The sequence below is a fragment of the Mustela nivalis genome, assembly GCF_964662115.1.
Source record: "Mustela nivalis genome assembly, chromosome: 5".
NCBI classification, from domain to species: Eukaryota; Metazoa; Chordata; class Mammalia; order Carnivora; family Mustelidae; genus Mustela; species Mustela nivalis.
In genome coordinates, this window is record NC_139024.1 from 54894236 (window position 1) to 55182593 (window position 288358).

The window sequence follows — 288358 nt, forward strand, 5'->3', positions numbered from 1 at the left end:
ATATTAATGTTACCACTCTGTTCTTTTTCAACTCATGTTTTACTTTTAAACCTATCCATGTCATTAATTTGAAGTGCCTTATGAACAACATATAGTTGAATCATGTTTTTATTCTTTCTGACAATTTCTTTAAATTCTCTCTAAATGGTGGTTAGACCACTTACATTTATATTAATTTTTTAGACATTTACAGTTATTGGATTTATTGATATATTTGGATTTAGGGCGATTGTTTTATTAATTGCTTTTATTTGCTTTCCAAGTTTTTCCTTCCTTGTTTTTTCTATCTTTTGGGTGTATTTTATTTTATTTATTCTTATTCTTATTATTTTGTTTTTTAGAGAGAGAGAGAGTAGGATAGAGAGCAGGAAAGAGAATTTTAAGCAGGCTCCACACCCAGTACAGAGCCAGATCTCATGACCATGAGATCATGACCTGTGCTGAAATCCAGTGTTGGATGCTCAACCGACTGAGCCACTCAAGCGCTCCTTTGTGGAAGTATTTTAAACAAACTTTAGTATTCAGTTTTATGTATTGTGATTTTGCTTATGTTTCTTTGTATAGTTCTTTTAATCATAGCTTTAGGAATTACAATGTACATACTTTACTTTTATCATTTTATTATTATTAATATTTTATCATTTCAAGTGTAATGTAGAAATACTATTGTCTATAGAACTTCTATTCTTTCCATTTCTGTTATCATCTTATATATGACATCTATATCCATTGACACAACTCTTAGAAAATGATGTAATTTCTGTTTTCAATCATCAACCATATTTTAAAGAACATAATAGGAGAATAGCCTATTGTATATGCCCAAACGTTTACATTTCTGTTGTTCTTCCTTTATTCCTGATGTTCCAGGTTTTCTTCTGGTATCATTTCCCTTCTATCTTCAACAATTCTGGTGACAAATTCTATACTTCATTGACAAGTATACTTCATTTGGAAATGTTTTTTATTTCACTTTCAGTCCTGAAAGATATTTTTCCTATATATTGAAATCTAGACTGAGTTCTTTATTGTGCAGATCAGATTATTTCTTTTTTTTAATTCTTCATATTTATTATTTTCTGATACAAATTTATAAGACCAAAGAGGTTTGTGAAACTGCTACTTTATCCACATTTAACAGGTCTGGACTCATTATGTTTTCATTGTTAATTTGGTTTTAAATATGTTTCTTTTTAGGTCCGTTACTTATTTGGAAGATTATGCATGATTATCTTTATTCCAAATTTCTTGGGTGAGTGGAGGTTAGCTTTCTGTTGTTGACTTCCTACTTTTCTTTTCAGTGTTCCAAAATTCATTGTTTATGCACCACACCCAGTGCTCCATGCAATACGTGCCCTCCATAATACCCATCACCAGGCTCACCCAATCCCCCACCCCTCTCCCCTCCAAAACCATCAGTTTGTTTCTTAAAATCCACAGTCTCTTCATGGTTCGTCTCCCATTCTGATTTCCCCCAACTCACTTCTCCTCTCCATCTCCCAGTGTCCTCCATGTTATTCCTTATGCTCCATAAGTAAGTGAAACCATATGATAATTGATTCTCTCTGCTTGACTTACTTCACTCAGCATAATCTCTTGCAGTTCTGTCCATGTTGATACAAAAGATGGGTATTCATCCTTTCTGATGGAGGCATAATACTCCATTGTATATATGGACTATATCTTCTTTATCCATTCGTCTGTTGAAGGGCATCTTGTTTCTTTCCATAGTTTGGCAACTGTGGCCATTGATGCTATGAACATTGGGGTACAGGTGGCCCTTCTATTCACTACATTTGTATCTTTGGGGTAAATACCCAATAGTGCAATTGCAGGGTCATAAAGTAGCTCTATTTTTAATTTATTAAGGAGATTCCTTAAGATCAGATTATTTCTACTTTAAAAAATTATTATTATTTTTTAAAGTCTGAGTAGAGTTGATACACAATGTTATCTTAGTTTCAGGTGTACACCTTAGTGATTTGACAAGATTGCACATTATGCTAGGTTCACCACAAGTGTACCTACCACCTGTCTTGGATTATTTCTATTGATGTATGTTCAACTTCACTGATTCTTTCCTTTGTTATTACAATTCTCCTCCTCATTCCATTCAATGAGTTTTTTTGCTATTAAATCTTTAGTTCTTTAACTGTCATTTTATTCTTTGTGTATTTTTGAACTTTTAAAACTTTCTGTTAATTTTAAGTCTTCATGGCTGTTTCTTGGAGCATTTGTGTAAGAGCTGCTTTCAAGTCTTTATCAGATGAATGTTTCTCTCCTTGTTCTTGTTTCTCTCACAGTAGTAGACTGCTGTTATTTTTTACTTGATGGTTGAATTGTGGGAGTGGTAGCTATTCTCTCTTGTACTCATTCAATGTCAGTATTTGGCAGACTGTTTCTCTAAGTCTCTGGAGGAGAGCATTTCTACAGATCTTGCCCCTCCTACAGCTGTAGAGAATATCAAATGTCTGGGGCCCCAAATAGTTTCTTGTCCCCCTCCTAGAGACAGAGTTTATTTATTTGTTTTTTGCTTCCTTTCCAGATGCAGTGTTTTTATCTATCTCCTGGTCAGGATTTGATGACTTTTCCACACTTCCTTAAGGCTTTATACCATAGAGAATAAGGATCCAGGTGAGGCTTTGTGCTTTTTCATAGTGATGACTTCTCATTACTTCCCAGATCTGTCCTAGGAGGGAGCCCTTTTCATGTCTCTCTCCTCTACCCCCCAGGCTTTGTTGTGAGCAGAAGGTGGGGTCTATGGAGAAAAGGTCATAAGTGGGTGTGAACTACCGCTCTTTCTCTGCTTCCAGGGCTTCCATACTCTGGGGGCAGGCCACACTTGGCCTGTAACAATTCCTTAAAAGTTTTAGCTAAAGTCTTCTTGCCCACATGTATGTCAGCCCTATCTTTTTTCTACCTTCTGCCCCAGGACAGCTGGAGTCTGACTCCTGTCTCTCCTTGACGGTAACTGTGTTTACTCAGATTTCAGACTAGTGGGTCGCCCTGTAATCTTAGGTCTCTGGTGGGTTTAACAGAAGTTATGATTTTGTAGATTATGTGTCTTTTCTTGTTGTTAGGGTGGAAGACAGACTCTTTCCAGTTTTCTACATCCCGAGTGAAAACCACACAGCACATTTTGTACACAGCTTATAAAATAGGCTAGACTTTCATATTGATGCTAGAGTTGATTTTATTTTCTCCTGTTTTGAATTCACTGGGCAATCTTTCTAACCCATCATGTCATCTCCTTTCTTTCCAACGGAAAACCTTCAGTGGCTTCCCAAATTCATGATCTATATTCTAATGGCTCAGTGTTTGCCATTTCCCTCCTATGGATTCCAGTCTCTCTAAACTACTTGCAGTTCCCAAATGGACCCTAAATGTTTAGAATAACATTATGACACTCCAGGTTTCCTTTAGTTCAGTTCTGTTCATCTCCAGGATTCTCTTCATACTGGCTCCCTTTGAAGATGTGCCACCTTACATCCTAAGGCCAAGTACCTCTCCTCTGTGTTTGTTCTTACATTTATCAATTCACTACTAACACTGATTGTACTTTGTTCACCTCTTTATCTCTGCTAGTGGAATATGATCTCAATGTGTAATTAACCATCTTTATATATTTATGGTTGAGTGTATTATTTGGTACATATAACATGCTTAAGTATTTATTGAATGAATTGGTAAGTCAATAAATAATTTGAGTAAATAAGTAATTGAATATTTATTTTATGTAATATGAATACACATTACATGCTTAGGTATTTTTTGAATGAACTGATGAGTAAATAAATAATTGAATGAATGTAAGCTGCACAATATATACAAAATATCCAGAGTGAGTACTTAATTTAAACCTCAATCTTCTGTGAGTGTCCTTCTTTCTGCTTTACCATGCATTTTACAGCCACCTAGGCATTTTCTATACTTTACTTTCTGATTTATATACTGTCTTTCCTTTAGATAACTTTAGATTCTGGCCTGAAAATTTGTGAGCCTTTAAATAAGTAGAAATAGCTAAAAATGGAGCAAAACCCAAACCCAATCCACAGTACTCTAAATGGCAAGAGAAAAAGACTCAGGGCAATAGTAATAGAGGTAAAAATGAGAACAAAGAAAGGCAGGCACAAGAGAGAGATAGGAGATAGTCCAGGAGACTTTTGTGTAAGAATGTTCTGAACTCTTTGCCAGAGCAGTCTTTCTCAGCCCAGTGGTGCATCTCATAGTTTGACTTTCCCAAGCTCCCAGAATAGAACATACAAGTCTACTTTCTCTCCTTTAGTTTCTTGACACACCACTTCATCTTGTTCACTCTATCTTCTCCTCAGGCTGTTCTTAGCTCCTGTCATCTTTCCAAATGATATTCAAAGCTGACACTTGTTTGAATTTCTACGCTTTGAAAGAAATGGTTGTTATTTCAAATGTATTTTGGAGAAGGGTTTTAAGTTCCATTTAGCATACCGTAAAGAATAAATAAACACACACACATTTTTATGACCACTGCTAATGAACATCTCCTCATTTGTTCTCTTTTGTTTTCTAAGATTTACATAAGTAAATTGGGTATAAGATTTTATGGCCATACCTCAATAAATTGAAAAAAAGAAGGGACCATTGGGGATTGTTGAAGCCATGGGGATTAGAGTATAAGCTGAAATGTTCCCATTTCAGTCCTTCTGGGAATTAATTACAGCTGACCCTTGAACAGCAACAGATATGAACAGCATGAGTCCACTTAGATGCAGATTTTTTTTACAATACAGTGAATATGTTTTCTCTTCTTTTTTAAAAAAGATTTTATTTACTTATTTGACAGAGATCACAAGTAGGCAGAAAGGCAGGCAGAGAGAGAGGGGGGAAGCAGGCTCCCCACTGAGCAGAGAGCCTGATGCAGGGCTCATTCCCAGGACCCAGAGATCATGACCGAGCCAAAGGCAAGAGGCTCAACCCACTGAGCCATCCAGGCACCCCAATGTGTTTTCTCTTATGATGTTCTTACTAACATTTTCTTTTATATAGCTTCTTTATTGTAAGAATATAGTATATCATACATGTAATATATAGGATATGTATTCACGGATTGTTTATGTTATCAGTATTAGCAAAGACTTCCAGTCAACAGTGGGCTACGAGTAGGCTATGTTTTGGAGGGGAGTCAAAGGTTATATATGGATTTTCAGCTGCATGGGGGTTAGGGTTCCTAACCCCTGCACTGTTAAAGGGTCATCTGTAAGCTAAGGGCCAGAAAATTAGGGGATGGGGGAATGAAGGGCAAAGATTGAGAGACAGAGAGAGAGAGAAAGAGTTGATTCCATCTTTGTGTCTCAACATTCAGAATGAACAGTTCTCACAGTGGGGTAAGCTTCCCTAGCCATATAGACGTAGACAAGAAGTAAGTGGCATCAATAAGCTTCTTTTTTCTTTTTTCTTTCCTCAAGCCGTGACAAGAGAAGTGAGGCAGTAATCATCTTTTGACGCAAAGAAAGCACTGACCCTCTGCAACTGAAGAGGATAGTAGGTTCCAGGCAAATGTGAGCTGATGCTGGAATCTTGCCAGATCCATCTACCTGCCTGCTCGGCCCAAGCCTCAGGGAAAGTAACAAGTGCCTACGGTCTGAAAGGATCACTGAGGACAATAGCACTTGGTGTCCAGAAGATTTAAAGAAGGAGTAAGTCTGGGATGGGGGAAGTCACTTATCTGTATACAGATATGCTTCTATTGAAAGCATTTTCACATGTGTGATTTGCTTTTTTCTCTCAACAGCCATGTAGTAGGAGCCCATTGTTTCTCCTGTTCCAAAAATGAGAACAGCGAGGATGATACTGATTGTGGCTTGCCCAGAACACAAAGCTCCTTCTTCTAATTCTAAGCTCAATGTTCCTTCCCTCTCCCAGTTAAACCAGACAGAAGAGATCTGAGCTCATCAATAAGATTGCCTTGCGTACATGGCCTCATTGTGGGGTGAGGAACACAGCAAGGAACAATAATGGTCCAAACTTCTGCTGTCATGGGGTTTATGTTCTGTTAGAAGAAGCAGGCAAACAAACTAAGAAATGAATAAACAAGATACTTTTGATTGTGGTCAGTGTCTGAAGAAATAGAATAGGTTCCCTGATAGAGGATGATCTGGTAAGGGCAGGTAGAGGGTGGCACAGGGTGAGGTTATTTTAGACTCTTCAGTTCACACACAGAATTCAGGAAGGGCCTGTTTGAGCAGGAGACCTGAAAGATGAGAAAGGGCAAGCCCTGCGAAAAGACAGGAAAGGAATGTTTTCGATGAAGGAACAGCAGGCTCAGAAGCCCTGAAGAAGAAATGAGTTTAGCATGGTTGAAGAACAAGGGCTATTGGAACAAGAAGAGGCTGGTCTGTAGGGCCTTCTAGACCATGTGGAGATTAGATTTTTCTCTGAGAAATTCTAATCTTAGCTTTGCCACCAACTAGGCCTGTGGCTCTTGGCATATTACTCTGAATTCTTTTGACATCATATTACTCTGAATTCTTTTGACATCAGGGTTTTCCATGTGTGAGGTTTAGAATCCTACATATATACAGCTGCAGTGATTTTGTTCCTCTTGCGTTAGTTGTCATGACATTTATGTTATGGTTTAAAACATTAGTATAGTATTAGTTATAATCATAATAACAAGTCAGTTTTACATATGGAGACAGAACATGAATTTCTTTCTTTTTTTTTTTTTTATTTGACAGAGAGAGAGATCACAAGCAGGCAGAGAGCCAGGCAGAGAGAGAGAGGGGGAAGCAGGCTCCCCGCTGAGCAGAGAGCCCGATGCGGGGCTCGATCCCAGGACCGTGGGATCATGACCCGAGCTGAAGGCAGCGGCTTAACCCACTGAGCCACCCAGGCGCCCCAGAACATGAATTTCTTAAGGAGCTATTTTACAACCCAGATTTTGGACACCCAGGATTATGAAAATTTTTTCTAGTCAGCCAAAGTTACCTTATATTATGACCCCCACTCCCAACCTAGAAATTCAAAGTGAATTTAGTCACTTGGGAAGTTGTGGTTTGTTAAAAATGACGTATCTTTAGCCTAGCAGATGATACTTATTTTTATTAGTTTACTTAATTACATTTCTACCTTTCTTTAGATTATAGTTTCAAATGAGGATCTTGCTTGTTTCCACATGAAAGTATTTCACAGACTAATGAGAAAGAAAGACAATAAGAGAAATAAGACTAAAATGATTCTCCTGTGGATTATACTGCTCTAGTTTTTTCATCTAAAAAGCTAAATTTAAATGTTCTTCTCTGAGAATTAAATAGTGATTATGAAATGGAATGAGTGTCTGATTGCTTGCATCAAACCGTCATATCACTTAACTAGACATCGCATAGATTCCTGCCTCTGACTCACACATTTGACTTGTGTCTTATTAACCATGTAGGAAATCTTATTTAAGTTAAACAGAGTATTAAATATAGATACACAGCACAGAATATAAAGTATTATAGAATTAATAATAAGCTTTCAGAAACCAGTCAGCTTTTCAGAACTGTCAAAACTCGAAAAGCCTTCAAATAGAATGTTAGTGCATTTAAAATAAAGGCAATTTTGTATTTATAAGGAAATTTCAAAGGAGATATCAGCAGCTACTAAACATTGTGGCAGAAATACAGAGGTATTAAAATTTGGATAAAATATAAAATATATAAAGATATATATATCTTTATATGTGGGTTTAGATGAAAGCTTATGCCTATGCATAAATATTATTTATATATGTATATGTACACATAAGCTCTTGGGTAATGTCAAGTTAATAACACCTCCTACTAAGAGGTAGTATGCCAGAATTATCTCCAGTATCTGGATAAGACAATCTCTTTTCTCAAGGAACTCATGATCAAAGAGATGGATGCCTGAATCAGTAACTGAACCCCATTGTGATAAGTATCCAACTAGTGGTATGAGGAAATGTTTATTGCAGCAGAGAGAAGAGAGTTATTAATCATTTCTGGGAGCTTGGAAGGCTTCCAAGAGAAAATGACATTGCAGCTTGGCCATAAAGGATTAGTAGGATTTTTCCAAGCTAAGAAAGACAGGAAGGGTAGTCCAAGCATGAAAGGAGTCCAGAGAATTGACAGCACGTGTTGTTCGGGCAGGAGGTAAATGCAGGAAATGGGTTTGGAACGATAAAGGGTACCAGAATCACGGCATGTAGCAGATAGATGGTTAGGGAACCGTAGCACCATACTGAAGCATTCCAGTTCACTATGGTCACAGGAGGAGCCTTAGGGAAGTATAAAAGGAGAATAGCTTAATTGGAGATGAGATCGAACATACTAGAGAGGGAGGAGCCTGAAAAGAGAGATGAGTTTGGAGGATAATCAACACCAGGAAGCTGAAGCTGAGGCTGCCACAGAACAGGGAGGAAAGCAAGAGACCACATTGGAGAATTATCTGTGAGGTAAGAGGACACATGGTTGACTGATTAGATGTGGGTGCTAAGGAAGGGAGTTTAGGTGCTTAATAAATGTGTTGGTGGGATAATGCTGCAATTTTTTTTTCACAGAGAGTGAGAGAGAGAGAGATCACAAGTAGACAGAAAGGCAGGCAGAGAGAGACACGGGGAAGCAGGCTCCCTGCTGAGCAGAGAGCCCGATGCGGGGCTCGATCCCAGGACCCTGAGATCATGACCTGAGCCGAAGGCAGAGGCTTAACCCAGTGAGCCACCCAGGCGCCCCTGCTGCAGTGTTTTAAATGACATATTTCCTCACCCCACATATAAAATTCTTGTTTTCCCTTGCTCAGGTGGCAAAGGCACATCACCCTCCTTGTCCTCAAGTTAGGACTATTCCTGAAGAAACAGAAAGAAACGTGTCACTGCCACTGGACGTAAACTCCAGGGCTGGGTCTCAGTGTTGTTTGCTTTTCTATTTCCAATATTTGAAAACAGAATCTGACATATCTCAGTGACTGATAAATACCTGTTGAGGTTTTTTTAAGTCTGTGTTTCACTTTCAAAATGGAGTATTTTTAAAAGGTTTATTTATTTTAGAGAGAGAGCGCGTGCAGAAGGGAGGACAGAGGGAGAGGAGAACGAGAATCTCAGGCAGACTTCCCACTGAGGACAGAGCCTAACATGGGGCTCGATCTCACCACCTTGAGATCATGACTGGAGCTGAAATCAGGAGTGAGACACTTAACTGACTGCGGCCACCCAGGCACCCCTCAGAATGGAATGTTTGAGCTCATGGTAGAGACAAGAGCTGAGGCAAAAAAAAAAAAGAGAAAAGAATTTGAGTAAATGACAGCTTGGGGTTAAACCGCTGAGCTGAGGACCTGTCAAAACAGGAAGCATGCAGAAGACTTTCTCTGGTCTGTTCAGAGAAAACAATAATCCTACAGGCTGGAGTGGAGAAAAGGACAGAAGTCTGAGCCTGACACCCATCAGAGGTCAGCTTCAGGGAGAGTAGAGGAATAATAGGACTCTGAAAAGTTTGACGGTCTCAGAGTTGGGAGGACTGAGGTTCCATTTCCCTTTGGAGTTCAGAGGAGTTGCCTGCCCCGTGATGGCACGAGAGCAGACATGCCAGGTGGCGTGGTGCGGCAGAGGGTCTGAGAGAGCTCCCCGAGTGTCCAGCATCCCAGAATGACAATATCTTACCTGAGACTCCGAAGGCGGGGAGAGGACTTAGGGCACTCTTCTTCATGCATATCTGGGTGTCAGTCTGCGGGAAGAGAGGGAGAGAGCATACTGAAGGTTTTGGCATCTGAGAGTGTTCAGAGTACGGCGGGATTAAACATTCAAGAGTGAATGGCTGTGAGAAATGTTTGGGGGGTAGGAGTTGGGTTTCCTTAGCATCTTCTGAGAGAGTTGAATAACGAATGAGATAGTTCTAAAATTATTTTTTATCTTGTATTGTATTATGTTGGATTGCATTATGTTGTATTATGCTTCCCGAAACACCACCTTACCTAAGATGGAGCCATGTGAGTCCCAGCTTCGGGAGCTTTGTATGAACGAGACCTGTGCCTGGGAAAATACTGAAGAGGGGGAGTTTTAGAAGTTCTGTCCTGCACCCCGAGGTGGTTGATCTAGGAATTGTATGTGTTTACAAGTTATTTCTAGCTCTCCTAATAATGGGATATATTTGAGTGCTTCCTACTATATTTCATCAGTTCTAAATGTCGACCCATTTTCATATAGTTTACATCTTGAAAGTCAGGATGCCTTATAATCATCCGTATTTTTGTTAGTGGCACCAATAACGGTATGTTGCTATCAGCGGCCGCTTAGTTTAAGAGGAGTTGTATCCATCAGACACGATGCTGAGCGTTTTCACGTCCTGACTTAATCACTACTATTTGATAGACAAGGAAACTGACACAAGAAAAGCTTAATAACCTGCTGAAGTTGATTGACACCCATATTGTGAAGCAGGGATTGACAGCATTCCCTCCTCAGCGCCCGTGCCCGTCTGGACGCCGTGCCGCTTCTCAGGCTGGAGAACAGGGGGTCTCTTTACAGTGAGGTCTCTCTGCTGAGTTTCACAGCACCCTTAAAACAGGCTTATAAAACAGGCACTGCTTTTATTTGTATTTAATATTTGAGGGAAGTGTTTTTAAAAAGATTAGATAACTTAGGGTCATATTGTTGGTACACAGCGGTAAAGGGCTGGGACCATGGCCTGATCCAGTCTATCTTTTACTGGCTAAGTAGAAACAAAGTCTTTCAAAGGTAATCTGCTCCATAAAATATTCTAAATTCAGACAATTTTTATATTTTAGATAATCTATCATTGACCTTTGAAAAATATCAACTATGCTATGACTAAACACCAAGAAATTACTTAATTTCTATACCAGAGAGAAATTAATTTATAGCTTTGTATTTATTAAAAAAAAAATGCCAGGCACTGGGATTCTTGTTCTATTTGAAAAGAAACTGCATATTAATTTTAGTAAGATCTTATATCTTCATGATTGTTGGCAATAAATCATCTTGAAGTAACATACCACAAAGAAGAAATTCAGTTGAAACTAAAGATGCTTATTAAATTCAAACACATTTTAAATTCATTGATTCCCATTCATTATTTTATTAAATATATCTGTGGGTTTTACCCTCATTATAGCGCTTTTAATACTCCCTGATTTGCTGATCCTGATACTAGATTTGCTACTTGTTTTTTTTTTTTTAAAGATTTTATTTATTTGTTAGAGAGAGAGAGAGAGAGAGAGATACAGAGCACGAGCACAGGCAGACAGAGTGGCAGGCTAGAGGCAGAGGGAGAAGCAGGCTCCCTGCCGAGCAAGGAGCCCGATGTGGGACTCGATCCCAGGACGCTGGGATCATGACCTGAGCCGAAGGCAGCCACTTAACCAACTGAGCCACCCAGGCGTCCCTGCTACTTGTTTTTTATTGTTGAAATATACTTCTGATTCACAAAGTTTCCAAGGGACTAATATTCTTTAGCTAATAAAGCCTTATTTCTGTGGACTAATTTTGTTTTCTAATGAGTTTCAGAGGTTATTCTATTATATCCCTGCAAGTCTGTGAGGTAGGTAAGACCAATATTCAGGCCTTAGTTTTACAAATATGGAAACAGGCAAGTAGAGGCTGAGCGACTCGGTACTAAACTCAAGGATGGAAATACTGGCCTTTCGGCCAAAGTGCTTGTCATTTGAAAGGGGATGTAGATAATGCCACCATTTAATGAACTTGGAGTAAAATACAAGGTAGTTCTACTTGCCTAACAACTAACGAATAATCACTCCTTGAGTTTTGGTCATCAGCACTAAAGTTTCCCATAGACTATTAGTAAGTTTATGTCCTATATGTGGATTTTATCAAGAGGAGTTTTTGTCAGGAGAACCACACCATTAAGGTATTAAGATATGTGAGTTTCAGGCATAAATTTATAAAGGAAAATCCTATTCTCTAATCCACTCTGACCAGCTCAAGAGCATGGATTAAGTAAAAGGGAACTAGAGGTATTAATACAAATACACAAAAAATCCAAACTAGCATTTAAGTCAAGACTTCTTTTCTATACTTTCTTACATCATGGCATAACATTTATGACTATTTTTTCAGCAGCCCCTCTGGATGTGAACAGCTAGGGAAAATGACGTGTCCTGCTGCTGGTCTTATTCTCCGGCTCAACAATTCACATGGTAGAAGTTGGGGGGTGCATCCCAGGGGTCACCCTGTTGGGAGTGCTTTTAACATATGTGGGAAGTTTTGTTGTTTTTCTAGTGTGTAACTATGAGATTTACATATTGAAATCCATTTTTAAAATTAAAACCCACATTCATTTCATATCTTTGGTGTATTAGGACATTGTATCAATTTTAAAGGATTACATGTAGAGGTATATATGAGTTTCATTAGAGCATCATAAAGGAAACATCCAAAATACCTGTGCTATGGAAAACTTGTTCTATAGCATTGCTGTAGATCGGGGCTTTCAAAGTGTGGTCTGGGGATCAGCAGCATCACTGTTACTTGGAAACTTGTTAAAAATACAAATTTTGGGGTTCCACTCCAGTCTTAGTAAGAGACTTGGGGGCTGTAGCCTGGCAATCTATATTTTAATAAGATTTCTGGAAGATATTGATATTCAGGTTTGAGAACCCCTGTTTAGACTAATGATTTTTGTAGTCACATTATTATTAAAGGAACATGGAGGGTAACATTTTTTAAAAATGTGGTCTTCTTTTATACCCATGCATATAATGCATGCTAATGAATTCTTGGGACACTTCGGTCTTGAAAGGGAAATCATCTGGTTACCCCCCCCCCCCCCCCCTAGCAAAGAAGCTGGGACTGGAACTGAGGGCTGCCAGCACAGTGCTTTCTAACACCGTACACTCCTCCTGTGTCGTGCTTCCAAAATCTCTGCTTCAGTGCACATCCTCTGTGTGCTAAACTTTCTCTTTGTTTTTTGCTTTATCTGCCTAGACTTTGAGTGTCTGAAGGTTATAGCAATGAATAGGGATAGCATTATTGTTTATAAAAACTATTTACAAATTCACCCAGTATTTAGGAGGGAACCCTCTGAGAATTATAGAACTCCCTGCCACCCTAAAGTGGCAAAATATGTTTGGTTAAAATAAACACTAAAAAGAGATTTGGGGTGATAGGCATCATCAGAGATAGAGGGACAGAAATGAACTGGATGAGGCAGGAAGGGAGGGAGGGAGGAAGGAAGAGGGAGAGAAGACTCAGAGATGAACTTCCATCAGGGAGAGCTGAACAAAGGGGTCTTTGTTTGGGAACACACCTACACACATACATGCATTTTGAGATCATAAAGCTGTTGATCACCCCTCAGAATATCTATTAAGCAGAGCTTTAGGTCTTCTATGGATGACAGAAAACTGCAACAGAAACGTTGCAAGAGAAAGAAAATGAAGAACCTGAGTTTGGTATTTCTCTACTTTCCTTTGCTAGTTAACAACATATTCTGTGTTATCTGAAACTTCGTTTTTATTAATGAAATGTATATCTTACTATTATGTTGTTTTAAAAAGAAGTTATTGAAGACTATGTTGTTTTTTGTTTTGTGTTTTTAAAGATTTTATTTATTTGACAGAGAGAGATCACAAGTGGGCAGAGAGGCAAGCAGAGAGAGAGAGAGAGAGAGAGAGAGAGAGAGAGGAGGAAGCAGGCTCCCTGCGGAGCAGAGAGCCAGATGTGGGACTCGATCCCAGGACCCTGAGATCATGACCTGAGCTGAAGGCAGAGGCTTAACCCACTGAGCCACCCAGGTGCCCCTGTTGCTTTGTTTTATAAATAGTTAAGATTTATATAATATGACCAAAACTGAGGGTTAGAATATGTTTTGAGTGAACACAGAGTACTGATTTTATGCAGATAAAGTATGAAAAGTAAAATGGCTTGAAGTTTTTTCTTCTTTAAAAGATCACGTTTGTACTAAAACTAAAAAAAGTACAATGATGTAGCAATAATATTATCCTTAAAGTAATGAAAAATAATCAGAATCTTCCTGTAAACTCCTGTGAAGACTTATGTTTCTATAAAACAGTGGATGGCACTATACTATTTACACAGGACACACCAACTGGGGTTCTCTAAAAGACCACGAACAGAGACATGAAGACAATCTTTCTTTAGTTTTTAAAATTATCACTTTATGCCTAGATTTTCTGGAAAAATAATAATTTTTTATAATAAACTAGATCATTCTACTAAATGCTCTGTATAACTTTATAACAAATAGCTTAGAAATACATTTTTCTGTTCCATATCCAAGACTTTAATAGCTCTCTGAATAAAAATTAATTATAATGAAAATTAGTCTTTTGCAATGTCTGGTTTTCCCTTGTTACAGGCTACTGTAAGCACCTGTTAAAGGCTCAGACAATAAGATGAGACATGACTGCCACCGTGTGGATAGTAAAATTATAGATTTCAAAACCAATAAACCTTCATTTAATAAAAGAATTACCATATTCTTTACTTGGAAATACAATGGAGACAGTACTATTGGGTCTTCTTTGAGTTATATTATTCTAAATCCATTAATGTGATATTCATTCTTGGTACAAGTAGTTGCACACTACTATTAACTGGCAAAATGCCAGTTATGGAAATTATCATCTTGCTGTTCAAAGTACTTTTCACAGACCAGCAGCATCTATACTATGTGGGAGCTTGTTAGAAATGAGGTCAGACCCCACCTCAATACCCTGAATCCAAATCTGCCTTTGAACAAGATGCCCAGGGGATTCCATACGTACTGCAGGCCAAGAAGTGTTCATCTACTGTTAAGTTCTTACAATAGGGGGATCTCACCCCATCCAATGCAGGGGGACATGACTTTTACCAAAAAACCCACCTAGTTAAGAAAAATAGTTTTTCTTACTTGAGATGACTTTATCTTTGCAAATGTAGAAATCTATTATAACTATTGTTTGCTTAGGTTAAACTAATGGGATTAATTCCACAATTCGGAGAAAAAATTAAAACATTTTCCAGAAAAAAGGGCTTGTTTAGTTTCAGGAGAGATTAGAGTATTTTATTTTGCCCAATCAGAGCCCTTCAGCATAAAGAGACATTCATATACATATATATGAACATTTTCCAGAAACATTATAATACATTTTTTTAAAATACCAGCTTAACGGTATTTATTTACAAAAATATTTCATTACCTAATTTTAAACCTTTTGCTGTGATGACATTTTGTAAAGTACAGGAATGCAAAATAACTACAAAGTTTGACACATTTTTAGTGTTTGCAATAGTGCTTTTGTTTTTGTTTAAAATGAAACAGTACACAGAAATTTTTTTTTTTACCATATTTAAAATACATATTCCAGCAATTACCTTTAAGATAGTTACTGGACTGAACAAAATTAAAAAAAAAAAAAAGTGCAGCAACTGAAAACTGCCTGCGGGTTTAAGGTAGACACAAGCTAGAGCTCTATACCAAGCATGCTTGCCCCTGATGTGGACAATGTTAGGAAAACTTATCCTTGCTCTTTTTAATATTGTTTTGGTGATGCATTTACAATGAACCAATAGTATAACTAGAAAGAAATGTTTTTCTGGTTCTAACTATCATGTTAAGCAGAGGTCACACCTAAAGTATCACAGTACCATTTATTTACAAAAAAAATTTAAAAAATTTAAAATATGATTTACTCTTTGCATTGCTTTCTATTGACATATTGAGTCTTTTTTTTTTTTTAACTCTTCACCTTGTCTTCAACTGAAGCAAAGTTCGAACAACACAAAACACTTAGCAAAGTATATTTAAAAAAATGAAACTCCCAGTCAGAGGATTCCATTGCCATTAGCCTATGTCCATTTAAATGCCTGAGCCAAACAATCTACAATAAATTAGTGCTGACTTATTTACATCTCATACACTATAAAATTTTAAATTAAACTGTGAGCCTCATTCATTGCAAAATACCAGCAAAACTGACATTCATGATTTTTCCGATGTATAGTAGTGCAATATGCAAATAAAAAGAGCAATTATATGTAGCTCTGGACTGCTGTACTCAATTTGTAAGTGAATTGTGCCAAGTAATTTAAGATTGTATTAGTAACTGAAGAAAGCCATGTTATAACCCTGATAACTGGGAAGTTATTAAAATCATTTAATTCAGCTGAGAAAGGTAAACTAAAGTTTTCCTTTTAATTTTTGTTGTTGTTACAACTATTTTCTGTCCACAGAACTTTGAAAACTTCTGTGACAGTAATAAGATCATTAATATTCACAGGAAAAATAATCCCCATAGCACTTTACAAGAAATTGATCAGTGATGAAAAGTATGATTAACAAAAGCTGTAAACAGTATCTTCACATTCATTTTCAAATGAAAAAAAATTATTTGTGGGCATAAATTTCAATTGAAGAGAACAAACACTCTAAAAAGGAAAAGAACAAAAGGAGGACACTTAAGATAGAGAAGTGCTCTTTTTCAAAGTAAATACAGATTGATTAAAAAGTCTAGGAATAGTGATCAAGTATCAAACTGATAAGGAACAAATTCTATAAACTACAAAATAAAAACCTTCATTGACAAAAATACATAAACTCTGTTTTCATTTTTGGAAATTTATTTTTAAAAAAGGTAGAAGAAAATACCTGGAAAACTATTTTAAATATATATATTTCTTAAAACAATAGTTAAGGTAGGCATCCAACAGCAAGCTGCAGTTAGTGAGAAAAATCTTGCAATTATTGTTGTGGGCATTTTTCCCAAAATAAAATTAATATTTGAAAATGCTCAATAGAGGGTTTCTTTTAAACCATATTAATGATTATCTTTCCTGTCAATGCGTGAAGACTTTTGAATAATGTATGATTCTCTAAAATTAATTGTATCTCGATATGAGATACCAATATTTCTTAGTATAAGCGTAAAACATAACTTTTGTATGGATAATATACATACTTTATAAGTACTTTGACTTAAACTTAACAAGTTCACCATTTTTAAAATTAAAGAGTACATTTATAAAAATTTCATTTTAAAATTAAAAGTATATTCTCTAGCAGTATGTATAAATATAACATGTTACTGTATGATCTTAAAACAAATCTGAAAGTGTTGCAATAATTTAAGTAAGACCTAGAACACTGAAACATACAGCAAATGCTTTTACTATTTTTTTCCTTGAAAACTATATAAAGCCCTATTAAAGGTTTTAAGACTATGATCAGTTTAATTGTTAAAGGTGCAGCTAGCAGCATATTCATGATTTTGGTATGTTTTATACATATGTATCATTTGATTTTAACTGAGAAATGTGGATTAAATAATAATAAAAAGTTTTCATTACCTAAAAAAGTGCAGAAAAAATTCAAGTTTAAAGTTCAGTGCTCTTTATTTTGCAAAAACAAATAAACAAAATCCCCAAAGTTAAAATGTAAAATAAATCTTTGCCACAAAAAATTTACCTTTGGATATAGCTTTTCTAATGTCATTGAAAAAATGCCTTCAGCAAAACATATATGGAATCTGGAACTCAGGGTAAAACTCTGTACTCCGTGGGGGTCTCCCCTTCCTTTCCTCAGCTGTCTTCCCTTCAACCCTTGTAACCTAAAAATGTGTAACACTTTCAGACTTGTTTAAAACACTCACATATCTACATGAAAGAACTTCAGAGAAACCTACAATTAAGGTCTAAGCAAAAGAAATGCTTCTTTCTTCACTATAATGTACTGTACTTAAATTGTAATATACTACACATAACATAGACAAATAGCAGCATTTTTTTCACATACATAAAGAAAAGCAAGTTAAGAAGTCAATCATAGCTTAGTGATATCTATAACCATTTTTGAAAACACTTTTTAAACAGAAATGCAAACCCAGGAGATTAAGATGATGCAAATCTTCAAATGGATGTAATATACAGAATTTGTCAGAGTACTAAGATTTCAAATAACTTTCTAAGCAAACACATAGAATTTAAGTTTGAAGAGTGAATTGGATATGTGGTACATATAGGGAAATAACTTCCTATTGACAAGCTGCTAATTAACGAATACTTTAATGATTTTAGAGCCAAGGACAAATGCAACAAAGAATAATGTCCTCAAATGAGGATATGCAGGAAGCACACACAAATCTTTCATCTTTCTAATATTATCTATTTTTGACTTTTTTTTTTTTTTTGGTTTGTTTTCCTGAAATCCTGGCTTGCTGGTGACTTACTTTTTGCACTTAAAAAGAAAAAAATAAAAGATGTTATCTCTCAAATTACAATAAATTCCCTGGGTTAGTTATTACTGCAGACTGTCTCTTATCTACAGACTGAATCAAGTATAACTCGGAGAAGCTATTTCCTATTCTCAAAAATACTTCAAGCTTTCTAGTTCTAAGTGAGTTTCTAGGTTTGCTGTGCATAATCTGTAGATTAATTTAAAAACAAAATAAAATAACTCAAAATATTGATTTAACATTTTCTTATAAAATCCATCTCAGATAAATGTATCTACTTCTCTATTTGAAAATAATTACAGGATTAATTCATTTTATATACATCAGGAAAAATGACCACAGAAATAAAGCTGATGTACAATTAACACAAAATAACAGAGCAAATTAAATAATTGTAGCTAATATGCCCTTCCACCTAATGAGGAATCCACCAGTATATTATTTTACTTAATGCTTCTCAACTTCAAATCCATACTGTTAATTTTATTGATGACATTCTCAAAACTCTACCTTAAAAAAGGGCCTAATACTTCCTGTGACAGATCATGGAACAACGGATTTGTTAGATAACATAGGATACAAAACTTGCCATCTGTAAACTTCTGACTTTTCACCGTATAGCTGACATTAACTAAACAGAAACATGTTATCCATAGGTATTTTCTACAAATTCAAAACCTTTTGAAAATGATTACTTTAAAAATATTTATTTTGGCTCGATCAATTATCTCTAATCACATATATTTAGTCCCTCCCTAATGATATTCAAAGTAAATTTTAATGTAAACGTTTGTATCCCATAGTGCACATTACAAAATGTAAACATAAAAGCTTTATTAATGAAAAGAATAAAGAGGAAAAGATGCATAACAGACTGTGTGAAATTAAGATGTTCTACACATACCTTAAATGATCATATGGAATAGAAAAAGCAACCATCAAGTTTGCTATCAATTTGTGCTCTGTTTATCTCTTAATGAAAAAAGAAAATGTTTTAAACAATTTTTTATAGAAGAAAATATTTAAATTTCATTAAGAGTAAGTATAATGCTTCCATTTTGCTCTTCCTTTGTTGCTTTAAGAACCACCAATAATCATCTCAGATGAGCCTATGTTATGATATCACTTACTTCCAGGTCTACAAAGTCATCTCTTCCCTGTCTGCAATGCTGTCTTAGGAACAGATCATTTGTTTTTCACTGACAGTCTCACTTGCATTATACTCCAATACAGAAATAATTTAGTTACCAAAAATGCACATATTTTCCTTTCCTTTTGGCTTTTTAAAACCTCGAAAGGACATGTACAGATTTATAGTATATTTCTACAGAAAATATTTTGTAGGTCATCAGACTAGACTCTTATATAGATAATTATTGACAACAGATGCTTGTTAATTTTCCATGCGACAGCATGTGCACTAAGATTTAATTGGCTCATCACCTGAGTGTACTGGAACTGTTAGCAAATAAAGGGTATTTTAAAAAGGGAGCTGAGCATTTTACTGAAATAATGAAACATTGTTTTTAGCAATTTTAATTAAATAATGCAAAGGTACATTTGGTTAAACATTTTATAAAAATTCAAGCAAAATTAAAAACTTAGCCAATTTCAACATTTCTACAAATTTAACCAGTAACTATTTTGGTCAAATCCACCTTTAGCTGAATTAATGAGAACAAGGACAAGGGACATTGAAGTATTCTCCTCACCACAATGGAGGTTTTTCTCACTTTCCACACTGTATAGCCACTACATGGAAACTCCCAGAATGATGAGCAGTTCAGTCATGCTCTACACTTTTCTTTTCAATGAAAAGTGATGTATCACCTTGTTTTGCTTTTGACAAAATATGGACTAAACACAAGTATACAATAACAAGAATCCAAGAGTAGCCCATACACAAGTCAACTATGTGTATGTTTTTATTATTTAAAGCCCACCATTCAGCTTATCTGTCTAAAGATACGGTAACAAACAGTTTGTTTCTTTTTCACTAATGATACTGATGACCATTCAGTTTAAGGGAGGGAAAGTCCAAGACAGCTGTTTATATTTCAGTCAATGACACAAACAAACTACTTCAGCTTCAGGACTTCTGACTTACTGTCTCTCCCTCAAAGAGGTCAAACACTGATGGCAGATACAACAGCACAAAATCTTTTGGCATATGAAAGTTTAATACAGGAATGATCCAGGAATAGTCCCTGCCAGGTCTCCTCCACACTCCCCTTTGTTTCTTCATTTGTAACATGTGACCTGCTTAGTTCCCAAACTGTCAACTCATAGCCGGCACATACCACCTACTCCACTTTGAGTGTGCGTGGACACTCCTTAGGTAAAGCCACATGACTGAGGTAAAACAGTGCATGATTGTGCTAGGAAAGAACAGTATCCAGTGACGAACATCCCTTTAATGTTAACTTTCCTAAAGTGAAATCAATAAAATAAAAAAGGAAAATTCTTTTTCCTTCTGGCTGAAGTTGGACTTAGTTGGATTTCTGGTTGTCAGAACTGGTACCACTTCTTATCTTTGTATTTCAACATCATCTGAAGGAGAGAAAACAGAAAGTGTTTTAAAAATGGCAAAACATTTATGTTATAAATGATTTCTGTATTTTCCAAAACATTCTATCATCCTGAAACATTCTATAGTGTTACTATATGGCTTACTTCATATCAATTTATACCAAAGCAATTAAGAACTGTTCCACTTAGAGAAAAGACCATAACTATTTAAGAACTACAGCCTAGAAGGTTCTCTTATTTTTTAGAAATGTGATATAATTAAATGTCACCTCAGTATATTCTTTGGTGACCTAAGCTAATGCATTACAAATAAGGTAACTTTCAGTTCTCTGATTTGAGCTAAAAATAATGGTTAAAAAGCCTGATGAATGAAAGGTTGACATCAGTACTCTTGCTGCCATCCAAAACTTACTGAGCACTTACTCTGAGATAGACACTGTATGGCACACCTTCCTTACATTAATTCATTTGGTCCTCACAGCTCTATGGTTAGAGATTATTATTCTCCTCATAAATAAAGAGAATAAGGCTTATACGGGATACCAAAGGTAACACAATGGTGAAACTGGGATTTGAGCCCACTGTCTGATTAAAGAATCCATGGATTTAACCACCTCAATATATTATTTTTACAGACTCTCAAATATGGCTCATAAATATCTTTTGGTAGAAGGAAAAAGCTATCAGTCTGAGTCAGAGCTCTTTGCTAAATACTTAGAGTGTGTATATTCTGAAATTGGCTGAAATGTTAAATGCATTAGAGATCACAGTCAGATGCAGGCTTATGCCAACAAAATTCTTCACCAAGGCCACTAGCCTATAACTGAGGTGTGTGTTAGCTTAGTACAAGGACTCACGAGGGATCTCCAAATCTCTTTGAAGCCCTGGACAATCTCTCTCAGGTCAAGTGACCTCTTTCATGCATTCCAGTGTCAGCATTCTTGAGCAAGGAAATGACGACTTCTGATTGAAAAATTTAGAGAGCTATTACTGATAGATTGGGTACTCAAATGTAAAAATAACCTTAATATGGTTCCTTCAGATAACAAATTAAAAATGTCCTCAAGGACTAGGGTAGGGACTAAGTGTGTGAAGTAACCCAGTGTAATGCATCACAGAGTGGCAGACCTCTGTGTCAAAATGAAGATCTATGTTCTACCTAATTGCCTTTAAGGTCATTTTCTAAGGTGTTACTATGCTGGAGAATAAAGTATACTTGTAAGGCCAGCTAGGGATCCCTTTTTTACAGCATTAGCTTCTAAGGTCCCATGATTTCCAAAGTTATCAAAATAAATTTGTTGCAAAAATGCATCTCATTCACCCTCTGTGTGAACTAGTCTACAGACAGATTTAGTATTGTTTATTTAAATTAAAATGTTCATCAATTTTAGTTATATAGACCAACCTAAACAATGAAGAGAGGCAAAACTATTTCCTTTTTTAGAAGTTAGTAGTAAAATTGGAGGCCTCTGCATTCCATAAAAACATCTGCAAAATCATTGACTTAGTTTACAAAAAGCCTGACGGTGAGCAGTTTCCTTCATAATTCATAAACTTCAGTAAAAGACCAAAGGCTACTGAAACATAGTCTTGTCATAGCTCCCTCTGGTGGCAAAAATCAGGAATTTGCAATTGTACAGAGGATAAATGAAAGTCCTTGTGTAGAAATATAATAGCTATTAAAAGAAAAAACAATTTTCATACTTGCTTTACCAAGGTTATTTTGTTTAAATATTTGTTTGATAGACATACCTCATGTGCATGTTTAGAAAATGAATCTGCACTGGACAACATAGCTGCAGTTCTTTCTTCCAGGTCACCAAGTTTCTGCCCTCTTTCATCTAGTGCCAACCTGGCTCGTGCTAATTCACCAACGACTCCAGATGCTGCTCCTTTCACGCCTTCAATGCCGCCAGGGCCAGGGATATGCTGTGCAAGACTCCTTGAGGCCTTTCCTGAGGATGACTCTCCAACTGAACGGATTTGATAAGTGAAAGAGAAATTCAAATAAAAATTTTAATACAAAAATCCTACTATATAACATTAAAACACAATTTTTAAACAGATGAATGGATAAAGAAGATGTGGTATATATACACAATGCAATACTATGCAGCCATCAAAAGAAATGAAATCTTGCCATTTGCGACGACGTGGATGTAACTAGAGGGTGATCACGCTTAGCGAAATAAGTCAAGCGGAGAAAAACAACTATTATATGATCTCCCTGATATGAGGAAGTGGAGACGCAACATGGGGGGTTAAGGGGGTAGGAGAAGAATAAATGAAACAAGATGGGATTGGGAGGGAGACAAACCGTAAGTGACTCTTAATCTCACAAAACAAACTGAGGGTTGCTGGGGGGAGGGGGTTTGGGAGAAGGGGGTGGGGTTATGGACGCTGGGGAGGGAATGTGCTATGGTGAGTGTTGTGAAGTGTGTAAACCTGGCGATTCACAGACCTGTACCCCTGGGGATAAAAATATATGTTTATAAAAAAAAATAAAAATTTTTTTATAAACCAATTTTTAGGTGCAGTAACAATGTAATTGAAGTATTTTTGTATTTCACTTCATAATGTTTTTATAGGATTTTAATAACTTTTAGATAGTTTTTAAACATGCAAAACCAGAATGTATACTAATTTTCTACTCTATATTAGTTTATGTAATAAAATCTGTGTAAAAAAGGGACTAGTAATAATTTGTCACATGAATGATGGGCATAATGACACGAGTTTACATAATTGTAAAAAATTACTATTAGGTCTAGAAAAAATTAAAGATAAATTAAATGTACAGATTTGATTTAGTTTATTTACTCCATGCTTTCTCATACTTTAAATACTAAGCTTAAGCTTAGAAGAAAAATGAAGAATTTATTCATTATTCTATTTCAGTATCCATATTCTACACCCCCTTCTTTCCATTTATCTTGTCATTTACAAATAGACCAAATTTTTCCTTCAAAAGATCTCAGAAATTCACTCCTTCCTTTCCCTACATAATCCAGACCTTGATTACCTAATACCTAGATTACTACAAGTCTTAAATTCTGTTAAAGAATGAGGTCAGATTTTTCCTCTTCGCTCAGCATACATTTTTCTTTAGAAACATAATTCACATACCATAAATTTATCCCTGAACACTTCAGCAACTTTTAATTTATTCAGAAAGTTGTGCAACCATCATCACTAATTCCTGAGCATTTTCTTCAAAAACAAAAATAAGAACAGAAACTCTATGCTAATTATTAGCAGTCACTTCCTACCCCCCCTTCTCAGTCCTTGTCAATCAATAATCGACTCTGTTTTTATAAGTTCTATTCTGAACATTTCATATAAATGGATTCATACAATATGTGGTCTTTGTGTCTGGCTTCTTTCACTTAATGTTGTCAAGGTTCAACCATGTTGTAGCATGCATCAGCACTTTATTCTTCCTGATTACTGAATAATAGTCCATTGTGTGGAGAGAAGACATTCTGTTTATCAGTTCATCAGCTGATGGACATTTGAGTTGTTTCTACTTTCTGGCTGTTATGAATAATGCTGCTATGAACATTTTTACAAGTTTTTGTGTGAATATGTGTTTTCAGTTCTCTTGGGTATATATACCTGGGAGTAGAGTTGTTGAGTCCGGTGATAACTTTATGTTTATTTTTTTGAGGAACTGCCAGTTTTCCAAAGAGGGTCTGTCATTTTTACATTTCCACCAGCAATGTAGGAGTTCTAATTTCTCTTCATTCTTGCTAACATCTTTTTGATTATAGCCATTCTAGTGTGAAGTGATATTTGATTTGTGCTCCCCTAATGAGAAATGATGTTGTACATCCTTTTATATGTTTACTGGCCATTTGTATTTTGTCTGGAATACTGTCTATTCAAACCTTTGCCATTTAAAAACTGGGCTGTCTTTTTATTGTTAAGTTGTAAGAATTCTTCATATATTTTGAATACTGGGCTTTTTATCAGATTTCAGATAGATTAGATATAAGATTTATAATATTTTAGCACAATCTGTGGTTTGTCTTGTCACTTTCTTGAGAGTGTTGATTTTTAATTTTAATGAAATTCAATTTATCTATGTTTTTCTTTTGGTTGCTTATGACTTCAGTGCCATACCTAAAAAAAATCACTGCCTAATTTCGGGTCACAGAGATGTATATCTATGTTTTCCTCTATGGCTTTTACTGTTTTAGCTCTTACATTAAGGTCTTTGATCCATTTTGAGTTAATTTTTGTGAATGGTGGGAGGGGAAGAATCAACTTCATTCTTTTGCATGTGGATATCCAGTTGTCCCAACACCATCTGTTGAAAAGACCATCCTTTTACCTTCAAATTTTCTTGGCATCCTTGTAGAAAATCAATTAACCATACATGTATGGACTTATTTCTGGATTCTCAGTTCTATTCTATTGGTCTGTGCACCTCTCCTTATGCGAGTACTGCACTATCTTGATAATTATAGTTCTGCAGTAACTTCAGAAACTGAAAGATGTTGAGTTCTCTGTCATTTATCTTCTTTAAAATTTTTTTGTGTATGTGTGGCTATTTTGGATCCTTTCCATTTCCATAAAAATGTTAGGAGCAGTCTTTCTTCAAAAAAAAAAAAAAGATGGTATTTTGACAGGGATTTGTTGAATGCATAGATCAACTTGGGGACCATGGCCATCTTCCAGCTATTTAATCTTCCAACCCATGAACGTAGAATATCAATCCATTTTTCTATGACTTAATATCTTTAAGTATTTTGAAGTTTTTAGTGCATTTTACACTTCTTTTGTTAAATTATTCCCAAGTATTTTATCTTTTTGATGCTATTATAAATGGAACTGTTTTCTTAATTTAATATTTGATTTGTTCATTGCTAGTATGCAGAAGAAATAAAATTGATTATTTATATTGATTTTGTATCCTGCAATCTTGCTGAACTTATTCCTTATTTGTTTATTTATTTATTTATTTATTTATTGGTGTGGCTTAAGATTCTCTATTTCAAGATTATGTCATCTGCAAATACAGATTTTTCTTCTTCCATTCTAATCTGGATGCCCTTTAGTTCCTTGTCTTGCCTAATTGCCTTAGTTAAAACTTCTAATATGAGGCTAAATAGAAGAGGTAAGACCTTTTGAATTTCCATCTGAAGGTTATCATCAGTTTAAAATTTTGGGGGGAAGTTGATTTTGAGAAGGTCTTCATTTAGTGTATATCTATGAATGCAGAAATCAATTTTGGGAGAACTGTTGCCTTTTACTGAATCTTCTACTGCGTGAACATGGTATATTTCTTTTACTTGGGTCTTTAACTTCTGTCAACAAAGTTATGTAATTATCTGTTTTCCCCACAGGGTCCTAAACATCTGTTAAGATTTATTTCTAAGTATCTGACTTCTTCTGTTTGTTTTGATGTGATTGTGGTAGACAGAATAATGTCCCCCACTCCTCTAAAAGATGACCTTACTCTAATTCCTGGAGCCTGTGATTACGCTACCTCACACAGGAAACGAAATGAGGCAGATGTGATTAAGTTAAGGAGCTAGAGATAGACCATCCAGGTAAACCCCTTGTAATCACAAGCAAAGAGCTCTTTCCAGCTATGGAGAGAGAGAGAAATGGTTTCAGAAAAATAGATTCAACAAGTTGCTGGCTTTGATATTTTAAGTAGGGCAGTTACATTCTCTTATCTTTCTTCATTCCTGATAGTGTTTACTTATGCCTTCCTTTCTTTTGCATTTGTTTACTAAGTCATTATTATCTTATTACCTTCTATTTTCTTTGGTTTATTTTGCAGTGTTTTCTGCCTTTTAGAGATGGATATTCAGTTCAGTCATTTTCACATTTTCTTTTTGAGTAATATTATATATATATTTAAGGCTATAAATGTCACTACTACTTTAAATGCATACCAATGGTTATCAAGTTCTTTGACACATGGGTTATTAAAAAAAGTTTATTTCTTAATTTTTTAATATGCGGATTTAAAATTAGCTTTGTTATTAATTACAAGCATAACTGCATTGTGATTAGATCACAAATGCTTAATTGATTTTAATCCTTTGAAATTTTGTTTTTTAAAAATCACTTAATATATGGTTCACTTAAACCCCAACTTTTTTTTTTTTTTAAAGATTTTATTTATTTATTTGACAGAGAGAGATCACAAGTAGGCAGAGAGGCAGGCAGAGAGAGAGAGAGAGAGAGGAGGAAGCAGGCTCCCCGCTGAGCAGAGAGCCCGATGCGGGACTCGATCCCAGGACCCTGAGATCATGACCTGAGCCGAAGGCAGCGGCTTAACCCACTGAGCCACCCAGGCGCCCCTAAACCCCAACTTTTTAAAATGCCAAGTTTCAAATATACAGGAAAGTAAAAGAACTATATCATAAACCTCCATACACTTATTATCTAATTTTGGTAATAGATAACATTTTTTTGCTATGTGAATGTCTTCAGGTAAAATTTTTAAATATTCAAAATTCATTATAGACATGACATTTTACTCCAAAATAATTCAATATACATCTATAATTTCCCTATAAATATATATGTATATTTTTGAAAATTTATTTATTTATTTGACAGAGATTACAAGTAGGCAGAGAGGAAAGCACAAAGAAAGGGAGTAGGAAGCAGGATCCCTGCTGAGCAGAGCCTGATGTGGGGCTCAATCCCAGGACCCTGAAATCATGACCTGAGCCAAAGAGGGGCTTTGACCACTGAGCCACCCAGGTGTCCCCCTACAAATATATTTTATGAACATCCTGTGTATGTTTCATTAGGTTTAAGTTCATTAACTGTGTTGTTCATGTCTTCTATATCTTTTACTAGAAGCCTTATTGTTGTCTGTTTTTATATCTCAATCAAGGGGCATATTAGCAGTTTCCTGCTATGATTGGGAAATGGTCTCTTCTAGTAGTCATGTCATTATTTCTTTATGTATTTCGAAGTGAAAATATAAGGTATATTCAATAAAGCCTTAATATTTACATTTTGATTATTAATACAGCTAAACCAGCTGAGTCCTCATTTGTGCTCATGTTTTTCTTTTAAAATTTTAATACTTGTATTAAGTATGTCTGCTGTAAACAATGTATATTTTTTTCTTTTAAGGTCAGTTGGATGACGTTTGCCTTTTCAATGGGACATAATTACTATGATTATTTATATTTAAGTCTACAGTCCTTTATGTACTTTCTATTTATCTCACCTGTTTTGTGTTCTTTCTCTCCATCTTTCTTGCCTTACTTTGGAAGGACTGTGATTTTCCTGCTATTCACCTGAAGTTATGTACTAGGTTGTAGAGGTCAACTTAGAAATTTTCACATGCATCCTTATTAATGCTGCTAGATATTTTTAAAAAGACTCTCAAAGAATGTATGATCTCAGTTCACTTTAAATTCATTACCGTTGGGTGCCTGGGTGGCTCAGTGGGTTAAAGCCTCTGCCTTCGGCTCAGGTCATGATCCCAGGGTCCTGGGATCGAGCCCCATATCGGGCTCTCTGCTTGGCAGGGAGCCCGCTTCCTCCTTTCTCTCTCTGCCTGCCTCTCTGCCTACTTGTGATCTCTGTCAAATAAATAAATAAAATCTTTAAAAAAATAAATTCATTACCCTTTGTGACTCCCTTGATTTTATGTGTTTTGGGTCACAGTCTATTTATATGTGTATACACATACTATGAGATTTTGCTTTATAGTCCATAAAGATTATATTTATGCATGCACCTGCTACTTTCTTTCTAGAACATTGTTTCTTACAGCTCTGATGTTCCATGGAGGATTATTTTCCCTCTCTGTGAAGTACAGCTTTTAGAGTTCCCTTTAGTGTGGTGGCAAGTTGTTTAGAAGTCTCATTCCTGAAGTATATTTTCTATCTTCAACTGTTGAGAAGTCAGTCTACTGCTTGTTAAAAAATACCTCATTTTTCTCTGGTCACCTAGAAGATTTTCTTCTTGTCTTTGATATACTCTATTTTCATGTAACATATCTAGCTTTGAATTTTTTAAGATTTATTTATTTGAGAGAGAGAGAAAAAGAAAGAGAGTGGAGGGGTCAGAGAGAGAGAAGGAGAATCCCAAGTAGATTCCATGCTGAGCCCAAAGCAGGGGTCAATTCCATGACTATGGTATCATGACCTGAGCCAAAACCAAAATTCAGACACTTAACCGACTAAGCCACCCAGGCACACCTCTAGCTGTGAATTAAAAAATACATATATACTCTTGGAATTCATTAGGTTTCCCTCAATATGTGAATTAGTATCATCTATCAATACTGAAAAATTTCCAGTCATGTATGTTTACATATTGATGCTTCTTTACAGGCTTTCCTATTTCTTTTTTTTTTTTAAAGATTTTATTTATTTATTTGACAGACATAGATCACAAGTAGGCAGAGAGGCAGGCAGAGAGAGAAAGGAGGAAGCAGGCTCCCTGCCAAGCAGAGAGCCCGATGCAGGGCTCGATCCCAGGACCCTGGGATCATGACCTGAGCCGAAGGCAGAGGCTTTAACCCACTGAGCCACCCAGGTGCCCTGCTTTCCTATTTCTTTCTTGAGAAGTCTAACATATGTTAGATCTTCTCACTGCAACTTCTATTTCTTTTATCATCTTTGTATTTTACATCTTTTTTGTTTCTCTGTACTACATTCTAAATGGTCTATTTTGACTATCTTCAAGCTGTATAATTTTCTCTTAAGTTGTGTCTCACTTGTGGTCAAATTTATCCAGATTTTAAATTTGTTTTTTTTTTTTAAATCTTTCAGTTCCAGAACTTCATTTTAGTTTTTTACCTATTTATTGGTATTGATTTTTAGAGTTTTCAGTTATCTGACAAAATGTTCAGACATGGTGAACGTGAACGTAGAATATGCATAATTATTTTACAGTTTATGTCTGATAATTCTAATATTTGAAGTACCTGTGATTTGCTTCTACCTTTTTTGTTTCATTGTTCATGGTGTTGATTACTAGTGTTCATGGTTAACTTTGATGACATAGTTGGCATATTTCTACAAACAATTTGAGGACTTGGAATATGTTATCTTCCTTTAGGGCACATTTTCAATTGCTTCTGCCAGGTGCTAGGGACTTGAACAGTCCGTAATAATACTTAACTAAGGTTGAAAGCTTTCTGGGACATTCAGGTAATTTTTTTTTTTTAAAGATTTTATTATTTATTTGACAGACCACAAATAGGCAGAGAGGCAGGCAGAGAGAGAGAGAGAGGAGGAAGCAGGCCCCCTGCTGAGCAGAGAGCCTGATGTGGGACTCAATCCCAGGACCCTGATATCATGACCAGAGCGGAAGGCAGCGGCTTAACCCACTGAGCCACCCAGGCGCCCACATTCAGGTAATTTAAAGCCGAGCTCAGTCTCTGTGTGTGAGGGCTGATTGATTTCCAGTTCACCTTTACTCCGTAAGCTGTGACCTTTGGGATCCTTGCAAAGAGAAATTGTTTAACAAGATCCCTATGCTTACTCCTTGTAGGAGCCCACCTTGCTAGTATAAACACAGTTGAGTATCTCAGCCTCCCACTTCAGATTAGCAAAGTATTCCAGGGTCAAAGTGTCCTTAGTCTGCCAGACTCAGCACTCTGAGCACTCATCCTTCCCCATATCTTTACTATACTGTTAGCTCTCTGATGTTTTTAAGAACTAAAATAAATAAATAAAAATTTTAAAAAAATTAAATTTTGTGTAACTTTATCAATTATCTTTGGTGAGAATGTTATTCCAAATTATCAGTTCCCCATAACTTAAACAACAGTCTTCATTTTTAAAAATGAATTAAAACGGACTGATCCTTAGTACCAAGATGACTGATCAATAATATGGGTAAATTTTGAAAATTAAATTGCATTGCACTACTACTTACTGATATTTAATCTTACAGTTTTTCTAATTAGTAAATCAAACACAAAAGGAAAATTCTATAGTATTTTAGCAAAACAGAAAGAGAATAAAAAGAAATTAAGAACATAACAGCTCCTATTTGAAAGAAGTGTCAAACAATCATTGACTTATTATTAGTTTATTCAAGAACTAATTTCTACTCTGTGCCAATTATGTGGAAGGCAGTAAGTGAACAAGACTTTGCTATTTTAAATAACCTTCTAGTGCTATGATAATAGTCTGAAGGTAATGTAAAATTAATTTTTAGGTTAACTTTTTCAAAGTTAAGGTCATCAATTAAAGTAAATTATAGAATTGAAATAATAAGGATCACATTTAATGAAAATAAAATATTTTGTAAGCTATTCATTTAAAGTTGTGAATATTCCTTTTTAACTACCTGAAGCTATTCTCCTCTTGGTTCCCTGAGTAAAATTCCCCCGATTAGGATTAGAATGACACAAAAACCTTTTATATATTTTTGCTAAAAACATGGATATAGTAATTGTGACAAAGAGGAAAAAGGTGAACATAATTTATACATATAAGAAGAATTTAAGTGCTTTGAATGTTTCAGATTTACAGATACAGTATCCGAATTAAATAAATCAACTTACACAGTTCTTCTCTATCAAGAGATTGTGCACCACCTCCAAATAAGCCTTTAAAGAATCCCCTGTTTGGTGCTTCAGGTGTTTCTAGAGGAGTGAAGAGTTCACCCAACATTTCCTTTAAAATCAAAACAAATTGTAATTGGTAAAGTTACAGGGAAAACTAAACTATAATTTATAAAACCATTACTGTAAACTCTAATTTAAGCTTATAATATTACCTGTTGATGTCACAGACAATGAGCCCATTTCAAATGATTAGATCCAGCACCTACTGACTTAATGAAACACTTAAGACTAAATTGACTAACTTGCTGCTTGCTACTTTGGCTAGATTATTTTCCTTACATTTCAAGCAAAAATTATATTCTTTTTTTTTTTTTTTTTAAGATTTATTTATTTGACAGAGAGAAATCACAAGTAGACAGAGAGGCAGCCAGAGAGAGAGAGAGAGGGAAGCAGGCTCTCCGCTGAGCAGAGAGCCCGATGCGGGACTCGATCCCAGGACCCTGAGATCACGACCTGAGCCGAAGGCAGCGGCTTAATCCACTGAGCCACCCAGGCGCCCACAAAAATTATATTCTTGTTTAATCTTAAGAAGATTCCAATCAGTATGACAAAATTTTCCCATAATTCCTGACATCAAAAATTTATAACTGGATTAAAACTTAGGTCCTCCTACATTAGAACGAAGAAAAGCTAATAGTAAGTTGAAAACTTTAGTGTAATGATGGTGATACACAGTTCTGGAATTATCACTTTCAGCTGAGTCAGAAAACTAGTAATTTAGAAAGACACTTCAACTTCTTTTTTCATAAACATAGCCTAGGAAGAGAATTATGCCAACATACACCTGGGATTCCAGAAATTCGGCAGGGAGATAGGAAGGATTCTATTGTCTGAAATTACCATTTTTTAGAGCAAAGAAATGGTAAAACCAACTCAGGAGAAAATAAAGGTTGCTGACATGTTACTGAATTGTAAGAGGGAAGAGGAGTTTCTTTGAGAGATTGGGAGCAACATTATTTATAAGGCAGCTCTGGGAAGCTTTAGAATCAAAGTAAAAGTATAGTGTGGCTTTGGGATTGCATTTCTGACCACTTCAGAGTAGTAGCTATGATACAAAAGACATGTACATTATTGGTTCTGCATAGGAGTTCTGCTGTATCTGTTTTCACATTATTATAGTTGAAGATGAAGCATGTATTTTTTAGTTTCTTCCTTAGGGCTGGGCTAAGAAAATTAATTAAGAATGTTCAAAGATTTTACTTTAAAGTATACTCATATTAATGTTGTTTCTCCAACCAGATTATAAATGGGAAGACATAATTGTTAACACAATATAAACAAGAGCTCATTTATAATGAAGTGAATTGAAGCCTGTACATTTTTTTCCCTCTGAAATTCTACAAAGTGGAACAAAACTAGAATGAAAAATCTCCTGAAAGTGGAAGAAGATTGTCTGGACCCTCCAGACAATATATACAGGATTTCAGAAATATACAGGAAAGATGCACACAAAAGGGGCTACTGTTTCTACAAAAGACTTTAATTAAAAGGAAAAGATGGTACTGATTAAGTAAGCGTGGTTATTTAGCTATGTCAAATATCAGTTTAGCATGAGATTATTTTTACATATATTTTAAAAGCCTAAAAGTGTACAAGTAGGATAGTATCAGTGAGATAGAAAATACAGGGAAGTCTAGCAGGGAAAGGAGACGTGTTAAAAAAATACAGTCGCCAAAGGCCCTGTTGCTGTTTGCTTCTGGTTTTTCATCTTTGTTTTGGAAAACTTTTGTCCAAGTTATTTATTTGTTCTTTTTCATTCATAGTCGACACACAATGTTACATTAATTTTGGATGTATAACATAATGATTAAAAAATTCTATACATTACTCAGTATTCATCACAATAAATGTAACTGCTGTCTGTCACAATAAAAAAAATATATATCCTGAAGTCAATAAGTCAAACTTGTTAAAACTTACTAATGAATATACTGATAACTATTATTTAATTCAAATTTATATTACATTATATAACAAAGGTGATTTTAGGCAAATTTCTGATTATTTTTATACTGTACTACAACAGATTCCAATTTAAACTATCTATTAAATTGATAAAACAAAAATGGCAAACAGCTTTCATCTGAGTGTCTTTTATGCTAAATCAAGAGTAACATGATATGTAACAAGTGATAGTATGTAGATATGCATTTAAACATTTATAATTATAGCTCTTAATTTATTTGGTATTTAATGAGCTTAAATTTTATAAATTCAAAGAATATAAAAATTACATTTATAAATGAAGAGTCATTTATATAGTATAGGAATTACTGGAATGAGAATGAACTTTGGAAACACATGGACTTAGGTCTGATTCTCATCTCTGCCTTTTATTCACAGAGGCATTTTAGGCAAATCAGTTTCTCAAAGAACTGGTTTCCTCAGCTTTAAAAAGAAGAGATAATAATATCTACTCCTGGAATGTTCTAAGGATTAAAGATAATGAACATATAAAGTGCTAAGAGGAGACACCCAATGATAGAAACACTTAAAGAGAAAAACTCCTTTCACACAAAAGATTAAACAAATTAGGAAATGTGGAAATCATTTATCAGTAGATCAATAATATGAATAGATTATCTTTAAAGGAAGTTTAAAAGTTTCTTATAGTCTGCAGTCTCAGTATTAAAATTTGGGGAGAAACACTGATTTTAAAAAAGCATATATTACAACAACATTAAATAGTATCTATAGATTTTTTTTGCTTGTATTTAAATAAGGATTTTACCGATGATTAAATTTACTATTTAAAAGATTAATTTTAATGACGAATAATGCTAGCAAAATCTAAAATAGACTTGTATTTTCTATGATATATTTCTACATCTAATAATAGTAAACTGTATGTCTGAAATAGTATCTGGAACTTTTAAACTACCCTAAAATATGAATATATAAAAAACAAATCTGATGTTGAACTCTTGGGTTTCACTTTTCCTGTGTGTTAATAACCTTACGGGGTAAAATTTAGGACTGATTTCATGGGTCAATGAATATGCTTTATCACTAAACTCTTTTTAATACATCAACCAATCAGATTTTAATAATTTTGATTAAGAAAATCCTATGTTATAAAAATACCAAGTCTAAATAAATATCTTCCAAGATGAGCACAGCAATAAATTTCAATATTGAATGTATAACACTTAAGAGAGGCTAAATAGTTCAACTCAAAAATTTTGCTCAGTGAGTATTTGAGAGTTTGTTTACAAATTACAGTATTAAGGTGCTTAGGACAGTAACATTGTTTAAACTGAAATAATTCATATGTTCCACCTCTTATTTAAAATTGTGTTTTTTATTTAAATTCAAAAATAAAAACAGTTTGAAAAGATAACTTGTACATTTTGCTCATGTTTTTACTCAAGATATGGTTAGAATAATGCTGTAGAAATAAATTTAGTTATTTCAATCTATAAATATATAGTTTGGACTAACTGCCTCTCCAAGACAATAAAAAGTTCTGGAGTCATGAATTTTTAAAAACAGCTTTATTAAGGTAACTGACATATGACAAACTGCACATACTTAAAGTATAAAATTTTAACATATACCTGTGAAATCATTGCCATCATCAAGATAATGAACATAGCCATCACTCATGCTTCCTTATGCTTGCATGGGAAAGCCTCTTGTTCTTTCTTGAACCCCCATCACCAAGTAAATACTGATTAGCTTTCTCTCAACCTTGGTTAATTTATATTTTCTTCAGTTTTACTTAAGTGGAATCATACAATTTTGTAAACTTTTTTTGGCTTGGCTTATTTCACTCAGTATAATTACTGAGATTCATCCATGATATTGAATGTTATCAACTTTTCATTCCTTTCTATTGATGAGTTTTATTCTACTGTATGGATATATTGTTATTTGATTATTCACTCATCTGTTAATGGACATGTAGGTAGTTTCCAGGTTTTTGGCTAATACAAATGAAACAATTATGAATATCAATTTCCTTCTCTCTTGAGTTAAAAAACTAGGAATAGAATGGGTAGGTCTTCAGTTTATGAATGTTTAACTTTTAAAGAAACTGCTAAGCTGTTTTCCAAAGTGGTTGTACTGCTTTTTGTTTGTTTGTTTATAGTCCCAGTAGTGTGTTGGGGTTCTAGACCCTTTATAACCTTGTGAGAACTTGACATGGTATTATTCTTCTTCTTCCTTTTTTAAAATTTATTTGAGAGAAAATGTGAGCACAAGTGCAAGAAGGAGGAGCAGAGGGTGAGGGAGAAGAAGTAGACCCCTCTGAGCATGGAACTGAACACCGGGCTTGAACTCCTGAGACCCTGAGATCGAGACCTGAGTTCAGACAAAGAGTTGGATGCTTAACTGACTGAACCACCAAGCTGCCCCAGTGTTCTTTTTAATTTTAGCCTTTCTAGTTAAGTATTTATGATATCTCATTATGGTTTTAACTTACAGTTCTGTAAGGCCTAATAATGCTGAACAAAATCTTTTCATGGTGAAGGAGCTATTCAAATATTTGCCCATGCTTTTATTGGGTTATCTTGCTTGACTTTTAAGAGCTTTTACATATTCTGGATATAAGTTCTTTATAGATAGATACATGTTTTGCCAAGGTTTTCTTCTAGACTGTGGCTTATATTTTTATTTCTTTTTTTTTTTTTAAAGATTTTATTTATTTATTTGTCTGAGAGAGGGCGAGCGAGAGTGAGCACAGGCAGACAGAGTGGAAGGCAGAGTCAGAGGGAGAAGCAGGCTCCCTGCGGAGCAAGGAGCCCGATGTGGGACTCGATCCCAGGACGCTGGGATCATGACCTGAGCCGAAGGCAGCTGCTTAACCAACTGAGCCACCCAGGCGTCCCTATATTTTTATTTCTTAAACGTCTTTGAAGAGCGTAAGTTTTAAATTTTGTTGAAGTTGTCAATTTGTTCTTTTATGGGTGGTGAGTTTGGTGTTGTAGCTAAGAAATCTTTACCAAACCCAAGTTAACAAAGATCTTCTCTTAGGTTCCCTCTAAAAGTTTTATAGTTTTAGGATTTACATGTAGGTCTATGATACATGTTGAGTCAATTGCTATATATACTGTGAAGTATGGATCAAAGCTCATTTTTTGTATTTTAATATCCAATTTTTCCATCATTTGTTGGGAAGGCAATCGTTTCTCAATTGCATTGTCTCTCTCAAAAGTCAGTTGTCCATATATGTGTGTGGGAGTATTTCTGAACTCTATACTCCATTCTATTGATCTAGTTATCTAATTTGATGTCAGTACCATGTTCTTTGGTCACTATAGCATTACAGTAATTCTTAAAATCAGATGGTAAACTTTATTCTTTTTCAGAGTTGTCCTGCCTATTCTAGGTCCCAAGCATTTCCACATGAATTTTAGAATAAATTTCCCCCAAAAAATTTCCACTGAGATTTTGTGAGGTTGCCTCAAATCTATAGATCAATTTTGAGAGAACTGGTCTCTTACTATTGAATTTTCTGACCCATGAACAAGGTACATATTTCAATTTATTCAGGTTATTAAAAATTTCTTTCAGTGTTTTTGCTATTTCCAATGTAGAAGTCCTTCACATTAATGTTATTTATTCAAAGTAGATCATATTTTTGTTGCTATTATAAATGGTGTTTTTATTTACTTAAAAGATTTTATTTACTTATTTGAGAGAGTGAGCGGCACAAGCTGGGGTAGGAGGAAGGGGCAAAAGACTCACTGTTGAGCAGCGATACCCACCTTTTCCTATGTGGGACTCAAATCCCACAACCCTAAGATCATGACCTGAGCCAAAAGCAGACACTTAACTCACTGAGCCACCCAGGGGCTGCTAGGTGGTGTTTTTTTAACTCTCAATTTCCAAATGACCACTGCTTGCACAGAATTTTTTTTTCTGCATATTGATCTCATATCTCGCATTACTGTCAAACTGTTATTATTTCTAGTAGCTTTCTGAATAGATTTCCTAGATGGATGATTGTGTCATCTGTGAATAACAACTAGTTTACTTTTTCCTTTCCAGTTGAGATGTTTTGTTTTTTTTTTCTTTTCTTGCCTGAATGCACTGGGTAGAACCTTAAATACAACACTGAACAAAATACAACACTGAACAGGAGTGTTGAGAGTAAATGTCACTTTCTAGCTGATTTTAAGGAAAAATTATTCAGTAACTAATCACTAAGGTATAGATTTTCCCTAGATGTCTTTTAAGCTCCCTTTTATTTTTTCTTTGCTGAGATTTTATTTTTTTTTCTCAAATTTGGAAAGGGTGTTGGATTTTGTCAACTGCTTTCTATTAGTTAACTAATATGGTGAAATACAGTGATTGACATACACATTCCTGGGGTAAATGCCATGATAATTAATCATGACCAGAATTATCCTTCTCATATACTGTTAGATTCAATTTGCTAAAACTTTCTTCCTAATTTTTACATCTGTATTAGTGATGTATATTGATCTGTGTATAATTTTTGTAAAGTCTTTGTCTATTTTTTATATCATGTTAATTTTAACTTCTAGAATGAGCTGGGAAGGAGTTCCCCACTTCAATATTTGAGTTTTGTGTAGAACTGGTATTTCTTCCTTAAAATGTTCATAGAATTCATCAGTGAAGCCATCTGGGCTTGGAATTTTCTTCTCAGATACAGTACTCTTCAGTTTATCTTTTTTTCTTTAGTGAACTTTGGTAATTTGTGTCTCTCCAGGAATTTGTCCATTTTCATCTAAGTTTTTGAGTTTATTGGCATGAAGTTTTTCATAATATTTCCTTATTGTCCATTTCAATATTTTTTGAATCTGTAGTAATGCTACTTCTCTCATTCTTGATTCTGATAATTCGTAACTTCTCTCTTCATAATCAGACTGGCTTGAGATCAATTTTATTTGTTTCAGAGATCAAACTTTTAGTTTTATTTATGCTTTTCTATTGTTTCCTTGTTTTTTATTTCTGTTCACTGTTTAAACCTGCTTGGATATTTATTATTGTCTTTCTTCTGCTTACTTTGGGTTTCACTCGCTTTTCTTTTTCAGTTTTTTATGGTAGAAGCTGAGGTCACTGATTTGATAAGAACTTCTCTTCTAATACAAGTGGTTTATTGCTATGAATTTGTCACGTTTAAACACTCAGTTTTTTTTTCTATTTCTACGCTTTTAAAATACCTAATCTTTTCATCTGCAATGTCTGATCTGTTGTTAATCCCATCCAGTATATTTTTCATCTCAAGCACGGGAGGGTTTCATCTCTAGAACTTTGATTTTGGTTTTTTGTATCTTCCACATCTCACTTAACTTTTTGAATGTATGGAAGACAATAATAACTGTTTTTTTTTTTTAAGATTTTATTTATTTATTTGACAGAGAGAAATCACAAGTAGGCAGAGAGGCAGGCAGAGAGAGAGAGAGAGGAGGAAGCAGGCTCCCTGCTGAGCAGAGAGCCCGATGCGGGACTCGATCCCAGGACCCTGAGATCATGACCTGAGTCGAAGGCAGCGGCTTAACCACTGAGCCACCCAGGCGCCCCAATAATAACTGTTTTGATGTTCTTCTGTACTAATTGTAATATTTCTGTCAGTTCTGGTTTGGTTTCTTAAAAAGATTAATTATTCTTCTTATTATGGGTCATATTTTCCTGACAATCTGACTGGATGCCAGATCTTTTGATTTTTACCTTGTTGAGTACTGGATATTTCTCATCTTGCTAAGTTGTCTTAAGCTTCATTCTGGGACAAGAGGAAACATTTTGATCCTTTTGGGTCTCACTTTCGTAATTTGTTAGGCAGTTCGGAAGCAGCACTCCTTTTAGGGCTAATTATTCCCCAACTAATGAGCCCAGACCCTCCTGCATACTCTACCCAATTTGTCACTGAATTAGACTGAATAATGGCCATTTAAATACCAGGTTCTAGGGGGCACCCAGGTGGCTTAGTCAGTTAAGAGTCTGCCTTTGGCTCAGGTCATGATCCTAGGCGCCTGGGATTGAGCTTCACATCAGGCTCTTTGTGCTCAGCTTCTCCCTTTCCCTTCGCCCCTCTGCCCCCCCCCACCCAACTCATGAGCTCTCTCTCTTGCACTCTCTCTCAAATAAAAAAAAGTCTCAAAAAAAAAAAATCAGGTTCTAATCCCCGAAACCTATAAATGTTACATCTTGAAAAACAAAAAGAGGAGATGGTGTCTTGCAAATGTGATTAAGTATTCTGCCATGGGGAATTTATCCTGATTATCTAGATGGATCCTAAATCCAATTACAAGTCTTTTTAGAAGAGGGAGATCTGACACAGGCACAAGAGGAGGAAGCAAGGTGACCATAAAGGTAAGATTGGAATAATGCAATCACAAGTCCAGGAATGCTGGCACCTTAAAGGGGCAAGATCCTCTCTAGAGCCCCTGAAGGGAGCATGATTCTGCCAACACCTTGCTGTTGGCTCAGTGAAACTTACTTCAGATTTCTGACTTTCTGAAGTGTAAGAGAATAAACTTATGTTGTTTTTGGTCACCAAGTTTATGGTGATTTGCTATAGCAGCTTCAGGAAACTAACACACTCATCAATTATACATTTTTTAGCTTGGCTATTGGGAGCAGGAACTGTGCCTGGCCCTGGGACCAGGCACAAATCCCTCTAATTTTCTATTCCTATCAGATGTCTTTTTCCCAGGCCAAAGAGTATCTACAAGCATGTGCTCAACAGTACTCTACTGAAAACTTTTGGCAGACCCTCTGCAGACATTCTCTCTCTATATACCTCTTTTCTCTCTGGTCCTCTAAGAACTTTAACTTACTTGGTCTTCCCAGACTCTTGGCTCTGTCTCCTAAACACAGGAAGTTGGTCAGACTCTGCCTAAGTACCTTCCTTCTATGCATGCTCTGGAAACTCTATCAAGGCACTAAAGCTAGAGTACTTCCTTTGTTTCCTGTCTCTAAGGGATTACTTTCCTTCACTGCAAATGTTCAGGATCTTGAAAACTGTCATTTCATGTTCATGTCTGCTTTTTGGGGGCTGCTTCAGGCAGGAGGGTTAATCTGGTTCCTATTATTCCAGCTGCGCTGGAAACTCCATTAATGTTTGTAGGCATCTTCTTTATTTTTTGGTTAAAGTTAAATGAATGCACAATTAGGGCACTCTGGAAACCAAGGAATAGTATTTATAAAGTCAATGGTACTTACAACATATTTTTATCAAAGCATTACTTTTAGGCATTGAAAATACAGAGGTAAATAAAATATAAATAATGTTCAAAAAAACATTCTATCACAGATTGCTTGGAGTTCACTTTTCATTTATCTTTATACCATGAGGGTACAGAACAGATAGTTATTAAAAGAAATTGAGTTACTAAAGGACCATTTCATTTAAAAATAAATGGGTAAAGTTTACTGCTGCTATTGATTTTTACTAAAATAAAACACTAACCAAAGAATAGACTTGATCTCAAAAAAAGTGATGATGTTTAAAATTTTGAGTAATTGAATTAAGACCACATTTCAGATGAAATGAATTAAGAATAAATTAAACTGCCCGTATTATTTCTTAATACAGTAACATTTTACTAGTGAAAGGAAACACTAAAGAAAAATTTTACCTTCCCCATAAAAAGAGAAGGTTTAATTCAGAAACCTAAGAATCTTTGAAAAAACATCTCCACCCTAATGTAAATGTAACTTTATATCTAACATATCAGATCTACAATTCTGTTTCACTCTCAAGGTTCATAATATCATTAGGAGTACATTCCCAGGACAGTTTAGCTTACTGAAATAATACTAACATCTGACAGTAAGCACACACCCTGTACCAAGCACTATGCTAAGCACTTCACATGCTTTGTCTTCTTTAATTCATACCATATCCTATAGCGTGGATATTATTTTTAATCCTATTTTTAAAGATGATGAAGCTCAGAGACAATAAGTAACTTGTCTAAGGTCACATCATTGTGTAATTATTAGCAACAATAGGCCTTAAATTCAGTCTTGACTCTAAAGCTCAGATTCTAAAAATGAGCCACAAATTCATTACAGACAAGTAAAATAGGGCTAATTGTAAAAAGTCTCATTAACATGCTCCCTTAAAATAAAGTTCCCTTAGATAATGGTTTCCACTAAGTATCAATTAATATATATAATGTTTAATATTTTAATATTTTAGCTTAATATAAAAGCACTTTTATTTTAAAAGGTGAAATGAAACGGATAGTTTTTAACATACAGTTGTTCCTTGAATAGTGTGATGGTTAGGGGCCCAATCGCCCTGCACAGTCAAAAATTCTTGTGTAACTTTTGAAGCCTCCAGAAGTTTACTAGTAGTATACTGCTGACTAGAAGCCTTACTGATGACATAAAGAGTGGATTAGCACATATTTTATATGTTATACTTATTATATACTGTATTCTTACATTAAGGTAAGCTGGAGGAAAGAAAATGTTAAGAAAACCATGAGGAAGAAAAAATAGGTACAGTATTGTATTGTATTTGTTGGAAAAAAAATCTGTGTATAGTCCACTCGTGCAGTTCAAACACATCTTGCTCAAGGGCCAACAGTATATGTAAGCACATAACGCACTTGAATATTAAAAAAAGAAACAGTTTTATATTTAAAAGAATGTAGTCTCTTGCAAACAGATCAACAAAAATATTCAAAGTAAAACTATGAAATCTTATTTTTTCTTACATATATATACATCCTTGTGAATACAGAGTTTATGAGAGGGAATGAAACAATATGCAGATATAATTATTTCCACTTTAACACACTTCCTTAAAAAGGTTTCTTTGTGTGTATAATTGTTATTTATTATACGTGGAGAGCATGTATAAAATGTATGTAATATTTCATATTTCTATACCATCACTGGGTTGAAAAAATATGAGTCAGTGAGATAAGTCCCTCTTATAACAAGAGTCTGATGAAGTTACTTTTATCACAAGTCTCAAAGCATATGCTCTGAAGTCAGGCTTTGGATTTTCCCATATAGGCTCATTTGTATAGTACTGAGAGTGTAAGAGAGAAACAAAAGTAAGGGATCTTAGAGAATATTTCACCTTTGAAGAAATTATAGTAATATTTTTGTCATTTACCTGAAGATTTTCACAGGTCTCTTGACTGTAAGTGAGTCTCTGGATTTCTGTAGGTGAAACAAGATATGATGCTTGTCCATTGTTGGTGAAGCAGAATGTTCTGGCTATCCGCATGTTGGTCAGGGGCAAGTAATATACATCCAGTAGAGGCCTTAAACTTGGCAAACTTGAGAAAAATATTAAAAAGTCGTTAATAAGAAACAAGGTAGGTTTTGGAAAACAGTATGGAAGGTCCTCAAAAAGTTAAAAATAAAACAACTTTGTGATCCAATAATCACACTACTGGGTATTCACCCAAAGAATAGAAGAACCCTAATTCAAAGGATACATGCACTTCTATGCTTATAGCAGCATTATTTATAATAGCCCAGATATGGAAGCAGCCCAAGTATCCACTGACTGATAAATGGACAAAGAAGATCTACATCTTCTTCCATATATATTTTGTGTATATATACACATGTATATATATGTGTGTGTCTGTGTATAGCCAATGGAATATTATTCAGTCATTAAAAAGAATGCAGTCTTGCCATTTGCATTGACATGGATGGAGCTAGAGTGTATAACACTTAGTAAAATAAGTAAGAGAAAGACAAATATCATATGACTTCACTCAGTGGAATTTAAGAAACAAAACAAACAAAGGGAAAAAAATGAGAGAGAGAGACAAATCAAGAAACAAACTCTTAATTATAGAGAACAAACTGATGGTTACCAGAGGGGAGGGTGATGGAGGAATGGGTGAAATAGGTGACGGGGATTAAGTAGCACACTAGTAATGGTGAGCACTGGGTGATGTGTAGAAGTGTTGAATCTCATGCACACCTGAAACTAATACAACACTGTATGTTAACTAACTGGAAATAAAACAAAACAAAACAAAAAAAACCAAGGTAGGTTTTAGTCTTGAACAAAGTATTACAGAAGGCAAAAATAGCAGGACCTTATAAATCTTGTGATCTAGTATACTTGAGAGGTAGATAAAACTGATTTGTATTCTTCATAAACTTGTTCACTATTAACTGAATGAAAATAAATTCTCAGTGTATAAGACTGTAAACAAAAGCATTTCATTTTAGTGGAATGTAATTCCATAGTGTTCTGTTTTAAGGCTGTAAATGCCATGTTTATGTTTTTTAAAAATGTGTAACTCTTACCTAAAAGTCATAATATGTCCATTAGCGCAGAAGCAGGCAAGGCAAATACTGTTACTCAATGCTACGATATCTCCACGAAGCACAAATGAGGTCTCTGTAATGTTTTGCTTGTAAGCACAGTTCTGAGTTGGCAGTGAGATGACTTTTGCTTGCTTTTCAGAACATATCACGGCATACTGGTTTTCACTAATTTCCTGAGAAGAGGAGGGGGATACGGAGACAGGTCGTCGTTTCTTTAATTTCTCCTTTTCATCTTTTTCTTCAGGAACATTGTGTTCTCTCCAGGATTCATACGCGGGTGGCACTAAGCAGCCTGTGGTATCCAGGAATGCCATTCTCAGGATCGCCCCTTTTAACCTCAATATAGTACCTAAAATATGTAAGTTTAGTAGATAACAAGTATTTTAACCCCCACAGCAAATATGTATATTCCAACTGACACATAAAAGACATTCAACAACACATAGAATGCATATTAAATTGAAATTGTACACTGGCTTACTAAAGGGATTCAACCTTTCTTTGAGCATGTATCTGAGCATGTATCTGGAAAAAGAAATCAGAACTACATGTCCCAAACCAGTAAATATTGGGATGCCTAGAACTATGTCTTCTTTCATATCTGGCAAGTGTACTACCAACAAGTGTGAGACCGAGTGGATGATGTCTAGAGTTGCACGGTCCAATACGGCAGCCACTAGTCACATATAGCTACAGAGCCCTTGAAAATATGGCCTTGTCCAACTTGTGGCATGCTGTGAGAGTAAAATACATGCCAGATCTAAAGAAGTTATAAAAAAAAAAAAGTAAAATATCTTAAGAATTTAAAAACACTGGTTATATGATGAAACGATAGGATTTTAGATATGCTAGGCTAAATAAAGTGTCATTAAAATTAATTTCACTTTTTAGAAACTTTTTATTTATTTATTTTTTAAAGATTTTATTTATTTATTTGTCAGACAGATCACAAATAGGCAGAGAGGCAGGCAGAGAGAAAGGAAGGGAAGCAAGGTCCCCGTGGAGCAGAGAGCCCGATGTGGGGCTCGATCCCAGGACCCTGAGACCATGACCTGAGTCGAAGGCAGAGGCTTTAACCTACTGAGCTACCCAGGCGTCCCTAAAAACTTTTTAAATATGGCTATCAGAACATTCTTTATGTGGCTTATCTTTCCTGGCTTTTTTTTCTATACCCATTCTTACTATAAAGAAAGAGATTAGTAATATTAACATTATGTAACCTTTTCTAACAACTAGTCGTACAGAACATTCTCAAATATTTATTGAGCTGGATGAATAAATCAAACTGTGTCTTTGATGTAAAGATAGTTCACAAATTACCATTAAAATCATAATTACATTTTAATTTTAAATTCCAAGTAATGTTAAAGTCCACTGTATAAACAAGGGATACACTAATGAGCACAATCATGTTTTTTTCTATCTAAATCAGCATAAATTAGTAATGAAAACCAGATTTCTCAGTTATTTCCAGATCAGACTCCACATACATTTGATGAAATTGAATCTCATTTTCAATATACAAGTCATAATTTTTTTCTTAAGATCTGCTATTAAGTCACCTTTTCCTAATACTTCAAAGGAGAAAAACAACATAATTTAAGACTTCACATTTAGATATTAAAAACAGCCAACACTATGCTGTTCAAAAAACATTTTTTGCTTTTTCTCCTGAACATGGTACTACCCTTTTGCTTACAGAACATAGCATTTTAAGGTATCTTTGAATGCATTAGAAAAGCAGTTGCTTTTTTATTTATTTTTTTTTTATTTTCTAATGAAAATCATTTTAGACATGATGGTAGAGTTAAAAATAATGCAAAACCTGGATGGCTGTATAAATAAATGATACACTGGAATCTTATTCATGTATTCTTTCACTAAAAACACAAGACTACATCTAAATGTAAACATTTAGTTTACATTTTAGAATTCATAGATCATTTCAAAAATGAAAAGCAAAGGCTTCTACCAAATATAGCAAGTCAGACCTTCAGTGCAAGCACAGCATGAAAGCATACATACCACTTGGAGAGACAATGACTGGCTGAAGAAGTCTTTGTTCTCCTCCTGGGGGAAGGTTCAGTGCAATAACTAGCACTGTTCCCAGTGTAGTACCAACCCATAAACATGGGGAGGGAGATGAATCTGCCTTTCGAGTAAAAGTTTCACAGAAATGAAGAGCAGAAATTGCTTCTCGAGATTCTTTATCAATGCTGGTTACGCTGGAACTCCGTGATCGGCTGAAGGAATTATCTTTTATATCTGAAATAAATTAAAATGGGTGAGATTGCCTGTTATAAAATATCATAAAAATCTGACAAAATGGTTAATTTCCAAAAAGACAAAACCTATAGCATATTTTAGTTTTTTTTTTTTTTTTTTAATTTGTGAGAGAGAGAGAGTGAGAGCGAGCACAGGCAGACAGAGTGGAAGGCAGAGTCAGAGGGAGAAGCAGGCTCCCTGCGGAGCAAGGAGCCCGATGTGGGACTCGATCCCAGGACGCTGGGATCATGACCTGAGCCGAAGGCAGCTGCTTAACCAACTGAGCCACTCAGGTGTCCCCATATTTTAGTTTTTAATCAAAAACAATTTACTTTTTTTTTTTAAGATTTTATTTATTTATTTGACAGAGATCACAAGTAGGTAGAGAGGCAGGCAGAGAGAGAGAGAGAGAGGGAAGCAGGCTCCCTGCTGAGCAGACAGCCCAATATGGGACTCGATCCCAGGACCCTGAGATCATGACCTGAGCCGAAGGCAGCGGCTTAACCCATTAAGCCACCCAGTCGCCCAACAATTTACTTTTATGGTAATAATTTTCCTTTGTTTAGATATAAAATACAAACAGATAAATTCATACTTCTCAGAAGAGAGCTGGGTGCAATTCCAGAGAATTTTTGCCTGTGTGATCTATATGGTTTTTGGTGTGGCTATTTGTTCGTATCCTGGTTGCTTTTCTCATCTTAGACCTCACCACCTTCTTTTCTAATGATGCTGTTTCTTCCTTTGGTAATGCCAATTCCACAGTTGGGTAACTAGAAAACTGTGGGCATTTTCTTTTCTATTATGTTCATTTAGCCAATATATAGTACACCATAAGTTTTTGTTGCATTTTCAGTGATTTATGTTTAAAAATTCCACTTAGAAGTACTCTGATACTACCTTCAATTTGTTGAAGATTTTTTTTCAACTCTGTCCATATGAAAGTCTTTAATCCGCAAAAATTTAGCCTTCGTTTTCCTTGAAAGCCATTTTAAATATAATCAACATTCATTCAAGGCATTTTACATCATAATGTATGACTGGTATCTGGCTCATACTTAATTGCATACCAGTGTATTCCTTTTACCTCTTTCTGTAATGACAGGGATACTTCAAAATTATAGTAATAATCCCTCTCTTGTCTTCAGCTGCCTTCTTCACTGGGGCCAAATGCAAGTTTGCCTTGAGCCTTGGTCTCTTTTCACTTGCAACTGCATTTCCAAATTTATGGGAATTTTCTCCATTATGTCTCACTATGTAAAATCAAAATATGTTATTTCCCCCAAAGTTCTAAATTCTTCTAATGGCACTCTCTATATTCATAACAACCCAGTTCTAGGGAACAACACTTAAAATGAGTTTCAGTTTTGGCTCTTTCCTTTCACTTTATCTGTACATCTGATGGGATGCCAAGTCCTATGTTATTTTACTCCAGTGTTGTTTCCTTCTTTTCATGATCAATCAACTTCCATTACCCTTCATTCAGGCCTTGATTGCCATTCATCGAGACTGCTGATAATTCACAAGTGGTCTTCCCACCTTCATTCTGTCACTGTTCTAACACAATTCAATTGAATTTTATAAGTTACAGTCATAATTCTGTTACCTCTACTTAAAAAAGTCTTCAGTGGTTCCTCTTTATTTGATCATGTTTAATATCTTACTCAGACTTTTAAGAATCTCCACAAACTATTTCAGCTCTCCTTTCTGGCCTTATCTTCAATGGTACCCTGCTTTTCAGGAACTGGTGGGAACAAACTGAGTCATTCATTGTTCTCCAGACATACCTTGCACTCACCTACTTTAGACTTCTGTTTGTGATTTTCTATCTGATTGGTTCCTGTGCCTCACCTTTTTCTCTACCAAGATTGTGCTTATTGGCCATCTCAGGTACCATCATTGTCATGAAGTTTTATCTTGATTGTTAAAAGCATATATGGTTTTTCTCTTTTTTGAATCTCGATAGTTTTTTCTCTCCCATGGCACTAATAGTACTTCTGTTCTGTAGTTCTTCCAGACTTGTCATAGGCCTCACTCTAAAGTGACTCTAAGTTTCTTGAATACAATAGCTGTGTCCGTTTGAGCATAGTGCCTAGCTTATAAAAGTATCTATTAATTACTTGCTGAAGACACATCTATAGTTCAAAGTATCTGAACCGATGTCTTTCTGCCACACCTTTGGGACATATTAAAATTTCCAGGAGTTTTTACTGTTCTTATCTAACAAATAGGTCCTCAAATCACATGCTTTCAATGTTATCATAAAAGAAATGACTTCATGTCATCAAAAAGAAAAAAACAGTCTTCTAAATTGTACTTTATTAAATAAAAAGGGTATAATTGAATCCTAACTATACTCCCTAAAAGCTTTTGTAATCAAATTTAAATTCAGGGGCACCTAGGTGGCTCAGTCAGGTAAGGATCAGAATTTATTTAGGCTCAGGTCATGATCTGAGTTCCTGGGATAGAGCCCTATGTCTGGCTCCATGTTCAGAGGGGAGTCTGCTTGTCTCCCTCTCCTTCTGCTCCTCCTGATTGCACATGCATGGTCTCTCTCTTCCTTAAATAAATAAATCTTTAAAAAAATTTGAATTAATAAATTGACAAATATTTCCCCAAATGATAACTATATACATCAGAATTTTGATTATAGCTAGCCTCTGAAAATAATAAAGCTACTAGTTATGGCAATAACGGGTAATTTCTAACTATAGTGTCTAAAGATGTCTCTCTTTTGCCTGTAATTCCTCTTAAAGATTTTGACATGGCAAAAAAGAACTATTTCCTATAAATGAAACAACTTTCCATAAGCAATGGCTCATTACTGGATGAGTGTGTAATATTAAATATATAAACTGATTCCAAATGTTAACTCTAAAGTATTCAGTTATTTTAGCAAAATAATAGAAATTTTTTTACTTTTTTAAGATTTTAAGTAATCTTTTAAGATTTTTTTTTTTAAGATTTTATTTATTTATTTGACAGAGAGAAATCACAAGTAGTCGGGAGAGGCAGGCAGAGAGAGAGAGGGAAGCAGGCTCCCTGTTGAGCAGAGAGCCCGAAGCGGGACTCGATCCCAGGACCCTGAGATCATGACCTGAGCTGAAGGCAGCAGCTTAACCCACTGAGCCACCCAGGAGCCCCATCTTTTAAGATTTTAAGTAATCTCTACATTTAGCATGGGGTCCAAACTTATAATCCCAAGACCAAGAGTCTTGTGCTCAGTCTTGTGCTGACTGAACCAGCAAGGCAGCCCAAATAATAGTAGTTTTAAATATACCTTCCAATGATAAAAATATTCATTACTTTAATAAATCATACACATACAAGGTGATTAGACATATATATTCAGTTGTGACCCAATGACAAAGATAGAAATCAATGAAAATTTGTTAAGAAAATTTGAGGGGCGCCTGGGTAAGCATCCACCTCTTGGTTTTGGCTCAGGTGGTCTCAAGAGTCATGAGATTGAGCCCCACATCTGGGTCCGTGATCCGCACTGAGTCTGCTGCTTAAGACTCTCTCTCCCTCTTTCTCAGCCCCTCCCCCTTGCTCTCGCTCTCAAATAAATAAATCTTAAAAAATTTAAAAAAAGAAAATATGGTAATATAAACTTGATCATAAGAAAATTTGATAATATAAATTTCATTATAAATTAAGCTGTAAAATTCTTACTCTTTTCTATTAGAATTACAATAGGTGATTCACAAGAATCTGTACTTCAAATTCAATCTGTACTTTAATTCATAGGCCAAATAAAGTGTTTTAATTTAATGGACTAATTTAAGGCCTTGTATAAAAATTATAATTTTATAATTATAAATTATACAATTGTATAAATTATACAATTTATAATTATAAAATTATAAAAAATTATAAAAATTATAAAATTCATAAAAAATAAAAAAATTCATAAACTACAACTGCATTTTATTATGACTTCTCTATTAAAATTTGGCTTACCAAAGAACTCCTTAGTATAGATCAATATGTGAAATTGAACTGAATCAAGAAACAATCCCAAACTTACCCAATTCTATCAGCCTAGAACTTGTTGGAAAGTAAGTTAGAATTTTTAGCATTTTAGAATTTTTAGTTAGTTCATGAATTGTACTATTGTTAAGTCAGATCTTGTGGATCTTTGTGGTTTAAATTTTAGAAATTAGGCAGCCTAAACAAATGGACTAGAAATTTCTATTTTAATTCTAGCAATAAGAACAGAAATGAAAATGGCTACCACTAAGCAAGCCATACCATGTGATACACCCTCTCATAACACTATAAATTTATCATTCTATTGAATCCACATAGTAAGTGAAAAGCATTATTATCACAGTTTAATGAATAATAAAATAGATACTTAGGTTCAATAACTCATCCAGGATGACAAAGCTAATTAGTGGAAAAGGCAGGACATGTGTCATGTCCAAGTCTAAAGCTTTCTCAGGCAACTCCAGATGGACATGGGATTAGTCAAACCACCAAAATATAAGAAGAGAGTTTTGGTTATTATTGAGAGTTAAAGTTCAGTCTTTAAATTAAAAAATATATTTGAACATGTGATGTTTCTGAGAGCTCTAAGCTTGGATAAAATTTATCACTAATGCTTCTATCCATTAATGCTTTCTATTAATGCATGCCACAAATCATTGCTTTCATGTTACTCTCTGGTGCCTAGAGCATTCTACCTCTATATTACCCTTTCTTCCCACATTGAGCCTTATACAACAACATTTTATTCCCCCAGTCAAAACATTATGCCAATAGTTGAATTTGGTCAGGGTAAACTTTAGGAAAGAAAATTAACTCATATTAAGGTATATAAGTCTGATTTTTCCCCCTCTGTTGCCACTTGAAATGTAACATCAGAACCCTAACAATATTACCCACAGTTCCTGAGGGTGGGCCATGGAATCTGGAATGATGAAGCCACAGTCAAAGTGTAGCGTTGCATGATTTCCTCATAGGCCAAAGTGAATTCTAGTCACAGAAGCTTCCAGAGTTGCAGGGCAGTCCAACAGCCTCAGCTGCTTTAGGAACACCTAGTAGTTTGAGCCTATCAATAAAATTGTTTTTCCCTATTGACTCCCCAGCCAATGTAAAACAATCAGCAGCTAAGAATCTCTACCAAAAAAAATAGTTCAGCAGTACAAGGACTTGAAGGGAAATTACTTAGGAAACATGGAGACTGTTCCAGTTGTACAAGCAGTTGTAATTGGCTTAAGGCACTGAAATACATGGGCATGTAAGGTTAAACATGAACTGAATAAAGATGATCTATACAAGCATGGAATATACCCAGATTAAATTACTTATAAACGTATGATACTCTTTTTAAAAATAATTGTGGCATTTTTATTAATTTAAAAGTACTTTTCCATGTGTTTTTCAGATTTTTAAGATACTGGAAGGCATAAAGCCATTTTAACTGGCAGTATTTAGTGTTATTAAAATCATGCACCTCTGAGAGTGATGAAAACTCTGCCCCTCAAATACACTTAGTGTCAAATTACATCTTTCATTTATATAGTAAAGGGAGCTATTCCCTTCTCAAAACACGTTACCTTATATTCTAGATTAATCCTTGTTCCCGTAAGACCAGTCCTACTATAGGATTCTAAGAAATTGTTTCTCCTATGTTCAGGAATGGATCCTTGTACTGCTGACAATGGAAGTTATTATGCCCACTCACTGATAATCATATATCTTCTATCAGTATAACTGAGATAGGATTATGATTTGGAAATGCTAAAATAGTATGGTGAAATGGACAATACCTAAGTTTGCATTATGCAAAAAAAAGGGAATTAAGGAATCTAGAGAATAAACAGTAAGAAGATGAGGAAAAGGGAGGAAATCTAGTTATTTCAAAGAAAAAGATAGGTGAAACCATCTTCAGTCTACTTTTTATTTCATTAAAGACCATTAGAATTTCTAAAATTAAAAAAAAAGTGAGTTTAAAAAGAAACACTGCAAGTTTATTTTTATCTTTACTGAAATGTCTTGTCCCTATTCTGTGATATCAGGGAGCTATTTCTGAGCTCAATATAAAGCAAAAGGAATGTGGGAATAGAGTCACTCTGCTTTCCTAGTGGATTAGTTGCCTAGAAGGTGCTATAGAAAAAGATTTACTTCTCAATTTATTATTACCAAAGAGTAAAAATGATTCTTGACATGAGAAATTCATTGTAATACAGAAAACTAATTTATTGTGAAAAAGTTAAAACTTTTAAAGTTTATAAATTATAAAGTTCAAATAGGTTTTCACATAGTTAAATGGGATATTTCAACTTTTTAAGAAAATATGAAATTGCACAAATTTTAGTCTTATACTAAATCTTGTTTAGATATAAAGTATGAGAGCTGAGAAAATGTATTAATTTGATTGCTTGAATTTATAATCTTTTATAATTTATAGATGGAAATAGAGAGGCTACTAATCCTTAAATATCTTAGTCATTTTAAACTTGATTTCTGTTAAAAATCTCACCTATGATAATTTTGAATCTTCTGATTTCCTTGCTTTCCCTTTGAATGGAGTTTAACTACTATGGATTTTACTTATTTATTTATTTTACTTACCTAAGTCAGGCTTTAGGTCAGTAGGCAAGCTTAACTTCCTTGACATCTTTGCTGAAAAACAAAACACATTTTTAAAGTTCTGAAGAATATTTGATTCATATTTATTAATACCAACTGCCCTTCCAGATAGAAGTAAATACTTTTGTTACTAAATCTAGATGCTAAGATAATTAAAATATGATGAATAATATTATAAGTGGAAAGTAAATCTTGTTTTCAACTTTTCATAAGTTTGTACTTACTTGATGTGTTATCTTTGTGTGCTTGAAGCTGTTACTTCAAGAAAGCTTTTTAATTCTAACTGTTAATTATTTTTTAGGCTCATAGGGAAGGGTTAGGCTTTTCTAAAAAAAGCAGAGTCATTTCACGGAAGGTGTTGCGGGTAAGGACAATAGAGGCAGAAGACGGAGTTTGGATAGTTGATATAATAAAATCTTTCCAGTTTTTCATCTTCATAGCTACTGGGTTCATTATTTTTAAGTTAATCTCTAGAATATAAAACAACTATCTAAGATTAAATTTAGGTATTTGATTACATAATACAACTATCTGGATTCACCTATTCTTGATACAAGTTAACACTTTTATTTACATATCATTGAAAAACAAATGAAACAAAGTGATACTAATTTGAAATTATGGTATTTACAAAAATGTAAACTATATGTCAATTTCTATTTTGCACCAGAATTAAAAAAGCCTCTGTATAAACTTACTGGAATTCACTTTCCATTCTCAAAGTCAGTTATTGCCTTAATCTAGGATTTAGAGTTAGGAGTTGTTTTAACTATATCTATTATGTTAGTGGCAATGCATGCGTAACAGAATAGTGCTTCCTATGCACAATTTTGAACAAGCACTTGTTGTTAATACATGAATGCATATATGGGTTAAAATTCTGGGCTGTTAAGAGATATTTAAAGCACAGACCCTGCTAGTCCATAAGGGCGCCATGTAAACAAAGAGAAATCCAGTCATAGTATATAACTTCCACATCTAAAAAAATGACAAATCCAGTATTAGGAAATAGACATGAGGCAAACCGGGAAGGGGTGGGGGATTCAAGTTTTCATTTCTAAGCTTCATCAATCTAATCATCATCCTTTAAAAATCAAGTGATTAAAATATACAATCAGTCCTAACCCATTTTCACCCAGACATAATCAGTATCAGTTAAAAGATAAAATATACTACCAAAAAAAAAAAAAAAAACCTAGCCAATGAAATCTGTAGTTAGTTGATTTAATGGTTGCCATCATATTTAATATAAAATTCCCTAAAATTAGAAGATATACTCACAAAACCATCTCCCAAAATGCAACATTAACACTTTTAAAAGAATTCAAAGATTTTTTCACCAAATACCATGGGTACAATGTACAAAGACTGATAAATAATATCTATACAATATCATATGTTATCTGAAGCAGAAAAATCAGTCTGGCAGAATCTAAAGACATAAGTCAGATAATGTGGATGCTTTTCTAGACTCCACTACTCAGCTTTGATCCAATTATTCTTTCAAACCAATGCTTATCAAAAACTTGAAAGTACACACCAGTCACCTCGCGATCCTGCTAAATCAGATTCTGATTCTATAGTGGACGAGGGCCTGAGATCTTACACTTCCAACAAGCTCCCAGAAGATGCTAATTCTGCTGGTCTATGAATCACACTTTGGGCAGCTGGGTCCCTAGACTATAAGAAACTTCAGCATAGAAACCAAAACTAATTGAGCAAACCCAGTATACATATGCAGTTAGTCTGTAAGAAACATTCCCTGACAAGTTTCAATATCTAGGTTTGTAAAATGTGGAAGGGTAAAGTATAGTGGGTAGGATTGGATTTGGCATCAGATCAAATCTTAAATGGAATCCACTTCACTTGACTACCAGATGTATGACCTTTGGCCAATCACTGTGCTTCTCTAAACCTGATATTTCTTCATTTGTTAAAGGAGGATAGATAATGCCAATTTCATAGTTGTGAAGATTATACAGGATGATGTGAGCCAAAGCACTGAGCATAATACCTGACACATAATGTGGATTTGATAAATGTTAGTTACTAATAATAAATGAAATATGATTTCTAAACAAACTGTATAATGCTATACAAATGATCTATTAATATACTTGTGAACAACCCAGCATTCCTTTATTCTAATTCTATGATAATATTCCAAGGAACAAAAACAGGAAAATGAAGAAAAAGAAAAAGAAAACCTTAGAACACAAGGTATAGAATAGTATGCACTACTCTAAGTTTAACCTTGTTTGTCTCAAAAGCTAAATTCAATATACAGCTAAATATAACAAAGAAGAGAATAACTTGAATAACTTAGAAGTTACATCAAATTCATTCCTCATTAAAAAGAATAAATTAGGTAAAATTTCTGTCAGAACTGTATCTGTTGAATCTTTCACTCAATAACCATATACATATTTCTGCCAAAAAATTTCACTAGCATGAAATTTCCTTTGAATTCTTAAGTGTATGCTTTCAATCTCCTTCAGGATTTTCTACTAGAAATTCTTTTATATAAATTTTCAAATATTTTTAAAAATTTATGTTAATCTTTCCCACAAAACTTTTTTTTTTTTTTTTTTGGTCTAGCATTACATAATTTCTTTACCATGTTAAAAAAAAAAACGAATATAACCAAATTTAAATAATTCTACAGTTGGTCTAACTTTGACATTTTGTTGTGGTTAAAATCACACACAGAAAAGACTAAGCAGATTTTCTGACTTTACTATAAATGTCACAAAATGATTTAATTATGGGGTCTAACTTTTTTCCTGAACACTGTGAAACTGGAGACCCACAACCTGACCACAAATCTGATCACAGTGTTCAAAATATTTAAGCCACACTGCTATAACACTTGGATATAATTTTGAGCAATCTTCTTGAACACAGAACTAGAATTGATAAATGTTAAAAGATTAACCTTTCTTATTTTGTTAATCCCACTTACCAATTAACATTATAAAAAAGATACAGAATAATTTTAATGAATAAAGAAACATTTTTATTATGCCACAGTGGTGGGGACAAGGGTAGAGGGATATTTATTAACCTATTAAATATTTATTGGGCACATGCCAGCCATGTGCCAGAAGACAGACTTCCTGCCCTCAAGAGTTCATAGCCTAATGGAGGAATGAAATAACTCCAGTGCAATGTACCAGGTAGTAACAGATGCATACACAAAGTGCTAGTTAGAGTACACTGAACTTATAACCTTCTTACCCTGGAATACCCATCTAAGACCATGGGAAATGAAGATAAAGTCAACAAAGGATAACTCAGAATTTGTACATTTTCAGAAAACTACATGTTCCCCACTTGTTTGTTGACAGTATTTTTCTCTTGATGTAAAATTTACATACAAATGAAATCGTAAATACATATTGAGTTTTGACAATGTACATACCTATGTAATTACTGAACATGATATAGAAACCGATATAATCAACATCCAAGAACATGATATAGAAATTGATATCATCAACATCCAAGAAAGGTCATGCATATTCTTCCCAAGCAATTCCTGTCCTCAGCCCTAGAAATAGCCATGTTCTGGGTTTTGTTTTTTTGTTTTTTACCATCTATCAGTTTTGCCTATTCTAGAACTTCATATGCATGAAATGACATGGTATAAACTCCTGTGTAAGGCATCCTTCAATGGGACAATATTCTTTATCTTCTTCCCAAAATACTTCAAAGCTTACATTCTTTCTAAAATCAGAATTTTTAGATGAAAATCACAGTCTACAACAATAGTTTCACAGGCATTAATAGATTAACATCTTCTGTCCCCTCATATATGCAATTTATCCTTAAGCTTTTTGGGTTGTGTTCTTTATAGAAAATTTGGAAAACATAGAAACAGAAAATATGGCCACTACAAATGCCCATAGTCAAGAGGCAAAATGTCTACATATTTCCTGCTACTTTTTAATATCCATTTTTATTTAAAATATAAATCTGTATCGTGCTTTTTTTCTACTACTAAAAGCATTTTCTTTCCTCAGTTGTTAGTATATTTCAATGGCTTCATATTATTTTTATGAACACTTAAACAATAAGGTTTTTCCCCAATAAAGAAGGCAATAAAAATGTATACAAATATTTTCATATATTTTGATTATTTCCTTAGGAGGGAGTTCCATAGGGAACAATCATTTCTAGTACACTTTCCTCAAACCCCAAGGTCTTCTAAAGTATGTCTTCAAGAAGTAGCTTTTAAGTTTAAAAGGCATATGAATATATTTCACAAACTTCTGTTTAGCTGAAAACATAAACAAAGACAAACATGGATGAGAGAAATTGGTAATACGTGTAAGTCCCAACTCACAACTATATTCCCTTAAAACTCAAGTTGTTCCATTTTCTTATAGCATTGTTTGTAGCTGAGAAATGTAAAGCCAGACTGATTATTGCCTACTTTTGAATGTAACTTGTCTATTTTTTATGGATACTTATGTCGAGGGGAAGAATAGAAGGAGGAGGTGGGGAAGGATTTACATCCTCAGCATTCCACACTGTACTTGTATTTATCTGCTATCAAGTTCCACAGCCCTTTCTTCTGTAGTCTCTATCCAGTGAGAGAGAATTTTCATTTTATTCATTATAGAATAAATGAATTTTATTGTTCTATAATACTAGGATTTTCATTCTATTCATTATAAAGTTGCTATTTTCTCTGCTGCTGCTATTCTCTAATTGTCTGTTCACTCATTATGACCATTTTTTTCTTTTCAGTATTAAAACATATTACAGCAGCTGTTTTAAAAATCCTTAGCTAATTACAGCATCTAGGCCATCTTTAAGTCAGTTTCTGCTAATTTTTTTATTCTCAATTATGGGTTATATTTTTCTACCTTTGACTTTGAATACTTCACATGCCTAGGAACTTTTGATTGGATACTGGACAGAGTGGATATTGTGTTGAAGGGAGTCTGTGTAGGTGTTAGTAGGTGTTGAGCTTTGCTCTGCACCTTGCCATTAAATTACTGGTGGATTCTTGGTTTGTTTTTATTCTTTGTTAGTATAGGTCTATTTCAGTTTAAATTTAGTTCCAGGATATAGCTTTTATGCTAAGTAGTGATCCCTACTCTTGCACAGTGGCCTTTCTGGGATATCAAGAATGACCAAGGTGTTGAGTAAGGTCTAATGGCAACAATTTCTGGCACTGAATGACTGCTGGTATCCTTGCCAGCTCTGAGACTCTTAGCAGATTGCTGCTAAGCCTCAGAGTCTTGCCCAGTTCAGGTATAGCTTTAGAATGGAGCTAAACCTGAGCTAACCACCACTGTCCCCCAACCCCAGACTCCTTAGGAAGTCCCCGCTGTATGCAGTTCTTTCCTCTCAAGTACACTATCTCACAAATTCTAGTCACTTCAGCAGCCCAGAACTCTACTCTCTGCTTGCTTAGCTTGATGCAATTGCAGCTGCTCCTGAGTTCTACCCACCCCACACTGCAACAGGAAAGTGTCCCATGGCAGAAAATGGGGAGGACATGTGGCTCACTTGGTATTTTTCCTTTCTCTCAAGGATGGCAGCCTTAAATGCCTGCTGCTCAACACCTAGAAAGAAGACCCTTTATATTTTGACTAGTTTTATGGCTGTTTTCTGTGGAAGGCTAAGTCCCAAACCTAAGGTCTAAAGTTGAAATTTATGTATTTTTATCTTTTAACTTTGTGACTTCTAGGGAATATACTTATTTTCAGGTCTGTTTAGTCAACCTCCTCAATGGTAGGTCTGAAAGAGGCAGATCCAACTCTGGAAAACCTCTAGTTAATCTTCCTAGCATATACTCTGTACCCTAGTGTAATTCTGTGAATGAAGCAATCATAGACTTTATCCACCAATTTTTGGTGAACAAATTTTTACTTCTTAGGAGTCTCAGAAGCACTTGCCAACCCAGTTACCTTGTCAGCTGATTTCACGGCATGTATAAAGAACCTTCTGCTCATGCTTTGGAGTTACTCAACTCCCATTGAGGCTTTCAAACTGAAGACATACAATTTGAATGAGTTCTTGGAAGATAGGTTGTCTATTTTTCTCTTCTTTGACTGTGTATTCAACTCTTGGTTCTTGTACTCAATGTCTCCCTTGACTTGAAATCTTTTGTCACTAGAGATTATAAACCAGTTCTCTTTTCCTAGGCCTTTGTCCACAGCAGAAATGAGGGGAATCACAATAAAGTTTCTTCAATCTGAAAAAACTGGTATCAAAGATAATGTCTTGGCAGGTTGTAAACCTGAGTCTCTATTCTCTTCTCACAAACTGGAATGAAGGTGTCAAGATGATTGAAGGAGCTTCATTTGTTTGGTAGAAATAATGAAGTGATACATGATCACAACAATCACGTCTGCAATGGTAGTTTCAACAGCAAGGACAGAAACAAATCTTGAGAGCTGTGCTTGGATCTCTGTACCACAAATGACAATTTTGTCAGGGCTGATACTTTTTTAGTTCTTTGCAACTCTACAAATCTTTGTAAAGTTTCTAAAGTATGTAGATTCATATTGCTTCTTTGAAATTAAGCAGCTTCTCTATAATTTACCTTTACTTTTTCTATCTACTGTGTTCCACATCTTATTTTTCCAAGGAAGGTTTCTTAAAAGAAAGGAAAACAGAAGAGTAACTTTTGCTTTTTGGAATGTGACTTTTATAGGAAATAGTATGCCAGCAATAACAGGTAAAAGGACTTCTTATTATGGCAGTAGATGACAAAAAACCAAATCTTTGTTTAAACAAAGAGGTTCAGTAATTAAAAGAAGGTGACAGTATCAGTTTTTTCACCATCTTCAGAGATCCAATACCACTCTTTTCAAGCAAAATGTTGAAGTGTATGTATATTAAATTTTAAAAATCAGAATAGTAACAAGACTAAAAATCAGCTCAAAGGATATGGCAAGGAATCCAAGGACAAAGTGAGATGAAGTAGTAAAAATTCTTGTCACTTATCACACATTATTTTATTAGTCATTAGAACTAATAATATCAATGTTTATCCATGTCCATCTCCCATGTTAGAATATAAATTCCATGAGTTTGGAGATAAAATTTACCTTGTAAAATACTGCATCTATGTATGTGTGTAATACTTAATGTATGGTCCATGAGCATGGTGATGAATGAGTAAATGAATAAGCACAAACTGTCACTGGCATTTTACTTCTATAGAAAGAAACTGAATTTTCTCACAAGTGAAATAAAGGGAAAAAAGGGCAAATTAAACACAGCCCTATTCATTAAATGATCACTTTTGAAATATGGAACACATATCTATTACCTGAAATGAAGGGTAATCTTTAAAGTGTCTTTTAAAGATTCAGCTATAGCAAGTTCTTCTAATTATTGAACTTCTATAGTGTTAGTGTTCTGTATTTTCCCATTTCTATTTGCTTTCCATAAATTCATAAAATTTAACGTCTAGGATATCATAATAAACTCTGCAGCATTTTCTACAGAATAAAACCCTAAGTGTTATATGCTGAATTGTTCCTCCAAAATTTGTATGTTGAAGCATTAACTTTTAATTCTTCAGAATGTGAGATATTTAGAGACAGGGCTTTGAAGACGTGATTAAGCTGAAATAAGGCCATTAGGGATAGACCCTCATCTCATCTGACTGGAAGAGCAAATTTAAACACACAAACATCACAGTTCCACCTGCATAGAAAAAAGATTATATGAGACTCAATGAAAAGGTCTCTGCAAGCCAAGAAAAAAACCAAACCTTTTAACATCTTGATCTTGGACTTCTAGCCTTTAGAGCTATTCTAGAGGAAAGAAATTTCTGTTTTTTCATTCACTCTGTCTGTGGTATTTTGTTATGGCAGCTACTGGCAAACTAATACAGCAAGTAATGGTAGAACATAAATTTCCATTCTGTGTTTGTGTGCGTGTAAAATTTCTATTTAGTTTTAGCCAGCTGGACTCAGGTGATCCTAACTTTGTTGGCAACATTCAAAGCATCAGTCAGGAGCCAGCTGAACATATGCCTTCTTCTCTCCATTGGGTCTAATCAGAGTGTTGACCTTGGCCACATGAATGTCACAGAGCTTTCAAAGGCTGTTGGATCTGGTGTTTGTTGGTTCTGGCATCCACAATGAACACAAGTATGTTGTCGTCATCTATTTTCTTCATGGCTGACTCAGTAGTCAGAAGGAAGTTGGTGGCATAGTGGTCCAGCTTGTTTCTCCTGGGGGTGCTCTTTCAGGGGTGTTTGGGCTACCTTTGGACATGCAGTGTCTTGTGCCACTGGAATGCAGGTGATGTGCAGATTTTTTTTGACTGCGAACCCTTTCCAATACCACTTTCTTGACCTTCAAAGCCTTTGCTTTGGCTTTAGCTTTGGGAAAGTCAGAGGCTTCCTTCTTCACCTTCAGCACCATCTTCATGAACAGGATCACCTCATTAATAGTTCTATTCAGACAATACTTGACAAAGAAATTATTTCAGTAATTTAACTTTAATTTGGACTAATTTATGCTAGGAATCAAATAATAAGTTATTTCCAGAAAGACTATTTACATTCTTCCAATCTAAGAACGGAGAAAGAAATGCACCCACAGGAAGTACTGTGATATAAAAAACAAACAGACTTTGCTGAGATTTATTATGAAATTGACAGAAAATACACTCTGAAATAAAATTAAAATCCAATACACACTATGACATACTCTTCAGATGTTAGTCATCCTGAAAAAAGAAAAAGAATGATTAGAAAACCTCAGACTTGTAAAATGGTTTTAAAGTACTTGACTGTGAAATTTAGTTCTTTACAAATTAAGAGTAATTTTACCTGTAAAAACGGTATTACTGCACACTTGACTCATCTTCTCCTTCAAGATGAGCTTCTATTCTTCAATAGCCATATTGTGGATTAAATATAAAGATGAACTTCTATTAAAGTAATAGCCACACATTTGAGATTGAATATTGGAGAATATAAAGTAGAAATATCAGTACTAATTTGCGTTTTATAATGGATTAGAATAATTTTATTACTTAAAATTCTACTTAATTTGAGACATACCTTTTTATTCACATGGCAAACTCTAAATGGACCTCTGAGAATTTCTTTTTCAACTTGTAAATATAAAACAATTGGGAAGACAGCACAAGAAAAAGAGACTTTACAGCATGAGAGTGGAGGCATGCTATAACATAATAAAATAAGAGTCAAGAGACCTGGACTCTGATCCTGACTAGTTCATTACTGTGGGATACTACTTTGGATGTGCAACTTAACTTCTTTGAGACTCCGTCTCTTTTCTTGAAGAATAAGGGGGCCTGAGCAGATTTCAAATTGTAGAATTTAATGAGGTAATGATTTAGAATATAATGACTAAGAACCTATTTAAGTTTTGTTAGAACTCTAATTTAAAAAAGGAATCACCAGGACTTAGGTAAAAGAGAACTAATGAAAACAGTACTAATGATTATTACCTTCATTTAAACTGACTTTAAAAATTCCTTCAGTTTTTCTTAAAAAAAAAAAAAAAATTAGTCATTATCCAAGTAACTACTAGCCCAGAATCTGAGAGATTAAAAGGACCATGTAGGTATAATCTTTCCTAGGTTTATAAATACCACCTGAAGACTAGCTATAGTGACTGGAACTTGGGAGGTACTCATTAAACGGAGCCAAGATTTGTATTTGTTTTGCCCCAGTGCTCATGAAGTCACTGAATTTCTGAATGTTTATATTTTAATCTCTAGCTATTATTTCCCCCTCACAGTATCATGTAATCATTTCTTCTATATGAAAATTAGTAATAATGTGGGACCATAGGCTTATAGACCATAGAATCCAGCTAGAAATCTACTTGCACAATGAAATAGAATTAACAATCTTTAAAAGTAGATTCTGTAGTTTCAAGATCTACCAAATAATGCTAGCATCTGGACCATATTTTATTCATAAGGTATCATGAACAATTTGATTAACATTTTAACAAAGACATGCATTTTAGAACTATTTTTTTTTACAAACAACAAAAAGCTTTACAGAATTTTTTATTTCCAAAGTTTTATAAAATATAAATAATAAGCAAATTAAAAATTGGTAACTACTCTTATTTTCTAAATGACTTACAGAAATGGTTAACACTACAGGAAAGACTGATTTTGGAAATGCTGGTCATTACGATTTTATTAACAAGAATTAAGCAAGTATGAACAGGCAAAACAAATCACTACATGTGTATTACACACATGCACCTTTCTTTAGGAATGCTGCAATTGCATTATATTCTTCTATATTTTTGCCGTTACACTCACAGGACCGAGTTATGCCTTTTTAGGCTACTGCCGCCTGAACAAGGAAGTCACTGTCAGCATCATTGATCTGAGTAAGCTGTCAGCCAGGAAACAAGGAAGCTAGGCTTTGGGTAGGCTTTTTGGTAGAGAGGTTAGGGGCTCTACTGTTTGCTGTAGTTACTTTCCTGGAGTCTGGTCTTGGAGAAAGGTAGACTTTTAGGCACTGTATATTATGTTTGGGTGACAGTCACCAACACAACAACCATGATCTGGTGCTAGGGTAGAACTTAACAGGAACCATCTTTTTTTCTAGGTTACTATAAAGATAGAACAGAATCCTAACCAGAATATCTAGTTACAAATCACACAATGGATTTGTTTTTGAATCCTTAAAGACTTTAGTAAATTGTCTAAGAACTAATATAGTAGTACAGTGTTGAAAGGACAAAACAGTGAAGTCAGACTACTTGGGTGGAAATCCTGGCTCTGTCATTCATTAGCTGTATAACCAACAGGCATATTATTTACACTCTGTCTCTCTGTTTCCTCATCCGTAAAATAGGGATGTAGCTCACTGTAGTTACATTGAATGGATTAAATAAGAAATATTACTTACAAAGGGTTGGCATGATGTCAGAAAAACTGTAATTGCTACACACACACACACACACACACACACACACACACACACACACACATCATCTCTGCTACCTCAGCTATACTGCCGGGCAGTAAAAAACAGACTGATTTTCCAAACTTGGGTTAGAATGTTAAGGAATGACATTTTTGCACCTCCCCCCTCCAACAGCGACAGCAATTACTTTCAAAGAAAAGGTAAAGCTGTAGAAACAAAGTTTTGGAGCCAAGACACTTTAGTCAGCCTTCTAATCAAGGTGGCTTTCTTACTAGTGTAAATCTTGAGGGTCTAGGCCTAATTCTTATGTCCTCCCTTATTAGGCCAGTGCATCACTACAATTACAGTTGAAGATATAAATGTCTGTATACTGAGGAAGAGAGAGGTGATAATTTTATGAGGCTCACGATACTTCAGAGCAAGTACAGGACTGGATGATAGGGAACACTGAGCTGAGAATGCTCAAGGAATCCTAGCACTTAACAACAACAACAACAGCAACAGCATCAACAACAACAAAAACAACCCACTATTTATTTTAGAGACAGAGCACATGGGCGGAGGGCAGAAGGAGAGGAAGAGAAAATCCCAAGCCAACTCCCCACTGAGCTGGGGCCCCGATGTGGGGCTCCATCTCATGATCCTAAGATCATGACCTGAGCTGAAGCCAAAAGTTGGGCATTTAACTAGTTGAGCCACCCAGGCACCCCTCAAAGAAACCTAGCACTTTTGATACCATAAACTTTACACAGAAAACACATCTTGACAGAGAGGTCTTCAGGAGAGTCTATGCATTTTTTCCCTGATATTTCACTGATACTTTATGTGTTTTTCAATAGTATATTTTATAACTCTTATTATAAAACCAGACACTAGTGCAGAGAGAAACTCATTTTTTTTTTAACTGTAAAAACTTTATAGTCTAAAATGGAGCTGTCTCCATTTGAATGAAGAAAAATTTGAGAAGTGAGTTTTCCTTGTATCTATGTTGGGATTAAAAACCACACTGAAAGACTACCACCAAAACCAAACAAAATTATATATAAAATAGGAGACAGAGTAGTAGTTTCTGAAGATGTAAAATAATCACATATAACAATGTAACTAAACTAAGTTTGAAAAATTTAATAGTAAACATGTTTCCCCAAAACTATAAATGACAAAAAGGAAAACTTGCCAATAATATAAAAAGTAAGCAAGAACATTACCAAAGAACTTCTAATAATGTTCCTCGTCTAAGAAATTTGTTAACTGAAGACTTTCAAATATTCAAGCTCAGATATTTCATGTTACATATTCTATTCAAAACACAGAAAAAAAGAAAGGAGCTAGTCACCACATTAAACAAAGCAAATATAACCCCAGGATCAAAAATAGGACAAAGAAATTATTTTTAAAAAATATAATTATATACTGGGTTCCTTTCATGCAAGGTAAAATCCTGAGATAATTAAATTCAAAAAGTTCTTTGATAAAGTGTATGTAGGAAAGTCCTTTCTAACTTTTTACATTATATGACAATAAGTACTAGTTAAGACAGACTATTAAAAAAAATTTGGTTGAAAAAGTATTTATGCTATAGTGCTTATATAATTAAAGTGATTTAACTATTACCAACTGATTCACTATAAAACCACAAAGAGATAATCAACTCCCCATATTATGAAAAGCCCTTTGCCCAAGATAAACCATCTTATTTAAAAAATGACCAGAGGTGCTAATAGTCAGCCAACGTTAATATGACTAAACAGGGTTCAATTTACAACATGCAGACAATATGGATGGTACTTCTGTTAAATTTTAGAAATTTAATTTTACTATATATTAAGCTTTATCATGAGAAAAGGTAAATCTATTTTAGCTAACTAGAAATGCACATCATTTAATATAATTCAAGGAATATATGGTAGGCATTTTGGAGGAATAACATAATAATTGTATAATAAAAATTTTGGATTAAATCAAAGAATTAATTAATTTATTTTTTTGTAAAACAGTGCTTCTCAAGCCTTTAAAAATCCTAAGAGAATATTTAAATTTTTATGACCAATCCAAAAATCTTAAGAGTTTGATTATATCCTGAAAGTTTGATTGTATTTTGTCTACCTATTTTAAACTGAAAACCTTGAACTAGATAATTCATTTCAAAGTACATTCATAATAACATTAAAAATGATTAATATAAAATACTCTCCATCAATCATTTTTACTTGTGTGCATGGAGGGGGAGGGGTGAGTCTTAAGAAAATTCCCATTTAACTTAAGGGTAGTACAGATTATAGAACAAAAGAGTCAGTATTGTAGAGAACCATTTCCTTAAAATTGGGGGCTTTGAAAATTTGAGAAAGATGGAATAAAGGTAGGAGAAAATACAAATAAAACTACAAAGGAAAAAGATCTCAAAATCTGGAAGTATAAAATTGTACTATTTATGGCATAAATTGAACCCTGCTTTATTTTAAATAAAGCAAAAATAAAAAAAGAATAATTCACATTGTAAGTCAGAAGAACTACAATCCCAATTTAACTGATTTTTAATAATTACTGCCCCAATAAGTTTAGAAGAAACAGCCCAAGAGATTATTGTTTAGCATAGAAATAACAAATTAATATATACAAAATGCAATGCATTAGATCATTTTCTGGTGTTGAGTAATACTGCATATAGCAAGGATTAGAAACAAAAGAGAAATTTCTATTTCCTACCTATATCACTGGCTACCATCTTGGAAAACTTTCTGCTTTTGGTCTTCACTGAAAATAATATTTTGATATAAAAATGTCAAAATCTAGTCAAAGTAAACTAAATGAATTAAACATAATTAAAAGAAAATACTTTAAAATAAAGATACTATACCCTTTTCTATAAAATTATTCATTTTTTGTTCATCATCTGAATTGTGTGGTGATGAAGAACCTACACAAACGAAGACAATGGAAGGAACAGGCACATCGTCAGTCACAAACACTGAGTCTTCATAGGGAAAAGTACAGACAAAATAATCTGGTAACCTCTAATATTAGTTTCCATATTATTGGCCACAAGAAAATGTCATGAATATAATTAATAACAATGCTTATAATACTACAGTAAGTATAGCAAACAATAGTGCATTATTTCCCACAGTAGAGAGAGCCCTAGTATATATAAATATTAACTTTAATCTATAATTATTTTTCCTTAAGTTAAAACCATTTAGAAAATTCTTGGTATAGATGTTAGAGAACAGATAAAAAAAAATATAAGCAGCATTAACTGTTTCTGAAAGAAAATGCAAAAATTCTTTGACATTAGTTAAGTGAATTAGGGTTCACCTAGAACTAAGAATCCTGTACAAGAAGTATACTGGCAAAATATATTCTATGGTTAACTTCCTAGATACAAAGTTTAAAATCACATATAAATTCTATTTTGCCATAGGGATCTTTAAAATATTAAGCATATTACTTATAATATTAGGTATGTTCAAATATTTACTTACTTTTAATGAGGTAAGAATTTTAATCTGGCTGTGACTTCCCGTAAATTTATCTAATATTTTTATAATTAAGATTTTATTTGTCCCTTTTCCTTAAAAAAAGGTGTTTCTAATTTTTCATCACAACTCTTTAATTTCTAACATAAGTGTTTTATTTATAAACATAATCTTAAAAAAATCTTAAGTAGTATTCTAGTTGGCAACTTTTATTAAATGATCTATCCTTTATAATAGCACATTTCAAATAACATCTCACCCATAAATTTTCACAATCTCGCTACACATCATTCCCCTTCTTTTAAGTTCCAGTAATCCCTTATCTGTACATTTCTCTAATGATGTTCATCACTTAATACCTCATTTTTTAAAAAGTTTACATACATGTACCCTTTTCCTACTGCACTGCACTTCTAAAAACGGGGCCTCCATTTGATTCACCTTTGCACTCTCTTTGCACTCAGGAGAGTGCTTTGTATGCAGAAATCTCTAAGTAAACATTTGTTGAATGAATAAAAAAGCTTTTCTGATAGAAGCAAATACCTAAAACATAACTGGAAGTAAATAAAGTCCTGTACTTTTTTTCTTTTTTATTCCAGTGAAAGTACTGAACCTTAATAAATAAGGTCAAAGTTTGATCTTCTGTTCCCCTGGAAAAATCATTCTTTGGCCAAGTGGAAAATACCCTTGAGATCTCTCCATAGACCAAATAAAACCTGTAACATTGGCAGCATCCAATTACTTCTGTAATAGTCTTAAAAGATTACCCTTTAAAAAACCAAGTTATTTTTGTTGGTAGAATTTATGGATCCTCATAAATCCTTTATCAAAAAATATAACATAACACTGGAGTCAATGTTATTTTCAGGATTAGAAATGCGTATACTTGCTCTTCAAAGAAGATAACAGTTATAAGATGTTATAGATATTTTAAAATACCACAGTCACCTCTGATATTAAATAGCCATAGGAATGTAAAAAATATTAATACTTGTTTTATTTAATAGATTTCATATTAGAGCAATAGCTACAATCTAAATATGAATATAAAATTATAAAATATTTTTTTAGGAGCACTGGGTATTTACATAAACAATGAATATTAGAACACTACATCAAAAACTAATGATGTATGATATGGTAACTAACACAATACAATAAAAAATATTTTTTAGTATTTCCAAAAAAAATTTCCAACATAAGCCATAAATGTAAAGAAAAGATTTATGTTTCCCCTAACTGAAATTGCCTACTATTGGTCTTCAGAATTTTTTCAAAGTTCCAAAAATGCTTTCAGCATATCCCATCTGAATATATTTACCAAATAACTACGAATAAATAAACAGAAAATATTTACAGCTTTTTGGTTTTTCTGGGGTATATGGCAACTCCTGAAGGCAGGATTTATATTATGGTCTATGTAACGTGGGTTTTCTTCAAACTGAAATAACCTAATAAATGTTTTTATCATTTTCACATATGCACATGCACACACACACATTTCCGATGCAGTACTAAAACAGAATCTCAAAATAATTAAAGTGCTCAGTAAAGCAATCTGAGTTCTTTGAAATACAAAGATCAAATGGAGATAGCAGAAGTTCTTATGTTAATTCAGGATGACAGAATTAATATGCTATTTCAGAGAGACTGCTGGTTTATTTAAAAACAAATGGAAAAGCCAAACTATATAAATTACTTGTACTTTCTCAGGATGCTCTTTGAATTGAGCTTTTTGAATCAGCTAAAGTGTTGAGACAACCAATTTTGATTATGGGACTTAAATGCTTTTCATAAAAATTTGCTCTTCATTTGCATTATTATTTTGAATAAACACATTGATTTTGATAAAGGGTATATGGCTACTTTTCATTTTTATAATAGTGGTCCTCCTCTTAGTATTTATGAGTGACTCAGTTGAACTCCCAATCCACTTTTATACATTTCTTCTTCTCTCATAATACACTGTTTACTATTAGCTATATTGGCTTAATAATCTATATTGTATCATTTAACTACTTATATATATCCTACCACACTGCAAGAAAGTACTTGAAGCTGGCAATTTAATTACTACTTTCCATTTTAATAACATGATCACCTTGTGGTTCTTTTGGTTTACCTCAAACTTAGCCCCATCCATTTTTCTTTTTTGACTATCCTAAATTAGTAGAATTTGCATGTTTGATGAGAGAAATTACACTAAATTATTCCTTTATTTCCTTATTAGAATGAAGAATGAAGGCAAAAAAGTTACAAATGTGCAAAGTTTAGAAAACTGGCTCAAGATGGGTAGCAAGAAATACTACTATTTTAAGATGGACCAATAGTGAAAGACATAACTATAAGAATATACTGATAAAGGGTTAGCGTTCCAGAATTTTATTCTAGTTTCTAGTACATGTTTTAGTTCATATGCATGAGGGACATCTATCTCCTGCTCTATGAAACACATTTCAGGCACAACTATTGTCTACTAAAGTTTGATTTGTTTTTTTGTAAAAGGTATCTTTCCTGATATGTAGGAATGCATGCAATTATTCAGAAAATTCTTATATCTTTTGGGGCATAATCAAAGACTAAACAAGTTAAGAGTTTTCTATCTAAGATCAGAATTTCTGATTTATCTATGATTTTTGCAGTCACAATTCTTACTTTGTAGTTCCAACTCATTGAAACGATAAAATACCTAGTGTCAGATAAATTTCTGTATGTTAAAGCTATACTGTCCTTTCATGTGGATCAAAAAATATATCTGAAAATGTTCAGCAATGTTTGAGTTTCTCAGAGAAAGATTTGGAGGGTTTCTACTTTTACATACTTTTTATATTTATATACTCAAATTTTAATATACTTAATTAAATACTTATCTATAATTACCTCTTATTGGCTATATATATATATATATATATATATATATATATATACTATTTATAGTTTGGCTTAGGATAATAATGAGTTTTAATTTATTTGGACTGAGTCTTGTCAAAACAATTTTGATGGCCATGTAATATATTAAAAGATAATTACATGTACAAATTATCCAGTCTGGCTTTTAGCCTTAACATATTGACAACTGCATTCATATGGCCTTTAGAGTAAACAGGTAAGAAGATCAGAACTGTATTGTAGGCAGATGAACAAAGAACAGCAATAAATATACTCCAGTTCTGAATTCCAAATTCAGAAATAACTCTAGTTCTGTGAGATCAGATATACAGTTACTTGCTCCATATTATTCATTCAAATTTTACTGTACCCATGTTCAGACTTAACATTAGGTGCTAATTAATAATTCCTAAAGTTCCATATTCTATTAATGAGTCAATTTAAATACAAAATTTAAAGATTAAGAAAACTAGAAGATAGATATATCTTAAGGTATAACTTGTGCAACATCAGGAAAATGCAATTTCAAAAAGAAAACATCACAAAAATGTTACAGTTCTAACAAAATGCTAAACGGAAATATGAGAGAGTTAGGTAAAACGCACTTCCCAAAAGTTCCCATGTTTATAATGACTTCTGATGTAGTAGAATCAGCTATGGAAGGGTCAAAATCTAGTGGAGAACTATGTCACTTTATCCTAAGAACAATCTTTGCAGGCAAAACTGATAAATATTCCCAGCCAGAATGATTTAATAAGGTAGTTAGAACTGTGAATTCACTTGTAGTAAAGACTCACAAAGTTTCTATCCACTTAAAATAATAATAAAATTATGATCCTCTTAATCTTAAGGAGACTGAAAAGATACTAAAAGTTATGTTCCACTAAAATATTAATATACACATAGGTTACATAAATACCTATATCACATGGACAAAAAAAGACAACTGCTTTAATATAGCTATAAAATTATATCAAATATCACTTTGACCAAAAACAGAAACATATACAATTAGTCTACAATTATTCTGTCTACAGTTACCATTAGATTATAAATGTTTAAAATCTTTGGTAATATTTAAATGGATATTACTCAAGAATTAGAGCACTATTCTAACAGATGACACCAGGCAAGCCTAGAGCAAAGACAACATTGTAGATTAACCAAACCATTTGATCAATGGTGACAAGTAAAATATATTTTCCCTAAAAAAGTATAAACATAAGAAAGCTAAGTAAATAGTTTTATGACTCTTAACGGGTAACAGCTGTGGGATTTTATCTAGTGCATTTTTTTTCACTTAATGAGAATGCAAAAAATAGTCATTTTGAGAAAAATATGTGACACAAAAGTTCCTTGTAGGTGTTATTTTATAAGCTTAGCCGTAAAAAGGAATTTTCACACTGTATTTTTTTTTTAATTTTAACTATTAATGAAATAAAAAATTACCAGAAGTTGGAGATTTGCAGCGATCCTCTGGGACAACAGTCCCTTCACTAATATCACACAGACCTGCTAAAAAAGAAAACCAGAAACCAAATCACAACACAAATTTACATATGTGCAGTTTTATGCCCTATTTACAGTACACATTTAATGATTGTTCATTGGCAGAAACCCAGCAGTTGAACAGACTGTACTGGCATTGATACTATGCCCATTAATCTTGAGATAGGAAATAGGAGCATTTGATATTAAAAATACCTAAAAATAGTATAGTAGTCATTAGTTAAGAAAAAAGAAAAGTTCTAAGAGATAATTTACTATTCTTCAAGGACATTAGATACAAAGTAGGACTTCGCTTAAAATCAGTAATTTGAGAGTATATGATACACTTATTGGATTTCTCTTGAAGGAAAATAAATACTTGGTAGTAAATTTGGTGATTTTTACATCATAGAAACTTCTCAACTCAAATGTCAAAGTGGTTTTTGCTAAGTATGTTTCAAACATCTTCTGTGAATATAAAATAATTTTGTGCCTCCACATTTCCAATATTTAAAATATTGTACATTACTTATCTTATAGGACTATACGTCTTAAAAACCATACCATACATTTTTAAAGAGCTCTACAAAATACTTCCTTTTCACAGATTTATATGAATTATATAATTCATCTATCTTATAGGATGGCCTAGATTCTTGGGAGAAACCATAGCAAGGTATTTTATGCTATAGACAGTTAAATAAAATGTAGAACTAAAAAAATGGCAATATGCAGAGTAAACAATTTGCACGATATTAAGTTCCTTGGTAACTGGAATGAAAAGAATTCCTGCAAATTCTTTAAAAATTACAAATAAACATACATCAGGACTTTGGGATAGTTGGACAGCAGATGGGATTGGGGAGGCTACATATGTAGGTCTCAGAAGAAGTTAGCTATTATGCTGACATATGTGCATATATGATCAGTATCAACTTTTCCAGTCCTTTGGTAAACACAGACATGATGTCACAGTCCAATCACTAAGAAAGCTTTCACAATAACATTTTCAGATAATATGGAGTACCAAAATAAGTTTATAAGAAGGGTTTTCTATTTTGATTTATATATTATTTTTCTTCACTAGAAAGTTTTGAATAACAAGTAGTAATTTTTTTCTCTTTTTAACACTTATTAAACTATGATTCTGGAAAAAACAAAAAACTAGTTCTTATGGTTCAAAGATGATGGATGGAATTTTAGGTATGCATTTAATCTTTGACAAAATACTTGTTTATATAAATGGACTCCTTCTTGATAGAATACTAAAAAAGCAGGTCTTTAAACAGTAGTGATATACAGAAACAACCTAAGTGTCCATCAGTGGATGCATGGCTAAAGAAAATGTGGCATATATAAAAATGTGGGTGGTATACACACACATATGTGTGTGTGTGTGTGTGTGTGTGTGTGTGTGTATATATATATACACGCACATACATACATTCAAACACATGTATGGGATATACTCAAACACATGAATGGGATATATTCAGCCATAACAGATTTAAATTTTGCTATTTGTGACAACATGGATGGCCCTCAAGGACACTACAGTAAATAGAGTAAGTCAGACAGTGAAAGACAATTACTGTATGATCTCACTTGTATGATATAATGGAACTGAAACTACCCCACACACACAAAAAACAAAAAACAAAAAAACAAGAAACAAGTTCATGGATACAGAGAACAAACTGGTGATTGCCATAGCAGGGTGTGGAGGGTGGGGGAAAAAAAGATAAAAGGGGTCAAAGGTACAAACTTCCAGTTATAGAATAAATAAGAGATGTAATATACAGCAAAACTATAGTTAATAATAGTGTAGATATCTTAAAAGTTCCCACTGCAAGGAAAAAAAAAAATTTAACTATGTAAGATGACGACTCTTAGACCTACTGTGGTGGTCATTTTGCAATGTATACAAATATCAAATCAGTATTTGAAACTAATATAATGATTATATAGCCAATTATACCTCAATAATAAATAGTTGCGATAGTATATCTACTACTTTAGTGAGCCTAGATAATCAATTTTGAAATTTTAAGGCTTCCATTGGGCTCAGGGTAAAAGTCAAGTCCAACCCTACATGACTGATTGATATATATGATCCTATGGCTTATACAACATGGTTACAGTGTACAATTTATGATTTTTACTTACAACTATCTTTTGGGTCTTTGCCATCAAATGTAGTAGTTACCCTTTATTGACAAAAAGCATACCTTCTTTTTCACATGTTTAAGTAGGAAGCTTAATTTACTATTCAAATGCTCAACAAACCATAATCATATGTTATTTATCATAATATATCTACTGAGGTTCATTACATACAAGTTAATGTTAGGCTACAAACAGACCCTGGTTTAATCCAGGGGTTGGCAAACCTGATCTGTGAAGGTCTAGATTGGTTTTGAGACCAGCTAAGAAAATAAGCAAGATGCTGTTCTAATTAAACTGTACTGGCAAAACCCAGCAGTAGGCCTGCTTTGGCTCAGGGACAGTAGTTTGCTGACTCCTGGTTTAATCAATCTTACAACTGCCAAAATGACTAGGTCACTTCCATCTGCACGGTTCATAAAAAATATACATGGAATTCTTTATTAAGTATCTGATTAACTTTAGGAAACATTATGTCAACAGGGTGCCATGAGCCATCAATGTAGTTATGAGATTAAAAAAGTAACACCAATTTTGGTACATTTTACTTTTAGTAGATTCCCGCTGACTTCAGTTGATGGCTCTATTTTCAGTATGCACACAGGCATTTCAATACGCAGACAAATCGTTCTACAATTCTGAATGATCTGTACATCAAATTTACTGATTTATTTGTCCTTTATCAACTTGAGTACTATTTACAAATTCTTTTCACAAATTCTCTTGATACGTTTTTATTACTTTATCACTTTTTATTACTAAGGTATGCCTTACATACAAAATATAGCTTAGATTTTCATTTATCTTATTTTTCATAATTTTCAGAAGGTTAAATCATTCCTCTTAATGAAGGGTTGACAAAGTTATTAAGCTCTATATTCTGTTTTTCAACTATCATTTCAAATGATCCCTAGAGTCCTAATCCTTCTTTAATTATATTTTCATTGAAACCAAACATTTTGCTATCCCATTTTTTTAAGACCAGTCTATACTCAACAAAGTATTTAATGATTTATACGAAACTTATTATGCATCCTTGATTATATCCCTCATTTCTTATATAGTTCGTTTTATTTCTTATAATACACACATACACAAACACACACACAGAAATATCAACTAGTTTATGGGGCTTGGTAGCTATTTCCTTTTCTATTCTATTGAATATATTGAAGAATTGAAATTAATTGTAATTGTATAGCCCAAATCTTCATTTTTATAGCTACTTCTTTGTAACTTTCGAAAATATCTTTCCTAAAGTCATGCACAACTTTGTCCCTCTAATTTCTTTCTTCATTATTATCAATTTCCAAGACTAAGTTAATTTTCTTTTCATGGATTTATCACTTTCACATCACCAAAAAAAGATCTTATTTGGGGTTTACAATTATATTCAGAATAAAAATTTCCCTTTTGTGTCCTTCACGGAGTGAAAAAGTGGTCAGCAAAACAAGACACCTATTAATCATGTTTCACTTTTGTTATAATTAAGACTTTCAGCAAGCAGATATACAGGTAGTTGAAATACTTTATCACTAGTTGTCCCTGTAAAAATCTCGTAATTTTTATTATGAAATCACTGTACACATTTTAGTTATGGGTTCAACTGCATTTTAATACAGATGTAAAACACAAACTATAATGTTTACAAGATAATTTCATGAATAGAAAACACCTCACTCTTTATGAAATCATATTAGAATCCACTAGTAGTAAAAACATTTTTCCAAGCTAATCTTTAAAAAAGAATTTGGAGGTAATTTGGAGGTATTTGGGCAACACTTCTATAACCTATTATAAAATATGCACTTTTATAAGAATAGCCTTTTTATCAAGACAGCTAAAGAATTCTGTTATCAATTATTTTATATTTAATTTTATTTGAAACAATTATATTTTAGAAATAAAGCACAAATATTCTTAAAATGTTAAAGTACATTTTAAAATAATTTTCTTTTAATTTTAATTTAACTTTTCTTTAATTTTTATTCAAGACACAATCCTAAATACTGTTATAACTGAGCATAATAATATCTTAAACTGATACAGAAAAACTCAAATAGTTCTCCTGTACTTAAACACCTAACTCTTCAATATAAAATAAAACAAATAATAATATAAATAATATTATGAGATTTACTACAGGATAGAGGATGCAATGAAATTTAAGAAAAAAACATTTTTGAAATCACATAGCAAAATACATAAATTAAATACATAAGTTTATCCAAGCTTATGTACATAAGCTTGTACTTGTATGGATAAGCTTATGTATTTAAGTTTTAGCAATTTTATGAAACTATTATGAGGTATCAAGGAGAAATTAATTCATTTTAGAAGCAAAAAACTTTTTACACAGGTTTGTGGTAAAATTACTAAAAGTACTTGTCTCCTCTATCATGACAATGTTTTAATTTTCTAATACTAAATATTAGTTTGCTTTATAAAGAAACCTGGTTGGGACACAAACATTTCAATAGCTGTTTTCATATACATGATGAACTTAAGGAATGAGTATGCCATTTTAGATATATAATGTTTTAACACACTCTTTTAAAAATAAATGAGAAAAATGATTTTATAGACAACAAAAAAAATGCTATGACTTTACTGACATGGAATAAGTAACTTACTTAAGGAAGAACGGAGTTTTTTCACAGATTCAGAATATAAGCTAGAAAGGCCGCACATGCAAGAAGTCACAATCAGCATGCCTTAGTGAAGCAATGAAAAGCGAAGGAAAAAAAGGAGACAAAGGTACTAGAATGGTATGGTTGGGACAATTTCTGCTGAAGATAACACATGACAAAATGATCACACACAAAAACAAAAATGGAAAAGAAAATTCAAGCATCAAACCAAAGTGAGAATAAGGTCTATATCCCCCCACCTTTCTTTTTCTTCTTTTATGAACTGTGATATAGGTAATATTAGATAATTATGCCATAAGAGCAAATGAGAAATGAATCTCAGAATTTAAAATCAGAGAGACCGAGTTATAAGTACAGACCAGAGATTCCCAGTGTTTTACTGCACACTGCCGTTCTGCAGATGGGCTAAGTCTGCTCTAGAAAAGGTTCCCCTCAATCCTTCGATCCCTAGTTCAGCTTGAACAGGTCCTGAGGAGACTGGAGCCTTCAGGCCAGTAACTGCTGCAGTCTTCACTAATATACCCACCCCTATGTGCCAGAGATCCAATGCCAGGAGGTTTAAAAAAAAAAAAATGTGACAAGTACTGGTAAAGACCACCAACTAGACATATTAAAACATTTAAAATTAAGACTAATTGGGCATCCAGGCAGCTCAGTCAGTTAAGTGTCTGCCTTCAGTCTGGTCATGATCCAGGAGGTCCTGCAATGGAGCCCAATATCTGGGCTCCCTACTCAGTAGGAGTCTACTTCTCCCCCTCTTTCCTGCTCCTCCCCACCATGCATTATCTCAAATAAAATCTTTTAAAAATTTTTAAAAATATTATAAAATTAAGACTAATCACCTAGCAAATATAAAAGAATATTATAAAGAAAACTCTTAATGGATTTGGGATTGCACTGAATCAAGGCTATCTAAGAATACTACATTTTCATAGAATTCAAATTCACTTTTGCATTTACATTTTTTTTTCCCACAGGAAATGATCCCTTTAAATAACATAGGTGGAACGACAAATTTTGGGTCTTACAATACCAAACGATAAAAGGGGCAAAACTTTGAAGTTAACTTTGAAGTTAACTTTTATTCCACAAATTTTCATCTCATAATTTAGCTGAAGAAGCCTGCCACTGTGGTTCTTTCCCAGCGTTAATTAAAATCCTAGGATATTAAAAACAAAAGTGAAATCTAATAACACAAAACAAAGAAGGCTCAAATCTTATACTAGTTTTGACACTTTACATATACAGACTAAGTCAGACAAGCTATGTATCTAACTGAAGTATTTATATACAAAGAAGTAACTCAGTATTTATAGAAATCCTAAAACTCAGGACTTTTTTCTTTATACCTCCTGAAGGTTGTCGAGATTTACGAGGAGACCGGGGTTCTCTCCGATAAGGATCATTGGAGCCATATAATTCAATAGTGCCCAGGTTGAGGAGTACTGCTTTCTGGAGGTAGTCTACCATTGCGATGCCATTACAATTGCCAAAAACTACCCTGGGAATAGAAAAAGAGTAAATATTTTAGCACAAATAAGTAATTATAAGGAAATGTACCCGTGGTTTATAAGGCTGAAAAGGAGGAGAATGGGTTTTCCAGAAAATTCTTCTTTGCAACTAAAGACTATCAGAGACATGGAAATACAGGTTACATATGACTTCTCATGGAACTATGTAGATCTTCTGCAGACATAAATGATTAAAAGTCTATATCATTAAAAAAAAATGTTGGCATAGGAAGTGAAACTTGATCACAGACATAAATCTCCATGCTAGGAAATGTGACATTTATTTTTCTGACTTAGAGCCATTTCGAGCAGCTCAGAGAAAGACATTCTCTTCCACTAGGGAAGTGGCAGATTATCTCTCTGAGAAAGTTTTGGTAATCCATTCAGTCAAGAATAAAAAGTGGAAAACATAAATGCTGGAGGTCTCCCTTTGGAGTACTCCAAATACATTCCCAGTTATGAGTCAGGTACTACAAACGAGCAACTATGAATAAAGGAATTTGACTCTTTTAAGATATCTCAAGTCAGAAGCTGAAAATTGAAATGTACGTAAGGACTCTGTAAGTAAGACAAACAAGACACAGAAGGACATTAGATGACCCATCTAAAGAGGAAAGGTTTTATGCTGTTCATGCTGACCACTGCCAAGCAGATTAGAGACAATGGGCCAGGTAATTAGATTTTTCAGTTAAAGCTCTAAATATGGATTTCACATTAAACAATTTTGGCAGCCAGCTCAAATATTAAAAACATGCAACAAGGGCTAAAAAAATGTTAATTGATGGGATTGGGAGGGAGACAAACCATAAGTGACTCTTAATCTCACAAAACAAACTGAGGGTTGCTGGGGATAGGGGGATTGGGAGAAGGGGGGTGGGGTTATGGACATTGGGGAGGGTATGTGCTATGGTGAGTGCTCTGAAGTATGTAAACCTGGAGATTCACAGACCTGTACCCCTGGGGATAAAAATATATTACATGTTTATAAAAAATAAAAAATAAATAAATTTTTAAAAAATGTTAACTGTGAGTCCATCAGCCTATGATCAACTGATTTGCAACTTCCTTTGAAATTTCTTATTAGTTCTTTTTCTTATTCCCTCTTTCTTTAAGATTGTGGGCAGTGAAATAGTAAAAGAGAGAAGGTTCATGTTCTTACACTGTGGGGCAGCAAATCAAAGACATTGAGAGATGAGAATCTCAGACTATAGCCAGTCTTAGCTGGGTATACAACTGTAAGAGATAGAGTGAGTGGTAATAGCTTTAGGAAGAAGAAAAAGATGAGTCCCTCCCTAGGGCTAGCATAAAAGAAGACGACCAAGTGACCCAATAAATGGCTCTGGGAATAAACGATGTATGGCTTCTCTACTACCATAATGTTGATTTTTAAAACAAACAAAAATACTTGGTAAGTCTACCAAATTATAATAAAAAGTATTATAATTCATACTCAATACTTAAAAGTATGAATTGATGATACAACTGTAGTACAATACTTTACCAAACTATTACTATGCTTTTATAATTTATACAAGTGAATTTTGGAAATAGAAAGAAGAAATTATATAGCTCTGGTTCAACATTTAATTAGCTTAGAACAAAGTCTTCTGAGTTGATGGCTGTTAGACCTCCATTATACCGAATATTAATAAGGAAATCATTTCTGAGAGTATATCCATGAAAGTACAGATTGACTTTAAACTTTAATCTCAATGCTTTGGAAAGCACTATAAGCTAGCATACCCAGAGTAGATTATTCAGAACATTTATTTTCCAAATAAACACCTAAGTCTGATTTGAAGTTAAAGATATACAACTTTTTAATTGATGTTGTAATAAAGATCATACTATTTTTAAAATTTTTAAAAAATGTATGGAATACTATGAAGAGACTGAGAAACACATAAATTATACTTACAATCCATACGAAGAATTGACTGCCAGGCTGGTAATTTGTTGTGGTGGTTCTCCACTGACCCATACCAACTGAATAACTAGTTCTGTCTGATAACCTGGAGACTGCTTAAGTGGTGAATTTTTAACTCTGTAATAAAGGAAAACATTACCTTTTAACCTACCTTCATGTATCTTATTAGCTTGTTAATTATAAAGTCATGCATAAATAACTATGCTCAAAGTATATGGAATTAAATATACAAAAATGAAAAAAACTGAATCCTGTTCTCTATTGGCATTTAATCTAGATGGAGACAAAACATGTACATAAATAACAAAAATAAGAAAGCATATATAAGTTCCCATTATAAACTAGGGGGTTGGAAGTGAAGAGGGAGAAAAAGAGAATGGGTATGAATGGGAAGGAGGTATGGAGAGAAGAATAATGAGAAGTCGTCCATGGATTAAGAAGAGAAAGAAAAATACCAAATTAGAAAAAAAAAAAGCAAGTTAGAAAAGTAGACTTAAATATATGGTCTAAGAAAATAAAAAGTGGCCAAAAACATAAGGAGTTAAAAAAATGTGAGAAATTTATTTTTGGGTGCATGACACTTGCACTATTAAAAAATGTACTCTGAGTTGATAGTAATTTTGATTGTAGACTCTTTCTCCAGTAACTGTTGAATAAATGCTTTTGCAAACATGCAAACAAGAAGCAGGAAACCAATAGTCAAAGAATGACAAATGTATAAGTTTGCTCACAGTGTAGGTGTGTATTAATAGTGAGAAACCAATATAACAAAATAGGCTGAGGTCAGACTTTAAAGGGTCTTCAGGGGCTGGCTACAAAGAACTGAGGGCTTTTGAAAGGCAAGAGTTTAAGTCTTGGCTCTGCCATTTTCCAGTTGTCTTCTTGTCTAAAAAAGTGGGAATATTACTATCTAATCACAGTAAAAGTGCCTACAGAAGAGCTGTCAATGGTCAGTTTATATGAAATAAATTTTCATTATTCTAAGGAATTAGAAGCCAATGAAGGTTTATAAGAAATACTTTAGAAAGATTAATTTGGTGGAGGTTTGCAACGTGAAGTAGAATAAGAAAACAATTAAAAACTGCCTGTAATTAATGTAAAACAATAAGAAAAAGGTAGATCTGAAACACATTACGAAGTAAGAATCACAAATGCTTCAAAACTTCATGAAGGCAGAAACCTTGCAGTTACTTTTAACACTCTAGTGCAAAAGAGATTCTCGATATTTGAAAGAATGAATGAGCTGAAAGCTCATTTTGAGGAACCCCCATACTGTTTTCCAAAGTGGCTGCACTAATCTGCTTTCCCACCAACAGTGTAAGAAGGTTCCCCTTTCTCCACATCCTCACCAACATTTGTTGTTTCCTGCCTCATTAATTTTTGCCATTCTAACTGGTGTAAGGTGGTATCTCAATGTGGTTTTGGTTTGAATTTCCCTGATGGCTAAAGATGCTAAATATTTTTTCATGTGTCTGTTAGCCACTTGTATGTCTCCTTTGCAGAACTGTCTGTTCATGTATTCTGCCCATTTTTTGACTTGATTATTTGTTTCTTGGGTATTGAGTTTGAGAAGTTTTTTATAGATTTGGATACCAGCCTTTATCTGTAGTGTCATTTGCAAGTATCTTCTCCCATTCCATGGATTGCCTCTTAGTTTTGTTGACTGTTTCTTTTGCTGTGGAGAAGTTTTTTATCTTGATGAAGTCACCCAAGTTATTTTTCACTTTTGTTTCCTTTGCCTTTGGAGACATGTCTTGAAACAAGTTGCTGTGGTTGATGTCGAAGAGGTTAGTGCCTATGTTCTCTCCTAGGATTTTGATGGATTCCTATCTTGAATACAAGACTTTCTAAGGAATACAGCCACCTATCTTTTCAAAAATGAGCTATTTATTTATTTACTTATTTATTTATTTGACACACAGAGAGAAAGAGCGTGTGTGTGCATGAGAGAGCGTACAAGCAGAGGGAGAGGCAGAGGGAGAGAGAGAAGCAGGCTCCCTACTGAGCACTGAGTCTGACCCAAGCCAAAGGCAGGCGCTTAACCAACTGAGCCACCCAAGCACCCCAAAATAGAGCCAGTTAGATACAACACCTATAATACTTGCATCAGGAAACTTCAAGTGGATTTGGAAGATAAAATTTTCCTTTTTTTTATTTATTAATTAAATCAATTAAAATTAAAATGAGTAGTATATTTCTGAGTTTGACTACTTTCACTATTAAAAAAATCTACTTTGACTTTAAGGTGAGAACATTTTTGATTACTTAGACTCTTTTCCTAATAACTGCTCTTGTAAAACTTACACAAGTAATTCAGTAATTCTTGAGGCTTACTTCATAATTCTTGAGGCTCTGCCCTGGAGTGACAGTGAAATGAGAGAAGGACAGCAGGAAAACTACTCAATGTTAAATCTCCTGACACCAAATTCAGAGGTAAGGATGCTTTTGAGTCATTTAGTTGGTACTTCTGGTGAAGAAGACCATGACACCTGACCAAATATGTGGTTGTATAAATTTTAGGGTAAACATGAATCACTAGCGGTATTCCAAATATGAACTGAGTTAATCACTTCATGCAAAGTCAGTAAGGCAGTACACTCAGAACTGTATGTTGGCCGAGAAGTTCCGGTTTTTCTCAGGGAAATATACTAATCAGTGGCAGCTGTCCATCTCAAGAGGTAGACTGAGAGTTCTTCAGAATAGAAGAGTCTGTGTGTGTTATTTTCTTCTTGGATGAATTAGGGTAAGGTTCAGAGAAGTGTCTATCTTTTTTCAGCATAGTTTTTTTTAAAGATTTTCTTTATTTATTTGACAGACAGAGATCACAAGTAGGCAGAGAGGCAGGCAGAGAGAGAGAGAGAGAGGAGGAAGCAGGTTCCCCAGAGCAGAGCAGAGACGTGGGGCTCGATCCCAGGACCCTGGGATCATGACCTGAGCCGAAGGCAGAGGCTTTAACCCACTGAGCCACCCAGGCGCCCCTTCTTTCGGCATATTTAACATGCACATTAGATTAGAGCAGGAACAAGCATTAAAGAAAATTTGAAGTGTGTAATATGGACACATTTAAAACTTCAGTGATAAAGATACACAGAACTCATGGGGGATGCCTGGGTAGCTCAGTCACTTACGTGTCTGCCTTTAGCTCAGGTCATGATCAGGGTCCTGGGATCAAGTCCAGCATCCAGCTCCCTGTTTAGTGGGGAGTCTGCTTCTCACTTTCCCTCTACCACCCTGCTTGTGCTCTCTCCTTCTTTTTATAATAAATAAATAAATAAAATTAATTAAGAAAGAACTCGTGGAGTTCTTAAAAGCAAGTTTTTTTACGTTTTAAAGCAAACAGTTCTTAAGCAAAAACAAGTCAGTCAAGCCTGCTATAAAATTCCCAATTGGTAAAAAATTAAAAATTGGATCAAGAAATGACAGGATAGGTTAAAAATGTAAAATGGGGGATGGGTTGGTATAATGTTTTACGTGTACAATGTTTACATATGTATTATTTTAATGTTTTAGTAAATGTAAATTAAGGTTTTATTTTTTAAAGACAAGGAGCGGAATATTAATAAAAAGCTCCATAATTTAAAACAAACAAACAAAAACTCCATAATCTGTACAAATGCATTTTATATGTACGTTTGGAGGCTTAGCAGTTTCAAAATGTTTCTGTTTAGACAAATAATCTGCAAAAGCTCAATTAAAATACTTAAAAATATAAAACTTCATTGGTAAAAGGAATAAATCAAATAGCTGCTTTTAAAATGTTTCTTCAAAGAAATAACTACATATAAAAGCATTCTGTATAGGGGCGCCTGGGTGGCTCAGTGGGTTAAGTCTCTGCCTTCCGCTCAGGTCATGATCTCAGGGTCCTGGGATGGAGCCCGACATGAGGCTCTCTGCTTGGCAGGGAGCCTGCTTCCTCCTCTTTCTGCCTGCCTCTCTGCCTGCCTCTCTGCCTACTTGTGATCTCTGTCTGTCAAATAAATAAATAAAATCTTAAAAAAAAAAGAAAAGAAAAGAAAAGAAAAAGCATTCTGTATAGAAAACAAACTCAGTACTAGTCACTTTAATATTAATTTGGTTATATTTCTGACATTTAAAAATTGGCTTTTCAGACTATGGACTAAAACAATGTGAAGTTAATAAATAACTGCATTTACCAAAAAACTAGTAAGAAGGAAAACAATGAGGTATAACTCAAATTGCCTGTGATTAAAAAGTCAATGGTGAATATGTCCATTTTAGACAAAAATCTCAAAACCTTGCTACCAAAAATATGTCACCAAAATAAACGTCAAAGACAAACTGTACTTCATAGGCTTATGAGATGTAAATTTAACAAAAGGTTGGAGAAAAATAAACATTAAAATCAGAAGAGCATTAATGGAAATTCCACAAATTTAAGTTTAAAGCAAAGTAGTACTAAATAAGTAACAAAAGGGGAGAAAGTGGAATTCTGTATTTCCAAGTTTCATTCTAGCTAAACATGTGCCAGAACTGTTACAGAGGGGTGTGCATGTATGTACATAAGAGGGACAAATGAAACTTTGAGACCTTTCTGACGAATGTAGTTACTTAACCTCAGTGCTTACATTTTTTAGATCAGATCAGAGTTTCTCATTGCTGGCCCCAGTGGCATTCTGACCTAGGAAGTTCTTTGTTGTAGGGCAGTGCTGTGTGTACTTGAGCATCATCTCTGGCCCCTCTGTTTTAGATACCAGTAGCACCCTATTCCTACTGTTGGGACAACTAATAATGTCTCCAGATACTGGTAAATAAATGCAGAGAAGCAAAATCATCCCTGCTTGAGAAACACTAACACAGAACACAAAATCTCGAATTTATATAAACATATAAAGGCTTATTTTTTTAAAAGTCGATACTTTTTGTGGTGCTTAGGTGGTTCAGTCTTTAAGCTGCTGCTTTCAGCTAAGTTCCTGATCCTGGGGTCCTGGGATCAAGCCCTGCATCAGGCTCCCCACTCAGGAGGGGCCTGTTTCTCCCTCTTCCACTGTCTCTCCCCTCCCGGGACTTGTGCTCCCCCTACACTCTAATAAATAAATAAAAATCTTCAAGAAAAAAAAGGCTATACTTTTAAACAATTTTGATATTTAAAAATCTGCCATGTCTTTGGGGTGAGTGCAATGCAATTTTAGTAACACAGACATTCTCCATAGCAATCCTTTATGACTATTCACCAAGAAAAGTGACTCTAGCAGATCTAAAACAAAACCAGGGCAAAGCCTGGTTCTTTTAACAAATGCAAATTCTCTCTCACCAGGCCTCCCTAGCTTGAATTTACTAAACTGGCTTTTGTTCTTCAATTTTTGTACTGAATTGCTTTGACACTTTCCATATCCACTTTTTAGTCACTACCCTAATTGGCTTCCCTGTAAATGTAGTTAATCATAGTCTTCATAAAATTTTTCAGTGATCTTAACTCTTTCCTCACTGTTTTATTTCTCTGCCATATTTAAGGCTCATACCCTTTAGAGAATCTAACAACTCAATAACATAAATTAGAAAAAAAGGAAAAGAAAGTTATATCCGATTTATTTTTATATAAAAAGCAAACTGTATTCAAATTTGGAATGCTACAGTAAAGGCATTTAAATAATGACACTGCTGTGGTAGAGCAGATTCAGAAGGAAGAGAAAATGATTACAAAATGACTGAATCTCTAGAGTCCAAAAAACCAGAATTTTCAGAGGGTAGAAAGCAGTCTACATGTACATTTGATCCATACGAATCCAGACTAGAAAATATCCATGGATTTTGGAAGATTGACCTATATATAGAGAAAAGATCCATGCTATTCTACCAGTGTGTTTAAAGATCAAATTTTAGCACTTTAAAGATAAAAATCTCGGAATTCAATCATATTCCTCTTGATGCCACAAAAAAATGAACTGGATTAACCATAGCAAAACACCGAAAGAAACGATCTTATGTCCTTTGTTTCTATCACAGGAAAATAGTACTGTAATAAGCTTATAATTTATCTAATTTAAAAAATAATTTCTAAAAAATCTGTATTTTTTAATAACTTACTTTAAACAAGGGACATTATCACGAAGCCCATCAGATGAACTGCTACTGGTAGAAGGATGAGACTGAGGAGGAATGGGCTGAGGAGTGGAACCCCCAACTGGTGTTGGCAAAGGCGGTGCCTGTTCTCCCTCTGGGGATTCCACATCATTTATCTCATATAACAATCGAACTTCAAGCATCTGTTGTTAAAAAAAAAAAAAAAAAGTTAAAAAAAAAAGACAGTTTGCCTACTTTGAATAATTATTAGAATATTTCATACAGTTTATACACATACCCATATATGCTTCAGTGGGAACAACATTTTTAAAGGTAAAAATGTAACAAGATTTCTAAAGGTAAAGATTTAGCAAAGAAAAAACATGTTTCTGACTCAGCTTTTTAAAAATGATTTTAGAATTTACTGCATTCCTGTTAATACCAAATTAGAGTATGCTTATATTCATATTAACTTTCCTTAAATGAAACATATACTATATATAAAGATTTAAATTTAAATGCTCACTAAAAAGATATGGGTAAACTATACTATTTTCCACAAAAGATAGATGGCAGTGTAAACACTTAAGTGTTCTTTAAAATTCTAGATAAAACTGATCCCAAATAATCTAAATAATTCAAAAAAAATTTAAAATGTCAGACATCTGACACTGAAAATAATTAAGAGATTATTACTGGAATGACTTCTGTAATCACTTCTTGTTTGCTGAATCTATAAATAATAACATGAGCGGAAACTCCAGCTATGCACAGCATTCTACTTTCTGGACACCAGGAGATGATCTGAATGGCATACGGATCTTCATCTACAATGTCTGTGTTTGGCCTCTCATCTTTATTTCTTGACTTTTCAAATACTTTAGATGTCTTTAGTTTATATAATACTTGTAGAGTTACTAAAAGAAAACATAATATATGTTAGATACTTTAATACAAATAGGACAAATATAAAATAATATGTAATCAGACATACTAACTAAGGAAAATAGCCTTTATTTTTTTGAACCATATTTTTCTTTCCAGGTCTACATTTCTATTAGACGTTTAGATGAAGCAATTACTGTACCTATTGACCAAAAAATTGTATTCATTAAGAAAAAAATGCATCATGATGATGAATTTAGGTAACCTGAATAAAATGACTGATGAAAAGATTTTGTTTAAAACAAAATATATAAATATAATGAAAATAAAGAACATATTTGCTTTCTAAAATGATTTCCTACTTATTTTCTCTATTAAAGGTACTATCTCACATTTCTACATGATAAAACAGAAAATATCCTGAGTTAACTGGATTCTCATTGCTTACTATGTATGTTTTGCAAACACTGATAATTCAAAGCATTTTTTCTTTTTTTTTTGCTATTGTGTAACCACCATATATATATTTCGCAAAGACAGCACAAATCACTGTTAGCTTGGAATCAGGCATTAAAATTACTCTATAAATTTCTACTGATTTGAAATATATTCCGTTTTTTTTTTTTTTAAGATTTTATTTATTTATTTGACAGAAAGACACATAGCAAGAGAGGGAACACAAGCAGGGTGAATGGGAAAGGGAGTAGCAGACTTCCTGCCAAGCAGGGAGCCAGATGCAGGGCTCGAGCCCAGGACCCTAGGATCATGACCTGAGCACAAGACAGATGCTTAACCACTGAGCCACCCAGGTGCCCGTATATTCCTTCTCTTATTTTTGAGTTAAAAAGAGAAAGTCTGATGAAATTTTGAACAAAGGATTTGATTACTTCTGTTGAGAATCCTTCTTAATTTACTAGTGAATATCCATAAAAATATTTACTTCTATCAGAAATTCTAAACTCATATACTTGATAAATTACATATTAACTTTATAGCTTCTAAATTTTAAATTAAATGTTGGTCACAAAATTATTATAAAACAGATTGTATAGAAGCAGTGATTGCATAACATGTAACAAGTAATATTCTAAATACTTACTTGCAGAAGCATCCCAGAACTTAACTGACCCATCAGCATGCCTATGAAAAGCAAATGAGTTAAAATTGTGAAGAAAAAAAGAAAAGAAAAAAATCAGATTTCTTTTTTTTCTTTGAAGTATACTGTTATTTGAAAAGATAGCAACGAAATGAAGAAAGGTAAAAATCAGGGTAAGTTGGCAGGTTCTAAACAATAACATTTCTTAATACATTACAGCATAAAGGAAAGCAATACTTGCCCAATTAATTAAAGTCTATATAGTCTTAATTATATTTAGCTATTAGTGATTTAGTGGCAAAACAGGATCTTACTTACCCTGTAATAATTATTTCTGGGTAACTTTGAACACCCAAGCCCCAATTACCTCCATTAATGGGCCATTCCTATAAAAAAAGATTATTGTATAAAGCAACTTCCAAGCATACCATACATCCCCATATATATTTCTATGACAACAGTAAACAACGTATTTTGCTTCCAAAAAGGACTTTCTATTTATTTTCTCTAAAAAAGGAATCAATGTTATCAAATACTCCAAGGTGATAAATATAAAATGCAGAAATGTAAGATTAAATATAAAACTCATGTTCAATACCTTTTTGCTGTAACCTTGCCGCTTCTGTCTAGCTCCAACAGAATAAAGTGCAGGAATAAGGTCCACAGGACAATCAGCAAAGTATTCGCAACATGTAACAGGGGATTCATGTATAGTCAAAGGGTAGGGATTTTCAAATATAGGGTATCTTTAACAACAGGGAAAAAAAAATATTTATTAATTTAATGAAATTACTATAACAACAAAAACTTTTAAAAATATTTACAGCTTTGGAATGAAAACCATTTTTTAACTTTGATTTAAAGATAACATCCTCTGAAGGTCTATGTAACAGATTTTATGAACTTATAAGTTTTGGGATACAATGTTCTTTTCTGTATTTTTAGAAATTACATACATTTTACCATAGAGATTAATAGATTTACTTCATGCATACATGTTAAAAAAAAAAAAGGCATCTTTTATAATGCACGTTGCTCAGTTAGAACAATGTACCATGTGGCATACATTGGACTGAGTGCTTCATACATACATATACCTTATACATATACATATACTTAAGATGTGGACATTTTACTGAAGAACAAACACTTAAGAGTAATGTCCCAAAGGCATGCCATCTAGCAAGGAGAAGCAGAATTTAAACAGTGCTCCTAACCATTAAGGTGTAAGGCTTTCAATCAACAGATGCCTCACCTTTATATCAACAGAGCTAATACAAATTTTCAGTTCTTTTTTTTCCAATCAATAGAATACAATAATATTTAATCTAGAGATACTCTTATTTCAATGATAATCTAAATAAAATTCTACCTTAAAGGTTTTCTAGATATGAGGTTATTCCATTAAATAAAGCAAAAAAATGCTTTCCAAAATCTCAAAATTAAAGTAAAATCCTAACTAAATCCACAATGATATTTCTCTTCTGGTTTGAATTCCTTGAGAATGGCTACTTAAAAATATCACGAAAACCAGAATATGGCTATAAAGTCTAAAAAATTCAGAGTGGCTCATCTGCAAAAATTAGATGTATTATCAGTCTACTACTGGTAATAATTTAAAAATTAAAGAATAATTTCAGAAAATTCCTTTCTAGATTTCAAAATGAACCGAACTATCATTACTCATTCCTCAACCACACATAAAAACACAGAAAAAAACCTCAAATAAAAACATGAATTAAAAAATGGCAGGTAACTCTTTTCTCTTTAAAAACACATTTTATGGGGCGCCTGGGTGGCTCAGTGGGTTAAAGCCTCTGCCTTTGTCTCAGGTCATGATCCCAGGGTCCTGGGATCGAGCCCCACATCAGGCTCTCTGCTCAGCGGGGAGCCTGCTTCCTCCTCTCTCTCTGCCTGCCTCTCTGTCTACTTGTGATCTCTGTCTGTCAATTAAATAAATAAAATCTTTAAAAAAAACAAAAACAAAAACAAAACACATTTTATAACACTTAAGCTCAATAATCTTACTATTATTATATGTTTAACTGATCCATTTGCTATTTTTATTTAAAATGCCTAGCCACAGGTTATTTTCCCAGTATTTTAATTTAAATATTTTTTGGTACAAATGACACATAAAAGTTTCACATACGATTTTAAAACTTAGCTAAGGGAAAAAAATAAAATCTATTAAGAGGAAGTTATTCTAGGGGCACCTAGGTGGCACAGTCAGTTAAACATCCAACTCCTGGTTTTGGTTCAGGTCATGAGCTCAGGGTCATGGGATCCAGTCTTGCATTGGGCTCTACCCTCAGCATGCAGTGGGCTTAGGGCTGTCTCTCCCTCTCTCTCAGCACACTCCCCGCCCTCTACCCTTGCACTGTCTCTCTCTAAAATAAATAAGTAAATCTTTTTTTAAAAAAGAATAAGTCATTCTAGGGCTATCATTTTTTTTATTATCAATGTATTTTTTAGATGCTACTTGAGAGAGGGGGAAAAGCAGATTCCCTGCTAAGCAGGGAGTCCGATGTGGGGCTTGATCCCAGGACCCCAAGATCATGACCTTAGCTAAAGGCAGATACTTAACAGACTGAGCCACCTGGGTGTCCTTAGGATTACGATTTAGAAATGATATTTTTATTTTTATTTATTTATTTTTAAAGATTTTATTTATTTATTTGACAGAGAGAGATCACAAGTAGGCAGAGAGGCAGGCAGAGAGAGAAAGAGAAGGAAGCAGGCTCCCCGCCGAGCAGAGAGCCCGATGCGGGACTCGATCCCAGGACCCTGAGATCATGACCTGAGCCGAAGGCAGCAGCTTAACCCACTGAGCCACCCAGGCGCCCCTAGAAATGATATTTTTAAATTCCTTCATTATGGTGGAGATATAGATACACACACACATACATACACACACACACACACCTATATATAAATAAATAGATGTGTAGGTATTTATATATAATCTATATATATTATCTATCTAATTTTTAAAAAGGATAAAAATATCCAACCGATAATTACAGGTAGCACATAAGTTGATGTAAATCTAGGAATGCCTTAAAATAAGATAAATAATACTGTTCACTTATACTTCAGGGTTTCCTAATCCTGGTGCTATTCACATTTTGGATCAGAAAATTCTTTACTATGAGGGACTCTCCTGTGCACTGTGGATGTTTAGCAGCATCCCTGTCCTCTACCACTAGATGCCAGCAGCTTCTATAAAAGATGTTCACACAGCCGTTAAGTATCTGGGGGGAGAGGGGAAAAATAGTAAAATTGTCCCTAACTGAGAAACACTGAATATGAATGGGTAAAGTCAATTAAATATTTAATGATTATCTCCAGGAGATACAAATATTATTTATTTGCAATGTACTTTAATTCAAAGATGTTGTAAGTAAACATACTATCATCTATGTTAGAAAAAGCAGCATATGGCAAATACCACAAAAAGTTGCCAAGGAGCTATGGTGGCGATTTACAGATCAGATATATATATATATAATTTTTTTTTTTAAGAGAGAGGGGGAAACATTTAAAGAGGATATGAGAGATGACTTTGAAAGATTTATGGAGTTTTGACATCAGTGAAGCAAGTGAAGTTTGCAGCTCTTGGGAGCCATATAAGAAAAAGCATTGAAGTTTGATCATAGTTCAGTTTTTCTAGGGAATAGGCACCTGTAGGAAGACAGTGAGAAATCAGGTTGGAAAGGTATCCTAAGTTTCTACTCTGTAGAGTAGCAAGCCAAGGTGGTGCTCTCAGATCAAAAACAGTAGCAACCACAGTGGTTTAAAGAGGAGAATAACTGGGTGCCAGTTGGCTCCATTAGCCAATTATGAGACTCTTAAAAGAGGACAGTGACAAGCTTGGTGCTATGTGTAAAATTACTCTGACAACGGGATTCGTGACAGTGCCAGAGAGTGCACTGGGGTGGGGAGAGCCCAGAGCTTTTCTGGAGGTAAACTGTAATGGCATCAATTCTGGACTTATTTTGTCTGTCTGCACGGTGTCCAGGTATTAAGTTGAATCATATTAAATTTCAGAAATTCAACAAATTTTGGCTTAAAAAAATGTAAACTCTGTATAAGCAACATACTGGATCTGGTAAGTCTGGCAGGTAATTAGAAATGTGTGTCTGGATCTGTAAAAAGAGGTCAAGATTATGGATATAAATAAAGTATTTTCAAACAAAAGAAATAGCCAACCCTATGCTAAAAAGATTCTCTTTCGCCACATACTAAAATAAACTCTCACCAAATTTTATTTCTTACCCATTTTGTGCCAGGTCTATAAGTACTAAATCCTTTTCCAGAAGAACTACTACAGCATATGGTTCCTGAAAATCTAAAACAGAAAAACAATGTTTTAAATAGTTTTAAATATGCAAGAAGATAAGGAATTAGATCATAAACATTTTTTATTATTATTTTGTTCCATTCTCTGAAGTATGTAACATTCTGATCTTGTACTACATGTAATTTAAGACAATTTTGTTTTAAATGAGACAGATCTATACAATAACTCAGACAAAATTATCTCAGTTTTTTAAAGACGAATAAGGCAAAAAGTTCACAGTAACTTCTATGGTATTGCAAAATCCAAGGTGGGCCATGGGCAACAAACCCAAAATCTAAATCACAACAACTGTAAGAACAATTCTTACTATTGGATCTCATAGGAACTCAAGTACTACTAAACTACTATAATTTCTTAGATATTTTATATGTACCTGTTTAACTATAAAATACATTACAGCTTTACATTTCAATTGGCTTCAAATGAAGTAAAACGGATCCAGATTTAAATTCCTCTTGAAAGAATATATGTTAGTTGTGATAGCTAATTTTATGTCAGCTTGTCTTTGCTTTGGTGTCCAGCTGTTCAGTGAAACACAAATCCAAATGTTGCTGTGAAGGTTTTCTTTAGATGTGATTAACATTTAAAACAGTAGACTCTGAGTAAAGCAGATTATCAGATATAATGTGGGTGGGCTTCAATCAGCTAAAGGCCTGAAGAGCAAAGACAGGTTCTAAAAAAGAAGCAATTCTGCCTCAAGACAACTATTCTCTGAATGTTCAGCCTGCCATCTTGCTCAATGAATTTGACTTATTAGCCCCCACAATTGCATGAACCAGTTCCTTAAAATAAATTCATTCTTTTTCTCTCTCTCTCTTCTTCTCTCTTTACCCTATTGGTTTTGTTTCTCTGGAGAACCCTGATTAATATACTAGTGTTCTATAGAATTCTAAAATGTTTCTTAATGTCCACAGTTTTGTTTGCCCTTAAGTGGCACTAAAGGCTACTATCTCATACTAACCAGATAAAGCTTATTAAGCAAAATTAACTTTTGAGATAAAACTTGCAAAGTTAGGAAGACAGCATCTCTCTCCCAGAAGAATTACAGCATACTAAGACAAGGAAACTACAGGTCTTTGTTCTGAATAGCAGATATCTATAGAGAATGAGTTTTAAAGATGCAAAGCTTATTACCATTTGGGTATGGTGTTTCACACAGCGTTAGAAAATCAACAATTGAATAGTCCATTTCCAGCACAGCAGTACTCTTCCCATGCATAACTGTTAAGCAGGGTCTTCTTCCTACAGTATCATAGGACAAACCTCCTGATAAAATAATAAAAGGTTCCCTGAAAATAAAATACATAGGCAGGATTATAAATAACATAGTGGACACTATTTTCTTGCTGTATTATAAATGTTTTAATTAGTAAAATAATAAATTCTAACATCTTAATGCATGATTTAATTGAATACTTGTGGATTTTTTAAATGGCATTAGGTAAGACCCATATATATATTTATTTCCCATGAATTCATGAAAATTAACCTACAGTAAGAATGAACATCGACCACGTTTGACTCTCATACCTCACCTTGGTCCCTAAAATTTTTTTCTTTAATCCTCTTTATACAACTGTCAAAAAATTATCTCTGTGTTTCTACTAGTCAAGACTCCTGAATATACAGCCTTTATTTCCAAACCTAATAACCAGGCTTTCTCAACAGATCTAAGAGAGCATTTATGGCCTGAGGCATCCACTGTATATAACAAATTAACTTCTCATTGATGTAGCAGGAATGTACTAGCTATAAATCACCCTTGAGAAAACAGTTATTCAAAATCATTTTCTAGAGGACTTCTGGAATTTTGGCTGGTATGCTATCCAACCACAGTTCCCATGTACATCCACTAGCTGCCAGCTTGCCACTACTGATTACTCTACAACTGTCTCCCTATTAGCCATTACTTAATGATTTATCTAGATTCACTTTTTAAAAGTGTATCCTTAAGTATGCAAAAGGAAAAATATCTTTTCATATGTTTTGGCCTGTATTTATCTTTGTCTTGATTATTCATGCTTTTTGTCCATATTTTCATTAGATTAGTAATCCTTTTCTAATTGTTTGGTAAGAGTTCATTGATTCTAAGGAATTAGCTTTGATCTGCTGTGTCTCATCATTTGTTGGGTGGGAAGCTGTTTATGGTACATCAAACAGATGATTTTAAAAGTTTGACATAAGATTTTCTTAAATCTCCTCATGATATTTTAGGTACTTTCTGAATACTTATTCTAAGTTCAGTAGATTCACCTACCCCCTCTTCACATCTGGTATAAGCAGTATGTAATAATACGGAATTGTTAAAAATGCTAGTTCTTAATTACTTATTATTTTTTTAAAAATGCTAGCTCTTATATTTAACTTGAAGCTTGTTTGTCCATTGTTATATCGCTGTGAATAATAAGAATATTAGATGAAAGCAATATTTTGTTACTTAAAAATAAAAGTGCTTGTTCTGGAACTAAGCTGTCTAAAGTTAAATTAAATCTGAGCTCTGGTTTTCCTTTCTGCGTGATACTGCAAAGCTGCTTAACCTCTCTATAGAGACCGAGTGCTATCTATATACCCTTGACAATTACTGAATTAATATACACAAAGCACTGGCATCAATGTGCAGCACATAGCATATTTTTGGTAAGATTTATTTATTATTACTACTATCATCAAATTACCATTATTATCCATTATGAAAGTTCCCCTTCTTTTGGTATGTGGAAACATTAACATTTCTAAATTGTTTATTTTTACCTAAAATAAACTCTAGAATAAATAAACTCCACTAAAATTTACTTAGAGTAGTAGTACAAATGTGTTATTTATAAGGAAATACAAATATTAGGTCAAATAACTCAATTGTTTTTTAATACTGAAACATTTTACCTATTTTAATATATATAATGGGATATGTGTATGTGTGTATAGTATTTTATTTAAAACTATACTTTCATATATCCTTGTTTTAGTTTTTTTCATAGAATTTATCATTAAAACTTATTCTGTTCATTGTTTTTCTCATTAAATTGTAAGCTCCATGAGGGCAAGGAGATTTGTTCATTTTGTTCCTTGCTGTATCCAAAACTTGGTCAATTAGTAGAATGAATACATAAATGAATATGAATGGAATTAACAGATATGTATGTTACACTAACCACTCTTTAGTTTACACTATCATTTAGATTTTTCACCACTAAAATGATTTTGTTAATATTATTTTTCCACCTAAGTGACAGTAATCAAGGTTAAATTCCCAAACAGAACTATACCAATACATTGTTTCAATCACTTTGCATAGTGTTATTATTATGACTATAGTTAGGAAAGCATATTTAATTTTCTTTCCTTTTGCTCCACATATAATGAATAAATAGGATACACTTCCTCTCTTGCATACTTTGAAATTTTCCATACAATTAAATATAAAATACTAGAAATAAGGATGAAGACTCTGACTTCATCTTTTACAGATTGGAGGCCCGGGTCATGTATTTTATAAGTAATATTTCAAAAATAGTCTGATAAATGCTTTTACATACAGCCAACTTAAAAAAAAAAAAAGCAGCATTGTTAATATAAAAACCAGAAACAGGGAGATGCTGAGCTACATAATAGAATTAAATTCCCATGGAAATATCAGGTAGGTTTGCCAGGTAAGTCACCAGTTTATTAGATAAATTGTTAATAATGGTATTTAATAACATCATGGCATTTAGGTAGGTTTATCCTCAAAAGGCAACTAAGTGTGTATTCAGTGGGCTTGTAAGTTGCCTACTCTTCTTTTCTAAACTTAGGAAAGAAAAAAAAATATGATGAAAGAAATAGGGATAAAAATATAAGAATAAAAAAATATGAGTAAGAAGCAGTTTCAAAGAGATACCAAGTTAATATTCTTTTTCGTAATAAAAGTTCCCCAAATCTAGCAATAAATGCATGTGTGTGTGTGTGTATATATATATGCATACATATATGTATACATTTAAATACATTTTTTCCCTTATATCTTATGTGTTCTTTTTTAAAAAAAATAATCTAAGTTTGCCAGGCAGGAATCACCTGACTTATGAACACCCAAGAGATTATATTTTTTCTTTATAAAGAACCAAACTTTGAAGGGTAAATATTAATGAGATGAATACTTTACAATAAGTAGTCATAAATGCAATGATAAGTATTTTAATACTAGATATTGAAAATTACATAAACTGTTTGTTGGCATTTAGAATTATATAAAAAACTCTAGAAATCTAGATTATTTCTAGGTAGCATATGAATTATGGAGGTGGAGAATCTGTTTTTAAACACAATGTTGGTTTTTTTGATGTTACAGTAAGACCTGGAGAAAAGATCATTTTTATACCGTAACTTAACATCAAATTTCAGTAGAATTTCTCTTAATGATACTGGATGCTCCTCAAGACTGTCATTTTGTGAAGATATCTGCATTAGAAGGGTGTCTGGACATTTTAATAATTTATTTAATCATTTAATCATTCACTCATTCATTCATTCATTTATGAGACCAAGTGCCATGCATGTGCTCAGGCAGGGGTAGGCAGAGGGAGAGGAAAAGAGAATCTTAAGCAGGTTCCATGTGGGGCGTGGAGCCTGACATGGGGTTAGATCTCATCACCCTGGGATCATGACCTGAGTTGAAATGAAGAGTCAGAAGCTTAATTGGGACTGAGCCACCCAGATGCCCCTGGACCTTTCATAATCTGATTGAAATTTTTAAGAGGCTGGACACTTTTAGTTAATTCCTTTGTCTTCTAACCTCCCCAGACTGGCCTTAATATGTGGTTTGGCTCAAGTTGTGTTTCATATGAAGCACTCTTCAGTTAAAGGAAGTACTTCTACCCAAAAAGCCATTTTTAAAACCAATTTGCTCAGCTCAGTTCTACAACATTACCCATTCATTCAAATTTATTTTGAGCACCTATATTCCTGAGAATAAAACAGTGCACTCATGTCTAGTGTACATGAACAAGCACATTGGGACAAGTGTTACAAAGAGAATAAAACAATGTGGAATGGTAGGCTGACTGTGAGGGAGGACACAGAGCAGTTACTGTAAGAGTGATCAGAAAAGATCCCTGAAGTAATGACAGATGAGCTGGCCGGAATGAAGAGGAGCCAGTCAAAGAGCTTGGTGTTGGGAGAAAAGGGTTGCACATTCTAGGTAGCAGGAATAATGGCAAAGACCCCAAGTCAGGAATGAGTTTGGTACATCTGAGGAATTAAATGGCCAATGGGGCTACAACACAGTGCGTAAAGCAATATGTGGTAAGAGATGACACAACTCCAAATCTTATAAAGTGCATCCTGTTCCCTGTATTAGGATCTTAAGAACCTGTCTCCTCCATATCAGCCCCAAGGTAACTTTAGTTCTGGCCCTAATAACCTGCAGCTGAAATTATTATAATAGCATTTGCAAACATTGTTTATTGCCTGAGATACACTTCCCCTCATTTTCTGTTTGACTTTAGCATTCTAAAACTCAGTCCAATTACTATCTCCTAAGAAAAACCTTCCCTAATGCAGCCACCCTGATTGTGCTTGGTTCCCTTTCTGTGTTCCTAGAATCCTGTGCCTACTTCTCAGCATTTACCAAAACAAATATCATTATGTTTATCTAGTTTACCTTTGTATTGTGAGATCCTTTAGGAAACAGAGAGTAAAATTACCTCTGCATCCCCAGGCCCTAGCTAAGGATGCCAAAAAGTGTTTAACAAATACATATTTAAATACCACTAAACCTATCACTCAGATGGTCACTAATACTAGGACTTACAATCAGAAATGCTGTAGGATTTGGTAATATTTGGCCAAATTTGGTAATAAACACTGCCTAAAGTAGTTTGAAATGTAACTGTTGTGCTGTTCTGATACTCTTTCTGCATAAATAGTACTGCCACCTGTATTATTCACTACTTCTATGTATTTTTTAAATTGGAATTTAAGCTCCAAATTCTCTCTTATGTCCTTAATTTACATTACTAACTTTATTAAATTCTCCAACTTTCATCAAATGCAGATGTGCCCTTCTATTTCAAAGGAAACACCTAACTATAAATTTGGTGAACAGAATTACACCTTGGCTCTTGAAAGCTAACAAATATCTTCTCTTTACTACTCTAACCTCAGTGCTCAACTTTATTTGGGGTTCGTGAGGAGCAGAGGAAGCATAAGGGAGGAAATCTTAAGTAGGCTCCAAGCCCAGTACCAACATGGGACTTGATCTCACAACAGCTGAGATCATGACCTGAGCTGAAATCAAGAATCAGCTGCTTGACCAACTGAGCTGCCAAGGTGCCCCCTAGTGCTTAGCTTTTTATTGAATGAATATATGACTTTTATGAGACCGTACATCAAATTTCTAAGATTCTCAGTTCAAATTCCAATTCCAAATTATGATTATCTAATTTGAATAGTCTTAAGAAAAATCTACACAACTATGATCTCATATTTGTTGTCAAATTGCTTACTTTTCACATAAAAGCTAAAGGCTAAGTTTTTTGAAGTATCAAATCAAAATGAAATAATCAAAAACGAGGGTTTCAAAAAATGAATTTTTAAGGGCTGAGAAGCAAAAAAGAAAACCTAAAATATAGGAAGACGAATTAAAAGCACTTTTTAAATCATGGAATGCTACAGTTTCAAACAATGCTTCTTTAAACTGTCTGTGGTTAAGAACCATTTAAAAAAAATCTAATTCATTGAAAATCTTTTTTTTTTTTTTTTTTTTGTAAGAAAAACAACTAAATGTGTCCACAGATGTTGTGGTAATATCAAATGGTATTCAAGTTTCCATACTCTTACTTTTGATTTCTGTATTTTGTCTCAGAGAGTTAGCTGACTGGAACCATTCATGCACCATACCTGGAGTAGCACTAGTCTAGAAAAGAAAAAGTTAAGCCTTCTAAGGATACTCCTTTGACTTACTCTATCATGACCAGGGAGGTATGTGAGGATGTCACTGAAGACCTCACTGCAAGGTGCCAAACTCCCTCACACCCTGAAGTTAATTCAGAAGCCATGGAATTCTTTAAAACAACTATTTGATAAGAGAACTACTGCTTAGTTATAACAAGTTTTCACCAGGGACCTTTTTGAGTAAACGTGAAAATAACAAGGTAGCATAAGAATAAACCATTATGATAAGGAACTGAATGCAGAGAAGCACAATAGGTCATAACCCAAGTTTTGGAAGAAGACATCTATGTTCAGATCCTAGCTCTATTACTTTGTACCTATGAGGATTGAACAACTTATTTTAATTATCTGAGCCTCAGTTTTCTCTTCTGATATACCTCATAGAGTTATTATAAAATCACATTGCATATACATGGCTTATTACAGTGCCCAGTACAAAATGCATTCTCAGGAAGTGACAATTACTTTACTGGCACCATGATGATAATATTCCAGTGTCCTTCTAGTTCATATCTGTACCTCTGCCAATTTTAAGAGGACTCTCTGAGAACCAGAGTAGCCACCTCGAAGCTATGTTTCACTAGTGACTAACCCTAATACTCTCCTTTGCTAATATAGATAAAAAGATAGAAGTTTGGGGGGAAAAAATAAAGGAACATGATTTAGACAAGTTTTTGTCTAAATGAGCAATTTAACAATGGTATAGATTTAGTAGATTTGTATATTGCAGTATTTACATAAAATTAAGATTTTAATATTGTTATGTTTATTTTATTGATATCATTTTCATGAAAAGTTATAGTAATGAGACTTAATACATATCCTTTTAGTTATCAAAAATGTGGAATCTCCAAAGACTTCTATAAATTGCCATGAAGTATACAAGAGTGATACTGAGAATGTGGTCTGTGAATCCCTAAGGGTTTCCAGGATCCTTTTCAAAAGGTCGAGGGTAAAACTACTTCATTATGGTATTAAGACACTATTGGCCTTTTCACTGTGTGATATTTGCACTGATGGCACAAAAGTAATAGCAGGTGGATTCAACTCCTGGTATCTCAGCATGAACCAAAGCAATGGCACCAACCTAGTCTACTCATTTTATTCCTCATCGCTTTACTTTAAAAGGATTTTTCCCCTTCCACTTCCAAAGGTCTTTGGTGAAGTAGTAAAATGACTAATTTTAAATACTGACCCTATTATGTCTTTCTAATGTTGTGTTAAGGAAATAAAAATATACACAAAGCACTTCTGTACACTGAATTGGACAGTTATATCCAGAAAAGCACTTGTACAGTTGTCAGAGTTGTAAGCTAAATTATCTATTATTTTTGCTTACAGGATGACTAACAAACTATAATTTAGGTTTGGGTAATTGACAGTCATCTTCCCAAAAATGAATGAAGTTAATCTTATATTAGGAAAAGCAACTGACATTATTTACGATGATAAAGTCTGGGCTTTCAAGTAAAAATCAAGAGTTTGGGAACTTCTATCTGCCATGAATTTCACAGTTTCCCAATACTTCAAGATTTTCCTCAAGAGATCAGTGGTGATTTCAGCAATTTAAAGATATATAATGAAATGCCTCAATACTAGAAGATATGAAAGAGTCAAACAGTATTTTCCTATTTATCAGTGCCATGATGTTACAAAAGCATGCAAGAGTGAAAGAGTCACTTCAAGTGCTGAAAGACCAAAGAATTCTCATAGGAAATAGTAAAAAAATTTACCAATAAGCAATTCAGATCTCCCACTACAACCAATGTTTAAGAATCTACTACTTGTCAAGTTTGGGTGTAGTGGCAAAGAATATTTACCATTATTTTAAAAGTCAAACTACATACCTCTGTAAACCTGAATTTTCTTTGTATGCCTCAATTAGAAGAACATTACAAAAGACCGACTGTAGAAGCAGATCTGAGATTTTAGCTGTAATCTATTACACTACACTTGAAAGAAATTTCCAAAATAAACAATTCTAGTACATTTTTAGGAGTTATTTTAAAATGTTTTGCTTATCTTAACATGCTAGGGGTTTTTTTTTTTTTTATAAAGATGTTTTTAGTTAGATTTTGTTTTTAGTTTTTTTTTTTAAGATTTTATTTAGTTATTTGACAGAGGGAGATCACAAGTAGGCAGAGAGGCAGGCAGAGAGAAAGGAGGAAACAGGCTCCCTGCTGAGCAGAGAGCCCGATGCGGGACTCAATCCCAGGACCCTGAGATCGTGACCTGAGCCAAAGGCAGAGGCTTTAACCCACTGAGCCACCCAGGCGTCCAGGGGTTATTATTTTTAAATGAATTAATAAGTATTTTTTTAATTCTAAACTTTATTTCTAGTAGGGTAAATATCAATAGTAAAAACCCACATAAAGTAGAAGATGTTTGGGGTTCTCAATAACTGAGTGTAAAGGGTACTGAGACCAGTTTAGGGACTGATAGTATACACATAAAAATTAAGCCCACACAAAAGAAAATTGACAATCATGACAGGCTTTCATTTAATACAAGTTAAAACAATTGGTTGTAATTATTAAGAGATGATATAATAATATAAAAGGGTGTTATAATAAAGGTAATAATAAGTAAGCTTAAGTTTATTAACAGGGACTCTATTAGTACCATACAAAGAAATAAAATGGCATCCTTCTCTAAATTATGGTTTTTTGACCATTAATACAATGATGAAGATTCACTGAAGCCTTTATGATTTCTCATTACCAGTCAAACTATAAGAACTTAGGGGTTACATAGCAATAACGTGCTAAATAACATGTCCTCTAACATGTGAAATTCATGTAAATGAGTGGCTGGCAAGACTCAACTTGGAGATAAGACAGAAAAAGACTCCATGAATTCTACAGTCCTCACTTAAGAAAAAAAAAATTCTTAGAACATCTTCCTAAACTTGAAGGCAGAAGCTTAAGTGCCCCTATAAACTGACAATGTCATGAATCTTAATAAATTTAGAAGAATTATAATATTCTCTTGTAACCATCAAAGGCTGACAATCATAACAAAAGCTATTAAAATGAAGTTGTCATGTCTATGGCAACACAGCTCTTCTCTACCTGTGCTTTCCAGGGCAAAGCATCCATTCTGGTGCTGACATTAAACTGGAAAGCAAAATAAACTTAAGCTATCAACATGATAAGTCAATGAGATAAAAGTTCAGAATTTGGTAGACATAACCTAACCATAAAAATTCCAGAAAAATTATCCTTTGGGGTTTCGATGTATTATAGTTTCATGATCCAGTATGGTTAGGATGCATGAAATGTATATGGCCCTACAGCAAACTGTATTAGTCCATTACTTTTTTTTTTTCTAGTATCAATTCAAATGAAAGAATTTTTGTTAACAATCAGGCATTTTTTTCAAAAAAAGAAATCTAAAACCTTCAATTAAGTCTTTGTCATGCAGAATATTTGTGATTACATGAACTATACATGAAGTTCAGAGTGTTACAAGTATGATTTCAAAGCCTATCTCTGAAAGAACATTGCACAGTTTTCAAAATCAGGGACACCTGGGTGGCTCAGTGGGTTAAAGCCTCTGCCTTCGGCTCAGGTCATGGTTTCAGGGTCCTGGGGTCAAGCCCTGCATCGAGCTCTCTGGTCATCGGGGAGCCTGCCTCCCCCTGCCTCTTTGCCTACTTGTGATCTCTGCCTGTCAAATAAATAAATACAATCTTTTTTAAAAAAATCATTTACTGCAGACAAGGTCTTACATGGATTTGATCCCTGTCCCCTTGAACAACATAACCTAAAGCATATAAGCTGATATCAATATATATTATAAGCAGCCCAGGACTAGAACAATTAGTGAACCATCACGAAGATATTCAGTCCATGCACAGATCATAAGTAGATGCATTTTAGAGATGGAAAAAAAAAAAGCAGATTAGGATGAATAATGATGGAAACCTACCCTTAAATTAGTTTGAACAAGCCATAAGGCTTTATGGATTCAACAGAGAACCAATTTAGATGATGAAGAAGAGCTGGCTCTAAAAGAAGAAACCACAGAAAAGCTAAGAATGAACTTCAGCAGTAGAAAAAAGTGTAAGAAAGTGTAAAAAAACAAAGTGTAAGAAAGGACTATCTGAATATCCTTAACAAGTAAGAGATAATTTTGGAAACAATTAGATCTGAAATGAAGCTATGCCTTCTTATAAATAATACACATCAAAAACCACTAGCCTAAAAAAAAAAATAAGTATAAGGTTTTAAAAATTCTATTTTAGGATTTCAGAAATGGAAGATGTGTTACCAAAATGAGTATCAGCTATTAATATGGCAACTTTGTTAAATTCATCTATTTCTAGATAGAGGGGCATGGATAAACATATAAATAACGTTGGTCCCTGCCAAAACATAATATCTGAGCTGGATGACTGCTTGCCAAAAATTAAGTTGTAAAATTTTTATGAAACACCACTTAATATGCAGATGGAAGCAAATTTAACTTCAGATCCCTATTATCAGAGCAGGTTGCCTTTTCTATTATAACAGTAATCATTTAGGAGTTCACACTGTGGTGACAAAATATAATACGATTCCAAAGCATAAATGCTTACTTTTAAGGTAAGGAAGTTACTAAAACAAAAACATCTCCCATTGATGAGACTGATGAAAATGTTACAGTTTATACTAAGTCTTTGAAGTGCACACAGATACTTTCAAGAAGGAATGTGGGAACTTGTCAAGATTCATAAAAATCTTTTATCCTCAAAATTTCACCATTGGAAATTTACTGTAAAGAAACAGTACAACTGTTTAAAAAAAAATCTGTTGAATTAACTATAACATCAAAAAAGAGAATCTGTTCACTACTATATTTTTATCTGTAATATGAAAACCGTGATTATAATATCAAAAACTAAATGTTCAGCCAAAGGGAAGAATGTCTGCGTAAAGCACATAAGCTTTAAAATTATTTTAAGGAATAGATAAAAACTAGTAATATTTTAGACATGTTAAGTAGGAAAAAAAATTCACCAGACCGAATATGCTCTAAGAATATAATTAAGTCAAAATGTGTATGTAACTGAAAAAAGATTGAGGGAAAATGAACAGAAGAAAAAAAATTGTTTCGAATAATGAAATTACAGGTAATATGTTTCTTTTGTGAAGATTTTATTTAATGTTATAATAAAAAAGAAACAAACTTAGGTACTTCTAAAAACAGTCTAGAGAAGAAGATAATACTGGTTAAAAATGAAATTTACAGGGGTGCCTGGATTGCTCAGTTGGAAGATCACGTGACTTTTTCTTTTCTCTTTTTTTTTTTTGCAATTGTAATTTTGTTACCCAAACAATGTAAGAGCATTTTCATTTTATCTATTTATTTTCATTTTATTTCTTTTCAGTGTTCCAACATTCATTGTTTATATACCATACCCAGTGCTCCACGCAATACGTGCCCTCCATGACTCTTGATCTCAGGGTGGTGAGCTCAAGCCCCAAGTTCGGCATAGAGGTTACTTAAAAATAAAATCATCCATTCGGCAATTGTTACCAAGTGCTTAACTGTGTTGGTCCCCACAGAAAGGGCCCAAAAGTCTTATCTTCCATCATTTGATTCCTCCAACTTCACTGGATCCTTTGGCCACCATACCCCACCCCTCTATCACTGCACTTTTTACTCATCATCTACTTTACTGATTTCGGGGTTCCTTTTCAGAACCCAAAACTTACCTTAATCCTAAGACTTTTAGTTCTGTAGCCAAAAAAATTTTTTCAGAAGAATCCAGATCATATAATCATATGACAATGCTTTTAGTATTCAGAAAGAAAATTATCTTCTTCACCTGTACTTTGAATTAATCCTGAGAAATTCACTCTAAAACTTTCTGCCCAAATTATTTCCTTTTCATTTTCAGCACCATCTATTCCAACAGTTCTTTCTTTTCTGCCATTTGTCATATGGAGTTCTTCCTCAAGTTACAATGAAAACAAAATTGTGTCTTACTCTTCCTGATGAAATGTAAATGCTATTTTTATCTATTGTTGAATACACTAAACACATGTTCTAAAGCAGTGCTTAAACAATAAATAAATAAATAAACAACCATTTTCTGTAATCCACCCATTTCTTTTTCCTTCTTTTGATGTTCCTACATCCTGGCTCATGTTTGAATCAAGGCTAATAAAATATTCTTACAAATTAATTCCTCTTACAATGAGTATCCTCCAATCTTCCTTCTGTTATCATTCTAACCTATCTTTCTATAGCAGCAAACAAGGCTTACTTACTTACTTACTCTCTCCTACAAACACTTCAAGGATGTGTTCTGGGAATGTTTTATTTTAGTTTTTGTTTTTGCTTTTGTTTTTCTGTTCAAAATCTACTAGTCCTCCTTTTTCTACATCTTCACTTTTGTGTTTTTCAAATTAAATACCAGTGCTGAGAGCGTCAGTTGTATAAAGGGTTCTGAGCTGTTGGAACCATTCTGAATGCACTCCTTTTTCTTACAGCTTTTTCTTCACCTTCATTTCAGCAACCACCACTGGTTAAATGTACCTCAAGGGCTTAATACAGGTTTATTTTCAAATATAGTTACCAAATAAAACTTGCCAGTGATATACAGATGTATCACAAAATGCATTTATCAGCAGACTTAGTAAGTTATATCAGTTTTAACTTAACAATGAGTTAAAAACCAATTTAAGGGAGCACCCGGTTGGCTCAGTCAGTTAAACCTCTGCCTTCCACCCAGGTCATGATCTCAGGGTCCTGGGATCGAGCCCCACGTGGGGCTCTCTGTTCATCAAAGAGTCTGATTCTCCCTCTCCCTCCACCTCTCACTTGTGCTTTAATAAACAAATCTTTAAAAAAAACTAATTTAGTGAAAAACTTAAAAACAGAGGAATCTTAGTGCTTTAAACTCATAGAAGCCATAGACAAACCCCAATCTCCATACAGCTGCTAAATAAGGTATTGTAATAACAGAAGATAGAGCCATTAATCTAGTAGTCTTTGTTGTCTAGCTATGTGGGATTATACAATTACAGTGTTAGGGAATGTAAGTCAAATGTTATCTTAAAATTAAGAAAGTGAATAGTAATTTATTTTAGTTAGGTAAGAGGTCTGGAGATTAAGGCTAGGAGAAAGTGTTCATGTTTTGAGAGACTGAAGATAATACAGATAAATCTGGGGTAGGTCATAAGAATACCTTTGAGGATAGTGACAAAATGAGAATTAGCCAACCTAAAATTGAAACTCTCTCACCAACTTGGGAAAAGTAACAAGAGAAAAGGAAACACTATCTGCTGAGAAATTTAAAATGAAATTTTAAATCTGTGGGCTCAAAGATGTCTTCTCTTATTAGATACAATTAATTATAAATCGACTTAGGGACTTTTCCTAAACAGTGTTAAGATCAAATGCCATTACCACAAGGGGATACCATAAAACCCAAACCCGGACTTTGTCAAATCAGAATTTGTAGCCTAGAAGTGATCTATGAAGCTCTCTAGTTCTCTGAGTAGCTAAGGTTACTTACATTAAGTTATCCACCCTATTAGACAGACACAAACAGATCTCCTCTTAGTTCACATTAATATGATTACTGATATTGAGTAGGATTTAATGTTAAATTAAGGAAGATGCTCTGATAAACTAGCAAATTTAAAAAAGAAATCTTGGAGGCACCTGGCTGGCTCAGTTGGTAGAACATGCAACTCTTGATCTCAGGGTTATGAGCTTAAGCCCTATACTGGGAGTAGAGATTACTTAAAAAATAAAATAAAAAACCAGTTCTTGGCAAACCAAGCAACCTCTGAATCATTAGGACAATTCTAATCCTAATCCATCTTAACTTGTGAAAGTGTTCAACTCTATCTCTGGAGTCAACCTGAGCTCAAATTCCAGCTCTGCTACTTTGTAGGACAAGTTAACTTAAACCAAAACTTATTATTTATATCTGTAAATACAGATGATAAAGCTGCCTATTTCAAAGTGTTGTTAGAATTATGGAAGGTAATGCATTCAAACTGCATAGCAGAATAGCTGGCTTATAAAAGTCCAATAACAAATGTTGTTCATCTAGTTTTTTCTTCTTGGTTCTTGGAAGCCAAGCCATCTAAGTAAGTCTTGAGCTCCAAAGACAAGAAGCTAGTTTCATCTCAAGTAAGGCTATGAGAATTGTTAAGACAATACAAAAGGGAACTACTTCTGTTTCTGAAAGTGGGCATGCTATCTGAATGAGTCTCTTCTGGTTGCTATGGCTTACCATCAACTGGGATGGAGAGAGGGAGAGAGAATGAATATGAAACATTTGTTGACTCTAATACACTGGTGCCAAGAAAATAAAAAGAGAAAGCTCCATGCATGATAGAAAATGACAATATAAACACATTTATTGATGTAGATACTAGATTCTAAAATATTATTCTCAATGGTCAACATATCTGTGACTAAATTGGTGAGTTTCTTCATCACAGTTTTATCAGACAGGTTAGCAAAGCAATTGTTGCTGGGAGATCTGCAGGTATTCTATGATCTTGGGGCTTGGTGGTTAATGTGAACAGAGAGTAGGTTTCATTAAAAAGGAAGTAAAGTAAGAGTACAGACTTAATTAAATCTGGGGTCTTCCACTCATGGCCTGTATGACTTTGGGCAAGTTACTCAATGTCTTCGTTTCAGTTTCCTCATCTATATGCCAAAGGTAGTAATACCTGCCTCACAGAATGCTTCCTAAGATTAAATAAATTAAGATGTATAAAGCACCTAGAATAGTGTCTGGCAAACAGTAAGCACAGCATAAGTGTTACTATGGATTATTGCATAGACACAGTTATTTAAGAAAAATCTAGAGTTGAGAAAGAAAAACTAAGAGCAAGACTTGCATTCTGGGGGAAAAAATATTTTTGCATGAGGGAGTTTGTTTTGGGGCTTCAGAAAGTTAGGGTTCTCTCAATGGATACACTTCTAGTAGCAGTTGGGGAAACTCACTGGTAGCAAGTTTGTAGATGTTATTGAAATAAACTTTTAGATATTTTCAGAACTAAAGTATTATAAATGTATCCTGAGTTTTTATTAGTCTGTGCTGGTTTTTTCAAAAAGAATTTTTTTTTGAGAGAGAGAGTGTGAGAGTGTGCACACATGTTTTGTGTGCCAGCAGGGGAGGAGCGGGTTAGGGGGGTACAGAAAAAGAGAGAATCACTCTGCACGAAGCCTAGCATGGGTGGGGCTCAACCTCACAACCCTAAGGATCATGACCTGAGCCAAAATCAAGAGTCAGATGCTTAGCTGACTGAGCCATCCAGGTGCCCCTGTGTTTTTTTCATATTCTTATATAGGCAATCTACCTACAGCTTTTAGTGTACATATGAAATTTTAAAAAATCATCTACTGGGGTGCCTGGGTGGCTCAGTGGGTTAAGCCTCTGCTTTCGGCTCAGGTCATGATCTCAGGGTCCTGGGATCGAGCCCTGCAATGGGCTCTCTGCTCAGCAGGGAGCCTGCTTCCCCCTCTCTCTCTCTTTCTACCTGTGATCTTTCTCTCTGTCAAATAAATAAATAAAATCTTTAAAAAAAATCATCTACTAAACTAGTTGAAAACAAATTCAGGCACCACATTTGAGGGGGCTCAAATTTGCTTACAGATTAACAGATATATCATGCATGTACATGTGTGCATATGAGGCCGGGGTGGGTGGAGTCAGCAAACTAGTGCCCGTTGCCTGTTTTTGTATGGTATGGCCTGCAAACTAAAAATGATTTTTACATTTTTAAATAGTTGAAAAAAATACAGAAAAGAATATTTTATAATACATGAAAATTAAAGGAAATTCAGATTTCAGTATCTATAAAGAAGGTTTTATTAGAACACAGTTGTATTCTTTCATTTCTGAGTTGTCTATGGCTGCTTCTGGGCTATAATAGCAGAACTGATAGCTGCCAGTTGAGACCTGAACAGCTTGAAAAGTCTGAAATATTTATTCTCTGGCCCTATACACAAATAGTTTGCCATAGTATGTGTTATAAGGAAAGGGAGTAAATTAATTCATAGACATGGTTCTCCAAATGTGAGTAAACTGCCATTTTTAACTGTGATAACATTCAATTTTAGGTTTCCAAACATAGATGTTCCCCCCAAAACTGGTAATTCTTTGAATGGTAGCCCATTTCTTAAAAGACACTAACTTCCGGGGTGCCTGGGTGGCTCGGTCAGTTGAGTGTCTGACTCTTGGTTTTGGCTCAGAGCATGATCTCAGGGCTGTGGGATCAAGCCCCATGTAGGGCTCTCTTCTCAGTGCAGAGACCACTTAAGATTTTCTCCCTCTAGGGGCGCCTGGGTGGCTCAGTGGTTAAGCCTCTGCCTTCGGCTCAGGTCATGATCTCAAGGTCCTGGGATGGAGCCCCACATCAGGATCTCTGCTCAGCACAGAGTCTGCTTCCCCTACTCCCTGCCTGCCTCTCTGCCTACTTGTAATCTCTCTCTCTGTATTAAATAGATAAAATCTTAAAAAAGAATTTTTTTTTCTCCCTCTACCTCTGCCCCTTCTCTGCTCGTGTGTTCTCTTAAATGAGTTAAATTGGAGGGAAAAAAAAAAAAGAAAGAGAGAGATTAACTTCTAATGCTCATTGTGTAAAACTCTAAGGAGTTCAAGTGAATACCTGTTTGAAAACTTGAACCTTTCCTGAGTTGATTCTTGTTGAAAATTTGGCCCTGCCTGTAACTTCCTATGTAGTCTAATGGTGAAGTGAAAAGGTAGAAGGAGAGGGATAAAGGACTACAATTTACCAAACATCTACCACATGCCAAACACATATTTTTCTTTCAAGTCTTTACAACAATTTTACTAAGTGGAAATTACCATTCCTATTTCACTGAGGTAAGGACAGAAGTTCAGTGATGTTAAGCAACTTGCCAAAGACAACAGAGTCGTTGTGGTGGCAGAACTGGGATTTGAACCTAAGTCTAAGAACCCAAACTCTTAGTTATTTTCACTAAATCAGGAGTTCTCAAATAAGATAATTATGACTCATCGTAAGAAGTATACTTTACTTCATGATACAGTATACAGACATATTAGTACATACAATTGGACAAGTTTCATGAACCAATATTTAACCTTAAAATGTGCAGTATACTCTATTTCTTATTCTAGTCTAGAAGTTAAAAAAACTGACAACCAACAAAAATATTTTCACAACCCACTTATAGATGACCACTATCTACTATTTAAAAACAAAGTATCAGGGGTGAGGGAATAGGTAAAATGGGTCAAGGGGAGCAGGCATTATAGACTTCCAGTGACAGAATGAAAGTCACAGAGATGAAAGATACTGCATATGGAATACAGTCAATGGTACTATAATAGTGTTGTGTGATGACAGACGGTAGTAACAGCTATGAGCATAGCACAAAGCACAGAATTGTTGCATTTGTACTACCAAAACTAATGTAACATTGGGTGTCAAATAAATAAATAAATGCTGCACTAAGTCATAGAATAAGAGAATTCTCAATCTACAGAAGGATATTAGGATAACTATAACTATAGTTATAGTCTTGTCAACCTTGCAACTTGCACATCAATCTGTGAAAGGAAAACCAGGGAAAAGCTCACGTTTGTCAGGGGTTATCAAATGCTGTTTGAGACTGGGGATATGTGAGACAACTGGATGAAAGAGTATGTTCCAAGGGCTTCATGTATTTGCTTAATCTTCTTAACTACTCTTCGAGGTAGATACTATTATCATTATTCCCATCTTACAGATAAAGAAACACACAGAGAAAGTTCAGTCGATTTGCCCAAGATGGCACAATGAGCAGGTAGTTAAAGAAGGATCAGTCCCAGGTGGGCCAGCTCCAGAGTTCACTCTTATTCACTTTGCTCAAGCACCACTGGCTGCAGCACTTCACACTTGGGACACCAGTTTTTCAAAAAACCAACTTCAACAGAACTGACTTAACATTTAACTTTTGACTTTTTATTAAGAACTGGCCATATGAAGAATAGTTCTCTATCTTTAATAAAAGTGCTTTTAAAATGCTGTATTAATTATATTGTTACTATTCACTATGTAAAGAAAAAATATGGTCTCTCCCAATGTAATACATGCTTTTATTTACTAGAAAATAAAAGACACAAATCTCGATTCAATTTTTTGACAGAGTGTACCTTTCCCTCAGAGTTAAATTATGTTATCGTTACCTATAACAGCTAATTCTTCATGGTTACACTTTTCTAAACACCAGCTTATGTTCTTCTTCCTTATATTCAGTAACACTATGCAAGGACAAATAGAAGTGAGACACGTATGTCCCATGCTTTCACTGAGCTAATATTTAAAGGGGAAGGCATACATTTAACAAATAATTTCATTATCAGTGACAAGTACAAATTCTAGAAAGGAAACACATAGCATACTTTCAGACTGTATTACTGGGGACCCAACCTAGGTAACATGGCCAAAACATCCTCAAAGCAGTGATATTATTGCTAAGCTATAAAGGACAAAAGGGAATCTTTCTGCCTAGAATGATTTCTTGTTTTTTTTTTTTTTAAAAAAAAAGAAAGAAAGAAAGAAAAGAAAAGAAAACACAGAAGATCTTGAGAATGGAAGGAAGGCAAATCTGGCAATTTGCCAACATTCCCTGCTGCCAACCTGAATCCCTTTAGCTGGCACCTGCTCAAGACACTTGCTAGGAATAGAAAAAGGTGAGAGGTGACTAACTTATTTAATAGAGGGTGATTCTGCTATAGGTGCAATGAGGGGTGCAGTAGTTCTCAACATTGGCTACACATTGGAATTCTAGGAAACAGTTACAAGGTAAAAGGCCCTGGTGAAAGAAGAACCTTTTAATTTACTGCATGTCCTAACCCAGGTGAAAAAGAAGTTGGAAAGCTGGTGAAGAATGTTCTCAGAGAGTGGTCCTATTGATCTATTTAAAAGTATCTACACACACACACACACACACACACACTTGTATGTACACAAGTATATACACAAGTATCTTCAAATGCATGCAAAAGAGCTAGACTTCTTTTTTTCATGTCTGATCTTATGGAAGAAAAAATACTGCTGCCATCCTGAAGAAACTGAAAACGTAAGTGTTATCCTTTATAAGAATCAAAACCAGGAATAGGTAAATCACAGAGAGGGGAAAAAAATAAAGAACTTCCCTGGACTTTAATCTTTGTTGCCAATCAGTATTTGTTAAAATGAACAGATAATTCAGAAGACAATAAGCACTGTTAATTTAAATGTTTAGACAATTCATTTGATACTTCATTATAAACTAGAAACATTTTTTTCTGGTTCTCCCCACATACTTTTTTTCCCCCCTTGGCGGTGATTGCTTTTCCTACTTACATTCCTTTGCCACACAACAAATTATGGCAAAAAAAAAAAAAAAATCAATTGGCAGTAGGAATTTACAGTAAGAGCAACTACTGATGGAAAGTTTATTATGTACCAGACACTCTGTAAAATATTTTCAATATATGACTGTCTTACTTAAGTCATCACAATGATCTTCTGACATATTATCATATTCATGTCATAACTGACAAAACTGAAGCACAGTTTTGTCACATCAAGTAACTCTATGCCAAAGGTCACACAGTGAGGGTGCCACAGTCAATTAAACAGATGCCATTCCTTTTGGAGTTCATTCAACTTCTTTTTGGAACATAGTACATCTTTTGAATCCCAGAAGGCAGCTAATGAGGATCAAGGACAAATAATAGCAATCTTAACAATTTTTTAGCTTACTGACTTTTCTCAAATGAGAATAGGGCTGAAATGATTATGATTAGAAGAATGGCAAATTGCAAAGGGAAGTAAGCCAGTTTTAACAAGCAGTGGTCATAAACTGGTATATAAAAACATATATCAGTGGTTCTAAACTTCCATGTATCAGAATCTCCTGTGGGTCTAATTAAAACACAGATCAGTTGGCTCCAGTCAAGGGTAGAGTATCTGATTCAGAAGGTCTGGAGTAGAGTCCGAGATTTTGAATTTCTAACAAGTTCTCAGCTAATGCTGCTAGCCAAAGACCCAGTCTGGAAACCAATGCACTATATATACTAAGTAAATTCACTCTCTTACACAGCTGTAGTAAATAAAACCACACACTTTCCCCAGGAACTAGAACACAAATAAAAGGCATTTTTTAGGGGTTAGGGAATGTGGCATTTTCAAAGAAACATTTATAATTATTTCCTTTATTTTATTTTTAACCATTTGGTACATATAAAAAATATAAAATACAAACTGACAAACTTCCTTTAATATTAACCTGTATGTATTTTTGTAATTGTCAAATATTCTTATGAGATTTAATTTTTGAAGAATACATCTAACTTTCATAATTAACATATATATCATAAATGGGTTAAGTTTTAAGTACTTTTCACTGCTTATTCCACAATTTTCAGTAGTGAATAAACACCATTTAAGACTAACAGAATGTATAACATTTGACAAGAAAGATTATTCTAAGTTTCCAAAATATGTTACAAACTAGTAAAGACAAAGAGAATACAAAGAAATACTTTATCCTAAACTTATCAATTTTAGTTTTTTTGTTAAATAAAGAATGCATTAAATTTTAAGACTGAGCTAGACAATTCTAAAGTAGGTATTACAACATAATGATAAAAGAGCCTTTAGTGCTATTGAGTAATTATATACAATGAATATTGGCAATGAAGTAAAATCTTACCCAGATCTAGTCGTTTTGAATTCCACCTTGAGGATAGGTTTGCAGGGTTCTGGCTTCTTCCCATCCTTTAATTGTTTTCCTAAAATATATTTTCCTGCATTAAATTCTAGAATTCTAAGTTATTCTAAATTCTTATATTGATAATTTATATATAAAATGAAAGTAAAATGAAATACATCATAAAATTTTTAAATGATTTTGAAAAGAAGTATTTTAATATAAAATATTTAAAATAACCCAGTAAATCTACTGTTTGAAATTCAGTGCTTAAAAGTAAGAGTAATTTAGTAATAATATTCATGTGACAAAATTCTTGCAAAATATATTGATAGCCTTTCCAATGTTCCTAATTGCAGATAAGCAAGCAGAATTTTAATTTTCTAAATGAATTCAAGTTTTAAAATAGCTAGATTTGAGAAAATCAAATCTAAACATGTTTTCACCCAAGTGTGACAGTTGCAAAATTAAAACCTATGCTAATAACTTCATTTATATGTATTCTCCTAAGGTAAAATCCATCTATTGTAATGTCCAAAAAGAATGCTAAAATAAACCAACCTCTATATATTATTTTAGAAAAACTTTTTGATTCCTGCTCTTTCCGACATGATCATTGTAGAAACAACTCAGAAAAATATAAAGAAAATAAAACATATCTTCCATTTTCAGAGATCATTCTCAATATTAATATCTAATTTTTGGAGATCCCAGACACATGCCCCTATCCCAATACTTCATTCCCAGCTTCCCCCCACCTCCCATAATACAGATAGCTCATTCTAATAAACTTTTGTTTAAAATTTCATTGTTTGCTGTTTGACTCCCAAGAAGAATGTAAATTCCGTGAAAGCAAACGTTTTTTAAGTGTATGTGTGCTTTCTATTGATGTATCCCTGGTGACAAGTATTGTTTGACATATCGGTGGGTGCTCAGTAACTAATAAGTGAGTAAATTAATGATTTTTCCTTAGGCGTAATTCTTAGGGAAAGGGGTTTCTAGGTCAAACTGTATTCCAAACACACTGTACCAATTCATACTTCCATTAGTTGTTTAAGACCACAGTTTGCCACATTCTTCCCAAACAATGCTATTTTGTTTGTTTTTAATCAGAAAGGGTATCTACTTTTAATTTGTATTGTTTTAATCTCTAGAATATTCTTCAACGTTCTGGTCATCTGTACGTCTTCTTTTAAAAATAATTTATGTTCTTTACCTATGCTTGTATGTTATCTTCTTTACATTTAAAAATAAATTTTATATTCAAAGCTCATTAATACTGTATCCATCATATGTTATAAACATCATTCCTAGTGTCATTTATGACTGAATTCTTAGAAAAATGTTAAACTGCACACTAGTATACCTTTAAGTCATCAAAATCGTGTTTCCAGTTGAGAAAACTTAAAATCCTAAAATGTCAATTCTTCTAAAATTAATTCATAAATTCAATGTAATTAGAGTTCGAACAGCTTTTCTTTGATTTGCACAAAGTGACTTGAGTTTACACAGTGGACTCACTACCTATGAATAGTGAAAAAAATTAGGAAAAGAAATGGGACTTCCAGAATGACAAAGTAAGGACCTCTGTGAACCCAAAAGGACCTCTCCCACAAAAACTGAAATACTAGCACAACTAAAGTTAATCACTTCAGAACCCTGGAAATAAACTGAAGCCACAAAACAAGTGGAACATTGTCTACCCAATAGAAATGACTAAACTTTAGTTAAGACAGGGAGGGCTAGAACATTCTGATAAGGGTTATTCCCACCTTCCTCATTCCCCAGCTAGGAGGCTAGGCAGACATGAAAATCCAATAGTATCAGTGAACTAATCAGTGCTGATTTTTTTTTTTTTTTTTGCAATTCCATTAAAACCAGTTTCCCTAAGATCACAATCAAAATTTTGTCCCAATGCAGTTCCCTGGAAACCTCTATTCCCAGGGTGTCGTGGCAATTTCATTTGACACAGACATCAGCTCAGAGGAATAGATGGTCTCACACTTCCGGGGCATCACAGAAATAACAGCAATCTGCTGGCATATCACAACTGCCTAAGGCTGTGGTTTTAGGTGAGTTAAATAAGAACCTGATCAAGAATTAAAAGTAAATCCTGAAAAACTGAGCACGCTCCGGGACTAAAAGGTTGCACACATGTGCAAGGTCATGTGCATGCCCAGAAAATACCTGAGAAAGAAGAAAGCCCCAGTCACTCCTCTCTGGTTGATTCTGAAACCTTAAGAAAAGAGGAAGTTAAAAAAAAAAAAAAAAAAGTAAAATGGGCTATAATACCTACTGCTGGCAGGATCACTGCCAAAGAGGTACACCTACATGACAGAAAGAAATAGGATACAGTCGCTCCGGAAGGTAGTCTGAGAATATTAATTAAAAACAGGCATACTTAAAACTCTAATTCTTAGGAAAAGCCATTCATTCGTAAGCATTTATTTCACAGAAACAAAAGGACCAACGCCTATCAAATATATACAAGATGGTAATGACAGCCTAACTTACAGTGATCAAGAACTGAAAATAAAGTGAATACTGATTATGTTGGAAGGGAGGAATACTTTGTGAAAAACTGGGAACAAAACTGGCTATTACATGACCGTTAAAATGAAGGAATTAGAGCTATGCCAGATGACATGAAGGGACTATTCTCAAGTAGAGTGGATTAAGAAAACATACAAGAAAGATTAATATAATTCCATTTTATGCAAAATAATGGCAAAACTCCTCATATTTACATATGTGTGTACATATATATATATATATAATTTTAGAAATATATTTTTGAAGAACACCTGTAAGTTTTTTGACATACTGTACCTAGTCACTGGGTTGCTAACATGGGGGAAGGCTGAGGGAGAAGGAACTGGTAAGATATGATTCCATTTATGAATAATATGTATGAAAAAAGCTACCAGCCCTTTTTATCATTCCCCTCCTTAGTTTCGAGCTTATTGAGAAGTTCTTTCTCACATCAAAATCATATAAATTTTTTTTTAATTTCTTAAAATTGCTCTATAGTTTCACTTATTACATTTAATTATTTTCTGAAGTATATTTTGGCACAGGAAAGATATTTTTCCTCTAATAATTTCAAAGCTATTTTTATAGTTCTATTGAGCTGCAATTGCTGGACAATAAAGTGCACATATTTAAAATGCACAATATGAAGAGCTGTGATAGAAGTATGCACCTGGCAGCACTATTTGTTGAATCATTATTTCTTTCCCCACTAATACAGTATATCACCTTTATTACATTACATTTTTATAAATCAGCCCTGTCAACTTACAAGAGCATCTAATCCTGCCTCAAGATACTAGGGGATCATCTCTTTCCCATTGTGTAAGAAATGACAAAGCAATGAAACTTGAACCTCTAATTAAATTAGCATCTTAATTTACAGAAATCCAGTGGCTAGTGACAGAGTAAGTCGAACACCAAACCAAGGAACTGAAGAGGATTGCTGGTTTGTTGGGGGAGAGGGGAAAGGGGTGGAAACTGAGAAAAAAAGAAAGGTAGGAAAAAAGGAGGCCTAAATCGGAAAAGGAGTCCCTCGCATTGTAGAAGGAATGCAGAATTTCAACCACTATTTTAATCTGCTCAGAAATACATGAGCTTTCAATAAAGAATTTAAATGGTTGCTCTGAAGGCCAGCATCAGGCCTTTATTCTTCTACCAACCCAAAGCTCTATTGGGAGTGTCAGACTGATAGAACTTAAATTACAGACACAAATTTTTACATTTATTTCCAAAAGTTATTCTTTGTATGCATTTTGCTTCATGAAGTAAACAATTATTCAGTTATAACTCAATTTAACTTATTTCAATATTCACCACCGATCTTCCAGTGGCTCGAACAATTTTTAAAGAAGAACATTACATGGTATATCTACCAAATTTTTATAAGTTTTGAGCTTACATATTGTACATAAAACCTGGCTAGGTGCAAAAATCTTAGCTTCTGTCTTGCTCAATATTCTTCTATGTTCCTCTCCTACAACCAGTATTCAAATTAAGAATAAAGTTTAAAGCCAGTCTAATTTCTATTTCTTTATAAGTAAACTTTCTTCACCACCCCCTACAAGGATGCTAACTGAGTAGGTTTATTATATCTGTAAGTAAAAAAATTTTGCAGTTTTTACAGTAATCTTTCTTCATGAATCTTGCTTAGAAAATAAGGAGTCCTTTTGATTGGCATAATCTGATGTTTTTCCAACTCCAATTTCTTAAATTATGTCACCAATAATTGTTTACATTCCAGAAAGGCAAATTTATACATCTGTAATCCTAGACTAACCATTTTCTAAATCAAATTAAGTAATAAGGACCTTGCTAAGATTTTTACAAAGGACATGTAAGTAAATTAAAGGATGTTTAGAAGATCACCTGATTTCACCACCAGCTGTCATTTTACTTCTGACTTGCTGTGTCATCTGAGCAGCAAGAACCTGTGCTTATTCAACTGGTTCTTGTTCAAATACCTGTGAACTACTTTGATAAATTGTTGAAAAGAGCTGGTAAATTATAAAACAACTTAATAAATCATATAAACCTCCAAGTCACATCTGATTTATCTTTTACTATGCCCTGCTTCCCATTCCTGTAAACCACCCAGCCATAAAAAATTGGCCTCAGTACTATTGATTAAATTGCAGAACTGTATTAATATATGTCCATTTCTTCCCATTTGCTGTCACAACTGAAATCTTCATTTATTGTTTAAAAATCTTCCTAATTGGTCTCCCACTTCTGCCCCCAGTTCACCTAATGCACAACCATCAAAGTAATATTTCCAAAATATAAATTTTATGTTTCTCATTGTAAAATCATTTAGGTCTCCATCATGAAATCCAAACTCTTAAGCATACTACAATATATATTCTTGCCTCCATATGCAGTTCTGTCTTTGTTTCCTGCAGCTTGCCTAAAGGTATTTTTAACTCTGGCCATTTTAAACTATTAGCAGTTTTCCAAGAACATCCTGCTTTTGATTATGTCTTTGTATCTTCTGACTAAAATAACTTTGCTCTGCTCTTTCCCATCTTATCACACCCCATTCATCCTTTAAGACCAAGCTCATATAACTTGGGATTTGTGAAATCGTCCTACACCCTTCATCCAAAAAACAATTAATTCTGTTTCCATAGCATATTGTGTATGCCTTTATCAGCACTTATAATATGTATTTTAGTAATCCATTATAGATAATTTTCATTCACTGGAATCTGAGTTCTTCAAGGGGAATATATTTCCAGTATTTAATCTCTGGTAAATAGGGGGTGCTCAATAAATGTCTACTGAATGAATGAATGAATGAATGAAGATGCATTAAAAATGACTCGAGGATCACTGACAAAAACAAGTGTTTCCTTTGGTTTTAATTTTGATATTTAGAATGTAGAACACATTTTCTAACTGATACAGTTGTTACACAGCAATTAGGTTTTTCAGCCTAGAGCATCTATCCAGTATGGTAGCCACCACTCACACATGGCTACAGAGCACTTAACATGTGGCTGGTCCAAGATGTGGCATAAGTATAAAGTACACAGTAGATTTTAAAGAGTACAAAAAAAGGATGTGAAATATCTCAAATTTATAAGTTGATTATATGTTTAAATGATATTTTGAGTTAAACATTTATTATTAAAACTAATTTTATGTTTTTAAACTGCTATTCATATAGTTATTAGTAAATTTACAATTACACATGGCGTTTGCATTATATTTCTATTGAACTGTGATGTTCTAGAAAATAAAATCATTCTAACTGGAGAATGACACTGTTAATAATACTAGAACAAAATGAGGAGAGGAGGGTGTTCTTCTTTAGTAAGTATGAAGACCGAGTTGACGTAGAGCTGGACTAGAGACACCTGAATACCTGGTTTTTTGACTCTTGGCCAAGGTCAGTAAGATTTATGATATGCTTGTTCAAGGTCCCAAACTCACAAAACTCCCCCAGTGACCCCCAGTGTAACCGTTTTACCAGTGGTTGGCAAATGACCTAACTAGTGTGACAAGATTGGCTTGATCTCTGAAAGGGTAAACTGAGTTCCTCAGAAGCTAGATCTTGGTGGCTGGAGCTGAAGACTCAGCACAATCCTTGTATATATGGGCCTGTGGGAGCCTGCATGTGGGATGCCTCTCAGAATGCTTACCTGCATTGTTTCTCCTGCTGCAGGATATCCTCTGCCTTTAAATAAAAGTTTTATTTGCATATGTTCTATAGAGTCCAGTAATAAGTCTTTTCAAATTCACAGAGGGAAAACTTTGCAATGAACTATATAAAAAGAACTGCAATATGGTTTTATTATTCATTGAATGTTTTATGCTCAGGTGAATATTAAAAGTAGATTAACAGAAATTTTTGAATGTCACATCCATACACTGACTTTTAACTTAAGTAAAATATTTTCTTCAGTGACACTTAATAGAGTTAAAGTTCCACAATCCTACTTACTCCTTAATATGTAAGTAGACCGATCATACTGATGAATAAGCTCCAGAAACTAAATTTTAAATTGTCATTTCCTAAAATGGACATCTACTGATTTTTATCATCTACCACCTCCATTTCTTTTGAGAATCAGCTGATGTTGGTGAAGATGACAATCAGAAAAATTGTACTCTGACACACACACACCCAGAGTTACAGGGAAGATCCTGAGATCCTGTGGTGCCCTGAGCCAGCAAATCACTGAACTATGATGACTGCTTCAGGGTAGTTAAGAGCCATGCCAGGACTATCAAGTTCTTCCCTCCTAAATTATGAAAGTTTGTTTGTCAGAGGAGAGAAACAAGTCCAAAAGAGAAAAGCAAAACTCTCCCCTACACTTACCACACAGAAATACAAAATTTCAGCCCACCAAGATGAAATGACCTTGCAGTCAATAGAGGGAATAAATCCTGCTTAATTTCCACATATTCATAAAACTGTTTATACCTTAAAAATCACCTTGCTCAATCCTGCCATTTTACAGATGATTAAACTAAAGTCCCAGAGAACAGTAATTAACCCCATTAAGTATATCCACACATAGCAAAGCTAGAGTTACATTCCAGGTTGTCTCATTGCAAGGAAAATGTTCTCTGATATTCTTAAAAACCAGATTAAAGGGACCTATCACTATTTTAGTTAGTAAAAAAATCATCTGTTAAGGACTTCAGACACACAGAAGAAAAATTTCTGAAGAAGTATATCAACCATTTTTCTATGCATTGTAAAATTATCTAACATTATATCAAAAATTATCTTAAATGAATCAAATTATTTTTCTTTTCTGGCTATTTTATCATCACTATCTAGAAAACTGCTCTGCCCCTCAAAATAAGAGTTTGCTACCAAACAACTTAAGCAATGAAAGATGTCATCCAAGGATAAACTGAACATAGCTAACCAATCTGGAGAACTGTCTTATGATTCATTTACAGTTCAAGGCCATCATTTCTCAAAGTGTATTTCACAGAGCACTGGAGAAACACAAGATGTTCTCTAAATAAAGGACATTAAAGTCAAATAAATTTGTGAAAAGCCACATAAAATAAGTGCATATATAAACCAGTATAAATAATATTTATGTATGTGTGTGTATGCATATAGATCATACATATATATGATACATATGTATATCCTCCCTCTTAGAAATTCATGGTACACATTAAAAGTGAAGACATCTTATGCTGAAGAAAATGCTCAACTTTAATTCAGCATTTCCAAATCTCTAACTATAACATGGCTTTTCACCAAAAAACTCATTAATATAAGAAAAATTCATATGTGAAAATATTTGGGGTAATACTACTCTAACAATCTTTCAGCCACATCCTACCAAATAAATAACATACCCAGATTTATATTTATTATGATCATATACATATAGCATATCATAATTTTCAGACACTTTCACTTACATTTTGCTTGTTTCATCCAGGATGTACAACAGTGCCTGTTACATGGTAGATCCAATATTTGTTGAATAAATAATCTCCATAAAAACCACACGAAAAGACTAAATTTAATTATCATCTCCATTTATAGATGAGAAGGCTGAAGTTCAGAAAAGTTAACTGACTTCCCAAAGGTCACAGACCCAGAGATTACGGACCCAGGGCTTGACCACAAGTCTTCTGACTTTAAAACCCCGTGTTAGGCTGATGTAATATTATCTCTTCCAAACAGATTATTCAAGGACATCTTATACTATTCTTAACACAAAACATCACATAATTAAGTACTGGTAGGAGTCTTAAAGTACAATCAGTTCCTAGCTGTCAAGGTTTAATACTCATAATGCTTTTTTTTTTTTTTTTAACTTACAAATGTTTTTTAAGAAGATACTTAAAACAACCATTAAATGGACTTAAATAAGAAAAAAGGCAAAATAAAAAAATTTTAAGTCTAGTATATTTAAAGTAATTTACCATAACTGCCACAAAGTAAAAGCAAGAGACCACAACAGAAGACAGTAATGAAAAAATAACCCTAAATTTCAATCCATCAAAGCAGACATTTAGTATACCAAAATTATATACCATAAAGTATGGTTATATATGAACTAAAGGACATCTTGCCATGGCATGAAAAACACATTTTTACACTTTAAGGTGTAAAAATCCATTTAGTTTTGTCACTGAAAACAGCTATCAACATAAATTTAACTTTGGTAGGTTACCTACCACTAAAAATAAGCAGTAAACATTACTACTATCAAAAATAATTCATATTTTATAAATAAACAGTACATATGATCATCTACATTTTTAGGCTGCTATAATATGCAATAAATGCCATCCTACTTAACACCTGCCACAGAAAAAACACTTATTTACATTTTGTTTGGATTCTAATTTTGAAAAAAAAATACTAAATCAAATATTCTTTGTCTTGTTTGTTTGAAAATAAATTTTAGCTAGTGACCCTCTTTTGCTGAGATACCATAAACTTTGTAGAAACTTACTTATGCCATTTCTCAAAGTTTACTCCCAAAGATCTAAGATTTTGATATAAAAAGGGATCAAGATTAAATAGAAAATTTATCATATGGAAACTACCACAATAAAATTAACTCACCCAAGAAACAACAGGTACTAAAAAAGAGAATAAAACTTTGAGGAGGAAGAGTGTGTTGATAGAGTCTCAAAATACTTCCTTCAAATCCTAATATTTACTGATTACAAATACAAATGAAAACGTTATTAATTTCAAAGGAAAAGAACATAATAATAGAGAGATCTAACAGACAGAAGTTTAATCAAGGGATCAAAGGATCAAGGTATAAGACGCTATCAATTTGGACAAATCAAACACAAGTTCCACTTGAGAGGCAGCAAAAAGAATCCATCAAACGCTTTAGGATATTCCAAACCTGAATCTACGCATGAAAAACTATCAGACAAAACCAAATGTGGGCACATTCTATAAAATAATTGACCTAGAATATTCAAAAATTGTCAGTTATGAAAATCAAGAAAAGGCTCAAGAACTGCTTCAGTTTGAAACATGACAACTAAATGTAATCTGCATATAGACCTTTTTGATAAAAGGTAAAACTTGGGTGACACAGGACAATGTTCTTATTTGTAAAAAATAGATACTGGAGTTCCTTATAGATCTATAAAGAACTCTTCAAACTCAACACACACAAAACATACAATCATATAAAAAATGGGCAGAAGATATGAACAGACTCTTCTCCAATGAAGACATACAAATGGCTATCAGACACAAAATGTTCATCATTACTAGCCATCAGGGAGATTCAAATTAAAACTACATTGAGATACCACCTTACACCAGTTAGAATGGACAAAATTAGCAAGACAGGAAACAACATGTGTTGGAGAGGATGTGGAGAAAGGGGAACCCTCTTACACTGTTGGTGGGAATGCAAGTTGGTGCAGCCACTTTGGAGAACAGTGTGGAGATTCCTCAAGAAATTAAAAATAGAGGTTCCCTATGACCCTGCAATTGCACTACTGGGTATTTACCCCAAAGATACAGACGAAGTGAAAAGAAGGGCCATCTGTACCCCAATGTTCATAGCAGCAATGGCAACAGTCGCCAAACTGTGGAAAGAATCAAGATGCTCTTCAACGGATGAATGGATAAGGAAGATGTGGTCCATATACACTATAGAGTATTATGCCACCATTAGAAAGGATGAATACCCAACTTTTGAAGAAATATGAATGGGACTGGAAGAGATTATGCTGAGTGAAATAAGTCAAGCAGAGAGAGTCAATTATCATATGGTTTCACTTATTTGTGGAGCATAACGACTAACATGGAGGACAGGAGAGATGGAGAGGAGAAGGGAGTTGAGGGAAATTGGAAGGGGAGGTGAACCATGACAGAGTATGGGCTCTGAAAAAACAATCTGAGGGTTTTGAAGGGGCGAGGGGTGGGAGGTTGAAGGAACCAGCTGGTGGGTATTATAGAGGGCACGGATTGCCTGGAGCACTGGGTATGGTGCAAAAACAATGAATACTGTTACACTGAAAAGAAATAAAAAATTTAAAAAAATAAAATAAAATGAAAAAAACAGATACTAGAATATTTTGGGGTGACTGGGCAGTATGTCAACAGCTTACTCTCAAATGATTCAAAAGAAAAAAGTGCCATTCTTATTTTAAAAAAAAGATAAAAATTTTGACAGACTTAAAACTACAAAGCCAATGTTGTATATTTCTACTGCCTTTGATACTGGTTCATTTTATCTGAATTTGAAATCAAAGTTTTAAAACTAATCATCTTTTTTGGTTTTCAGGATTCTTAGGTTCGAGAGGTCTTAGGAAATCCGAAAATTTGTGGTAATTTTCAGGTGTATCACCAAGAATGAATAAAGAATGAAAATATATTAAAGAAGAACTGGAACCTCAGTCATAAGGGCTATCTATCCTCTGGATGCATGCATAATAGACCCATAGCAAAGTTAAAATAAGGGCTTTTCCAGATGATTGCTACCACACAGCAATGTATACAATGGGTATGGTGCAAAAACAATGAATACTGTTACACTGAAAAGAAATAAAAAATTTAAAAAAATAAAATAAAATGAAAAAAACATTGTATACTACAATGTGTGGCTTTATGAATTACTGTTTTCTTAAAAAAACAAACAACTCTAAAAACCCATCCTGCCACAGACAGATAAATATTTTAATTTTATTATTTATTTTTTACATTGCAATAATTCAGAATGGACCTATACTTTTTTAAAGTGGGTCCTGATAATTTTAAAGCAAATAATGAAATATGAGCAATACCACAAGGATAATCTTCAATAGACTAAATGTAAAGAATAGTTCCTTTAATCTCTCAAAATCCACTGGTTAAGAGTCTCTTAGGGTGGTTGGAGAATGTAGATTAATAAAGAAATGCAAATTCCTAAACTTCATCCAAAACTCAAGAAAGGTCTTCATAATCTGTTCATGAACACCCTAATTAAACCTCAGAAATTTTATAAATAGCTCTTGCACAGAAAAGAATAAGCAAGCTTGAGACTGCTATCCCAGGAAAGGATGGCTTGCAAGGTTTGCTCTTGGTTGGCATCTGGTAACTGGCTTTCGAGATGGTTTCCACCATTCCTAGACTGATGAGGGTGGCATACTGTGCCTAAGTTGTTCATATGAACAAAATAATTCATGATGAATCCCTGGTTTCCGCTGGACATCTGAAATTCTGATGCATGCTATAAGCAGATAGTGCCTATGGCCTGATTCCAATAAAAGCTCTGGGCTCCTGGGCTCAAATGAACTTCTATGATAGACAACAGTTCACACATCCTGTAATAACTCATTGCTAGAGGAAATAAGCATGTCTTGTGTCACTCTACTGGGAAAGGACCATTGGAAGCTTGAGCCTGGCTTCCTCCAGACTTCATCCTATGTACCGTTTTCCTTTGCTGATTTTGCTCTTCGTCCTTTTGCGGAGACCTGTGAGTCTTTTTAGTAAATCGTTAAACCTGTGGTGATCTTGGGCACCCTTGACATAATACTTCAATGCATAAAATTACCTTCTGTAGAGTTCAAAGTGTTTCCACACACTTTGTATGTGTGTGTTTGTGTGTGTGTGTATTAGCAACTCTGCAATTGATAACTTTAAGATGACAAAGGCTTAAAGTAAGTCCTGTTAACATTCACAAAATTACTTACTTTCTGGACTACTGGACAAGTAATATTCAGAATATAATGTACCATTCGTTTTCTCAAAGTTCAAATTTGACATTTCAATTGTAAATATAGAGATTTTTGTTACCTGGTTGTTATTCATTTCATTACTATATGTATACATATTTTTAATTTCCTCAAAATGAAAGAAAACTCATTCTCAAAAAAAAAAAATCCAAATGTAAACTCAAAATAGTTTGTTGTACATCACAATTTATGTAGGGTTCAAAAGGGATATGTTCTTACCATGTGGAGTGATTGTCTGTATAGGCTTGGCTGGAGACCTCACATTCCATATAGTCAAGGTACCATCTGAATGACTGCAAATAAATTGTTTTCCCTCATGATGCCAAGCAACAGAGTGAATAGCCTATATAAGAGGAGTGAAGAATTCCACTTTTAGAAACAACAATCTAAAAACCAAGCTATACACAATCGGTATTATAATTTTCACTTCAAACTTTTTTGTATTTCCTCATTGGCTACGATACTGCCACTGCGCAAAGCTAACGTTTTCGTATTTCCTAAGCTGAAGTCAATACATTAACTTTACATTCCACAACCCTCTTTAATGCAAATGAGATTTAATATGGTACTGGCACTATTTTAAATTATTTTTACTTTATTCCTTAAGCCAGCATAAGAATGATATAACAGTGATATGTGAATTATTAATGAGCTCAGAAAAACAGAATGTATTCTTATAGATTCTTAGAATAAACTATACCTAAACATAAATTACCATGTAATTAACAACCAATATCTCATCAGAAAAACTGGCTGCATTAAACAGAACACTTTTCTTTAAAGATTTTATTTATTTGAGAAAAGGCAGAGTGAAGGGTAGAAGGAAAAGCACACTCCCTACTGAGCTGGGGAGCCTGATGCTGGGCTCCATCGCAGGACCCTGAGATCATGACCTGAGCCGAAGGCAGTTGCTTAATCGACTTAGCCACCCAGGCACCCCTAATCTTTTATTTTAAAGATTTATCAATTTATTTGAGAGAGAGTGAGCGAGCACACAGGAAAAGGGGAGAGGGAGAGAGAATCTCAAGCAGACTCTGTACTGAGTCTGGAGCCCAACATGGGGCCTGATCTTAAAACCCTGAGATCGTGACCTAAGCTGTAATGAAGAGTCAGAAGCTTAATTGACTGTGCCCCTCAAGTGCCCCCTAAATAAAAGCTTACAACAGTAAAAAGCTTATTCCAGGGACGCCTGGGTGGCTCAGTTGGTTAAGCAGCTGCCTTCGGCTCAGGTCATGATCCCAGCGTCCTGGGATCGAGTCCCACATCGGGCTGCTTGCTCAGCAGGGAGCCTGCTTCTCCCTCTGCCTCTGCCTGCCATTCTGTCTGCCTGTGCTCGCTCTCTCCCTCTCTCTGATAAATAAATAAAATCTTTAAAAAAAAAAAAAAACCTTATGCCATTATACACATGACATTCCATAAACTCAATCTGAAAATCATCCCTTAATAGCCTTAGCAGATGAAATTATTTCTGTAAAATAATTGTTGAGCTAAGGAGCTTTACAAAGCTTTTAAATTTTTTTTTAAGTGATAAGGAAAATACAAGAGAGATCTTCAGTGTTGTCTGAAATATATAAATAAAAACATTCTAATTTTATCATAAATATAAATGCGTATCATATACCTAAATATATAATATTTACAGAGAATCACTATTTCTACTTTGCTAAAGAAAATCATATACATCTTTGTTTAAAAGTACCATTTAGGGGCGCCTGGGTGGCTCAGTGGGTTAAGCCGCTGCCTTCGGCTCAGGTCATGATCTCAGGGTCCTGGGATTGAGTCCCACATCGGGCTCTCTGCTCAGCGGGGAGCCTGCTTCCTCCTCTCTCTCTCTGCCTGCCTCTCTGCCTACTTGTGATCTCTCTCTCTCTCTCTGTCCAATAAATAAATAAAATATATTTTTTTAAAAGTACCATTTAATTTAAAGATGGTATTAAATTATTAACTTTTCCAAAAATAAGTACTAATTACAGGGACCAGTGGTTCACAATTATTTTGGATAACAAAGAGAAACAAATGCCAGAAAATACTCCACAAAAGAATAACCAAATATGAACTTTTGCACTGAAATAAATATACATGATTTTTTCAATTACTTCCGCAATTTTCTAAATACAAATCCAAGTTCATACAAGATACCACTTTTTTCCAATAGCCTCTTTAATACCACTGCATGTAATAACTACACATATGCTATTTATGTTTGTATTATATGTATATATTATCTAAGTATAGTATATTGGTAAGTATATAGTAGTACATATGTAGCATTACGTCCATGTATAAAGTATATGTGTATAATATACACCACATACAAACTATATATGTATAAAACATGCAGTTTTACTTTTTCTTTAGTCCTTTTCAGAAAACGAAGTAGAAATTTATGTAAACAAAATGGGAAAAGTAAATCTAACTAACCAAACCTGAACACCTTTACAATCGGAAGGTGGGTTAGGAGCAAAACTGAATAATTCATGGGAGACGACAATATGAGATATGAAGTAGGTAATAGTATCAACTGGGGTTGAGGAATTTTGTACATAAATTGGCTTATTTTTCCAAGATATGCAATTTCCAGAAGATTCTTAAGAGGTTACTTGATTTTTTAAAAATGGGAGACTACAGATAGAGATGAAGGGAAACAGGAGATATCAAGGATGAAATGGATGGAAACTAACATAATAAATCAGTGACATACAAAGTTGTAGAGAAACATGATGAATTCAGGGTAGAGAAAAAAATGTCGAGAAAAGGGAGGGAAGATGATATAGCTACTGGCATAAGCCACAGAAGCAGTATATACATATCTAAAAAAATTATTTATAAGATGCAGTATCTGACAAGAAATCTTTACTATATTGCAGTGCATGAGGCAGTTAATGGAATAACAGTGTGACAGTATTCTCATCTGTGAAAATGAAAAGAATAGCATGAGGACTGCCTACTCTGAAACATTTTTTAAAACTGTGATATCTAATTATTTGGCTTTGGCAAAAGTAGTACATATGATGTTTTGTGCTATTCTTACCAATTAAGAGACCATCTTTAAGAATACTTCCTGGAAAGATAACAGGCTAGCTATTTACCTATCAAATTTTACACTCACTAACTCAAAATACTGAGGAAATTAGATAAATTCCCTATTTACTTGTTGTGTAAACTGATCAGTATGATTAGAATCATTTCACAGTAAGAGTTGTACGTAAATCTTAGTCCAGCTATTCCTACCTTATAAACTGATAAATACTTAGCAGACTGACACCAAAAATAATCCCTTTTCCTCCAGAAAATAAGATCTTAATATTATATTGTAAAGCAGCATTGACTGCTAGTACAATTACTATTCCTAAAACCTTAGAAGATGTCACTGAAATGACAAAAGAAAAAAATTTTATAATACAGATTTTGATTTTAAATTACAATGCTTACAAACATATGGAAAGGAAATACTGAAAACACTACTTTTATTATTCTCATGTTATCGAATAATAAAGTAAATGTTTATAGTATTGGATGAATTATTTTTTATATATATATGTATAATACATCAAATTGTACAACTTTGGTCCGAATATTTTAATTTATTAACATTTTATTATTATTTCCATTGTAGAAGGGATGCAATGTAATATTGTTTAATTGAGTAAGATAATCATAGAATAATATATTTTTGTAAGATGACTGAGTTGGATAGTAAGTGATTTATAGTTTCTCTAAAGATGTTAACAGGCATAAATTGAAAACACTGCCATTTCCATTAAAAATAAACCAAAATGAAACTATCTTAGCTATTTTAAGAATCCAAACAAATTATTCATTCTTCTAAGCATTATTTTATCTTTGGGGAGTGTGTGCATGTGAGCGTGTATGTGTGTGTGTGTAAGAGAGATAAACAGAAAATAAGCTGTCTTAATAACAGCACCTTTCTAAGCATTGAAAAGATGACCTTAAAGGAGTAAGTGTACCTTTCTAAGCATTGAAAAGACGACCTTAAAGGAGTAAGTGTTTCAATGAGTGTCTATAGGGTGAAATGTAATTTTTAAAAAGCTCTTACTGATTCCAATATTGTGAGTTACAAACATACTATTTCAATATTCTTTTTTAGAAGACTGACATTCTTAAGATAAATGTACTCACAGGGCTAGCAATGTATAAACTATTTTTTTTTTGTATACCTATATTTCTATCTGTAGCTTCTTAGTCTACCAGGAAAAAACAACATGAAACCAGAATACTAAAGTCACGGATCAACTCCAGACATGACAAAGAATAACCTTTAAAATAGTTTGATAAGTACTAAATTACTCTTAAAACATCAATAATGGTATATTTCATTTCTGCCAACACATTAGTTACTATACTAAGAGTACTAGGATCTTAATACTATTGATAGCCTAAAAGGAATGAAATGTCATTGAAGAAATAGAATTCTATATAGATTAATATAATTCTTTATAGATATTCCATGCAGAAAACATCTGTAGAAAATTAGGAATACTACCCCAAGTACACTCAAAGTCTACCGTTTAGACATAAAACCAGGTGAGTGTGTCAATTTGAAAAGTACTATGGTTACACAAAGCAACAAAAAAGCTTAGAGTAAAGATGAATTTCTGCTTCCATTACTCCCACCCATCTAAATCACCTTCAAAAAACCAAATGAACAATTAAAACTGCACCAAGAACGTTTTTGTATTAGAAATGTTCAAAATTGATATCACAATGCTATTTATTTGCCCCAGTGTGATAAAAATGAATATGACTGAAATAATACACCACTGATAGGAAGTAAATATTGGGGGAAGGAAGGTGTGGGGTGGTATTTTGTGAAGGTCTTAAAGTTTTAACCTTCACTGGTGAGAATTATAATCTTTTCTTCAATGTCTAAAATTATACACTTGGCAATCTGCATTAAAAATCAAATATAAAGCATTTTTATATGAAATAAGCACATAAAATAGCATGAACTCATGGAAATATAGCCAGAAATTTTCACTCAGTTTACCTTAGAACAAGTCAATTTAGAAGTTAGATCTTACATTCACAGCACTATTATTTAAATGTAGTCACTATGTTACTATTTATTAATGTTTTATGACTTTGCATCTCTACTGGATATGTTTATTAATCTGAAGCTTTTTTATAATTTGTCAGGTTTTGGTATGAAAATTATGAGGCCCTCACAGGATGAAATGGGTAGTATACCCTCCTCCATTTTTAGAAGGAGTTTGGGTACAGTGAGTACTATTTGGTAAAATTTACCAGTAAGCCCTACGAACCTAGAGTTTTCTTCATGGGAAACATTTTCATTAAAAATTCAAATTCTTTAATAGACATAAAGCTACTCAGATTAACTATTTCTCCTAGAAGGAGATATAGAACTTTCAAAGAATTTGGTGTCTTTCAAGGCATTTGGCCACTTCATTTACATTGAAATCATTGGTATGAAATTGCACGTATTTCCTTACCAATCTCTGCATTTCTGTAGAATTGAAGTAATAATCTCCTTTTACATGCCTATTATGGTAATTTGTGTCTTTTCTCTTTTTGTCACTGTGGCTGTTTACCCATTTTATCAATCTCCACAAAATGAGGATTTTACCAATTTTCTCTGTTGTTTTTATGCTATCTATTTCATTGATTGGTTATTTCAATTCCACAGCTTACTCTGGATTTAATTTGCTCTTCTTGTTTCTCATGATGGAAGCTGAGGCCATTGATTTGAGACACTTCTTGTTTCCTAACATTAACAATGTTTTACTGAATCTCTAGCAGCATTTCATGGACTTTAATATGTTTCTATTTTCACCTTTTTCTTTTCAGTGTAAAATAGTTCCTCATTTTTTGTTTCTTCTTTGATCCATGGGTCATTTTAAAGTATATTGTTTCACTTTCAAATATTTGTAGTTTTTTCATCTATCTTATTATTTTTAATTCTAGTAGAGTAAATGAATATGATTTTAATGATTTCAATATTTCTAAAATTATGATTGATTTTATGGCACAAACTATGTTCTGTTTTGGTGAATATTTTATGTGTCCTTGAATAGAATGGTGTTCTGGTGTTGAGGAGCACACCTGGCTATCTACTTTGTTGATACTAATACAGCCATTTCAGCACTCTTGTAATTTGGTGCTAACATTACTTTTCCATCTTTTTGCTAACACTTCTGGGTCTTTACATTTAAAGTGGGTTTTTAATAGTGTAGAGTTTGATCTTCCTTTGTGATCTAATTTGACAATCTTTGCCATTTATTTGGGGGTATTCAAAGGACTGCATTTAATATGATTACTGACATAGCTGGGTCTAAATCTGTCGCTCTGTTATTTTTTTTTCTATTTCCCCCATTTGTTCTTTGTTCCTCCTTTTCTCTTCTGTCTCCTTTTGGATTGAAAATTTTTTAAATTTCATTTTATATTCCTCTTTGGCTTAACTATCTAGGTTACTGTTGTTGCACTGGTATTTCCTTTAGCATTTATAGCATGTATCTTTATCCTATCAAACTTCACCTTCAAGTAATATCGTAACACTGCAGGTAGAATATAATAACTTGCAAAAAGATTCTGTCTCCTGACCTTTGTGCTACTGTCATCTGCATTTTATTTCTGCATGTCAGAAATCCTACAAAGCATTTTTATCATTTTTGACTTGCATAATAACCTCTTAAAGAGAATAAAAAAATTTTAAAACTTCTATATCTACCTACATATCTACCATTTCTGGTATCCTTTATTCCTTTGAGTAGACCCATATTTCCATTAATATCACTTGCTGTTGCATGAAAATCTTTTGAGTATGTCTTGCAGTGAAGGTTTGTAAGTGATGAATTCTTTGAGTTTTTGATGTGTGTAAAGCATTTTCCTTTTGTTTTGAAAAGATAGTTTTGCTGAATATAAAATGCTAGGTTGACAATTTTTTCTTTCAGTACTATAAAGGTATTGTTCTACTGTGTTCTGGCTTGCACTGTTTGTAAGGAAACCATTGTTCCTCGGTATTTAATGTGTTCCCTTCCCACAACCTCTGGTTGCCTTTAAGATGTCCTGTACCACTAATTCTAGTTTTAAGCAACTGAAATATGTGCTTTTACATAGCTTTCTTTCATTTTCCTTCTGCTTTCAGTTCACAGAACTTCTGGGATATCTATATCTATTATAGGGTTTGTAGTTGACATCAAATTTGGAAATATCTGCATCATTATTTCTTCAAATACACTTTCTGTCCATGCTCCTTCTTCTGGAACTATTACACATAGATTAGTCTGCTTGAAGTTGAAGCACAGTTAACTGATATTCTGCTCCTTATCTCCCATCTTTCATACTGAGCAGTTTCACTGCTGTATCTTCAAGTTTATTATCTTCTCTTCTGCAAGATCAAATCTTTTGGTAAACCAATCCAGAGTATTTTTTTTATCTCAGACATTTTCTTTTTTTCATCTCTAGAAGTTCCACTTAGGACAAGAAGAATTGAAAAATTCTTTTCAACATGTTTATACTTTCACTTACCTCCTGTAGCACATAGAACCTATTTAGTAACATTTGTTTTAATATCCTTGCCTACTAAATCTATCACCTGTGCCATTTCAGAGTCTGATTCTAATGACTGAATTCTCTTCATTTTGTATTATACTTTCTGGCTTCTTTCTATGCCTCAGATTTTTATTTGGATGCTAACTACTGTGAAATTTATGGTGGGTTATTATTATATCCCTTGTAATATTTGTTGAGCTTTTTTGAGTAGTCATGTTATTTGAAAACAGTTTAGACTTCTCAAGTCTTGATTTTAAGCTTTGTTAGGCCCTCCAGATGTGTCTTTGGGATTAGTGTAGCCCCACTACTGAGGTAATACCTTTTGAGTACTTTTCCTGATGTTCTGTGCGTTACAAGATTTCTCCACTCTGTTACTAATGTAATCTATTCTTGGCCCTGTGTGCTACTACAATTGTTTTGCCTATTCCTTTTTGATGGATCTTTTCTAAGCCTCACAGTCACACACTAATCAGTATTTACCTTAAAACTCAGGGTAGGGTGTTCCCTGTACACTTCTCTTTCTCTACGTAGTTCACTACCCTTTGGTACCTTATCTTAGCTACAAACACTTCAGCTTCCCCCAAATTCCCAATTCTGTTTCCTTAATTCAGAGCAACTGTGGAGTTCCCACCTAGGTTTCCTCTTTATGTACTGAGACCTGGAAAATCTCTGGGCCATAAGCTAAGGCAACTAAATGGCTCCCCTTGTTTGTTTACTCTCTAAGGAATCACTGTTCTTACTACTTGCTATCTAATTTCTAAAAATACATGAAATTATTTTTTGTTTCATGTATTTTTCCAAGTATTTGTTTAAGGCAAGAGGGTAAATCCAGTCACTGTGACTCTATAATGGCTAAAACCAAGATCACTATCTAAATTCATAAGAAGCAAAACAAAAAAAAAAGGTGAATTTTTAAAATCTGCTCTGATTTTAGTTTAAAAAATAGATTTACAGGACAAAACTTCCAATGAGATTAAAAGAGACCTTTATTAAAAATGTTCTTTTTTTAACAAGATGGGATTGGGAGGGAGACAAACCATAAGTGACTCTTAATCTCACAAAACAAACTGAGGGTTGCTGGGGGTGGGGGGTTGGGAGAAGGGGGGTGGGATTATGGACATTGGGGAGGGTATGTGCTTTGGTGAGTGCTGTGAAGTGTGTAAACCTGGCGATTCACAGACCTGTACCCCTGGGGATAAAAATATATGTTTATAAAAAATAAAAAATTTAAAAAAAATGTTCTTTTTTATATTTTTAGGATCTTGATTAGTGAACCACAGTGAATACTAACTAAAAACTTTGAAAATAAAAAGCATGATAAAACACAAAACAAAAAGTATGCAGCTATGAAAACAAAGGAAATTCTTTTAGCCATGCTTACAAAGACCACATACAAACATTTATGAAGTATTCCAAGTATTATTATAGTTACTCAATATAATCTGCTGTTTTAAGTAACTGAACGCAATGATATGAAGACATATTTTGTCTTAAAAATAAGCAAAACCAGTTATACATTTCCTAGCTCTATTCATTGAATTAGAAATCATGACCCTGCTAATCCTCAGATTATAGTTACTAGATATCATTTCACACTGAAAGAAGCCACATTTCATAAGAAAAAAATCTTATTCTAGGTTAGAAACAAAAATATACAAGATTAATAGTTAATACCTCTTTGTAACAGAAAGCAGGGAAGCCATCTAAGACTATTATCAAAAAAGAACTCAGGAACCAAAAGGAGGTGGTTCATGACCAAAATGGGAGAATTTGAAAATCAAAAAGGACAATAATGTCAGTGTATTGAAGTGCATCAAATATGTTTAAATCTTTAAGTATATAATGAAACTAAAAGGAAGAACAGATTGGTCACCACTGGGATCATTACAGAACCCCTTTAGAATAAATACTGAAATAAAAGATAAGAATCATTTATGCTTTCCTTTATTAACTATACTACTATTTAACCAAATAGTAGGTGAGAAGTTTCTCTTTACACTAAAGTGCCTGAGCTAATAAAAGGGAAGGAATTACAGAATTAGAACATCTTCATTTTGCAACCTGTATGTATTAATAAATCTAGGCTTTGAACAGCACTGGGTGCTAACCTCACAGACACTAACACTCCAACTGACAGAAGAGCATCAGCATCATTTAAGAAGAAAGCTAGCTAAAAATGAAAAATGAACCTGAATTTGGTCAAGACTCAGTAACCTATCTATTTTATAGGAAACCTAAGGGGGAGTAAAAAAAAAAAAAAAAATGTTAAACACAAGTGTTAAGCCCTAGATTTTTCTAGAACATGAGAACATTTTTTCTGGAATCAGAAAAATCTAGTCTTTGAGAAACTATCTTCAGTGAATACATGGCCAAAAGGAAGGAATGAAATAAGAAAGGGAAAGCAAAGAGTAAGAGGAGTGGCCTACAGTTTAAAAGAAACACAAAAGACATTAATCAATCACAGTTAATCTCTATTTGGATCTTAAAGCAAGCAAAACTATAACTGTCTACAGTATACTATCAGTTGTCTATAATACAGAAATAGGATTTATTTAGGATACATTTATTAATTTGCTTATAGATAACAGAATACCTCTAGAAGAATACATGAGAATCTGGTCACACGGGTACCAGAATTAAGGCGATTAGATGGCCAAATAACAGGAATGGAAAAGAGATTGTTTTTAAATCATTTGAGATACGGGATTATCTATTTTATTTATGTGTGTGTGTGTGTGTGTGTGTTACTGCAATTACAAAGGCTGCCTCAACTAAAATCACCAATTAAGTTCTTAAAGAATCTACTCTGAATTAGAAAAATGACAATAATATTTGATTAGTAAAAATAGTATTACCTCATCATACGTGTATCTGTAGTCGGCTTTCTTTGATTTGAGGTCCCATAACACTACTGTTCCTGATTCAAAGCCAATCAAAAGCTGTAATAAAAGACAATTTCACATGACCTAGGAATGACATTATGTGAAACATTTATATGCTGACAATAAAGATAACTATTATCATTTGTATCTTCAAGGATAAAGTTATAATTAATTAAACATCTGCACTGACAATCACATGAATGACAAATGAGAATAGTGCACTGCATATTTATATGCCTTTGATGATTATGGACTTAACTTATATAACTAATTATTGAGAAAGAAAATAGTAACATTTTGAAGTCCTGAGTGTATATTTTCATTAATATAACATAATAAATTAAAATAAAAATTAACATTTGTATGTGCTTTAAAGTTTACAAACTTTAAGGTAAACATTATCAGGCAATGTCATTGACTCATCTATTGAAAAGTTCCAAGTTATATCTAGCCTAGATCCTTCTCATAAGATTCAGACTCTTACTTCCAGTGGTGACAGTGAAGTTATCCTCTTTGACCAATCCTACTAATTTTTCCAATGTTGTTTTAGCTATCATTTCCTTTAAGAAGCCTTCCCTGACCTACCAAATGTAAATCAATCCCATTTCTATGTGTTCCAACAGCACTGTGTACATTTTTTAATCTGAAGGGTCACTACACAATAATGGCCTTTTCCTTAGCTGAATTCTCTTATTGACTATAACACTAGTTTATTTAGGCAAGGACTCTTCTTATATTGTTCACCACTACCATAAGGCACAGAGCTTGACTGATATGTTGTAGGTACTTAATACGTTTTTTTGTGAATGAATATCTAGCCTCTACTGCCCACAAATCTCCACCTTGACATTTTTCAAATCTCAATATCCCCTTTGCTTGAAACCTCCTATTCTTTTATTCACTGAGTGATCTATTCATTTTTTAAGTCCCAATTTAGTATTGCTCCCTTGGGTAAGCCAGCCCCCAATTCTTCTAGATAGATTAAGATCCTCCTTCTCCTATGTTAGCACATGCATTTTCACCTATATGTCTCTAATATCCTGCCTAGTGCACAGGAGATGCTCAATAAATGTTTATTTAGTGAATACATATATGATTAGTAGGTAGCCAATACTTCATGTAATCTGGGGATATGAACATAGTTAGGGCAGACCTAGGTTTTTTTTGTTGTTGTTGTTGTTTTTTTTTTTAAGATTTCCATTTATTTGAGAGAGAGCCAGAGAGAGAACATGAGCAGAGGGGAAGGACAGAGGCAGAAGCAGACTCCCCACTAAATAGGGAGCCAGATGTGGGGCTTAATCATCCTGTCCTGAGCCAAAGACAGACCCTTAACCACTGAACCACCCAGGTGTCCCCAAACCCAGTAATTTTAATAAGATAGCAATTTAGTGGAGTTCAGACTACAGGGATACTTGGAGGGGCAATAACTGAAGCTAACAAAACTCTCCTCACCTTTGTAGGAAGTACAGTTAATTTTGCTACATAAATTGTTCTTGCCTAGGCAATGTGACATATATACTCCTTCTAAAAAAACTGGTATTTGTTTCCTTTATCTTTTCCTAGTCCTTCTAAATATCTTAGACATGTGACTAACTGAGCACTGGATTGGCTCAGGGCACAGGTCACTTAAGCTCTAGTCTTAAACATCTGTTACTTAGAAGCCATGTAACATTAAGGAAATAATTTTACCCATCCAGATCTTAATAACAAGAGGGTTATAGTAAGTTTTAACCCCCTTCAGCCAGCTCTAACATCCTAAGAATGTTAGAAATCTATGCTAACAGGTTAAGCTTTAATCCACATAACCTCTAAGTATTAAAAAATCAAAAAGCTAACTTAAAGACATAGTATTTATTCTCACTAGAATCTTTCATAACTCAGAGATACTAATTTGTATTCTGCTGGCTAGTTTCCTTTTATTTTTTATTTCATAAAAGCATTAATGGGCATGCTGAATATGAATTAACTCTCTACATCAATAACTCTGGGAATGAAATCAGAAGAATCAGTATTCAAAATCCCAGCTTCACCGATATCTAGCTTTGTACCTCTGGAACACAAAATCACACGAAGTCTTTGCCTCTTCATCTGTAAATTAGGGAAGATAACTAACTTAAAAATTGTTAAGATGATAGAATAAAATAGTGCATATAAAGTAGAAAGCACAGTGCCCAAAACAAAGGAGAATTCAGTAAGTGGTAGTTATTACTGTTATCATCATAAGTCATTTTACACTAATACCTAACTTCCTTCACTAAAACCTTTGCTTAATGTGGTGGCGTCTACCATAAGGTTAGTTTTGGAGGAAGCTGCCCTGTCACTTTATACCTTTCTTTAGCAACACAGTGTCACAGAGATCTTTGGAAAACAGTAGAGTCACTGATATAAAGTGGATTTTTCTATTAGAAATCAAATGTTGGACAATATTATCTATTCCAGTACCTTAGTATTTCAAAAATGTTTGAGTGAGGTTAACTCCGGAAACTAAGGAGAATAACATAATACCAGGTTTCAAAAAAATGAGGATAATAATAAGCATTATACACAATTTATTTATACAATAAATTAAGTATACACTAAGGCATTATTATTTTTATGTTGGGTACTATGGGAAACATAAACCTTCATAAATATTTTCTCTATGCTTTTGGGGGTCTTTCAAGTTCAGGGGAAGTGAGATGTGCACATATTTCTAATACATGGCAATATGTGGCAAATACTATAAAACTTGTACAACTAAGGTGTTAATGAATTTGGAATTGAAAGAAAGCATTTTTAGTCAGGATTATCAGCAAAGATATCATGAAAGAAATACATTTAATCTGAGTTTCATAATGTGGGTAGGTATTCAGCAAAGAGAGAATAGTGGGAAAGCATTTCAAACAGAGAGAGACTCACATAAAGGAGCCATGGAGGCATTAATGAGCAGCTCAAATATAGAAAATAACTATTTACTTCAGCACAGCATTCTGATAAAGATATTCTGAAAGACAATAAAACCTAGGGCTATGTTTTAAGGAAATTTATTTTGTTAGCTACTGTAGAACCACTGAAAACTTTTTTTAACAGGAGAGCAATAATATTAAAATGGCATTCTAAGAAGATTGATGTGGAAATGGCTCATCAATGGGTTGGAACACCTTGAACTTTAGTAGTCATAAGACTGAATAGAAAAGAGACACTGCATAGAAAGGACTGAAATGACTTATCTACTGAATCCGGGTAGAAGGGAGGAAAGTTTTCAATTCTCTTGCCATGCCTCCCACCAGAAGTCTTGGCTTCTATACAAGAACTTTGTAGCAAGGAAAATGGAGTGGAGGTATGTACAGGCTACTGTAACTTGCTCTGTGTGAAGTTTCCCTCAAAACATGCATTTGTATGATTACAAGCTAACTCCAAACAGTATAGCTATCCTTTTATTTTCCTACCAGCAAATAACAGAATAGTGTTCACATACAGGCTAGACCATTCCCACCAACTGAGGGAAGAAAAAACCTCTACAAAATCTAGAAATTTCATTTCACTGACTTCTGATAGTGATAAACATCCTGGTGTTTATGTAGGCTAATATCATAAAATTATATAAGTAGAGAAATATCATTAAATAGAACTACTTAAGAGATTGAATTAGTAAAGAGATTCATGGAAAAGGCAATTTTATTATTATTTTTTTTTCTACATTAATGGTTCAGATTTATTTTATCCATACTTCTTTTTTTTAATTTATTTTTTATTTATTTTCAGCATAACAGTATTCATTATTTTTTCACCACACCCAGTGCTCCATGCAATCTGTGCCCTCTATAATACCCACCACCTGGTACCCCAACTTCCCACCACCCCCCGCCACTTCAAACCCCTCAGATTGTTTTTCAGAGTCCGTAGTCTCTCATGGTTCACCTCCCCTTCCAATTTCCCCCAACTCCCTTCTCCTCTCTAACTCCCCATGTCTTCCATGCTATTTGTTATGCTCCACAAATAAGTGAAACCATATGATAACTGACTCTCTCTGCTTGACTTACTTCACTCGGCATAATCTCTATTTTTAAGTGTATTAACAAATCTAAACAACAATTAGATACTGACTATATGAAACTGGTTTGAATATAAAAAATGAAGTACTATTTAAAAAAATATATTATTAATCTAGGCTATCTAAGAAGAAAATTTTAAGGGAGATGAGATATAGACAACTCTAACATAAGGCATTATGTGATAAATATTACAAAAATTGTATAAGGGTTGAAAATAATTCAAAACCAAAAGAAAACAGTTTTTGCCAGGATTACCAGAAAATATTAATAAACTAAAAATAAATTAATAACTTTACAAGTAATTATTAAATTTTATCTGTCTTAGGGGCTTTTGTTCTTTAAATTATAAATTATTCTAAATATTTCACTTGTTCTTCATAATATATAAATAAACCAGTACACGTCTTTGACGTACAACTTTTGCTAGAAATCTCAATTTTGCCAAGTAAATGTATGTGATACTAGAACACTTTATTTTTAAAAAATACCAAAATCCATGCATTTAATAAATATGTATTTTTAGAAAAAAAATTCTACCTTTCCTTCATCCATTGGGTTATCGCTTATATGGACAACTGGTCCTGGATGAGATTTAGATGACCTAAAACAGAACAGTAAGTTTTTTTCTCAATTAAATATTTCAATACAACTATATATTCATCACAATGAAAACAATGAATGAAAAATAAATATATATTTACTAAGGAGGAAGACAATTCAGTAAGTGATGTATAAGAGATGAATAGTTCTTAATATGGATTAAGATAGGAATCAGAAGAAAAATATGGATAGGGGTTAAATACATGGGTTAAATATGTGATAAGGATCAGGGAGTGCATTTGTGATGAATACTGGGTATTGCATGGAAGTGCTGAAACACCATATTGTTTTGTACCCCTGAAACTAATATTATACTGTATGTTACCTAATTGGAATTTAAATAAAAACTGAAAAAAAAGAAAAAAAAGGGAATGGAAAGAAAAACAGTGACACTGATACAAGTCAGCAAAATTTATAAGTATACTTTCTATATAAGAGAGAATCTTCAATTAAGGATTTTAGCACACACATAAAAAAAAAACCCTATTCTCATGGTATAATCCTCAGAATTAATATTTTTAAATAGAGCATCATCTAAAATTTTGCTATCTTATTTTACTCAACTCTAGCCTCCAAATGGGGCATCTCATCCAGTTTCATAGTTCACAAGAAAAATAGAAAAAATTCTATTGTGTTTTTTAAAAAGTCAACAAAAATAATGCTACTGTACTTGGTCAAAGAAAAAAAAGTCATACAGCTAAGAATGGAGCTGAGCTTATGCCCACACAGTAGGAATAAGCACCTCCCTATTCATAAATTCCGAGGGCTTGAGACACCAGTCCAGTTGATGAGAGATCTTTGTGAAACCATAAAGACATCTGTACTAAGCCTACCCACTAGATATCATGATCAATTCACAGAACAGAGAGCAAAACCCACACCTTATACTAAGGGAGTGAGATATGATAGTATCCTTGTCACAGGAAAGAAAACCAAGTTTAATACACTATCACAGGTGCACCAAGACATTACTGAAGAGAGATGCTACCAATTTATCTTTAATGTCAAATCCTGTGGAATGAAACAGCACAGAACTATTTATTAAAAAAAAAAAACAACATTGAAAATTAACCTTGCCAAAATCCTTAAATTTTGATTTTTATGTCTAAATAATACAAGAAATAACTTGAGGTAAGATATAAAGATGAGATTCGAACACTGAGTGCAAAGTTGGTGCTAAGGATCCTTACAGCCTTACAGCTCAACCATGTTCTTGATGTTAAAACAATTATTATATCACAATTAGGGGAAATTAATTGTCAAATTCTGTATTTATTACACTGCAAACATTTACATTATATTTGTCAATTAAATCATATCAAGTTTAGATCAATGTTTTCTAATCATTGGAGGCAACCCAATGGGGTATGAGCAGCATTTGAAAGAAAAATAACCAGAAGATAAAAACACAGGGAAAACAAAACAAAACAAAACAAAACCTGGAGTGTTTTTCACCTAAGAATTATTTCATTGAACTTGTGCTACAGCTTGTACAGACATACACATGTCATATATGCATATGTTCTTCTATCTATAAAGACTTAAACTTACAAACTGCTAATAACAATTAGAAAAGGTTAAAAACTGTGTTTAATATCAAGAATGTCTGACATATTTAATTCCATATGGATTTACTAACTAGCTATTATACAAAGATACCATATATGGTACTGACACTTTCAGACATGGAATACGTGCTCAAACTCACAGTTCAATGGCTTTATTCCACATAATGACGTAGCCTGAGAGTGTGAAGGACTCCACATTGACAATATGTATATTACCTCGCTCAGTGCCCACATAGAGCCACTTACTCTGGAAAGGCAGATGGCAAAATGTAACCCTGCAAGAGAAAGTATATCCAAAAAGGTAATTAGAAAAATGTCTGTAAATTTTATTAATTGCATTTGAGGGTTAATCATGATATATAATTTAGGAAAGGTAAAAATGACATACAACCAGATTTACTTACTCATTGTGATTAATTTTTAATATGAAAACTTAACTTATATGTCAAACATAAGACCCTACAGTAAATAGACAGCATGGCTTGACAGAAAGATGAGCTTTAAAGTTAGCATTTCAAATCTATGTCAGTCATTGTGCTACTTAGGCACATCACAATTTTTTTTCATTTTTTAATGTAAATTCAATCTGCCAACATTCAGTACCTCATTCGTTTCAGATTTAGTGTTCAATGATTCATCAGTTATGTATAACACCCAGTGCTCATCACACCATGAGGCACATCACAAATTTAACCATTAAGCCACAAACTATGAGTCTAAGACTGACCCCAAAGTATTATTACATTTTTTCAGAGTTATTAAACACACTAATCTTTCTCATCACTTGTACCTACTATCCCTTCCAGACAAAATGCTCCTCCAGTTGGTATTTTTCTTCTATTCAAGATTCAGTTCAAATACCACCTTTATTCAAACTGAAATCCCAATACTTTGCATCTCTATTAGGCTAGACTTTTAAGCTTTTAAGACAGGTAGGATCTACCTTCCTCACTAACTTGTAAGCCTCAGGGAGGGCAGAGATCCTCCACACTGAGGCTTAGATAACTATCTCTTCCTATGTCATGATGATATGATAGGCTGGATTAACAAATTATAATTTACATGCATGTATTAAATTTTATGATCATTCCAAAAATTTCAAACACTTTCTATTTTTAGCTCATTTGACTTCATAATAAAAAATGGACATTATTGGGCGCCTGGGTGGCTCAGTGGGTTAAGCCACTGCCTTCAGCTCAGGTCATAATCCCAGGGTCCTGGGATCGAGTCCCGCATTGGGCTCTCTGCTCAGCAAGGAACCTGTTTCCTCCTCTCTCTCTCTCTGCCTGCCTCTCTGCCTACTTGTGATCTCTCTCTGTCAAATAAATAAATAAAATCTTAAAAAAAAAATTTTTAAAAATGGACATTATCTTATTCTTTTTGCAGCACTTATTTTTAGTAAAAAAATCAGTATATTATGAAATTATATCATGGTCTTTCTTTTCAGATAACCTATTATGTCTCTCAAAATATACTACTTAAAATTCCCATAGCACAGCACTTCAAATACTGCACAATCATAATCAGTGCTAGACTGTCAATACGGACACTAGGTTTTAGGCAAGATATAGTAAACACAGTGTTGTTATTCCCATTACCACAATTTCATTACAGAAAATTTTCAAGATGAAAATACTTATCAAATAAATGTACATGCAACTCATGTTCTATTTCCTCAAGGGAATGTTCATTTAGATAATTAAGGTTCATTATCTGTATTTTTTTGTTAAGGGTTTTATATAGTAACAGGTCATCTTTCTAAGGGATTTATATAAATTTAACTAAAGCAGAGAAATGTCTACTGAATCAAAAAAACATTTTATAGTACCCTTTTACTTCACACAGCAGTAAGTCCAAAATATCTTTCTGAAAACTCTAGGGCGATAGGGGTTTCAGAATTCTAAATTTTCCAAATTTTTTTTTCTTTTAAAGATTTTATTTATTTATTTGACAGAGAGAGATCACAAGTAGGCAGAGTGGCAGGCAGAGAGAGAGGGGGATGCAGGCTCCCTGCCGAGCAGAGAGCCTGATGTGGGGCTTGATCCCAGGACCCTGAGATCATGACCTGAGCTGAAGGCAGAGGCTTAACCCACTGAGCCACCCAGGCACCCCTGAATTTTCCAAATTGTAAAGAAGTACATAATGCAAACTGTGCATATCACCTAAAATGGGAGTAGTATCTCATAAATGCATTATATATCCTAAAGTATCATTGTGGCAGTCTTTTTTCTAACTGGGATATAATTTTCATGTAATACTATATTAGTTTCAAATGTGCACCATAATAATTCAATATGTGTATATATGGCAATATGATCACAATAAATCTAGTTGAAATATCCATCACCATATAGTTTTATTTTTCTTGTAATTAGAACTTTTAAGATCTTCTACTCCTCTAGCAACTCTCAAATATAAAATATAGTATTTTTATTAACTATAGTCACTGGCAGTTTCTTAAGAAGTTAAACATAAAAATACTCTATGATGGATCCATTCCATTCTTAGGCACTGACCCAAGGAAAAGAAAAGAAAAACATAGCTCTATACAAGACTTATACACATATGTTCCATAACAGCTTTATAATAGCCAAAAACTGGAAACAATCCAAGTATCCAAATGTCCGTCAACAGGTAAATGGATGAACAATTGTTACGTACCTATAACAAGATACTATTTAATAGTAAAAAGGAATAAACTACTAATATGTGCAAAAACATTGATGAATCTCAAAAGTCCTTATCATGAGGGGGAAAAGCCAGATAAAAATACATACTGTATAATTCTATTTATATATAATTTATATGCAATAGGAAATGCAAACAAATCTATTTTAACAGAAAGCAGATCATGGTTACCTGGAGATTGTGGAGATGGAAGTTAGAAACAGAACAGGGGAGGGATAACCACAAGGAAACATTTTGGGGTGATTTGTATGTTTGTTACCTTGATTATGATGACAGTTTCGTGAGTATATATATGTGTCAAAATGTATCAAATTGACACTTTAAGTATGTACAGCTTATTGTAGGTAAATTATACCCTCAATAAAGCTGTTTTAAAATTTTGTGTTTTCAGAGATTTGTGGATTTAGCGATTATGAAAAAAGAATGTGATTTTCTGATAATATGTAGGCATAAGCTCTGGAATAGACTGCCTATATTCAATTTCCAGCTCTGTTGCTCATGAGCCTGAGAATTTAGGTAAACCACTCAATCTCTCAGAGCCTCAGTTTCAAAGCAGCAAAGGACATCTACCCTGACAGTGTTCCACTGAGGATCAAATAAGACTAAGCATGCCAGATGCTTAAAATGGCCCCTGAAACAGATAAGTGTTCAACAAATGTTAGCTAATTATTACTAAGTGATAGTCTACCAACTAGAAGTTCAAGGCAAATTTTAACTATCTGAAGTACATAAAAGAGCAACAACAAACCAGGTATAAAATGAACAAATAAACATAAAAACAACCATTTCATTCGAAATGTGTGATAAACTAGAACATGAATAGAGCAAAACGTCTTGAAAATTGGAAAATAATTTTAACATAAATAAGCCAAAATAATGACCAGATAACAACAAAAACAAAATCAGAAACACCCAACTTCTGGATATGTTCCACTACTTTGCAATTCTTCTTTATTCTTCACTGCTACAAAGCAGTAGTTACTGACTTAACACAATTACATGACCCATCTTTGACTTTAATTCTTACAAAATTATTTACATAATATGCTTCAAATACTTATACTTTAACAGTAGAGATTCTGGATGTAGTCATATAATATTTTCTATTCCCAGTACAACAGCATACTGTAGTTTTTTCTCAAATATTTAAGGGAACGAAGTAAGAATAAATTTTTCAATGTTCAGCAAAATATCTGGAACTTTCCCATAGATTCACTTTTTCAATATTAGCTGCCATCATAAGTTTTTTCTCAATTATAAAACCAACTTATACAGCTGAAAAATTTAAAGCATCTTTGTTCTGTGGAAGTGAAAACAAACTACTATTTAACATTTGAAGAAGGAACTTAATTAAAATTTTCATTTAATATCCATCATCAAGACTTTAACATGGTCCATAGAATGAGTCTTTTATAGAAATAACGGGAAAATTACTCTGCTCCATAACTATCTTCATTATTTGACTCAGTTAAAGGAGGGGGAAGTCAAATGTTTTTATTACAATTGAAAATTTCTTAAATAGCAAATTCTGAACAAATGAGAATAGAAATAGTAAGAAAACTAAAATTCCATATTGCAACCAAATAAAACACCATGCCATTGATTTAGGAAAATGCCATAAGAAAATGTGGTCCCCCAAGACAAACTACTAGAAAAGCAACTCAATCAACATGACCTACTAAGAAGTGAAAGATCATAAATTTGTGGGCAATTTAATCAGTCACCAAAATATAAAACTGGTTGTTGAGACAAACTGGACTTATTATACATATTTAATGGGCTCTTTTAGTATTTGTTATACAAAATGACTATATTTCATTGTTTAATAAAATAAAAATCTAGGGTCCCTGGGTGGCTCAATCAGTTAAGTGTCTTCCTTTGGCTCAGGTCATGATCTCAGAGTTCTGGAATCGAAGCCTGTGTCCGGCTCCCTGCTCAGATGGGAGTCTGTTTGTCTCTCTGCACCCCCTTACTCATGCTGGCACACTCACTCTCTCTCAGGTAAATTAAATCTTTTAAAAAAATTAGCTTTCTTTGTTGAAAGTTTAAAGAAGACTTAAAGCATAACTGTTCAGGCTTTAAAGTAATAAATTGATGAAAAGATTGTATTATTTAAAAGGAGTCACACTGATTGGAGCACTTAAAACTATACAGATACACACATATGTATGTATACATATATGTGTGTGTGTGTATGCATATCTAGATGTATATATATGTATACATGTATATGTGTGCATTGCGTATATGTGTAGACAAAGAGATTTGTTGTTTATGATTCTATGAAAGTGATCCATAATAGAAAGCTAGTATTTTTCAGTAAAAGCAGTCATGAAACAAGTGGCACAAAATAGCCATGGGACAAAGAGGTTTCTTGAAGAGTTTAGATCAACAGATGCAAAGAAACACTGAAAATAGTTTCAACAATGAAGTAAATTATCACTATACTACTACAGTAATATCCCCCAAGAGATCTCCTTTCCCTCCCTGAATCCACTCCCTTGTACAGTCTCTCCCAACACTGATTCTAGGATCTTATGACTTGCATTGGCCACTGAGACATTAGCAGCTCTGCCACAAGCAAAGATTTGAAAAGCACTTGCACACTGGGGCTTGTTCTCTTTCTTATGCTTTTAGAACCCAGGAACCATATGATAAAGCCCAATCTAACCTGTTGGGAGACTCTGGCCCAGCCCGCAGCCAGTATCAACCAACAGACATGGAAGGAAAACTACAGATCATCCAATCCAATTGAGCAGCCAGATAACTATGGCTGCATAAGTGAGTACAGGGGAAAGACTACTTGTGCTAATAAGCTCACCTCAAGTACTGACCTACAGAAATGTAAGCAAACAAAATGGCTGTTATTTTAGCCTTTCAAGTTTTGGGATGTTTTGATATGCAAGCAATAGATAACTGACCTGTTATTTAACATAATCTGTTCAGTCAAAATCTTTTTATATGAAGTTATAAAAAAATACAGGAAAAACAAATTCTTATATTTCTTAGAACTAAATTAAAAAGACCCTGGGAAATTTTTAAGACTGCCACCAGTGCATTTATCATAAAGCTCAAACATTACCATTTGGCTGAAACTCATGACTGTTGTTCTTCAAACACTTTGTTATAAAGATTTTTATTATAAGGTGATATAGATCACAGTAGTTGAGAGTGACTTTAGTTTTTACTGATACCAGGAGAACAAGTTAATTTAAATTTATGTGCTGACATATTAAAGCATAATGTTATACTGAAAATAATTAAAACAACATAATTGAGCCTCACATGGAAGACATTAAAACTCAGTAAACACTAGTAAGATCAGATAGTATAAGAATAGTATATTAAATTGAGCCTGAAAAGGAATCTTAAAATGAATAAGGAGCTCCCCCCAACAAAAAAATAGTATGTGGTTGAATCAAGTGTATTAGAAATAATAAATAATCAAGTAGAATTCCCTCAGAGTGTACCTAAATAGAGTTGTATTCTAGTTTGCTCCACAGGACTTAAAAATTGATATACTCATTCTACACAAAGTTGTTACTAGGAACACAATAATTTCTGTATTTGCTTAAGGGACTTAAAAAATGTAACATATAACATGTTAGGAAGTGATATGTATCTCCTATTCACTATTTAGCTTTAGTAAGTCTGTCAAGTACTATATAGTCAACAAGCACCAAATTTGGAAGATTTTTAACAGAAGAACGCATGCAGTCTAAGTAATGTTAAAATTAATCATCTATAAACAAGGGCAAAAAACCACATATGTATTTAATCCATAAGGACATATGAACAAATAAGCTCTTCTACATGCTTATATCCCATTAAATCAGCCCAACATGACAGGAAATACACCACCACTTTTATATTCTCAGCAAATATCACACTTTTATGTAATAAGTATTTCATTCATTAAATGAACAAATAAACTACATAAAATGTGAGAATTTATTATGTTAATTAACAAAACAATCAGATATACCTGATTTAGTACCTCTCTATCCACATGGTTGGGCCTAATTTAAACCATTATTACTGACTATTTTCAAAGCCAAGAGAAATCACATCATTATCTTACTTGGAAGACTCTGATGGCTTCCTATCTTCTACCATAATGCTCCCTAAATTTTTAGTGAAACTTGGTGTAAGTATATCTGGGAAAAGGGTATAGAGTTATAGTGTACTGAATTTGGCCAACTATTACTCAGAATCCTCTTCCACATTCTCCTCTATGCCTTCCTGTTCTGCAGATACGAAAAAGCTAAAACTTCTATTTCCCAGATTCTTCCATAGCTAAAGTTCCAGATGAGATTAAGTTTCTACTAAATGGATGTGCTTGAGATCTTCAGACAAAAGACAGGCACAGACCATCTTTCTGTTGCTGTTTCTGCTGACAAGGGCATTCAAGGAAACCTGAATGGCAAGAGGTACTTATGACAGCAGTGGGGACCAGATACAGCATTCCAGAGCATTTTTTTTACATGAATTTAAATTCAATTAATTGATTCTATTTACAATATCACCAAAAACCATAAGATACCTAGGAATTAACCTAACCAAAAAGGTAAAGGCTCTAAACTCTACAAACTACAGAATACATATGAAAGAAATGGAATGAGACATAAAGAGATGGAAAAACAGTCCATGCTCATGGACTGGAAGAGTAAACATTGTTAAAATGTCTATGCTGCCCAGAGCAATCTATTTTCAATGCCATCCCTATCCAAATACCATTGGCATTTTTCACAGAGCAGGAATAAACAATCCTAAAATTTGTATGGAACCAGAAAAGACCCTGAATCACCAGGGGAATTTTGAAAAAGAAAACCAAAACTGAGGGCATAATGACGCCTGACTTCAAGCTATATTACAAAGCTGCGATTATCAAGACAACATGCATGGTATTGGCAGAAAAACAGATACATAGATCAATGGAGCAGAACAGAGATCCCAGAAGGGACCCTCAACGCTATGGTCATCTAATCTTCGACAAAGCAGGAAAAAATACCCAATGGGGAAAAAAAAATCTTTTCAGTAAATGGTGCTGGGAAAATTAGACAGCCACATGCAAAAGAATGAAACTGGACCATTCTCTTATACAACACACAAAGATAAACTCAAAGTGGATGAAAGACCTTCATGTGAGAAAGGAATCCATCAAAATTCTAGAGGAGAACATAGGCAGTCACCTCTTCAACATTGGCCACAGCAACTTCATTCAAGATATGCCTCCAAAGGCAAGGGAAACAAAAGCAAAAATGAACTTCTGGGACTTCAACAAAATAAAAAGCTTCTACCTGCACAGCAAAGGAAACAATAAATGAAACTAAAAGGCAACCCACAGAATGGGAGAAGATATTTGCAAATGACACTACAGGTAAAGGGCTGGTATCCAAGATCTATAAAGAACTTCTCAAACACCCAAAAAACAAATAATCCAGTCAAGAAATGGGCAGAAGACATGAACAGACACTTCTCCAAAGACATACAAATGACTAACACAGACACATGAAAAAATGTTCAACTTCACTAGTAGTCAGGGAAATACAAATCAAAACCACAATGAGATACCACCTTATACCCATTAGAATGGCAAAAATTAACAATGCAGGAAACAACAAATGTTGGTGAGTATGTGAAGAAAAGGAATGAACCCTCTTACACTGTTGGTGGGAATGCAGACTGATACAGCCACTCTGGCAAACATTATGGAGGTTCCTCAAGATGTTAAAAATAGAGCTACTCTATGACCCAGCAATTGCACTACTAGGCATTTACACTAAAGATACAGATGTAGTGAAAAGAAGGTAGTGAAAAGAAGGGGCACATCACCCCAGTGTTTATAGCAGCAATGTCCACAACAGCTGAACCGTGGAAGGAGCAGAGATGAATGGATAAAGAAAATGCCGTTCATATATACAATGGAATATTACGCAGCCATCAGAAAAAGATGAATACCTACCATTTGCATCGACATGGATGGAACTGGAGGGGATTATGCTAAGTGAAATAAAGCAAGCAGAGAAACACAATTATCATATGGTTTCATTCATATGTGGAACATAAGGAATAGCATAGAGGGCCATAGGGGAAGGGAGGAAAATCTGAGGGAGAAGAAATCAGAGAGGGAGAAAAACCATGAGAGGGACTGGACTCTGGGAAACAAACTAAGGTTACAGAAGGGAAGGGGTGGGGAAGATGGGGTATCCAGGTGATGGGTATTAAGGAGGGTATGTGTGGTGATGAGCACTGGGTATTACATGCAACTAATGAATTGTTGAACACTACATCAAAAACTAATGATGTACTATATGTTGGCTAACTGAACATTTAAAAAAAAAAACAAAACAGAAGAGCATTCAGAGCTGTACTCCTGAAATTCAAGTACCAAGAGGTAGTTGTATGGCAGTAATTGTAATTCCTGAAACTCAATAGTTCTAGCACCCTTCTCGGTATTTTGTAAATAGCTACATTCCTAAACTGAATCACCTTATACTTAATACCTATAGTGGTTTCTACTCCTGCACTGAATCCTTATTCACATACCAGGAAATGCACCAGTCTGTAGCTTATCTATATGATGGTCTAAATGACCAAAAAATACCCACTTATAATGTATCTTGTTCAGACAATGTTATTCATTTAAAGATTTAAAGTTGGAAAAAGGTTGAGAATATCACTTTCTTATAATTATATAAAAGGCCTTCCATGAAGCAGACCTTTTCCACATTTCTAAAATTATCCTCTCTGGGACTACTAGCCATGTTTTACTAGATATAGTGCCCTAAACATGTGAGATTTCTTTATGGTTATGCATCTGAACATTAATAGAAAGTCCTTTTGCCCTTTGTTAATATAGGAAATTTCCACCAATCCTACAGATCTGTTCACATGGGCTCCTTTGTAATGCTTTACCTAAAATTTTAAAAACGTGGTGATACATCCTTTTGCTGGTTAGTCTTCCAAATTTCACATGAAAATTTCACTACATATTATATCACACTTTCCACTGCATTATAATTTGGCATTTCACCTCCCTTAGTCAGTTATAACTTCCATGTCTCTCCAGAATTTACCACAGAATTTGCATGCACCAGAATCTCAATCAATGTTTACCAAGTGAATGCACAAGATGATTTTAAAAAGGTATTAGATATTTTTCTCAAATTAACTGTACCTTCCTACTCTCCTGTTATTAGAAGAAAACTTAAGTTTGCAATAATGAACATGGAAATGTATTAAAAATAACAGCAGAGTCAGCTGAAAGCAATTTATAAATCTGTTCAAAGGATTTCCTTTCTATTTACAGTCTCATATCTTTTCTGATAAACTGTCATAGCTACTTTAAAAAAACTTCATCATATCTATAACCCAGCAGTACAATGTAACAAATATTTTGAAAAATAAGCTTCAGAAATTCTTGAAGTTCATTTTACATTTGTATTGTTTTATTCATTACATCTCAGTTTTTATAAAACATTAAAGAACATTTGAAAATATGTCCAAATAAATCATGCTAACCTTTCTTGTTAAATCAGACCTTAATATCAATGACTATTTTTAAAAAAACTGAATATCAGTAAATAAAACAGTGAATAACAAATATGGAAATGTATATATCATCTATACCAAAATAACATCTGAAAAAACTGTCCCTGTTATGTGGTGAATTTAAGTTCTGTTTTTAATGATCTTACCTTGAGAAATAAAAATGCCAGAGTATTTTATATAACATATGTTATGATAAACAAATTTGCTGGTATTCATTAGCAACTGTTAACTATACCTTTCTTTGCATTTTTGTATTAGATTGACCTTTATTGTACAGACAGGTATACTCTAAATATCTTCCAATCTATGGCTATGTATTTTTAATTATTAAAGCTTCTCTCTTTCCTTAAATATATATGTGTGTGTGTGTGTGTGTGTGTGTGTACATCTATCACAATATATATAGCAAGATATATATACAGAAATAGGACATTATTTGTACATTCATACAAACTATCTAAAATGATTTTTTTAAGGATTTCATTATTAAGTAACCTGTACACCCAAAATGGGGCTCAGACCCAAAACATCCTCCATGGACTGAGCCAGCCAGGAACCTCTGGAAAGATTTATTTATTAATTTTTTAATTATGTGTGCCTCTCCTTCAAATTGTATTCTAAGTCATATTAATAATCTGGATAACATATCCTTTCATATTTTTTCCTTAATGTTCATAAAATACACATATAAGCCATGAAGAACTGGGGGGGGGGAAGTTACCATTTTTTAAAAGTACAATGCAAATTACTCTGAATTTTGTATTCTTTTTGTAGATGTGGTTTGTCTTTTAACTTTAGGGTAAGTGTGTTATACAGAACTGTTAATCCTTTCCAATACAGTTGGTGCTTTTCTGTGCATGTTATTTAAGTACACCCTGTCCGGATCTTAAAAATACTCCCTGTATAACATTCTCCCAAGTTTTAATTTTTCTGTGGTCATTTTACATTAAAATCTTTAACTGATTTACAATTTATTTTAGTTATGAGGTAGAAACACTTTTCCCATTTAGATAAGAGTCATCACAGCATTTTTTTATTTACTGCATTTTTTTTGTTTGTTTGCAATATCACCTCTGTAATATGAAAAGTGTGTGTGTGTTTCTCTTCATATATATGTTTGAGGAGTTTGCTCACTGTGTTCTGATCCAAGATCTATAAAGAACTCCTCAAACTCAACACACACAAAACAGATAATCACATCAAAAAATGGGCAGAAGACATGAACAGGCACTTCTCCAAAGAAGACATACAAATGGATAACAAACACATAAAAAAAGGTTCATCATCATTAGCCATTAGGGAGATTCAAATCAAAACCACATTGATATATGACCTTACACCAGTTAGAATAGACAAAATTAACAACACAGTAAGCAAGTGTTGGAGAGGATGTGGAGAATGGGGAACCCTCTTACACTATTGGTGGGAATGCAAGTTGGTGCAGCCACTTTGGAAAACAGAGTGAAGACTCCTTAAAAAATTAAAAGTAGAGCTATCCTATGACCCTGCAATTGCACTACTGGGTATTTACCCCAAAGATACAGATGTAGTGAAAAGAAGGGCCATATGTACCCCAATGTTCATAGCAGCAATGACCAAGTTGCCAAACTGTGGAAAGAACCAAGGTGCCCTTCAATGGACGAATGGATAAAGAAGATATGGTCCATATATACAATGAAGTATTATGCCTCCATCAGAAAAAAAGAATACCCAACTTTTTTATCAACATATCAACATGGTAGGGACTAGAAGAGATTATGCTGAGTGAAATAAGTCAAACAGAGAAAGTTAATTATCATATGGTTTCACTTACTTGTGGAGCATAAGGAATAACATGGAGGACACTGGGAGATGGGGAGGAAAAATGAGTTGGGGGAAATTGGAGGGAGAGACAAACCATGAGAAACTGTGGAGTCTGAGAAACAAACAGTTTTGGAAGGGCGGGGAGTGTGGGCTTGGGGGTGGCTGGTGGTGGATATTAAGGAAGTCACATATTGCATGGAGCACTGAGTGTGGTGCATCAACAGTGAATTTTGGAACACTGAAAAAAAAATAATAAAAGTTCTATTCTAACCTCAAAAAGGAATGTAGATATCCTGGGACACCTGGGTGGCTTAGTTATGTCCGCCTTTAGCTCAGGTCATGATTTGGGGGTCCAGGAATGGAGCTCAGTATCAGGCTCCCTGCTCAGCAGGGAGTCTGCTTCTCCCTCTCCCTCTGCCCCTTGCCCCTGCCATAACCCACTTGTGTTCTCTCTTTCTGTTGAATGCATGCACACACACCCAAATAAATAAAATCTTTAAAAAAAAAATAATAAATTTCCCTGTTTTTTAAAAAAAAGTAGAAGTCTTAAAAATATATTAAGAATCATACTTAACAATGAAAGAATTGTCAATATTATTCTAAAATTTTCACAAGCACACAAGAATCTTTAATATTAGGATATCTATTAATGCCACAGTTCAACAGGGAAAAAGAGAGGTAAGAAATCACAGAATAATTTTAAAAAGATGCTAAAAAGGTATTCAATTAAAATCTAACTTCCATAATTGACAACCAAATCTGAAAGAAAAAAAAAAATTCTATCTCAAACCAACATCCTATATTATGCTTAACAGTAAAATCTTAGAAGCAATATTATTAAAATTATTACTAAGAAAAAGATACTTGCTATGGAAAATATCATTAACACTTCTGTAAGTTTTTGCTAATACAGTAAAGCAAGAAAAGGAAAATAAAAACTTCATCTTCAAAATCACTGCCAAATTATTATATATAGAATTCTGCTGTAGCTCCTAGACATGCTGGTTCAGTAAAAAGAAATCTATTACTCAAATTTCTTTTTTCTTCCATCTCACTCTTTTTACAAAAATAAAAAAATAAAAACTTTAAAAGCCTTGCTATGGGCCAAAGACCTAGTAGTACTCCAAGGATAATCAAATAACCTAGCTAGTTTGGGATCTATTAGTGGAAGCAATAAAGATTATATATAGAATTAGTCTGGAGCAAATATTCTCATTTTTTTCTGTTTGAGAACTCTCCTTCTTAGCCTATCTCCCAGGTAACCCACACAGTCTGTGAAGCATCATGCCTTCTAGATTAAGAAGAGATTCCCCATTTTCTGCAAAGGCAATGGGGTAACAATCAATCTATAATTTTTTTGAGCATTTACTAAATCTTAGGCATTGTGACTGGTACTGGAAATAAAAATATATATATATAAAATTTATATATTTTTATATATAGAATATTATATATATGTACATATATATATATATATACACACACACACACACACACACACACGGTTTATGTTCTAATCTCTAAAACAATCACAGAACCAAGACAATTACAGTAAGAACAGTATGTGCTATTGTGCTATTTTAGGGAAAGACCATGATACTATGGTGTAATACAAAAGAGGCACAGAACCCAGACTAAGGAACTTACAGAAAAAACTAAATGAAATGACAAACACAAGTTAACCATGAACAAGAATAGTAAGTGTGTTCGAAGCAGGGAGATCAGCTCACACAAACAGGGAGGAGAGAAGATCATTCTTTAAAAAGGAAAAAAAAAAAAAAAAAGGTAAAGTCAAGGTGACTAGATTATAATGCATAAAAAGACGGAGAAGCATAGTGAAATGAATTATGGTAATAAGTAGAGTCATAGACCTTATAAGACCTTTAAGGGAATGCTAAGTATTTAAGAGTATCAACTTCATTTTGAAGGCAGTGAAATACAGTGGACAGTTGTTTACCTACCTAACATCCATTCCACAGTCCACTTCTTTCTAACATTATTCAGATGTTCATTAGAGCTCATACCTTCCTCAAGATACCCATACACTTTAGGAGACACTTAAACCAAACTGAGTTCCAGAGGTGAGCCAAACCAACCAGGGTAAATCCATGCATTTGCTGCCATTTTAAGTCAGGTAATCCAAACCTAAAACCAATTAATATATATTCTATGTGTGAAGGTCAAATGATTTGGGATCTCAATTACATCTGCAAAACCCCGTCACATCAGCACCTTGATTAGAACTGATTGAATAATTAGAAGGTGTGTGTATACCAGGGGGCAACACCTTGGGGACTATCTTAGGATCCTGCCTCTAATAGTCTGCCCATAAGCCTCTGAAGAGTCACATCCCTCCCAAATGCAAAATACATTCACCTGACCCCAACATCTCTAAAGTCTGAACCAATTACAATACCAAGTGCAAGATCTCATTAAAATATCATCAACTCAAACATCCCAAATCTCATCTAAATTTGTTGTAGATGAGTCTTGACTGTAACCCATTAAGCATAGTTCTTGGGCATAATTGCACTCCATCTGTGGATCTAGGAAACTAAAGAGACAGTTTGCCTCCAAGACTCCCAGCATTCAATGGTAGGACAAACAGAGGGTAACAATTATAGAAACTCCTGTTCAAAATGGGGAAAAGTGGAAGGTAAAAAGGAGTCACTGGTCCTTAACAGTTTTGAAATCTAGGGCAAATGTTGAATTTTTCTTAATTAGGTTTCTAAGTCTGGAAATAATCCTCTGTAGCTCTTAGCTCCACCCTCTGTGTTTTTCATCCAAGAAAGCACTTGCCTGGAGCCTTTATCACCTGCTACTGGCAGCAGCCTCCTTTCTTTTCGTATTGTCTTTCAGGCCATGCTGGCAATATTCTGCTACATAATTTTTGCAAACTGTGCATCTTAAAGCATTCAAAAGGTTCTTTGTTTTGATTGAAAAGATCTGTGAAGGGATGCCTGGGTGGCTCAGTGGGTTAGGCCTCTGTCTTCGGTGGATCAAGCCCCACATTGGGCTCTCTGCTCGGTGGGAAACCTGCTTCCCCCTCTCTCTCTGCCTGCTTGTGATCTCTCTAACAAATAAATAAATAAAATCTTTAAAAAAAAAAAATCTTTGAAGCATACCCACAATCTGTTAAGAGTCCTTTGTGTAACTGAATACTTTGACCCTTGTCTTCAGGAGATTTTTAGTAAAAAGCTGTTCAACCACACCTTCAAGGTTTTCTCTAAGCCACACTGAGAAACAATCTTTTTACCAGCTGGACCAGTGTAGGCATTTCCTAAATCATCAAGTCCTGGTTCCCTTAATAATTCTTCCCTCAATTTCTTTCTTTCCTCTTGCATTTTATTATAAAGCAGCAAGAAAAAAATCAGGTGGCTCCTCCATCTCTTTCCTTGGTAATCTCCTCAACTAAATATCTAAATTAATCACATACACATTATGCAAGAGATAATTTTGTTATGCTTCCCACCATTATATAAAAAGGACCCACTTCATTTCCAAAAACACGTTCCCCACTTCTAAGTTCTCAATGGCAGCAGTCTCCAAATCTAGAGCTCCACAACTTACCCCCAAAAATTTAGACATATCTATCACATTCCTCAAATTTTTCAACATCTATTCACTGACCAGTTCCAAAGCAACTTCCATATTTTCAGATATTTGATATGGTAGCATCTCACTTCTAGGTACCAAAATCTGTATTAGGGTTTTTTTTTTTTTTTGTATTTATTTATTTATGTTTTAACAAATTACCACCCAAAAAACTAAAACAAAAACCAAAAACATTTATTCTTTGTTTCTATAGGTCAGAAGTCCAGGCACTGTATGACTCAGAGCCTCTATTCAGTCTCACAAGGCTGAAATACAAACATTAGCCAGGATGCATTCCTGTGTCCCTTTCTGGAGGTTCTGGGAAGAATCAGCTCTGAAGCTTTTCCATGTCGCTAGTAGAAATCAGTCCCATGTGGTTGTAGGACCCAATATCCCTTGTACTGAATATCCCTCTCAGGTTCTGAACCTCTGCCAGGAAGAGTCTATTGTCACTTGCTTCAATTAAGTTTACTGAGAATAATCACCCTATCCTAAGGTCAATTAATTGGGACCTCAATTACATCTACAAAATGCCTTCACCTAGATTAGTGTTTGTGTGATGGTGTGCAGACACAGGGAGCAGAAATCTTGGGATGCATCTTAAAATTCTGCCTACCATATATGTATGTTCAAGGAACGGAACTGTTGGGTCATGGATTATGTGAATACCACAAAAAAATTTTCTAAATTGACTAACAATACTCCCACTAGCAGACTAGGGGAAGTTCCAACTGTGTCACATCCAAGACAGTATTTTAGCCATTCTGATAGATGTGTAGTGATATCTGGTTGTAGTATCAGTTTGCATTTTCCTCATGACTGATGTCTGTCTTCCTTTAAAAGAAGTCAGTATATTAAAAAAAAAAAATTGAAGGATTGGATTAGTTATTCTATTATGGGTTTTTAACTTAACCTTCTAAAATGACATTGGCCCATATTGTGTAATAGTTATTTAATGTCTGGGCCTCTGATGTAAGCTATTCAAGCATTTTATTCATCTTTGTTATCCTAAATACCTAGCATAATCCCTGGCACATAGAAAGCACCTAATGTTTGGTGAACTGAATGTAATTTATCTTCTAAAAAAAATTTTTTTTTTTCATTTCTAGATTTAAAGAACTGCTCCCACTCTATATTCCTCCTAGGTCAATGAATAATGTTATAGAAGCCAACCTTTTTTTAGCTAAGACACAATTTGTCTGAGCCACTATTACATTATATAGTTGGATGAATAATATATACCCTAACTCTACCTACCATTAATATACCATACTGAATAAACTCTATTCATTCATTATTCTGAATTCATTATTTTTCACATGCTTTAGGTCATTGTGCCTATTAGGAGAGATCAATTATTCTTATATTCACCTTTGATTATGTATCCCTCTCCTTCCATATAACCTTTTTTTGCAAGATTTTATTTATTTATTTGACAGAGAAAGACCGCCAAAGAAGGAACACAAGCAGAATAGTAGGAGAGGGAGAAGCAGGCTCCCTGCTCAGCAGGGAGCCCGATGCGGGCTCCAGACCCCAGAATTCTGGGATCATGACCTGAGCCAAAGGCAGACAGACGCTTAATGACTGAGCCACCCAGGTGCCCCAATATTTTTATACCTGAATAACATTATAAGGACCTTGTGAAACTTGATCAGTCTCTTTGGATATCTCTCCCAATTTCCTTGTCAGAATTTATTTGTTATTATAGGTAATTTTATTCTAGGAAGTTATCCAAACACTTCCTAACCATCTTTCCTTTTACAGTCTCAAGGTCACCAAATTACAATCATCTTCCCTCTGAACAGCGGTTTTCTTCTTTCTTTTTAAATTTTGTCTCAGGACTTGTTTCCCTAAAAACTAGCAAGGTGACTCATCACATCCACAGAATTCCAAAATAACTCTCTTCATGGATTAGAATTAGATGCAAAATAGTATATCCCTCTGTCAGGCTGCCTAACAGCCTGTGTTCCATTCCATTTCTGTGTTCTAGTCCTGAATTTCCTAACACGAAATCACCCTCATTTCTAATGCTTGTACACTTTCATTAAGCTGCTTTTAAAGAAAAATATTTTGCTGATATGATGTAATTACCACAAAAACTGTAATACTAGGTCTCTAAGTTGTTCCAATATTATGATTAATTTTTTTTCTTGTTAAATATGTGCAGTGAATTAATTCAAAATCTTTGGAAGACCTGTATAGACTTTTGGGGGCTGGTATCTAGCCAAATATTCTTTTAAAGCTATGCCCGGTTCATGTGCATACCAAGCAAATTATAAACCTCATAAGTATGCAAAGTATGCAAAAAAAAAAAAATATTTAGGTAATAGTTTAATAAGATTATAATGGTATAAATTCGTTTTTATTTCTACAATAATTTACTTTTGCTACTAAGAAAATCGGACGTGGGGCGCCTGGGTAGCTCGGATGGTTAAGCCTCAAACTCTAGGTTTTGGCTCAGGTCCTAATTTCAGAGTCATAAGAACAAGCCCCACAGCATCCAGCTCTGCGCTCAGTGGTTGATGTCGGAGGGGTCTACTTCTCTCCTCCTCCCTCTCCCTCTCCCCCCAACCCATTCCTGCACACTGGCATGTTCTCTCTATATTAAAAAATTAAAAAAAAAAAAAGAAAGAAAATCTGATGCTACAGTAGCAGTCACTCCCTGAAGTACCTTACAAGCACCAAATTTTCTACTACAGTCATGGTATCTAAACACATCATTCCATTTGTCAAATAGTTTTTTTCTTAAGGACTTTGGACATTGATAATTGTTAGGAGGAACTTTCTGCTTATTAATATATTCCATATGATATTATATTCTCCTAACCATTAGTTTAGAATGCATGCACGCTTACTTTATTCTCTAAACCAATATCATTAAATGAACATCAAATGAACAGATACAAATGTGTTAGAATAAAATAAAAATATCTTAAAAGACATGTACTAATATCAATATTAAAGACTCAGCTATTCAGTGTCTAACATATTTATATAGAAAAACTCTACTCTTTGAAATTTCACTTAGAGAAACTTTTCTTGACCCCAGAGACTAAATAACATTTATGTGAAAGTATATTATGAACAACAAAGAATTATACAATTAGAGATATATTAGACAATAATAGGTTCTAAAAAGGAAAGCCCAGATATACAATTTAGTCCTTACTCTTAAAATGCTCCATATATTTTTATTTAAGAACTGTTATGCAAAAACTTAACATGGCTGAGAATCCTGATCATGGTAACAATGGTGATGAAAAAAAGACTAGCAGATAGTTGTAATTGCTTACAAAGCCATCAATTCCTCCCAGTTAAACTTTCTTTAAAGAAAAAAAAAAAAAACCACCAAGCTAAATGGAACATACTCTGATTAAGAAAATAAAACAAACAAACAATAAAAACCTGCCATACAGAATTTTACTTGTCAAATTCTCATTTTCCACCAAAGCCAAAAAACCTCTCCTTCGTGTATAAAGCCATGAAGAGCCAATATCATTGCTTCTAATGATTTTCCAATGTCAATTAGTTGTTTCTATACAGACTGCCTAAGTAAAATCTCTGGTATAGCTAATGCAGATACCTCAAATTACAAATTATTACTTTTAGTAAATCCAATAGTTTTATTTTTTTTTTAAGATTTTCTTTTTTTCTTTTTTATTCTTTCTAAGATGTCTTATTTCTTTTTTTTATAGAGAAAGACAGAGAGAGAGAAGTAACACAAGCAGGTGAAGTGGAAGAGGGAGAAGCAAGCTTCCTGCCAAACAGGGAGCCCAATGCGGGGTCAATCCCAGAACTCTGGGATCATGACCTGAGCCAAAGGCTCATGACTGAGACACACAGGCACCCTAAAGATTTTATTTATTTATTTGACAGAGAGACACAGTGAGAGAGGGAACACAAGCAAGGGGAGTAGGAGAGGAAGAAGAAGGCTTCCTGTGGAGCAGGGAGCCAGATATGGGACTCAATCCCAGGAACTGGGATCATGAGCTGAGCTGAAGGCAGACGTTTAATGACTGATCCACCCAGCCACCCCCCCAATACCTTTAAAAAACAAAAACTATACAGGTGATTTCTAAGGAACTATTTTAAGTGCTTTCTATGTATTATTTATTTTATACATATTAACTTTATAACATGAACCTTAGGGTTTTCATAAGATAATTATTATCCATTTTACAGATAACAAAACTGATATAGTTAGTAGGAGATGGCGCTATTCATTAAGATTTAACATAGGCAATTAGGTCCAGAGCCTGAAAGCTTAACCACTATGGTAGTATAGTACATTGCTTTTCAATATAGAGAAAATTGTATCTCAAGCTAAATAATCAATTATAGTAAGAACTAAACTTGACAATTATACAACCTGGCTGCTAACCAATGAGGAAATTTATAAGTTTATGTTATCCCCCAACTCAAATTAATTCTATGGAAATTGTGATACAGATTTATTTAGTATGAAGAAATGTCATATTATTGGGCATCTGGGAAGCTAAGCTTACCTAAACTTTGACCAAGACCCTAAGGGTAAGGTCCAAGTCTGTCTTCTTTACAAATGCATGCTCAGCAGCTAGCATTAAGCTAGAACAAAGTTAAGTGTTCGATAATCACCTATAGAATAAATGGGGATAAGAGGAAGCTGTTTCAACATAAAGAAATGATAAAGATTACATATATCACAGAGGAACATTTTCCACAAATTACAAAACCAAACACACAAAACAGTGAAGTAACATGCCCAATTTCATATAGTTAAATCAAGATATGAGACTTCCAATTTCCATGTTTTTTTCCTTAAATACCATAAAGGTGAAATTCTACCAAAATATCCATATTATATAGTACCGAACTATACTCTTATAAACAGTTGGAATAGAAAATTTTCATATTCTATGTATTTTAGCACAATTTTTAAGTCAAAACTAGAAAAAAAATCCACATTATGAAAAAATACAACTTAAATCACTACATATAGTTTCTATTTATATATTTCTACACTACTAAGAAAATTTACTTATAAAAATAATATTATGATTAAAATTAAGTTTAATTATTTAACAATTGTTCAAAATGTAATGAAATAGCTACTTATAAATTTTTGTATTTTTCCTACCTTTCCTAGTTTCAGAAGTAAAAATCCAAATAGCACAAAAATGAAATGGAGTAATAGCTACCCCCTGACCCGACATTTACCCTAAAGAAAAAGAAAGGCCATATGTACCCCAATGTTCATAGCAGCAATGTCTACAATAGCTGAACTGTGAAAAGAGCCGAGATGCCCTTCAACAGATGAATGGATATAGAACATGTGATCCACTGGGTGCCTGGGTGGCTCAGTGGGTTAAGCCTCTGCTTTCGGCTCAGGTCATGATCCCAGAGTCCTGGGATTGAAGCCCGCATCAGGCTCTCTGCTTGGCAGGGAGCCTGCTTCCCCTTCTCTCTCTATCTGCCTGCCTCTCTGCCTACTTGTGACCTCTCTCTCTCTGTCAAATAAAAAAATAAAATCTTTAAAAAAAAAAAAGAAGATGTGGTCCATATACACAATAGAATATTATGCCTCCATCAGAAAGGATGAATACCCAACTTTTGTATCAACATGGGTGGAACTGGAGGAGATTATGCTGAGTGAAGTAAATCAAGCAGAGAAAGTCAATTATCATAAGTTTCATTTACTTGTGGAACATAAGAAGTAACATGGAAGACATTAGGAAAAGGAAAGGGAAAGTGAATTGGGGGAAATTAAAAGGGGAGACAAACTACGAAAGACTGTGGACTCCCAGAAACAAACTGGGGGTTTTAGAGATGAGGAAGGAGGATGGGTGAGCCTGGTGGTGGGTATTAAGGAGGGCACATATTGCATGGAGCACTGGGTATTGTACATAAACAATGAATCTTGGAATACTCCATCAAAACTAATGATGTATTTTATGGTGACAACATAACAATAAAAAAAAAAAAAATGTCTGAACTGCTATGTTCTCAGCAGACTTTTTAGCCTGCCTATTTTGGAGGGCCACTGTGGGCAAAAACCCAGACTTACAAACTGATCTATTTCTATCACCTGAACAGATTAACATGTATCACAGGAGGAATGGTCTGATCCTTGGATATGCTTTGGGCAGTCTGATGTCTTACTTTCACAGAAGATAGGGCCTAAAGACACTGACCCCACTACATTTAGATGCTACACAGACCCAGATTTCTTAACTTTGGCACATATACATATATACTCACATCTGTTCATGCTTTGAGTACATATATACACACATATATGTAAATGTTCATATATATATAAAAATAGAGATTCCAAAAGCAATAGGGCAGGGGCTATATTTCTTGCTCATATTTCATGCCAAAGTAAGTTCCGTATGAATTACAGATAAAGCATAAAAAATGCAAATTTAAGAGCACTGTAAGAAAATATGGGAGAATGTTTAATAAAACTAGGGTGAAAAAGGTCTTTCCAATATACAATGGACTATTACTCAGACATAAAAAAGAATAAAATCTTGCCAGTTGCAACAACATGGATGGATCTAGAAAGTACAATGTTAAGAGAAATATGTCAGAGAAAGATAAATGCCATAAGATTTCACTTATATGTCAAATTAAAAAAAAAAAAAGGAAAAGTGAAAAAAAGACCAAAAAAACCCACTCTTAACTCTAGAGAACAAACTCCTGGTTATCAGAGGGGAGTAGATGGAAGAATGAGTAAAAAAACAGGTGAAGAGGATTAAAAGTACACTTATCACAACGAACACTTATTAATACACAGAATTGCTGAACGACTATATTGTACACCTAAAACTAATGCAACACTATGTTAATTATACTGAATTAAAAAAGAAAAAAAGGTCTTTCAATCAAAACACAAAACTCACAATTCATGTAAGAGATTTCTGTGACCAACTTTTCTACTTCTACAAATTCATCTCAGAGATATACTTGTATAAATGAAGACATATATGTACCATACTATCTTTCACAATAGAACAAAATTAACAGCGGACCAAAAATGATATAAATATCCATTGACGAAGACTAAACTATGGTACTTCCATGTAATAGAATATCATGTGTTTATGAAAATAACTATGGAAAACTGGCTTGTGCCAATATGAAACAATCTATCAAATATATTGTTGCGTGAACACAAATTATAGGAAAAATATGTAATGGCTTCCCTTTTATGCAAAAAAAGGAGTGCTACCTAGAAATATTTCTGACTATATGCAGAAAGTATTATGTGGTTGTCTCTGGAGAGGAAAATGGTTCTGGAAAGGAAGGAATCTTGCTTTTTATTATATATCCTTTGAAGTTCTTGAATTATTTTTCAGATTGTACATAAAGCCTTTCACAAAAAAATAAGTAAGAATAAAATTCAAAGAAAGTATTTCAAAATGGAATAGCAAATACCTTGTACATAGGATAACAGAGAATTCTTACCTTTCTCTGCAAAATTTAAGTGAATGTAGTATGGCAGGTCTCTTTTGACGTAAATTCCATAAATGTAAGGTGTCATCAGCCAAGGCACTCACAAGAGCTCCCTTAAAAATAAAGTATAATATATTTTACATAGAATACATCTTAAAAACATTAAAGCTACTAAAGAGCTGCCAAAAAAAAAAAAAAACCTTCCCAAATTTCAAAACTTTCAGCCAATAGATTGTTTTGAGAAACATCTGTCTCACTCAAATTCTAAACAGCAGATGTAATACAGTGTGTTATATGTATATGTTAAAAATGTTGAGGGAAATTGGAGGGGGAGAGACTATGAGAGACTATGGACTCTGAAAATCAGTCTGAGGGTTTTGAAGGGGCAGGGGGGCGGGAAGTTCGGTCAGCCTGGTGGTGGGTATTATGGAGGGCACATATTGCATGGAACACTGGGTGTGGTGCATAAACAATGAATTCTAGTACACTGAAAAGTAATTTAAAAAATAAAAAAAATTTTAAAAATGTTTTCACTTCTTCAATTTAAAGTACAATCTAGTATCTTACAAACTACAAATATACTAGGGTCCAGCTGGATATTATGGTTGATAGCTATGTAAAATTAGAGATCAGACTATAAGTTACTTGGTCAGTATTGTACATCTTCTTGACCAAAAAAAAAAGAAGTAACTTTCCCATTTTATCTGGCTTAAGAAAAATTCTTCATAATGTACTACACCTAGGTCATAATACTTCTACTAGAATGATACAGAAAATAAAGGTAGCATTCAGCACACTACAACTTCAATATCCAAAGGATTGAACAATCAGCGAACATCTGATACTACTAAATACTATTCAGTATGGAGAAGAATCTCTGGCCCTATATGAGAATCACACAGGAGGCTCAATCTTACCCCTGACCTCACAAACCAGAATTTTCAGAGCAAGTAGCTACATAGGTATATTTGTAAAAATCTTCAGAGGTGACCAGGATTAAGAATCTCTAGACTAAAGTTGATTTATTAAGACATGTATGTGTATTTCCTCAGAGAAGTCAGATTCTTTTCATTTATACTGAGAAAATAAAATAAAATAATGCAACATGAAAAATTTATGTTATTTTCAAAAAAGGATTTGCTGTTCTAACTCATTTGGGTTATTATGAGAAATTTTAAAATCTCCTTCCTTTAAACTAAGTTTCTCATTTATCAAAGAGGATTAAAATAGCTCTGAAAATTTACATTAAATGATCTCTCCAAGTCCTTTCCACTCTCAAAATTCTATGAGGGTTACTCTATGGCGTTATTCCTACTGCTACAAAATGACTATCAGCAGAAATAAAGTCCATATGCTTTCACCAGAAAATAACCTCTTATCGATATCATTTTGAAGCAGAGAAACTTAAAGATTCAGATTATCAAAGATTTGTACTCTTCACTCTTATTTCCACCACAGACAACTTTCTCAAGTTATGCATGCCATCTTGAAATCTCAAGGAAGAAGAGATGTAGAGCCAAAATGGCAATAACAGTTGACCACCTCCTATGGTGGCTCCTTTACCTACAAGTGGTCCACTAAATGTAAAAGCAAATAGCTATTCCCAATTGTCAGATTTCTGTAGCATCCCCAATATTTCTATTTTGCTGAGCATTTTTTAAAACAGCAACATCATTTTAAAGTACTCAAAATGTAACATTCAAACATGTAAAATAAAAACAGTCATATCCAAGAACTCAATGTTGAATCTTATTGAAAAGAAACCTCCGTGAATGAGAATCTTATTGAAAAGAAACCTCCGTGAATGACAACACAAATTACTTAAGATTTCTAAAACTTGTACAGGTAATCAATTTGCAATGTTATTTACACTAGTTCATGTACAGCTATAAGAAATAATCTTAACACAAGTATAAAGATGGAGAATAGGTTAGTGGTTGCCAGGGATTAGGGACTGGGGGGGGGCAGTTACAAAGTGGGAACCTTAAGGAATTTCTTTATGATGATAAATTGATCTGTGCCTTGTTCATGGCAGTCATTACACAAATCTGTATGTATCATAAAAATGCACAAAACCACACACCCACACGGACACAGGAGTTCATGGTGATAAGATCTAAATAAAGTCTGTAGTCTAACTAATGGTAGTATATGGATGTTGTTTTCCCGGTTGATACTATACTATTATTATATATACTGTTACTACTAGGGAACCTAGAGGAAGTACATGCAAAACCTCTCTATTTTGAACCTAATTGCCAGTAAAATTATTTCATAACAAAACTTTGTTTTTAAGTAGGAAAAATAATCTTGAGTCCTTATAAATGGGCTCAATGACTTTCTATATTATGATTTCATTTGAATTTTAACATTTTACAATGCCTATTATACAGTTCTACACAGAATTCTGCAGTTTAAAAAACAAACAAACAAACAAACAAAAAAACACTTCTGGGGCACCTGGGTGGCTCAGTGGGTTAAGCCTCTGCCTTCGGCTCAGGTCATGATCTCAGTGTCCTGGGATCAAGTCCCGCATAGCATCGGGCTCTCTGCTCAGCAGGGAGCCTGCTTCCCCCCTCTCTCTGCCTGCCTCTCTGCCTACTTGTGATCTCTCTCTGTGTCAAATAAATAAATAAAATTAAGAAGGAAAAAAAAACTTCTGACCCTAAAAAACCTACATAATATAATAATAATGATAGTACACTAACCATAATAATAATCTAATAATATGCTAATCTTTTGATAAAAACATTTTACAAAAGTTCAGAGGTATTGAATGTTGACTTTTTTCCTCTCACATATGTTTAAGAATTTGTTCCTTCTAAGGACCTGAGGGCAAAAAAAAACGTGCACAGACTATCACCACAACTAAAGATAGCAGAGCCTTTTCTGAGGTAATTTCTTTCTTCTAATGACCAGCCTTTCGTCCTCGTCACTGCATATAGTAAACATCTATTCTCAGAGCTGCTCATATTTTAAATTGTTTAACTTTTTATTTTCCTTTTTTAAAATTCTAATTATATTTATAATTAATTTATAATAATAAACAATTAATTTATAATAATAATTATACATTATTATTTATAATAAACTCAATCTCTAATATAGACTGTTATATTAATTTCAGGCGTACAATACAGTGATTCAGCAATTCCATACAACGCCCTGTACTCATTGCAAGTGCGCTCCTTAATCCCTATCACCTATTTAACCTATTCTCTCACCTCCCCTCTAATAACCATCAGATTGTTCTCTATAGTTATGACTCTGTTTCCTGGTTTGCCTCTCTTTTTTTTCCCTTTGCTTGTTTCTTAAATACCACAAGACTGAAATCACATGGTATTCGTCCTTCTCTGACTGACTTATTTCGCTTAGCATTATACTCTCTTGCTCCGGGTCACTGAAAATGCTCAAACTTTTTAAAAACCCGCTCACATTATTTACTCCGCTGATAAAATAGTATTTGTTTTCTGAGCTCCTTCCTAACTTTATACTCTATCAAAACCAAAGAAATCATCAGTTACTTCAACCAGTAAGCAACACAACAAGAATTCTGGACAATAACAAGTTTTGTTATTTTTTTAAATGGATTTTTGTTTCCTGGTTGTATTTCAAACAAGTCATTAGAGAAGTATATTTTGTTATTTATAATAAACTCAATCTCTAAAAAAATTTCAATATAGATTTTAGTGTTACATAATTTTCAGTATCCAAGAAATAAAATTGGTATGCAGCACCTTGCACCAAGATTTACCTTACACCATTCTATTTGCAACATCTCAAAACATCTTGCATTATTTATGTAACTTCCCGTGATGATGCCTTACAATAAACTATTAGCTCTGACCTATAAGAAATTAACTTTTGTTCAAATATTTAAATACGAATGCATGCAAAAAATCTGAAAGACCAAATGTGACTCTCTTTCATACACAAACAGGACAAATTAAAGCAATTCACTAACCTCGTTAATCAGGAACTGAAGTTGGATTACTGCAGCTCCACTGTCATGCTGGCAATAACATTCTACTCCTGGACGACCAAAGCTGTCATCAATTTCATTAAGGAGTCTACAGTATGTGTGGGCTTTTTATAGCAACTGTTAAATTACATAACAGACTAGTAAATATTCCAATGACCTGATATTCAATACCAGCTATTTATTGAGATTAAGATTCAGAATTACATTTATTACACATCAATCTGATCAACTAGCTTCTGCTGATAATCAGAAGTCTCAGAGATTACAAGTCTAAAAAAAATAATAACCACTCTTCCTACAAAATAAAAGAACTATCAAAAAAAGCAATATACAGAACATAAAATAGGTTTAATACACTTTGGCCCAAGTTTTCTTCTCTCACTTAAAATAAAAAGAGAAAAGGTAATTGGTCTGCAGAGCACCCAATTCTGCCCAAGGCAGCAAACTAATCTGAAAAGCAGAGACATGTCATTTTAGAATAATGTTTTCAGAACCAATCTTTTTACTAGCATTTTTATTCCTATGGTATTATTTTTCAAGAGTGTAAGTTAATATAATGAAAAACTATATAACTATGTTAGTAATTATAGCATGATGATGTTGTATTACTAATGTATGTACCAATCTTTTATAATAGACCTGAATTCAAAATATGCAAATTGATATAAATTTGCATGTGTTAACAGTAAACATACAACATTCTCTGTGTCAGGCATTATATTAAACATGTTATATATATTAATTTATTTAATTCCCATAATTTATGAAGAATATATAATTTCTCCCCTATAAACAGATAAGGAGACTGAAGCACAGAGAAATCAAGCAACTTGTAAGTCACACAACTAGAAAGCAACAGAATAAGATTTTTTTTTTTGTGAGTATTTTTTAAGATTTTTAAATAGTTATTTGACAGAGACACAGCGAGAGAGGGAACACAAGCAGGGGGAGTGGGAGAGGGAGAAGCAGGCTTCCTGCAGAGCAGGGACCCTAAGATCAGGACCTGAACCAAAGGCAGAAGCTTAATGACTGAGCCACCCAGGTGCCCCCAGAGATGAGATTTGAATAACCATTCTGGCTCCAGAGTCTGTACTCTTAATAATAAAGAATGCCAAATAAAGAACAAAACAAACAAAAACCCAAACACTTAAACCACTTATTAAATGCCAGGCATTCTTACATGCTTTTATCTTCATAAACTAGAAATAAGAAAGTAGCTATTTTAACATGGTGCAATACTAATCTACTTTTCACTAGTTAATAAATATTAATAGAAAATAAAAAGCTAAATCTAAAACTAAAATGTGATTGGCTTTAATGAAATTATAGCCTTCTTTATAAAAACTCATATTGAGGTATATAGACTATTTCTATATTCTTTTAATACATGTCCTAAGGTTCTTCTTAAGAAAAAATAATCACACCAAAGTTAAATCTCTATTTTCTATATACTTTTACCTTCTGATTTCTAAAAGTTTTTCTAGGTGATTGTTTCTTTTCCATGACTTTTTTCATTTTATTACCAGCAACTAATTCTTCCATGATTTCATAAATAGACAAATCGTGCATGTTTAGCCTAGAGTACCCACTCTGTAAACATCTCAAACTTTTATCATCAGCGTCATCAGTATTAGTAGTCCTAGTTTTATACCAATTACCCAAATGCATCTAAAGGAAGCTAGATTTCAAATTGTTACTACTGGCACTTGGTAATGCCAAATCACATCTGACTGGCCAAAGAAATACCTACATCTATTTTCATCCATTTCTTTTGTCAGGATGCCTTTTTAGCTAGGAAAGGGAGTCCAATTCTAATCTCTCCAGCTAAATTATTCTTTCTGGGACCAATTAGCATATTCTATAATTCTCATTTTACATGGAGCAAAACTTCTCAACTAACCAGATCAGTAAAACTAATAAAAAATGTGTGTTATTATGAATAATCATATAAATTCCACTTACCTTATTTTTTTCAGAAATCATACATAATTTTGCTCATCTTGTGATATTATCTTCTTTAAGTATGGATCTATTAACTAGATCCAGAATTATTTTTCTTAAAACATAGCCATGGTGCTCCTGGGTGGCTCAGTTGGTTCAGTGTATGACTCTTGGTTTCGGCACAAGTCCTGACCTCATGGGTCATGGGATCCAACCCCACAACAGATGCACTCAGTGAGGAGTCGGCTTGAGGATTCCTTCCCTTTGCCCCTCCCACCACATGCATGTCCATGTTGTGTCTGCTCTCTAAAATAAATAAATCTTTAAAAATAAATAAATAAAAGTAACCATAACTTTCCAGGTATAAGATTTATAGTTTAATTTTTTATTTATTTTTATTTTTTAAAGATTTTGAGAGCATGTGAGCACATAAGCAGGGGGGAAGGGCAAAGGAAGAGGGAGAAGTAGACGCTGCTGAGCAGGGAATGCTGATGTGGGACTTGATCCCAGGCCTCTGAGATCAGGACCGAAACCAAAGGCAGCTACTTAACCAACTGAACCACCCAACTTGTTTAATTTTTTAAATGAAACTTTATAGATAATTGGCAAAGCATTCTAAATGAAGCATTCACATACAATATTACGATTTCTTTTCTGAATCATTTACTGGTATCCACATATCATAAAAATTTTAAGTAACTGACTTCATGAAGTCTTCCCAAAGTATTAATCCTGTATTTTTAAAAACCCCTCTATTTTGTATTCACGTTCTATATTCTTAGATTAGACTAATTACTAGATTATAGTATCAAATATGACAGGCACAAACAGATGTGGGAATACATAAAACTGATTACTGGTTAAGTAAAAATTTTATAAGCAAATCGATCTACTAATTTGGGCCCACAAGTCTCAAAACTTTTTTTTTTAAAGATTTGTGTATTTATTTATTTGTCAGAGAGAGAGAGCGAGAGCAAGCGAGCACCCAGCAGGGCAAACAGCAGGCAGAGGGAGAAGTGGACTCCCCGCAGAACAAGGAGCCCAATGCAGGACTCGATCCAAGGATTCTGGGATCATGACCAGAGTCGAAGGCAGATGCTCAAGCAACTGAGCCATCCAGGCGTCCCTGGTCTCAAAACTTAAGTATGCTGTGGGCATCAATCAATAGTTTATTCATAGAGACTGCAAAATGTCTGTAAATCCAGGAAGTCAGTTACATGGAGGTCAAGAATGGTTTATTTTTATCTACACATGGAACTACTCTAGACAAAACTATACTTTCCTATGACATTAATATAGCCACTTTACTTATACCTAAGATGATAAATACACTTCCTTGATATAAAAAAGAACCACTTACTATGTACTAACTTTCAGGCTCCATGTCTTAAAAAACATAATTGTACTTAATCCTCAAGGGAAGTCTGAGAGGTAGTTATCCATATTTTACAAATGATAATCCTGAGGCTCAAAGAAATGATTTTTCTCAAGATTACTAATGATCCTCCCTTTTCTTTTGGATAAGGTAGTACTATGCTGCAGCCAGCCTTGAAGGATTCTGAATACTATAAAAACTGTATGGATTAGGGGGAAAACTCGTTAAGTCATTATTTCATAATAACAAAAAGTTTAAAATTAAATTTTAAGGAGTTGAAGTTCCTTAAATATATAAATATATAAGTATATATTTATATACATATATAAAGTATATATGTTATATATTATAAATATATATGTATATATAAATATATAATCAAAAGATATTAGTTTGAAAGAATACAAATTCCAGAGCAAGTATTTCTCATTCCTGGCAGTGTATCAGATTTCCAGCTCTACTGCAAATTCACTAATCCCAAATTGCCTGAGAAGCAGCCTGGGTAGGTATCCTGTTTTGTTGTTTTGTAGATGCGCCACAGAAATTACTGAGGCACAGTTGAGAATTAAGACATCTCCTTTTCAAGTCAGTTCATATGCCAGCTCCACCAGAACTTCTGTGACCTGAGCAGAATTATTACACCTCTCTACTTTCTTGTCTATAAAGTACAGATACTAGTTTAGCTTGCAGAGCTGTGGTGAGAACTAAAACTATTGATAGTGTACTCCCCAAATGGTACCCACCCATTATCACTATTTAACTAGTATATTCATTACTTTAACAAGAACTAAAGATACCTTATAGTAGACATACCATAATGTAAGAAAACAACTTTGACTATATTAGAGCACTAAACAAACATGTCATAGGTGCAAATATTCATATCTTCTCATATTTTTCTAATCATTATTGCTTCTTGCATATATGGTTCTTCCTAATATTGTTATTAAAGAGGTAACAGTTTTATTAGACAATAGACAAACACTGTAACAAAGTTCTGCTTTATAAATTATTCCTGTTGCAGCTATGTACAAAATGAAGAAAACCCAGAAGAAAAGGTTATATACTGAACAATTCTACAAAGATATTTGTTAAAGAAATATTGATTATTATGATGCCTGCTCCTTTATATATGCATGAGTCAACTGTAAAACAAAGCCAAATTGTAAGGCTCCATTGAGTATTTCTTGGTGTCAACATATTTTACCTTTTAATTCTAACACTAATGTAGTCTTCTAAAAATAGTGTTATCTGGGGCGCCTGGGTGGCTGGGGGTTAAAGCCTCTGCCTTCAGCTCAGGGTCCTGGGATCAAGCTGGGCATGGGGCTCTCTGCTCAGCAGGGAGCCTGCTTCCTCCTCTCTCTCTGCCTGTCTGACTACTTATGATCTCTGTCAAATAAATAAATAAAATCTTAAAAATAGTGCTATCTTGCTATCATAGATACTTTTAGTCCCCATTTTTTTTCTTTTTACTGCTTGCCCATCAAGAGCTAGGTTACCTACCTAATCCTACTAGTCAACTTGGTCTCTGATATAAACCAGTTAATTTATATGGCCCATAACACAGGCCACATACCTTCTGCACAGCTACTTAGGGCTCTTATCCAGAAAAACACCATCATAATGCCCAAAGAAGAGCAGCAGAAGACAAGCCTAAAACAGGCTGAGAGCAAAGTCTCTGAATGCAAATCTTTTGAGTTTAGACATCCTTTAAGTAAGCAACAGTGAAGACAGAAATATTTAAGGAAAAAAATAATATGATGAAACTAGCAATTACTTAAGAATAATCAGGAAGAGACATGTGGGACAGATAAGGAGAAGCAAGGACCAAGACCAGTCAAGCCCTTTTTAATATTGTATCATTAAATTCAACCCTGTATAAACGGGGTTTTTGTTTTGTTTTTGGAAAACGAGGAAGAAAGGAGGAATTAGGAAGCCTTTAAGTACGTCATTATTGTCACAGTAGTTAAGATTTATTAAACACTTAATACATGGCAAGTACCATACATATATTAGCTTACAAGAGTACCTCTTCTGTAGGCTCTGTTGTTTATCAAAGAGGAAACTGAGGTACAATAAGGCTAAATAATTTGCCCAAGGCCACTCAGCTAGTTAAAAACTCTCAATTAGCTGGTAGAACTATAAAGTAGTACAACCACTTTGGAAAATAATTGGCAATTCCTCTATGTTAAAAACAGAGTAACCATATGACTCAGCAATTCTACTCTGAGGAATATAAACAAGAGAAATTAAAATATACATACACACAAAACTTCCACACAAATGTTCACAGCATTATTCCTACTAGCCAAAAAAGAAGAAAACCCGAATGTCCAGTAACTATTGTATAAATAATATGCAGTGTATTTATACAACGAACTATTCAACCATAAAAAGAAAAGAACCACTAAAAGTATAGATAAATCTTACGGACACCATGCTAACTAAAGGAGCCAATCATAAAAGTCTACATATTAAATAACTCCATTTATATATGAAATGCCCACTGTAGATGAATCCATAGAAATAGAAAGTAAATAAGTGGTTGTGAAAGACTGGATGCAAAGGGTGAAACAGGTATGGGGTTTTTTTTACCGGGGTAAAGAAAATATTCAGAAGCTCAGAATGCCGATGATTACATCACTCAATGGATATAATGAAAAGCCCTGAACCATACACTTTAAAAGGGTAAATTTTATGGTATTGAAAAGTACCTCAGTAAAACTGTTATTAAAAAAAAAAAAGGAGAATCAGCTTGTATGACTGATGAATGATAATACAAATAAGGAAAAACAAAAGACAGAATTTAAGGCCGAAAATGACTGCAATTATTAATGAAACAAATTAAACATTGTATTCTTAAGTAAAGTTTTAAAAATCCCTTTTATCTATGATTAAAAATATCTGTCACAAGCAATGAATTTAACTATTTAGCAACTTAATTGAAATGCAGCATAAGATGATGTTAAAAAAAAATCACATTACAGTTTAGTATTTTTGCAATTAAGCTCCTTATTTCCTTCTGTCTTGCATTCAATTTTTAAATATTTTTATTTCATTCAAGATTTAAACACAGGAAGTATTTAATAGATGATACACAACAGATAAAACCCTTCAAAAGCTTTTAAAATTCCATGAATCTATAAGTCAGCCTATTCCTTTTACCTTCCAATCACTTGTTAGGCTGGTATTACAATCACAGCAACAGTTCCTCTGTTTATCCTGCCCCTGGATTTCTACCATCCTGTCAGCAAAGTAGCATAAAAAAATAGTCAAGGAAGCAGGCAAGGGGACCCCTGCCAGTGGTGAATTCTGAGAGTACAGCTTCTAGGCAAGTTTTCACTACTCTCACTACCACTGTGTATTGCATGCATATTTTGGCAACCTCTCCTTTTATGAAGAATGAGATAATATCAAGACAGTATATATTTAATAAATTATTAAGATTTTTAAGGATCATATATATTCTCAGAGAATCTGTTCATCAATTCCTGTCAACGAAAAAAAGGGCAAAGAAAGTACTGCCATTATTCCAACCTATACAGAAGTGACACATCAATTTTCCAAATTAGGAATGTAAGACTGGAATACATATAAAATGGAAAGCAAGTGGAGAACTTTGATATGCTGTGCAGTTTCTAAAAATATATTTATATTCTGCAAAGTTTAAAGATGAGAATACAGATAACTGAACTTTTCATGAACTCGTAAGTGACTAATAAATTATCCTACAGTATCATACATTTAATTACATAATATTGTGTAAAAGGAACTTTCATTGAACATATATTCTGCTAGAAAACCAAGAACGACTTTGAAGGGTAAACTGTTCCTCCCTGATTAAAATTATCCATCATAAACCTGATGATTTCCACTAACTTGTTACCATTTATTTTAGTGCATTCTTACACTTTTAGCGAGCAGAGTAATTCACATCTCTACTAAGGCTTCAAGGTGCTGCTACTCTCAACCGGCTTAATACCCTAAATAAAAGCTCAGTGGATTTTTATTTTTAATGGCTTACGTCTTGAAGAAACTTAATCATAATGTGATTACTTTCAATAACAAAGTTAAAATCTAAAGACCACCATAATGTGGTCAAAGAATAGTGATGAAAGCACTCTAAAAATGAAGAAGAGCTTTAGCATCAGACCAACTCCACCATTTAGTGTAAACATAAACAACAATCATTGAGCAGCTGAGAAATTTCATTTCTGTTATTTCACATTATAAGATATAAGTAACAGTCAACAAAAAAAAAGATGCAGTACTTCATACATTTACCCGACTCAAAAAAATGGAAATATTTCATATGATATGTGATAAATAAGACAACCTATGTGTGGCTGCAGCTTTCTCATCTGAGATTGCTTCACCTGCCTCCTCCACCTGATCAGTGTGACCACCACAGAGGTTGAAGACTCAAAGGGGTCCCAGTCATGAACGGAGAGTGGGGAATCCTTAACACTTTAGTGAGTTTTGCCTCTAAGAGCAACACCAGGTTCCCACTGCAAATATCTGAGAAAAATCCCCTCCTGCTTCCAGCAATGGGTGAAGAAAAGCAATGACTTTAAAATACACTGGAGCATTCTGTTCTTAACAAGACCTTCCTTCAGGAGAAACTAATGGGAGCCTAACCAGCTGGGGGTTTATCAGAGCTGAACTGATGAGGCGGAAGGGAAATACCCAACTCCAATCCACTCTAGCCATCCTAACTTACCTGGGGAGGGGGCTGGTGGTGACTAAGAATCACTTGAGAGTTTCACAGTTCAGAAGCTCTGGCTCACTAAAAGACTAAGACCTAATCAAACAGAATGCTTCTCCTCCCCTCACACCTTACCACCAAAAATGAATCTAGATACAAACCTTGCACTATTCACAAAAAATTAACTCAAAATTAATCGCAGACATAAATGTGAAATGCAAAACTATAAAACTAGAAGATAACATAGAAGAAAACTTAGATGACCCTGGGTATGACAATGACTTTTTAAGTACAACACCAAAAGCACAATCCCTGGGGGAAAAAAAAATTTGATAAGCTGGACTTCTTTAAAATTAAAGCCTTGTGCTCTGTAAAACACAAGGTCAAGAGAATGAGAACACAGGCATAGACTTGGAGAAAATATTTTAGAAGACTGATATCCAAAATATACAAAGAATTCTTAAAACTCAACAAGAAGAAAATGAACGACCCAACTAAAAAATGGGCCAAAGACATTAACAGACACCTCACCAAAGACATACAAATAGCAAACAAGCATATGAAAAGTTGCTGTATGTCACCAGAGAAATGCAAACTAAAACAAGGAGTTACTGCTACAAACTTAACAAAATAGCCAATATCCAGAACTGACAATATCAAATGCTGATAAAAATGGAGATCAAGAGAACTCCTGTTCACTGCTGATGTGAATGCAAAATGGTACGGCTACTCTGGATGACAGTCTGGTAGTTTCTTATAAAACCAAACATAGTCTTATCATACATACAATCTAGTAACTGCACTTGTTGGTATTTACCCAAAGAAGCTAAAAGGGACTTTTAGGGACTTTTGTAGCTGCTTCATTCATAATTGTCAAAACTTGCAAGGAACCAATCTGCCCTTCAATAGGTGAAGGGATAACCAAACTATAGCCATCCAGGCAATGAAATATTATTCAGCATTGAAAAAAATGAACTATCAGCCATGAAAAGACACAGAGCAGAAGTTAGGATGTGAAAGGGCTACAAACTGTATGATTCCAACTACAGGAACATTCTGGAAAAGGCAAAATTCTAGAGACAATAAGAAGATAATTAGTTACCAGGAGTTGGGGACTGCAGGGCAAGAAGAGATGAATAGGTGGAACACAGAGGATTTTAGGCAATGAAACTATACTGTATGATACTGTATGGTGCATACATGTCATATATTTGCCAAAACCCATAGTATGCATAACACTAAGAGTGAGCTTTAATATAAACCACGGACTTTGGATGATAACGTGTCTGTGTTGGTTATTCAGTTATAACAAATGTCCCACTCTGGTGGAGGATGTTGGTAATGGAGGAGGTATGCTGAGCACAGAGAGGGAAATTTGGGAAATCTCTGTACCTTCTGCTGAGCCCAAATACTGCTCAAAAAATAGTCTATTTTAAAAATTAATATTTTAATAAATGAAGTTAACTACATCTTCATGATGATAAGGGTGGACATAATTTTACTGCTGACTCACAATTTTAACATTCTGCTAGTCTGCTATTTAAGCAAAACTATAATGTGTACTATTTCTGCAGTAAAAATGTAATAAAAATGTTAAAAATAACTATGAAAGATACATAGATCAACATTAAAACCTTCCTTAATGCAACATAACTACTTACAATAAACTTCCAATGGTATTTGAAAAATTATTTCAGTGAACTGCTTCCTTTTCATGTGAATGAAAGAAATATCAAAACAAACAAGTAACTACCATATCCAGACTAACTCATAGTATTCACTGAATTGAAATAGGCCTGTAGTTACCTCTTCTACTATTATTTTTGGTAAGAATTTTTTATTATTGGTAAACAAATTAGAGTTGTTGAAAAAATATTCATCCTTACTATTTCTTGTTTTGGAGTTAGGATTTTCTCAAAAGGAGTCAAAGTGAATTATATTTATTATCACAGGCAATTATTTAGGATAGCTTTTGATACATAAATATACTTTGAAATGAATCACTTGCTCACTCTACAAGAAATACAGGCATACAGAGTGGTCTGGGTTAGAGAAACAAGAAACAATGTGCATTCTGACATATCAGGTAAAAACAGTCTTTTATCCAAGCATCCATTCTCAGATGCTTAATGGCTAAGTTCTTTTCTCAAGTATGGCAAAGTGAATTTTAAAAGAAAAATACAACCTATTATGAAAAATACAGTACAGACACTGAATAGATGGAAAAGTCTGCTCCACTTTTTCTCCTTTTCAAAAGACAAAAAGAAAAAAAATACACAAAAGGGAAGCAATTTAGCAGAAAGTATTGCAATAGCTGATGCCACTAGATTTATAGTCACCTCTGGCAGAGTACTGCTGTGAAAAAGCAGAGGTACTGCTCTTACAAGAAAAGATTATGTACTTTCAAGAAAGGGTAAGATTAATCACTCCTCAACAGACAACCTCACCAAGAAAACTTCAAAAATTCTAGATAGCACTTACTGAAAGGGAAACAAACAAAACTTAAACTAGGGATATACAAAATCCTTATTTTAAAATTTAAAAAATCTCATGTAAACGGTAACTACCATATAATTTCTAAGACTATGTATTTTACAAATAACATGGGCTAAGCAAACCTTAATTTTCAAATGAAGAATTACAAGACCAAGAATATTAGCCACTTTTTAGTTAAAACCCCTTTATATTTTCCATTCCAAGGGAATCTAAGTTACTCTAGAACAGCATTCATTTTTAATATTATTTATTATTTAAAGTAGGCTCCACACCCAATGTGGGGCTTGAACTCACAACCCTAAGATCAAGAGTCATATGCAATACCGACTGAGCCAGCCAGGAGGCCCTCAACATCCATTTTTAAATTACAGCACCAGTAAAGAAATACCCTGAGCATGTCTTCATTTATTTGTCTTCGGTAACAACTTCCAAAAGGACTAACACCAGTTAGAGAAATGGAATCAGGTAGAAATTAGCCTTATTTACTGAACAAAATACTCTTACTTAATGCTACTTGAAAATGATCTAGTGAGCAACTATAAAAATTTTTCAAAAAGCAGATCTGATTTCAGTTTTCAATTAAAGTATCACACATTATTCCCAAGGGACATGCAATATATTCAACTCTAAAGAACGTAAACATGCACCTGAACTTGCTTCTAGGAACTTTACGAGTTTTCTTTTTTTTTAAATACATTATTTTTTTTAATACATTATTTTTCAGGTTGTTTTCTTTCACAAATGAAAATTGGTTATTTTTTAATCAAAATTTGCAGACAATTACAAAATGGCAATATTTTAGTACAGTGCTTACATTCACTTTTATCTTTAAAATTTTTCTGAGAGTCTAAGTGGCTCAATCAGTTAAGCATCTGCCTTGAGCTCAGGTCATGATCCCAGGGTCTTGGGATCCAGAGCCCCAAGTTAGGCTCCAGGCATGACAGGGAGCCTGCTTCTCCCTCTCCTTCTGCCCCTCTCCTATGGCTTGTGCACTCTCTCACGCTCTCTCAAATAAATAAAATCTTAAAAAAAAATAAAAGTACCTATATAAATGTACCTACATTTCTATATAATATTAATAAAAATATTAAAAGCTACAAATGCAAACATTTTTAAGCAAAATTGGGTAGTAAAGTTCTCAAACAAGCTGAATACTTTATTAACAAAAGTGATTACTAAACTGCCCCTGAAAGACACCTAATTAAGCATCTTCATTATCATATTAACCCCATCCAAAAAAAAAGCCTCTTCCATAGGACCAAAAAATATTTACAGAAGTTTTAACCTGGCATACAGAAGTACTATATATCATTTAGAATTACTAATTTTTTTCTTAAACCATTTTCCATTTATGAATAAAATGCTAAACTTAAACTGGTAAGTTTCACAAATTATACTTGCATTAACTACAAAAATGCCTGACGTGGTTCCTTCCTGAGTGTTCCTTGCCACTATGGATTTAAAAGCAAGGCAGCCTGATGAATTAAAACAGGGATTTTAAACTGGCAAACTTTAGCTTGTGGGCCAAATGCAGTCCACCGCCTGTTTTTATAAACAAAGTTTTATTAAAACACATCTATACTCCTTCTTTTTTTTTTTAAATATTTTATCTATTTATTTGACAGAAAGAAATCACAAGTAGGCAGAGAGGCAGGCAGAGAGAGAGAGAGAGGAAAGCAGGCTCCCTGCTGAGCAGAGAGCCCCATGCGGGACTCGATCCCAGGACCCTGGGATCACGACCTGAGCCGAAGGCAGCGGCTTAACCCACTGAGCCACCCAGGCACCCCACATCTATACTCCTTCTTTCACATACTGTCTACGGATGCTTTTGTGCAACAGTGGCAGAGTTGATTAATTGTGTTAGAAACTAAAAAGCTAATATATTTACTATCTAGCCCTGATTCCTGAACTAAGAATCTAGGTCTTCATTATTTTAAATGCATGCAAGAGCACACACACACCCATCTTCTATATGGTATTTAGTAGAGAACATATTAAGTTAATCATTTAAGAATGTGTGTTCCTGGGGCACCTGGGGTGGCTCAGTCTGTTGAGCAGCCACTCTCTGGTGCTGATCTCAGGGTCCTGAGATCAAGCTATCTGTGGTACTCCACACTCAGCAGGGAGTCTGCTTCAGAATTCTCTCTCCCCCCATCTCTTCCAGAATACATAAATCTTAAAAAAAAAAAAAAAAAAAAAGACTTTGTGTTCCTTCTGTTGTGCTATTTATTTCTTTATTCTGTTGTGATTTTAGAATTATATACCAACTACTGTCCAGATTCTGGACTCTTGATTAAGCAAAGGATACTAGTTAATTGTTTTGTATCACTTTAAACTCCACCGTATCTTCTCATTTGTGGTAAAGTTTCTGACAATTTGTTTTAAAAGAAAATACCACTCAATATTATAGCTATAATTTCAAATTATAATTTTGGTTATCTAAAAATGCCTAAATATTACTTATAAAGAAGGGTAGAGTGGAAATGCTGAATTAAAAGAAAGATGGCTACATGGGTGGAACTGGGGATGGAATTAAATCAAATACATAATCACAAAGACAAAGGCACTGACCTTTAAAGGTAAGAATTACTTTAACAGGGAAAAATTATTCTAGATTGAAGGGCTCACTAAACAAATGGCCCTCTGTGGAACAGAAAGTAGTAAGAAGTAAACTGTGTCAACAATTCTTTCCCCTACTTACCCTCCACAGCCAAAAAAGAAAAAGTTATGCAGTAAACAAAATACTGTCCAAAATTTCTTTAAAATGAAACACAAGTAAGAGATTCAAGCAACTAGGATTACTAAATCCAAAAGTGGGTAACTATATTAATAAAAACCATTCAAACATAAAAGGTCATACACAGTAAAATGCCATTTTCCATGTATTATTCTGTTACATTCTCAACAGATCTGTTTAGGTCAAACTAAAAACATTTCATTATCTGTAATCCCAAGACACTATAAACCTTCTAATGATGATACAATGTGGAACCACTGCAAGAAGTTCTCATTTGTACATTATAAAACAAAACAATACTGAAACTCATTATTAACTTTCTTCTTAGAAATAATGTGTCAATTCCAACACATGAAGTTAAAGCCACACAAAAACAACCAAAGCTTACCTTTCATTTAGTGATACCCCTACAGTCCAATTACCTACATGTACATTACTAGTTACTACTCCAAGTAACTAAACAATTACCAAATTTAGCACTCAACTTATATACCAGCAATTTAATAATCCCTATATTAAATCTCTTATATAAAAATTAATAAAATCAGGTGACTAGGAACTGTGAAAATTAGTAATGGGAAATCTCACTAAAATAGATGTTGGGAGGTTTTGGCAGGGGAGTTCTCATGCCCCTACCGCTTTTGGTTAGTTGCAGAGCTAAAAGGAAGAGATGGACTTGACCATGCAGTGGATACTACTCTATTACTCCAGCCAAAGGAGGCGACACTTTCCTCATCACCTCCCCAGGCAACAGCTACACCAATGAGAAGCCACCACACTTTGAATTCCTGGTTTACTCAAATGGACAGATACTTCCTAACTGCCTTCCCAACTTACCCCATTTCTCCTTAAAAAAGGGTCCTGTCCTTTGTTCCCTGCACTTGCCTAGAGTTTTTCAGCAGCAGTTTGTTCCAGCTTGCAATTCTCTTTCATTTTCTAATAAGCCCATCTGCTACTGGTAAAAACTTGAGTTTTACATTATTAATTTTATGTAATTTCATTTTGATTTTATATCCTTACTATTTACACCCAAGAAAGGAAAGAAAGTAAACTCAGTTAACAGTATTTTTAAAATACCCGCGTTTCCTATGTCATAATGAGACTTCAACTGTTATACAATAAAAATGCAATCCTAGTATCTTAAGTATCCAACGTGAGTTGTATTTCAACAATGAAAAAAGTGCATGTTTTTCATATACTTTTTCCTGCTCCCTTTTGTAAACAAACGTTTACATTTGTGTAGCTACAGACTTGGATTTTGAATGCAATCAATGGATACAAAGTAAAGGGCCCTACAATGGGATGGAGTCCAGTACTTTATCCTCTTTAACAGGTACTCAGAACAATCAATCAGAAGATGGCCTAGATGGAACTGATTCAGAGCATTCCCAAATCTTCCACAGAAAAAGAAACTCTAAGATCCTAGAGCTGAAAGACTCGAGATATCATGCATCCCAATTTCCTCATTGTACAGGAAAGGACACTGAAGCCCAGACTAAATTTTAGCTAGCTTAACCAAAATTAGTTTGAAGACCAGAACACAAATCTTCTAAAGATAAAATGATCCTTTGAAAATTCCTTTATCTATTCCCTTCAGGACGGCAAAGTCAGGTTATGATTTTAAAGGTAAATAATACTAAAAAACAAATGGAAAACACAGAATACCAAACAAAAATCCATCTACTTAAGGAAGAAAGGCTTACTAAGCAGACTTGATTCCCTACTAATTTTCAATTCCATTCAGATTCTATCATACCTTGTTTCCCTCAAAAAGAAATTCACTGCAAAGTAACTGCTTCTAGGCAGGCATCGTTTCTAAAGTAAAACTGCCTATTCCTCCCGCTGCAGTAGTTCATGCTGAGAATCACAACCTACTGCTGACACGGTACTCACTCTTCCTTTTATACAAAGTCCTCTTTAATAAAGAGCTAAGAGTTGAGAAGTAAAAGTATTTCAAAGTCCTTGTTTCTCCTCTGGAGCTAGAATTCCAAATGACTAGAATTCTTCCATGGACAAAAATGATGGCAGCAGAGAAGAGGAGATAAAAATCTGGCTTAATTCTAGCTAAATTTCACTTTAAACTATTTCACTTTGAACTAATCTGAACAAAAATCAGATTCCTAAATTTTTCCAATACTGTAATTGTTTTCAAAATAAAAATACTAAGCAGCAAGTCAAACATTCTAATGCTATCTTACAAGTGCAAAATTATTAAACATTTACTGCCTACTATGCCCAAGAAACTTTCACATAGATTATCCCATTATGTCTCAATAGAAATTTTGCAACCTTTTGACTGAGGAAAACAGGGCCATTTCAATCAAAGAAAAAAAGAATAGTACTTTTTCAAGATTTTTTAAAATGACTGCATTAGCTACAAATATAAATGAAATTAAGGCATTCTTAAATAATTCCTGACACCCAGATGCCTCTCAAGAAGTATCTGCTGAAATGAAGTAATGAAGGACCTTAATATTAAAACTAATATAAAAACTTTCAAAATATCATATATTGAGTATTCACCAAACTGTCTCTGCATGGCCTTAAAAGCTACACATATGCATTATTGCATTTAATCATGATACTAACCTCATGACCTCAGTAGGATTATTATCCTATTTAACTGGTGAACAACCTGGGCTAAGTCCAGGGAACACCTGGAACTATGTGAGGCTAAGCTGCCATATTGACAGCAGGGGCAACCCTGACATTTAGTACGTAGAAGCCAGAGATATTAAATGGCTTGCAATGTGCTGGATAAACCCACTGAATTATCCAGTCCAAAATGCTACCACTACTGAGAGACACTAATCAAGATAATTCAGGTTAACATTCAATATTCTCCATCAACTGGCTCCCATTTCTGTCTCCAATTCAATTAGCATCACTATTCCAAACTGTCTCTTTAGTACTCCTCTTAACTATCATAATTCACTTTTCTACTGTTGCCCATACTGTTTGCCTAGAATAATTTTCCCAGTCTGTCTTCCCTATTACTCTATGTGATCCCCATCTACTAATGTGGCATCAAATGTAATGACTTTACCTGCAATCTGACTTTGCAGAATGTCAGTAAAGTCCTAAATAATACTCTAAACTCAATTGTTTAACTAGTTTGGTCTTTTAGTTAGGGCTGGAAACTTTCTGAAGCATCACGTTCTCCATTTTTTTTTTGAATACTCACCTAGAACAATATACAGCCACTGGGAATTAAAGAATTGTTTCTTGAAGAATACAGCATCTTCATTTTAAAAGGGGAGGTAAAAAAAAAAATTGAAAGATACCTCATTCCCTTAGTGTCAAGAAAAGAAACAGAATTCAGGCCACAGTTTATAATCCAATGTTAGCACTTAGTAAGTGTTGGTTAAATGAACTCCAACATACAAAAATCAACTTGTGAGCCTGCACTCAACAATATTACATTATACTACAGTTTAGAGGACAATCTATGCCTTAAAATATATGGAAAAAAACCAATCCAAGCCTTATCAGAGATTGCCTATTTTACTCTATCTTCCGCAAGTTAAGAAGACAATAAATGAGGTTCTTAAATAATGCTGATAATTATAAAAATTCATATAATTTTTTTAAAAACTCAATAAATTTGAAGTTTCATTTTTCTGCTTATTCCTTGAAATAGTCACACATAACATGACTTCCTTGCATTCAGACAAAAAACATTACAAAGGCCAGGGTACCTCATTGTTTCAGTAATTCAAAATTATACTAGTAAACCAGGAGTATAGATAAGGACAACAATAACATTCTAGAAATGCCTTCATTCTTCAGTTAAAACCTTTTTTCCCTTTCTAGATATTGATATGAAAATAGATAATTAGAAATTGTATCCCAATAATTTTCAACCCAGATTAATCATAAAAATCATATTATACCTACTTCTACATGACAAAAAGATAATTAAATCCTATCACAGCTATATGACTTAGTATATAAAATTACATTTTCCTGCTTCCTATCAGTAAATGCATTCCAACCTCACATTGTTTTCAGTAACCAAGAAGAATGAACACAAAGCATGCTTACAGTATCATTCACTAGCTATACATTAATGCAAGAGACACATTAAATATATCTTGCCTCATTAATAGTTAGAAAATTATTTAAAAATTCAGATTTTCACTAATTCTTACCTTATAATACAGATATCAGATGTAACTTTCTCATCTAGTTTTTTTATACCTCAAAGTAGATTAATTTAGTATAGTCTAACATTCAGGAAGACATTCTATTAGTCAGATCAGACCTGTAATGCAAGTTCTAATAGCCCAATCCTACTTCTGAAAACATCTCCTCGTTTCTGCTCCACAATCAAAGGAAAGAAAACTTTATCTACAAGAATATTTCTGCTCCAAGACACATTTTAGGACAAATTTATTATAGGCTACAAGAGTCTAATGTGAGAGGAAAATAAAGGAGTGAAAGAAGTCAGCTGAAACAGCAAAAAATATAAAAGAACAAGAGCAACAGAATATATGTGTAGTAAGTCTGCATGTTAAGCCAGAGAGCTTTGAAATTAGAAACTATTGATTTTAATTTAGCTTTGAAAATAATAAAGAACAGAAAAATACAGATCTTAAATTACATATGTTTATATTAAATGAAAATAAAAAGGTCTTAGTCATTTTCTATAAATCAAAGCCACAATAAATAAAGCTCTTAAGCTTATCTGATACTTAAACCTAACAGAAGAAATGACTAGCTGCTATCACTGGTAGGCAAACCAATTTATCACTATGGAATGTTCACATAAATCTCATTAAAAAGTAAAAACATATTTGGTAGTTTTCCTGACTTCATTCTAAATACAGTAGGAGATATTCTAAAATTTAAACAAACAAAAAAAAGAGTATAACTGTAAACTATAATTACATGTTCACTTTCATTTAGTGTTTAGCTATTAAAACATATAAGCAATTCATGTACAAGTGAGGATTCTGGACACCCGATACTTACATTTATTTGGCAATTAGAATCAGGCCTATATTTTAATTCTGTTGCATCAACTTGCTAATTACTCAATGCATTAAGGGTAACAGTCTTGTCTAAGGAAAACATTTGGTTTTATAAAATTGGACTCACTAGTGGTACTTATATTAAAAATAAAAAGGGCAGACTTGCTGTTTGGAAAATTGAGACTAAACTTAGACAATGGCAAAAGTTGAACCCATTTAAAAGAAAAGCAGAATCTAAAAATAACCGATATAACTCTTTTTTTTTCCCTTTTCTTTTAATCCAGTAATGATATGTGGGGTGGGGGGAGGGGAGGAGAACAACAACAAAAATCTGCTTTTAGTTCCAAACAGTCCATCTAGATCCAATAATGCACTATTCTTGTCACCATATGGAATTCTGCTGCATACCTAGTACCCACACTGACAAAATTAAAATTATTGTCCCATCTTCATGAGACTAAAATAGGAACCGTAAACTAGAAGGTAACGATCACTGGGTTTAGGAATAAAAACAACTAAACACTTGCAGCCAAAAATATTCTAGTCTCAAATATCTAGATATTTGGGCAAGAGCCCTTTAGACATACTCTTAGAAATTCACAGATTCAGATCTAGCCTGGTCAGATTTTACCATTTTAACAGGAATGTCCACAGTACTGGTATTTACTATGAATGTAGACTTCACGCAGTAATATATATCAATGGCCTACCTGAAAAGTTTTTTAAGTATTTTGAAAGATATTATTAAAAATATTATTTAATAATAATATTAATATCATTAATCATAAGTGAAACTTGAGGCATATCCTGATACCATATACAGTACTTTAGAAAATTATAAGGAAAATCAAGGCATATGTTTAACTAAAATGCAGGTTCCCCTCCCCTCTTCACAGGAGCCAGATAAACCTAAAATGTGAGGGGTAAAGCTCCTTCCTTCTCTTTATTTTTTTGACAATAGTAATTCTATTGTGATCATACAGTGATTTTTTTTTTTTAATTTACAAACACATTACTTCATATGTAGAAACAGATATCCTAAAGAACAAAGCATTTGCTCTTAAAAGTCTTGCGTTTTAAGTTTAAAAATAAAGGCATTTTAGTTAAGGATGGTTAAATTTCACGATAAAAGCAAACAATTTTATTTCAAGTTCAATAGTATAAAAGTGAGAAGCATTCTCCACTGTTAAGACCAAAAAACTGAACAGGTATTTGGAAAAACTATGCTATGCTATGACAAAACTATTATGGTTCATGCACAGTCAGGAAAAGTAATTCTCCTTATACCAATGCTTCAGAGTACAGCTAACTTAACAGTTTCTACATACATATAAAAATGGAGGCTACAAAAGGGACTACACTTATCCATTTGCATTACCCTAACAAATTTTCTAAAACTTCTAGAAATATCAACTCTTCATAACTATTCATATAAACTTAATTAACAGGATCTGTCTTCTAATGTTTTTTCTCAATGGGCAAGTCAGAAACAACCAAATCAAATTCAATCTCTAATTCACTGGAATGGTAAGTCATAAATTCAGTATCTACCAATGCCCAATATTTTTAAAAAGCAATTAAGGTGCATCCTATACTAGTGCTTTTAAACTTCATTTTAAGCCACATTCCATTTAAAATACCCCTATACCCCTAGTATATACTAGCAGATAGATTTCCCCTTGGAAACTTCTAGCTCCTTACAAAGACAGTAGTTACTACAGCAAAACTTTAGAACTCTACATGGATACATATTTAGCTACTATAAACTTAGAGATGAAGAAACACCCCCAGCAACATATAGCCTGAATAGATGTATAATCAAGGGGAAAGCCAATACCACATGATTTCATGGTATATATATCTATATATCTCACCACACCGTTTCTTTGGAATTAAAACAGGAAAAGCAACTAATAGCAGTACAGAAGGACTGCAGAGAATACAGTAAAAGTTGGTTGCTGGTGAGGGGCGATTTAAATGAAAGGATACAGCCTTAAAGCACCAGTCTGAGTTCCAACTGCCAGGATCTTCTGTACAGGATCAAAGGCCAGGGCTGAAGGTTGATAGGGAAATCCATGGCGAACAGTCTATGGATGGGCAAATGACATCACAGCAACGAAGGCAGCAAGCAGAATTCAAAAGCAGAAAAGTCAACAGAGGCATTAGCATCTAGAACCAATTAAAATTGATGCAGAACCCATACACGTGCACTTCCTACCTTAAAAAAAAAAAACCCTATAAATGTATATTAACAAAACTTATTTACATAGAACCTGAAATTTTTTTAAAAAGTGTGTGTATATACATAAATATATATCTCTCCCAATTTTACATTTTAATTTCTAACTTTCCATAATACTGATATTCTATAGAAGAAAATTTCTTATTAACATTTTATACTATCATGTCTGAAACCAAAATACTAAAGTTATGGTAGTCACAAATTCTCAAAATTAATGTAAAAATGCAATTCATGCTTTATTTCAAGTGTGATAACTTTGCTACTTTATGCAGATGCTAAATGACAAATACTGCTAAAAAAAAAAAAAAAAAGGCTGTCCTACAATGTTTTGTCAAGGATTCAGTAAAGCAATTATCAAACATCTATCCCCAAATTTTGCAACTGTAACTGTAACTTAGGAAAATAAGTACATATATTTTTGCATTTTGCTATAGAACCCTTAATTTTAGGGCATTAGGGCAAAATGTGTATTTAGACATAAAAACACATGGTATTTTATGGCCAAGTATTAATATCAAGACAAATTTGTATTTCTCACTGAGCAGCCAGTGAATTAATTCGCTGCATCATTCTTTCCGAATTACAGACCGCTATGGGAATGGTGCCATTAATGGGCAAAAATCACAGTACCAACTTTTTAATCAAACATAGCGATAAAAGGACCCTGTGATTTCATATTTTCAGCTTCCTACCACATTTTAAGGGAAAGGTGAGAAACAAATATCCAGTTGAACTGGTTTGGCTTTTTGATGAACAATAATTCATTAGGCACCGTTTCCGAAGGAAACTTCGGAGTTGGTGAATTACATTAAAATGTTTGCATACAAAGGCTCTAAGGTTATTAAGAATACTAATTAAAGGTCAGTAAAATACGGGAGAAGCAACCTTGAAATGACTGCTGCAAGTGAAAAGGGGAAAGGAAAAAAAAAAAAAGCCCGAAAGGAGTAAGATGATGTCAATCTCCAAAATAACCCACTAAGCAAATGTTTGCTTGAGGAGGAGCGAGCCCTTCATTCGAGGTATAATTATTACTGGCGTTCTATTCCCTCGCACTCCCATGAAAAGCCCGAGCCGCCCCCTAAAACGACCCCAATTTTCGCGGGGCTGCGAACTCCGTTCACCTTGCAGAGCTGAAAGTGCTCGGACTGGAGCGTTTCCTGGATCTCGGGCTCCCGGTTCCCAGCCGGGTGCTGCTGTTGCTGCTGCTGCTGCGAGGCCGAGGACGAGCCGGCGGTCAGGCCGTCCAGCACCTTCCTGATGTTGAATTTCCTCATGGTCTCGGCGGAGCTCCCCCGCAACCCGCGAGGGGAGGCAAGGGGCGTCCCCCGGCGCGGGAAACGAGCCCGGGCCGAGGGCAGCTTCCACCGAGGACACGGAGGAGTGGGGCAGAGTGGGAGTGTGAGGGGAAGGAGGCAGCTGGGGAGAAGCACAAGATAATCCAAACAGGAAATACTGCGACGACGAAAGAGCAGCGGCCACCAGAACCCCGGGCGGCGACCCCTCTTCTTCCGAGGCCGCCGCCGCTCGCCGCGGCAGCTGTGGCGCCGCTTCAGCCACCGCCGCCGCCGCCTCGCTCCGCGGCCCGGCGGCACAGCAGTGGCAGCGGCGCCCGGAGCCCGCACTGCCCAGCCTCACCTGGCCGCAGGCTGACTCTGCGCCGCGCCGCCGCCCCGGCTCGCCCCCGCCGCCACCGCCGCGTCCATGGCCCGCGGCCCCGCCGCTCGTCGCCCGCCCCGGCCCCGCAGTCCCTCGGCGCTTCCTCCCGCTCCTGCGCTTCCTCCTCCTCCTCCCGGGGGTCGCTGGCCCTCCGTCCACAGCCGCCGCTCGGCCTCCCCGCAGCTCAGCGCCTCTGCCGGGCCGGCATCACACGCTGGGCACCCGGGGTGGGTCCCCGCGCTCTCCGCCTCGCTTCTCTGCCGCCGGACCAGCCCGCCCTCGCTCCTTCAGAGCCCCCGCTGCCTTCCTCAGGCGCCGCCGCCGCCGCCGCCGCCCAGGCTCCCGCCCCACAGCTCCCTCTCGCCTGACAGGGTGCCTCGGCACACGACACCAACGCCCGCCCCGAGCAGCAGCGGCACCCGCGGTTACAGCGCCGGCCCCGGCGGTGGCGGCAGCTGGGCCTCCGCGGAGCAGGGCTGGGGAGTATGCGCATGCGCCCTGCATCTCCCTCCCCACCGTCTTGTCGCGCCCCCCCCGCCCCCGCCGCCTTACCCCCCTGCCGCCGTGTGCCCCCTTCGCCTGAGTGGAGCTCGGGCTTAAATTACCCTCGGCGAAAATCCCAGACCATGGTTAAATTTCTCCCACCCCAATCGTCAGGCCAGAGTATGCAGCCGTTTCTCCGGCAGCTGAGATAGTAAAAATGTTGACTAACGAGCAGCAGGAAGCCTTTATTTTAAATTCGGTCGTTAAAGCGGGGGTTTATGCTCTCACCCTTCAGCGAGGTACACGCTCCTGGCTGCTGGCTGCAATATTGCTGTAGTGATGGGCTTTGTTTGGGATTGTTTTGGATCTCATTTTTGAAAAAGAGCTTCTAGACAACGTTTATGACTGTGGTAAAAGGATGACAGATTTAGGTACTAGAAAAAGAAAGGAGATAAACCGGGGAGTTGGGTGGGTGGGGGGGGATCATTTCTTGAATCTGTTACTGTCGGTCACATTAAAGCGTGGCCATGGCAGGTAGCTGCTGGAATGGAATAGCGTGCCAGAGAGGAGCCGGTCCAAGGCTGGGTGTCTGCCCGGGCCGGTGACACACCAGCCCTGGCTTCAGTCCGCACTCGGGTGGGTGGGGATGGAGGCGGGAGCCAAGGTGGAAGTAAATACCGCACTGCCACTCATTTTCAGAACCTACAATCCGCCTTGTAATGCCGATTATCCAGTAAGTAATCCCCAATAGCCTCTCCACTCTTGCGAGGGGAAGAGAGGGAAGGATGAAGTCTTTGCGCCGACTTTTCCGCTTCTCCACTGGCACACTCTCCCTGGGAGGTGTAGGGACAAATGTCTGGCTCAAGTTTGGAAGGGTAGAGATTCATGCTTAGGGGGACCCTCCCGGAGAGCGTGTTCAAGAAAGGTGAATGGGAAGCAAGAGGCATTTGATTGGAAAGGACGTAGTAACTGGGGAAAACGGAAGGAAGGATGAAAACGCATAGACTATTTCTAATTCGTGGAGTGCGGGTGGGAATGGAGAACACTCTCTCAGGTTAATAACTTCGCCTCCGACCGTCCTGCGAAAAGGCAAGGAAGGGATAGAACGAGTTTCCTGAACCGAAATCAGAAGCGCCCGCCCTCTTCTTTGTGATTGGCCGCCTCCTACCCGTTCGGGGAAATTCTCGCCACGCTATTAGTTGACGTGACCGGCCTTTAAGAACATTCAGCAAACCAACTACGAGTGGGGCTTAGGGATTTTGGGAAATGTAGTTCTCTCTGGAGCTTCCGCATCCAGGACGATGCCTGACCCTTGGAACCTGTAAAATTGTTTTGTTGCTTATTATTTATTGAATCACTCAGCTAATTCACTGGGTACAACGGACAATAAAACAAATTTTGGAGGATTTCTTAAGCTATTTCCAAGTGGCTCTAAAGTTTTTGTTTACTAATTTAGTTCTCTGAAACACATTTTGAGTTTGAGTCATTGTGCTTGGTTACGAAGACACAAAAACACCAATACTTGGCTTTCGACAAGCTCACCACAGTCTAAAGGGGGAAAACCTCACATAAAAAGAAAGCGTGCAACCATATGATGAGTCCACTGATGGAATCTTGCACAAGGACTAAAGAGAGTAATTTAACCAGCCAGAGAAACACACCATAGTTGAATCCAGATGAATAGGAGTTGCCCGGGTGAAGAGGAGAAAGGGGATCGGAAGGTAGGTGGGGAGGTTATCGAAAGTACCTGGAGAGCTTTTTAAAAAAATACCAAAACCTCCATAGAGGAAAATTGCAAAAGAGATCATTTGCCCCACGTAATTTTTTGATCCACCTTTTTATTTAATTTGGAATAAATTTATAAAACTCTTCTGAGAAGGGACAGCTTCTTGCTGAGAGGATTTGTGGTGCAGTGGAAAAATGCTAGGCTCTTCTGTCTGCCAGACATGGATTTCAATCCAGGCCTTGGTGATAAGGTGCAATGTTGAACAAATTCCTTACTTTTCCTAAGAGTCAGATTCCTCGTATGTAAAATGAAATTCATACTACCTTCTTCTTAGGGTTTTGTGAAGGTAAACTAAAAACAAATGTAGTTTGCACTGGGTTGCTTAGCACTCTGTAGAAACTCAAAAATGTCAGTTTTTCCGTCCTACTATCAGGGTACCTTGAGGTGAAAGGGAGTTCAAGAGATCACCAATTTAAGCCATTTTTTACTTCATCATTTTTGTTTTGATTTTCATGCCTCATCCCTCTCAGCAGATTGTGAATTCTTCCTGACATTCCCAAAACTTCAATTCATAGAGACACATGACATTTAAGATGAATGTGGAACAAACCTGCTAATGGAGATTAGCTTTGTGAACTTGCAATCCGTCCTCTTCAAGCTCCAGGAGACCAGGACATACCCAGAATTCTATTAGGTAAAAAATAACAATGCCCCCAAAATATTTACCTTATGATAGCAAAAATAAAATAATGGATCCTCAGACTCAGTTTTTCTTGTCTTTAAAAATTGTCTTTAAAAATCAGTTGATTTTTAAAATTAAATTGGAAAATAATATGATATAAAATTTAAGAATCAAATTAATTAAAATTTTAAGAATAAAATGATTAAAATTTAAATTTATATTATGCATTTTTAAGTTTAGTACAGAAGAAGTTTTACCCTTAATAATCTCTCAACAAAGATTAATTTTTGTTTGTTTTAATGAATGAATCAGTGTGTTGATTCCAAACAATTCAGTAGCTTCTGCCTTTCAGCAAGCAACATTCTCTCAAATGGAATTCTTTCTTACCAACTGGAAGAATGGATCAGGAGATGATGATGTAATAGTATATACCACTGAGAAATTATAGTTATATTACATTTACCTGAGTCAATACAACTCGAAACAATACTCAACTAATACAATGAAAATAAAAAGACAAAAAGAAAGAAAGAAAGTAAGAAAAATTGACATAGGAAAAGGAAAGCACCTCATTAAATTACTCAGCGTGGAAAGCCAAAGACCAAAGTTTCGTAACATTCTGGAATCTGCCACTCCTTGTTGCCTTGTTTAAAATCTACCATGCCAGGCTAACAAAAGCTCTGTGATTGGTCTTATAGGAGCCACTAGATACTGATCAAGAGGAATAAAATAGACACTGAAAATAAATATTTTAATGAGAAATTATATTACCAGCAAAAACTTTCTGGAAGTAGACCAGATCTGCCTTACCTGTTAGCTTTTATTTATATCCACTTCATTTCAATTTATTTGAATCCCAAAGGAAATATGTGTGACAGCAATTGATTCACCATACTATTTAACACAATATTGAATTTAAATTATTTGTAAATTGCAGCAGAGATATTAATTAGTGAGTTTCCCTAGTTCAGGCCCCCTTTTCTGAATGGGTCCCCTAAGACCTCCTAAATTGCTGGGCCAGGTGTTTTGACCAGATAATCATGTATTCTTATCCAAACAGATTAAGGCAAACATCTGAAGTAAGCCATGCCAAGAGATCATCTTCTTCTGGGAATTTGGAGTTGAATCAGACAATGCTAATCAGTCTGAACTAGGAAGTTATGTGGACCTGGGACTGAAGGTAAGTATGCCCAGACTTAGCTGGCACATGGTAAAACGAAACAGACACACAACCTACAGAGAAGTGACTCTATAAAGAAGTGGAGAGCAGAGTCCCCATTCCTGACCTTCCATTTTCCCAGTGCTTATTCCTTATGAAATCTGGCTACTCTTTCTTTCCATCTTTGTATAAATGAGTTTGAACAGGTTTCTGGTTTTTAGAGTCAAATATTCTGATACAAATTTAGACACAACCTACCCCAAATATAAAGAAATACAGACATACTCTAGCCATCTTTTACTGATAATTTTACCTCACAGTTCTCCCTATAGTTAAAAAGATGCTGCAATAATCTGGCAAGGAGTTGGTGGCTTAGGGTGGAATGGTTAAAATTAGTGGCTGTGGTGAGAAAGGATCAGATCGTGAATCATATTTTTTATAAGATTTGCATTTATTTACTCGAAAGAGAGAAAGAGCATGCACAAGCAGGAGGAGCAGCAGGCAGAGGGAGAAGTAGTCTCCCACCTAAGCAAGGAGCCGGATGCAGGACTTGATCCCAGGACCCAGGGATCTTGACCTGGGCCAAAGGGAGATGCTTAACTGACTGAGCCACCCAGGCATCCCCCTGGATTGTTTTGTAATGCTAGAGCCAAGAAGATTTGCTGACGGTATGGGGGGAAGGAAGAGACAAGGATGATGCCTCTGAGTTTTGGCCTGAGCACTCTGAAGAGTGGTGTTGCAATTTAATTTCCACATTTATGAATCCTAGATAATTTTATTATCATTTGTACCTGAGGAGACTGGACAAATATCATCAGCTAAATAAACAAGTCATGTCTGGAAACAAGCAGGATCCACTACACTGTGCTTTTTGTCAGGCTCTGGCCTTTTAACAAAAACAAATAGGGGAGATTGCAGTGAGCTTTCATTATTTCATAAATTTCCCCACCACTATTTAATATTATTTGTAGGACTATCATTAAACCATATGAAAAAATGCCTAGATAAAGACCAGTAAGTTCAAGTGAAGAGAAAATTCCAGAAGTGCAAAACAAAATTAATTAAACAAAATGAATACTTAAATGTAAAATATGAGGCATTAATGTAATATGAGTGAAAAATATTGTCAGATTCTTAAAACTGAGACACTGGGCAATCAGGAGTTCCTCAATAAATTGTCATATATTTCAAATGCTATTTCTACAATGGGCACAGTATTTGAACTAAAGAATGATACTCATCATATTTTCAATCTCAGTACCTTATTTTAAGATTTAAATACTATTGCAAAAATTTTGAGCATTTTGCTAAATTTTTGCCAGAAGTTCAATTCTTCTTCTCCTCAAATAACTCTTTATAATTTGGTTTTTGAACTAAAGAACTAGCAATAAAGTTTGTACTTTATTGTACTTTATGCCATTACTCATGGTTCATACACTGCAGTGACTGAAAAAGCTTTGAAAAGCAGTTAAAGTTAGTATTATGTTCCAAATCACTCCACCCCCTTTCTTCCTTTTGCTTCACTCTGCTTGAATCCTCTCCCAAGCCTCCTCGAACACCTGCAACACACACACAAAAAAGAAAATTGTATATCATAATACTTCTAAAATGTATTCCTTTAACAGAGATAAGTATCTCTCTCTCTCTCTCTCTCTTTTTTTTTTTTTAATTAAACACTACTCAGTAACAGGTCAATAACTAAGTTCTACAAACCAGCAGAAAACTGAACACTTTTTCCCTCAGACAGAGTTGCTAGACATGGCAGCCCAGTGAGACAGTGTCCGTTGCAGCTGACTGGTGTAACAGGGCCTTCCATCTCAAGTTGTGGGCTGGACACAGCTGTGTCACGTCTCATAGTCATTTGGCTATAGAACTTTTAGGTGCTAACTTCTCTTTCTCTGTCTTTCTTTCTTTCTTTCTTTTCTATTTTTCTTCCTTTCTTCTTTCTTTCTTTCTGCCCTTTCATTGGGCTCCCCAATCAGTGGAGAGTCTGTTTCTGCCTCTACCCCTCTCCCCACTCCTGCTTGCTCTCTCTCACTCTTTATTGCCTCTCTCACCCTTTCTCTCTCCCTCTCTCAAATAAACAAAATAAAATCTTAAAAAAAAAAAAAGGAATGCCACTTGAGAAATCAAAAAGGATCAAAAGAAAAACTTTAACGTAAGGAGAATAAGAGCAATCCTCTCTCCAAGGACCTATCAGAGCCAAGAGAAGAGTACTAACAATGAAAACATGCAAGGTATACTAACTCTCAGAGGTTTTCTATAGATGGGTAAACACAGTCTCAACCCCAAAGATGGAGTTCCTCAAAACAGGACAAGGTATCTAGCTTTAAACTCAGAACGGACTCCTTGACTGTGTTTTTAGCCAACACCATACACTCAGTTTAACAATGTGTCCACAAACCTACAACTCTGGTACAAGAGTCACCCCTTATCAGTGTTTCAGTCACCCTTGGTGAACCACAGTGGGAAGCAGATGATCTTCCTGACTTAACATAGGAAGGTCAAGAGTAGCCTAAGGATACTTTATGCCAGCATCATTTATCTCACTTCACCTGTCACATAAGTATTTTTTCATCTCACATCATCACAAAAAAGAAGGGTGAGTATAGTATAGTAAGAAATTTTGAGAGACCACATTCACATAAGTTTTAATATAATGTACTCTTATAATTGTTCTAGTTTATTGTTAGTTATTAATCTCTTACCATGCCTAATTTGTAAATTAAACTTTATTATAGGTATTTTTATATAGGAAAAAGCATTATATATAGGCTTTGGTAATATCCACTGCAAGTCTTGGAAAAAATTCCCCCGAGGGCTGGGGGCACTACTGTATCTGCTTCCTCCAGCTCTGGGCCAACCATCTTCACCTTTTAGGTAACCTCTGGCCTCATGGTTATCTTATTTTTACTTCACTCAATTATTCTGTTTTCACACACCCATAGTCTCAATTCTACCTCTACCTGCACTCTACCTGGTCCTTTGACCAATGACACAAACTAAGTTCCTTTGGACATGCAATTTTTAATGAACTATCTCTATTCAGTAACCTACTAACATGTTAGTAACCAGAACATTAGTAAAGTCAATATAAAAGATATTGACTATACCTCAGATAAAACGGAGCCTTTTAATTCTCAGCAAAATAACACACCAAGCTCCCAAAGAATTGGATAATTATTTGGATATTTTCGGAGTGATTTCTTAAGATAACCTTAGAAGGAGGATAAAACACTTAGCATAGACGACTTCCTCAAAATTCTCTTCACTTATTTATAACCTCCGCCCCCAAACCCCACTCTTGTGGCAGTTTTTCCAATAATCTGATTCTTAGAAAGGGTCCTGGGCTCCTTAGAAAGCCCAGCCTTTGCTGGATGGCTTACTCACTCCCTCCAAATCCCATTCCTCAAACCTCCCAGACAGTTCTTTTCCGTATACTTTCTTATGTTAACACTGTCTACTCCTTTCTCTCTGACACTGGGTTAGTATTCTCATCTAATCAGAAAAAAAAGGCATGAATAGCCCAGAAGTACAAAGACTATTCTTCACAAGGGAGGGACGAGGAATGTGACTACGTACACCTCAGTAATTTAGTTCCAGTTCGTTCCTGGTCCAGAAATACATCTGAATGGAGATGCTGAAGACACAAAATGACTATAGTCTTTAAAGCAAGGTAGTACCAAAAGGAGAGCACAGAACTGGTGCAATTTCCAAAACAGAAGATCAAGAATCTGAATCCTGGTCCTTATGCCTATCTACCAACAGGGTGATCATTACTATTCCCTTCCAGAAGCATTTCTCTGTGCCCACAGTGTGACAGATGTTTTGCTGGGTGTTTCAGGGAATGCAAAGATGATACAACTTGGTCATGGCTCTTGATAAGATGACATTATAGTGATAAGGGAGCAAAATCCCTAAAAACAATAGTAAGAACCAATGCTGAACAAATCCTTTAATCTCCTGAGTCGTATCACCGTACATCGTTTTGAACTCTCCATAGCAACACGCTCCCATTGGGTATGTACTCATCATCGTGGTACCTTGTCCTAGAGGATGGGTTTCCCTAGAGGCAAACCTGGGGTTTGGGAAACATGGGGTGGGAGGAGAAAAGACACTAGGATTACTCAATTCCCTATGATTCTTTCTGAGCTTCTGCTTACTCCCACTAGGTTTCATCCAGACCAACATAACCCAAATATTTCCACCAAGACTTAATCTTGTTCAGCAGCCCCAAATGCAGCTTCCCTTCCTTGGTTTCCTTATAACCAGAATGATGGTGTAACTTCAAGGTGTGGCTTTATAATCGGGGTAAGTGGAGGCTCTCACATTTGCTGACAGGTTAGTTCCTATTTATTTCTCAGCATGATGTGATGTGCCTTTTTGATTCTTGCAGTGAAAAATAAGTGATGATTTCTTTCAGCTCAGGCAAGTATGAAGAAAAGAATACCAGGTGCTTTGTGGCTCCACATTGTTTTCTAGCAGCTGGAGTAACTGTGCTTTTGAGAAGCCAGTAGAAACAGAGTAGTTTGAGAGTACCAGTCAACCAAAGCACTTTCACTTGGGGCTAAGCTATTTATGAGGGTAAATGCCGCACTCTAAGGTTGTAGTGACATTGGGTGAGGGGGTGGGGGAAAGTCACAGCTATTGCTAAGTAATATTCTCTGTCTTTGTGCTGTTTCACATGATTCATACGTGGGTTTCAGGCAGGAGGTTTGTTTCCTGTCATTTAATAAAGGATCTGTCCAGTGTCCTGTATGAGTGTCTAACCTCCATAACCTTATTTTGCCTTAAAATGTGCATGATGTCCAATGCATGCATTCCTCTTCAGTGGCTGCCTCTTAATCTGCTCATAAACTAGACATGTTCTGCTTATTCACGACGAGAGAGTTTGTTCAATTCAGGAAATTGAGGAGGAAGTTCCATGATATTGTTATCATGGTTCACCAGTCTAGCAGTTTCCTTAAAGAGGCATCTTCCTGCAGTTGAAATTTTGAGCAGAGTTCATGTGCAACCCACTTGGGTAATTCAACTGCTTCTTTAACTTTTTAAACACGCAGAGTCAATATTCAGTCTTTTGTTTTTTATTTCTTAGGTTGTGACAGAACAGAGATGGCTCAGGCCACTGAGGCAGGCATATCTGGATTCTGTCACTAGCAAAGTGGCATCAGACAAGTCATTTAACACTAGCGTTTTCATTTTCACATGTGTAAAATAGGTATACAGATATCTACTGAAGTAAAGTGTTGTTAGAGTATAAAGTTCCTAGCTCAAAACCTGTCACATATATTGAAATTAAATGGTAGCTCTTCTAATCATTCTCTTGTGTTGTCGAAAGCCACTCTTTAGGTGATTTTACTCTGTTCTTGTGACTTAAAGATTATCTCAACATTGATGACTCCAAAATGCATATGTCCATTTCCAACCTTTTCCCTGAACCCCCGATGTGATGTATATGTGCCTCTTTGACATCTCTACTTAGATATTCAAAGGGCATCTAAAATTTAATGTCTATACTGAATTCTTCACTTCTGGTAGTAAACTATACTTTACATCTCCCACAATCTGCCTTTTGCATGTTAACGGCATTCCTATCTCTAGATGTTCAGGCCCACACAAGTAAACTTGTACCGACCTCTCTCTTAATGTCTCTCCCGCTACATAACACCCCCCAACACACACGAACACCTCTACTTCCAGTTCATCAGCAAATCCTATCAGCTCAACCTTTATAATATATTCAGAATTTGACAAATTCTCACAACCTCCATTTCTCGTGCCTTACTCCAACTCCATCATTTTTCATCTCGATCATTGGACCATATACCAGTCTAATCTCCTCTCATCAATTCTAAAAAAATTGAACAATTTTAAAAGGTAGATCAGATTATGTCACCTCCAGTGGTTTCCTGTCCCTCTCTAAGTAAAGCTCAAAATCTTTTAGAATGGTCTAGAAAAGCCCTACAAGATCTGCTCCCTACTCTGCTTCTGTCTTCTTGTCCTCTCTCCTCCTTGTTCACTCCACCATAACCACATTTGCTTTCTTTACTCTTCAAATATAATAAACACACTTGTGCCTTAAGAGTTTGCATTTGTTGTTCCCTCTGCATAAACCAGGGAAAAGCAAACTTTTCCCAAGAGCCAGATAGCAAATATTTTCAGATTTATGGGCCACGTATAGCCACAGTCACAACTATTCAACCCTGTCGATGTAGAACAGAAGCAGCTGTAGATGATATGTTAACCGTTGAGCGTGGCTGTGTTCCAAGAAAACCCCACTGGATAGAATTTGGCACACCCCAGCCACTGCTTATCTTCCCCTACATTTGACCTCCACATGTGATATATCCCCAAATTTCCTTTGTAGGGGCCCACAGCAGGCCACTCTAAGATGGGCCAGTTGGTATGAAGATTATTTTGAGTTAAAAAGCAGTCAAACCCCAGCAGATTTAGGAATAGCTCTTTAGCTCCTTCACAACTGCCCAAAGATTTAGATAGAGGACCTGCTCCAGGAAGAGAGCTATCATCATAGATAAATACATTATTCTATGAATGAGGTATGATAGATGGGATAGGACCTACCAAGGCTTCTCTGATGAAATTCTTCTGTGTCCCAGTGTTTCTGTACGCCAGCAAACATTTATTTACCAAACATTCATCCTTTTTCATCTTCCTGTCAATTGCATTCCTTCCCATTGAAGTCCCAGATCCCTACCCTACCCACTTCTCCTTAGTTCAGAATGACACATATACCTCATTTTGCCTATCTTTAGAATTTCCATATAGGGGCTTCCCTATATGTACAAAAATAAAATTGCTTTTCATCTATTAATATGTTTTATGTCAATTTAATTGTTAGTCTAAATAGAAGGATCTTGAACAGGATAGGAAATTCTTGCTTCCCAACACCTTCATATCCCTGTCCAGTTGTCACAAATGTCACCTTAACAATATGCCTTATTTGACTTTTTCCCAAGAAATAGGAGCAATTTTACCCTCTCTACCCTCCACCTTCCTGCACACACAGTCAGGAAATTCCTATCCCCACTCCAGTCCCCTTTCTTAGCCTTATTTTTTCTATAGCACTGGTCACTGACACTCTATTTTTTGGTAAGGGATTTTGTTTTCTTCTCTGCTGTGTCCCTGGGGCATAGAACAGTTGCTTACAATAGAATGAATCAATGGGCTTTGGGCCAGAAGGCAGGAGTTCCTTCTGGCTTCTAGTAAGTCCGTATAACCCTTAGGCATTTCACTTAACCATTCACATTATAAATGTCCCTTTCTAAAATGGAAAAAAAAAATAAGGCAGGCTGTAGAGATGAAATGGAATGGTAAATTAAAACAAAAACAAAAACTGTAAAAAGTAATAGAAATAAAATTTGGGTTTGTTAGTTGTTGTATCCTAATGTCTCTTAAGAAAACTATAAGAACTTTTCAAATCAAAGAACTTTGATTTATTCAAAATCCTAAATAACCAAAATAATTTCCTCTTCATGATCATTTTCCCTGCTTCAGACTTTGCATATAGAGGGGAAAAAACTGAAATCTTCAGAGATCTTATGAAGATTCAATCTAACTGAGTTCCCTTTTCCCAAACATTTCTTTGTAATCTAAGAATCTACTGCAGAGATCAGACAGAGGCCATCATTTGGACCTCTGTTTTATAATTTAAAAGCCAAATATCATTAAATTTTAATTCCTTAAACCTAGAATTTTATCATTGACCCACCTTTTCTCTTAGTCATTTGGTTTGCAAGCTATGACTTACATTTTTACCTAAATTGGAAAGGTCAAATGCCTGAATATTATTGTCTAGTGTTTATGACTTTTACTTCCTGGTGAATTAATTCCAATATTTGCTCTTATTAATTTGAAAGTGATCAAGTTTCAGAGAAGCATAAAGTTCTATCCAGCTGCCAAGCCTTACCTTCAAATACTGAAGGACTTAGCCTCTCCAGATACAGGGGGGAATGAGCATTTCTTATAACTGGATAGAGAGTAGTTATTCACCAGGAAAGTAGTTTTAGGGCTCAGAGAACTTGGAATGAGTTGGAATGAGGGATCGGGGCTAAGCAAAAAAATGGAAGCCGAAATAATTCTGACACGGTAAAACCCATTTTGCTTGCCGTGCTTGAGCATGAATTGTTGTGTCCAGATAGCAAACATAGGATCCGAGATTTTTTTTTTTTAAGATTTTATTTATTTATTTGACAGAGAGAGAGATCACAAGTAGGCACAGGAGCAGGCAGAGAGAGAGGGGGAAGCAGGCTCCCTTGTGAGCAGAGAGCCCAATGCGGGGCTCAATCCCAGGACCCTGAGATCATGACCTGAGCCAAAGGCAAAGCCACCCAGGTGCCCCATGGATCTAATATTTTCTTGGCTGCCACGCAACTTAAGACGGCTGCTTTAGGGGCGCCTGGGTGGCTCAGTGGGTTGATACCTCTGCCTTTGGCTCGGGTCATGGTCCCAGGGTCCTGGGATCGAGCCCCACGTCGGGCTCTCTGTTCAGCAGGGAGCCTGCTTCCCTTCCTCTCTCTCTGCCTGCTTCTCTGCCTACTTGTGATCTCTGTCTGTCAAATAAATAAATAAAATCTTAAAAAAAAAAAAAAAAAGACGGCTGCTTTAGTGGTAGCCAATTATCCAGGAGCATATTTGAGAGAGGGACAGAGATCCTCAAAAGAGCAGATTTGAGACATTATTGCTACAGCAGGTACAAAGTTCACAGTGTGCAAGGAGTGAAACTTTCTTCATCTTGAAAGACTAAAATTATTTTCTGACTTGAAACTCACTTTCAATTTTTTTTTAACCTATTATAGAAAATTGATCTCATCCCATTCAGTAAGCTAAGGGGATTTTTTTTTAAAGCCATTTCAGATTTTAAACTCAGTCCTTTCATGTTTTCTTTCTGTCCCCTTTTTACAATTCTGTCATGGTGGCAAACTGTTACTGACTTCTCATTCCTCTCTGTGTGACTTGCCACGTGTTCAGCCCAGGTAATAAATCACAAGCCATCAAATTGCAAAAAGAGTTTGGGAAAGCCAGTTTAACTTCCTGCAGGAGACAGCCAAGATCCAGCAGTAGACTCAACAGATTTTTAGGGCTGATGCCCATGCCCTTGCCATATCCTTCCAATATGACACCCTTTGTCCTGTTCTAAGAAGGAGGGGGGCAGGGACCTCTCTGCAGCCCTCGCTAGTCTGCTGTCCTGCTACATTTGCAGTTTATTGCCAGCACCAACTGATTGGGCATGGGGGTGCTTTCTTTTCTGGTCAGTTTGCAGTTTTCCTGGGCCTTCCCAAGAGCAGAAGCACAGGTTCTCTACTTGTGGATCATCAGACTTAAAGGGAGCAAAAGGAGAAAGGAGATGCTTTAAGAGATAACTATGTTTGTGGGGTATCCATTCCCAACTCTCCATTCTGCCTGAGGAAGGAGATGCAAACCATAGGCCTCCCCACACTTATATCTAACCCTTCCACTCTTTTCTTCTGCCTTCCCTTCTCATATCTCTATGGCGAGAGCAGAGAGCAGACAGAATACCTTCTCCCACCCCCGACCACTTTTGTCTGCCTCTTAAATCTTTCTATTTAGAACTTAAGCATACACATTGAGATGTCTCACTTGACTGCCAGCAAAATTTTCATAATCTCTCAATGGGACAAACTGGGACACTCTGAGCCTAAAAGTGGTGTGGGGGAGGAGGTGGAAGGGTGGATGAAGAGTAAGAGAAAAATCATGTTGACAAATAACACAGTTTTCTTAGCCTGCCATATTACATTATATTCCACAACCTTGTAATATCATTATTATTATTTTGGCATAAGTTTTTATAGACTCCAGGGAGAAGGAAGTCATCAATTTTGTTTTAAAATATTTTCATAAAAATCCTAAGAGTTACCCACGTTCAGTGTGGCTCTCTCCTCTGTACTTTGAAAAGGGCCACTCCGTTGTTCTCCCTTCAGGGGGAAAAATATTGACAACCAGATTATCCAAAGTCATGGGTTCAAGATAAAGTAAGGGGTGCTGTCATCTATGTAACATCCCATTCTTTTTCCATAACAGACTGAGATCCTCTGACATAAATAATGAAAGATTCGGCCTTCATTGACAGTGTGATCACTTTTGCCTGAGAGCCCAACTCCTCCACACAGTAATTCTGAAACAATGCTCCTCTGGAGAATTTAATCATTTACCTTGCCAGGCCCTCATCATCCTGCTTTCATTTCACTTAGGCTAGGGGTAGGTAGGAATAAATCTCAGAATTTATGAAAATGAACATTATTTCTTTTTATCCACTTTTCAATTTCTGTCTCCCACTGCGTTTTTAAAGAAACTATACCATTCAAAGTATTGTTTTAAATCATGGTGTCAAATTTTTACATTAGTTTGTAGCCTTGTGGAGATGATCAGAATTTAGGGATATAAAAAAAAAAAAAAGAATTTAGGGATATAGATTATCAATGAAAATTTCAAGATTCTGAATCAAATTTATAAGCTGCATCAATAGCAAATATTCTGTTAATTCACCTTGACTTTGTCTTTTCTCCTAGGATTAGTAAACCATTCTACAGGGGTCAGTTATCTTTCTCTCAGATGTTCTTTGTATTTCAATGGTCAAAGTTTTTAGCTGATAGTCTATCCAACTACTGGAATAAATACCATTCCTCCTGATATCTTATTATCCCTGCCTTTGTGATTTTCCTTTGTTGCTGCTGACATTTTATTTATTTTTTGATGACTGACTTTTCTAAATCAGTAGTTTTGAAAATGTTACATTTTCTCTTGACTGGTCACCATCCAAACAACTAGAAAACTCAACTGACTGTAACAGTCCTAAGGTTCAGGCTCATATCTGGTGGCTGTAGTGCTGTTGTTGTGAGTGCCTAAAGCTCATGTCCCCATTATCAATAATTTCATAATTAATTATATACAGAGGTATTTATTAACAGTGTTAGAAAAAGGAATAGACATACATATATATTCACTCTAGTTCTACCCTCTTCTATCATAGCCTCTTTTAATGAATCTACTCTAGGTTCCAGCACAACAAACCCAAATTCTGGGAGTCTGGTTTCCTACCAGCTGTCACATCCCACCCTCACTGGCTCTGTTCCTGGGTCCTATTTCCCTCTGGGCCTTGGCTTGAGCTTTTGTTCCTCTCCAAAGGATACATTGCGTGATTCTCTACTGTTACCGCTGGCTCTGGCCTTACATGCCCTTTGATACAACTTGCCCCATTTTTCTACTAACTCCAGCTATCTGGGCTAGAATTAGGAGACACAGACCAGCCACCTCTGCTTCCCCTACTTACCATCATGCCATGCCAAACGTTGGAGACACTGTTGCAGCTGAGTTCCCCATGACAATATGGTGTGAAGGAAGATGGACCTATTATCAATCTATAGAGTAAACTGTAGTTAACCAGAATAACTAATACACATAAACTCTGCAAGTTCTGTATACTGAGATCAGAAAATAAAGTCTCTCATACCACAACATAGGTTTATTAAATGGGTCTTTGGCATTATCTCCAGTTAGGTTGTAGTTGAGTCCAAATTCAGGCTCATCCCTTGCCTAGGGCTAAGCAAGGGCAGATTACCATGATGGTGGATGGGATGGGTGGGCTGAAAGATTCTATTGATGTAGGACTTGGTGCATAAGTCCTTGAAGTGTGGGTTCAGGAATTCAGTCATGCCTCAGGCTCAAAACCACGTTCTCTTTCTGTTATCTAACTGCCTTTCTACTTAAGAATTTCAAAAGCTTAGCATAACAGAATTCTAAGCTGATGCCAAGATACCTTGTTATACCAACAAGGCAAAAGATCAAAAAAAAGGAAGAATTATGTTCAGTGACTGAACCTGAAAGCAATACAGTCAATATCTTTCATTCATATAGCATTTTACACTTTCGAAAGCATATAATCTGTTTAATATTCACAACAATACCTATGTATCATTGTCCCTAGTTTAGGACTGAGGAAATAAAGCTCAGGGAAGAAGAGTGGCTTGTAAAGTTACACAACAAATTAATGGCAGAACAAAGGTGAACACTCAGCCCCTTGTATCCTCTGTGTAGAAACCTTTCTTCTGCACCACACTGCCTTTGTGAATAGCCCGACTTAAAAAATGACAAAACACAGGATTATGAGAACATGTTTTGTTTGGGCTTTACTTTAAAAGATTGGTCCTGATCCTCTACCAGATTTTCTCCATTCTCTTCAATATTCCTTTTCCTGTGGATTCTTCTTCTAAGCCAACTCTCTCAGCTGCAAAATTTCCTTATTCCCCACCTGCCAAGTTTTCTTCTCCTCCTTAAACTCCTTCTACAAGTCCAATTAATATGACTAGCCAATAGTACATTCTTAAAATCTTTTTGAATATCTGAATGCAAGAATGGTTTCTTTAGACTGTGTTCTGTTTCCTGTTAATATTCAAAACACATTAAATAATCTTAACTGGAAAATTTCAGGATCTGAAACTATAGCTAGTGCTTTTTCCAACATGTAAGGTATCTCCTCACAGAAATTTGTGGGGGTTTAGATAACCTGACACATGAAAAACACTAAAGAACAATGCCTTACACTTAATAGCTGCTCAGTAATAATTGTTTTGTTATTGCTATTGTTTTCATTATTATTTGGCATGCAGTGAAGGATAAGAAATGAATCCCTCTCAGGTCAGACTGAGGAAGACTTAAAAATGTACTCAATTCTAAATGGGAATGGATGTTGTCCTTCTGACTTGTACAGTCAAAAATTTAAATCACTACTTTTATTTGGGTATTGTTTTAAAATAAACATCATAATTAATTTTTACAAGTATTAAAAGCATACGAGCCTGGGAAATTTCTGTTTACAAGTTGTAGTTTGCAAAACCTGTTCTGCATTTACATAGTTACCTGTGGTAAAGGTGGTTTGATTGCAGTTAAAAAAGTGCTCTTTGCACCAACATTTTGTGGCAGAAATACTGTAGTACTGCAAATGTTCTGGATTCCTTTTAGTCTCTTTTTATTTTGTAATTACTTAGGATATTTGGGTGGAAATAATTTGCTTGCCGTTCAGAAGTTCCTCTTCCCATGCAGTTTATTTCTTTCACCTGAAATAGAAATCTATTTTTAATTCCAAAAATATGCGTGCTTAAGCACACTGTCATGATACTTGAAAACTGGAAACTTAACAACAGCGGTAATAACAACACTCAGCTTAAGCCTGGGAAGATGGCATAATAAAACTATGATGCAGTCAAATTTCCCTTCTACCTAATAAGCCACAATAGGGGGTGGTTTTGCACCTGCTCTTGACTTGGTTCAGTGTAGCCGTTGCTGTTGCTGCGTGCACACATTATGACAGGAGGAGTAACCAAATGGCTTCCCATGGAAAGTTTCATCTGGGATTTCCACTCCCTGCCTCCAAGATGCTGTGTATTATCTCTTCCCAAGAAAACAGACACAGTTGTCCTATCACCAAATTATCCCACTCCTTCCTACAAATTCCAGGCTATTTCTTCAATGCAGCAACTTCTAGTCCCAGAAATCTAAGCTCATCACTCCGCAAACAGCTAAAATACTGTGTTACTCATTAAAGGTTTCCCTGATGGTTTAAAAGGGAGGGGAATGTTTTTCTGTATTTTTGACTCCCTGTGCAACTCTCTGAGCTCACCTTCCTCAAACTACATACTTTGGTATTTACATAATTTGTCCATGCTGAGTCATGTTACGCCTGAGGTGATTGTTTCGGTCTGCTTGCCATTTGATATTTGAACTTCTGTTCTTTAAAATCTCTTGGATGATAGAGAGACATGAATGACTTTTATGGAATGCCTGTCGAACAGTTTTATCCCTAACATTATTGATAAATTTTTTTTTTGATACTGGTATAGAAAGATAGCTAATGATTTGTTTCTCTTAACTGGATGTTTTTAATTGAATGCCTGCATATTCAATTTCATTCATGTTCTTCGTATGTATGAAGACACCAGCTAAGTGCTCTCCTAATCAGATAAGACACCTGCTTTATCCTGCCAGCATTCTCCAGAAAAGCAGCCTGACAGTAAAGGGATGATGCCTTAGAAGAGAGGAAGCTCTGCTCACCTACGTTCAAGGCCTGCATCAGTCCTTTCCTGCCCTCAGAGCGAAGTCTGATTTTGAGCTGACACCCACACTTCCCTCCTCATGTTGTATGGCCCTTTGAGGTGTGTCCACACAACAAATACAGGAGAGCTGTAGATCCTGAAAGCACTGCTTCTATGTCAGTGAAAAGGAAATGATCCAAACATCCAGTTGTCATGTGACCATTTCCACATGGATGCCCAGCACAAGCACCACCTAATTCAACATGTCTTACACGAAGCTTCTCATCTTTTCCTCGGAACATGATCCCTTTCTTAGATTTTCTTCTTCAGAAAGATTGCATCCAGCGACCAAGCCCCATGCTTGGGCCATCACTGGAGAATGTTTCTTCTCTCTCACTACTCTATTCAATTAGACACCAACTCCCCGGATTCTACCTTTTCAATAACTGCTGGTCTGTTACCTCCTAACCCCTTCCCTGCTACCACCTCAATCCCACCCTGACCCTAGTTTGGGTCCTCATTGTTTTCACTTAGATTCTTGCAATATTGAATTCACTGTCTTCCTGTCTTTAGTATGGAGTCTGTTCTTGTTACCTAAGGGTTACTTTTTTAAATATAAAAATCTAATCATATTGTGTCCTTATGCAAAGCACTTCAGATCTCTTCATTGAAAACTGTTACTCTCTGTATCCTCCCCACGGGATCTCTGCCTAATTCTCCAGTTTATCTCTTTTCACTACTCACCTTGCACTTTACTTTCCAGATGCACGGAATACCATCTTCTCTTTCGTATTCTTCCTTTGGCTAATGCTTGGAACAAGCCTTCCTTCTTTGCGTCCCATTAGTCTCAAGTACTTGTGTCATCTGACCTATGAAGTATCCATCACTCCCACAGAGAAACTGGGTGCTTGGTCACTTATGCCTCAGGACCCACTCCTTTTTGCTTTGTAATTTTTTTAAAGGACTGCCAAGCAACTCCAAGCTGTATCATTCATTTCCTAGTTTACTATGAGGATGACCACCCCCCCCACCCGGGGGTTAACGCAGTACAGAGTATGCCCATCAGTAGGGAGGTGCCTTGTCTGTTTGCCTGCCTGCCTCTCTGTTAGGGCAAGAGTTTGCCTTTAATTTTTTTATCTCCAGTAGTTAGTACAGTGCCTAACCAGGTGTTTTGCAGACACATGATATTTATTACCTATCTATCTATTATTTATCTATGTTTCCACACACATACACCCACACACAATCCCACACACTTTCCTAAAAAAATTGTTTTTTCCACCTCCTAGGGAATACAAGCATAAAATGTAGGGGCACCTATAGGAGGCCCCCTTATCCTCAGGGCAATGTTCCAACACTCCCAGTAGATGCCTGAAACTATGACATGTTTTTTCCTGATATATCCTGATACATCTGTGATAAAATTTAATTTATAAATTAAGCACGGTAAGAGATTCACAATAACTACTATGTAAAAATACAATAGAACAATTATAACAATGTACTGTCATAAAACTTATGTAAATGTGGTGTCTTCCTCTCTCTATCAGAATCTTATGGTGCTGTCCTTACCCTTCTTGTGATGGTGTGAGGACGAGAAAAACTCTGTATTAAAATTGATATTCAATTAAATAAATTAAACTCAAATTAATCCAATTAAATCTTCAATTATTTCATAGCTTAAAGTTGGAATAATTAGAGAATTATGCTAGATTTTGAAGAAAATTCCATTTTCATTTCTTTTTTCTTTTATTCTTTACTTAATGAACTTTATTTTTAGAACAATTTTAGGTTCACAGCAAAATTGAGTGAGCAGTATAGAGTTCCTGTACACCCAGCCTCCACATACACACAACTTCTCCTTTTATTGACTTCAGAGTGGTACATTTGTTACAATAGATGAACCAACATTGACACATCATTATGCCCCAGAGTCCGTAGTTTACATTAAGGGTTCACTCTGGGTGTTGTTCATTCTGTGGGTTTTGACAAATGCATACTGACATGTATCTGCCATTATTGGACTGTACAGAGAAGTTTCTGTGGTGTTTTTATTTCTTTTTAATTTCTAGATTCAAAGACTTATTACTTTTGATTTTTTTCCCCTGAATGCTTTTGTTTTTATTTTTTTAAAGATTTATTTACTTACTTGAGAGAGAGAGGGAGTGTGGTAGGGCAGGGGAGAGGGAGAGGGAGAAAGTTTTAAGGAGACTCTGCGCTGAGCAGGGAGCTTGTCCTGGGACTGAATCCCAACACCCTGAGATCACCACCTGAGCCAAAACTAAAAATTGGTCGCTTAACTAACAGTGCCATCTGGCCATGCCTTCCCTGAATATTTTTATGAATTGTGAATGCATTATGCTTTTCCTAAATTAATTTTTTTTTTTTTGCCATCCCTTATCAGAAGATGGCACAAGGAGCATCACTGGCAACCTGTGTGACTGATTGTGAGATGGGCAATTCGCTCATATCATTTGCTCTGTTTGGATCAGGGACTCACTGTATCTCTTCCTTATGGAGCCTACTCTGAGTGGGACTCTCTTTACTTCATGGTTTTTTTTGACAAATATAAGCAAAAGGAGGAACCCAAGTTACCAGATTTCTTTCTACTCTTTTTCATTTTCCTTCTTATTTCTCCAAAGCCTGCATTGACTCTTCTTTTAAATGCTGTTTATTGGCTTTTTTAAATTATTAAAGTGATTAAAACTAATATTAGAAAGTTTTGAAAATAAATAAGATATACAAATGTAAACCTAAGTCACCTGTAATACTCACTGAAAAATGTTAGCATTTTGATTTATATTTTTCTTTTCTCTACATATGTAAGTATATATAGACATACACATGTGTCTATATATGTCTATATAGACATATGTCTATGTAGACATATGTCTATATATGTCTACACATACTATCTAAATAATTCTGTATTCTGCTCTTTTTTATGAAACATATGGTATTCATTTTCATATAGTCATTAATGATTTGTATGGTTATATGCTATACAAAATCATACTACTGTATTTACCATGACTTATTGAACCAATTATTGGATATTTAAAGCTTTTATATACATATTATATATGCACACATATATGTATATCAGAATGAATGCATTCTTGAACATAAATTTTGATTTGAAATGTTGATTATTTCTTAAAGGTAGATTTCTAGAAGAGCATTTCTGGATGTGAGGATAGCCATATTGACTCTATATATTCTTCTTTCTTTATTTATTTAATTTTGAAGGGTTACCATGCCTGAGTAAATTCTCTCTTGGGAACGTTCATAGTCTTTAGGGTCTCTATGTCATTCACACAGCAGTAGAAAGGGGATGGGGAAATGTACCATAATTGGTGGGTATAGGATTTGAGTCCTAGCTCAAATTCTTACAGGCTGTGTGAGCTTGGAGAATTACTCAACATCTCTTTGCTTTAGTATCTTTATTTGTAAAATTGGGATAATAGTATTTGTAGTGTTCCTGTTAGGAATACAAATATACTAAATATATAAATGGTATCTTTTTAAATTCAGCTAGTGACTGGTGGAGTTGAATTTAACTCTAAGTCTGGAGCATTCTGCTGAGAATTCTCTTTTTAGCATTCACTGTTAGCTATTGCAGATTTATCCTAAGGATGGAACTGCCCAAGATGTTGTGACACTTATGGCATATTTTTAGCTTATTTGAGATCACACTTAGTATCCTAAAACATCTTTTAGATCTAGTGTTATGCTTTTCTTACTTTCGGAAGTTCCATTATTGAAAGCTGACCTTTCAAATGACTGTGGATGAGGATAGGATCTCCTCGGTGTATGTTAAAACATTAAGTTATCTCAAACAACAGCACAACATTAATGTGAACAAAAGACTTTACAAACTTTTTCCTTTTTTTTGTATAAATTAGATGGAAGCTCTTAGATTAGTGGATTAAGAATGTATCCTTTTGTATTAGAAGTATTTATTAGATTCTGAAAATGATCTATTGCTAACTACTACTTGGGTTGGATTTGAAAGTTTCTCTTTTTAGCTTCAAATTTTGATGCAATTCCTTACTTCTGTAAAAGTCGCAAGAAATATTGCAAAGAACTCTATTCTGTTCTCTACCAAATAATTCTTAACATTCTGCCCCACGTAGTGTAGCATTTGTTCTTTCCTCTCTCTGTCTCCTTTCTATGGACAAATACTCCAGTGTGTATTTCCTAAAGGCTATCTTTTACATAACCAAAGTATTTTTATCAAACTCAGGAAATGTAACATTGGCACAATATTATTATCTGATTCATAGTTCTTCTCCAAGTTTCACAAATTGTTCCAATAATATATTATATAGCTTGTTTTCTTGTCCAGGATTCAATTCAGGATCAAAGGTTGGATTAATTGTCATGTTTCTTTAGTTTCCTTTCATCTAAAAACATTTCCTCAGACTTTCTTTTCCTTTCATGATCTTGACGTTTTGGAGGAATAAAGCCAGTAACTTTGTAGAATTTCCTTCGGTTTGGATTTCTTTGATGTTTGCTCACAATTAGCTTTCAGTTGTGTATTTTTTTATTGTAGTAGCATTGAAGTAATGCCTTGTCCTCGGCATATCATATCAGGAAGCACATAATGTCGATTTGCCTCATTATTACCAACATTGACCTTGATAACTTAAACAAATTTGTGTTTGTTAGGTTAATCTCCTATAAGGTACTGATTTTCTTTAAAAATTTTTAAGTACTTTCATTTTTCTTTTGTTTTAACCTTTCTAAAATTACATTCAATTTCCCTCTGAGATAGGCATATAACAAATTAGATTATATTTCAAATATAACCCCTGAAAACAAGTAAAAGATTATTTTTGTTCTGTTAATATTTTCACAGTAAATATATATATGTATATATATAGCATAGTGTTAAGTATATTGGCCATATAAATATTTTCTGACAGTAATATGTACAATGAAATATACATGATAAATACATGCATGTATGTATACAATATTACATATACGCATATATTTTGATACTTCTCTTGGGTTAAGACAAAAGTTGCTAAGATTTAGGGGGTGCCTGGGTGGCTCAGTGGATTAGAACCTGTGTCTTCAGCTCAGGTCATGATCCCAGGGTTCTGGGATTGAGCCCCGCATCAGGCTCTCTGCTCAGCAGGAACCCTGCTTCCTCCCCGCTCTCTGCCCACTTGTGATCTATCAAATAAATAAATAAAATCTTAAAAAAAAAGTTGCTGAGATTTAAATGACCTGTCTTCTACATATAAACCTTTGTTCATCATATTAGGGAGAATATTTTATTTTTAAATTTTTGTGGGGTTCTTTTTTTTATTGAAGTTAATTGACATACAATATCAATTTAGCTTCAGGTACATATTGAAGTAATTCAGTATTTTTTAAACATTATGAAGTGATCCCCAAGACAGTTTTTCCTCTTCTTAATTAATAAGTAATTTCTGGTGATTGCTCTGAAATCAGGTATATTTTTTTGTTCAACAAAATTTCATCCATTAATTTTAATATTCATTAAGCTGGATCCTGTCCTTTTTGAGATGTTCCTATTTTAGCACTTTCTTACTTTCTGGCACAACAAAACATTCCAGCCTCATTTTATAGTTTCCCTGTCCCAACTCTGGACTCAACTATTTCTCTAAAGATTCCTGATCTTTTCAGTGAAAAATAGTATTTAAAAATAAAGATCTTGGTGTTACATGTACTGATTACGCTTTCGGTGTTTTTCCTTCTAGGCTTACCTATTTAACAGACCTAAGAAACGTGTACACATACACACACACACACAGAGGTACATATGTGTAATAACTCTTTCTGTAAAGTTATATATGTACGATATAATATATTTACATATAATATACATATTATAACTATAATGAGTTCATAATGATATCTGTAATTCCAACTCAATACCTCAAGGGTCACAAAATATTTAAAAGGTAGAATTGATAGGATTTGACATAAACTGGATGTGGGGAAAAAGGGAGAGAAGGAACTCATGGGTGACCATAAGTTGTAAATGCTAATACAGCATTCCTAAGAGTTCAGTATAAAATGTTTTGTGTACCAGTATTTTTTGTTGTGTGTGCCACGCCTACTAATAAAACTTAAGATGGTGTTACATCACAGTTGTATGACTGTGTTTCTGAACATTGATTTTGTGGTCAAATAAAAGTTGAGGTATTCTTATTAACTATTGTTGAGCAAAGCCAACTCTTTTCTCATAAATTTAGTGTTTTTGAAACATTACTGTGTATATTCCTGTAAAATTTTATCTTATTAGTAGTAGACCATCATACATTCCCTTCAAACTCTTTTAACCCTGGTTTATTTATACTAATTGTCCCTACAAGTTGTCTGTCATAAAAAGTTTTATAATATGCCTTCTATGTGCTGTGGCTGATCTCTACAGATAAAGCTGAAGGTTGGGAGTAGAGTGTGCTGTTGGTGGTGGGGGAACCCTGGAACTGTACCTGGAAAGGGGGTCATTTCCTACCACAGTATTTTATGTTACAAAGTAGACAATCATAAATCAGATTATCAAATGCTTGAAAAAAAAGCAGTGGGTGAAGGGAGGGCAAGATTAGAAGTGTAACTCAAAATACACACACACACACACACACACACACACACAAACAAAAACAACAACAAGGAAATCTCCCTGATGGCTCTTATGTAGGCTGAAAAGGTCTATAAATATGTGAGTTGCATTCTTGGTCTTCTTTACTTCTCACTTTAAACATTCTTCCTAGGTAATCTAAACCACTTCCATGGCTCTAAACTCTCCAATGACTATCCTATACCGTTTCTTCTTTCATGATAATAGAATTTTAACCGTTTTATGTCAGTTAAGCTAGGGATTGCACTTCCTAGCCCCACCGCAGTGGGTATGGACACATAGTTCTAGCATTAGAAGTGATACATGCAACTTCCTCCTGGCTTGCCTAAAAGGAAAAGTCTGGCCTCAGACTTCCACTCTTTTTTTTCTGAGGGAGAGCCATCCACCAACCTGAAATACCTGTTCTGGAATTTTATATAAGTAAGAAATGCAATTGCATTTTTTGTGTCTCTTTTGAGTACCCTACTCGTTTATTGAACTGCTTACTAGATTTTTCTACTTTTATATCTCACAGATGCCTCGAATCCAACCCATTTCTCTTCAACTTTGCTTCTTCTTTCCGGAACTATTTCCTTCCCAGATGACCAATACAGAACATTGGGAGTTGTTATTGGCCACTTACTTCCCTTTTTGCCCATATCCAACCTGAACCACAACTTCCTGATTCTGATTCCTTCACTGTTCACGCATCTAATCCTTCCTCTTTGTTTCAGATAAAGTCCCAGTGTTTCTCAGACAGAATTAATGCAACCATCTATGAACCGGTTTTTGTTTCTAATCTTGCTCCTTCAAAGTCATCCCTGGCTTTGTTTTGTTTACTTTACTTACTTCTATGTAAGCTTCTATTACTTACAAGCTCAGTGATCTCATCTGAAAAATAGAGATACTAACAGTGGCTACTTCACTAAAATTTTGTGAGGATTAGTTGAGATAATGCATGCCAAGTACTGTCTGTGGTTCCTGAGAGTGTGGTACTCAAAAATATATTGCTAATACTATCATTAGCATTTTCATATCAAAACTCTTCTTAAAATTCCTTAAAGGATAATAATTGCTTCTAGGATAAAAGCACATTCCTCAGTGAGCCTGACTAATATCCCATAATTTGGTCCCTACCAAATTCTCCCGATTTGCCGTTGTTCTCTCCTTCAAACCCTGTGCCTCCTTCACCTTGAAAAACCTACAGTTCCCTCAAGAGGCCAGACTCTTTTATACCTCTTATCTTTGTACATGTTGATTTCATTCTTTTAAATACCTCATTGTCTCTCCCTAACTCTTATTCATTTATCCTTCAAATCTCAGCTCACATATCACCTCCTCTAGAAACTTTCCATGATGCTTTCTTGTCTAGTCTAAGTACATAGTCTATGTGTATCTATAACACCCAACTAGACCGACTAGGATAATAGTTTAATAATAAACTAGGGTGTTTTCCTGGCCCACTCTCCTTTCTTGGTGGGCTTTCCATCTCGACTTGTTAGGCTTTAATTGCATTGTTTATGTATAAGTCTTCACCTTATTTATCATATCTGATTGAAATGCCTCCAAATTGGGCTGAGTCAGTTTGCTTTATATATTGAAAATTTAAATTAAGAGACAAAACTATGGCTGGTTAATATGGATGATAGTCTTGCAAAGCAGAAAAACTTAGGTCCAGAGTCCGTGCCTTACCTTAAAAAGGAAAAAAAAAGAAGACCCTTCAGATACAAAAGGAAAGACAGAATTTGGAAAAATAGGGATAATGAATATGCAGAGAAAGTGGGTCTCCAGAGAGGAGAATAGAATTGATGATTGGAGAGAAATGGAAAGGAGACAATTTAATCCAACTGAGCAAGAGAGCAGCTGTCTTGTGAATTAGAGCTTGGATTCACTCATTCAAAAATTTCAGTAAATTACATTTACAGAAAATCTCCATAAATGATGGAAAAAAGAATCATGTTCCCATAATGCTTTGACTAGTTTAACTGTAGGAATTTAGAATATATAATAAAAACTCAACTGGCACTGAATAATAAAATAACTCCATAGAAATTCTGATGGTGGTCTGTCTTTAACACATATTCATCTTGAAATATTTGAAATAGCTGAAATTGATGTAATTTTTGACTGAGACTAAGATTTTTCTTACACTTCTTCAGTCCTGAATGGGAATGTCCAGAAACTAATTGTCATACAACAAATAAATTTTTTTTTTCACAGCTAGCATAGAATAACAAAAGAAAGTAGTTGCGAAGATGTTCTGTGTTTCAAACACTATTGTTAAGCAAATTATAAATTAAAGAATTTGTCTCCTGAAGGTAGGTCTTACAAATTTTTTGAGGACTCAAGCCCAGTTTTCCAGGGACTATTTTTCTGGTTGTTTATGACATGGTTTGGAACTTATTATATCTTTGCTTTGAATCTCCATATTTTTTTTTCTTTCAATTTAATTTTCTATCCCATATAGAGTTGTTTATTTCTGGAAAAATGAACACATTCGTAAAAGTTGTGAGCTATAAAGACTCGAATGACCAGAAGGTTAAGTGTTATTTGAGAGACATTCTACTAGAGAAACACTGAGTGAGTCACCAGAAGGCCAAGGTTCTAAGATGAAGCTCTGCCATTATTTAATTACATAATCTTGGATAAATCAGTTGACTGGAGTTCCCCTCCCTTCAATTATCTCGTCTCTAAGGCAAGGATCATAGTCTCTTTCCTGCTTACCTTGGAGTTGTAATAATCAAATGTTCACTTTGAAAATGTTAAGGGTTTATATACAAGAAGGCCTTATTAATATTCTATGGTAGAATATTGGCAATGATTGACTGGAAATATTTCTCAGTCCAAAGTAGCCACTGGTAGCCACTAGTTTTGTCTACATGAGAAAGGATGCTTCCCATTCCCAGAAAGATACAAATATCTACCTTTGGAGCCTATGAAATTATTTGTCTACAATACAGTAACATAAATCTATGCATATGCACCTAGAAAATATTTTTAACAAAAGAAAAAGAATTGTAACTAAATGTAAAAGGACAACAAATAAAAAATATTTACAAAATAAAAATATATGCTTAAGTTATTGAAAGCTATTGAAAGTTATTGAAAGCCCAGGCTTTAAGTTTTCTCAACTGTAAAATGGGATTTAATAATTATACAAGCAAACAGAATTGTAAAGAAGTTAGCACGCTTCCTAGCACCAAATAAGGACCCAAACTACGTGAAATGTAGAAGTAAATGCTAGCTCTGATCTTTAGCTCAGCATGGACTTTGGAGAAAGAGATTACTGATAAGAAGTGTGAAGCTGACCAGGTGTAAAACTGTGGTCCCAGGTGTAGTGTTTCACAGCAGGTTTTCTGTGCATTCCTAGAACAGTCCAGGTATGAAAGGATCTGGTTCCTTGCACTTATCTCATAGTCCACGTATGAAAGGATCTGGTTCCTTGCGCTTATCTCATAGGTTATTGTTGGTCATTAATTTCCATCGAATATCAGCCAATCAGATAGCATTTCTCTGTCTGTTATTTCTCAACAAAATTTTAGATACAAGCTTTTTAACCAATGTTTTGATGAATCATTGTAGAACCTACCTAGTACAAATTTCAGAAACATTTAACCAGGCCTACCTAATTTATTTAAAGTCTTTCACAAATATTTGCCTAAAGCTATTATTGAAACCTAACCTGTGTCCTAATACGATGGAGAATGAAATACATGACCGTGTGGATCTAGCTTTACATGACAATCGACAAGAAGTGCATATAAAAAGTAATGAAACCTGGGGCGCCTGGGTGGCTCAGTGGGTTAAGCCACTGCCTTCGGCTCAGGTCATGATCTCAGAGTCCTGGGATCGAGTTCCGCATCGGGCTCTCTGCTCACCGGGGAGCCTGCTTCCTCCTCTCTCTCTCTGCCTGCCTCTCCATCTACTTGTGATTTCTCTCTGTCAAATAAATAAATAAAATCTTAAAAAAAAAAAAAAAAGTAATGAAACCTTAGTGTATAGTGAACACAAAATCCTAGATATCCATTATCTTAAATGGACTGGTGAAAATAGATCAGAAGGATAATTTTAACTTTCTTCACCTTTCTAGAATATTGTTAAATTAACTTTGACTATTATTCTGCGGACGCTCATAATTTCCTTTAAGGTGTAAGTACTAGGAGTAGAAGAGTACAAAACATTTGGTTGACTAAAAGTAGCTTCCATTGAGAGCACAACTCCAATTTAATGTGGTAATAATAAAAATGAACTAGGCTTACTATAAAAATATTCTAAGCAAAGTTACTGTACCATAATAATGATAATAATAATACAATGATGTGATATTATCAGAAAACAAGGAGAAATAGTTCCTTTGTAATGAAAAATTGGACATGAATCTTTGGGGATTTACCATCATCACTGTTTTAAATTAAAACAGGTTTTTTTTTTTGTCTTAAAATAGAATCTTGAAAAAGCCTCAATTCACCCACATAGTACATAGAGTGCCAGGTTTGTACTGAACCATGCTGAGGGGAGATAGTGGCTGCAGGACTAGGAAGAGAACCAAACTTAAGATAGAATTCTAGAAGCTTATCTGTGGATCTTCTATATTTGAAATGCCATTTCCTGGTTTAATGCATTTTAAAAGTTGTCGTGTTTCTAAATCTGTTATACAATTTAAACGCTAAGCTAGATTCATGTCTAATTTTAATTGTTATTTTTCTTTTTCGGTTAAAGAATAAATTAAAGGGGGAAATGGTATGATACAAAAACATTATTTTCTATGTCATTCTTTGGGTTTGAAATGCCCTAACCCTGTATGTACAGTCTTTGTTTAGAAACACAAGGATAAATGCTACCTGTACTTCGGCAGCAAAATATAACTCATCACACCTAATATAAGCAAAGTGGTTTTACTGACATTGAGTAAGACTCATTCTAGGGTCAGTCCCGAGAATACAAAGTCAGATGAGAAAGAGACACTATGAAAAATCACTGATTGCACACATGTGAAAGTGCATATGGAATTTATAACCCAAGGATTCTTTAGAGCAAATTAATCCTGCAAGTTTGAGATTTTAAAGGATATCCACTTTTTAAATAAACGAAGTAGGAAAGTTTTTCCCTACTCCCAATAATTCCACTTGTTTTAATGCACATACCAGATTCTAGACGTGAGTGGTTTTCAAACTTTATTGTTTATAACAATCCTCTGAGTTGTGTATTAAAACTGTCGGTACCCAAATTCTAAATCCCCTTCCTACCCAGTAGGGTGAGTTTGGGAATCTGTGATTTGCATAGACCTCAGACAATTTTGAGGCAGGTAATCCTTCCATCATTTTTGAGAAAAACTGAGAATTTTGAAATAGCTGCGAGAGGAAAAACAGTTAATAGTGTGCAACACATCTCTAATTTTAATACTTCTAGAAGCTAATAGACACAGAGTTCAGAATACAAAGATATTTTAATTCATTGACAATTTTAGGTTTTGCTTCTGGCCCCTGTGTACCCAATTGCATATTCTGGGTAGTCTCTCTTTGAGCTTTGACCCTTGGTTGTTAAATGGATGCTGGTAGTAGTGTGTAGATGACACTCTCTCTACTATGCCTTCCCATCTTTTGTGATTCTGAGCTTCTGCAGTTTGGCTTTTCTTAGCTGTTGGGTTGGGTTTCACAGGAGCACAAAGGCACAAACAGCCCTTGATGAGATCAGAGTAGAAGTAGACATTCTTTTCAGTCTTAATAAATTCCACCTGCATTATTCTTGAGAGTTCACAATTGTTTTCTCCTGCTTTAAGTAGGAAGGACTTGGTAGAATGAAAGCATGGTGGGCCTTTTATTTATTTGTCAGGATACTGGAAGTGAAAAAGAAAAGTTACGGAATCTTTAAAGGGCAGAGTGTATCTCAATTTTCATTGGTGAGAAAATATGCTCGTGGCATAGAAAATGAATTTTGTGTCATCGCTGACTACTCACAAACATATGGTTATTTCAGTAAAATAGATAAGATGTCATGTGACCATCTGTTTTCTCTATTTCTAGGCATTCAAAAAAATGGGGTACCTTTTTTAAAATATAAAAACCTCCAGAATCATTTAATGTGAAAATAAACTTGAATGAAATAGCATGGCAACTTATATCCAGCCCAAGCATCTGCCAATAAGTTTCATGCTTCACTAACCCATAAAAGAGGAAAATAAAAGTCCTTTGATTTTTTCTGCCTTCCAACTCTGGAACAGAATGTCCCTGACTTTCAAATGGATGATCTCCAAAAAAGCAAAAAATGAAAAGATAGATTGACATACTATTAACTGCTAGTATTTTTAGTATTTCAAAAACTTTGCTATGTGTATTCATCTCATTGAAATATGCAATTATGCCATTTCCAAGAAGTGAGGGCATCAGTATTCAGGCCAAAGTAGTGGGAGTTTATCCTGGGAAACCTGATCTCCCCACCTGTTCTGAATGAAGAAGAAAGCTTCCTGAGACCCCTCATGGGATCGGTAGCTGTCAAATGTGAGAGAGACGTGTAAAGTTTGTTGTTTTAACCAATGTTATGATTTGTGAATAATAATAATAACAAATAATTAGATCGCACTAATTTAGATATTAAGTGTTTGTGTATATATATGTATGTGTGTATATACATGCGTATGCGTATATATATAATATATGTAATATTCATGTTATATTCATCTAACTGTTGTTATCTTCATTTCACAGTCTTGAAATCAAGCAAGGAAGAAGTCACATCCCTTGCCCAAGGTTACAGAGCTGGTAACTGAAAGAGCTGGAATTCAAACCCAGGTGACTTGGTTCCAGAGCCTATGTTCTTAGCTAGGACACAACATAACTCTCAGCCTTAAATTAACTGTCCTACCAAGTAAGCCATCCTGGGAGGCTGTTCAGCAACATCTATGTTGGCATTATTAAAAATGTTCTTGGACTTTCTTTAATGTGCCTGATTGCTGATATGTTAGAAGCCAAACCAAACAGAGTAACATGCCCCCAGCAGCTCTATCTGGCAACATATAAAGGAAGTGAGCTGTCCCTCTGGCTAGATACAGCCCACAGACATGCTTGGTTTTGTCTGTGGCTTGGCCTGGCCAGTGTTTCCCATTTTAATTAGTTACCAAAATAAACACAATGAAATTTAAATGCCTTATATACCAATCTGAATTTCTACTCTTTCTCAGAAAATTGGATACTGCATTGGGTTTGTGTCTCAAATTTCCCACAGTCCTCGGCATCTGCATCCTCTTATACTAGGGCCAAGGGTCACTTACCATTTGCCACACCTCATACTTTCTACTTCCTTTGTGTATTTTAGGTGCCTGGCTTCTGTACACATGTGATTTAGTGACATTTGAACAAAAAATATTGTTTCCAAACAGTAATAGAAACAAAGCAATTATTGAAACTGGTAAAGGGGAATTTCAGAAGGGTGGCTTTTTAGGAGAGGGGGCATTTATTTCTGGTGCATATCTACAAGATTAGGATGAAGGCAGAGCTTCATTCAGAGCTAAAGAACTAAAAAGCAGGTTAACACCTCTGGACACACAATTCTGGTCCTTCCTTAATTATCTACGTGTCCTCAAGCAAGTTCCCCAATGTTCATGTAGAACACTGTATTTTCCAAATTCTGGATCCTATTTACATAATAAAATGACAAAAAGAAGTATTTTTATACCATGGTGTGTAGTCACTGGAGGATTGATGACTTAATTCTCAGAGAGGGAGGGTTTATGATATTGCCTTGGAAACTTTCTTCTGCTTATTTGGCTAACATTTTGATCTTCTCTGGAATAGAAGATGTGTTCACCAAGAACTCTCCCGCACAGGATTCTATAACCAAGTCTACTTTTCACCGTAAAATGATTGCCTTTATCCATGATATATACAAACTCCTCTATGCTTTGTTTTATCTGCACTGTCAGGATTTGTGCAGCTCAAACCTCCAGACACCTCGCTGTTGGTTCATCCAGGAGGTATGTCCTGAGTGCCTAGTACATGCCTCCTCCTCCGCGTCCTTATTGTAATTTACAAGCTTGGAACAATGAGGCAGAGTCAAAGTTATTACAAGGACGGAGGATGCTCCATGTGCTCGTTGTCCTATTTTATGGTTTGAACGGGGTTACGGCTATTACCGAAGGAATACTGGCTCACGTTTGAGTTCCACAGTTGCCAGCAAAGTAGCAAGCATCCTAGATATCTGTAGTTCTCCACACTGTTCGTGGCTAGGAGAAGTGTCTGCCTAGTCACTTGGCATCTCTGCATCATCCGTCTGCTGGCACTGCAGGGGAAGGGATGATGAGACTTGAAAGTACTCATTATTATTCTTTGTGAAAAATTGCCCGTTTGTTCTTCCCCTCCTCCTCTCATTCCTTAGAGTCTGTCTCAGAGCCTTTGGCATTCTGTTGCATTCTGTCTGGCAAATTCTTCAGCCCATGTGCCATACTTCTTTTCCCTTTCTTCCAACTTTACCCTTACTTGGTTACATTAGAGAAATATTTTTTTTTTAAAGATTTTTTATTGATTTATTTGACAGAGAGAAATCACAGTAGGCAGAGAGGCAGGCAGAGAGAGAGAGAGGAGGAAGCAGGCTCCCTGCTGAGCAGAGAGCCCGATGCGGGACTCGATCCCAGGACCCTGAGATCATGACCTGAGCCGAAGGCAGCGGCCTAACCACTGAGCCACCCAGGCGCCCAATTAGAGAAATATTTTAAAGTCAAATACACCAGGGTTCCTTCATACTATATATATATATATATATATATATATATATATATATATACACACACACACACACACACACACACACAATATATAGTATATAGATACAATATATAGATGATATATAGATATTGAGAATATCTTCAGTTCTTTCCATTGGAGATTAAAAGGTGTGTAATCTATTAATCTGTTTAGATCTCTCAAGGTTCTGGAGTTTCTGTTCAGACAGAGCTTCTGAGCAATTATTTTTAGGCTCGCTTTGTTTTTTTCCCCCCTAACATTAAAACCACAGTTAACAGCCTCTTGTCCACTTGTTCACTGAACTGCAACAGGTTACAATTGAGACTACCAGTCAGAAGCCCATTAATGTCCTAAAGAAATCAGTTTGTATCAACCAGGACACAAAAGGGAAAAGGTTAACCCTGTGAATGGGTGTCTCACTGAATTAAATGAAACCTGCTGTTCACCCTTTCCCCAGAACTCTGGGTGAAATTCAGAGATACAAACCACATTGGCTAGAAGTATTTTTGGATTTTTTTTCTTTCTGCTCTGTGACTCAGCACATGCTTATCTGACATCTCTTCTCCACCTTTATTTCACTGTCCAGAAGTTTATCCTTTGATTCTGAATATATCAGGATAGGACAGTGGATGTGTGTATGCAAGTGTGCGTGTGGGAGAAGGTCAAGTCTCGAGAAGAAGGAAATTGAGAGAGCTCTGCAAGTCTCATTTTGAACCAATGGGTTCAAACAAAGAACACGTGTTTTACCAGAACTCCAAATTCTCAGATTGTGCTATGCATCTAATAACTTAAAGTGCATCAAAGTGTATCTTGTTAAAATTAGTTGAATGTGGAAATACATTTTTGTAGGGATTTATTTCCTTTGTCTGGAGGGGAAAAAGTGAAGATAATACCCAGCAGATTGTCATCATCTTCAACATTCACAAGCACTCGGGATCGTGACACATTGTTCTAGGTTTGGAAAAACAAGAATACAACGGACTATAAAGCATCCCCCACCCCTTTTTAAAGCCATAGGAGCTTAGAATTTATTTGAGGAACAGATCATGCACGTGCACCTATGCAGATAGTTAAAAATATATTGCCAAGTGGTACAGATAATGATTTAGGAGAGTGAGATAGGAAGCAGAAATGGGAAACTCCTTGGAGAAGCATTGACAATTAACTTGCTGAAGCTTAATGCTCTAAGGCCTCCATTACCCAGAACTGAAGGAAGTTCTACAGGCAGAAAACATGTTTACTTTCTTTCCTTCCACTTTCTCTAATAGGGATCTCTCTGTTTCCCTTGGCCTGACTACCTGGGCTTAATCCTCTTACCTGATATTCTTTGCATTGCCCCAGCTAATTGCTTTAGAACAAGGGTCAGTAAACTTTTTCTGCAGAGAGTAATAGCAGAGAGATAGCAAACATTTTAGGCTTTGCAAGCCATATGGGTTTTGTCAAAACTACACAATTACCTGGCTACTCCTGCATGAAAGGAGCTGGGACAAGATCTAAAAGCTGATCGTGGTGGGATTTCAATAAAACTATATTTACAAACTCTAAAATCAGAATTTCATATAATTTTCATGCATCACAAAATAGTATTCACTTCTGGATTTTTTTTTTTTTTTTTGCCACTTAAAAAATAAAAACTATTTGTAGTTCGTGTGTAATACAAACATGGGTGAGAGACTGGATTTGACCCATGGACTGTAGGTTGCTGACCTCTGCTTTCAAAGACCTCAATATCTACCAACTTTTACCCCCACTTCAGTCTATTCTGTTTCTTCATCTGTTTGATAGAAACCAGGTTCAACTGCTACCAAAAAAAAAAAAAAAATTATGTAGCTTGGGATCTTCAAAGTGAAAAGCTAAAATTAATGTAATGATTTATTTGATAGGAAGTAATTGACATAACCTTAGATCAAAGAAAGTCTCCTGGATGTGTTAGACATCAAAGACTACTGTCCAGGGAAAAGTCAAGTAAGGAGAACACAGGGTGATTGTAGTGAAGCCTCCTTACCTGACCTTGTGCCCTTAGGCAGGAGACCAGAAAATTCCTCTTTGCCGAAGAGAGCAGCTGAGAGGAAAGACTCAGTGACACTGATATTTGTTGATTTCACAATGAAATTTCTTCAATGTCCTATATTATTTTGAAATAGGAGGTAAATAGTAAAAGTAACAGCTTTAAGTATGAAAAGTAGATGCCTGAGAGGAGCAGGGCCTAGGGAGGTAGGGGATGGGACAGAGAATGTACTGATTTTATTTTAAGCCTTGTAATATTTGAATCTTAAAATCCGATACATATATTTTAATAAATATAATAATTAAAAAGAAAACAACACTTTGGTGACTCTCAGTGCTCACAGAAGAAGTTCAAGCTGTTTGGCATGTCACATAGGACATTGGATAACTTGGGCAAAACCCACCATTCTGGCTTTACCACAGTCACTTCCCAGCACACATCAGGCAAAGAACTATTCCGTCCAACTCACTTTCACATCCTGGTGTTTTTGCTCCTTTTTTTTTTTTTTTTTTAAAGATTTTATTTATTTGTTTGAGTAAGAGAGTGAGAAAGGTAGAGTCAGCATAGGCGAGGGAACGGCAGGCAGAGGGAGAAGTAGACTCCTCACTTAGCAGGGCCTCTGGTACAGGGCTCGATCCCAGGACCCTGGGATCATGACTTGAGCTCAAGGCAAATGCTTAACTGACTGAGCCACCCAGGGGCCCAGGTTTTCCCTCTTGAATGTCCTTTCCTCTCTGCCTGGGGAGCTACTTATCCTTCAGTAAACACCAGCTTACACGTTGCCTCCTCTCTGTACCTTTCATAGTCCATGTGGGAATTATTCAGCGGTTCCTTATCTGTGTCCTGTCAGCTCCTTTGCCATGTTTACACTGTAGTACTTAACATAGAGGATGATTTAGTTACTGGACTGTCATGATAGACTGTAAGTGTCTCAAAGCAAGAATCAGGTCTGACTGTCCTCATATCACTATTTCCTAGCACATAGTAAGTACTCAGGTAACAACTACTGCCTTGAAAATCGATTTGGCTGTACTTAGATGCTTCATGAGGGAAAAAGCCACATGATTAGTGGCTTATGATTAGTGACCAATTGGATTTGCAAAGGCCAAAGATGACTCTTAATTTTACATTTTTAAACAGTCAGTAACTAGGAGGGTGATGGAGTACTGACAGAAGGAAGGGGAGGAGCTTCTTTGGGGGCACATATACAAGTTTGCTTTCATTCTTCCTGAGCTGTGGATTGACAGTAAGTTATCTGATACATAATTCTTTTTTTTTTTTTTTAATTTTTAAAGATTTTGTTTATTTGAGGGAGAGAGAAAGTGTGAGCACAAGTAGGAAGAGGGGCAGTGGAACAAGCAGACTCCCTACTGAGCAGGGAGCCTGATGCAGGGCTTGATCCCAGGCTGCTGAGATCATGACTTGAGCCAAAGGCTAATGCCTAACTGACTGAGCCACCCAGGCACCCCTGATAATCAGTAGTTCTTATCAGAAGTTAGAGAAACCATTTACATTTCAAATGAGAAGCAAAGGTTAAAAATATAGATTATCTTGTCTTTAGCATATTAGATCTTCTCTGAATCCAAGAGATTGGTGAGATTTTGAGGTAGATAAATGGTTTAAACAGTAATTCTCAACTTCAGGTATGTACCAGAATCATTTAGAGAGCTTGTGAAGATTCACATTCTTCTGGCTCCCCTCCCTGATTCTGATTCAGAAGGTCTGGACGGGGCCCAGGAATCTGCATTTGGGCAGGCACCTTTTGATGATTCTGCTCTAGATAGCCCACATCTATACCTCAAGGAATTACTGGCATAATGGGAGAAGAAAGAGGTGGGAGAAATAAATTTAGGAGCGATCTGGAAGGGAGGAGGAAAATGTGTATTCAGTGGAGGGGAGAGGGACAGATAGCTACAGCTTGGAAATGACTCTCCCGCTATCTGCAGAAAACAGAAAACACTAGAATTAGAATTTACCAGCTACTTTATCTGTCTTCAAAATGACTTCTGATTCATGGTTTGAATTTTAAAGTATCTTCACATCACAGACCTCAAAAACAGCCTCCTGTAAGGATTGAAGATAACTGGGAACTTATGTATGTCACTTCTCAACCTCTGTTGATTAGGAATCCTATTGCTCTAAGTATTACACCTTTCCCCTCCTCTTTCCAAATGCTTTTGCAGTAATAAAATCAATTACATTCTCAGATTGAACATCCTTTTGCTAACTAAATTATGTAAAAAGACTTTACAGATATGAGCATTGTTTTTCACCATATAAAACACCCTTTGGTGATGACTCATCCTTATATGCAAAACTCAAAAAAATCTGCCATTTACTGCATAAATTACTAATGAAACATTTGCTTTTGCTTCTAACTCAGGAAATGAATAAAGCCTTGTGACTATTTTCCTTAATCAGTCTACATTCCATTTTTATTAGAGCCACAGCTAGTTCTATAAAAGAAACAAGTCCAACTGAAATTTTAATGATGAAATAGAAATTATTTATTAAATTAGTTACTTAATTTAATAAATTATAAATACAGATTAGTCAAACAGATATTGAAGTTAAACTTGCCAGTTGCTTCATTGCAATCAATGATGTTAAGCATGAAAACTATCATTGCCTACTACATGTGGAAATAAAGACTAATGAATGAGAACAAGCAAAAGTTATTTACCCCAAGCTTGTTATCGCAAAGGAGTCAGCCATCATTACCTGTGTTTGCCAGAGACTCAAAGACAGGCACAGGTGCTGGAAAGCTTTATACTGACTTAGGGAAGACTTCAGGTGTGCCCTGATTGGGGGCTGTTGGCATAGGAAGCTGTCAGAAGACTAACTAGAAGTGGAGCATCCTATGTGATAGGTTAGGAGTATACATATTTGGCTTTCTCTGGTTGGTCCTAAGATGGAAGGAGAACAAAAGTTAGGGAAGCTGACAGTTATTAGTCAAGTCCTGAACACTTTTGTTTCAGTGTTATAGGGATTATTATTTGTCTTCCTGGACCAATTGTTGGAGATAATGGTCTGACTTATAGATTGCAGGCTGGCTTTCTGGGCTGGATGTTCCTGAGCCAGTTGCTGCAGATTGTGTGTTTGAGTTCCATTTTTGTGTATGGTCTGATCATTGTCTCTACATTCAGTCTCACATACACAATGATGGCTATGATTTCTGAAAACAAAGTCCTAGATAACATCGGGTAGATTTCTCAGACTTACTATAGAACAAAAAAACAAGCTGAAGATAATAGATACATCTGTTATTATTCATATCATGTAAAAAGGAATAAGAACTTACTATAAATGTTTAGTGGACTCAACGTCTAGCAATTATTGGATGTGAATGTATGTTCAGTGGAAGTTCTGAAAAAATATAAAAAAGAAATCACATGATGGAAAGTTCAAGAGAATCACTGAGGCACTGAAGGAATACCTGCACCTGATTCTTAGACCCAAGGGGTAGGGGCAGAGGGAGCAGCTCTTTGTGGAGGTGACCGTACATGAGGGATGGCCTTTGCAGGTGGATGGGAGCCTGATGTGGGAAGTGAAGGCAAGTGAACCACTCTCTCCTGAACTACATATTTCAGAACAAAGTCAAAGAAGTTGGCATTTTTCTATCAATTTATTTATTTTCAGAAAAACAGTATTCATTATTTTTTCACCACACCCAGTGCTCCATGCAATCCGTGCCTTCTATAATACCCACCACCTGGTACCCCCACCTCCCACCCCCACGCCACTTCAAATAAATTGATAGCTGTAATAAAAAAAATTATATTGGGAAAAAAAAGAAGTTGGCATTTTGAATTTTTTAAAATAAATTTTAAATTCGCCCTCTAGATGGTTATGAAGGAGAACAAAAGTTAGGGAAGCTGACAGTTATTAGTCAAGTCCTGAACACTTTTGTTTCAGTGTTATAGGGAGTTACAGTGTTTTTCTACAAATATATTTAATTTAACAATTAATTTATAATTTCAAAGTATTTCAACATTTGGTATCTCGGCCCCTATTTTTTCCTCAAATATCAGAGCAGGCCTGGTAATGCCTGTATCGCTCTAGAGCTTGGTCTAGAGGAAAGGGGATACTGAAATTTTCAGGCCAAAGAAAGGTGCTGTACCAGTAACTCACTCAGAGAGAACTTGTTTTACTTTTTCTCTGTCCCAAACCACCTGTCCACACAGTGCAGTCCAGCTGCAGCCCTTCCAGGGCTAAACTGAAAATGACTGGTTCCCAATACCTTACTTCTGGTTATATTGGAAAAATATCTAATAAGAAAGATAAATGGTCCCACAAATTGTATTTCCTTGAATACGTCCAAATTATTCCATTCAGATATTCTGTTTTGCTTTAAAAAAAAAAAATGGAATGGAAAACTATTAGAGAATTAGGAGAAAGGAACTTTCACTATCCAATCTTGTTTCTTTTTTCTTTACTGGAAAAAATGTCAAGCTTACTGAAAAGTTGCAAGTATCATACAAAGAACTTTTTTCTTCTCTGAACTATTTGAGTGCAAATTGTTCATATGATGCCTCATCAACCCTGAATACTTTACAGTGTTTTTCTACAAATAAGAATATTCTTTCACACAATCAAAGTCTAACCATCAAAACCATGAAATTAACATTGCTGCTCTGTAATCATCAGACCCCACTTAGAGGATGCCTATTGTCTCAACAAAGGACACATGAGGCAAGGTGTGACCTGACCTCTGCCAATCTCACCAACCTCACCTTCCATCATCCTCCGGGCACAGGAGGCTCCTGCACTCAGCTGTCTTTCAGTTCCTCAGATGCATGTAGCTCTTTTGCTTGAGGTATTTGCATGTACAGTTTCCTCCACCTCAAACGTTCCTCTGATGGTCTCAGTGCTACCTACCTTGTCTTCCTTCCAAAACCCATCACTATCTTCCTTAACTTCTCTCCACTAAATTAATCCTCCTAAGCTTTCTTTAAAAAAATTATTTTAGATTTTTAAAAATATATTTTATTTAAACTGTTGAAAAAATAGTTCAAAATGAAAAGAAAAGTCAATGAAATATAGTGAAAAATTTTCCTCTTATTCTGTCTTAAGCCTCCCAGTTCCCCATCCCCCACCATGCCGATAACCACTTTTATTTTCTTGTGTTTCCTTCAGAGTTTAACTGCCCTGCACCCCGGATTTGGTATGTATGTATGTATAAAGAAAAGATTTTTTTTTATTTGTTTTATTGAGAGTGTGTGCATGCAGGGAGGGGCAGAGAGAGAGAGAGAGAATCTCAAGCAGACTCCCTCCTGAACACAGACCCTGAGGAAGGGCTAGATTTCATGCCCCTGAGATCATGCTGAGCTGAAACCAAGAGCGGGATGCTCAACGGACTAAACCACCCAGGTGCTCCTAGTTTTTATTTTTTAATTACTGATTTTTGAATAGGTAATACATTCACATGTTTTAAAATCCAAAAGGAAACAAGGAAAGAACATACAGCTCCCTAAGCTTTCTTATAAAACCTATACTTCCCTTTCATTGTTTTCTTCCTGGTGTATAGGGGTGTTTTTATTTGTCAAATTATTTGTGAAATGTCGAATTCTCCTCTTTCTAAGTTCTGTGAAGGTAAGGAAAATAAGTTGTGTACCATGATATCCAGGCGCTTAACACAGTGTCTTGCACATAGTAGCTGCTCAGTAAAAATTTATTCAATGGATGAAAGAATGGTAAAAGTGAATAAGGTGTTGCTTTTCTGTTCAATGTTTATGCAACTGAAAGTAATATTTTAATCAAATTTTCAATAGCCAACTGTAAGTTGGATTATTGAGAAAAACACAATATAAATCATTTAAAATTTTTTAAACTAAACTTAAATTTAAAATTTTGACTGACCCTTGTATGAAAATTAAAGAAAACATTAAATAAAAGATATTATTCTAGTAATTATCTTGCCAAAATCTTTTTTAATGCATAATCAGGCTTTTGAAAAATCTTTTTTAATGCATAATCAGGCTTTTGAAAAATTCTAGTAACGTTTCATTGAGCTTCATACATTTCACCTAGAGACTGCGAACACACAGAATCACAGCAAATGAGAAGGGAATTAGATTCATTAAACTCTTAAGGAGAAAATAGAAATAATATTTCCTTTTTATAGTCTTCAGGATCATTGGGTATATAATAAGAGAGCCTTCTCTGCTATAAGCTCATGTCCAGATGTATGTAGACTCTTACAAATTAATAGATTAAATATCTATTGATCCTATTACGAAGTGCAAATTACAAAACCCACAAAGATGGATCTGTTTATATATTACTTATATAAACTTTTTTTGTAAATCAAGTACTTACTTTCAATAATATGAAACAAGTTACCAAGGTGGAGAGGAATCTCTTTTCCACTCCAAAGATAAAAACTAGGGGTAAGTTACTAGATGCTGCTGTATTTTATAATGATTACAATATACACAAAAACTATCAGTGCTTATGCACTAATGTTTTTAGTTTTCTTTTTGATTTTGTTTTCCTGAATGGTGTTTGTATGTTCACATGGGCTGAACCTCATAACTGACTACTAAAACTAACGTATATATCATTATGTTTTCAACGAATACAATTTAGGAAGTGATAGGCTTCTCTGTTTTCTTCCCAGAGTAAGAAACTGGGTACATTTAGTGCAATTCACATGCACTAGAGTATGATTTAAGCCACATATAAAATTAAGAATTTTTAAACAGATTCATTAAAATGAGAAAAAAAAGGTGAATTTAATTTGAATGGCACATTTTGTCCAACTCACTATATATTATATATTATGGTTTCAGTGTGTAATGAATGTGAAAAAATGATCAATGAGATATTTTTCATTCTTAATAGGAAATTTTTGAAATGAAGTGTGTATTTTACACTTAGCATACCTCTCAATATGGGTTAGCCACATTTCACATGCTCAGTAACCACATATGACCAGTTGCTATTTTTCTGCACAATGCTGGTAGAATTTATAGGAAGGAAGGAAGGAAGGAAGGGAAAGAGGGAGGGAAGGAGGGAGGAAGACAAAAGAGATAATAAAAGAAAAAAAGAAAAAATTGGGCATGATTTCATCAAAGCAGTAATAATATTTTTTCCAGAGGTAAAAAGTAAACATTAATTATAATTAAGGAATCAGGGCAAACAAGCAACTGTGTAGCTTTGGTTTCCTACAAGTATCTTGACTGTTTCCCATAGAATATGAAGTACTTAAAGGCAGGGAGTTTTCATATGCACTTCATTACAGTTAGAGCCTAACACAGTACCTGGTATACATTAGACACAGGTATATATTTGTTGTGAATATGTGAATAAATGAATCAATGGCTGCAGCTTATCTCAAATATGTTTATTTTAAAAATTAAAGATACTCAGGGACTTATTTTTTAGCAAGGGATTTAAGCAGAGTACATTCGATCTCTACTTCAGAGATAGGGAGAGAAGCTGTGGTAGTTGCTTTGCATGCACCATCACTCTTTTAAAGAGACAGGAAGTATCAATATAAGAGTACCATAATACATCATGCATTTAAAAAGCAACTTTTTAAAAAGATGGCCCTCTGGTACCTAGCTTTAGAAGATTAAAGCCAAGTTCTAAAACAAAATAACTTGGTTAAAGACTCCCTAATAAATTTTTTTTATGAATAAAGGCTTTAAAATATATATGTTACTGTATGTTGAATTCATATTGTTTTTATAATCTTTCTCATTTTTTCTTTCCTCTAATCTAATGTATTAATCTCATAATAGTGTGACTTAAATTTTGAAAAAGATTGAGTTCCCCAGAGAGAAATCAAATTCAGGTTCTCAAAGAATCAAATTGTTTGGGATTCAAGGGTGGGTGAAGTATGTAATTCACATTTAGAAGGAGACTCACAATGCCCTCACCTGCTTTTTGTAGCTCAAACTAACCAGATATCACTCTAATCTGAAAAGAATTTTACTGAGTATAACTCTTAAGACATCTTTAAGAATAAGAATTATGTTTTTCTTTCTGATTTTAAAAACAGTTCCTTTCCGTGACTAAAACATTTATAAAAAGACTATAAAGGAGAAAGTTATAATCATCCATCATGCCACTATTCAGAGATACTTTAATGTTTTAGTATATCTTTCTGAAGTAATTTTGAAGAATATAAATATACATGACCTCTGTAAAAAGTGTTGTATTACATATAAAACCTATGCCTCACCATAAGCATTTTTTTCATAACTATTTTTTGAAAATAAAATCTTAGTGACTGCAAAAGATCTCTAAATTATTTTTATATAATGAAGTGATGCGCTATTCATACCCTTCTACTTTTTATGGAAGAAAGCATTGACAATTATTGATAGAAAGTAGACCCCTACTTACAACTTTCCCCTCCTTTCTCCAATGTCTGGAGACTTAATTACTGTTGGTATAATGTTTCAGAGGCATTGGTAAGTTGTTCTGAGTGAGACCGAGAATGGATTTATTGTTTTGCTCCTGTAAAGAAAGAGATGATAGGAAGACAGGTGGAGGCCTTAAAATGGCAGAGTGTGATGTGATGTGAATTTCCTTCTTTTCCTCAGTCATCTCTGATGATTAAGAACACCAGTCAGTTTTTACTAAACTCAAAAATGTTCAGGGTCAGTGTTATTTTTATGAAAATTGTTGGTTATGCTTGATAGGAAGGTTTGGGTTTAGGTTGACATGGAAGAAATAAATACACCATGCTTAGATGCAGGGGGTGGGTACAAAGGGTCATGAGAAGGTAAGCCCTTGGGAATTTAAAGATAAATTAGGAGGGCTTTGGGCCACCCCTGGCCATGTAATAGGTGATAGCATTGCATTTGGTCCCAGGGATTTGTTTTTGGAATGGACATATTTATCTTTGATTTTTTCCTCTGTTTTCCTCCTCTATTTTCTTTGGGGGGGGCGTATCTCAGTCTCTTTCACTCTCCTTATCTTCCTATCTCTCAGACACATCATCTTTGTGCTTTCTACCTTGGTTGTTTTCTGTGGTTTTTCCTTCTTGCACCAGCATTTTCAAAGATTGGAATAGCCTTCCTCTGGGAGGTTCCTGTTCATGTATGTCTGGGTAAAGGCTCTGAATTCTCCAGGTTCTGGCTGTTACTGGATCATCATGACATTGCTTACTGCATTTCCTTCCTGGCCTCACAACCTACAACCATCTACCTCAACGATGAAAAACAGACTGACAATGCTTTCCAGACCTGTGTCTGTACTTCCATTTTAATTCAGATTTGTCATTTGTCTCTACCACATCCCCTAAATTTACAATGACATTCAAGTTGAAAATTCTAAGTGTTTGATAACACTTCACGGGGAGATGGGTAGAAAATTAAAGAATTAACCGTATCATTAGATGAATTCATACTACAGTCATAGATTCTTAGCATCAATTTTACATATTGTCTAGAAAAAGAAATGTTGAAGGGTTTGTTTTCCAGTGTTGATAGTGAAGTTAGAGAGTACTATAAAATGTCTGTTAGAGAAACCCTATCAGGATATAAAAATACTCACTTTGCAAAATGGTGGCATGTTTAGTTTATATTTCCTTGGTGATTGTTCATCTCTGAAGACAGTGTTGTAAGAAGCAATTCTGTACAGGACAGTCTGGGGTAAGAGCCTATTGTGCAGGGTTCAGATTACTTCACATCCCTTTCAAAAAGCTGTGGTATGCCTTATCAAAATACTTTCTAACTCCTATGAGCAGACATATAGTTATTTAGAAATTTGCTGCAGTGAATGAACCGTAGAGAACAATTTCTGGCTTCTAGAAAAGAAAAGAAAAACATAAAAAAAAAAAGAAAACTTACTTCAGCCCACACTCAGATCTAGCAATTTTTTTTTCCTGGCTGTTTCTATTTATTTTACCAGTATATGTTAAACAAATATTTATTGAGTAGCTACTATGATCAGACATTGTTCTGGAAGCCAGAAATAAAGAAGACAGATAGCCTTCCTACAGTAAAATCACAGGATTCTTGTTTACATATATTTGCCTGGTGTGTTGGTAGTAGTAGCTCGGCATTTAATTTTTTTTAACTGAATTTTCATTGCTCTGCATGCCAGCTACCAGTAATCAGATGACTTGGAATGTGACTTGGTGGATTATTTATAAATTTTCCTGGCCAGACAATAAAGAACATGAAAAAAAAAATCAATCAATCAGAAAACTCATCTAACCTATGCTACTTGAATAAACTGGTCTTCAATATTTAGACCAAAGGGGGAAAGAAAACCCCATAAAACCTAAGGTTTTTAATCTCTAAAAATTATGTGAAATATGGTACAACAATTAATATTGAGAATATAAGTAGCACATAAGAAAAGATAACAATGTCAAATATAGGGTGTATGGTGGTTTTCAGAAAATAGAACTAAGGATTGCAGTATGAAATAAAGGAAATTATGCATTAAATGTAAGGCTAAAATGGTGACAGTGTGCTGCACGAACAACGTCCTATATCTCTTGGTAAGGGCCTTATTCTCTTGTGAGTTACTTCAGTGATAAAGACTGAAATATGTAAACTAAGTTTTATGCACAGAAAAGATAATTTGAGCCCATGTCCTTATATCGACTTTGAGCCCCAGTTATCCAGTTAGGCTCCCTCCATCAATGATGTTAGTCTATCAGCCAGCCACCCAGTTATCATATCTTGTTTCTAAATGGTTTTAAGAAATAATTGTTCAAATTATCCATAGAATAGCTTCAACTCCAAATGTGGTATGAACCTTTATGCCAAACAATCAAAAATTCAGTCTAACACCTACTGGGTTAGATTTACTTGTAGATGTAATTCAAATATCACGTGGTAATACCACATGGTAAAAGAGGAAGCTTTTATACTTTTAAAGGAAGCATTTAAGAGTCAAAGACTTTCCCATTCCAAGGTCCTTTAAGCATTTGGAAAAAATAGGCAATTCTGGGCAAAATGTCTTATTGGCTCATTTCCATAGGCTTTGCATAGATCTCCTCTATTTTAGTAACTTCTTCAAATATGATGCCTTATTTTTACATTACTTTATGTATTTTGTCAACCTACTTTTACATATCATCTTCCATGCTTTCCATGATAACCTCAAGAAAGAGACAGGTCAGTGTTCCCCAAGATTTACATGACAACTTATTAATAGAATATGAATTGGAGCTCATGTACCTTGGGTCCATATTTGGGGTCCCTAAAATAATGTTACACAGCCTGTTCCTTTATTTTGTTTTAATTCCATACATTGCTTCTAGAGGATCAAAATAACCAAAGGAAGAATTGATAGGCTTTGAGGAATATACCACTAAAACACAACAGTACACAAGAGTTTCTTTTCCAATGTAACAAACCAAACTCTATAAGTACTCTAAAATAGCACAAAATATCAGAGTCCAGTTTTAAAAATAGCTGAAGAGAGATTCTGGTGGACTGTAGAAATCACTGGATTCCAAAAACTATAGACAAGTTTTTCTCTGGAGTACCTGAGGTGACATTCAGAAACTTTTGAAGAAGGCCAAGGTAAATCCTTGATCAATTCCTTTTCAACCTGTTTTATTGAAATGACTCTAGAGAATTTATGCAAGATTTCCTACTGTTGCCCCACTGGGAGTGGGACATTCTGCCACAACTGAGAACTAACAAGTATGTGCTTATGTGGGTTTCTGGGATGATGCTGGCATAACTCAAAAGAGGGGGAGGGTGACACTTGTGACTAGTTGCAATCTGATATCACATGAGGGGTCCCAACTTAGACTCTTTTTCTGGTTTCCTCCTCTTGCTCTTTCCCTCCCTCCTTGTCTTTTATGCCTTTCTTTAAGGAGGGTTCATTTGGCTTTTGTGGTGTGAGAAGAAGAAGGAGGGTTCATTTGACTTTTGTGATGTGAGAAGGGCCCAAGAGTTCAGCAGTTTGGGGAAGTCATAAGAGTGGCTCTAGGGTTTAGTGTAAGTAGATGGAAAAGGAAAAGGAGATTCAAGAATTAAGAATTCCTGGGCGCCTGGGTGGCTCAGTGGGTTAAGCCGCTGCCTTCGGCTCAGGTCATGATCTCAGGGTCCTGGGATCGATCCCGCATCGGGCTCTCTGCTCAGCAGGGAGTCTGCTTCCTCCTCTTCTCTCTCTCTGCCTGCCTCTCTGCCTACTTGTGATCTCTCTCTGTCAAATAAATAAATAAAATCTTAAAAAAAAAAAAGAATTAAGAATTCCTGGGAGTTTGCAGATGAGTTTGAAAAGATGCAGCCTGGTTATACCATCTTGTTCCCATCCAGTTTCAACATCCTGCCCATCCACCTGTCCTGAGCTCAGATGCAGCTGGGGCTGGGGCAGGCAGGTATCTGTGTTTCAGGGGGTATCTGGGCCCTTGTGTGGCTTACAGGAAATGCAGAGTACTCTTACCTTTACACTGGACCACAGCTAGGAGTCTAGCCATAGAGGGTTCTGGGGGGAAGGAATGGGGAGGATTCTGAGAACATGTCAATTCATAAGCCATAGGTCCTCAGGAAGATCGATATCAACCCAACTTGAGTGAGCCTGCTCTCTCTGATAATCAAGGAACTGAAAACCCACCTAAACTGGTGACCAGGTGCCTCTGTATTTCAGATTCTGGGAGGACAGACAGAGACCAGGAAGCAGAGAAGATTTTCTCTGCTCCCTAGGTGAAAGAGATGGAGAGATGAGTTGGAGTTAAGAGTACAAAAAGCCATGGTGGCAGAGAGACATCTTCAACCTTCCTCAACGCCTCCCATCCTATTTCCCTTCCTCATCATCAGTTTTTTCCCATTTGAACACTGAATTTCTGGATGTAAACCTATCCACTCTGAGAGAAGCAGAGAAGAGAGCTGGGAAGAATACTTTGAATGTAGTATTTTATGTTCACAATCACATTTCATCCAGTTTCTACCGAGGCATTAGGTTTGCTTGTCGCAGATTTATATATGTAGAAGTAGACTCAGGGAAGTCAGGAAACTTGCTATTACCATAAAATGTCTCTCCCTGACCCTATGTAAGTTGATTTTCCCATACAGTGGGGTTGGTGGGGGCAAAGGGGATTCTGTTACAAGTCAGAGGAGAGAGAAGGCGAGCTGGGACATTCTGAATCTTGCAGTGAGGGTGAGGGGAAGGGGATCTGCATGTATTTTGTGTGTATGTATGTCAGAGGTTGTCCGTGTTTATGATCTCTCTCCACTGAACTGTAAGTATCTTGAGGAATGACCTTTCTCTCACCATTTAGCACACTCCATAACTGTGAAAAAATGAATGTTAAACTTGAGAGTTGTCCATGAATGTATTATCATGGTGTCATTGGCACACATGGGAGACACTACTGAGAAGGTGACAGGCAGTAAGATTCTCAGAGCTGCACCAATATAAAGTTTTTGAGTGTTGATTTTTGAGGAGAGTGGACAGGAAATACCTCTTAATGGGGCAACAGTGGGTGAGGTGATGATAGTACTTATTCCCCCCATTTAAAGATTAACCCTCACACAACATTGATTAATTTGAGTTATACTGAGAGATTTAATAAAATGTTTTTGAGATGAATGAGGTAGAGATGATGTCACCAAGATGGTCAATCATTTGCCTTTTAATTTTAAATTAGAATAAATTCAAAACTAACGTTAGAATAATGCTACTCTTGCTCCTTCCAATGTCCAATCCATGGAGAAGAAAGGAATAGCATTATATCTCTCTCCAGTGATTTGGATATAGACCTCCATGATTCCCCAAGACTGAGTATTAGAGTCAATGTCATTGGTGGAGAAAACACGGAGAACTATAGATTCTTATTTGGTCTTTTGTCCTTATGACACTGTGATTTGTATCTTTCATCATCTTTTCCATGCCCTTGATATCTTTCCTGTTACACTGTAAGCAACCAAGGTGAATTCTTATACTTTCTGCTCTGTACTTCATAGTTCCTGTATATGGTCGTTGCCCAACATAGTCATGATGTGACCAACAAAAGCAGGACATTAACAATGATAAATGACTGCCTTATAATCTTTAGATTCCATTTGAGTTTTGCCTATTGTCGCAATAATGTCCTTTATAGCAAACATGCAGGATATAGGAGGACATTCATGATGTGACATCTGCCAATCTTATTTAATTACTGCTTTCTCAATGTCTTTTCTATGTGAAAACTAAACACTCTACACAAAATAAATTACAGCTTCTAACCAGGTGTTGGTCTTAATATAGAGGGTGTATACAATACGTTGAAGCAGGCACACCCTTCAAAATCAGCTCTGCTTATGTTTGCAATGAACAAACAGGGTTGAGTCACCATGCATTACAAAGAATTTCAGTAATATAGTTCAAACAATCTTCAGGATGTTCTTTTCTCAGGAAGCTTTAATTTTGAGGCCGGAGTCTACTCATTATAGTATCACAGTGCTGACTGGAAAAAACTTCATCCGTCTCAAGAATAGATTGTTCCCGTAGGGGGCCAAGCATCTGTGTGCCAGTTCTCCAGGGCAACCACTGCCTGGATGAGGAAGGAGAGAGAGTGATGGCACATTGGTCCTAGGGGCTGTCCTTCACCTTACCCTTTTTCTCCATTCCATCAGAGGAGGGGGCTTGTGCCCTTGTCACTAAGGAAATATTGACTGATGTTAAGATGCCTGTCTGTGTGTAAAAGGAAAGGCTGAATACAGGCTGTCCCAGAGTGAAGGAAGTTGATTGAGGCATAAGGGAGCACTACTCCAAGGGCAGAGGAGCCACGCATGGGAGCAAAATGAAATTGGGATGGAATATGGGGCAGGGTGATAGTTTATTTAAATCTCTGGCTCAGAGAATGAGGATGATAGAACAGAGAACAACTTAACTTTCCCTTTTGGTCCTGAAAGATTCACAATAGCATTTGGTCAGACAGATTCAAATTAACTTTTAACATTATTCAACCACATTTCTTTTTAAACTATCTTGCTAAGAGGAAACAAAAAATTTTGATGGAAATATGTATTTTCTTTACTGGATTACTTTTTTTTTTTTTTTTTTTTTTGAGTACCACTGTAATGTAGGGAACTGTTCTGGACACTGGGCTTCCAGGAATGAAAACCAGTCCTTGTGCTCAAGAGTTATAGAGCTTGTCAGGTGCTGAGGATACAGACAGAGTGGCAACTAACACAGCAAGAGAGGAGTGTGCAAATGTCAGGAGTGGCCCAGAGATGGGTTTCATAGTTGATAAAAAGCATTATATCTCCTTTTAATATTTCAGATAAGTTTAGTTTGTTTTTCTACTAGCTTTATTAATTTTTCAAGCTTGAGGAGTGCACTTACACTTCTCTTTACTCTTAAAACCCAGTGTTTTCTGAATTTGGAGAGAGGTGTACTCACTTAAATCCTTAGGAAGGATAGCTCTCCTCTTTTTAATGTATGCCCATTCTTGCCTGTGTCCTGAAAAGGATAGTCTCTTTGGAGAACAGTGGGGAGATGCCTGGATGAACTGGGAATGGTACCAGCAATAGGCTTCACACCTTTCTTGCAGATCACAATCAAACCTCTTCCCACAGGCCACAGAATGTGTGGCCACAGGTACATGGTGGTAGTGGTGGGGTAATATAAAAAGTGAAATCTCAGGAGAAGGAAGGTGGGGAATGGGTGGAGAGGGAGTGGTTGTCTAGAGGACAATCAGGTGCTATTACACTGTTATCCTAAGAAAGAAGAATAGAGAATGGGCTTTAGACTCCCCAGGTTCAACTCCTATTTTCTCATAATTAGCTGACCCCTCTTCTGATCCCTCTGAACATCATTTTCCTGCTGGACAAAATGTGGTAGTTAGAAGTTTAAATATGTAAAGCCCTTAGCTCAGTGTCTGTTTGCTAGCTGAAGAGGAGGGGAGATGATGAAGATGATGAAGATGATGACGATGATGACGATGATGACGATATGATGCTAAGCATTATGGGAGGGATTCATGAGATAGATGAGGTAGACATTATTTCTGATCTCCCAAAGAGAAGAGGAAATTACAACATGATAACAGAAGTGCTATTGTAAGGGAAGTAAAGAGTGTTCTGAGAACTCACAGGATGTGTCTCAAACTGTCTAAACGGAAACTTTAATTTGAGATGAATAGATGCAGTCCAAGCATATGAGAAGGCACAGAGAAAACCAGGGCACAGTGATCTTGAAGGTCTAGAAGACATTTTAGAAGGCAGGAGTAAGCAAGTACTAGATGGAGAGTTACAAGAGATGAGTCTGTAGTATGTGGGAGAAAGGACTGTTGTTCAAAGTACAGATTGGTCAACTATTTCAAGTGCTACAGAAATCTTCAATAAGATAAAGTTTGTAAAGTGTGCCTTGTTTCTGTGGAAGGGTTGTGAAAGAACCCTCATTTTAGTGACCAGATAATGAGGAGTGGAGAGAGCAGAACAGATGACCTTCTAAGAGATGCAAGACCAGAAAATTGGTTTTACAAATAAGAAATAAGGAGAAACCCTCAAAGTTATCTTCACACAGGGCGGAAGCAGTATAATGTCGAACAATTTCTTTCAATTTCAATTTCTTTCAATTCATTGGAGAAAGCTTTATGGTTTCTCAACATTTCAGATGAATTGCTACTGTAGAGGGAGGCACTGTGGCATTTATTGCCCAAAGAAGAGATGGGATGAGATGGAATAAGGAAAGGAGTCCGTGAACAAAAGAAGAGAGGAGAGCAAAGGAGTGGGGAGGGATACAGAAATTCAGGAATCTTACAGCCGATTAGTTTAAAGCACATAAAACTAATAGTGGACAATAGAATGTTCATTTGTGTAGATATTACTGTAATTGCAATAGGAAGTCAGATAAATGAGCGATTAAGGATTAACCCATAGTACAAGAGAGAGTCAAACTCTTAGAGGGAACATTAGCTCTTTAAAGCCATGCGGTGTCATCTAAAGGACAATGGTAGTCCTCTAAGTATAATCCTGGGGTTGGTGACGACTCTCTGGGGAGGGTTTGGCTCTGTATACACGGCTAAATTGCCCTCCATAATGATGCACAATCATTAACTAAATGTCTTTGTTGTCTGTGCCCCAACAGGTACCAAATTAAAGTGGCCTTTTAAACACAGAAAGACCCAACTGAAAGAGCACTTAGTCCATGTCATTTTAAGACATACTTTATAGTATAATTTAGAATTCTGTGTCTCCCAGAATAGTTCTATTTATCTCATCTACCACATTGATTGCTCTGAGGACACACAAGAAAGATAAGACCTCATTGCAGTCACAGAAGACCGAATTTAAAAATAAAACTACTTGATAGATGAAAGCAAATACGAAGATATCAATACAATACTTATTAAGGCATATTGGTTTTCACAGAAAGCGTTTTCTGAGTTGGCTTCTGTCTTAGTACAGTATAGACGCACATGTAGGTGCTACGGTGTTTTTCCACTGTGAACTCATTCTTTGTGTAGTGGAAATTTGGCTTTTTGTAGTGTCAGCAAATAAAAGTACAGCCACAAAAATATGTTTCCTTTTAGTTTCTTCTTGTATCATCAATCATCCTTGACAAGAGTTTAAGTGCAAAGTGAGTTTAATATTCTTACACAGCCTCTTTCTAATAAGAAGAGCCTTTGCTTTCATTTTGATGAGTTCACTTTACAAGTAGATTTTACTCTTAATTCATCAGCTGCATCTTCTAATTTGTTGTCCTAATGAATAACATTATAATAGATTCTTTTAGATCCTGGAGCTGTCATTCAAGAGTGTTTCTCTTAGGTAGTAACCCAAGTACACATCACCTGTCTGCATATACTTCACTGTTATCTTTAGATAGAGGAGATATTCTCTTGTTACCTGCAGTCATATTTCATAGTTTAGAGATTGAAATGCCTGGTTTCCTTCCGTATATTTTATTTATTTATTTATTTATTTATTTATCTATTTTACTTTATTATTTTATCTTAGTTTATTTTCTTCCTCTGTTAGTTTTGAGGATTGAGTTGTCACAAAATTACGGGTCAGTACTGGTGAACTGACTGTAGTATATCTGTTTAATTTTGGTATGGTTAATTTACTGCTAATAGTTATGTGTAGTGAAAATGACATCCAAAAATGTATCTCCCCATAAAAGCAACAACAGCAGAAAAGTAGCAAAATAGTTAGAGTCAACTTTTTCAGATCTCTGCAAACTAGCCAAAGGCTTATAACAACCCAGGAAGCATTTATTTACGAAATACTGTCAAATGCTGGTAAAAACAGCAATTCCCCATCTTTCACTCTCCAGCTAAGCCTTGGCCTTGGGGAAAAAAAAAAAAAAAGCCAGCTGTCCCAATACTGGAATGGGTTGCAACAGAACTGGAGCTCTTCCAAAGCTTCATTCCCAAAGAATTGATATTATTTGTTCTGTTACATTGTTCTTGGGAAGACCCAACTGGAAAAGTTTGCCTTTATTTGACCTGACTCAAGCTTGCCCAAGGCTAAAAACTTCTCCCCAGAGGGCGTTTATGAAAAACATTTCCAGGCAAATGTTTTAAAATTACCATGCCTGAGGTGATGGTTAACAATAGCACAAACAACAGGCTAACCAAAAAGCTTAAAAGAAAAAGGTGAGGAATTAAGTGTTTCTTACAGGCTTTGGAGAGCTCTGACATAGTCCCTGGGAACCTGGAGTTTCATTTACATGTGTGGTGCTGCCATACATACTTAGTAAGGGCCTGAGGAGGCCCTAGGATCTCACCTCTGCTTACCTTAAAAATCTGCACAAGCAGGAAGAGGAAGCAAAGGCTGATTGTAAGCTAAGTATTGGAGGTGTGCTCCAACATGCACACAAAGCTCAATAAACACTAGGATATTTATTGGTTCTGGTATTTAAGGAATTTTTGTCTAATCACTAACTCATCTCTAAACTATGTTTCTTTCTTTCTTTCTTTCTTTCTTTCTTTCTTTCTTTCTTTCTTTCTTTCTTTCTTTCTTTCTTTCTTTCATTAGCATATAATGTGTTATTTGCTTCAGGGGTACAGGTCTGTGAATCATCAGGCTTATACAATTTACAGCACTCACCATAGCACAGACCATGTCCATCACCGAGCCGGCTCATCCCTCCCAACCCCTCCCCCCAGCAACCCTCAGTTTGTTTCCTAAGATTAAGAGTCTCTCATGGTTTATCTTCCTCCCCTGTCCCATCTTATTTCATTTTTTCCCTCTCTAACCCCCAGGAGCCGCTGCCCTGTTTCTCAAACTCCTCATATCAGTGAGATCCTATGATTATTGTTTTTCTCTGATTGACTTATTTCGCTTAGCATAATACCCTCTAGTTCCATCCACTTTGTTGCAAATGGCAAGATTTTGTTTTTTATTGATGGCTGCATAGTATCCTGTTGTATTATATATATCATGTCTTCTTTATCCATTCATCTATTGATGGACATCTAGGTTCTTTCCATAGTTTGACTACTGTGGACACTGCTGCTATAAACATTTGGGTGCACATGCCCCTTCAGATCACTGCATTTGTATCTTTAGGGTAAATACCCAGTAGTGCTATTGCTATTCCACTTTTTGAGAAACCTCCATACTGTTTTCCAGAGTGGCTGTACCAGCTTGCATTCCCAGCAACAGTGTAGGAGGGGTCCCCTTTCTTGCCAACATCTGTCGTTTCCTGACTTGTTAATTTTAGCCATTCTGACCAGTGTGAGGTGGTATCTCACTGTGGTTTTGATTTGTATTTCCCTGCTGCCAAGTGATATTGAGCACCTTTTCATGTGCCTGTTGGCCATTTGGATGTCTTCTTTACAGAAATATCTGTTCATGATCTCTGCCCATTTCTTGATTGGATTATTTGTTCTTTGAGTGTTGAGTTTGATAAGTTCTTTATAGGTTTTGGATACTATCCCATTATCTGGTATGTGATTTGCTAGTATCTTCTCCCATTCTGTCAGTTCTCTTTTGGTTTGGTTGACTGCTTCCTTTGCTGTGCAGAAGTTTTTTATCTTGATGAAATCCCAATTGTTCATTTTTGCCCTTGCTTCCCTTGCCTTTGGTGATGTTTCTAGGAAGTAGTTGCTGCGTCTGGGGTCAAAGAGGTTGTTGCCTATGTTCTGCTCAAGGATGGATTCCTCTTTCACATTGAGATCTTTCATCCATTTTGGGTCTATTTTTGTGTGTGGTATAAGGAAATGGTCCAGTTTCATTCTGCATGTGGCTGTTCAATTTTCCCTACACCATTTGTTGAAGAGACTGTCTTTTTTCTATTGGACAGTCTTTCCTGCTTTGTCAAAGATTAGTTGACCATAGAGTTGAGGGTCCATATCTGGGCTCTCTATTCTGTTCCATTGATATATGTGTCTGTTTTTGGGTCAGTACCATGCTGTCTTGATGATGACAGCTTTGTAATAGAGCTTGATGTCTGGAGTTGTGATGCTGCCAACTTTGGTTTTCTTTTTCAACATTCCTCTGGCTATTAGGGTCTTTTCTGATTCCATTTACATTTTAGGATTATTTGTTCCATTTCTTTGAAAAAAGTTGATGGCATTTTGATAGGGATTGCATTAAATGTGTAGCTTGCTTTAGGTAGCATAGACATTTTCATAATATTTGTTCTTCCAATCCATGAGCATGGAATGTTTTTCTGTTTCTTTGTGTCTTCCTCAATGGTTTTCATGAGTACTTTATAATTTTCTGAGTACAGATTCTTTTCCTCTTTGGTTAGGTTTATTCCTAGGTATTTTATGGTTTTGGGTACAATTGTAAATGGGATCAACTCCCTAATTTCTCTTTCCTTCTGCTTTGCTGTTGGTGTGTAGAAATGCAACTGAATTCTGTGCATTGATTTTATATCCTGACACTTTACTGAATTCCTGCACGAGTTCTAGCAGTTTTGGAGTGGAGTCTTTTGGGTTTTCCACATAAAGTATCATAACATCTGCAAAGAGTGAGAGTTTGACTTCTTCTTTGCCAATTTGTATGCCTTTTATTTCTTTTTTTGTGTGTGTGATTGCTGAGGTTAGGACTTCTAGCCCTATGTTGAATAGCAATGGCAATAGTGGACAGCCCTGCTGTATACCTGACCTTAGGGGGAAAGGTCTCAGTTTTTCCTCATTGAGAATGATATTTGCTGTGGGTTTTTCATAGATGGCTTTGATGACATTGAGGTATACCCTCTATCCCTATGCTGTGAAGAGTTTTGATTAAGAAAAGATGCTGTACTTTGTCAAATGCTTTTTCAGAATCTATTGAGAATTTCAGGTGGTTCTTGTTCTTTCTTTTATTAATGAATTGTATCACATTAATTGATTTGCAAATGTTGAACCAACCTTGCAGCCCAGGAATAAATCCCACTCGGTCATGGCAAATAATCCTTTTAGTGTACTGTTGGATCTTATTGGCTAGTATTTTGGTGAGAATTTTTGCACCTGTGTTCATCAAGGATATTGGTCTGCAATTCTCTTTCTTGATGGGGTCTTTGGTATTGGGATCAAGGTGATGCTGGCCTCATAAAATGAGTTTGGAAGTTTCCCTTTCATTTCTATTTTTTGGAACAGTTTCTGGAGAATAGGTGTAATTCTTTAAATGTTTGGTAGAATTCCCCTGGGAAGTCATCTGGCCCTGGGCTCTTGGTTGTTGGAAGATTTTTGATGACTGCTTCAATCTCCTTACTGGTTATGGGTCTGTTCAGGTTTTCTATTTCTTCCTGGTTGAGTTTTGGTAGTTTATACATCTCTAGGAATGCACCCATTGCTTCCAGATTGTCAAATTTGCTGGCCTATAGTAGCTCATAATACCATCTCATAATTATTTGTATTTCTTTGGTGTTGATTGTGGTCTCTCTTTCATTCATAATTTTATTAATCTGGGTCCTTTCTGTTTTCTTTTGGTAAGTTTGGCCAGGGGTTTATCAATCTTATTAATTCTTTCAAAGAACAAGCTCCTAGTTTCATTAATTTGTTCTACTGTTCTTTTGGCTTCTATCATTGATTTCTGCTCTGATCTTTATTATTTCCCTCTCCTGCTGGGTTTAGGCTTTCTTTTCTGTTCTTTCTCCAGCTCCTTTAGGTGTAGGGTTAGGTTATGTACTTGAGACCTTTCTTATTTCTTGAGAAAGGCTTGTATTGTTATAAAATTTCCTCTCAGGACCACCTTTGCTGTGTCCCAAAGATTTTTTTTTTTAATTTTTTAATTTTTATAAACATATAATATATTTTTATCTCCAGGGGTACAGTTCTGTGAATCACCCAGTTTACACACTTCACAGCACTCACCAAAGCACATACCCTCCCCAATGTCCATAATCCCACCCCCCTTCTCCCAACCCCCTTCCTCCCAGCAACCCTCAGTTTTTTTTGTGAGATTAAGAGTCACTTATGGTTTGTCTCCCTCCTAGTCCCATCTTGTTTCATTTATTCTTCTCCTACCCCCTTAAGTGCCCATGTTGCATGATCACTTCCTCATATCAGGGAGATCATATAATAGTTGTCTTTCTCTGCTTGACTTATTTCTCTAAGCATGATACGCTCTAGTTCCATCCATGTTGTTGCAAATGGCAAGATTTCATTTCTTTTGATGGCTGCATAGTATTCCATTGTGTATATATACCACATCTTCTTGATCCATTCATCTGTTGATGGACATCTAGGTTCTTTCCATAGTTTGGCTATTGTGGACATTGCTGCTATAAACATTCGGGTGCATGTGCCCCTTTGGATCACTACATTTGTATCTTTAGGGTAAATACCCAATAGTGCAATTGCTGGGTCATAGGGCAGTTCTATTTTCAACATTTTGAGGAACCTCCATGCTGTTTTCCAGAGTGGCTGCACCAGCTTGCATTCCCACCAACAGTGTAGGAGGGTTCCCCTTTCTCCGCATCCTCGCCAACATCTGTCATTTCCTGACTTGTTTATTTTAGCCATTCTGACTGGTGTGAAGTGATATCTCATTGTGGTTTTGATTTGTATTTCCCTGACACCGAGTGATATGGAGCACTTTTTCATGTGTCTGTTGGCCATCTGGATGTCTTCTTTGCAGAAATGTCTGTTCATGTCCTCTGCCCATTTCTTGATTGGATTATTTGTTCTTTTGGTGTTGAGTTTGCTAAGTTCTTTATAGATTTTGGACACTAGCCCTTTATCTGATATGTCATTTGCAAATATCTTCTCCCATTCTATGAGTTGTCTTTTGGTTTTGTTAACTGTTTCCTTTGCTGTGCAAAAGCTTTTGATCTTGATAAAATCCCAATAGTTCATTTTTGCCCTTGCTTACCTTGCCTTTGGCGATGTTCCTAGGAAGATGTTGCTGCGGCTGAGGTCGAAGAGGTTGCTGCCTGTGTTCACCTCAAGGATTTTGATGGAGTCCTCTCTCACATTGAGGTCCTTCATCCATTTTGAGTCTATTTTCATGTGTGGTGTAAGGAAATGGTCCAATTTCATTTTTCTGCATGTAGCTGTCCAATTTTCCCAACACCATTTATTGAAGAGGCTGTGTTTTTTCCATTGGACATTCTTTCCTGCTTTGTCGAGGATTAGTTGACCATAGAGTTGAGGGTATATTTCTGGGCTTTCTATTCTGTCCCATTGATCTATGTGTCTGTTTTTGTGCCAGTACCATGCTGTCTTGATGATGACAGCTTTGTAATAGAGCTTGAAGTCCCGGAATTGTGATACCACCAACTTTGGCTTTCTTTTTCAATATTCCTTTGGCTATTTGAGGTCTTTTCTGGTTCCATATAAATTTTAGGATTATTTGTTCCATTTCTTTGAAAAAGATGGATGGTACTTTGATAGGAATTGCGTTAAATGTGTATTTTGCTTTAGGTAACATAGACATTATCACAATATTTATTCTTCCAATCCAGGAGCATGGAATATTTTTCCATTTCTTTGTGTCTTCCTCAATTTCTTTCATGAGTACTTTATAGTTTTCTGAGTATAGATTCTGTGTCTCTTTGGTTATGTTTATTCCTAGGTATCTTATGGTTTTGGGTGCAATTATAAATGGGATGGACTCCTTAATTTCTCTTTCTTCTTTCTGGTTGTTGGTGTAGAATTATGCAACTGATTTCTGTGCATTGATTTTATATCCTGACACTTTAATGAATTCCTGTACAAGTTCTAGCAGTTTTGGAGTGGAGTCTTTTGGGTTTTCCACATATATTATCATATCATCTGTGAAGAGTGATAGTTTAACTTCTTTTTTGCCGATTTGGATGCCTTTAATTTCCTTTTGTTGTCTGATTGCTGAGGCTAGGACTTCTAGTACTATGTTGAATAGCAGTGGTGATAATGGACATCCCTGCCGTTTTCCTGACCTTAGCGGAAAAGCTTTCAGTTTTTCTCCATTGAGAATGATATTTGTGGTGGGTTTTTCATACATGGCTTTGATAATATTGAGGTATGTTCCCTCTATCCCTACACTTTGAAGAGTTTTGATCAGGAAGGGATGCTGTATTTTATCAAATGCTTTTTCAGCATCTATTGAGAGTATCATATGGTTCTTGTTCTTTCTTTTATTGATGTGTTGTATCACATTGATTGATTTGCGGATGTTGAACCAACCTTGCAGCCCTGCAATAAATCCCTCTTGGTCGTGGTGAATAATCCTTTTAATGTACTGTTGAATCCTATTGGCTAGTATTTTGGTGAGAATTTTTGCATCTGTATTTATCAAGTATATTGGTCTATAGCTCTCCTTTTTGATGGGATCCTTGTCTGGTTTTGGGATCAAGGTGATGCTGGCCTCATAAAATGAGTTTGGAAGTTTTCCTTCCATTTCTATTTTTTGGAACAGTTTCAGGAGAATAGGAATTAGTTCTTCTTTAAATGTTTGGTAGAATTCCCCTGGGAAGCTGTCTGGCCCTGGGCTTTTGTTTGTTTGGAGATTTTTTTTTTTTTTAAGATTTTATTTATTTATTTGACAGAGTACAAGTAGGCAGAGAGAGAGGGGAGGAAGCAGGCTCCCTGCTGAGCAGAGAGCCCGATGTGGGACTCGATCCCAGGACCCCGAGATCATGACCTGAGCCGAAGGCAGCGGCTTAACCCACTGAGCCACCCAGGCGCCCTGTTTGGAGATTTTTAATGACTGTTTCAATCTCCTTACTGGTTATGGGTCTGTTCAGGCTTTCTATTTCTTCCTGGTTTAGTTGTGGTAGTTTATATGTTTCTAGGAATGCATCCATTTCTTCCAGATTGTCAAATTTTTTGGCATAGATTTGCTCATAGTATGTTCTTATAATTGTTTGTATTTCTTTGGTGTTAGTTGTGATCTCTCCTCTTTCATTCATGATTTTATTTATTTGGGTCCTTTCTCTTTTCTTCTTGATAAGTCTGGCCAGGGGTTTATCAATTTTATTGATTCTTTCAAAGAACCAGCTCCTAGTTTCGTTGATTTGTTCTATTGTTTTTTTGGTTTCTATTTCATTGATTTCTGCTCTGATCTTTATGATTTCTCTTCTCCTGCTGGATTTAGAGTTTCTTTCTTGTTCTTTCTCAGCTCCTTTAGGTGTAGGGTTAGGTTGTGTACCTGAGACCTTTCTTCTTTCTTGAGAAATGCTTGTACTGCTATATATTTTCCTCTCAGGACTGTCTTTGTTGTGTCCCACAGATTTTGAACTGTTGTGTTTTCATTATCATTTGTTTCCATGATTTTTTTCAATTCTTCTTTAATTTCCTGTTTGACCCATTCATTCTTTAGAAGAATGCTGTTTAGTTTCCATGTATTTGGGTTCTTTCCAAACTTCCTCTTGTAGTTGAGTTCTAGCTTCAGAGCATTGTGGTCTGAAAATATGCGGGGAATGATCCCAATCTTTTGATACCAGTTGAGTCCTGATTTAGGACCGAGGATGTGATCTATTCTGGAGAATGTTTCATGTGCACTAGAGAAGAATGTGTATTCTGTTGCTTTGGGATGAAATGTTCTGAATATCTGTGATGTCCATCTGGTCCAGTGTGTCATTTAAGGCCTTTACTTCCTTGTTTATCTTTTGTTTGGATGATCTGTCCATTTTAGGGAGGGGAGTGTTAAAGTCCCCTAGTATTATTGTATTATTGTTGATGTGCTTCTTTGATTTTGTTATCAATTGGTTTATATAGTTGGCTGCTCCCACGTTGGGGGCATAGACATTTAAAATTGTTAGATCTTCTTGTTGGATAGACCCTTTGAGTATGATATATTGTCCTTCCTCATTTATTATTATAGTCTTTAGCTTAAGATCTAATTGATCTGATATAAAGATTGCCACTCCTGCTTTCTTCTGATGTCCATTAGCATGGTAAATTCTTTTCCACCCCCTCACTTTAAATCTGGAGGTGTCTTTGGACTTAAAATGAGTTTCTTGTAGGCAACATATAGATGGGTTTTGTTTTTTTTTTTATCCATTCTGATATCCTGTGTCTTTCGATTGGGGCACTTAGCCCATTAACATTCAGGGTAACTATTGAGAGATATGAATTTAGTGCCATTGTATTGCCTGTAAGGTGACTGTTACTGTATGTTGTCTCTGTTTCTTTCTGATCTACCACTGGTAGGCTCTCTCTTTGCTTAGATGACCCCTTTCAATATTTCCTGTACAGCTGGTTTGGTGTTTGCAAATTCTTTCAGTTTTTGTTTGTCCTGGAAGCTTTTGATCTCTCCTATTTTCAATGATAGCCTAGCTGGATATAGTATTCTTGGCTGCATGTTTTTCTCATGTAGTGCTCGGAATATATCATGCCAGCTCTTTCTGGCCTGCCAGGTCTCTGTGGATAAGTCTGCTGCCAATCTAATATTTTTACCATTGTATGTTACAGACTTCTTTTCCCAGTCTGCTTTCAGGATTTTCTTCTTGTCACTAAGACTTGTCAATTTTACTATTAGGTGATGGGGTGTGGGCCTATTCTTATTGATTTTGAGGGGCATTCTCTGAACCTCCTAAATTTTGATGCTTATTCCCTTTGCCATATTAAGGAAATTCTCCCCAATAATTCTTTCCAGTATACCTTCTGCTCCCCTCTCTTTCTTCTTCTGGAATCCCAATTATTCTAATGTTGTTTCTTCTTATGGTGTCACTTATCTCTCGAATTCTCCCCTCGTGGTCCAGTAGCTGTTTGTCTCCCTTTTGCTCAGCTTCTTTATTCTCCATCATTTGGTCTTCTATATTGCTAATTCTTTCTTCTGCCTCATTTATCCTAGCAGTGAGAGCCTCCAATTTTTATTGCACCTCATTAATAGCTTTTTTGATTTCAACTTGGTTAGATTTTAGTTCTTTTATTTCTCCAGAAAGGGGTTTTATATCTCCTGAGAGCGTTTCTCTAATATTTTCCATGCCTTTTTCGAGCCCGGCTAGAACCTTGAGAATTGTCATTCTGAACTCTAGATCTGACATATTAACAATGTCTGTATTGATTGATTAGGTCCCTAGCCTTTGGTACTGCCTCTTGGTGTTTTTTTGGGGTGAATTTTTCCACCTTGTCATTTTGTCCAGATAAGAGTATATGAAGGAGCAAGTAAAATACTAAAAGGGTGGAAACAACCCAGGAAAATATGCTTTAACCAAATTAGAAGAGATCCCAAATCATGAGGGGGGAGAAAGGGGATAAAAAGAGGTTCAGAAAGAAAGAAATAAAAAGGAAAAAAAAAGGAAAGAAAGAAAAGAATTAAAGAAAGAAAATGAATAAAGAAAAGTATAAAAAATAAAATATATATATATATATTAGATAAACTAGTTAAAAAACGTTAAAAAGAAAAGTGTAAAAGTTAAAAAAAATTTTAGCAGAAGAAGAGAAAAAAAAATTAAAAAGAAAAAAAATTAAATTAACTGCAAGACTAAGGAATCATAGGGAGAAAGCCATGAGTTCCGTGCTTTGCTTTCTCCTCCTCTGGAATTCTGCTGCTCTCCTTGGTATTGAAACTGCACTCCTTGGTAGGTGAACTTGGTCTTGGCTGGATTTCTTGTTGATCTTCTGCTGGAGGGGCCTGTTGTAGTGATTCTCAAGTGTCTTTGCCCCAGGCTGAATTCACCGCCCTTACCAGGGGCCGGGCTGTGTAATCTGCTCGGGTTTGCTTTCGGGAGCTTTTGTTCCCTGAGCTCTTTCCGTAGAGTTCAGGAGGACGGGAATACAAATGGCGGCCTCCTGGTCTCCGGCCCGGAGGAGCCGAGAGCCCAGGACCCTTCTCCTCAGTGCGCCCTCAGAGAACAGTGCCCAGTTACTCCTGTCTGTCTGACCTCCGGCCGCGCTCCAAGCTCACCAAGCCTGCGACTTGTTCAAGGTACCCCAGAGCTGTGAGCTCACTGTTGGCTCTGTCTCTGTAGCCAGCTTCTCCGTTCTAATACCCGTAAGCTCTGCGACACTCAGACACCCCCCCGATCCTTCTGTGACCCTGCAGGACCTGAGGCTACGCTGACCCCGCGTGGGCTTCACCCTGGTTTAGCCTCTGGAGTGATGTCCCTCAGTGGAACAGACTTAAAAGTCCTGATTTTGTGCTCCATTGCTTTGCTGCTTGCCTGGAGCTGGACCCTCCCCCTGGGGTCTATCTTCCCGTTGCTTTGGATTCACTTCTCCGCCAGTCCTACCTTTCAGAAAGTGGTTGTTTTTCTGTTTCTGGAATTGCTGTTCTTCTTCTCTTCGATCTGCCAATGGATTTGTAGGTGTTTGCAATCTTTAGATAAGCTATCTAGCTGATCTCCTTTTAGCTGAAGTAGTCTCAGCCTACTACTTCTCCGCCATCTTGACCTGTCCCAAAGATTTTGAACATTTGTGTTTTTATTTTCATTTGTTTCCAATAATTTTTTTTCATTCTTTAATTTCCTGGTTGACCTATTCATTCTTTAGTAGCATTCTTTTTAGCCTCCCTGTATTTGAGTTCTTTCCAACTTTCTTCTTGTGGTTGAGTTCTAGTTTCAATGCATTATGGTCTGAAAATATTCAGGGAATGATCCCAATCTTTTGGTACTGGTTGAGACCTGATTTGTGACCCAAGATGTGATCTATTCTGGAGAATGTTCCATGTGTACTAGAGAAGAATGTGTATTCTTTTGCTTTGTGATGGAATGCTCTGAATATATCTGTGATGTCCATCTGGTCCAGTGCATTATTTCAAGGCTTTATTTCCTTGTTGATCATCTGCTTATATAATCTGTCCATTTCAGTGATGGGGTGTTAAACTCCCCTATTATTGTATTATGGGTTGATGTGCTTCTTTGATTTTGTTGTTAATTGGTTTATATAGTTGGCTGATCCCATGTTAGGGACATAGATATTTAAAATTGTTAGATCTTCTTGTTGGACAGACCCTTTGAGTATGATACAGTGTCCTTCCTCATCTCTTAGTATAGTCTTTGATTTAAAATTTAATTTATCTGGTATAAGGTTTATAACTTCAACTTTCTTTTTCTTTCTTTGTTTTATTTTCTTTTTTTTAAATATTTTATTTATTTATTTGACAGACAGAGATCACAAGTAGGTGGAGAGTCAGGCACAGAGAGAGAGAGAGAGAGAGATCGGTGGGGAAGTAGGCTCCCTGCTGAACAAAGAGCCTGATGCGGGGCTCGATCCCAGAACCCTGGGATCATGACCTGAGTCAAAGGCAGAGGCTTTAACCCACTGAGCCACCCAGGCACCCCAACCTCCACTTTCTTTTGATGCCCATTAGCATGGTAAATTGTCTTCCATCCCCTCACCTTAAATATGAAGGTGTCTTTGGATCTACAATGGGTTTCTTGCAAGCAGCATATCGATGGGTCTTGTTCTTTTTTTTTGTTTTGTTTTTTGTCCATTCTGATACCCTGTGTCTTTTGATTTGGGCATTTAGCCCATTTACATTCAGGGTAACTATTGAAAGATATGAATTTAGTGCCATTGTATTGCCTATAAGGTGACTGTTACTATATTGTCTCTGTTCCTTTCCTTTCTAGTCTGTTACTTTTAGGTTCTCTCTTTGTTAGAGGACCCCTTTCAATAGTTCCTGTAGGGCTGGTTTGGTTTACAAATTCTTGTAGTTTTTATTTGTCCTAGAAGTTTTTTTTATCTCTCCTTCTTTTTTCAATGACAGCCTAGCTGGATATAGTAGTCTTGGCTGCATCTTTTTCTCATTTAGTGCTCTGAATATATCATACAAGTCCTTTCTGGCTTTCCAGGTCTCTGTGGATATAGGTCTGCTGCCAAACTAATATTTATACCATTGTATAATGGTATATTATGTTATGTTACAGATCTCTTGTCCCAAGCTACTTTTAGGATTTTCTCTTTGTCACTGAAACTTGTAAGTTTTACTATTAGATGATGGGGTGTTGACTTATTTTTTGCTTATTTTTAGGGGGGTTCTCTGTGCCTCCTGGATTTTGATGCTTGTTCCCTTTGCCAAATTAAAGAAATTCTCTGCTATAATTTGTTCCAATATACCTTCTGCCCCTCTCTCTCTTTCTTCTTCTCTGTGATCCCAATTATTTTAATATTATTTCATCTTATGGTATCACTTATCTCTCAAATTCTTCCCTTGTGGCCCAGTAGTTGTTTACCTCTCTTTTTCTCATCTTCTTTATTCTCCATCATTTGGTCTTATATATCACTAATTCTCTCTTCTTCCTTATTTATCCCAGCATTAAGAGCCTCCATTTTTCATTGCACCTCATTAATAGCTTTTTAAATTTCAACTTGGTTAGATTTTAATTCTTTTATTTCTCCAGAAAGGGATTTTATTTCTCCAGAAAGGGGTTCTCTACTATCTTCCGTGCTTTCCTTTGAGCCCAGCTAGCACCTCAATAATCATCATTCTGAACTCTAGTTCTGACATCTTGCTATTGTCATATTCATTAGGTCTCTTCCTGTTGGTACTGCCTCTTGTTATTTCTTTTTTTTTTTTTTTTGAGGTGAGTTTTTCTATCTTGTTATATAGTCCAGATAAGAATAGATGAATAAGAAAACAAAATACTGAATGGGTAGGAATGACCCCAGAAAAATATACACTAGCCAAGTTGGAAGAGATCCAAAACCAGGTGGAGAGGGAGAAAAAAATATACATACATACATACATACATACACACATACATACTGGTGAATAGAACATAGCCACACACTTGACTTTCAATGTATTTTGGTCTGTTAGAAGAGACTGCCTCCCAGAATTTTAGAAAAAGAAAAACTTATATATATATATGTGTATATATAAGTTTTTCTTATATATACACATATATATGTGTATATATGTTTATGTGTCCATATATATATATATATATATATATATATATATATATGGTTAAACACAATGAAGGGATGTAATATGGCTGTAAAATGAAAATTTTAAAAAATTCTAAGAAAGGAATTGATAACATAAGAAGTTGGTTGAAAAAAGAAAAAAAAAAAGAAAAAAAGAGAAAAGAATATGATCAGGCTGGAGACTAGAAGAAAGCCATTTGCTAGATTTAGGGTATGTTTTGATCCATTAGAGGAAACTGTATCCCAAAATTTTAAAGAAAAAAAACCCTATATGTATACAAAAAATAAGGCTAAATACAATGCTGGGATAGACTATGACTATAAAAATGAAAATTTAAAAGAAAAGATTTTTAAAAAGGTATTGATAAGATAAAATAGTTAAAAAGCATTAAAATTGGAAAGAGGAAAAATTACAGAAAATAAAATAAGAAAAAATAAAATTAAAAAAACCTAACTTTGAAAGACTAACGAATCATGGGAAAAAAGCCATGAATTCTATGCCCTGTATTCTCATACCTCTGAAGAGTTGCAGTTCTCATTGATCTGTGAACTTGGCCTTAGGTGGATGTTCTTGCTGATCTTCTGGGGGCAAGGCCTGTTGCTGTGATTCTCAAATGTCTTTGCCCCAGGCGGAATTACACCGCCCTTGGCAGTGGCCAGCCTAAGTAATCTGCTCCTGATTGCTTTTGGTAGCTTTTGCTCCCTGAACACTTTTTGTAGAGCTATGGAGGAGGAAAATGAAGATGGCAGCCTCCCAATCTCTGGGCTATAGGAACTGAAAGCTCAGGGCCCCACTCCTCAGTGCGCCCCCAAAGAAAAGCAGTCAGTCTTTTCCATCTCCCTGGTCTCTGGCTGTGCTCCGAGCTTACCTGGCCTGTGACCGAGTGTTTCTATTTCTGGAACATGGCCCTCTTTGGAGTCTGCAAGCCCAGCAGATTCCTGCCATGCACTCCCATGCCACTCCTTCCAGAGGAGGAAGGTGAGTCTTCCTAGATCTGCCACTTTTTGTGTCCCTGCTTGAAGAGCAGTGGACTCACTGTGCCTCAGATCACTGTTTAAGATAACCCTGAGTTGAAAGTCACTTCCTTCGTTCTGTCTCTGCAGGCAGCTTCCCCACCATGATACCTGGGAGCTCTGCCACCCTTAGACACTCTTGGTCTTTCTGTGACGCTGAGGGACTTGCACACTGTCCCAATGAGGGCTCCACCCCTCTATCTCCTTCCTCTGCTTAGCCTCTGGAATGACATCCCTCAGTGAAGCGGACTTCTAAAATTTCCAGTTTTGTGCTCTGCTGGTCTACCGCTTGCCAGGAGAAGACCTCTCCCCCCATGGTCTATCTTCCTGTATATTGCCTCTGATTCACTTCTCTGCATGTCTTATCTTCCAGAAAATAGTCGCTTTTCGGTTCCTAGAATTGCTGCTCTTCTTCCTTTTGATCTCCTATTAAGTTTATAGTTGTTCAGAATGGTTTGATAACTATCTAACTGAACTCTTGGAATCTGATGATATTTAGGTCCCCTACTCCTCTGCCATCTTGCTTCTCCCATCTCCTAAACTAACTTAATAGAGTTCTCACATGACAAAAAAAAAAACACAAAAAAAACCAAAAAAAAACCAAAAAAAAAACAAAACAGACTTTACAGAATTAGCATAGAAATGTCACTAAACAAACAGCTACAATGGGTGATTTCTACCAAATATTTAAAGAATTACTAACATCAACATTTCACATACTTCTCTACCTCTCTCCCATAAAAAAGAAAAGGAGAAAACTCCTCTAACTCATTCTTTAACAAACTAGAAATAGAAGGAAAATTTCTGAACCTAATTCAGGGCATCTATAAAAAAAAAAAACAAAACCCTACAATTAAAATCATAGTCAGTATGAAAGAGTGAATACTTTCTCCCAAAGATCAAGAGTAAGACAAGCATGTCAACTCTCACCACTTCTGTTTGCCATTGTATTGGAGATTTGAGCCAGGACAGTTAGACAAGAAAGAGATAAGGCATCCAGATTCTAAAGGAAGTAGTAAAAGTATCTTTATAATTATATATATATATAAAAACACCAAGAGTACACACACATGCATGCACATACAGAGTATTAGAGTTAAAAAGAGCTCAGTAAAGTTGCATGATAAAAAGATCAATACACAAAATTCAATTACATTTTGTATACTAGCAATGAAAAATCCTAAAATGAAATTAAGAAAACAATTTAATTTACAATAGACTCAGAAAAAATAACATACTTAGGTATAAATTTATCTAAAGAAGGACTAGACTTGTACACTGAAAAGACTTGTACACAAAATCACACTGAAAAAACAAAGTTATTGAAAGAAATTAAAGAAGACCTAAACAAATGTGAAAACATCCCATATTCAAGGGTTAGAAGACTTCATATTGTTAAAATTCCAAATCCTTTTTTGGCAATAATGTATAAACTAATCCTAAAACTCACAAGGAAATGCAAGAGACTGAGAATAGTCAAAACAATCTTGAAAAAAATAAAAAGACTTGGATGAATCACACCTCCTCATTTCAAAACTTAGTACAAATTAATCAAGTCAGTCTGTTACTGACATAAAGACAGACAAAAAGATCACATAATATTTAACCTGAGAGTCGAGAAATAAACCCATATATCTATGGTCAGTTGACTTTTGACAAGGGTGCCAAGACAATTCAATGGGGAAAGAACAGTGTTTTTAGCAAATGACCTCAGGACATCTATATATTCATACACAGAAGAGTAAAGCTAGACCCTGTCTCCACCATCTACAATATTACCTAAAAATGTATTAAACTTATACAAACACCTAAAATGATAGAACTCTTAGATACAAAATATTGGAGTAAATATTTATAACCTTAGTTTAAGCATTAGTTTTTGAAACATGACACAAAAGCATAAATAACACAAGAAAAAATAGATAAATATACTCCATCAAAATTAAAAGTTTTTGTACTTCAAGTGATGTTATCAGAAAAGTAAAAAAAAAAAAAAAGACCCACAGAATGGTTTAAAACATTTGCATGTTATATATCTGATCAAGATCTTGTATCAAGAAGGTATAAAGAACACTTACACCAAACAATAAAAATACAAATATCTCAATGAAAATAGGGTAAAAAGATTTGAACAGATAATTCTCAATGAAGACATGCAGATGAAAACTTAACATATAAAAAGGTGTTCAACACATGAGTTATAGCATATAAAAAGATGTTCAACACATGAGTTATCAGTGGAATGCAAATCAAACCAAAATGAGATATTACCTCACACCTACAAGGATAGAGATATAAAATTAAAAAAAAAAAAGTGGAGAGCACTTGGGTGGCTCAGTGGGTTAAGCATTGGACTCTTGGTTTCAGCTTAGGTAATGACCTCAGGGTCATAGATCCATCCCCAAACTGGGCTCCTTGCTTGAGATTCTCTTTTTCCCTCTGCCTTTGCCCCTCTTGTTGCTTGCACACACACTCTCTCTCAATATTAAAAATATATATATAAAGAAGGAAAATAACAATTGTTGTTGAGGCTTAGAAGGGATTAGAACTCTCTTGCATTCCTGATTAGAATGTAAAATAGTCCAGGCACTGTGAAAAATAGTTTGACAGTTCCACAAAATGTTGAACATAGAGTTTCCATGTGACCCAACACCTTCACCTCTAAGTGTATATCCAAGGGAATTATGACATATGTTTATACACAGAGTTGTACACAGATGTTTATAGTGGTATTAATTATAATAATAAAAAAGTGGAAGCAACCTAAATGCTTATCAGCTAATGAATGGATAAGCCAACTGTGGTCTATCCATACAACATTATTGAGTAACAAAAAGAAATAAAGTCCTGATAAATTCTACAGCACGGATGAACTTGAATGCTAGGCTAAATGATAAAAGCCTGACTCCAAAGTCCATAGATAGTGTAATTCTGTTTATGTAAAGTGTCCAAAATATGCAAATCCACAGTGACAGAAGGTAGATTAGTATTTGTTAGGGACAAGGAAAGAAGGAGAATGGGGAGTGACTATTAACAGATGCAGGGTTTCTTTCTGGGGTGATGAAAATATCCTGATATTGGTGGTAGTGATGGTTGCACAATTCTGAATATGCCAGAATCCATTGAATGGCACAATTTAAAAATAGTGAATTTTATGGTATGTGAATTATTTTGCCAAAGACTTTTACTATTGGATATTGAAGTTCCTTGAAATTAATTTTTAGATCATCATTTTAGAGTTGGAATGGCATCTCTAATATTTTCAATATTCACATAACATTTAATCTACTTTGTGACATTTTTTGAAACTTGCTCTTGAGATTCACTTTATATTTGTGCCTACTCAACTAAAATATTTAAAGTTTAATCTGCTATGATAAAAATCCATTGTATAATTCCTTTGATGCTCATAACAAAGGATCAAAACAATTTACATATTTTAAAATTTCTATATGCAAGTAAAAGGTATAGAGAATAATTTCCTGTTTTAGACTAAAATGTATTGAGCACGATTATAATATGGTCTTGCTGTTAAGTGTGACATCAACTTTTAAAGTTGTGTTCAATTGTCAAATTAGATTACTTTTGCTATATGAAAAACAGTTCTAAAACATGGTGATTAAAGCATCAAAAAATTATTAAAAAATTTTTAAATCATTTTATTTTTTATTATTATTTTTAATCTGGTTGAGCTGAGGTAGGTTCATTCAACTATCTGGCTCCTCTGCTAAGATAGCTAGCCATGTGATCTCTCAGCCTGCACTAAGCTAGCACAGGCTTCTTCACCTGATGGGGGAACTGTCCAGCAGCAAGAAGGGGAGCCACTGTGTGAGCACTGAGATGTTAGTTTTATGTGTCAACTTTATGTGCCTTTAGACTTTCAGATATTTGGTTCTGGGTGATACTAACATTTGGGACAATAGACTAAGTAAAGCCAATTGCCCTCCCCAAGGTGGGTGGGCCTCAACCAATTTTTACTGGATGTCTGAATAGAACAAGAGAAGGGATAAAAGAGAATTTGTTTTTCTGCCTGTTTTCCATCTAGGACATCAGTCTTCTGCTCTTGAGTTAGAACTTAACACTACCAACTCTTTTGGGACTCCAGCTTGCTGACTGAACCGCATGAGATTCTCAGCCTCCCTAATCATGTGAGTCAATTCCATATAATAAATCTTTCTCACTCTTGTTCTAGGTTATATCCTATATACATATTTTTATATTAAATATATATATAATTTATATATGTATAAACAGAACTAATAGCTTATATATATATTATTTTATAATATGTTAAATTATAAATATATACTTATATTTTATATTAATATTCTAATATTAAAATATTAAGTTTAAAATATAATATTAAGACACATGATATATTAATAAAATTTTATATATTAATAAATTTTATATAATACTAAAACCTATTGGTCCCATTTTCTTGGAGAACCCCAATACAAACACTTTTCACTCTGCTACTTAAATCATGTTTGCTGTTGTTCCACTGGCCAAAGCAAGTCCCATAGCCAGACCCAGAGTCATCACAGGAGGGGACTCTTCATGATACAGAGAAGCATATTCTCAGCCATTTTGTAAGCAAGTTACCAAAATGGACAAAGTTTTTCTTAGTTTGTTCTACATGGTAAATCCCATGGTTTCTAACGGATGCTCCTGTGAGTGATAATAGTCTTTCATGTTCGTTGTTTCTTTCACACTAGGACCACAGCTTGAGCTTATCTTCTCTGGTCTTCAAAGCATTTTCAAACATAAGACTAGACTCACAAGCTTTTTTTTTTTTCTGGGTAATTAGAAGTGGCTGAAGATCTGCTTAATTATGAAGCATATCTGATGATGCTCTGAGGAAAAAGATGGCAAAGTTGCATGTTTCTAGCTCCTCGGTTGTTTACAGGTTTCAGATTTACTGATTCTATTAAGCCCCACCACCATGTACATAGTGTCCTAATTGCATTTGGTGCTGTTAACTACCTTATAGGCAGCAGCAATAACAGTAATTAGCATTAACCGACTGAGCAATGTGTTTCAGGTATGACTTTAAGTGCTTTAATTGAATTAGCTAATTCAATCCCCAGAACAACCCTATGAATTTGGTCTTATTATTTCCATTTTTGAGCCAAGGAGATGGAGGCATGAAGTTATGCCAGAAGGGTCAAGTGCAAAGGACTCAGTGGGTTTTTTCTTGAGAACACGGTGAAAACAATCTTTTCTGTTTAACACTTCAGTCTTTCCTAAAATTACTCCTTGAAGCCCTGGTGTGGAATGAAGTAAATACCCAGTGGACGATGCCCCAGATCTCTGGCTCATCCCAGGGACTCCACTGGTGCTCCTGTCTCACCTAGGGTCCTCTCACACTTAGCACTTCCTCTTTGCAATAATTCATCTTCCGGAAAATGGGCCTGCATGTTCTTAAATTCAGAAGGCAAAGGATCATTTCTTTTTAAGGAAGAAAAAAATTCTGTTCAGGCTACAAGGTCAAATATAACCTCCAGTAGGTCAAAGCTATCAGCAAGATAGAACAGTCTACATGAGCATACAAAGGAAATCTCTGGCTCAAGAGTAATGCCAGCAGTAGTATTATCTAAATGAGGAGTTTCATCAGTTTGAGGATGTGTCTTCTCACTGTTTGCTTTCCCAGATAAATAGGCAAATATTTACCATATTTCTAAAATGAGAATGAATAGAGAATGAATGAATAAAATGCCTTTATGGCGAGTGTCATTGGACAATGTTCAAATGTTTTTGCCATTAGGTAAAGAATATTGGTCTTTCACATCTTTACTCAATCTGTTTCAAGTCGTTTCTTGAATTTGAAGATCGTTTCAAACTTCCGGTTTCATTGAAGAAAATCGAAACTAAAATTTAGAAATAATCCACTAGAATGTGTACTTTACATATTAATTTGTAAAATGTACTTTGATTTTATTAGAATGAAATTAATACAAAATAATTCTGTACAAAGTTATTTTCTGAGGAAAAGTATGTTCTTTATAAGGCTGTCACTGAGAATAAATATTTTCAGTATTTCATTATTATGTCTAAGCCTTCCCAGTTTTAATAAGAGTTCTATTAAGATGGCTTTAATAAGTATAGATAATTGCATACTATTATGGTAGAAAAAATAATTGAAACACATTAATGAGATTGCAGTTAAAAGCATACAGTGAAGAAAGTTCATTTCCATTTCGTATAAATTCTAAAATGTTGCTTCTGAAAATATCAGAGACAAAATTCATCTGTAACTGGGCCACATGTTTCCTGCAAATATAAAATACAATGTGTTTTAAAGTTCACAAGCCCCTTGACCCACCCTCATGCACACATTCTCTCTCTAAAAGAAAACAAGTTCACATGCATTCAAGAGAACTAAAATAAGTAAAAATGTTCTAATATTTACATATTATTTATGTGGTATAACATGGCACACTCAATTTTTTTCCTAGGAAGTCCCCACCAAAAGAGAACTCAGGGACCAAAGTAAGGGAAGAATGACATAACTACTTTAGAGAAGCAAATATAAGACTTTATTTGCTAAATCTGCAAACAATACAAAGTTTTGCTTTAGTTTGCTTTACGATAGGAAGAGAAAGAAGAGACATGTCAGAGCGGAGACGCAAGTGGAACCAGTGGTTCAGACAGACACATTTTTAAGAAGTCAAGAAAAACGTTGCAGAGAGGTTACAACAGGTTTGTGGGGAGCCATAGAAAAAGTGAAATAGAAGATATAGGGAGAAGGGGAAGGGAAGAGAGAGAAAGGTGACCTGTAAACAGAGAGGTATAAAGAGAGGAAGATTAGATCAGGAGACAGAGGAAAAAAAGATTGGGGGAAAAAAAAGACACCTAGAGAAAGGTATGGAGGTTAGACCTATATCCATAAATATCCACCTCAAATTTACCCTGTGGGAAATCCAGTCTCAGAACTGCATTATAATAGAACAGTCACATATACCTATGACTTCAACAGGTCTCAGCTTCGAATGCCATCTCATCAGAGTCTCTGCATTGAGACACCGGATTTGAATCACTTTGTATGTACGGGTTAATTTTAGGTTAGGTCTGATATGGCTAACAAAGCTGAGGTGTTAAATTGCTTGGTTTGCTCAGTCTACCCCAGGGAAGGCACATTTCTGAGGTTTGACTGTAAGGTAATCTCACCCTTACAGAGACTGAAGATGACCAGGGGTGAAGTAAGATTTACAGGGTCTCTGTGGAATAGAATGAGGTACATGAGACCAGATACCAGCTTCCAGAATTGGAGGGGAGGCAAGGTTTAAATAGCTCTGCTGTCTTCTGTACCACATTGCCTTATGGTTCCACGGGGATCCAGCAGCTCCCGTGTGTATAACCTTGTTTTTACAGTTAAACTCAAAAAGATCCCGCAACTTAAAAATATATCTCAATTTAAGTCTGTGTCATTTCATAAAATACATAGCAGTTATTGTCACAAGTACTGCAATCAAAAGAATTCGAGGACCACTTTATAGCTTAACTTCCTCTGAAACTGACTTTTATTTTATTTTATTTATTTATTTGAGAGAAAGAAGAAGAGGGGAGAGAGCATGTGTGAGAGAGGCAGGAAGGGACAGAGGGAGAGGGAGAAAGAATCTTAAGCAGATTCTGTGCTGAGTGTGGAGCCTGACATTGAGATCACCACCTGAGCTAAAACCAAGAGTCGAAGCTTAACAACTGCGCTGGGTACCCCTGAAACTGATGTTTAGATGCATTAAAAAGGCAACCAGCCCAACAAACACACATGTTCAACATAGACCCCAAATTTCAGGTGCACAAAGTTTTGTAAGACTTATATGAGTTACCAGATATATTAAAGAATTACAAGGTTTGTAAATTGGCTGCACTTGCTTTTTCCATTTCTCTCGGAATCCCTATTCTGTAGGCAGGAGCACTGAGCCCCAAGTTACCACATCACTTTCTACTTTACTATGAAGAGCAAAGGGAATACTTATAAAACAATGGTCCATAGCCTCCAAATGTAGTTTAAAGTTGGCTTGGGGTGGTAGGCACATGGAAAATTTTGGTGTGGAGCAAAAGCTCACTGAGCTCAAGAGTAAATGAGTTGGCTTTGAACTTAATGGTTTTGAGCACTTTGAAAAGTGGTAAGATTTCTTAATTTCTTTCATCGGTATTTCCATCTGTTCCATCTGCATCGAAGACCGTTGTCACTGTATGTTTTAGGAACTTGTGAAGAACCATAATATTCTAGAGTATGCTTATACCATACTCCTATCAGATCTCGATATGCAAGTCTCAAGAAGGCTGACTTAGAGATTTATGGCAGGACGTTATGTGATGGGGGGAGCTCAACTACCTGTCTCTGTTGTTTCTTTTAATCACTCTGCTCCTTTATTCACCCGCAAGCCCCCAAAGCACAGGCTTCATGAAAGATTTTGATTCAGAGATGTACATTTCTATATTGTAGTAGGGAGGGAGGGGGCAAATTCCTGGGAGTATATAGAAAATTATTAAATGATTTTTTTTAAAGATTTTATTTATTTATTTGACAGACAGAGATCACAAGTAGGCAGAGAGGCAGGCAGAGAGAGAGAGAGAGAGAGAGGGAGAGAGAGGGAAGCAGGCTTCCCGTGGAGCAGGGAGCCCAATGCGGGGCTCGATCCCAGGACCCTGAGATCATGACCCAAGCCGAAGGCAGCAGCCCAAACCACTGAGCCACCCAGGCGCCCCTAAATGATTATTTTAAAACTCATATTGTTTATTTATTTATTTTTTAAAATATTTTATTTATTTGAGAATGAGCAGTGGGAGGGACAGAGGGAGAGAGAGAAAGAGCGAGAGATTTAGCTGCTGAGTAGAAAGCCCAATGTGGGCTCAATTCCAGTACCCAGAGATCATGAGCTGAGCCGAAGGCAAACAATTAACTGACTGAGCAACCCAGGTGCCCCACTCATATGGTTTAAGTATGTCTTTTAGTTATTCCTGGTATAGTCTGGATTGGTACCTACCTACCTTTTAAAGAAAATAATGCCACATAAAATCTACTATACATGGTGAAGTTTGTTAGAAGAAGGTTTACTTGAAAAAAAGCTAAATCTGTAAATCCTGACTCCAAAGCAAAGAACTAAACATGGGAGACATAAATGATGTGAAATATACTTTTATTAGGAAAAATAGTGGAAAGATTTGTGTGACTAGTAGGTCAATGTAATTTGTGACTAACCTATTACTTTTGGGTGGTTTTACACTGATTAAAAAGGAAAATTTATCCTTAATCTATAGATCAATGAGTGCTGAATAATGGAACATTTAGAGTGTTAGGAATTGACTATTGAACATAAAATTCACAGACATCTGCAAGATTTCCTCATAGGCAAATTGAAGTGAGCGGTAAAGTTGTTGAATGTACCAGGCCAAGTTCAAGGAGGGTCTAATATTAAGAAGAGATTCAACATGAGTTGAATAAAATCTAAGAATTAGACCAGGGTTAGTTGTAACAATGATTAAAAACTTTTCAGTAGTTGCCAGGTATTTCTTTTACTAATTGTTTACCAAATTACAAAATAATAATAATATTTAGTAATACTGGTTAATGTTTTTGTTTTCAGGTTTAATTGGATAGTTCTACCTTCACATTTTTTCTTCTAAAATAAATTTGAAATATCAAAACAGTTTAAGATAGTACAGAGTTCTCATATACCCCAGACCTATTTTTTCCTATTACTAATGTCTTAGATGTGTACATTTATATTATATTTGTTTGCAATTGTTGAATCAATACTGATCTGTTACTTTAATTAAAGTCTATAATTTATTTTTATTTCTTTTGTTTTTACCTAATATCCTTTTTCTGTTTGAGGGTCCCCTCCAGGATACTACATTACATTTAGTCCTCATGTGTCCTTAGACTCCCCTTGGCTGTGACAGTTTATCAAACTTTCCTTGTTTTTGGTGATCTTGACAGTTTAGAAAATTACTGGTCAGTTTTGTACAGTCTTGTAAAATGTTCCTCAATTGGTATGTGTCTGATTTTTTTCTCTCATGATTAGACTGGGGTTATGAGTTTTTGGGAGGAAGACCATATAGCTAAAGTGCCATTTTCATCACATCATATTAAGAGTACACACTATCAACATGACTTAGCACTGTTGATGTTTACCTTGACCAACTAACTGAGTTAGTGTTTGTGAGGTTTATCCTCTGTAAAATTATTCTTTTATCCCTTTCCTATATTGTACTACTCTGTGTAAGAATGTCAGTGGGGACTTCCACTTCACCTCCTTGAGGACAGAATACCTACACTAATTATTTAGAATTCTTCTGCATGGAAAATTTGTTTATTCTCCCTTATTTATTATTTATTTGTTATTTATCAGTATGGGATCAAAATTTTATCTTTTATTTTGGGTTATAAGCCAATACCACTTTGCTCAAATTTTGAGGCTTTGGGGACTACAATTTTGGGGACAAATTTTGTAGCTGACCATTGGGACTCTTTTAATTGTCTAATATATCTTTTGCATACATCATCATTTTTTTAAAGACATTTCTTTACTTTATGGCTAGTATCTACAAGATACTCTGAGCTCATCTTACATATTTTCTGCCCAGTCCTAGAATTGGCCCTTTCTCCAAGGAGCCCTGATTCCCTTCATAAGAAAATGGTATTAGAAAACAAGATCTGGGTGGTGGGAGTGCTTGTTGGTACTGAGGTGTCACAGCTTCCAGGCCTTCTTCACTGACAAAGCAAGGAGTTCTGTGTGTGGATATCAGCCTGTTCATATCTGTGTACTTATAATTATTTCTATATGTAATCATCTGTGTCTATCCTAAGCTAGCCATGAGTTCATACTGATGTCTCCAACTCTAATCAATTATCACATGGCTCATTCTAGCCTCCTCTCTTGCTCTCTGTAATCTTCCACTGCAACACTGAGAGACCTGGTTCCCAACATCCAGCACCCAGTTACTTAATTGTCCAATACCAGTGTATATGTACAGCAGTATCAAAATTAACTGTATACCCAAAAGAGATAACTTTATCAACCTGCCCAAGTACTTATATATAGTTTATTTTGCTTTTAGTTCACAGGTTCCATTCATTTCCAAAACTACTTAGGTTACCTTTTGCCCCCTTTTGTAAGGTTGCTTCATATATTTGTTGTATGGTTAGATTTGTTTCACACAGTTGTAATATAGGTAGTTTTATCAAATTCTACATTCCATCTTGTGATACCCTGACGTCTAAAATAGCTTTCAAAAAAAATTGCATGCAGAAAGTTTCACTCCTTATGTTAAAAAGTTCTAGGTATTTTGACATATATAATGTCATATATCCACCATTGCATTATCATACAGAGTTGAGTTTTACCATCTTCCAAAAAGTGTTTCATGTATTCAATGCTCACCTAATACTCCTCTACCCTCCAAATCCCTGGTAACCATTGATCTTTTTAACCATTGCTATAGTTTTCCAGAGTTTTCTGAGTTTTCCAGAATGTCATGTAATTGTTTTCTTTTTATTTTTTTTTAAATATTTTTTCTTTATTTATCTGACAGAGATCACAAGTAGGCAGAGAGGCAGGCAGAGAGAGAGGAGGAAGCAGGCTTTCTGCAGCGCAGAGAGCCCAATGTGGGGCTCAATCCCAGGACCCTGGGATCATGACCTGAGCTGAAGGCAGAGGCTTAACCCACTGAGCCACCCAGGTGCCCCTGTAATTGTTTTCTTGATAAGCATAATTACTAGCTTGCATTTATTAAATATTCACCAGTGGGTTCTCCCTAAGATATCTGCTTCAGGTACCACCTTTGTTTATTTATTTGTTTTATTTTGTTTTTGTTCTCAGACCATGTGATGGAGGTACAATGATCATCCTTCATTTGTAGGTGAGGAAGCATACAGTAGCTAAGGACTGCTCCTGAAATTATATACAGGTAGTAAGAGGATCTGTCAGTTTAAAACAAGGGCTATTTTGACTTCAAAATCAGTGTTTAACCAAAGTTTGATGTTGCTAAATTTTTACTCAGAATTGAGAAAATTAGAGACAGGATGCCTGCTTCATGATGCTCCTTTATTCTGTCAGACTTAGGAACAAGACAATGAGGCTTCTTTACAACTCCAAACCTGTGTTACCATAATAGAAAAAACATATTTATACTGAAAAGGAAGGAAGGAAAGAAGAAGCAAGGCAGAAAGAGAGGAAGGCAAGAATATCAGGTCCAGGAACAGGATCAGTGACTCTGCTAGATTTTGCTAAAAATCATGCTTCTTCCTGAGGGTGCACATGAGTAACAATTCTGCTGGCTCAGAATGTCCATCAAGTCCCATAAAGTTTCCTCCCTGGAAAAATAAGCCCACTTCAGCACATTTGTGTATGACCTTTTCCCTCAGGAGATTGTTGTGTTAAACACTGATACATTTTACTCACGTTCTCAGTTTACACAAGAACATAGTAAATGTTTAAGTTTTTAGTTTTGTATCTCCTTGGTAATGTGGCTATGAATGTAGATCCCAAATATGATTCATGTTATGTTTTATCTTCTTTACAAAACCTCAAATAAGGATCTTCCACCATGCTTACCAAAAGACCCCTTAAAGTTAGCAATTAGATGAGCTGCTGATTGTTCTTAAAATAAAAACATTTTCTTGATATTTGAGAACATTTTAATGTGAATTTGGAGTATAAACTGATGGGTCTACAATCTGTTCTGAGTATCTAGATGTGACCTAGGAGCCAGAATAAAAAGTATAAATGGTCACTTATGAATCAGGTGTAAGTTTTCTGGAAGAAAGAAAAATGTTCTTTTCAGAAAAACATATTAACCTTCTTTTAGCAAATGATGGCAACAAATTAGGAAACAAACACAAAATGTAATATCCATGTAAAATTATTTGCAGACATTCCCCATGAGGCTATAAAATCACAGATAGAAGTTTGATCCAACCTTTTAAATTATGAATTGGCTCTACTAACATGACACCCCCATCCTCGCCAGCATCTGTCTTTTCCTGACTTATTCATTTCAGCCATTCTGACAGGGGTGAGATGGTATCTCCTTGTGGTTTTGATTTGTATTTCCCTGATGCCAAGTGATGCGGAACATTTTTTCATGTGTCTGTTGGCCATTTGTAGGTCTTCTTTGAAGAAATGTCTGGTCATATCTTCTGCCCATTTCGTGATTGGGCTATTTGTTCTTTGGGTGTTGAGTTTGGTAAGTTCTTTATAAATTTTAGATACTAGCCATTTACCTGATGTCATTTGCTAGTATCTTCTCCTATAGAATGGGTAGGTTTGCTTTGAAATACTCCAGGGAAATGAAAGGATGGCAGAATTGGGGAGGCAGGAAGTTGGAGACAGATGAAAAGACGATGGAAAAATATTGATAATTGTTGATGTTAAGTGATGGACACACAGTGCTTCATTATTTGCTCTACTTTTGTATGTGTTTGGAATTTTCTGAAGTAAAGAGTTTTTGAAATGCAGAAGCGTGCTCCAGAAGGCTCACTTCTCATTCTCTAAGGAGCTCTAGGCCAGCAAAACATGGTGTGATACACCACATTAATAGAATGAATGATAAAAATAATATAGTCATCTCAAAAGAAACAGAAAAAACATTTGAGAAAATTCAACATCCTTTCATGATAAACCGTCTCAATAAAGTGGGTATAAAAGGAATGAACTTCAGCATACTACAGGTCATATGTAACATGTCCATAGTTAACATCACACTCAATGGTGAAAGGCTGAAAGATTTTCCTCTAGTCTAAGATTGGAACATGGCAAGTGTGCCCATCCTTACCCCTCCTATTCAACATAGTACTGGAAGTCTTTGTCAGAAAATCAGGCAAGGTAATGAAATAAAAAGCATCCAAATTGAAAAGGAAGAGGTAAAACTGTCTTTGTTCATGGATGACACGATCTTATATACAGAAAACCTTAAAGGCTCCACACACACAAAAAATGCATAGAATAAATCAATTCAATAAAGTTACAAAATCAACACACACAAATCAGTTGTGTTTTTATACACTAACAACAAACTACCCGGGAAAGAAAGAAACAATCTCATTCATTGTAACATCAAAGGGAATAAAATACTTAGAAATCAATTCAATCAAGGAGGTAAGAGCTCTGTACACTGAAAACTCTAAGATACTGATGAAAGAAATTGAAGAACACACAAATGAATAAAAAGACATCCTGTGTTCATGGATCAAAAGAGCTAATATTGTTAAAAATGTCCATACTATCCAAAGCCATCAAAAGATTCAAAGCAAATCCTATCAAAACTCCAATGTTTTTCACAGAAAAAGAAAAAATAATTCTAAAATCTAGGTGGAACCACAGAAAACTATATAGCCAAAGCAAACTTGAGAAAGAACAAAGCTGGAGGCATCACACTTCCTGATTTCAAACTATATAACAAAGCTGTAGTAATTGAAACAGAATGATACTCACATAAAAAAGCAGACACATAGGCCAGTGCAACAGAATCAAGAGTCTGGAAAGACATCCATCCATATATTGTCAACTAATATTTGTCAAGATAGTAAAAAATACTCAAGGGGGACAGATAGTCTCCTCAAGAAATGGTGTTGGGGTAACTGAATATTCACAAGCAAAATAATAAAATTGGACCCTTATTTTATACTACTCACAAAAATTAACTTGAAAAGGATTAAAGACTTATATTTAAGACCTGAAACTGTAAAATTCCTAAAAGAAAACGAGGTAAAGCTGATCTACACTGGTTTCAGTAATTTTTTTTTTTTGTATATGACACCAAAACAACAAGAAACAAAAGCAAAAATCAACAAATGGTACTATATCAAACTTAAAAGTTTCTGCATAGCAAAGGAAGTCATCAATAAGATTAAAAGGCAACCTAGGGAAGAAAATACTTGCAAGCCATTCTCTGATAAAGAGTTAACATCCAAAATACATAAGGAGCTCCTAGCTCTCTAACAACAGCAGGAGCAGCAGCAGCAGCAAAACCAAATAATATAAAGAAATAGACAAAGGACCTGAACAGGTCTGACCTTTTTCCAGAGAGGACATGCAAACTGGCAAGTATATGAAAAGGTGCTCAATGTCCTTAATCATCCGGGAACCACAAGTCAAAACCACAATGAGCTATCACTTTGCACCTGTCGGAACAGCTCTTACCAAAGAGAGAAGAGGTAACGTGTGCTGGCGGGAATGTGGAGAAAAGGTAACTCCTGTGAGAATGGAAACTGGTGCGGCCACTACAAAAAACAATATGGTGGCTCCTCAAATGATGCAAAGAGCACTGACATATGACCCATAATAACTCAATTTCTTCAGTGTCTGTGTCTATCCAAATTCCTGTTTCTTCTTGATCAGTTTTGTTTGTCCTTTTTATCCATGCTTCCAAACGTACTAGCATAAACATCATTTGATCTTATTTCTTTTAAAATCTTGATTGTGTCTCTGTGTTCTTTATGTTATTTCAAATGTTATTTACCTTTGCCTTGTCTGTTTTCTTGAGCAATCTTGCCAGAGGTTTGTTCATTTTATTGATCTTTTCAAAGAGCCGGTTTGGTTTTGCTAATAGTCCTGCTGTATGTTGTATTACATTTCCTTTGGCTTTACTTTTCTTCTTCGTTTCTTCCCTCTACTTCTTTGTGTTTCTTCTGTTCTTTTTATATCATTTAGGGTTGAATGCCTGGGTTATCTATTTTCAGACTTTCTTATTTTCTACTCTCCGGACACAGTTCCAATTTTACATTTATTTCTGTTGTTATTTGATTGATGACTTTCTCTCCTTTAAGACTACATGCTCCTTTCCTTTGGAGACTATTTTAACTTTTTGCTGTAGGGTCATATCTAACATTTAACACAGTGCCTGACTCGTAATAGTGGCTCGATACATTTGTGCTGAATGGATGAATGTTTGGTAGCATTTGTAAAATACGACACACTATACACATTAAGGTGCTAATATATTTACCTGATCTCAAGATAGTATAGTAGCTTGGAGCATGTTAGAATATCAGTGCAGCCATCTAAGGAAAGGGATAGAACCAATGTTTTTGAGAGAGATTTTCATTTATAACCCTGGGGAAATAACAATGTCTTCAGGCAAATTCTTTCTAAACTGCTGAGTGTTACAGAAACAGAAAAGCCCATCATGGAAAGTGTTCACGAGGACTCTCATCTGCTTTCTGCTTCAGTGAACTCTATGTCAAGCAGTCCTTGCTCAGTGGGATTATGATCCAGTTTCCATTTTTTACTATGGTAACAAGAAATTATTGTAATTTCTGTTAGAACACCAATATTTGGAGTCTGTTAATCCTAAAATAAAATGGCAACAGTGTTCCTAACTACAGGTGTGACTTCAGATCAGTGACTCTTCCTTGGAGTTTCAGTTCTTTAATCTGGGCAATGGGGAGAAAACAGTTCCTCTCTCCCACAATGTAGGGTGAGGATTAAATAAGATAATGAACAGAAAGTGCTTAGTATGGTGTCTGGCATGGCAGGTACTCAGTAAATACTACGATTGATGTTGCTGTTACCTGCCTGAGCTTTTCATGGAAGGGACTGTCTTACATATCTTATACCTGAAACCTAGCACATGTAACAGCAATGGCTAGCCCAGGCATGGTTGCAGAACTGAACTGAGTTCCTCATGATGCTGATGGTGGTGGGGGATAAGCAAACAAAAAGGAGCTACGGAAGAAAGGAATTCAGCCTTTGTAATTACTCAGCCCTGTGCTTCGAATTTAGATTTTAAAAATGTAATGGTAAAAGAATCTTTCTAAATGTCTCCTACACAGGGAGGTGGATTTAATCATTTGAACTGAGGCACTGGCAAAAAATATTCTAGGAAAATAAGGGTGAGCAGGTGCAATAAAAAGTGATCTTTACTATTGTTATGTTAAAAATGGACACATTCCCTGGGAAAACTTCTCACCTAAAATTGCTTTCATACGTGCAACTCCTTGAAACCTTTTTATAATTTCTGTAATCTGACAACAATTTAAATCATACTATTATGAATTAATTCCAAACAGATAATGCATAACATTACTTGACTTCTGGAATGACACAAGGCATGGAATAATAAGCTGTGTTACAGCGAGACTCTCTTCTTCCTGGATCTTTGGATCTGTTATATCAGAAGGTCAGTAGCAATGTTATCTCTATGGAGAATTTCATTTAAAAAAATTAATATATTTGAAAAATGACTTTTGATAATGACACAAAACATAAATATAAAAATCTGTATTTATTATAGCTAGTAAAAAAACATTTCTTTGCATCAGTTATTATTGTAATTTAGGCTGACTAATGCCAGCTATTTTGCTACTGTGCTGAAGTCCTCTTTTTTGAGCCTACAATGAACCTGTAATACTTATGGAAAGAGTTACCATAGCAACCTATATTGATGTCACAAGCTCAGGCTTCTGACTTCATTGCATAATGCAGTAGCAACTGGATTTGCAGCAGAAACACCCTGCTAAAGAACAAGTATCTTGGTTCACAGCAAAGAGGACAAAGGAAAACAGCAAGTTATAGGGAGTTGAATGCTGGATTGTGAGTCAGATTGTCTGAGTTCTTATTTTAACCCTGCTTCTCACTTGTTGCCTTGTTTTGAGTAATTGTGTTTACATGTGTGCACTGAGGTTTGAAGCAAGAAATCTCCTCTCTGTGGGGCAGACATAGAAGAGGGAACTCAGTATTTAATGTTTTAGCATTTGGTGGACATCTTAATAAAGCAAAAACACCCTAAAAATAACTTGGAAAGAAAGGAATTACTAATGCCTTGTGATAGGTAACTAGCTAGCTCACAAAGATAAAGAGGACACTTGAAAATTTAAAAAAGCATATAGCTAGGGATTTTATTTTCATTTTTTGAAATAGTAATGGGTAACGAATATGATTGATGTCCTAATCTTAATTTTAATAAGAATGTGAACTCTTACATAAATATGTCATATTATATAGCTATATCTATTTAAAGATGTTTTTATATGTTTCAGAGTGGGAAAGTAAAAGATTGATCTGTATCTATTAATGGGTATGATGCTTCTCATGTTTATACTGTATATGTTAAACCATAAATGTTTATTTTAGCATGCAAATGCTTATCCTAATTAGAAAACAACTAAATAAGTGAAATGGCTTTGCTAATTTAAAATAAAATAAGAAAATTTTAATGATATCCTTTTTTAGACAGACTAAATCTTTCCATTGGAGCCTGTAACCTGTTCATTATGTCAATTTGTCTAGATTTTTATTATACAATAAATTTCAGAGTTGAATTTATTTTGGAATTTGAAAAGGCATTTAAACTAATAAACTTCCTCACCAGAAACTAAGGTGATAACATGTAGCTTTTAATTTTATCTAAGGTAACAAGCTAGAACATTTTGATAGAACTATGGCCCTTCCCACCCCCTCTATCCATATGTTTCAAAATCATTCCAAAATATCAGAAAGATATTTAACACACTACAAAACTTCATTAGCTAAATTCCATGTTAAATAACTCTCAGAAAGACATAAATAGTTTCTCAAGTCTTGGAAAAATTTTAAGTTACTGTTGAAAAATGTAGAGCAAAGTAGAACTTGGGGCCATGTTTTTGATAAGTACTTAATTCCATTTGAACTCCACATCATATCACAGCACAAGACATTTGTATGAGTCCCAAAATCTTGCAAAATCTTTTAAAAACTAGAGTTTACTATATAGTGTTTTATAGACATGTAAGAGTAAAAATTAGTTCTTTCATTATAGGCATTCTGTTTATCAAACCGCTAATGTGGTTACTTTTTGTACTGGGAAAAAGACTTTCAGTGTGTTTGTGTTAATTTAATTCAAACACATTTTTATTGACTTTATTACCATGAGAATGTCCTGAATATGCATACTAAAATTTTGTAAAAAAAAAAAAAAAAAAGGTCACTCTCCACTTTTTTTTTCCATCTTAAGCAAAGAGAGGAAGCCATGATGGTTGGTTCCCTTTTGAATTCTACTTTGTTCCTTGTTCTATATTCCACCATTTTTTTAAGTACAACCCCTCTAAATAGCAGGGACTAAACATACACTGAGACGTCACATCAAAAAATCAACCTATGGAAGGAGCTTTAGTTTTTTGTTTTGTTTTATTTTGTAATCAAACTGCGGTCCAGTAGACTTAAATGACTTGCCCAAAGTTAGCTGGTGGAAGAATATGTATCTCAACCAACTGCTCGTTCTGCCACATCAGATTGTCCTGATTCTGCCTGGTGGCTTGAATCTAATCATCTCTCTGTTACATAGTCTGATACACAGTTCTTTTTTTCTTAATGTATTTTTTCTTAGTTTTCTTGGTTTTATTCTTTTTTCCCTTGGAAAATCTCACTAGAGATTATTGACAAATTTTATTAGTCTTTTCAAAGAGCCAACTTCAGCTTTATTTATTGCTATCATATATCTTTTACTGTGTAACAAACTATCCTTAATACAGACTGGTTTAAAACAACCACCATGTCATTATTTCATGATTTTGTGAGTCAAGAACTCAGGTAGAGTTTGCCTGGGTTGTTGTTCTGCTTCTTGAGGTCTTGACTGGCTATATGTGGTGGTATTCTGTTGGTTGTTGGTGTGGTCTGGAGAGTCTAAGACTGCTTCACTCAGGGGGTGCCTCGGTTAAGGATCTGCCTTTGGCTCAAGTCATGATCCCAGGTTTTTGGAATCTAGTCCTGCACGCATGCCAGGCTCTCTGCTCAGCGGGGAGCCTCCTTTTTCCTCTCTGTTTGCTGCTCCCCCTGGTTGTGCTCTCTCTCTCTCTCTCTCTCTCTCTCTCTTTCTCTGTGTCAAATAAATAAATAAAATCTTAAAAAAAAAAAAAAAAAAGATTGCATCACTCAGGTGCCTGATGCCTTGGCAAGGAAACTGAGGAGGCTAAGCTCAGATGGGTTTCTCCCTCCACCTATGCAGCACAGAGCCTTGCCACATGGCCTCTCCAACAGAGTATGGAGCCTTCTTACATTACAGTTCAGAACTCTGAAAATGTACATAGAAACGGACAGTAGAAATTACAAGTTTTCTTACAGTCTAGACCTAGAACTGGCAAAACATCACTTCTGCCATATGATTAGAGCAGTCATAGAACAAAGATTCAAGGGGTGGGGGAAATGGATCCCTCCAATCACAGGAATGAGTGTCAAAGAATTGGAGCTATCTTTATTCCCTTGCATTGATCCCATGTTGTACTTTGGTCTTTAATTTCAATAATCTATCTTTATTTTTAAAGATTTATATATGTATATATATATATGTAGAGAGAGAGAGAGAGAGAGAGAGAGAGAGCATGCACAGGGAGAGGGGAGGAAGGAGATAAAGAGGGAGAATCTCAAGCAGATTCCCTGCTGAGGGTGGAGCCCACCATGGGGCTTGATCTCACCACCATGAGATCATAACCCTGAGATCATGATCTGAGCCCAAATCAAACAAACATGCTTCACTGAGGGAGCCACCCAAGCGCTCCTCAGTAATCTATTCTTTTCTTTGTTTCTTTCTTCTGTTCTGTTGTTCTTTTTTTTTTTTTTTAAGATTTTATTTATTTATTTGACAGACAGAGATCACAGTAGGCAGAGAGGCAGGCAGAGAGAGAGGAGGAAGCAGGCTCCCCGCTGAGCAGAGAGCCCGATGCAGGGCTCAATCCCAGGGACCCCAGGATCATGACCCGAGATGAAGGCAGAGGCCCTAACCCACTCAGCCACCCAGGCACCCCTATTCTGTTGTTCTTGTTTGTTTATATTGATTGTTTCCCCCCGACCAAATTCTTACATTGAATATTCAAATCATTAATTTCCAATATTTCTTCTACTATGAACATTGAAGGGTAAACATTTTTTTCCAATTACTGCTTTCATTGTATTTCAAAGTTTTAGCTACATTGATATTTTTCTCTTTGTTCAGTTACAAATATTGTCAGTGTTCCATTATCATTTCTTTTGTGACCTATGAGTTATTTGGAAGTGTGGTTTTAAAATTTCTGTTGTATGGGGTTTTAATAATGTATCTATTTGGGACTTCAAGGACACTTACCAAATGCAATTTGTGATTCTTATATGGATTCTGACTTGAACAAATTAAAAAAAATGAGATAATCAGGAAAACTTGAACACTGGATATTTGAGGAACTTTTGTATACTTAAAAAAATATATAATGGTATAATGGTTATTTAAAAGTGTCCCTTATAAATAGAGTTACAAATATTTATGGAGTGAATCTGCTTCAGAAAAATTCAGACGGGAGTAGGTGTATATGTGATAAAAGATTGACTAGGAGTTGAATGATTATTGAAGACCACTGAAGGATACAAAGACATTCCATATACTACATTTATTCTTGTGTGTGAGAGACCTTTTTCATAAGAAAATGTTAAAAGTTTATCTCGAATAATTTCTGATTTAGTTGCATTGTGGCTAGAGGGCAAGAGTATATAGAGTATATATAGTATATAGTCTTCATATATATATGTATATGGGAATATATAATCCATACATATATATAAACACTATATATATTCTCTCTATATGATATAGTGAATACATTACACACACAGACATATGCATACATAATGAGTTTTGCTTTATGGATTAATGTGCTCAATTTTGGTAAATGTAACTTGTGTACTTGAGAGGAAAATATGGAATTTCTCTATCTCTATATATCCATTAAGTCAAGATTGGTAGTCCAACGATTTTTTTAATGGATTTTTTTAGATATTTATAGATTTTTTCCTGCTTGAATAATGGATAATCAAGAAACTTATGTTTATTCTTCATTTTATGATGATGATTTGTCAGTTTCTCTCTGTAGTTCTTGAATGTTTTGCACTATGTAATTTGAGGTAGGTTCATAATACATAACTAATTGTTAAATCTTATTGGAAAAAACTTTACTCTTCATGTAGTATCACCACTTCTTCCTGATAATGGCTTTTTTTTTTTAACCTTAAAGACTATTTTTATAACATTAATATAGCTTTCCCAGCTTTCTTTGGGCTTTTATTTGCTGGGTAGATCTCTGAGTCATGTTCTGCTTTTATATTTTTGATGTGTCTCTCATACAGAGCATATAGTTGAATTTTTGTTTATCCAGCCTTAAGATTTATGTTTTTAACTGGCAAGTTTGGTCTATATACATAAATATTGTGATTAGTGATGTCTATTTACTTATTTCTGTGATCTTAGTTTGTGCTTTCTCTTCCTCCATTTTTTTCTATGCTTCTTTCCTTCTTTCTTTCTTAGCCTTAGTATCATGTCATTCAAATTCTCTGGACATACTAATTTCTTCAATCCTCTGTTGGCTGTTATGAATTGTGTTCAGTATAGCTCTTCATCTGACCTGTCATGTATCGCATTTTATAGAAACTGTTAAGTTTTCTATCTTTTAAAGGAAACTTTCCATATATTCTAACATAGATACATGTTTTATCTTTAAAATTTGTTGGTCATTTCAATAGTTTTAGCATACTGAGTTGTTGAACACATGGTATAAAGTAGTATTCTTTAAACTGGAAGTCCATAAACTACATTTTAGGAATAAGGCTTGAGGGTAGAATTGTAGTAAAAAAAAAATAGAGTGAAAAATGAAGTTGAATTTAATGTTGATAGACTGACAAAGAGGGGAGCCACTTAATGTTACCTTTATCAAAAAAGTTAAAGTTATCAAGCTTCTCCTATAGAAGAGAAATTGATATGATGAATGCCATCGGAAAGGATGGCAGTTATACACTTGATCTTGGCCAAGAGGCCGAGAAGCAATGGGATCGCAATGATAAACAATATGAACTGTTAAGAAGAGCCTGAGCTCAGAAGAGCCAGGTTAGAAATGGTTCTTCAATTAATCAGATAGGATGGTAAGGGTCTTACTTAAGATGAAAACTGGGACCTGGAAATGAACAGTATTCTCTGACTTAAGTATTGGTAGCAACTACGGAGGAGTTGAAGGAGAGAAGGAAGCAATATGCCATAAGTATTGTTACTGAATTGAGCAATTAGAACATCATGGCTGCCCTACCACCTTCTGCCTGCCACTCCACCTTCATGTTTTATTCTTCACTTCTGAGTTCCCTAAGAGATGATTTCAACTTGCTCAGCTTCTTGTCATACCAGGTTTAGAGTCTTGCTGGCGGGCTTAGTTAGTGCTTGCCTTTGTGTTAGGTGTGCAGCCCTGTGAAATCCTCCTCTAAAAAGCAGAGAAGATTATCTGAAGCAGACGTGACCGTGTCCACTTGGCAGGGGGCTGTGACGTGGACAGGCATTGTAGCCCAAGACCCCAGAAAACAGAATCCGATGTAAGAATTCATGAAAATGTTTTTATTAAGAGGGACAGGGGTGAGTCTAAAAAATTTTGAGATAGGGAGGGAGAAAGGGCTGGCTGGGGGAGTGTGCTGATGATGTAGGCTGCTTTATACTGTCGGGGTATCCCATGAAAGATCACATCAGCTGCATCTCAGGACCACAGACAATTGAGAAAGACAAAGGATTTATTTATTTATTTTGTTGTTGTTGTTGGCCACTGGTTAAAAGTTTGCTGTCCTGGGACCTCACTCCCCAGAAGTTCCAGACTGCAACTGTGGGCAGTGTCAACAAGGAAGTTCTGGGTTGGTGAGAAACTCATGGTTTGGCCTTAAAGTAATGTACTGTCAAGTTTGTACGAATAAAATCATTTCCAACCCATGCAGATATGGTTACTGCAGCAGCAGTTGAAGCAAAAGACACATGAGCCCAAGAGATTGTGAACTGGTGTATGAGGGGTGGTGTATATAGAAAGCAGCAAAAGACAGCTAGTTGAGAGGGTGAGGAATGGTCCAAATGGAAGGAAGCAAAGGTGCTCTCATCAGTTCCAAAGCTCAAAACAGAATAATTCAAATAAAGCCCAGTCAATATTCATTGAGCCTCTACTCTTTGAAAGAAACTGAATTTACTTCCCCAAAATAATCAAGAAGCTTTACCATCACATGGAGGAAACAGATGTGTATAAATTTGAAATATAAGAAGACGTGTTAATATCATCGCTTATGATAAATGTGCACAAGAGGAGCACGGAGGAGGGAGCCACAGGGAGCTGTGCCTGCAGGAGGAACAGAGTCTTTGTAGAAGATTAAATGTGGCTTTAATGATTAAAACTAAAATTTTGATAATGTGAAGCCAGTTTCCTTACAAAATATTTATAACACATCTTTAGAGCCCCTGTATCTCTGCCTCTCTATTTATTTAAATACCTTTACATTTTAGATATTTCATATTGAAAATAGAAATTAAGAATTTAAAAACAACTTATTTCTTCCTTTTCAGGAAGTGAATGGTCATTTTTTTTGGTTTTCATGTTACAGCACAATGCAGCTGGGTTTACTTTAAAAATGATATACCAGAATCTCTGCATATACCAGTTTCTAAGACTAGAGTCATTGTTAAACATTGCACGTTACCCATACATGTTTATTTTCCTTCTCCTTCCATGTCGAGACTGAAGGAGTGAAAAGGGCAAGAGCTGAAGACAAAATAGAGATCTGGAGATAGATTTGAAAGATTAGGTATTCCAGGTTTTCTGGATCAAAATCTGATGCTGCCAGAAGGGAATGTTCTTTTCTCTTTCTTTCCTTTTCCCAAAGAAATGAAATAAAATTGAAGAGATGTTCTATGTAGGACGGACAGAACCCAAGCAACAAGAGAGGTCTGGACAAACAGAAATGGATAGCTGTGACTCTGGGGCTACCTGAAGTGTAACAGTGACTAGATTGTGCATCCTGCCCAAGATCTGTCTTTTTAAAAAAAAAAAAAATTAATTCCAATATAGTTAACCTACAGTGTTCTATCAGTTTCAGGTGTACAATGTAGTGGTTCTATAATTCTATTCCTTATTCAGTGCTCATCATGGTAAGTGTACTCTTAATCCCCTTGGCCTATTTCACCTATTCTCCCCCCCTCCCTTCTGGTAACCATGAATTTGTTCCTTGTACTTCAGAGTCTGGTTTTTCATTTGTTTTTTTCCTTTGTTTATTTGTTTTGTTTCTTGAGTCGTGCATATGAGTGAAATCATATGGTTTTTATCGTTCTTTGACTTATTATACTTAACATTTCATTGTCTAGATTCATCCATGCTGTTGCAAAAGACAACATTTCATTCTTTTTTTATGGCTGAGCAATATTCTGTTATCTATCTATCTACCCATCATGTATCACATCTTTATCTATTCATCTATTGATGGACACTGGACGGCTTCCATAATTTGGCTATTGTAGATAATGCTGCAGTAAACATAGAGATACATATATTTTTTTTCAAATTAGTGTTTTTGTATTCTTTGGGTAAATACCCAGCAGTGGAACTACTGTGGTGGTTCTATTTGTACTTTCTTGATGAAGCTCTGTACTTTTTCTATAGTGACTGCCCCAGTTTGCATCCGCACTAACAGTATTCAAAGGTTTCTTTTCTCCACATCCTCACCAACACTCATTGTTTCTTGAGCTTTTATACACTCGAGTTTTTAATTTTAACCAATCTGACAGGTGTGAGGTGATATCTCATTGTGGTTTTGATTTATATTTCCCTGATAATGAGTGATGTTGAACATCTTTCCTTGTGTCTGTTGGCCATCTGGATCTCCAAGGCATTCCTTGGAGGAATGTCTGTGTCTTCTGTACATTTTTCAATTGAACTTTTTGATGTTATTGAGTTGTGTGTATATATATATATATATATATATATATATATATATATATATATCAGATGTCAGAGAAATTTCTGCCTGTGTTCTAGCTTTTTATAGTTTCAGGTCTTACATTTAGGTCCTTAATCCATTTTGAGTTTATTTTTGTGTATGGTGTCAGAAAGTGGACAAGTTTCATTTCTTTTGCATGTCAATGTCCAGTTTTCCAACACTATTTGTTGAAGAATCTGTCTTTTTTCCCATTAATGGCTATTTGGGGGCATTCCAAAGACTTGCCTAGAGGAGCAACTCAAAGATCCTGCTGCTCCCCATTCTTGCCCTGTATCCCTATAGCCAGAGCCAGGGACTGAGTTCCTGATACCACACTGACTTTTGGGGACTTGCAGAAACAGCTTACCTCCTCTGTCAAAGATTAATTGACCATAAATCATGGGTTTATTTCTGCACTCTCCAGGGTTCTATTGATCTATGTGTCTATTTTTGTGGCAATACCATGCTGTTTTGATTATTATAACTTTATAGTATATCTTGAAATGTGGCGTTGTGAGGCTTCCAGTTTTGTTCTCCTTTTTCAACATTGCTTTGGCTATTCAGAGTTTTTTTGTGGTCCATACAAACTTTAGGGTTATTTGTTGTAGTTCTGTGAAAAATACTGTTGGTATTTTGTTAGGGATTGCATTAAATGTATAGATTGTTTTGGGTAATAGGGAGATTTTAACAGTAGTTTTCTTGCAACCCATCAGTATGGGAAATATTTCCATTTGTTTGTGTCATCTTCAATTTCTTCCAGCAGTTATTTTTACTTCGTGGACTATGAGTCGTTCAACTCTTTGGTTAAGTTTATCCCTAGATATTTTAGTAATTTTGGTGCAGTTGTAAATGGGATTATTTTCTTAATTTCTCATTCGGCTACTTCATTATTAGTGTATAAAAATGCAATGAATTTCTGTATATTGGTTTTGTTATCCAATAACATTACTGAATTCATTTATCAATTCTAACATTTTTTGATGGGGTCTTTAGGTTATTTATTTATTTATTTATTTAAAGATTTATTTATTTATTTGACAGGCAGAGATCAGAAGTAGGCAGAGAGGCAGACAGAGAGGGAGGGAGGAAGAAGCAGGCTCACCGCTGAGCAGAGAACCTGATGTGGGGCTCTATCCCAGGACCCTGAGATTATGACCTGAAGGCAGAGGCTTTAACCCACTGAGCCACCGAGGTGCTCCAGGTGTGTTTTTTTTTTTTTTTTTAAATATAGAGTATCATGTCTCCTGCAAATAGTGAAAGTTTAACTTCTTCCTTTCCAGTATAGATGTCTTTTATTAAACTTTCTTGTCTTCTGTGGCTGGGACTTCCAGTAATATGTTGAATAAAGGTGGTGAGAGTGGACATCCCTGTCTTGTTCCTGGCCTTGAGAGAAAAGCTCTCAGTTTTCCACCATTGATTATGATGTTAGCTGTGTTTTTTTCATATATGGCCTTTATTATGTTGAGGTATGTTTCCTTTAAATCTGCTTTGTTGAGGGTTTTGATCATGAATGGGTACTGTACTTTGTCAAAAGCTTTTTCTGCATCTATTGAAATGATCGAATGGTTTGTATTTTTTTTTTTTTTTGCTGATGTTGTGTATTACGTTGATTTGTGAATATTGAACCACCTTGTATCTCAAGAATAAATCCCACTTGATCATGCTGAATTTTAAAAATTTATTTTAGGATTCAGTTTGCTAATACTCTGTTGGCGATTTTTATATCTATGTTCATCGGAGATAATGGACTGCAGTTCTCATTTTTAGTGGTCTCTTCATCAGCTTTTGGTATCAGGGTAATGGTGGCCTCATAGAATGAATTTGGAAGCTTTCTTTCCTCTTTTGCTTTTTAGAATAGGTATTGGCTCTTCTTTAAATGTTTGGTAGAATTCATATGTGAAGCCATTTGGTCCTGGACTTTGGTTTGTTGGGTTTTTTGATTACTGATTCAATTTCATTGCTTGTTATCTGTTCAGATTTTTCTATTTCTTCCTGATTTGGTTTTGGGAGGTTATATGTTCCTAGGAATTTAACCATTTCTTCTAGGTTGTCCAACTTGTTGACATACTTATTTTTATAATATTCTCTTATAATCCTTTGTATTTCTATGGTATCAGTTATTTCTCTTCTTTCATTTCTGATTTTGTTTGAGTCCTTTTCTCTCTCTCTCTCTCTCTTTTTTTTTTTTTTTTGGTGAGTCTTATTAAAGGTTTATCAATTTTGTTCATTTTTTTAAAAAAGCAATTCCTAGTTTCATTGATCTGTTCTCTCTCTCTCTCTCTCTCTCTCTCTATATATATATATATATGTTTCTATTTATTTATTTCTACTCTAATCTTTATTTCCTTCCTTCTACTGATTCTAGTTTTGTTTGTTATTTTTCTAGCTCCTTTAGATGTAAGTTTAAGGCATTTATTTGAGATTTTTTTTTCCTCTTGAGGTAGGCCTGTGCTGCTATAAACTTCCCTCTTAGGACCAGTATTGCTGTATCCCAAAGATTTTAGACCATTGTGCTTTCATTTTCATTTGTCTCCGTGCATTTTTAAAATTTCCTCTTTGATTTCTTGATTGGTCCCATCATTGTTTAACAGCATGTTATTTACCCTCCATATATTTTTGTTCTCTCCAGATTTTTACTTGTGGTGACTAAGCTTTGTCTTAATTCCTAAAATGTGAATGTGTCTCTCTTTTTTCCTTTGAGCAGTAGAATTACCAGTCCTTATATGTGGCCTGGTTAGTACGGTTTACCATTGAATACAATCTAATTTCCATAACGCAAAACTAAAATGTGGCATAATATCATGCTTGCATTTGATTAACACATATTCAATGTATGCAAATGTCATATTGCTTTGCGAAATAAAGACATACTAAAATAAATATATAAGTAGTGTAGGCTATTCCACCAGTTACTGCATTCAGTGTGTGCATGGAGATAGGAATCGACCCTTTCATCTGTTGGTCTCTGTTCCACTTACCTCCTATGGATTATGAGAATCTTGCTAATTGGAATATGAATCTACTATTGGAAACTGTATCTATATCTATGTCTATTCAAATGTTTTTGGGATGACATGGATCTCAAAATTAAGCTAACTGATTCACTTGGGCTCAACTGAAGAATCAGCAATCTGTCCCAATAATGGATGAGAAATGGCATATGCTTAACTTCCTGAGAGACTTCCAGTGCTAAATCTACCTAAAGGATTTTCATGGGTGTATTTTATATTTCATTTTATATTTTCACTTTGGATTTTGACTTCAGAACCAAGATGTCACTTGTGCAGAGTACGGAGTTTTCAGATATGAGAAAATAGTAAATGTTGGAATGACTTAAGAAGAAAGGGCTTAAGGCAATATTGAGTCAATGTTACCATAAATTGCCTTAGCCCTACTTTCTCAGCAGTAAGAAAGGTGAGCAGATCTCCAAAGTGGGAAGGTACCATAGATTTTTGAGAACCTAAAACTTTTAAGTGGAGGACTTCTTTCCTTTCCCTTCCAGTTAGTTCCTGATTTCTAGAGATCAGATCTTGCTCAGACTTCACTTTTTTTTTTTTTTTTTTTGGTTCAGTTGAAGGCATTTGAATGGCAACCATGTTCTAGGCATTGGAGTAAATGCTTTATATAGTTTATTTCATTAAAAAATCATCTCAAGAATTATTATTGCCTATTTACAAATAAGAAAACAGATGTTGTGAAGTCTAGGTGATTTATTCAGTTATTCAGTGAAGGAGGT

The 288358-nt window shown here is 35.1% G+C and overlaps 2 protein-coding genes and 2 long non-coding RNA genes across 13 annotated transcripts in view; 3 read left to right on the forward strand and 1 right to left on the reverse strand.

Annotated features, from left to right (window-relative positions):
• Nucleotides 1-14992: 14992 nt before the first annotated feature.
• On the reverse strand, nt 14993-190976 carry STXBP5 (syntaxin binding protein 5). 6 transcript variants are annotated; one of them, XM_082730332.1, is made up of 28 exons: nt 190818-190976; nt 189444-189541; nt 169210-169291; nt 165258-165358; nt 142310-142444; nt 140539-140602; nt 135941-136024; nt 125775-125898; nt 113349-113427; nt 92868-93022; nt 91649-91721; nt 87969-88116; nt 87689-87756; nt 87374-87414; nt 86086-86306; nt 85414-85592; nt 79360-79485; nt 77280-77431; nt 71078-71140; nt 66121-66180; nt 65970-66017; nt 52346-52396; nt 45527-45766; nt 43481-43850; nt 42321-42486; nt 31214-31325; nt 22462-22682; nt 14993-20730 (listed from the first exon to the last, which is right to left on the reverse strand). In XM_082730332.1, exons 1-28 carry the CDS (start codon nt 190968-190970, stop codon nt 20689-20691), a joined length of 3456 nt encoding a protein of 1151 aa, XP_082586458.1. In that variant the 5' UTR covers nt 190971-190976; the 3' UTR covers nt 14993-20688. The 6 variants fall into 6 exon arrangements, with proteins under 6 accessions (XP_082586458.1, XP_082586457.1, XP_082586460.1 ...); XM_082730331.1 differs by having other exon boundaries at nt 71078-71143; XM_082730334.1 differs by lacking the exon at nt 65970-66017.
• Nucleotides 190977-191397: 421 nt separating this feature from the next.
• On the forward strand, nt 191398-222998 carry LOC309864650 (uncharacterized protein; the record flags this gene model as incomplete). Of its 3 annotated transcripts, XM_082730338.1 has the most annotated exons (5): nt 191398-193556; nt 194092-194255; nt 195304-195423; nt 199575-199713; nt 222771-222998. In XM_082730338.1, the coding sequence occupies one exon, from the start codon at nt 191398-191400 to the stop codon at nt 191950-191952; it is 555 nt and encodes a 184-aa protein (XP_082586464.1). In that variant the 3' UTR covers nt 191953-193556; nt 194092-194255; nt 195304-195423; nt 199575-199713; nt 222771-222998. The 3 variants fall into 3 exon arrangements, with proteins under 3 accessions (XP_082586464.1, XP_082586465.1, XP_082586466.1); XM_082730339.1 differs by lacking the exon at nt 199575-199713 and having other exon boundaries at nt 194095-194255; XM_082730340.1 differs by lacking the exons at nt 199575-199713; nt 222771-222998 and adding an exon at nt 209369-211121 and having other exon boundaries at nt 194095-194255.
• An 8430-nt stretch (nt 222999-231428) lies between these two features.
• Nucleotides 231429-263092, forward strand: LOC309864659. The gene is made up of 3 exons (XR_014311675.1): nt 231429-231625; nt 231946-231977; nt 262956-263092. It is a non-coding gene; the product is annotated as an uncharacterized lncRNA (long non-coding RNA).
• Nucleotides 263093-276363: 13271 nt separating this feature from the next.
• Nucleotides 276364-288358, forward strand: part of LOC309864654 — a 251154-nt gene continuing 239159 nt past the window's right edge. For all 3 annotated transcript variants that reach the window (XR_014311666.1, XR_014311667.1, XR_014311668.1), the window contains exon 1: nt 276364-276453. This is a non-coding gene — a long non-coding RNA (uncharacterized lncRNA). The remainder of the gene's footprint in view (nt 276454-288358) is intronic.

Bases quoted from the DNA above. Each gene is read 5' to 3' on its own strand.
- STXBP5 (XM_082730331.1), bottom strand. From the start codon at position 190,970: ATGAGGAAATTCAACATCAGGAAGGTGCTGGACGGCCTGACCGCCGGC. The intron at 87,415-87,688 runs GTAAGTAAGATC...TGCTTTTCATAG, and splicing joins CCAGAAATAATTATTACAGG to GCATGCTGATGGGTCAGTTA. The intron at 79,486-85,413 runs GTAAGTTATTAA...CCTTTATTACAG, and splicing joins GATAATGTCCCTTGTTTAAA to AGTTAAAAATTCACCACTTA.